Genomic DNA, 262,409 nt, shown 5'->3' with positions numbered 1-262,409 from the left:
GATTTGCTTCAAATTTTCAGGGTTAATGCGTTGCTATCTGAAGTTTATAACGGCATTTCAGTTTTGAAAAAACACTTCCGGTCGGAAGTTATCGCCCTTTGATCGATTTTTAGATAGACTTTGTGTCTGCACAAAAACTCAAGAACGACAAATGCTAGAGTGTTGAAACTTTTAGTGGTGATAGAGGACATGTTCTAGATGTGCACCTTGGTTTTCAAATTTTCCGGAAGTGCGAAGTATGGAAGCTCGGTAGGGGTCGAAATTTAGGACGTGATTTATGAGTGAATTTCAGAGACAATTCTTATAATAACATTTTAAATAGAAGTATTTTGTTATAACATGTTGAACAAAAAGTCTTCAAAATTACAAGACATTTCATTTGATATGAAGAAAAAGGGGCTGAATTCTCAAATTAGGGGCTCAGAAGGGCCAAAATACTTTCATCTGTAACTTTTTTATGATCAATATTTTGTTATAAATTACTGAAGCAAAAATGTTTATCTTAACATTCCGCAACTATATATTATAAAATTTTGATCATATGTTACGTAATAAGGGGCCATAAGGGGCCAGAATGCTAAATCTTTGACACTTTATATCTCGAAAAGGGAAAATATTTTGATAAGCAATATTGAACAAAAGATGTTCAGAATAATGTTCTAAACAATATACACCCTTTTAATTTTTGCAAGACATCCCCATTAAGGAGTTGGAGGGCTGGCCCCTAAATATTGTTATTTTATATATCTCTTAAACGAAAGGAAATTTCTGAATAGTTGTTGAACAAAAAGTCTTCAAAATCACAAGACCTTTCATTTGTTATGAAGAAAAAGGGGCTGACCTCTCAAATTAGGGGCTCAGAAGGGCCAAAAGTCTTTCATCTTTAACTTTTTAATGATGAATATTTTGTTATAAATTACTGAAGCAAAAATGTTTATCTTAACATTCCGCAACTATATATTATAAAATTTTGATCATATGTTACGTAATAAGGGCCCATAAGGGGCCAGAATGCTAAATCTTTGACACTTTATATCTCGAAAAGGGAAAATATTTTGATAAGCAATAATGAACAAAAGATGTTCAGAATAATGTTCTAAACAATATACACCCTTTTAATTTTTGTAAGATATCCCCATTAAGGACTTGGAGGGCTGGCCCCTAAATATTGTTATTCTATATATCTCTTAAACTAAAGGAAATTTCTGAATAGTTGTTGAACAAAAAGTCTTCAAAATCACAAGACCTTTTATTTGATAACAAGAAAAAGGGGCTGACCCCTCAAATTAGGGGCTCAGAAGGGCCAAAAGTCTTTCATCTATAACTTTTTAATGAACAATATTTTGTTATAAATTACTGAAGCAAAAATGTTCATCTTAAGACTCTGCAACTATATATTATAAAATTTTGATCATATGTTACGTAATAAGGGGTCGCAAGGGGCCAGAATGCTAAATCTTTGACACTTTATATCTCGAAAAGGGGAAATATTTTGATAAGCAGTATTGAACAAAAGATGTTCAGAATTATGTTCTAAACAATATACACCCTTTTAATTTTTGCAAGACATCCCCATTAAGGAGTTGGAGGGCTGGCCCCTAAATATTGTTATTCTATATATCTCTTAAACAAAAGGAAATTTCTAAATAGTTGTTGAACAAAAAGTCTTCAAAATCACAAGACCTTTTATTTGATATCAAAAAAGGGGCTGATCTCTCAAATTAGGGGCTCAGAAGGGCCAAAAGTCTTTCATCTATAACTCTTTAATGATGAATATTTTGTTATAAATTACTGAAGCAAAAATGTTCATCTTAACATTCCGCAACTATATATCATAAAATTTTGATCATATGTTACGTAATAAGGGGCCATAAGGGGCCAGAATGCTAAATCTTTGACACTTTATATCTCGAAAAGGGGAAATATTTTGATAAGCAGTATTGAACAAAAGATGTTCAGAATTATGTTCTAAACAATATACACTCTTTTAATTTTTGCAAGACATCCCCATTAAGAATTGGAGGGCTGGCCCCTAAATATTGTTATTCTATATATCTCTTAAACGAAAGGAAATTTCTGAATAGTTGTTGAACAAAAAGTCTTCAAAATCACAAGACCTTTTATTTGATAACAAGAAAAAGGGGCTGACCCCTCAAATTAGGGGCTCAGAAGGGCCAAAAGTCTTTCATCTATAACTCTTTAATGATGAATATTTTGTTATAAATTACTGAAGCAAAAATGTTCATCTTAACACTCTGCAACTATATATTATAAAATTTTGATCATATGTTACGTAATAAGGGCCAATAAGGGGCCAGAATGCTAAACCTTTGACACCTCGAACAAGGGGAAATATTTTGATAAGCAATAATGAACAAAAGATGTTTGGAATAATGCTCTAAACAATATACACCCTTTTAATTTTTGCAGGACATCCCCATTAAGGACTTGGAGGCCTGGCCCCTAAATATTTTTATTCTGTATATCTCCAAAACAAAAGGAGATTTCTTAATAGTTGTTGTACAAAGAGTCTTCAAAATCACGAAACCTTTCATTTGATATGAAGAAAAAGGGGCTGACCCCTCAAATTAGGGGCTCAGAAGGGCCAAAAGTCTTTCATCTATAACTTTTTAATGAACAATATTTTGTTATAAATTATTGAAGCAAAAATGTTTATCTTAACATTCTGCAACTATATATTATAAAATTTTGATCATATGTTACATAATAAGGGGCCAGAATGCCAAATCTTTGACACCTCAAACAAGGGGAAATATTTTGATAAGCAATATTGAACAAAAGATGTTCAGAATAATGTTTTAAACAATATGCATCCTTTTACTTTTTATAGATGAATATCTCAGTCAAGATCTTGACTAATCTTATCCAAAATCAGACGGAAGACCCACTCGTTGCTCGCAACGAGAACCATCTAGTTATTCTTACTATTTATCCCATAAGTGAACTAGTCCAATCATAAACAAACTCCTTCGACCTAGTTAATGGAACATCCCTTCTTGATTCAGTCTGTTTTCCACCTTTTTTTTCAATATAACATTTATTAATAATGTACGATACAAGGTTAAGTTTTTAAAAAAGCTTTAAGTTAGTAAGTCAGCCAGTAGCATATTATTTCATGCTGTAGGTCAGTACCCATAGAGGAATGGGCTTAACTCCCGTAAGGTTCTAAACAAAGAATCGGCAAAATGAAGAAGACATCATGATCTTTTCATTTCATATAAAAGCACGTTATTATAATTATGAGAAAGGTCCTGAAATCGATTGAAAAGAAAAACTAAAAAAAATTTAAAACTGTACATGAAGATGTATTTTAAACTCATTTATAATACATGTACATGTATGTGTTAAGACCATAACTATCGTTCGGGGGGGGGGGGGGGGGGGGTATTAGTATCTTGCTCTAGCTATAAAGTGTACATTCCATTTACTTTGAGTTGTAGAGCAGCATTGAAGCATTTTTGACTCAAACACTTCAAGACAAGGCAGTTAAAACTGTTCATAATTAACTTCGTCGTCGAGAACGACGGAAAACAGACCAGTCTATAAAAAGAGGCCGTCTCAAAAATCTATCATTGATCAGAGCGTGTGCATGAAGAAGCAAGACAGTACATGTAATATGAATTTTTTTAAAACGAATCATCTAACTATTTTCCCAAATTATAATCTACGCTAGAGCACTTAGAGTTTCATCCCAACGTAACTTGTCAGCCCGTGGGCTAACTTATAAATGATTAAATAGTGGCATGTCTTAGATATTCGTTAATCTGTAGTATTTGGTTATGAGATTTGAGAAAGTTAATTGTACATGTATCTTGTGTAATGAATTATCGCAACTATGTCGCTCCTTGATGACGGAAACGTTTTGCACCTCTCTTGCTTATACGTTCCATAGATATTGATTGATTAGTCAGGCAAGCTTTTTGAAAAGCTATTACTTGTATCCTGTTAAAATTCTATTTCCGCCTGCTTGGTTAACATTAAATTGTCAGAAAGGGGCCTTTAAAAAAACCGGAAACGTAAAAAAAAAAAAAAAAAAAAAGAATGTCGGAAATGAAAAAAAAATGTGAAAAATGAAAACAAAAAATGTCGGAAATGCGATGCAAAATTCCGGAATGAGCAGCGAGCTTGGAAGAAACAACCCCGGCTTAATTATCCACCATAAGAAATACGCTTCAGTACTGAATTTTCTCATTTTCCACCTTCTTACTTGGGAGAATCTTATCCACTCATACTATTTCCAGGGGGGTTGGGGGGTTTATAGAGCAACTTGACATGTGAAATAAAAAGGAAAGTGTCTCTTGAAATCGTGACTGATATAAAAATTCATAAAACATCACCAAGTCGTGTTCTTTTGTTAATATTTTTTTATATTTATTTTGATTTTAAGTTTGGTTTAAATTAGATTTTCTACGACTTTTAGCGGCTATTTCTTTTTTATTTATGTGTGTGTGATGGGGGGGGGGGGGGGTAATAGTTCTCCTGTTGCACGTCATCAACATTACTAATTAAATAATAATATAATTAAAATTATGGTCATAATTAACGTTCCGGGTTACAATTGCTGTGTATTTTCAAACATATTTTGTTATTAGGCTGTTTCTTTTCACTTTATTACGAAGATAAAGTAGTCCGGAACCAAAATTATGGTCATAATTAACGTTCTGGGTTAGAATTGCTGAGAGTATTTTCAAATATTTCTGTTATCAGGTTTTTTTTCACTTTATTACGATATTACGAAGATAAAGTAGCCAGGAACTAAAATTATGGTCATAATTAACGTTCCGGGTTAGAATTGCTGAGAGTATTTTCAAATATTTCTGTTACTAGAATGTTTCTTTTCCACTTTATTTCGAAGGTAGAGTAGCCCGGAACCATGAATAATGTTCCGGGTTACGATTTCTGATATTGTACTTTCATGTAAATTAGTTGAAACTGATTCGTCGAGAAACATTAGTTAAAAAACACGATTACCCGCTGAATGATGAAGCCACGCCCTCCAGCGTAGCAACATGCAACATTGCAACACTGTTATATGCATTTCAAACAATATAAAAATTCAGTATAATATAATAAATATTGCATGTGGTTGAGTGTAACATTGAAAATTTTTACCCTCGATCGAAAACCATTGTCAACCTCGGCTGCGCCTCGGTTGACAACGGTTTTTTTGGGGTGTACTCAACTACATGCAATATTCATATAAGAGTAATTTCAAAGCTATTTGTTACATGTTCATTTTCTCCCACTTTATAACAAAGATAAAATAACCCGGGACCAAGTTTACGGTTATAATAGACGTTCCAGGTTACAATAGCCAGTTCACAGGTGTATTTCTTGTGACAAGACTTTCTCTAGGATACCAACAATTTTGACCTTGACCTTGGAGTTTGAACTATTAAAAAAAATTAACTTTAACCTTGGCCATAACTTTTGACATTTGATGCTAGGGCTTTTATATTTCACAAGTGTATTTCATATGACGGGTCCTTTCCCTGGGTATCATTGATTTTGACCCTCTGAGTTTGACCCACTTTTTAAAAACTCTAACCTTGGCCATATACAACTTTTGAACGGTTGGTTCTTGGGCTTTCATATTTCACAGGTTTTCATTGATGCAAGTTCTTTTTTGGAAAACAACATTTTTGATCTCTTGACCTTGACCTTAGAGTTTAACTTGCACTTTAGAAACTTTACCCTTCAGAAAAGACTGCCATACGGGAGCATCAGTGTTTCACAAACGCATTTTGTTTTTTATTACTTCTCACTTTACCTAATGTGTTTACGTTACAGCGTTTGAACTTTTTTTTAACTATTAATCTAAAACAATTCCAGTATGTAATGTGAGCATGTAACCCTGTCTTTGACACATAATCTTTCAATTTTAGCCTTGAAAGTTTATTATTATTTATTAATTGCTTTAGAAAAAAAATCATAAAAAATTTTTAATGAATTATTACAGGAAATTGTTTTTCTTCATATTAAATGCTTTATAAATTTTCCGCTGAAATAAATGTCTATAATTCACACCTTTGCAAGTCCTTCGCCCACACATCTCCTATTATGTTCATTCATGTATTGTGATTTAATTATATAGTTGGCTTTACAAAAACGCAATGGTTGTTTGAAAAAATATATATAAAGATACTAAAATATTATATAATAATTTTTTTAATCGTAAATATAATTCATCTATTAGCATTACCAGCTGATCAGGGTGCCCTTTGCCTAAAACTCATTTAAAATTGCGGAAATGGCATGACTGCATATTGTATCGATAGGAGTCATAAAACAACATGATGGGGTATATCAATGCAAACAAGTTTCACACCTTTGCGTTCTGTTGTTTACAAAGAAACAACATAATTACGTATAATTTCATGGATTATAGTATTGGTACATGTATTAAGACCATATTTTGGGACTTCTTCTAAATCGATATACGTTTAAATCCTGCTACATCGTATAACCCGTTAAGAGAAAGAAAAAATCCAAATTATTTGTAAATATCAATTATAAATAAAGTTTTTAAAAGGGTGCTTGGATGCCCGGAACGTTTATTATGGCCGGAACCAAACTTACGCGGGCCGGAACGTTTATTATAGCCCGGAACCAATGTTATAGGTATTTAGCGTTCCGGCCGGAACGCTAAGTTACCCGGAACGTAAATTATGCGACACCGGCACGTCACTTCTAACAGAAGCGACAGGTTACTTTCTAATCTAGATAAACACAGACTGCCTGCTTATGCAATGCTCACGTAGACTGTTGCATAGGTAAAATACTGTTCAGCAAATCGCATAGCAATATTGACTTATGAACAGACGTACCAATATTTTTTCACTGGCTTTCTTCTACTGCTGCTGTTTATCTGTGATTGTATCAGTAACTAACTCCGTAACTAACTTAACTGAGTTTCTGAGGCTCTATATATACTCTGGGTATATCACGTGATTAGCCCACTCGGAATTCTTGGGAACTCGGGGTTTTACCAACTCAGGGTCCTTGCGGAATGCCCTGTACCCTTCCCTTAATTATCTATAGCCGTTACACTTGTATTACCGGTCCTTCGGATGAGACCGTGTAAACCGAGGTCCCGTGTCGCAGTAGGTGCTGGCACGAAAAAGATCCCTCACTGCTCAATGGCCGTAAGTGTCGAGTATAGGACAAAATTTGCAGCTCTCCACCGGCAAGTGTTGGCGTCTCCATATGAGTGAAAAATTCTTGAGAGGGACGTTAAACAACATACAAAAAAAAAAAACAAAAACAAAAAAACAATATTAATACACTTGTATTATAGAAATAATTCAAGAAGATAATCCTGATATAGATATCAAAACTATCAAAGAAAATTATATTTGTTTGAAATCAGTTATTCCAAATGAATGGAGAAAATATGTTTGTGAAACTGAATAAATAAGAAATAATTTTGTATCTAATTTTTGTATCAAATTCAAAGATAGAAATATTGCATTCAATTCCTGTACTGTACGGATATTTTATAGATTACTATAATAGCAAAGCTTTTAAATTTTTACACCCTGTTTCAGATCAATTTTGGTGCAATAAATTTCAAATGGTTGATCAAAATGCCTCAAAACAAAGATGGTTAGTTTTATGGGAACCATTTAAACCGCCAGACATTATTGAAATAGACTTTACAGTCTTTCAGAATATAATTTTTACGAAAGAAAAATTATTAAAAATTGAGAAGATTGATTCTAAAGTTTGCGCTCTGTGTAATTCAGGGACTGAAGACATATTCCACTTATTTTTAGAATTAAAGAACTCCAAGATTTCAAGAACAATTTTGTAATTTATCATCTCGAATCATTTTTGAAAGACTGTTAAAATAGTGTATATAAAACATTGAGTTTTGAAAATATTTTTCTAAATGGTTTTACAAAGAAAATCAACATGTTAATTTTTTCTTTATGAATTATTTCCTTTCAATGTGCAGAATTTCAATTTACAAAAGAAGACAAATATATTAACAAAGTGGAAAACTTATTGATGTTACAAGGTTGTGCAAATACATGTTGAGACATTATATTTCATATTCTTTTTTTATCATTTGTGCATTAATGAAAACAGAAAACAAATATTTTTTGAAAAGTTTTTGAATAGAAATCATATTTGAAAGAAACTGAAGGCATACTTTTATGATTTTTTTAAACGAACTTAAGTGATTATTCCTTTTTAACATTATTGTGACTTGTGAAATATAATTGTTATACGTGTATGTAAATGAAGATGAATATCAATAAAAGAGAGAGAGAGAAAAAAAATGTGTTCAGTCTTACACGAATAGGTAAGATTGGGAGAGAGTTCGAATCATGCGAGAAGCTTTTCCCCCCTTTTTCACATACCTTAAAATCATGAGTGAAAAATAAATTATTTGTCAATAATTTATTCAATAAAATATAGGAAGCAAATTTTGAAAGATGATAGTGACTATAGAATTTTTGAAAAATATAACTTTTCATGAACTTTAAAATTTAGAAATTTCTATTCTTAGAGCGAAGGATCGTCCTTGCCTTACACGCCTCCATTCAAATATACCGGTAGGTATCGGGATTACTTTTTCATATCATTTTAAAATAAATTCCCTGAAGATACTTAATTTTCTAATTGTACTTAATTCCATTAGAGTTGAAATTGATTATAACGTCATTATGGATCTAGCACCAAACTATGCTCACACATTATAAATTCTTGCTCACTTTTTTTTTTCGCTAACTAAAATGAAACTCCTGGGAAACATGGCTAAAAATGCCTGCATCGAGCAACTGACCTTATCAAACCACTTATACTAATGCTCTCACTCTTCATTTATTTACTTAAATTAACTTGGGAGCCTATGCTCTGTGACATGTCTGTCACAAAAAAATGTAACCTTGGTACGTCATAACTTTCGAATAATATAAAGATAGGAGGGTTTTTATTTTTCACAGGAACATTACCTGTGACAATACCTTAGATTACTCTGTAACATGTCTACCACAAAAACTTCAACCTTGGTCATAACCTTCGAATAAGATACTAGTAAAAGATGAGAGGTCGGTTTCATTTTTCACGGGAACATTGCCTGTGAAAAGACCTTTCCAAATATACAATGAAAATTAATCCTGTGACATTGAATAAGAAATTTTACCTACTTTTCACAAAAAAATTACTTTTGACCTCGATCATAACTTTTGAATGAAAAAAAGATTAGGATGTTCATATTTAAAATGTACATTACTATAGTACCTGTAACAAGACATTTCTATGTGTACTATGATTTTTGATGCTGTATCCTTGACCTTGAAGTTTGAGCTTCTTACAAAAACATTTACATTGTTGATAACTTTTGATTGAGAAAGGATAGGACGTTCATTTTTGATATGTGACAAGACGTTTCTGAATGTGGTATGTTTTTGTGTCGCCAGCAGGACAGAGCGGTACTTAGGGATCACTTTACCCGGCGCCTTTCTGTCTGTCTGTCCGTCTGTCGCATACTAAATCTCAAAAACTGTAAGAGGTATGGATTTGATATTTTGTACATATATTCCTTGGCACTATGGCTTTTGCAATTTACCATGGTTACCAACCTCGTAACCTTTGACTAACTTTTCAAAATAGTTCATAGTGTCGATATACGGCATATGTTTTATATTTAAGAGGTAAGTCTGTGCTATTTAGCACGTGCACTGTTTTTTCATAAGACAATATGAAAAATACCAGCATTACAATCCACTTGACCTTTGACCTACTTTGCAAAAAATACCATGGCAGTTTAATTTAACACGACTTTTAAATTTTAGAGGCAGGATTTTGGTTATTAGCATTAAACATGTTTGTGAGCTTATAATATAGTACTTTGAAACTGTATGATAATCAGTTACCACACAAACTTATATTTAAATATTATGAAAATACATCGGAATCGGTATTCCACAATGGATCATGTAGACTGACAATTGCAGTAAAGACAGACTGAAATCTCTTTTGGAGGATTGTTGGAAACAAGTATTAATAAAATTTTTGATAAATAGTTTTTTTAAAATAATTTCAGTTTAATTATTCAATTGAGGGTCAGGGAACCATATTTTCTATATTTGTCAGATTTTATCGCATTCTAGCCATGGATGACTTTTTTTCTTTGCAGGGAAATGCATGAACTATCATGCTAATAGTAAATAAAAATCTGACTATTTTTAGATTTATTTACATCTTTAATGAAGCTACAAAGCAGGTGACACATGCATTCATTGGAACACTCTTGTTTGAACCTATGACGATGACCTTGAAGAAGTTAAATTACTTTCCAAAAATATTAATATTTGTTACATTGTATAACTTTTGAATGAGAGAATATATGGCGTTCGTATTTGAAATGTAATTTAAGTTTGATAAGACCATTCCAAATAAATATAATATTTAATTATGTGACCTTGAAGTTAGACATTCTTTAAAAAAAAATCAACATCGTTACACACGAGAACATGAGGATTTCATATTTGACATGTGCGTTATTTGTGTCAAGATCTTTCTAATGCACGATGAACTTTGACCTTGAAGTCCGAATTTATCATAGACGATGGTAGATAACAATCAACATGAATTTAATAAAAATAGTTTAACAAATCGAGTTTTAACCGAGTTGGATGTGGTCGGTATAGCATCGGGCCTCCAAACGGAAGAAAGTATAATGAACATAGTTTTTGTAAGATTAAGAGTAAACAATCACTGAATTGTGACACTAGATGAGTTAATTGATGGACAGGTGTGTTCCATTGATAAAATGGACATAAAAGAGTTTATTAAATAATTATACAAAGTCACTGATACCGGAGTAACAGGTCCTGAGGCATTTTAAAATACCTAATGAATATCAATTCTGTTAACAGAGTTACTGAGTGTTAATTAGAATGTCTTAATTCTGCTTCAAAGGGAATGAGATAGAGTCTGACACAATTAATTAAATAAAAAGCACATAATAAAAACAGATAAAGAACTTCAAAGATAAACGTCCAAATTTAGTAAAATATATTAAAAAGTTAGTAAATAAAAAATGTTTAACTGAAATTAAAGTTTCGTATTTTTGTCAGTATAAATGAAAAGAGAACACACTACTAGTATACGTATGCATAAAAAGGCCATTTCAAGTTTTTTTTTCTATGTTTAACGTCCACCCTAAATTAAAAAAATAATAATTTTCTTCCAGGAAAAAACACACGAACAAAGGTGACCAAACAATGTTAAAGGAACCTACATCATTATTAGATATATTACGTAACTTTTTCATCATTATTTGAGAATTTTATCCACAGTTGTAAAACCATTTTTAAAAATTAATCCAAATCTTTGGTACAAATCTTGAAAAAGATGAAAATAATAATGAGATACCGATTCAAATAGAGTAAATTATTTAGCAATTAAATATTTGAATGTATGGATATTTTGGTTTGCTTTGTTTTACTATTCTGTCTGAGGACGCTAAACATAAATAAATAAATAAACTAAAAAAAAATTTTAAAATGGAATGGTCTTACTTTGAACAAAAAGATGATGATAGTTCACTATGTGTCAAAAGCGGCCCTGTGATTTTCGAAAAATTAAACTTTCCTGCAGAAAGCCACCAATTACTTTAATCAACACTACTCAATGTGTATTCTTGAAATCTGTCGTCATGTTTACAGAACTGAAACTGGAAAAAGAAATTAATGTGTACGCCCCTATTCACTGTGCTTCAGCATTAACTTCTGATGAGTCTAACAGTAAGAGAGAATTTGTCTAGTCCACCATCTGTGTCTCTTGACTTTGGCTTCTACAGCAAAAAACCCATGCTTATTGTGTCTGCAAAAAACCTGGTCCAAAATTAGTGGTGGTTCCAACTGAAAGTCGCACAAATGTTTTTGTTGAGAACATTCTTATTCCCCCAAGGAACGTGTTGTCCTGTGCATTTAGATAGTAGGAATGGAATGTTCACAAGTGATGCTCCAACTTCTTAAAACAACTGAAAATGCCTTCTTAAATAGAACAACCATTTCAGAACTATTACAGCAAATGCGCATATTTTGTCAGAGAAATGGAAAAACAGTTTTTGGACTTTGATGATCAGAAAAATCTGACAGACACAGCTAGACTACAAGTCATTATTAGAAATCAACAAGGAAAACTTTCAAGAAGTATGTGACTCTGTGCAGGGTTCTGTTAAGAATACACCACAAGCAAGAAGCTTGACTACCTCTGTTGCAATCTTTTTTTTTAGAAAAATGAAAACTGGACTATCAAATTTGATACTATCAACTTTATTTCACACATCCAAATCCAGCTTAAGAAGAGCCATCTCTGCAGTCAGAAAAGCATTGATGACTACATTTGTTCCAAAATATCTCGGTTTTGGTCATATTTCAAGAGGTGAAATGATCAGTAACCACACCAGACCCCTTGTTCAAACTTTATTTGGAAGTGTAGAAAAAGCCAAGTCATCTTAGCATTGGATGGAACTTATATTTACGTGTACAAAAGTAATAATTTCCATTTCCAGCGAAGATCATTTAGTATGCACAAAGGGAGACCCCTCATTAAGCAAATGGTGGTTTGGGTGTCACAACAACGGGATATTTTGTCTCCATTTTGGGCCCTTATTTAGCTGAAAGAAAGAATAATGATGCTTCCATCCTTACATACATCATCAGCAGTAACGCTGAAAGTATTCGCTCCTGGTTTAGTGAGGATTACATATTCATTGTGGATAGGGGCTTCAGAGATGCTCTACCTTTGCTAGCAGATTTGGGGATCCAGGCGGAGATGCCAAGGTTTTTAGAAGCTGGTCAAAAGCAGATGTCGACTGAAGATGCCAGTATGAATCGACTAGTGACAAAGGTAACAATGGGAATTATATTTATAGATATTTTTATATTCATATACAGTCAAACCTCGTTATCTCGAACTCGATGGGATAAAAAAAAACTTCAAAATATCCGAGGATTCAAAATATCCAGGGTAAAATACTTAAGAAATAAGTGTTATGGACTTCCAAATCACTTCGACATATTCATGGTATTCGAGATATCAGTGTTCGAGATGCCGAAGTTCAACTGTACATAACTACATATCAAAAAAATTATTTGCAGACATTCATACATACACCAATAGACTGTCTTTTTACTACATTCTGAACATAGCATACCAGTGCATGTACAGTTATTTAACTCTATTTCTGGAACATGCTGGAAACAATATTTATTTTCATGATGTTTCAGGTCAGATGGGTGAAAGAGTCATCTAATGCCCGTATCAAGAGATGGAGATATCTTGACCGTACACTACCAACCCATCAAATTCCATTCATTCGAGACTATATACGGATTGTGCGCAGTATCAAACAGATTTTCACCTCCACTGAGTTCGTCGAGCAGCAGAGAAGAGGATGATGCAGAGGCTCTAAAATGCTTCACCTATCCAAGCAAGTAAGAACTTTTATTTTTTTAAAGAGAAATAGTGTTGAGTAGTGTGACTGTAAATTTCAACATGTGCAAAATTTATAACTAATGTTTATCATTTATTTACTCCAACTGAAAAATGTTCTGGAACTGTGTGAAATGTTATTGAAATTGCTTTTAAATCAGGTTAATCACTTGAAGGCCTTTATTGAGGAGAAGGGATTGCAAAGAAAAAATGCTATATGGAAACCGACCTCTGAAGTGGATTTGGATTCATTTCCTATACTCGATGACGAAGAACTCAGAAATCTGGCTTGTGGTACTTACCAATTGAAATTATCCTCCAGTAACATGCAAGAGCATATGGATGGTGAAAGCGCTATTTATTTCCATGAAGAGGACAATACACTGCTCAGAGCAAAGATTCAGAGTAGGCATACATCTTCTAAGAAGTACGAACTCTGGATTCGTTACAATAAGAGTACAGTGGAATTTTGGTATTGCACATGTAGAACAGGTGCTCGAGTAGTTGGGATGTGCTCACATATTGCAGCAGTCACATGGTATCTAAGTGGTGCAAGGCACAGAGAGAAATCATTTGGAGTGCGGGATTGGAGAGGAAATATCTTGGATGCAGTCAATATTCCTCCAGTCATTGATGATTCAGACAGTGAGAGTGGAGAAAGTTTGCCGGAAGAGTGATTTTAATGCTCCGCCATAAATATGACTGGGGCATATAGTGTTTTTCATGTCTGTCTTCTGTCCCTCCATACTTCCGTCTTTCTGTCCCTCCGTCTTTCCGTCCTTCTGTCTCTCCTTCCGTCACACTTTGCGTTTAGCTCAGTTTCAAAGAAACTATTTAAGATATTTTTATCAAACTTAATATGCTGATACATATTGATGAGAACTATTCAAATTCATCAACATTTTTGACCTTGACCTTTCCTTTGACTGTTCCTTTCTTAAATTTGATCACATTTTGTCCGGCATCTGTCTGTCCTTCTTGTTTGATTAAATAAACTTGAAGAATATGTATATACAAAAAATTTAGAGAATATACATACTTATGTAATAGGCAAATGATGATATGTTGATAAAAAATATATTCAAGCATTAATTGAAATAACTGAAATTGATTCTGCATCTTTGTCTTATATCTGCTAATAAATAATACTGCAGGGATGTCACCTGTACAATTTTCAGAATAGAAAGTTTTTTATAATTCATGTGAGATTTAAATGTCATTACAAAAGAAAAATCTGGTTGCTATCAAATTGACAGCTTACTTCTTGTGTATTTCTCCTGCATGTGTTTTATATAGTCCTATGCTGTGATGGGAAATTCCACATGTATATGACTGTTAAGTGATATCGTAAATTCTAAGTACCGGTAATGATACTGTTATTATGACTGTTATGTGATATCATAAATACTAAGTAATGATATTGTTATTTATTTATATCAATGCAATAAATACCAAGACATGCTAATTGTGTAGCTTTTTTTTTTTTATAACTAAACACACATATATTGAACATGCTTATTTTGTAAAACAACAAGTTGTCTTACCTATTATGAGAAATTTAAGTTTTGGAGAAGGTTAAAATTTTACCTAGTAAAGCTACTGAGATAGAAATTCATATATATTAGTAATTTTCTGACATTATTCCTTTACTACCATATATATATATATATATATATATATATATATATATATATATATATATATATATATATATATATATATATATATATATATATATTCTTCACTTAGGGCAGTTATGTTAGTTTAAGAGTTGTTGTAAAATGTGCTTTATAAATAAAAATTAATTTCATAACAACGTGTATTGGTAGCGATCCTCTAATAAAACTAATGTCCAAATAACTGTATCTCACTTCCATTCTCAATGACCGTGTAGTGTAGAGCAGCGCCGCGAGAATTCCATCGGTATCGAAAGCAAGTTTTTTGACTTGCCTAGATAGTCGAGCAGTCTAGCGCGCTGTTCCTGTACTGCTAGGAGACAGATTCCGTAGGTCGAGAGTTCAACCCCGGGCTGGGGCGGAAGTGGGTATCCATATAAAAGTGAATTTCTTTGTGCTTTCTATATTAATATTTCTTCACTTAGGGAAGTTATGTTAGTTTAAGAGTTGTTGTAAAATGTGCTTTATAAATAAAAATTAATTTCATAACAACGTGTATTGGTAACGATCCTCTAATAAAACTAATGTCCTAATAACTGTATCTCACTTCCATTCTCAATGACCGTGTAGTGTAGAGCAGCGCCGCGAGAATTCCATCGGTATCGAAAGCAAGTTGATAGCCGAGCGGTCTAGCGCGCTGTTCCTGTACTGCTAGGAGACAGATTCCGTAGGTCGAGAGTTCAACCCCGGGCTGGGGCGGAAGTGGGTATCCTTATAAAAGTGAATTTCTTTATGCTTTCTATATTAATATTTCTTCACTTAGGGCAGTTATGTTAGTATAAGAGTTGTTGTAAAATGTGCTTTATAAATAAAAATTAAATTTCATAACAACGTGTATTGGTAGCGATCCTCTAATAAAACTAATGTCCAAATAACTGTATCTCACTTCCATTCTCAATGACCGTGTAGTGTAGAGCAGCGCCGCGAGAATTCCATCGGTATCGAAAGCAAGTTTTTTGACTTGCCTAGATAGTCGAGCGGTCTAGCGCGCTGTTCCTGTACTGCTAGGAGACAGATTCCGTAGGTCGAGAGTTCAACCCTGGGCTGGGGCGGAAGTGGGTATCCATATAAAAGTGAATTTCTTTGTGCTTTCTATATTAATATTTCTTCACTTAGGGAAGTTATGTTAGTTTAAGAGTTGTTGTAAAATGTGCTTTATAAATAAAAATTAAATTTCATAACAACGTGTATTGGTAACGATCCTCTAATAAAACTAATGTCCAAATAACTGTATCTCACTTCCATTCTCAATGACCGTGTAGTGTAGAGCAGCGCCGCGAGAATTCCATCGGTATCGAAAGCAAGTTTTTTGACTTGCCTAGATAGTCGAGCGGTCTAGCGCGCTGTTCCTGTACTGCTAGGAGACAGATTCCGTAGGTCGAGAGTTCAACCCCGGGCTGGGGCGGAAGTGGGTATCCTTATAAAAGTGAATTTCTTTGTGCTTTCTATATTAATATTTCTTCACTTAGGGAAGTTATGTTAGTTTAAGAGTTGTTGAAAAATGTGCTTTATAAATAAAAATTAATTTCATAACAACGTGTATTGGTAGCGATCCTCTAATAAAACTAATGTCCAAATAACTGTATCTCACTTCCATTCTCAATGACCGTGTAGTGTAGAGCAGCGCCGCGAGAATTCCATCGGTATCGAAAGCAAGTTTTTTGACTTGCCTAGATAGTAGAGCGGTCTAGCGCGCTGTTCCTGTACTGCTAGGAGACAGATTCCGTAGGTCGAGAGTTCAACCCTGGACTGGGGCGGAAGTGGGTATCCATATAAAAGTGAATTTCTTTGTGCTTTCTATATATATATATATATATATATATATATATATATATATATATATATATATATATATATATATATAAGGAAGGAGTCTATTCTTTATTATGTACAAATCTGTAAAATATGTCAGGATGTCATATTTTTTTCAGAAATCCAATATTTGGCTCTTAATTAAATTACAAGTGCCTTAAAGTTTGAAAAATGAAAGCTATTTATCCCATGTTGCGAACTTCTTTATAGAAAACTCATGATAAATTAGCGCATTTTATTCCATTAATGATACTTGCTTACCATTGTGTATATCGAAATCTAAAAAATAGCGTATAACGTCATGACGTTAAAGTATATAGCGGCAATGTCATGATGTAGCATTCACTTAGAAAACAATACAAAATTTAAACGATTGTAAAAAGAAAACTAAAAAAGATATTAAAATAAAATAAATTGTTTTATAACCAGCTAATCCTAACATATTATTAGAGAAAGTTTCATCCATTTTGGTGACAAGGCAAATTTTGGTACTTCGTGGCTTTTATTCTTCATAATTAACATGAACAAATGACGCAAGTAAACGCATATTTTTATGATTAAAAAAGCAAAAACAAACCAGGGCATAGTGAAGAATCTGTTTGATATAAAAGGGCGGTTTTTCAGCCAAATGGCAAAATCTATACTGGTTTTTGTGCTTGGATATAGTAGGAGGTGATAAAAATATCTTGAACTGTTTTTTGAAAATTTACTAAACACAAATTTGAAGCCAAGGTCAAAGAAATGGTAATGGTAACAAATGTTGATGCAATTGAATAGCTCTCATCAATATGTATAAGCATAAAAAAGTTTTTTAAAATATCTTAGATACTTTCTTTGAAATTTAGATAATCACAAATTTGAAATCAAGGTCAAAGGAAAGGTAAAGGTCAGAAAATCTTGATGCAATTGAATAGCTCTCATCAATTTGTATCAGCATATGATGTATGAAACTAATTTCTTATCTTGAATAGTTTCTTTGAAACTTAGCTAAACACTTTAAGTAAAGTGAAGTCAAGGCCAAAGGAAAGGTCAAGGTAAAAAAAAGTTGATGAAGTTGAATAGTTCTCATCAGCTTGTATCAGGATATAAGGGTTGATAAAAATATCTTTTCGAAATTGAGCTAAATACAAATTAAAGGTATGTCTTTCGTCGGCTTTTAAAAAAAGTTCAGTCAGAAACTCTGTCCTCAAAACTATTTATTACAATTCAATTTTTTATAACACATTTGAATCGAACAATGCAAATTAAACAACGTTCAATTTAAAAACTGATAACAAAGTCATAAATCAGCAAAATTTATGGGGGACTATTTCTTGTGGTGGAAAGATATTTAAAAGAAAATTCTTAAAATCTACACATTTGTTAAATTTAATATCTTCGAACTTTAGCCCCACCAAGAGAATATTTTCCGTTATTATGTGCTAAGAATATTAAATGTAGGTCTTAATTTACATTTTTAGAACATTTTTTTTTGTCGCCCTCGTGGCGCAGTGGTTAGAGCGTTCGCTCTAGAGTCTCGGAGTAAGGAGTTGATCCTTACGTCGTGGGTTCGAATTCCACTGTGGGATGTGGAGATCGGTCCTTTGGATGAGACTGTATAAATCGAGGTCTCGTGTCGCAGTAGGTGCTGGCACGAAAAAGATCCCTCACTGCTCAATGGCCCTCAGTGCCGAGTACAGGTCAAAATTTGCAGCTCTCCACCGGCTAGTGGTGGCGTCTCCATATGAGTGAAAAATTCTCGAGAGTGACGTTAAACAATAAACAAACAAACAAACAAATAGAACAAATTTTACACATTCATCCAACATTCTTTGCGAAGATTTGAAGATATGTTAAAGTGTTCAAGATAAAATTTACACTGTTTCATGACTGAAAATCGCATATTTTAACCAATATCTCAGATTTAAAAAAAAAACACTGACGCCAACTTTTTCTTTCATAATTTTAAACTACACAATACTTCCAACAATCAGCACTTAAGTCATCAAAAGTTTGATACAGGAAAATATTTTTTTGCCTCTTTAGATTTTTAATACCCCAAATATGATACTCTTTAAGTGCAAAAAGGTCACACCATAAGTTATGCGAATAGTTTGCATGATTTAATTGTTCATTGATAAATATCATTTAAACTTTTTTAAAATAAAATAAGATTATATAATTATATTTATTGCCATGATTACATCTGATAAAATTTTATAAAGATTATGGTGATAAGCCAAAGAGTTCAAATTTAAGTGCAAAAAGGTCAAGTCAATTGTACCGTTGCTCAGTAAGATGCACACTGACCCCCTATCTTCTTTTCGATTTTGAGTCATGCTATATGAATACTTATCTAAAATATACTTCTCAAAAATCCTTGATATAACTAATTTCACGAGTGACATACCTTAAAAAAAGTTAGGTCAAGGTCAAAGGAAAAGTCAAGGTCAGAAAATGTTGATGCACTTTTATTTACATTTGCAAATATCTTTCTTAGATGAACCTATTGAAGAGAAAATATGTTCAATTCTGTATGAACTTATTTGGGGGTCAGAGGTCATGGCGTGACCGAATCACACAGCGAGACGATATCTTGTCCACATACTTCTGTCACAGTGACACACCTTGACAAGTTTCGGAACTTCGAAGCCGTTAAAACGATGAAAAGGATAAAATTATTGAAACATTTTTTTTTCGTTCAACAAATGATCATTAGATCTTTCTTCGGTGTGAAAAATGTTTCTAATTAGCCTAAAATCACGCTTACCTTTTTAACCCGAAATTCCTTTGAAGGTATGTAGACTGAAGACGATAACACCGCTTTTGATTTCATATAGGCCCCCCTATAAAGAACTCATACAATAATAGTAAGATTATTCCCAGTAGCGATCATTGTTTTTTTTTCCATTATGAACAGATATTTCCTGAACTGGACTGCTGAACATCAATGTAAATATTCAAATCTTGGAGCGAGGCGAACTCTCAAGACCAAACAGTTTCTAGGTCATTGCGCGTCACAACATAGCAATACGGCGGGCCGTTCGTTTAATAAATGCAGTTCTATTCAGAATATTCGTCTCAAATGTAAATAAAAGTAATAAACAACAATGTTAAAAAGTTCACTGGGAAATGAACTTGGTTGGTACGTGATTAAATCTTCTGAAAAGCCCTTCGGGCTTCACAGGATTTGATCACGTGACCAACCAAGTTCATTTCCCAGAGAACTTTTTAACAATGTTGTTTATTTCATAAAAACAGCACTCAGCAATATGTATCAGCATATAAATTTTGATAAAAATATCTTGAATAGTTTCTTTGAAATTTAGCTAAACCCAAAGTGTGACGGAAGGACAGAAGACGGACATGACAAACACTATATGCCCCGGCTACATTCATGGTGGGGCATAATACACCCCCCTCCCCCCCAAAATACACTACAACATCCATGTCAAACTGCTGTACCTCTTGAGTTTGGGGAAAAAGAACTAAAATAAAATTTTAAAATTTGTAAAATTGGACCCGTGTCTGTGGAAATACTTTTAAAATGCTAATTATTTTTTTGCAGCCGATTTGATAACTTGTGCTAATGCAAAACGGTATGCTAGCAAACGCTGCATTTCATTTCCGGAATTTTGCATAGCATTTCCGACATTTTTTGAATTTCATTTCCCACAATTTTTATATTTCCATTTCCGACATTTATTTTTTTTTCATTTCCGGAATTTTTGCAGGGGGGAAATAGAATTTTAAAAGAATTTATTTCAAACTACATTTAGACTGGTACCCTGACATTGGTTAACGGGCGCAAGCGCCTCTGAAAATCAACTTGTAATTCCTAGCGGCAGCGATTGGAATCAAGGGCAGAGAACCAGTGCTAAACTACATTTTCAAAATATGCCTTATAATTTCATCCTAACAAATCTGATTTCAAACTTCAAACTGAACATCTGAAAAGAAGATGAGCAAAAGTTCACATTACTAACAAGTGCCTCAAGGAAAAAAAAAAAAATCTTATTATTTTCGCTTCATTGTTAGCTAAGTAAAGCTCTTTATTTGGATTTCAGTGATTTATTCATGATTTATTCTTTAAGAACCCTCTCTACACTGCACACTAAAGGGTTCTGATTCTATGGTATTTTTCTGCAGTTAGAGTGTATAGGAAAATAGTAAAGAGCTTTTATCAATTTTTCCGGAGACAATGTTTCATAAGAAAATGTCTTAAAGATCCATTAAATAATATTTTGGAGCTCATTAAAGTATTACGTTTCCTCTAACTGTACCCCTTAGACAGTTAGAGGGTCCCTTAATTAACGTAGGTCGCGGGTTTGCTGACGTCGTTAAAACGGGGTACGCAATTTATATGATTTAGGCGACTTTCTTGTACACATTTGATTATGACGTCACATTAAAAAAGAAATCATTATTTAGCAATAACTTTTGTTGGAATTGGTAGTTTAGTGTTATATTATTTAAGCAACAACTTATCACAAATAATGAAGGTTTTTTACGATTTGTATAGTTGATACAATACTTAGATATAACTTTTGTTATTACATGTACGATTCGAATGATCAACACTCTAAGTATTAAAAACGTTTGATTATTTGTTATCAATCGCATCTTCTCGGGCCTTTCCGGCAAGCTTGGAAAAACAAGTGGTTGTTTTTCGGCTTGTCGGAAAGGCCCGAGATATTGCGATTGATTTGTTTTCACTTGGTATCGCGAAACGATATGGACACAAGGTTCAACTGATCTTTTTCCTTTGATTGTTTTTGAATTAACAGTTTGTTTTATTAATAAAGAAGCCATTATTTCAAATAATCGCAAATTCACCTGTTGCACCAAAAGATTAAACTTAATTTTTAAAAAGGACATTTTTAAAATATATAGATTTACAAGTTTAAATCACAAATTAAATACTGCTAAGGTAGAACTTTAGAACTAGTCATGGACAAATTATTTATTTTCTCTCCCAGTCGAGGACAGCTTATTTATTTTCAACATTTTCGAGGACAGATTATTTATTTCCAAAATCTGCCAGCCCCCCCCCCCCCCCCCCCCGATTGAAATGGCCGAGCCCTAAGCAACAGCTTACAATGCTTTTATTCGCTACTTTGCTTTCCATATCCAACAAGAAGAATTAATGTTCTATTCATTGAAAAGTCGCAAAAATAAACAAAAAAATTGGCCGTTGATTACGTCGGATAAAATTCATTTTTAAATTTTCGTCCCATTTACCCCTCTGAAAATGTGGCATGTTAAAATAAATATTTTGTTTCAATATATACTGAAAATATATTGTATTTAGCCGGTATATTTGGCAGAAATTGATAGAATTGAGCGCCTTGCTGAATGGTCTAAATAAAAACATTTTATATACTTAATTTACTTGAATTAGAGGATACCAATTTCCGCCAGCACGCTGAAAAAGAACAACACAGTCAAATGTAATATTAATGATACATCTTATCTACGAAAAAGAAAGCAAAACAGAACAAACAGAAAAGAAACGGTAAGAAAACAACACATAAAGAAAGTAAATTGGAAGAGAGAAACTAAAGGATTGATTGTTGTTTTACGTCCCTTGCGAGAATTTTCACTAATATAAGACGTACAAAAAAACCTAATCTGAAGAGAAACATGTCTAACAATCATTTCATTGACATTGAATTATTATGATAAGATTCACGGGTCACTTGAAAGCAGATAGACGTGAATTTCTTTTTTTATTAAAATTATTTTATCTTATTTTTCTGCACTGAATACCGCATAGATATTCACGACGTCAAGCGTGACTTCGCGATATTTTATGACGTCGTTCTTAAAATGTTACATTTTGTGATATAAAAGCAATTATCCACATTTAAATTACGCGAAAACTAACTCGAAGACATATCAATTTTTTTACATTGATTTATTTCAGATCAATTCTTTGTTAAAATACCAAAGGGGAAACAATTTCGTCTGCACCATTTAAAAGTTATTGATATTTTTTGGAACAAAATCTTGCCTCAAAACGAGCCGAAAACGGCGTTTTCCTTATATAATTCAATAGAATAACGTTGAAAATGTAACGACAACAATGGCATGTTTGGGATTTAATAACACAAAAACGATGCAGACGAATTTTTTAAAATTTTCAGAGAATGTAAAACGAAAGTAGAGGATTCATATTACGAATTTTCATGGTATGTTTTCGGACACTTTTAAATGGCCTGCAAACCCGCGACTAGATAGAACGTTCTATCGTTAAAATGATATTGTCCTACGGACCCAGTTTAACGATAGAATTCGTTCCGTGTATTGGCAATGTTGCAAAATAAACACGGGCGATAACTCGTACGCTGTGCATTTTCTATGAACAATCCAGAGAGTTCCGAATGTCAACATGGAGTTAAATTTGAAGCGAGGAAAAAACGTTGAGAAAATGAATTTAATTTTCGTATTTATATGGATTATTTTTTAGGTTCAAAGGCATATACAATCTCAAAAAGGTTTGTTATGATTTATTTGGTAGTTATTTTCAGTGCAACTCCTTTTGTATTCTTCAAAATCATTTCGGAGTGGATCCACTCCGATTTGCTACATTGCAAGTATATGGGACGTATTCTAACTGTGGTGAGGGCTTGTCCCGAGACACAGTTAGATTTGAAACGTAGTAGAAACGTAATAGAACACCCCCATGAAATGGAATAACCTGACACCCCTTTGGAAATAGATTGTTCTAAGGGTATATAAGTCAGTGCAGCGGGCAGCTGAAGGAGAATTGTTGTGAAGTCTGCTGAGTGCGGTTGAAAGACGAGAGGTATACGTAATAGCTGAAGAAGTAAGGCTAGGGTAGAATTTGAATTAGCTCACCAGCGGTAGTGGTATTTGGGGAATTAATTTGTGTTTCAGGAGGTAGTAGGTCTTATTAGATCGAGGCGCCTGATTCACTATATTAATAGGAACCCTTATACCAAGAATACGCGGTGAAGGGTTACCCAGTCACATTTAGTCCTTTAAAAATACTGTAGCACCCGGTAAAACCTCTGATATTTAAATTGACTCTTAATTATATATAGAATCATTATACTCAGGAAGAGTGATAGGAAAATTATTGTCTAATCATTTTTACTCAGACAGAGTACAAGGAAAATTAGATATCCCTTATAAAGAACCCTGGTTAAGATATGTTCAGATAAACACGTTACATTTTGGTGGCAGCTGGTTAAGGGATAAAATACTGATTCAATTTGATTCTGTAGGGAAATTAGTATTGTAGTATTGTTGTGCATTTTATTTTTACCAAGTTTAGAGACTGTGTATATTTTACCGGGTATAAAGCTAGGCTTACAATAGTCTTGGTATTGTGTTTTACTTGGTAAAGTTTACCAAGTACATATACCTAGTCCAGTTATAGAATACAGAAAACCGGGTAACAAATAATATAAGAATGTGTAATAGAGGGGACGAATTGTTAGCTGACCTCAGTGCTATAGATGCCAGAAGGGAAAAGCTCAGAGAAGAAATAGAAAAATTACGATCTACTCCGCAGACTACCAAGTCTTCAGTGGTACCAGATTCCGGAGTAGATGTTAGGTATAAAAACCCAGACAACAGTTTAGATGAATTAAATTACAGAACACCAAGTAGCACGGGACATGCATTTGGACACATGAGATATCCAGAGCCTGGTTATACACTGTATGAAGATAAACAGATCGTAGATCGAACTTTACAGAGGGATACAGAAAATAAGCTGTCGCGATTTGGTACAATAAGACAACCAGTTTTTACCGAGACACATTTGACACCAAGTCCTTCCTTGAACACTAGGTGTGCGGTATCTTCATCAGCTTCCTCTACAGTTACTTGGTCAAACAACCAGAATCCAGTGCAGGAACCAGTATACAGACATTTACCTACTCTTGATTTGAGTAAGAATGATCCAAGTGCACGGCCCAAGGAGTATTCATACGGCAAAACAGTAATGAAACCTGCAACGTATGATGGATCTGGGTCTTGGATAGATTATAAGGCCCATTTTGAAGCATGTAGCGATATCAACTCCTGGAACTTACAACAGAAAAGTTTGTACCTTGCAGCCTCTTTAAGAGGACAGGCTCAAACTGTCCTTGGCAATATGCGACCAGGTGCAAATAAAACCTATTTGGAGCTGTGTGACGCATTAGAGTCAAGATTCGCACCTGCAAATCAAACTGAACTCTATCGAGCTATGCTTAGAGAAAAACGTCAAAAACCAAGTGAATCTTTGCCAGAACTTGGTGAAAGCATTCGACGATTGGCACATCTCGCCTATCCAACGGCTCCCAGAGAAGTTACTGAGATTATAGCCAAAGATCAGTTTGTAGACGCATTGGCTGATTTTGACATGCGTCTTCGCATACAGCAATCACGACCAAAGTCATTAAATGATGCTGTACGCTTCGCCGTGGAAATAGAGGCCTTCTGTAGAGCAGAACGCCAGAGAAGAGGAGATGGTGGATATGTCAGGAACACAAGCAATAACCAAGTGACACCTGATGCTCAACAAGACTCGAGTGTCCGGGAAGAACTAAGACAATTGAGAGATGAAATACAGGCTTCTCTTAAAGATTTAGAAAAGAAAATTTCTAATGTCTCGACAAAAGAAACGTCAACCACTTCAAGTTATTTAAGTAAGCAAGGCAAATTTCCTTTCAAATGCCACAATTGCGGAAGAAAAGGCCATATGATCAAAGACTGTTTTGTGAAAAACAATCAGAATGAAACTAAGATGCAAAAATCAGAGTTGAAGAATTCAACCAGTCTAAAAGAAAATACAGATTCCCAGAAGAAAAATGGTTCGATAGTTTCTAGCACAACATCACTGAAAGCTGACCAAGACATCCAGGAATCTGGGTTGTTTATTAAGGCGATGGTAAATGGTACTCAGTGTAACTTACTATTAGATACTGGGGCCACTCTGACTATTCTATCAGATCAACTGTATGCTAAAATAGACAAAACCGGGAAAATTGGACTTTCACCAGTTACACAGAGAATTGTGGGTCCTGATGGTGCACCTCTTACTGTACAAGGGAAAGGATTATTCTACATTAGACTTGGTTCTCAAGAATTTACGACTCAGGCAGTAATAGCAAACATCAAAGCAGATGGCATTATAGGATTAGATTTCTTACAAGCAAACCAATGTCTTGTCGATGTATGTAAGAACAAGATGTATGTTCATGGGGTAGAACACGAATTAGAACTACAAGGAAATATCGGTTGCTTTCGCGTGAGTCTGTGTGAAACCATATCCATTCCTCCCAGAAGCGAAATGGTATGTCCGGGTCAAGTGTTGGACCTACCAAAATTACCACAGATACCATTGTTGATTGAACCCTATACTAAGTTTCAGAATAGTGGAAGAGCCTTGGTAGCTAGATCTCTTGTCAATTCATCTGAGAAAGTGGCCGTTAGACTGATGAACATATCTAGTCAGTCCCAGACAATCTTCAAGAACACAGTGATAGGTTTGACAGTAAGAGAAATAATCATGCCTGAAAAGGAAGGTATTGTTAATAATGTTATGCCTGGGGAAAACAAAGAAACCCTTCCAGAGACTGAATCTGGCAATAAGTATATTATTGTAATATCTGATTACTTTACCAAGTGGACGGAGGCATATCCTCTGAAAAATATGGAGTCACAAACCGTGGCAGAAGTTCTAGTAGAACAATTTTTCTGCAGGTATGGTGTACCTGAAATTATTCATAGTGACCAAGGCAGGCAGTATGAGAGTCGGCTTTTCAAAGATATGTGTGATCTACTTGGTATCAGAAAGACTCGAACAACAGCTTTCCATCCAAAGTCAGACGGCATGGTGGAAAGATTTAACAAAACCTTAGCCACTATGTTGAGCGCATATGTCTCTGACTACCAGCAAGATTGGGACAAGAAATTACCATATGTTCTTATGGCCTACCGATCCTCTCTGCATGAAAGCACGGGTTATACTCCGAATATGTTAATGATGGGAAGAGAGACAGCTACCCCAATTGATATCATGTATGAACTTCCAAACAGATTAAAGCCTACCAATGTACATGATTGGGTGTGGGAACTACGAAAAACCTTGGAAGAAGCTCATGCAAACACACGCAAAATCACAGAGCAATCTATTTTACGTCAAAAGAGATACCACGATCAGAATGTGGTGAAAAAGAATTTTGAAGAAGGTGATAAAGTGTAAGTATATTTCCCACAGAGAGGGATAGGGAAATCGGCTAAACTTATGAGTTTCTGGTATGGTCCTTACATCATTGTAAATCAACATTCTGATGTTACTTTCAAAATAAGAAAAGAAAAAGAAACAAAAACTATTATTGTACATGTTGATAGGTTGAGACCCTATGGGACTCAGGTCCTTAGAGAAGAAAATGAGAATATAGTTTCAAAGGATCAGGATCAGGGTACTGATGTTGAAATTGACGGCGATGAATCTCAGACGGAATTGTTAGGAAACTCAGAATTGAATGAACTAGAATTAGCTTACTCAGGTCACAGACAAAGAAGAAGGCCTGCTTGGCATTCTGAATATGAATTTAAATACAAAGTTTAATGTGATTATTGTATTTATTTCAGATCGTATGACAGAATGCCGTTGACCAAAGTTACACCAAGAAAACCCGGATTTTTGTGCTCCATTTGCCTTATTCGCTTACCAACCAAAGACGAGTGGAGTAAACATCTATTGAATTGTGGTATGGAAGATATCAACAAGAGAAAATTTGAGTGTGATCACTGCGATCAAGCTTTTAGCAAGAAGATAGTGTTAGTGTGACATGTGAAGAGATTACACCCAAGTCAAGGAACGACTGACAAGAATGAAACCTCCTTGGAACAATCATGTGAGAAGTCTCCTTCAAGACGAGCTGATGATGAGGAAGATTGGCAGGAGGATCCTGGTGAACTTTTGTTTGAAGAAGTGGACATAGAAGCCGGAAGAACGTATCGAAAGAAGACGTCTCCAGTTTTACCAGGGATTAAGCGAAGAAATACTAGTGTCTCAGAAACCGTGACCACAGACTTGTCTACAACTGAAGAGGTAGTGGAATCTAGCGACAGTGTTTCCAATGTCCAAAAGGCGCCTTTGGATTACCAACACTGTTTTTGCTGTAAGAAGAAAGCAAAGAAAGTCGATGCTGAAACGCAAACTGATGCAGCAGCTAAGGTAGGAAACAGTCATCAGAAAATAATCAGGGTCACAAGAAAATTTCAGAAGGATGGTGAGATAGTAGAGCGTTTGGAGGAGGACATCTGGAATGATTAACTAATTGATTTTTGCACTTTTCACAATGACATACAGATGTTTGTTTGGTCTGGTCTGGACTTGCATGTTTATTGTGCAGGTTGTAACAGATAGTTACTTTAAATATAACCTGTTAATAAATAAATAATTAAAAAAAAAATTATTATATGATTCTTATTGATTGATGTGCGGACCACGATATCAGAGGCGTGGGTAGTGAAACGTAGTAGAAACGTAATAGAACACCCCCATGAAATGGAATAACCTGACACCCCTTTGGAAATAGATTGTTCTAAGGGTATATAAGTCAGTGCAGCGGGCAGCTGAAGGAGAATTGTTGTGAAGTCTGCTGAGTGCGGTTGAAAGACGAGAGGTATACGTAATAGCTGAAGAAGTAAGGCTAGGGTAGAATTTGAATTAGCTCACCAGCGGTAGTGGTATTTGGGGAATTAATTTGTGTTTCAGGAGGTAGTAGATCTTATTAGATCGAGGCGCCTGATTCACTATATTAATAGGAACCCTTATACCAAGAATACGCGGTGAAGGGTTACCCAGTCACATTTAGTCCTTTAAAAATACTGTAGCACCCGGTAAAACCTCTGATATTTAAATTGACTCTTAATTATATATAGAATCATTATACTAAGGAAGAGTGATAGGAAAATTATTGTCTAATCATTTTTACTCAGACAGAGAACAAGGAAAATTAGATATCCCTTATAAAGAACCCTGGTTAAGATATGTTCAGATAAACACGTTACAGATTATTCTAACTAACCCGCGACCTAAGTTGTTTTTTGCGAGTAGACGAACCGCTTGACGCGAAACCACTGAGAGCGAACGTGTAATCGGGGCGAACCCACCCGTTACCGCGCTAGTACTGGTTCTCTGCCCTTGATTCCAATTGCCAATATCAGGGTACCAGTCTAGTTTTGTACGCACTCGGCACATCTCTGACGATTACCACTGATTACATGAGTGTATCTGAGCCGACTGATGGAATAATATATAGTAACAGCTTTGTAAATGGTCTTGGATAATGCAAACATAACTGTAAGTGTATGAATCTAATTAATAATAAAAGTATATATTTTTTAAATTTTACACGGGGCGATGAGATAAATGTTATTTATTTTATATGTCCCTGATCATACATGGATCTGTTAAAGCAGATCCAGTGCAAAAACTGCATATACTATAGCTACGTAGCACGGGTACTGGAAGTTAATGTAAATATATAGATTGTTTTCGATAGGCCTGAATTTAGTAAGAGTTATTTCCCGTTGGCCGCCATATCGGAGGTTTACTAGCGAATTTTCCTCTGAGCAGTCAATTTTAAACTTGTATGGCAGAAATATAAGGGCAAAAATCTTTAAAATACCAAAATCATGAATTAAAGGAAGCTTGTGTTAACATAAATTCGTAGGAAAAATTGTGTTATCTTCACCCAATTGCCCAGTGAGACAAGTTAAATTGGTTGAATAATGAAGGTAATTGGACTTGTATCCAATATGGCGACCAACGGGAAATAACTCTTGCTAAAATTGTGTCCATCGAAAACTATCTATAGTATGTGCATGTGTAAAAAAGGATTTTTATACATGCACATACCATAATCTATATATTTACATTTGAACTTCCAGTGCCCGTGCTACGTAGCTTGAATTTCCCACATAGCTTTATTTACCAAATTGAAATAGCTTTATTTAGGAACTAAATCACATTTCTTAAATGAGCAATTTCCAGGATGTACAAAAACTCGCAGTTTGCTGCAGTCAGAGACATATAAGATCAGACTGGTTTAATGTGTCTCTGCCAATGTGCATATTCATACCTATGTCATAGGTAAGTGTAGCCTTTCATGCGAGGACAATACCCTGTTCTGGGACAACATATTTCTCAATTTTCAAAGTTCATGGAAAAGTTATATTTTTCTAAAATAATGTTTTCTGTAAAATTATCTTCAACACGTTTGAATCATTTACTTTATTGAATGACTTTTTGATTGATAATTTGTTTTTAAAGTTGACAGTAAAGCATATTTAGTGGAAAATGGGTTTCAGGGTTCTTCATCATTTCAAATTTAACTGTGGCGCAAGACGTACGCGAAGTGCTAATATTCACTTTCATTTCGCGACCAAATTCGTGAAGTTACCACGAAATAAATTGAAAAACACACAATCCCAATGAATCAAAAGTTTAATATACAAATGATATTTATTACTTGGCAAATTGATTGTTAAATTTAATAATAAAAGTAATTAAACGAAATCGATTAATAAACATAGTGTAAAACAAAAATTAGGATGTTCCCAAAATATGCGCATACTGTGAAAAAGACCCCCCCCCCCCCCCAAACACATATGTACTTATAAATAAACAAATATTAGCTTATAAAATCTGAAAATAAAAGTACCAGTAACAACAAGTTTTAAGCATTAAACCCTCTTTAAAAGAATTACAAAAGGTAAATTATATAGTGTTCATTAGAGGACAGAGGAAATTCTGGTAAGTCAACAATCACGCTAACATCTATATAAATTTGCAATTTTCCGTCTGAAGACTGAAATATCTTAATTAAAATTTGTGAATTAAAATAAAATACTTATGATAAGCAGTTTAGAGTCATAAAATCATATTTTGGTTGATCTATCGTTAATTTTTCAACATTGCAAAAATGCATGATTACGATATATGTGCGATGTTTGACACGCAGTGCCAATGCAATTTTGGAGACGTGGTTATCTGTAGAACTATTAAAACATGAATTAATTAATTTAAAATAATTCGTTTGCAATTAACGTGAAATATGTGGAAAAAATGGCTTGTCTCTTTTCATTCAAGTGTCCAGCGAGGTCTAGAAGATAATTGTTTGTGCAAGCCAAACAATGGCACCTAATTAGAGTAAATTAATGGTTTAGCATTAGAAACTGAAAAACGGTACATAATTTGGAGGTTCGTTTGGTTTATAAATTTATCTTACTGACGACGACCATCTTACTGTGGCGCTAATATTTTAACTGTGGGGGAACTATGGCGCTGATTTTTTAACTGTGGCGCTAAGGAATGTAATTGTGGCGTGGCTGCCACGTTAAACGGCCCATGGAGAACCCTGGGGTTTATTAGAGGGCTAATTGTATTCGGCGCGCCAGCACCTCCATCTCATCCCAATATCACAAAAGTATTTTCTCCCTGCATTAAAACACTCAAATGATATCGATTTTCTTTAAAATTTAAGCATTATCGCTTATATTCAAGTCGACAGCCCGAGCCGGATTGTATTTTTTTGTTGTGTGGATCCAGAAATTTTTCCCTAGGGTGGCAGGGGATAGTTTTTTTAATGCCAAACGTGTGCCGAGGGTGTAGGTATATACATGATGTCAATGAAAACAAGATAAGTGGGGACAGTTTCTTGAAGGCTAATTAATTGAATTTCATATACCCATAGCTTAAAAAATATGTCAACATATAACGTAATCTACATATTAAAGTGCATGTGTACCAAAAATGCACTCCCCCCGACCCCCCGATTTTGGCTTCATTTTTCAAGAACTGGACCTAACCCGCACCTATACAGCCCCAACCCAGGCCCGAGCGAGGGGTGTAAAACACCCCACATCCTGTAGATCAATGCATGCCCTTCTAAAAATTCACTAATTGATCTGGGGACATTCACCTTCCCTCAGAGATACAGACCTTCTTCTGAACCCTACCTGCTTTTCAGCTGAATTTCCTCTGCAGCAGACCACATGTTTTAGTTTCACATTTACACTCTGTATATACTAAGCATCACAGTGACACCTATATGTTGCACATCATTTTTCTTAGCAAGCACTCTGCTACACTGGACATGTGTCCCATAATTATTCAATTCATTTTTAGCTCACCTGAGCTGAAAGCTCAAGTGAGCTTTTCTGATCACATTTTGTCCGGCGTCCGTCTGTCTGTCCGTCTGTCTGTCTGTCCGTCTGTTTGTCTGTCTGTCTGTCTGTCTGTCTGTAAACTTTTCACATTTTCGACATCTTCTCAAGAACCACTGGGCCAATTTCAACCAAACTTGCCACAAAGTATCCTTGGGTAAAAGGGATTCAAGTTTGTTCAAATGAAGGGCCACGCCCTCTTTCAAGGGGAGATAATTAGGAATTAGTGAAAAAATAATGGCAATATTTAAAAATCTTCTTCTCAAGAACCATAGGGCCAGGAAAGATGAAACTCATGTGGAAGCATCCTCAAGTAGTGTACATTCAAGTTTGTTCAAATCATGACCCCCGGGGCTAGGGCGGGGCCACAATGGAGGATAAAAGTTTTACATAGAAATATATAGGAAAAATCTTTAAAAATCTTCTTCTCAAGAACAGCAAAGCCATGATGAGTCATATTTATATGGAAGCATCCTCAGGTAGTGTAGATTCAAGTTTCTTCAAACCATGACCCCCGGGGGTAGGGCGTGACCACAATGGAGGATCAAAGTTTTACATAGAAATATATAGGAAAAATTTTTAAAAATCTTCTTCTCAAGAACAGCAAAGTCATGATGAGTAATATTTATATGGAAGCATCTTCCGGTAGTGTAGATTCAAGTTTGTTAAAATCATGACCCCCGGGGGTAGGGCAGGGCCACAATGGAGGATCAAAGTTTTACATAGAAATATATAGGAAAAATCTTTAAAAATCTTCTTCTCAAGAACAGCAAAGCCATGATGGGTCATATTTATATGGAAGCATCCTCAGGTAGTGTAGATTCAAGTTTGTTCAAACCATGACCCCCGGGGGTAGGGCATGACCACAATGGAGGATCAAAGTTTTACATAGAAATATATAGGAAAAATCTTTAAAAATCTTCTTCTCAAGAACAACAAAGTCATGATGAGTCATATTTATATGGAAGCATCCTCAGGTAGTGTAGATTCAAGTTTGTTCAAATCATGACCCCCAGGGGTAGGGCGGGGCCACAATGGAGGATCAAAGTTTTATATAGAAATAATTTATATAGGAAAAATCTTTAAAAATCTTCTTCTCAAGAACAGCAAAGCCATGATGAGTCATATATATATGGAAGCGTCCTCAGGTAGTGTAGATTCAAGTTTGTTCAAATCATGACCACCGGGGGGTAGGGCAGGGCTGCAATGGACTATCAAAGTTGTACATAGAAATATATAGGAAAAATCTTCTTCTCAGGAACAGCAAAGCCCAGATTGTTCATATTTATATGGAAACATCCACAGGTAGTGTAGATTCAAATTTATTCAAATCATGACCCCCAGGGGTAGGGTGGGGCCACAATGGAGGATCAAAGTTTTACATAGAAATGTATAGGAAAAATTTTAAAAATCTTCTTCTCAGGAACAGCAAAGCCCTGATTGATCATATTTATATGGAAGCATCTTCAGGTAGTGTAGATTCTATTTTGTTCAAATCATGACCCCCGTGGGTAGGATGGGGCCACAATGGAGGATCAAAGTCTTAAGTAGAAATATATAGGGAAATATCTTCTTCTGAAGAACTGCAAACCATGATTAGTCATTTTGATATGGAAGCATCCTCAGGTAGTGTAGATTCAGTTTTGTTCAAATGATGACCCCCAGGGGTTGGATGGGGCCCATTGGGGGATCAAAAGTTTTACATAAGAACATATAGAAAAAATATTTCTTCTCAAGTACAGGAAAGCTATGTTTATTCATATTGATATGGAAGCATCCTCATGTAGTGTAGATTCAAGTTCAAATGATGACCCCTGGGATAGGGAGGAGCCACAATGGAGGATCAAATTTTTACAAAGGAATATATGGGAAAATTATTTTAAAATCTTCTCAAGTATAATAAAGCCATTTGTTATATTGACATGGAAGCATCATCAGTTAGTTTAAAATTCAAGCCACCCCCTCCTCCCCCCCCCCCCCCCACCCCCAGGTAATCTTTTCAATACTGAAATGATTTGTGCTTTTGCCTAGCCAATGTGCTCAGGTGAGCGATGTGGCCCATGGGCCTCTTGTTAGCTCACCTGAGCTGAAAGCTCAAGTGAGCTTTTCTGATCACCCGTTGTCCGTCGTCCGTCTGTCTGTCTGTAAACTTTTCACATTTTCAACTTCTTCTCAAGAACCACTGGGCCAATTTTAACCAAATTTGGTACAAAGCATCCTTGAGTGAAGGGGAGTTTAAATTGTTAAAATAAAGGGCCAAACCCCCTTACAAGGGGAGATAATCAAGAAAAGACAAAAATAGGGTGGGGTCATTAAAAAATCTTCTTCTCAAGAACCACTGGGCCAGAAAAGCTGAAACTTATGTGGAAGCATCCTGGGGTAGTGTAGATTCTAAATTGTAAAAATCATGACCCCCGGGGGAAGGGCGGGGCCACAATAGGGAATCCAAGTTTTACATTGAAATATATAGAAAAAAATCTTTAAAAATCTTCTCAAGAACCATTGGGCCAGAAAAGCTGAAACTTACGTTGAAGCATCCTGGGGTAGTGTAGATTTTAAATTGTTAAAATCATGACCCCCGGGGAAAGGGCGGGGCCACAATAGGGAATCCAAGTTTTACATTGAAATACATAGAAAAAATCTTTAAAAATCTTCTTCTCAAGAACCACTTAGCCAGACAAACTGAAACTTATGTGGAAGCATGCTGGGGTAGTGTAGATTCTAAATTGTAAAAATCATGCCCCCGGGGGAAGGGCGGGGCCACAATAGGGAATCCAAGTTTTACATTGAAATATATAGAAAAAAATCTTTAAAAATCTTCTTCTCAAGAACCATTGGGCCAGAAAAGCTGAAACTTATGTTAAAGCATCCTGGGGTAGTGTAGATTTTAAATTATTAAAATCATGACCCCCGGGGAAAGGGCGGGGCCATAATAGGGAATCCAAGTTTTACATTGAAATACATAGAAAAAATCTTTAAAAATCTTCTTCTCAAGAACCACTTAGCCAGACAAACTGAAACTTATGTGGAAGCATGCTGGGGTAGTGTAAATTCTAAATTGTTAAAATCATGACCCCGGGGGAAGGGCGGGGCCACAATAGGGAATCCAAGTTTTACATTGAAATATATAGAAAAAATCTTTAAAAATCTTCTTCTCAAGAACCATTGGACCAGAAAAGTTGAAACTTATGTGGAGCATCCTTGGGTAGTGTAGATTCTAAACTGTTAAAATCATGACCCCTGGGGGCAGGGCGCGGCCACAATAGGAAATCCATTTTTTATATTGAAATATATAGAAAAAAAAATCTTCTTCTCAAGAACCACTTGGTCAGAAAAGCTAAGACTTTTGTAGAAGCATCCTGGGGCAGCGTAAATTCTAAAGAATTCAAATCTTGACCCCTGGGTGTAGTGCGGGGCCACAATAGGGAATCCAAGTTTTACATTGAAATATATAGGAAAAATCTTCAAAAATTTTCTCCTCAAGAACCTCTTGGCCAGTAAAGCTGAAACTTATATGGAAACATCCTAGGGTAGTGTAGATTTTAAATTGTTAAAATCATGATCCCCATGGGTAGGGCGGGGCCACAATAGGTATTACAAAAAGATCATCTGGTGAAGAACAGCAGGGCCAAAGTTATTCAGGTGAGCGTTGTGGCCCATGGGCCTCTTGTTCTACATAAATATCACATCAAACAGGGGCTATCTCACTTTTTAAAAAAAATTTGACCGGGTCTCTAGTACGGAAAACTATCCCCTACCACCTAGGAGCCTAGAGGTGTTGGCTCAAATCGCAAGGGAAAGAGGTCCAAGGCATAGCTTTAGTCATTTTACTATGTCAGTTTAAATAAATTAGAATTTTCCAGGGATCCAGATCCCCTTTGATCCATGCATGCCTTACCACAATTTGTGCTAGAGTAATCCGAAATTTACCCCAATTTTTTAGTTGGCCTACTTACGATTTATCTCTCTCTCTCTCTATATATATCTATATATATATATATTAGGGCTGTCACGAGTACCCGAAATAACCGAGAACCGCGGTCCAAGTTGTTCGGTTCGGTTCCGGTTCCATTTTTCCGGATTTCGGTTCGGGTCTGGTTTATATATTAGAGTCTGTTCCATACAAAAAATGGCGTCGAAATCAAAGGAATGATGACGATAACAGTGATAAATAAACATCACAACTGAAATCTACTTCATTCCATGACAAAACACTTGTCATGGAAGTATTAGATAATTATCAAAACGAGCAGGAATGGTCAGGTTGTGGCTAATAGTAGGCCAAGTCACCGGTGTCTAGACGTTCGCATGGTTAAAACTTGTTTTCAATGTAAATTTAATGTAACAAATAAAGATTTTTCAAGTTAAATTCATGAAATTAAGGTTTAAAATAGATGTAAATACCCGACCCGAAAAACCCGAAACCGAACCGAAAATTTACAGAACCGACCCGACCCGAAAAATTTTGGAACCGTGACAGCCCTAATATATATATATATATATATATATATATATACGAGGGGTGATCAAAAAGTTCGTGAACTATCTTTATATTTACAAAACCACAATTCAGATCAGAATGAAATTTGGCACACATATAGTCATACACATGTTCTATAAATAACAGATATTGAATAATGTTTTGCTTCGTGTTTGTGACATCACAATGCGAAAATGACGTCAATATGTAGGTCACTTGTGACAAAAAATGGTTGACTCAGTCGTACTCAAGCAACTAACGGCTGTAAAGTTTAACGTATATCTTGGAAATTTCTTTGCAGTAGAATATGATAATTTGTACAAGGTTTATGAAGACAAAAGACTTACTAGAAGTTCAATCATTAATTGGGTTGATTGTTTAAGTGAAGACAGGGAGTTGGTTAAAAATGATGTTTGTTCTGTTGCCCAGCGAAAGCAAGCCGGGGAAAAGATGTGTCCTTAGTTGATCAATTTTTTATGAAACATCGTCAAGTCACAATTAGAAAAATGATTGAATATCTTAACGACAATATAATCATTATATCCCTAAAATACCGTTTACTTTAGACTTTAAACATATTAGATATGATAAAAAGAAGGCGCCCATACTTTATCCACATTGGATAAACGACGCTCCCGAGACAGAGGACTCGAGTTGTGATGGGTCACCATACTAATTATAGGAAGGGATATCCTTATCCACCCATCCTATTGCCGAGATTTGGCCATTTCTGACAGATGGACTGTTCTTGTTATAAAAAATAACTTGCATGGCAAGAAATATGAGACTCGGAAAAATCTTTTAGCTTCTGTGAACAGACTGCTACGGAGCATGTCACGTGACTGCCGGGATCATGTGATACGCGCATGGGCAGAACAATGGCAGATGTGCATTAAAATCGGAGAGGACTACTTTGAAAAATAATGAACACTGAAACTTCATTTTATTTCTTTTAAGGAAGTAATTCAATTAGTTCGCAAACTTTTTGATCACCCCTCGTATATATCCAAACATTAACTATAGCATTTAAAAATATTTAGTGCTTTGGTTTTTATAAAAATTTTTATGTATAACAAAAATTTACCTATATTACGTAATGACCCTAGACTCTAGAGTCTAGCCTCCTTTTTAGAGACTTGATTATCATGGCAATAAGCTGCCATACATTGGTATCAGTGTTTGACAAAGATTACTTGTTACATATTAAAATAATACTACTACTAAAAATTAACTTGTCTTTATTTGAGGAGGGGGAGGGGTAACTTTAGTTACAGAAATGGCTGGCCTGTAAACCTAAAGAGATCATTTGCACTACAGATCATGTGCCAAGTCCTGCCACCCCATATTGTAGTCTTCTCAACCACTTATCTCATTAAAAATCCCATCATATATTTTGTGGTTTTGTGTTTTGCAGAGTGAAAATTAAACTAGAATTTGATGGTCATTAAAGTAAGAAGCATATCAAAAAGCTTTATGATGACCTGTGTTCACGAAATACTGAGTCATTCGCTGATTGCACAAAAATTGATGCCAATGAAAATTGATAAAACCAGTGTATTAATTAGTGGTCTAAGTAGAGGAATATTGAGTGAAATATCGAGCCCGTTGCTAACAAAATTGTATAAGCGATAATTTATTTTATAATCAAAATCTGTTGCGTGAGCGCTCCGACGCGCCGAATACAATTAGCCTATTAGAGCCAATAAAAAAAAAAAGATTTTTGAATATAAATGGGTAAAGTCGCCATTTTTCATTAACATCTATATGACGGAAAAGTAAATGTAAAATCTATTTCATGTGTCAAAAAAATAGAGTCTTAACCCATTCTATATGAAAATCGAACATTTCTGAAAATTTTTTATGCCTCAACAAACTCATTTATTTAAATCACTTTGACATCAAACCAAAGACAAGCAGACATTGTAGCATAGTGGTGAACGCGTTCAGTCTTATGCCTAACTGTGAGCTTTAGAGAGTTCGAATCATGTGTGTTAATTGGAAGTGTTAACGTTAACCTCCGAAAAGAATGTCCAACCTGCTATGTGATATTTGTGAAAAAATGAGAATCGCCATTGTCTTCACAAGAAGAATGAACACATCAGTAAAATATTATAAGTATACCTAGGGCAACACAAAGAGATATTATAGAGGACCTGGATGATCATTCTAATATCATATCATGAAGCAATTATTAAAGCCAGAGTTCACTCAGGACCAGGAGGAGGTGAAGGAATTTTGGTGCCCTTGCAGAATTTTGTACTTAGCCATGGATAAGCAGTTGCTTGTTTGCTTGTGAGTTTGGATGCCGAGCAGAGTTGCATCTTTTACAAGTATTTAATCCATTTGAGCAGGAAGTATGTGTAAAAGAGAATACAGCCTTTGCATTTATTGAACCAGTTAAATTTATTTCAAATTCTGTCAAAAGTAACAGAAGTTTCTAGTGTGGATAAGTTGAGAAATAAGAAAATTGCCAGATTTCCTTGAGCTAGTGTTCATTGAAGAATGTAAACATTTGACTGGTGAGCAAACAAAGAAATTCAAAGATTTTCTCCTGAGTCGTGTAGAGGCTTTTGCTGACTCAACTAAACCAGCTGAGAGGGCACATGTTGGAGAACATTTCATAAAACTGAAAGATGAAATACCTTTTAAAGAAGCTGTATGAAAGGTCACAATCTTTAAACGTGAGGTTATGGATAATGAGATCAAGAAACTGGAAGAAAAAGGACTAATTGAGAAATCTATTAGCCCTTGGTCATCTCCCCTTGTCTTAGTGCGGAAGAAAGATAAGAACTGGAGACTCTGTGTAGACTACCAAAGGCTGAACACAAACGCTATCAATGATGCTTTATATCCATTTCCCAGAGTAGCAGATGATCTTGACTCCTTAGCAGGATCTGCATGGTTTTCATTGTTAGACTAAAATATGGCATCAGTCGGTAGAGCGCTCGCTCTGTGATCGGAAGGTCGTGAGTTCGAATCTCGGCCACGACTGACCTAAGTCGATAAAATACGGGTAGCAAGTGTTACTTCTCCATGCACTTGGCACTTTGAAGTGAAAGTTGCTGGTCCTTCGGATGAGACCTTCAAAACCGAGGTCCTGTGTCACAGCAGGCATTGGCACCATGAAAGATCCCTCCCTGCTCAATGGCCCTGAGTGCTGAGTAAAGGTCAAAATTTAAAGCCCTTCACCGATATATGGTGACGTCTCTCTATGAGTGAAAAATTCTCAAATGGGATGTAAAATAACTTACAATCAATCAATTCTTGGTTACCTGGATGTAAAGGGAAGTGAATTCATACTGGATTCATATGCCAGTAATGATGCTATTGGAGCAGTTCTTTACAAATACAAGATGAAATTGTTATTTAATATGGAAGCCCTGTCTTGTCTAACTCAGAGAAAAACTACTGTGTTAACAGAAAAGTAATGCTTGCAGTAGTTTTTTAGGTCACCTGAGTCACTCAGGTGACCTATTGCTATCTGTTTTCATCCGTCATCGTGCATAGTGCGGTTGTGAGTCATGCATAAACTTTTCACATTTTGGACTTCTTCTCAAGAACCACTGGGCCAATTTCAACCAAACTTGCCACAAAGTATCCCTGGGTAATGGTAATTCAAGTTAGTTCAAATGAAGGGCCAAGCCCTTTTCCAAGGGAAGATAATTAAGAATTAGTGAAAAATTAATGACATCTTTTTAAAATCTTCTTCTCCAGAACCACTGTGCCAAGAAAGATAAAACATATGGAAAAATGCTCAGGTAGTGTAGATTCAAATTTGTTCAAATCATGAACCCTGGGGGTAGGGTGGGGTCACAATGGACAATCTGAGTTTTACATAGGAATACATAGGAAAAATCTGTAAAAATCTTCTTCTCCAGAATCAATGGGCCAAGAAAGATGAAACTTGTGTGAAAACATCCTCAGGTAGTGTAGATTAAAGTTTGTTCAAATCATGACCCCCCGGGGTAGAGCGGGGCCACAATGAATGATCAAAATTTTACATGGAAATACATTGGAAAAATCTTCTTATCCAGAACTACTAGGCCAAGAAAGATGAAACTTATGTGGAAACATCTTAGGTAGTGTAGATTCAAGTTAATATTTTTAAATCATGACCCCCGGGGGTAGGGTAGGGTCACAATGGACAATGAAAGTTTTACATTGGAATATGTAGGAAAAATCTTGAAAAAATTCTTTTCTCAAAAACAGCAAAACCATGATTGGTTATATTTACATGGAAGCATCCTCAGTATAGATTCTAGTTTGTTCAAATCATGACTGTGGGGATGGACTGTGGCCACAATAGATGATCAAAGATTTACACAAGAATACATATGAAAAATCTTTCATAATCTTCTTCTCAAGAATAGCAAAGCCATGATTTATCTTATTTATATGCAAGCATCTTTGGGTAATGTTAATTCAAATTTGTTCATATCTTGATCCTCTGGGGTAGAGAGGGGGCACAACAAATGATCAAAGGTTTTTAATTAGGAATTTATAGGAAAGATCATTTAAAAATCTTCTCAAAAACAACAAAACTGTGATAAGTCATTTTAATATAATTTGATTTTGGTTGTAACACATCATTTGATTGGATAAAAAATTTACATTGTATAACCTTGTTTTTTTTTTCTGCAGCTTTTCGATTTATATTTCATGGATCCTTTATGGATTGTTTTATACTCAGGTGACCATTAAGGCCCTTGGGCCTCTTGTTTATCAAACAATTTAAGCATTATTTATTAGGATGAGAATTCTTGTTACTGACCAATCATGGGTCACTAGTGTGGCTGCATAAGATGAAAGAGTCAGAGGGTCAGACGGCAAGATGGCTTCAACAACTAGGACCATACACATTCAGAATTTAACACCATTCTGGAAAGCAGCATGGAAATGCAGATGCCATGTCTATAATTCCATGTGATTCGACTTGTAAACAGTGCAAACATGAGTCTCAAAATGTAGTAACAAATTCTCACCTGTCAGCGAATTACAGGGAACTTTCAACACAATGAAGCAGTAATGATTCTGTTCCGATATTTAGCGGGAATCCACTAATTTGAATCCAAGAATCCGATATTTACGAGTGTTTTCGGATATTTTGGTACTTTATATTTTTACAGCAATCCATTTCCATTTTTGTCCAGTTAAAGAATTCAAGTTATTTAGTCCGTGTTTGAATCTAGTTGCATCATCCAGACTTTTTGCTTTTATCTCCAAGTAAGGTAGACACAAACGTAGGGGTGATTCAGACTTCCTTACAATGGTGTGGCAGTTCATTAAGCCAGGCCAGAGGCCTGTTCAGTAGAGTGAGCGCTAGTGAACATTTCTGTTGCAGGGATAAGGAATTTTGGCGAGCGCTCGCGAACATTCGCTCTGCTCTGGATGTAAAATTCACTGAACAAACAGTCACGCTTCAATTTTTGTCAATCATTTAAACTTATTTTGGGCATGCTAAGGCCAATATTTCGTCAACCCCTCTATCCCAATGTATTTTCAGATATTTTGGCCAATTCATAGAATCATCACAAATCAAGGAAGAAGATGTGTTTGCTCTTGACAGACTTTTTAGGTCACCTGAGTGACTCAGGTGACCAATTGCTATCCGTTTTTGTCCGTTGTCCATCGTGTGTTAACTTTTGAACATGTTCAACTTCCTCTCTAGAACCGCTTAACCAATTTCAACCAATTTTGGCATACAGCATCTTTGGGTGAAGGGGAACAAAATTTTTGAGTTTCATGGTCCCTGCCCCCCTGGGGCCCCAGGGGTTGGGCTAAAACCACAAAAATTGATGCAATCTTTAAAAATCCTCTTCTTTACTCCTGGACATCAAGCAGTCAAACTGTTGGCATGATTGTAATAAGCATGGTGCCCTTTACCAAAATTGTGAAATTCATGGTCCCAGGGTCAGGGGTTCTGGTGCTAGGGCGGGGCTATATAGATCATATAGTGAAAGTGCATTATTTCTTTGAAAATTGTCTTCTCTGCTCCTGGGTATTAAATAAAGTAACTTAGTACATAGTTATGATGAGCAAGAGCGCCTCTTCAAAATTTGTGAATTTCATGGCCCCAGGGTCAGGGGTTCTGGTGTTAGGGCAGGGCTCGATTGATTATATAGTGAAAATGCATTAATTCTTTGAAAATCTTCTTCTCTGCTTCTGGGTATTAAATAAACTAACTAAGTACATAATTATGATGAGCAAGGGTGCCTCTTCCAAAATTGTGAATTTCATGGCCCCAGGTTTAGGGGTTGTGGTTTTACGGCGGGGCTCTGTTGATTATATAGCAGAACTGCATTAATTCTTTGAAAATCGTCTTCTCTGCTCGTGGGTATTAAATAAAGTAACTAAGTACATAGTTATGATGAGCAAAAGTGCCTCTTCCAAAATTGTGAATTTCATGGCTCCAGGGTCAGGGGTTCAGGTGTTAGGACGGGGCTCTATTGATTATATAGTGAAAATGCATTAATTCTTTGAAAATCTTCTTCTCTGCTCCTGGATATTAAATAAACTAACTAAGAACATTGATATGATGAGCATGGCTGCCTTTTTCAGAAATTTGAATTTCATGGCCCCTGGGTCAGGGGTTCAGGTGTTAGAATGGGACTCTATTGATTATAAAATAAAATTGCATTAATTATTTGAAAATCTTCTTTTCTGCTCCTGGGTATTAGATAAACTAACATATGCATAGTTATGATGAGCATGGTTGCCTCTTTCAAAATTGTGAATTTCATGGCCCCTGGGTCAGGGGTTCTGGTGTTAAGGTAGGTTCAATTGATATATATACTGTAGATTCCTAAATATACGCGAGGAATAAAATATCGCGTAATTACACGAGAAGCACCACTTGTGAAATAAAATTACTCGCTTTTATTTTTATAGTGCTTTAATGTATGTAAAATCTCTAGATAAATCAACGATTCGCGAATTTTTGTTCTCGTGATTTGACTCCCTTGGGCCATTTCGCGATATTAAGTACTCGAGTAAAATAAGGAATCTACAGTAGTGAAAATGCATTATTTCTTTGAAAATCTTCTCTCTCCTGAATATTAAATAAACTAAATACATAGTTATGATGAGCATGGCTGCCTCCTCAGAAATTGTGAATTTTGTGGCCCCTGGGTGAAGGTTTTTGGTGTTAGGATGGGGCTCTATTGATTATATATATATTTAGGGAAAATGCATAAATTCTTTGAAAATCTTCTCTGCTCCTGGGTATTATTCAAACAAAGGAAGTGCATGGTTATGATAAGGAAGAATGCCTCTTCCAAAATTGTGAAATTCATGGCCCCTGGGTCAGGAGTTCTTGTGAAGGGGGTTGGGCTCTATTGATTATATAGTGAAAATGCATTTCTTCAAAATATTTTTTCTACTACTGGTAATAAAGCAAAGAAACAGGTGTATAGTTATGATAAACAAGGTGCTTCTTCCAGAATTGTGAGTTCATGGCCCTTGGGTCAAATGTTCTGGTGTTAGGGTGGGGCTTTCTTTATTTAATAATATAGTGAAAATGCATTTCTTTGAAAATCTTCTATGCTTCTGGGCATATTCGAGGCAAACAGAGTAAAAGTTTTAATATACAAGGGTATTTTTACCAGAATTTTGAACACCTGGACCATTTAGTCAAGTGTTCTGGTCCTGGCCAGGGCTCTATGAACTTGTATTTTGCTGAGCAAAGTTATTCCCCTTTGCCATTCACCTTTGATAATTTATCACTGTAAATAATGTATTTGAAAGGTTAATAGAATCAGAGAATTATGCAAGAATTTTTATTGTATAATACAAAAAGTACTTTCATAGTTTTAATGATCAGGTAGAGTTGGAAATAATAGATGAATAAAAGTGAGGCAAAAATAACTTATCCTTTTTAATGTTCTTCAAAGGCCAAGAGAGACCAATGTGAGAAGTAATAATATGGGGTTAAAAATAGACATTTTGTTAATAGTCTGCATGGTAATAGTGATAAATGGGGGACAGATTGATTCTATACCAATTATTTTGTTGATGCATATCATACTATTTTTCATGCTTTTGGGCAACAAAGCTTCATTTATCAGTTTATGGATCCTCTAAATTGTTGTATTGTACTCAGGTGACCATTAAGGCCCTTGGGCCTCTTGTTGGTTTTCCAGATAGAATTTGTATATGGATCATGGAATATTGTGCATTTGCTGGATAAATCCATGAAATGAGGATAACAAAATGTGTTTCAACAGAAATTACAAAGTGTTATTCTATGGCAGCTGCAAGATTGAGATGGCTGAGAAAATTCGGACAGATAAACCAGAGAGCTACAGATCCAAGCACTGTGAAAACCTTCAATTTATGCTGCCCCTTTTTTGTAGCTCGATTCGGGTTTTATTTCTTGTATTTTGTTTTATTAACCATATATTTTACTCCTATTCCTGATACTTTATTTACCTTTCAATGGTTCCAACTGTCCTTGTGGCCCTGGAGTATCAGTTTGAAAAACTTCATTCCAACATCCATGCTGGTGCCATGCTAGAATAACACGCCCAAATTTTATTTATTTCATTTCTTTTTAGGTCACCTGAGTCACTCAGGCTACCTTATGCTATCCGTTTTTGTCATCATGCGTCATACGTCGTGAGTTAACTTTTGAACATTTTTAACTTCTTCTCCAAAACTGCTAAACCAATTTCAACCAATTTTAGCATATAGCAGCTATGGGTAAAGGGGAACAAAAATTGTGAATTTCATGGTCCCTGCCCCCATGGGGCCCCAGGGGTGGGGCTAAAACCACCAAAATTGATGCAATCTTTAAAAATCCTCTTCTTTACTCCTGGACATCAAGCAGTCAAACTGTTGGAGTGATATACCGGTAATAAGCATTGAGCCCTTTATCAAAATTGTGAAATTCATGGCCCCAGAGTCGGGGGTTCTGGTGCTAGAGTGGGGCTATATAGATCATATAGTGAAAGTGCATTATTTCTTTGAAAATCTTCTCTGCTCCTGGGTATTAGAGAAACTAACTAAGTACATAGTTATGTTGAGCATAGCTACCTCTTCCAAAATTGTGAATTTCATGGCCCCTGGGTCAGGGGTTCTGGTGTTAGGGCGGGGCTCTATTGATTTTATATTAGTGAAAATGCATTATATCTTTGAAAATTTTCTTCTCTGCTCCTGGGTATTAGGTAAATTAACTAAGTACATAGTTATGATGAGCATAGCTGTCTCTTCCAAAATTGTGAATTTCATGACCACTGGGTCAGGGGTTCTGGCGTTAGGGCGGCACTCTATTGATTATATAGTGAAAATACATTTAATCTTTGAAAATCTTCTCCTCTGCTCCTGGGTATGAAATAAACTAACTAAGTACATAGTTATAATGAGCATGACTGCCTCTTCCAAAATTGTGAATTTCATGGCCCCTGGGTAAGGGGTTCTGGTGTTAGGGTGGGACTCTATTGATTATATAGTAAAAATGCATTATATCTTTGAAAATCTTCTTCTCTGTTCACGGTATAAAATAAATTAACTAAGTACATATCTATGATGAGCATAGCTGCCTCTCTCAAAATTGTGAATTTCATGGGCCCTAGGTCAGGGGTTCTGTTGGGTGGGGGAGGGAGGGAGGCTCTAATGATTATATAGTGAAAATTGAAAATTCATAATGTCTTTCAAAATATTTTTTCTACTCTTGGTTATAAAGCAAAGAAACAAGTGTATAGTTATGAAGAACAAGGATGCTTTTACAAAATTTTTCAAACTTGTGGTCCCAGGGGTTCTGTTGTTGCACTTGGGGGGGGGGGGGGGCTCTATTTGATTTTATAGTGAAAATGTGTGAATTCTTTGAAAATCTTCAACTAATTGCATAGTTATGATGATGAGGGTACCCCTTCCAAATTTGTAAATTTTCATGACCCAAGGTCACGGGTTCTGGTGTTAGGGTAGGGCTGTGTTAAATAGGGAAAATGCATTACCGTATAACTGGATTTTTCTACGGGGTGCCATTTTTTGCGAAATTCTGCGATCAAGTCTTTATCGCAAAAAATTCAATCGCAAAAAATATGTCATAAAATGTCCCCATAAAAATACCCCTTGTGAGGCCTCTTCATAGAGTCCGAATTCACGCTTCGTTGCGTATACAGGTATCGATAATTGGTTAGTGAATACCCCGTAGTTAGCAGTCACTTCACGCTTTGCCAGCAAAATGGCGCTGTTGAAATATTTGAAGCCAATAAGTAAGTTTCCTGACCCTACCAGACCTTTAAGTGAATTAATGTCGCCTAGAAAAATTACTGAGTGTAATGAGAAAGTGGCCGATGTTCTTGATACACCAAAAACTCCGAGAGGAAAGTACATGACTTTTTCACCGAGCCAGAGAGCTGAGATAGGACACTACGCCAGTGTACATGGACCTTCGTCGACCATTAAACGTTTTCAGACAAAGTTTCCAGGACTACGTGAAAGTACTGTAAGAAATTTACGTGATAAATACAACACGGAGCTCAAATCTCGAAAACGTAAACTTGATTTTTCAGACGGCGAGAACTGTGAAATTTCTGAATTGAATCCGTGCAAGCAGGGTAAAAAAGTTTTACTTGGTAACGAACTGGATTCCGACGTGCAAACTTACGTTCGTTCATTAAGGAAATCGGGGGCTGTTATTAACACAGCAATCTGCATTGCCGTTGCGGAAGGCATTGTCCGTGCCCATGACGAGCAGCTACTATCTTGTAATGGCGGACCGATTACGTTGAAAAAAAGCTGGGCCCAGTCAGTGTTGTTTAGGATGAATATGGTTAAGCGAAGGGGCAGTTGCACGGCAAAAATTCAGTTCACAGATGACAAATTTTCTGAAATTAAAGACGAGTTTTTACAAAGAATAAACAGTGTGGTGAAAAAACATGACATTCCTCCCGAGTTAATATACAACTGGGACCATACCGGTATCAATTATGTACCTGTCAGCTCATGGACAATGGAGGTGGACGGCACCCAGCGAGTCCCCATAATTGGTCTTGATGACAAAAGACAAGTCACCGTTGTTTTCGCAGGTAATGTAGATAATTATCAATCTTATTATTTTGCTTGTAGTATCAATTAAGGAAATAAACAGAACAAAATTAACTGTACTGATATCTTCTAATTAATTTTTTAATCATTTTAGGCACATTGAGTGGGGATTTTCTAGCTCCACAAGTCATATACCAGGGGAAAACTTCTGCTTGTCATCCTGAGTATGATTTTCCACTGGCTTGGAACATAGTTCACAGTCCTAATCATTGGGCCAATACAGACACACAGATGGAATACACATCGCGAGTTCTAGTACCTCACATGGATAAAACCAAGAAAAAGCTTGGGCTACCTAACACTCAAAAGTCACTGTGTATTTTCGATGTTTTCCGAGCGCAGATGTCGAGAGAGTTCGTGGATGATTTGAAAACAAAGAATATTGAAATTGTGTATATACCACCAAGCACGACGGACAAGTTACAGCCCATGGATCTTTCCATTCAAAAAGTCGTGAAAGACAAAATGAAACAGCGCTTTCAGCGATGGTATGCATCCTGTATTTCAAAGCAACTTGACAAAGGTGTCGACATAGAAACACTGAAACCTGTTGACCTCCGTCTATCTATTCTAAAACCGCTTGGTGCTAAATGGCTGGTAGAAACTTACAAAGACATAAGAAGCCAACCAGAGATGGTGATTAAGGGGTTCGAAAAAGCAGGCATTGCTGAAGTGTGCAGAAAATCTTAATTCAAAAGCTACTCTCTAACAGATTGTGAATGTGATTTAACACTGTGATTGTGTTATACAGCTGTAGTTTTAATGTGTTTAATGTATTTTAATGGAAATATTTTAATGAAATTTTTCTGAAATGTATTTTAATATTTTTAACCATTTTTAAAAAACTGTAATGTGTTTTATGTATTTTAATGTGAATATTTTTATGACATGTAATATTTTAAATTGCTTTGGTTTGTTCAATAAAAAATAAAAATAGACTTTATTGTTTAAATGTCTAGTAATAAAATTCAATAAAAATAGACTTTATTGTCAAAGTGAAATCGCAAAAATTAAAATCGCAAAAAATAAATATACCTATTTTAGGATCAAATCGCAAAAATTTGCACCTGCATTAAAAACCAGTTATACGGTATTTCATCGAAAATCTCCTCTGCTCCTAGGCATATTGGAAACAAACAGAGTAAAAGTTTTAATAAGCAAGGGTATTTTTACCAGAATTTTGAACATCTGGACCATTTAGTCAAGTGTTCTGGCCCTGGCCAGGGCTCTATTAATTTGTATTCTATTGAGTGAAGTTATTCCCCTTTGCCATTCACTTTTGATAATTAATCACTGTAGATAATGTATTTGAAAGGTTAATAGAATCAGAGAATTATGCATGAAGAACATTTATTATATAATACAAAAAGTACTTTCATAGTTTTAATAATCAGGTAGACTTGGAAAAAATAGATGAATAAAAATGAAACAAAAATAACTTATCTTCTTAAATGTTCTTCAAAAGCTAAGTGAGGCCAATGTGAGAGGTAATAATATAGACATTTTGTTGAAAGTCTGCATGGTAAGAGTGATAAATGGGGGACAGATAGAAAGATACTAGACAAATTATTTTATTGATCATAATCGTACTATTTTTCTTGCTATTGGGCAACAAAGCTTCATTTATCAGTTCATGGATCCTCTAAATTGTTGTACTCAGGTGACCGTTAAGGCCCTCGGGCGTATTGTTATTGACCAGTATGTATATGGGAGGTCAACATTACCGCTACATTGCGAAAAATTTCAACTCATTACCGCTACATTTTCTCAAATATTCGGGCAATCATTACCACTACATTTTATCAAAAGGACTAATGCCAAAAACAACTCATTACCTCTACATACCGAATCGACCACCAATGGCACGGAATACGAGTTCCATACAATATAATTCACTCACCATGTAGTGAAGTACAATTTGGATCTGAATTCTAATCAAAATGAGTATATATAAGTCTGTAGTGGAATGTATAAAGCCTGTGCGTTTTATCTATGGACAATGTTTGATTTTAAACTTTTTAAAATGTTTTATGAAATAAAGTAGATTTTAAATAAAAAATAATAAAAAAAAAAACCTCATCCTGCTCAAAGTCCTACCTTCACCTCCCTGTGGTGAGCAGGGAAACGGGTCTTATGCATGTATATGTTGTACTGTACATGCATAAGATGCTGGCTAACGAAAGAGACAATGTAGCGGTAATGTATACTTTTAAATGTAGAGGTAATGTTTCCTTTTTTGTAGCAGTAATGTGCATGTAGCGGTAATGAAAATTTTCAAAATGTAGCGGTAATGATACGCACCCATGTATATGTGTACCCTCTCAGCACATGTTTGGCATTAAAAAAACTATCCCCTGCCACCCAAATTAGAGAGAAATTAATAAGTTTAGTGTGAGGAGCTAACTGGTAGAGCATCTCTGATCAAGCATGTGTTATCTATATCTCTTGGGAATTGGGCAAAGGAATCAGCTGTGTTGAATTAAATAGATCTTGTTGGCTAGCCTAACTTTTAAAATGAATTTGGTGAAAAGTAATTATAATTAATTTGATATTGCATAATAAACTAATTTGATATTGTATAATTAAAACTAATTATACTAGGGGAGTGGGGGGATATTTGAATCATCATGTCTGTTTGTCCATATGAACTGCAGCTTAAGACCAGTCTGACATTAAATTTCAAAAAAATCATCAGGTATTTTTTAAAAAAAATGTTTTATGGTAAATAGTCCCTACAAATCTAAGAGTCATGCAGTTACCTTATTAAAAATGTTTCATCAAGATTACACAAGTTTTTTTGTTTCTTTTTATAATTCTTTGTAACAAATAAAAAAAATCTGTTTTTAACAGAGTGGTGTAAATATGCATTTTTATTGCAATACAGGCTACAAAGCAGATAGTGGAGATCCATTCATCCCTTTGGAGTAATGAGTGGACATGCGTAAAGTTAAAGATTAATTGATGTGTTCAATGTAGGAAGGCTAGCTGTCTCAATCATTTCTGTAAGAACATCTCTGATCAAGCAGCTCTTATCTGTATCCTTTGGGAATTAGACAGAAGAGCTGCTTGTCAGTTTATAGCATATGTCATTTGATGGCTAGCCTTTTATTTTCAAAATTAATTTGGTATAGATTAAATTGTTAAGACTTATTTGATATTGTTTAATATTATATTTTTAGCTCTTCTGAGCCAAAGGCTCAAAGAGCTTATGCTATGGCCATTTATGCAGTGTGCGTAAACTTTTTAGAATATGGGCCATAACTCAAGAACCCCTTGGCCAATTATTGTCAAATTTGTCACAGGGTATCCTTGGCCCAAGAGCTCCTGTTTATACTAAAACTAGTGTTGTGACCCTTAAACAAGATAATTAGGAAAATAGAAACAAAAGTACTGATTGCTAAAAAATCTTCTCAAGAACCACTGAGCAGATTATCACCAAACTTACACAAAAAGATGAGGATATATTGTAGATTTAAATTTGCATGGGGATTTACCCTGGGGCAAAGGGTGTGGTCTCAAGGTCACTTCAAAGTTTACCAAAAATTACATTTTATTAAAATGTTGATATTTTGCTTTATATAAGGACTAGGATCATCAAATCTTGTCAATTGATGCATCTAAGGACCTCATATCATGTTGACTCAAAAGTAGGTCATGGTGACCTTTTTAAATTTTGCGGTCATTCTTTTTCAAAATGATTTAGTCTTAGAGGCATATTTTGAACAATTTAAGGCCTATGATCATCAAACTTTGTCAGTTGATGCATCTTGGGTCCTCAAAGTATGTCAACTAAGAAATAGGTCAACTTGACCTACTTTTTGAATTTTATGGCTAATCTTTCTCAAAACAATTAAGGTCATTAATTTGAATACTGAGAGGTTTAGAATCATTAAGTCTTGTTAGATGATGCATCTTTGGGCCATAAAACTTATTTATTAAAAAGTAGGTCACAGTGACCTATTTTTTTAACTTTGCAGGCATTCAATTTCAAAGCGTTTTAGAGGCATAATTTGGACATTTTAAGGCCTATAATCCTAAAACTTTGTAAGTTGATGCATCTTGGGTCCTCAAAAAAGTTCAACTGAAAAGTAGGTCACTGTGACCTACTTTTCAATTTATATGACTATAATTAAATATCTCGGGTACTAATTGGTTTAGAATCATCAAACTGTCAGTTTATGCATATTGGGTCCTTGGAGTATGTCTACTGAAAAGCAGGTCACCATGACCTACTTTTGAAAATTTATGGCTTTAATATTTCAGGTACTAATTGGCTAAGAATCATCAATCTTTGTAAGTTGATGCATCTGGGGTCCTTGGAGTATGACAACTGAAAAGTAGGTCACTGTGACCTACTTTTGAAATTTAATGGCTGTATTTAATATTTTCCGATTCTATTTGGCTTAGAATCATCAAACTTTGTCATTTGATGCATCTTGGGTCTTGGGAGTAGGTCGACTGAAAAGTAGGTCACCATGACCTACTTCTGAAAACTTATGGCTTTAATTAAATATTTCAGGTACTAATTGGCTTAGAATCATCAAACTTTGTCAGTTGATGCATCTTGGGTCCACAGAGTCAGTCGATTGAAAAGGAGGTCTCTGTGACCTTTTTTGAAATTTTATGGCTTTATTTAAATATATCAGGTACTTATTGGCTTAGAATTATCAAACTTTGTCAGTTGATACAGCTTAGGTCCTCATAGTATGTCATCTGAAATGTAGGTCACTGTGAGCTACTTTTGAAATTTTATGGTCATAATTTTAAAAATATTTAGGTATTAATTGGCTTAGAATCATCAAACTTTATTTGATGCATCTTGGGTCCTCAGGGAATGACAAGTGATAAGTAGGTCACTATGACCAATTCTCAGGTACTAATTGGCTTAGAATCATCTAAAGTTCTCAGAGTGTTTCATCTAAAATGTAGGTCATGATGACCTACCTTTGGAATTTCAAGGGTTTATCTAAATATACAGGATACTTAGAGGCTTCAAATAGAAGTGATAAGTTGTACAGTTTATCAGAAGAGCAATTCAATGCCCTTGGGCCTCTTGTTATTTAATGTTTTGAAAATATCAAACAAACATGAAAGATGAAAGGGGGGGGGGGGGGGGGGAGCTGCAGATTAGCATTTGTCAAGTTCTAACACAACCAGTTGAGAAATCTATGATGTAATATTTGTTATAACTAATGTCTTCACTACAGGTGATGTATAAACATCAAATATAAGGAATGGAAAAATTATGGAAATTTTCGAATTAAGGTTGACATGATTTTCTTGCACTCTAATCTGTTTATGATAATTGAACAATATTTGACGAGCGTATCATGCTGTGGCAGGACACTTTATTTAAAAATCTTCTCTCCACCTGTGTACAAAGCAGATATACTAGGTTCATTGTTATGATGAACAAGGGTGCCTCTTACAAGAATGTGAAATTTGTGGCCCCAGGGTGAGGGGTTCTCCAGGAAAGGGGGGGGGGCTCTATTGATTATATTGTGAAAGTGCATTATTTCTTTGAAAATCCTCATTTCTGCTCCTAGCTATTTAGCAGCTAAAACAAATATATAGTTATGATGAGCAAGGCAGTATCTTCAAAAATTGTGAATATATTGGCCCCTGGGTCAGGGATTCTGGTGCCACATTGTAGGATGGGGCTCTATTGATTACAGGGTTTCAGATTGCCACTGGCCATCGGCAATTTGCAGATAAAAATTCAAAATGACTGGAAAAAATAAGATTTAACTGCTGAAATGCCCTATTAGTTTAACACTGAGCAGATTTAATGGCCAATTCAATTCTGTATGTAAAGGCTGGGCTGGTTGTTTTTTTTTTCCATGCAGATTCGATTAATTATTTTAAATTACTTCCTGCAACTGCAGATTTCATCAGCTAATGACAGTCAGGTATTAGATCTTGATCACCAGATAACTATAAGCTATTTCTTGTTGCCGATATGCTTCCTTAAAAATATTGACATGGAGTAGTGGACAAGCACATGCACCCCTGAAGAATAAACTTCAATATTTATTGGGCAGTAAACTTATCAGTTTTAGAACTCATTTGAATGACGTCAATAAAACTGAAGAATAAAAAAAATAAATTTAAAAAAACAGAAAATCACACCAATTTCGGAGTACATGGCTTAGCATTAACCTTAGGTATGACGTTCAAAATGTACGATCCTCTCTTTGGCCTCGGGTAGTAGAGAGCTATGAGAGGACTCCGGTCTGTGCATGGCTTGAGAGAATGGGCATGACAGTGATTAACTAGCATCACTTAAGAATCCAGTAAACAAATAACTTTTAAATGTAAAAAAAAAAAAATCTGAAATAAATAAAATAGATACGATTGAGTTACACTTGTTCAGTATTTTATTTTTATAGTTATTTACCTGACTTCATTTAATTATGCCATGAAAGAATTTTAAAAAGAATTGTATATTTTCAACTATTACTTGGCTAGATAGAATGTTTGAATGTTAAAATGATAAAATGTCCAACGGACCCGACACAGATTATTCTAACTATTAACTGGCCTATAATTTTAGGAAGTTTAGGACAGAATGGCCTATAACTTTTCTGGTAAACATGTGTCTTATAGTTACTTATTTCAATCTGAAACCCTAGATTATACAGTGAAAGTGCATTATTTCTTTGAAATCTACTTCTCTGCCCCTGGGTATTTAGCAGATAAACCAAGTATAAAGTTATTATGAGCAAGGGCAACTCTTTCAATATTGTGAATACCGTATAAGCAGAATTTTTAGTGAGGATTCAATTTTGGCATTATTAGCTAGGGTTCTGACTTCTGAGATTGCTAAAATTGAATATCGCTAACAATTCTGTATCGGTTGTTTTAGCTATCTCTGTTGACATTATAAAATACGGGTAAACTTCGGTATCTCGACATCGGATATGTCGACAACCTGGGATATGTCGACATCCTTCCACGGTCCCGGCAGTATTTAATATATAAATGATTTGCAAAAACTCTGAAATGTTGACCTTGGTAATGTCGACAACCCGGGTTATCTTGACGTATATTCACAGTCCCAAGAGCAAAATTTACCTGGTATATGTCGACATTGGCAATTTTCTGCTCTACTGAACCTAACTGTTTGTCAGAAAGGGTTGCTCGTCAAGACTCCGGGTATCTCGACGTCATCAAAGTTTCACACCTTTCACACCCAAGTTTTGACTGCACGCTGCTTAATTAATTCTATAGACTGTGTTTGTAGGTGAATTCCAAGCCCCTTCGGCATCTTAGAGAAGTTAATTGAGCTTGGGTAATATCATTGCTAAATCTATACAATTCTGCGTTTACAAATGTACAGACGGTTATTTATATCGAAACCTAACATAACTTTTAAATTTGAAAGATAACTAAATTACAATGAATAACAAGCACACTGAATAATTCATACTAAGGAATTAAAAAAAGATGTTTTAATGATATTTTGTAGTTAAAATCATTAAAACATCTTTTTTTAATTCCTTAGTTTGAATTCAACAGGAAACAATCCAATTAACGACACGATTGACCAAATCAGCCTAATTCGTGCATCTGTGCATTTTAACTACAAAATATCATTAAAACATCTTTTTTTAATTCCTTAGTTTGAATTCAACAGGAAACAATCCATTTAATGACACGATTGACTGAATCAGCCTAATTCGTGCATCTGTAACATCACTACGTTAGTTTAGATACACAAATCTCTTTAAAAAATTAATTTTAATGTACATTCTTCCCTATTGAAATAAGAGAAAAAATAATCCGCATTTATTATTTTCCGTTTATCGGATGTCGACTTTATACAGTTTGAAGTTTATAGAGCGCATTTCGTATCCTGTTCTGACAAAAAGGCAAGTTACACGCGAATGCAGCTCAATGCTGTAACTTTGTGCTGAAACTTTGTGAATTTAGAAAGATTTCGATAAAGAACACGTTTTATAAACGAGATTTTTAAAATAATTTCTAAGATTTTTAATAAAAATAGAAGGAATTCTGAAATATGTTGTGCTACAGTCTATATTAAAGTCATGTACATATAATAAGCTTGTCTGTTTTGCTATGCAATGAAATCTTGGACGTCAATTCTCAACTCTGTTATCTCGACACCCCGGATATCTCGAAATTTTCCGATGGTCCCGACGATGTCGAGATAACGAAGTTTACCAGGTCCAGGAAAATCACTATTTTTTAGCTATATAGCTTAATTTACCTATATAGCTTTATTTACCTATATAATATAGCTTTATTTAGCTATTTTAGAATAAGTTTCTGTTTTATGAATAGCAAACAAAAAGTCGCATGAAAATTATGGCTGATATTTTTTTAAAAAGGTTTGATAAAAACAACCTAGGGCATAAAAGGTAAAAACATTGCCTCTTTTAAACACTTTTTAACCAAAAAATGCATCTCTGTTGTTTGGATAGCTGTCCATTACTGGAAGTGCGATGAGGCATGACTAAGTGTGATTGCCTTGCATTGTGCTGAATTATTACCAATCAATTATCTTGTTGACCAAAACTGCTTTTCTTTGTTAAAGTAGCTGCTTATTCACAGATTAACTGTTATACATAGCCCCAAAACTTTTAGATCTTTGATTGCAATTGCACAAAAGGAGAAACATTTTTAAAAGTGGGTTTTTGGTGAATTGTTTTCAGTCCATTTCAAAGTTGAAAACTAATACTGCCTCATTATGCGACTTTTTGTCTGCTTTTCATAAAACAGAAATTTACTCTGAAATACCTAAATAAAGCTATATTATATAGGTAAATAAAGCTATATAGGTAGATTTAGCTATATAGCTAAATATAGTGATTTTCCTACATCTGTTTACCTGTAGCTAAAATTACTTCTCGGAATTCAAATTTGTTCAAATGAAGTCGACATTTTCCTCAATGGGGGAGGTGATTACAAATTACTGTAATTATGAAGTCATCTTCCGGATGCAATTTGTGCAGAACATTTTTATTATATTTCTATATATAAAGAATGTTTAAGTAATCTAAATGCTTTATTAACCCAGACGATTTGCTCAGTAGCACAAGTGTTGGGGATTATTGAGGCACTACAGTATATTTCAAATTGGAATACTCTTCATCATTTTGATAAGGGAGGAAATTCCTTTGACACAATAAACCAGATATAAACCCTATAAATTAGATATTTTGTCGATTCATGATAACAAATTTAAAGCACATGTTTCAAAAATTAAACTTGAGGTAATCAAAAAATTCTTTTTAAAAGTAAAAATTACAGTCTGCCTCTGAACTAAGCTAAATTTTTTGTACTGTCAAAGTATACTGAAATGCAGAAGAAATGCAACATTATATTTTTAGGGGGGGGGGGGGGGTAAATCATATACAGGGTATAACTTTGTACACTGGTACTTAAAAAGTAAACTTTAAGACATCTTCACCTTTGCCAAATCGGTAATTTAAGGGTTGAATGATTTTCATTTTATAACTGGAAGTTAAGTTTGAGCCCATCTAACAGAAATAAAAAATTGCATGTTTAACAAAAAATGTGGAAATAATTTGGGTTTTCAAGGGTAACTGTATCCATTAATCATTAGTATGACACTTATATACAAAAAAAATTCTTCTTTCTTTACCCAAGATTTCCTCAAAATGACTAAAAGCACTCATTTCCATTGCTCTTGCTGGAAATTCTCAAGAGAAAGGTTAAGGAGAGTTGCAGATGCAAATATGCACTGCAACATGACTCATCTAGCTCATATGTATCATAAGAATGAATGAAATTCTTGTACCTGAAGTCCAAGGGTTATTACACAGGTTAGAAAAAATTTGACCTCAGCATCTGAAAAACAGGCACTTAAAAATGCCAAAGAATATATCTTTCACTCAGATCAAGAGATTGATGAATCTAATGCATTATAGAAATGGAGCTGCAATTGCTGTGCATGGCAGACATGCACACTAGCTAGCTGTAATTGAATGGGGGGGGGGGGGTAACAGGTATGGGTTACTTTCTAAGGTTTAAAGATAACATTCAAAGTTTAAATTAAATCTCTGATGTTTTTAAATCTATGTTTTACCTTACTGTATTAATTTTTGAAAATCATTCGATAAAAAAAAAATCAGACCAGATATTTGTAGTTTGCTGCTTGTTGCATTTCTTTTGCATGTCAGTACATGTATATTATTGAGAAGTCAGTATATTATTAAGAAATAAAAAAATTGTGTCAAAATTAAATATATTTCTATCATTTTTTTTTTAGTTTTGGCAGTTTTAAATCAACCAAAAGCATGTCCCTTTCTCAAGATGTGCATATCCATGTTTTCTAGATATTTTACCCATCTTTCTTGTATAAAAGAGACTAACAATACTTATTCCTGAAATCTCAAAGATTTTCATTGAAAACTATGAGAGATACAGCCATATTACTGGTAGTATTAGCCAATAAGACCGTCAATACAATCTAAATTATTGAAGCAGTAACAATGTGCTCAAATTTTGTTCCATTTCAGTTCCATGGAGTAAAATAGACAAGTGTGTTATGTTTTCTTTTTGTCTGGAAATATGGTTGGTAAAGATGACATGGTGGATGCTGAATTGCCATCTCGAGATGCAGCAAAAGAATTTTATGCCAAATATGAACCTAAAGAGGCTTTAGGAAGGTGAGGGATGACAGCTAGTGTTATACCGAGTTATACTGGGAAAAAATCTATAAAAATATTTTATCATAAAAAATTACTTGTCCATTAGTCAAATTTTTGGGTGTTTAATTTAAGTCCAAAGCTCTGTGTCTGACTTAAAAGTTGAGTCCTAGACAATCTGGTATTTTCCGATAGAGGAAATGTTTTAAGTTTGTAATAATTCTTGTTTCTTCTTCCTTTAAATCACATTAAATCATAATATTATATGATAATAATTCCAACCATTATTGTTTATAAAGGTCAGAACTTAATAAAATAAACATACTAGTATATATAAATGCATAAAACACAAATGCTCACAGATTTTAATGACCTTATATTTGTTTAAGTTGTTAATAAAAATCTACTACATGTGTCCATGCCTCATCCAAAATGTATTTTGAAACACAGGTTAATACAATAAAATCCCTTGTAAGAGGGTCCTGGCATTTTCCTCCAAAATAATCAGAAGAAATACATCCCACTTGTAAGAGAGTAGACCTATAGAAGAGAACAAATGGTATATGTATGTATATATGTCGAAGTTTTGAATAGGAATACATGTATAAAGAAAAAAATCTTTAAAAATCTTCTCAATATCAGCAAAGTTGTGATTAATCATATTGATATGGAAGCATTCTCAGGTAGTGTAGATTCAAGTTTGTTCAAAACATTACCCCAGGGGGTAGGGTGGAGCCACAATGGGGGATCAAAGTTTTACATTGGAATCTATAGGAAAAAATCTTTAAAAATCTTAGGAAAAAATCTTCAAAAATTTTTTTCTTAAGAACAGCAAAGCCTATAATGTTCAGTCATATTGATAAGGTAGTGTAGATTCATGTTCAAGTCATGATCCCCAGGGCCACAATGGGGGATCAAAGGAATACAGGAATAAATAGGAAAAAGTCTTTAAAAATCTGCTGCTCAAGAACAGCAAAGCCATGTGTTTAGTTACAGTGCTCCCCCGTTATAATTTTCCTGTTATAATGCCACCCCTGCCCAACCGCCAAAAAAATTTCAAGTCTTGATTTCCTTGCTATATAAAACCCTGTTTTACTGCCATCCACCAACATATTCAGGTACAAATGTGTCCATCACCGTTATTATCACCCTGATAATTACCACTTTTTTTCAACACTCGGATCGGTAGGTCCACGTTATGTTAAAATCAAATGATAAACATATACATTATATATGTCAGAAAAAATACATATCACTTAAAAAACCCATTTTAACCTGTTCAGAATAATTTAAAATTAATCGGTAAATATCATTGCATGGTCATTTTAGTTTTTAGCTCTTCTGATCCAAAGGCTCAAAGAGCTAATGCTATGGCCAGTTGTGTGGTGTGCGTAAACGTTTTAGAATATGGGCCATAACTGAAGAACCCCTTGGCCAATTATTGTCAAATTTGTCACAGGGTATCCTTGGCCCAAGGGCTCCCTTTTGTACTAAAACTAGGGTTGTGACCCTTAAACAAGGGGAGATAATTAGGAAAATAGAAACAAAAGTACTGGTTGCTAAAAAATCTTCTTCTCAAGAACCACTGGGCAGATTATCACCAAACTTACACAAAAGGATGAGGATATGTTGTAGATTAAAAATTGTTCAAGCCATCACCCTGGGGCAAAGGGTGTGGTCTCAAGGTCACTTCAAAGTTGACCAAAAATTACATATTTTGCTTACTATAAGGACTAGGATCATCAAATCTTGTCAGGTGATGCATCTAAGGACCTCATATCATGTTGACTCAAAAGTAGGTCACGATGACCTACTTTTTAAATTTCGCGGCCATTCTTTTTCAAAATGATTTAGAGGCATATTTTGAACAATTTAAGGCCTATGATCATCAAACTTTGTCAGTTGATGCATCTTGGGTCCTCAAAGTACGTCAACTAAAAAGTAGGTCACCTTGACCTACTTTTTGAATTTTATGGCTAATCTTTTTTAAAACAATTAAGGTCATTAATTTGAATACGGGGAGGCTTAGAATCATTAAATCTTGTAAGATGATGCATCTTGGGGCCATAAAACACATTTATTAAAAAGTAGGTCACAGTGACCTACTTTTTGAACTTTGCAGGCATTCGATTTCAAAGCGTTTTAGAGGCATAATTTGGACATTTTAAGTCCTATGATCATAAAACTTTGTAAGTTGATGCATCTTGGGTCCTCAAAAAAGGTCAACTGAAAAGTAGGTCACCGTGACCTACTTTTCAATTAATATGACTATAATTAAATATTTCAGGTACTAATTGGCTTAGAATCATCAAACTTTGTCAGTTGATGCATCTTGGGTCTTCGGAGTAGGTCGACTAAAAAGTAGGTCACAGTGACCTACTTTTGGAAATTTATGGCGTTAATTAAATATTTCGGGTACTAATTGGCTTAGAATCATCAAACTTTGTCAGTTGATGCATCTTGGGTCTTCAGAGTAGGTCGACTAAAAAGTAGGTCACCGTGACCTACTTTTGAAAATTTATGGCTGTAATTAAATATGTTGGGTACTTATTGGCTAGAATCATCAAACTTTGTCAGTTGATGTATCTTTGGTCCTTGGAGTACAGCAACTGAAAAGTAGGTCACGGTGACCTACTTTTGAAAATTTATGGTTTTAATTAAATATTACAGGTACTAATTAGCTTAGAATCATCAAACTTTGTCAGTTGATGCATCTTGGGTCCTTGGAGTAAAACAATTGAAAAGTAGGTCACTTTGACCTACTTATAAAATTTTATGGTTATAATTTTAAAAAATATTTTAGGTATTAATTGGCTTAGAATCATCAAACTTAGTTGATGGGTCCTCAGAGAATGACAAGTGATAAGTAGGTCACCATGACCAACTCTCAGGTACTAATTGGCTTAGAATCATCTTGGGTTCTCAGAGTGTGAATTGGAATTTCAAGGGTTTATCTAAATATACAGGATACCTCGAGGCTTCAAATAGAAGTGATAGGTTGTACAGTTTATCAGAAGAGCGATTCAAGGCCCATGGGCCTCTTGTATAAATAGAAGGACGGTATTGCAAGCATTTTAAATAAGTTGTTTTTTAAGTTAAAGCTGTTATAAATATTTCCTTTTTACTGTTGTATTTTTTTTGTTATTACATGTAACTCGTCGTCTTATTAACTGTGTCTTTTTTTTTATTTTTCTTTCTGTATGAACTACTTTCAATTTTAAAAATAAAATAATTTTAGTTGTCCATTTATTATGTTATTTTGTACACCATCGCCTTATGGTTCAATAACTTGGAAATAAATCAAACATGTCAACAAACACTGCATAACAAGGATGAAAAAGATATTTTGGTTGCGTGGCCATAAAGGGCTTTCTGTATTTTTTTTTAAGAATAAGCATACATATGTTTTTTTTCTTTTAATTTTCTTAATTGAATACAATTTTTATTTTAAATATTCACTTATCACATCTTTAAACAAATGAGTTTGATTTTATAAATCCCTCGATCATGCTTTCATTTCGTCTACCATTCTTTTTACATTCTTGTCGCTGTTGCTTCATAAAAAAAAATTCTCTTGACCGAATGATCAAACAAATAGAATGATCAAACAAACAATTAAAAAATAAGTTATTATTTTCATATTTATTTGAGAGGAATTTTAATTTTTTTTTTTTACATAGATTACTTAGGTGTTTGGCTCACTAGGAAAAATACATTGAAAAGTAATCGGTAGAAGTGCACACAATTTGTGCAAAATATTACTTATTTTTTTGTGTGCGTAATTGTTTTCCTTTTAACATAAATTTTCCATCAATGTGTAAAAACGCTTTTTAAAGGGAAGTTACAATCAAGAAAATGCTTAAGACAGCTTCAATTCCATCTACAATGTATAAATGTATATAATAAATATTGACTGCAAAGAAAGATTTCCAAAATAAATAATATGTCAAAATGTTTGTTTTAAATAGTCTGTTTTCAATTACCTAGAAAATGAGTAGTATGCAGCCATGCAAGTCCTCAAAAACTTTGAAAATGAGTAATTTGCCCATGCCGGGTGCTCCCCCCCCCCCCCCCCCCTTTGTTTCCTTGTCAAACTCAAACTTTTTCTATTGAAGATCTAGAAGAAAAGCTGACTACACATGAAATTCTACTTATCTGCTGATTAAAACTGGTTCATTGTTGTAGACTTACTGTATATAATAAAGCAAACTGTTGATACATGTGTGAATGTAGGCATATCTGGATTAAAGGGATTAGATACAGTTCAATATATACAGTTTAAATTTTTACCTGTGCACGTGTGATGACAATACTTGATCTTGAATTTCTTGAATTTTCCAATGTTTTAGAGTAAATAACAAAAGCAAAGACAGACGTCATTCTAGATAACAAGACAATGGCAAGAAATGTACAGTTGTTTCTTGAACAAATAAAATTGGGTGAACACGCATTCACAGACTAAGCATTTAAAAAAAAGAAGAAGAAGAAGAAGAAAGAAAGATTAAACTGTGCTTATTTGTAAATTCCAGGTAACATATTTTACCTGCAGGTTTCAGTGAATAAAGCAATGAAATGGGAAAATGCTTTAAATAAAAATTAATCCTGATATATATCCAGATTTTTTTCTTATGTGTATTAAACTGAAAATTCCATGCAAAAATGAGGCGATCGAACTTTTTGACAGTATCTTATATTGGCGATCATAACATCTTAGGTTGGTCAGAAGAATGTAAACCAACACATATTATTTATATATACATCACTTTCATTTATTTTTTTCTAGTGATTGAGAGACGTTTACATTTTAACATGTCCGGTCTCAAATTGACAATTTAGTTCGTAATTTTTTTTCTGCTAAATCTGTAATCATTTCTCCCCAAAACTATTACTTACATGAATAAGAAATGATTTTAAGGGCTTGATTTCGAAAAATAGCACACTCAGAATCCTTATACATTTTTCAATGTGTCTTGGTTTCCGAGAACGTTCATAGACACAAGAATAGGGTAGTCTGTCGAGTTGTTTTGAAGTCGTAACTAGTTTTGAGTAGTTTCCTTGTATTAAAAGATGTAAGTCATGAAGCATGGTACTTAATAATAATATTTTGAATCTCTAGGGTTATATATTTTCCATCCTTCTTTAACGGGCACTGCGTCGAAAGAAATAAAAACAAGAGGCCCATGGGCCACAACGCTCAACTGAGTAACATTGGCCTTGCTGTTTTTCACCTGATTCCCCCCCCCCCCCCCAGTACTTATTGTTGCTCTGCCCTACCCCCAGGGGTCATGATTTGAACAATTTAGAATCTACACTACCCTAGGATGCTTCCACATAAGTTTCAGCTTTTCTGGCCCAGTGGTTCTTGAGAAGAAGATTTTTACTACATATTTCATTGTAAAACTTGGATTCCCTATTGTGGCCCCGCCCTATCCCCAGGGGTCATGATTTGAACAATTTAGAATCTTCACTACCCCAGAATGCTTCCACATAATTTTCAGCTTTTCCTTGAGTAGAAGATTTTTAAAGATTTTTACTACATATTTCAATGTAAAACTTGGATTTCCTATTGTGGCCCTGCCCTACCCCCGGGGGTCATGATTTGAACAATTTAGAATCTACACTACCCTAGGATACTTCCATATAAGTTTCAGTCTTTCTGGCCCAGTGGTTCTTGAGAAGGAGATTTTTAAAGATTTTTACTACATTTTCAATGTAAAACTTGGATTCCCTATTGTGGCCCCGCCCTACCCCCAGGTGTCATGATTTGAACAATTTAGAATCTTCACTACCCCAGAATGCTTCCACATAAGTTTCAGCTTTTCCAGCCCAGTGGTTCTTGAGTAGAAGATTTTTAAAGATTTTTACTACATATTTCAATGTAAAACTTGGATTTCTTATTGTGGCTCTGCCCTACCCCCGGGGGTCATGATTTGAACAATTTAGAATCTACACTACCCCAGGATACTTCCATATAAGTTTCAGCCTTTCTGGCCCAGTGGTTCTTGAGAAGGAGATTTTTAAAGATTTTTACTACATATTTCAATTTAAAACTTGGATTCCCTATTGTGGCCCTGCCCTACCCCCGGGGGTCATGATTTGAACAATTTAGAATCTACACTACCCCAGGATGCTTTCGTATAAGTTTCAGCCTTTCTGGCCCAGTGGTTCTTGAGAAGAAGATTTTTAAAGATTTTTACTACATATTTCAATGTAAAACTTGGATTTCCTATTGTGCCCCCGCCCTACCCTCGGGGGTCATGATTTGAACAATTTCCAATCTACACTACCCCAGGATGCTTCCACATAAGTTTCATCTTTTCTGTCCCAGTGGTTCTTGAGAAGATTTTTTAATGATCCCACCCAATTTTTGTCTTTTCTTGATTATGTCCCCTTTGAAGGGGTCTTGGCCCTTCATCTTAACGATTTAAACTCCCTTTTACCCAAGGATGCTTTGTACCAAGTTTGTTTAAAATTGGCCCAGTGGTTCTTAAGAAGAAGTTTAAAATGTGAAAAGTTTACAGACGGACGGACGGACAACAGGTGATCAGAAAAGCTCACTTGAGCTTACAGCTTAGGTGAACTAAAAATTGCTTACTGTAATTGGTCATTGCAAGATCGGAACGTGGCTTGCATAATTATTTCAAAAATTATTCATGAATGGTACGGTTCGCTTTGTACACAGTACGGTACGCTTCTTGCACGGAACGGTTCGTTTTGTGTACAGTACGGTTCGCTTCTTGCATGGTACAGTTCGTTTTGTGTACGGTATGGTTTGCTTTGTGCATGGACGGTACGCTTCTTGCACGGAACGGTACGATTCATTTCTGAGGTGTAGTAGCACGTTTTAGGGTCTGTATCAATTTCACAGGTGTCTTGTGCAATCATAGCTTATAATCCCTGTTGGTTGCCTATAGTGGGTAAAATTCACGAGGTAATCAAGCCATATACTGTGTTAACAAACAGTAATTAGGGTTTTTACATAGGATCCAAGTTTCCTAGGTGTGAAAAACTGTTCATTTTATTAGTTTTAAAGAACAGAGATGTCAGACGTGGACTGGAAGTTGTGACTAGTGATTCGATTTTCAGAATCTAAGGATTTTGCATAAAAAAACAAACATTTTGTTTCTATTAAACAATAAAATAAAAACAATCAACATTTTGTTTCTATTAAACAATAAAATAAAAACAATCAACACTTAATATTTTAAAGATTAAATATGTACCCCCCCCCAATAAAAACAGAAAAAAAAACCAAAACAAATAAATACAGATTTTATAACAGTTCTAGAAAATGGCAATTCTTTCAACTGATTTACTGAACTGATTTTTGCTTTTTCCTAGCCATGTGCTCAGGTGAGTGGTGATGTGGCCCAAGGGCCTCTTGTTGTGAAGAAATTATTGGCAATATTAGGAATATTTTATAGTTTTGGGACAGGCAAAATTTTAATGTGTGAGTATGTATATGTTTTCACCTTAAATCAATGTAACTCAGTTGGGATTTATGTGAGGTTTAGCTACTCAGATAATTCATTTATTAAACTACTTCATTGAGAATATTAAAAAGTCTCAGTTCATACCCTTGTAAACTTTAAAAATGGAATATCATTTCCTATTATTAGAAGCATTTACAAAACCTACGGCAACCCACTGTAGATACCTATTAAGGACCACTCTCTAAAGGCCATTTTGCGGCCTCAATGATTCAAATTTTCAAGTAGTATTTTTTCCTTTAAAAACTACATGAATCAGTAGGCTAATGATCCAAATTAATGATAAATGTTGTTTGGTTAAAAATGCTAATGTATTTGTTATTAGTGATGTGCGATTTTATCGATGTACCGATATATTGTGACTTTTAGGTATTGTGATAGGAAGAGAGACTAAAATATCGGTATTCAGTATGTAATTATTAATTCCAGGAATAATTATTTTTTTTGTTCTAACTCTTGAAATTATTATAAGGAATTGTAAAAAATGTTGTCAAACAATAAAGCAATGGCATCCTAGCATCAAAACGTGCTTTATTTATTAATAAAGCTCATTTGGATGCTAAATAAATAAAAATGAAAAAAAATGAAATTATGTTTTTACACTGTAATAGACACTGTTAAAAAATTATGAAAATTCATTAAAAATCATACTTCAAATTATGTGTAAAAATATCCTGATATTATCATGATATTTCTGAGAAAAAAATCATGATATATCGTGATACAAAATTCGTGATATATAGTGATACAAAATTGTTGGCGATACCCATCTCTATTTGTTATGATTAGTGTTGTCAACGAGTACCAGGTTAACCGGTTTAAAATCATCGAATGATGGGAGTATCAGTTAGTAAAACTACTTCTGGGTTACTCAGATAATATATTTATGTCTTCCCTTCTAAGGGGAGTCATATTGTTTTTGTCGATTTTCTTATTCTTCTTGTTCTTCTTCATCCTAATTTTGTCTGGGCCGTAACCCGTTGACATTAATACTTCAAACTTGGATAATAGATAGATGACATTGAGAAGGAGTGCGTGCCTCCAAAATTTATAAGGTCAAAATAGAGTCCAGGCCATAACTTGAGATCCCTTTGATATTAGGACTTCTAACTTTAACATAGAAAGAAGACATCTGTACAACATGCATCAGAATTTTGACTTTGACCCCTTTCTTCCTTCAAGGTCAAATAGAGAAAAACACGATTTGACCATAACTTGAGAACCCTTTGGCATTAAGACTTCAAACTTGGAACATGCAGAGGTGGCATGGAGGAAGGGTGCATGACATCAAAGTTTTTGACCTTATTATTATTATTATAAGGTCAAGGTCAATCTTTTACATCAAAATAGGGTCCAGATCATAGCTTGAGTACCCTTTGATATTAATACTTCAAACTTGTAACGTAGAAAGGAGACATTGATACAAGATGCAACACACCAAATTTTGACCTGACATCTTTCTTCCTTCAAGGTCAAATAGAGAAAAAAAAATTTGATTAGACCATAACTTAAGAACCCTTTGGTATAAAGACTTCAAGCTTGGAACATACAGAGTTGGTATGAAGGAGGGATACATGCCACCAAAATTTTTGACCTTGATTCAATTTATTAGGTCAAGGTCAATCTTGTACATCAAAATAGATTCCAAGCCATAACCCGAGAACCCTTTGATATTAGGATTTAAAACTTAGTAAGAAGGAACATAGTAAGAAGACATTAATACAAGATGCACTACACCAAAATTTTGACCTTGACCCCTTTCTTCATCAAGGTCAAATCAAGAAAACACGGCTAGACCATAACTTGAGAACCCTTTGACATGAAGACTTCAAACTTTGAACATGGAGAGGTGGTATAGAGGAAGGAAGAATGCCAACATTTTTTTTCACCTTGACCTATTAATAAAGTCAAGGTCAATCTTTATCATGAAAACATAGTTCAGGTCATAACTTGAGAACTTTTTGACATTAGGATTTCAACTTTGAACAAGGAAAGACAATATTAAGACTATATGCACTGCATCAAAATATTTAACCTTGATAGCTTTCTTCATTCATGGTCAAATTGATAAAAACATGACCAGACCAAAACTAAAGATCCTTTTCACATGAAGACTTGAAATTTTGTACACAGATCAAGGAATTTGAGCTGAGACCTAGCATTTTACCAATACTATCCATTTGTTTTGATAAGTATTTCACAGTTTATATAATTGATGGATTTGATTGTCTAGGGGTATGTATACACGCTTTTGAATACAAGTTAATTATAATTACCTCAAATAAACCTTTGTGAGCTAGTCCGCTCAAGACAATACCGCCACATGTAACAAAAGCATGGAAATATTTAAAAAGAATGGATAATTTTAAATTTAACTCTGAAACCAGCGATATAATAAGAAAATCGACAAAAACAATACGACTCCCCTTAGAAGGGAAGACATAAATATATTATCTGAGTAACCCAGAAGTAGTTTTACTAACTGATACTCCCACCATTCGATGATTTTAAACCGGTTAACCTGGTACTCGTTGACAACACTAATCATAACAAATAGAGATGGGTATCGCCAACAATTTTGTATCACTATATATCACGAATTTTGTATCACGATATATCATGATTTTTTTCTCAGAAATATCATGATAATATCAGGATATTTTTACACATAATTTGAAGTATGATTTTTAATGAATTTTCATAATTAGTACCCCCCCCTTACACCTGTTCGTCTCCGTGGTTACAGTACCAACCAGACCCAACCTGACAGAAAGCAGTCCCAGAGCAGTCCCGGGGACTGCTTTCTGGGACTGCTCTGGGACTGCTAAAGCAGTCCCAAAGCAGTCCCACAGCGGTCCCAGAGCAGTCCCAGCAGTCCCAGCGGTCCCAGAAAGCAGTCCCAGAAAGCAGTCCCAGCAGTCCCAGTGGGCGGGGTTAATTAATTTAATGGGCGGAGCTTACTCAGAAATGAGATTACCAATAAACAATGTAACTATAAAAGGCAGTTGAAATTGATGATCCATTTCTTTCTGAGCAGTATCAATTCTCATGCAACAGTCATTTTTTAACTGTTAAGAAAATCACACTACGCGTATAGAAACAAATAATAAATATTGAACAAAAAAGACGTTCACACCTACTAATAACATGAATATTTAAACACAGTTTTGTGGAATATTAATTTTTCACCAAAATAAATCAATATATAAATTACTGTAATTGATATTGGTTTCCATATTTATTTATTTTATTTTTATTTTTTTTTATAGAAAATTGAACTTGAGTTTTTCTATCAAAACTAGCTTTAAATAGGCCTTATAATTATAGAGCAAGGCCGATTTCCATACTGTACTCTGAATGCAGTTTTCTTAAGTACTGGAGCTTTTGAAAAATTCTTTGTGTATTGTATTTCAGTCACGATTGTTTTCACTGACTTGCCAATTTAATTATCATTAGATTATCTATTTAACAGAAAACAATAATACTTTTATTATATAAACGTTTGAGTGAACATGTGCAAATCACGCGAATGGAACCCTCAGATTATGTTCAAAATTAATTAATCCCGAAATAAATTTATACACATTTATTGAAACGAAGATTTTTTGCAGTACATAGATTGAAATTAGTGTCATTGTTGACCAGCATGTTCAGTGTTGTGTAACACTGATACCCAAATAACATGCATTGACTTTCCCCGAAGGCGATTGAAACCTCAGGTGTTGACACCATTTTATACATTTGTATTGCTTTTTATTAATCGGCCAGGAAAACACAAACAAAACAAATAAGAAATAAGTCACAATTCCCAATATTTTAAAATGTTTATAAATTAATTTACTCTTTTAATTACGAAAGCCGGATAGGCTCATTTTTTGACAAGACAAAAAAAATATTTAACTCGTTATAACGAGATAATTATCTCGTAATAACGAGTTAGTATCTCGTTATAACGAGTTAGTATCTCGTTATAACAAGTTAATATCTTGTTATAACGAGTTAGTTATCTCGTTATAACGAGATAATTTTCTCGTTATAATGAGTTAGTTATCTCGTTATAACGAGAAAATTATCTCATTATAACGAGTTAGTTATCTCGTTATAACGAGTTAGTTATCTCGTTATAACGAGTTAGTATCTCGTTATAACGTGTTAGTTATCTCGTTATAACGAGATAATTATTTCGTTATAACGAGTTAGTTATCTCGTTATAACGAGATAATTATCTTGTTATTACGAGATAAAATTGATCTAGAATTGATATATCTAAGTAAAGAATAGACCATTATTAATAGGAAATATACAGAAGCAAGTCGATCAAATTTCTTTGAAGTGTGCGTGATAAAGATTTTATGGAACAGCATACTAGTTTTTTTGTGTTATGCCTTTGATTAGTATTGTTTATTGGAAAGACCGAAAACAAATATACGGAAACTTGTGACCGCCTCATGTTGTTGTGTTATACCTTAAAATTGCAAAATAGAATTAGTGTCATCTTCAAATGGAATGTATATAACATCAAAATTTTGTCAACTTGTACAAGGAGATCAGAAACAATGATATACTCTGGCTGATTTAACTGCCCTGTTCAAGCTTTCTTGAATTTGTTAAAATTATAATAATGTTTGCGTAATATTTGTCGCAATAAAAAATGCATAGAAATAATCCCATTATTTTGAATATTCCGAATAAATCATGTGGATATGAAACCATTTGTTAGGCTTTAACGATCATATTTTGATAATTCCTTGCCTGTTAACAAGGAATACCAGTTCAATTTTATCGTCTTAAAGGGGCAAGATAAAAATTCAATGTCTGACAAAAAACTAAATTCACGTTGTTTTTATCATCAATCCCTCCTTCCCCTCAATAATAAATATGATGAATATCAAGAACTAATACTGAACTTATCACTTAATAATTTATATATTTCTTCTGTTTATTAAAAGAAAGAAACATTTTAATTTACCAATTTGGCATGGAATCTTAAATTACAATATGTAATTTTTGCGTTATTATCAATCTGGTAGAATTAAAAAAAAACTTTTGGAGCTCTTTATTCTACGGAAGCTACAATAAAAGGTGAAGGTCAGCATTAGTAAAAACAGTTGACATGTGATCCTTTTTGGGTATAGAATGAAAGTTTAATATCTAAAGTTTACAATATGATAAGCATTACTTAAGGTGTATTTCAAGCATAAATTTTGCCAAGAAATGTGTATTGTATGTTGAGACAGGATTTTTGATATTTTCACTCGTGCTTCGCACTCATGAAAATATAAAAAAAATTCCTGTCCCACTCGTGAAATAAATTCCATATCAACTACAAAACATTGAATATCCTCTATTTATTACCCCCCCCACCCCCCCCCAAAAAAAAATCATCAATCTCTTTTTGAAATAAAAATTATATGCTTGTAAAGTATACATAATAAATATTGTGATGAGGAAAATAATTAACGACATTGCTTCAATGTTGTATTAATAATATAAATGTACATATGTAGTATTAGGCCTATTCGTTGATCAATCCTAAGTAAAAAGATTATAAAAGTGAACTGGCTTTGTAAACTCTGTAAACTTTTTTTTTTGTTTTGTAAACTCTGGTTTGACATTCTGACACTAGGTGGTAAACATATAGGATCCGCCAAATAGACGTGAATCTCAAATAGGTCTCCGTGAATCTCCACAACTTGGACCCCCCCCCCCCCCCCCCCCCCCCCCCCCCGCAAAAAATATAAACAGTGAATCATGACAGAATATTAGATAAAATGTCAATATCAGCAGATCAGATTTAACGTCTTATTACTTAAAAGGATGTAATATCATTTTTGCTCTTCACCATTCCTCATTATCATGGACAATATGCATAAGTCACGAAGTTCAAGGGGAGGGGGGGGGGGGGGTAAACCAAGTAAAATATTTGACAAGTAAAAAGAAAAAAAAATAGATTTGATATTCCAACTACGAGTATTCGCCATTATTTTCGGGAGATATTTACTCAGGTAAAAAAAAAATATGGAGGAAGGGGCACAAAGATACTACTGACCGCCCCGTTTTCAAAAGTGGTGGTATTGACATTAGCCCCTCCATTACTACGCCTATGATCTAACTGCTGATGTCTCACCATCCCCCGTCTTCAAAACATTTCTGAATCTCAGAAGTAACATATGTATAACACTGTAATCTATACATTATATGTTGCATAAACGATATGTCTCTGATATTTAATTTTAGCGGTATAGAAATTGATATATGAAAGTGTATACCAGTAAGTCGTCCAAAACATATCGAAACAGTGTCATTCATCAGAAATAGTTGTCATAAATAAATTGCCAAAGTTTGAAGCAAGTATGTTTGGCAATATTATTTTAAGAAAAATATCGCATCCTAATGCAACAATTTGAGGAGGAGTTCACGAAAATGTGTAAATGTGTTCGCCTTAGAGTTGCTATGATTATTGACAGCGAGATAGTTCAAGATTTAATCATAAGTAAACCCCAGAGCAAATTAAATTTTCAACCATTTATCAATTGTTCAAGTTAAATTTGACTGATAATAATACTTGCTAAAAATTCAACGGCATTTAAAACTGCAGCCATTTTTATTCCTATATTGCTATTAAGTCTCGAAATAACAAGAAAACTGTCTCGTTATAACGACATAACTAACTCGTTATAACGAGATAATTATCTCGTTATAACGAGATAACTAACTCGTTATAACGAGATACTAACTCGTGTTATAACGAGATAATTATCTCGTTATAACGAGATAACTAACTCGTTATAATGAGATAACTAACTCGTCACAACGAGATACTAACTCGTTATAATGCGATAATTATCTCGTTATAACGAGATACTAACTCGTTATAACGAGATAACTAACTCGTTATAACGAGATAACTAACTCGTTATAACGAGATAACTAACTCCTTATAACGAGATACAAATTCGTTATAACGAGATAACTATCTCATTATAACGAGTTAATTATTTTTTTATCTTGTCAAAAATGAGCCTATCCGGCTTTCGTATTTAATAACTTGTTTATAAATCAAAAACAAATTCATAAATAAATCCCCCAATAATTGTTCACAAATATAATTGTTTAAATGACTGAAGAATGGTAGAATAATTTTATTTCATAGTCATTTTACGGAAAAAAATAGCATGGAATGCTCTTTTTTAGCATGCATATGGTTTTAGCTTTTTCAATTAAAAAAAATCCAGTACAGTACGTCCCTCTGAATGTCTTATTGTAATGACAAGTTTGTTTTGTTTGTTTGTTTGTTTTTTTGTTTGTTTGTTTTTTTCTTAAATAGTGCTAATGCAAACTTTGAGTACATTCCGTAACTTGACAGCATTAATTAATTAAATAGGCCTCGACATTTTTTTTTCAAACATCTGTATTAAAGTTTTAATTAGCATTAATTAATTAAATAGGCCTAGATATATATATTTTTTTCAAACACCTGTATTAAAGTTTAATTTAAAGGATAAAAGTCATCTCCTGACTTCCCTTTTAACTACTTTCATTTTTTAAAATTAATTCTAGACTACAATTGTGTAAATTTACAGCCCCTGAAGACATTTAGTAATTACATGTATATCTATCTCTATTTATTAAAATGTAAAAAAATCCTTGTTTTTTTTTATTCTTGATCTTAAACACCTCTCTGCTGAAAGTAAACAAAACAACAACAGGGAGCCTGCAAATTCAGAATACACAAGGGGCGGAGCTATCATGTCACTCAGAACCTTTTTCATGCATGAGTGAACAAAGCAGTCCCAGAAAGCAGTCCCAGGAACTGCTGGGTCTGCTTTCTAGAGCAGTCCCAGAGCAGTCCCACAGCAGTCCCAGAGCAGTCCCACAGCAGTCCCAGAGCGGTCCCAAAGCAGTCCCGGGGACTGCTTTCTGGGACTGCTTAGGTGTCAGGTTGGGTTTGGTTGGTACTGTACGTACGAAATCCACGTGTTTCACCTGTCAATCAAAATCAGTCGACGCAATCTTGAATGGTGCAATTTGAGACATTCATCGGCTCCTTTGGCAAATACATAGTGGGACATAAGTAATAGCCGGAAGCACCGAATGTTTATCACACCTTTCCAAGTCATCGGTCTTGACCATAGCAAGTGTATTAATCACGTAATCCCGAGTCCTACCCCACCACACGTGTAAATTAAACAGATTACCAAGAACTTGTTGAAAAATCTGATGGATTAAATATTTTACACTTTAATTAATTACAACTGTTTAGCATGTCAAATGGTGATTTGTATACAGTTTTAAAAAAATATACAAAACACAAGTACATGTATATTCACCTAACTTTTTGTTCATATTTTACTGAATTATAATAGATTGTCTCTTGAATTAGTGATAATTAAAAAAATGATTTTTTTTTCTCAGTTGACATGTTATTCTTCTAAATTCAACATACATTTAGAATTTTAATTATTCATAAAACCGCTAACGATCGGAATTACATAAATTATGAGTTTTGTTTCTGAATTTATTACAGATTTGATAAAGGGAGGGGGGTCTTCTGTAATTAGGACCGTAGATTATTATTTGAAGAACCGGGTACTTTACAGTTCTGCACTTTAGAAGTTTGTATGCATATTTTTTTTTAACCTTAATGTTTTCTTTAAAATTATATCAAAGATATCTGAAGACTACATAAGAAGGTTTAGCATTGCAGATGCACTATTTGATATAATGTAACGTGTTTTAAATTTTTATTTTGTAAATTAATTTTAATTAGTACAGTGACAAAAACATTATAAGTACATTATCATAATTAGGAGTACGCGGGTATCATTAAATATTTAACAATTAGTTTTAATTACTTGTATATTGAGAATGATGGACCCGATTTTTGAAAATATATTTGGTTGTGACCTTGAACAGTTGAAGTAAAATTAAATTGATAATATTGTTTTTGCTGATTGCTAAATGGTAATAACTGATTATCAAATTTAGACATAGAAGAATTTTTATCCAAACGAGAAAATTGTCAATTATCATTAAGCCGATAGTTATGAAGATCTTGTGGAAATAGTTAACAGCTTGATGAACGAACTGTTTTAGGACATTGAAAATATAGAATTGAAAATTCCTGTATTTTGACTTTGATGATTTTTTTTTCCAGTCATATTCAGTAGGCAGTAACAGGGAGATATATACAGGAACTTTAATTGTAGTATACACGACCCTGGCTGTAGGCTGTTTTGAAATCTAAATTCCTTCTTAGAATCGGTTTCTGGTTCAGCCTAGTAAGGTCTGATGCAAAGCTCAATAATTATTCCGTCTTAATTTTTAAAACTTATAGACCAATGCCTCATATCAAAGCTAAAATCGTCGTTGTTTTCCAAGTTAATCTCATTGTCGTTAATACTGACCCGCTTATGCGGTACATGTTGTGACGTCACGCCAGTAGAGCCTCGTTATCGATCATTTCTATTTTCGCTTGATTGGATTTTCATAACAGGTAAAAATAGGCACTTTTGAAGCGCAATAACTTCGTTATTTGTGCATAGATTTTGATGCGGTTTTTTTCTTTCGTATTATTTTATCGTGATCTTTATCATTTCAAAAAATAAATCGCTACTGCAGGTAATCTTTAAGTGTAAAATAATTTTTCTGGCTGCCAAATTCAAAAACGATACTATATGCCTGTATATATGGTATATACTTGTTTTCTTTAATAATTGAAATATTTCATTTCTTTAGGCTATTGTTTATTTCACCTTCAAATGGACTTCACTTCACCCATAGTTTTATTCCACACATCTGATGCATAAGCGATCCTTTTCTAAAGAATGTTGCTTAGATTGTAGGCTATAACAGAGACCTAAACAATGTCTCTGGCTACAGCTACCATGGACAGTTTTTAACCTGTGGGGGGAAATTAATTTACATGCAGTTACTTTTGAATACGGATACATAATTATCTCACCGACATGTTATTGTGCAACAAAGTCATCATCATTAGCTCTTCTGAGCCAAAGGCTCAAAGAGCTAATGCTATGGCCATTTGTGCGGCGTGCAGTGTGCATAAACTTTTTAGAATATGGGCCATAACTCAAGAACCCCTTGGCCAATTATTGTCAAATTTGTCACATGGTATCCTTGGCCTAAGGGCTCCCGTTTATACTAAAACTAGAGTTGTGACCCTTAAACAAGGGGAGATAATTAGGAAAATAGAAACAAAAGTACTGGTTGCTAAAAAATCTTCTCAAGAACCACTGAGCAGATTATCACCAAACTTACACAAAAGGATGAGGATATGTTGTAGATAAAAATTTGCACGGAAATTTACCCTGGGGCAAAGGGCATGGTCTCAAGGTCACTTCAAAGTTGACCAAAAATTATATTTTATTAAAATGTTGATATTTTGCTTACTATAAGGACTAGGATCATCAAATCTTGTCAGTTTATGCATCTAAGGACCTCATATCATGTTGACTCAAAAGTAGGTCACGGTGACCTACTTTTTAAATTTTGCGGCCATTCTTTTTCAAAATGATTTAGAGGCATATTTTAAACAATATAAGAATAACAATATTCATTTGAATTTGGATTTTATATATATATACAGGGTTCTCCATGGGCTGTTTAACGTGGCGGCCCCGCCACAGTTAAATTCTCTAGCGCCACAGTTAAAAAATCAGTGCCACAGTTCCACCACAGTTAAAATATAAGAGCCACAGTAAGATTGTCGTCGTCAGTAAGATAAATATATAAATTTATTAATCAAATAAACCTCTTAATTATGCACCATAAAGGCGTGTTTCAGCTGTTAAAAAAATGTGCTCTAATTATAGAATCCACTGTTTGGCTTTTACAATTGATTATCTTCCAGACCTCGCTAGACACATGAATGAAAAGCGACAAGCTATTTTTTTCACAATTCATGATAATTAGAACTGAATTTTAAAATACCAGTTAATTAATTGCTTTAACAGTTTTACAGATAACTATATGTAAGTTTCTAAAATTGCATTAGCAATATGAAGTCAAAACATCGTACTAGTATTGATCGTAAATATTCATGTATTTTTGTAATGTTGAAATATTAACAAATAATGAATACATCCACAAAATATAATTTGACGACATTAAACTCTTTTTTTTAATTATTTTGATTCACAAGTTTTAAGATACCACAGACTGATAATTGCAAATATACAGACTAGATGTAAATATGACTGGTGACCTACCAGAATTTTGTCTGACCTTTAATGAAGAATTAAATGATGAATTAAATTAGGGTTAAATGCGAGAAAGTTGTAATTATTGTTACTATTACATTGTATTTTCAGATTCTATAAACTAATATTTGTTTATTTAAGGGGGGTGGGTCTTTTGTCACAGTATACATATATTTCGGAAACATCCTAATTTTATTTTACACTATGTTTTATTGATTAAATTTTTATTACTGAGTTTATAAATCATTTTTCCAGTTAGTTAATGCCATTATTTAATTTGTGTATTAAACTAGTGATTCATAGGAGCACTGTGTTTTTCAACTTATTTCATGGTTCCTTCGCAAATTCGGTCGCGAAATGACCGCGAATATTAGCACTTTGCGTAAGTCTTGCGCCACAGTTAAATCTAAAATGATGGAGAACCCTGATATATATATATATATATATATATATATATATATATATATATATATACACACACACACAAAGCAAAACAGCCAACTATTTCGAAGTGTATTAAGAAGATATTGCTTTTCTTTTACAAATGATAAGATAAATATAGAAATTGTAATGATTTAAATGATGTTAGATATACATTTAGTGTATATTACAGTAACTAATTAGTGTATGCATCGCGAACAAGGATGTTTAGAAGCCTGAAGAAAAACATCCGAGTAACCGGTTACTCGATTGGAAAAGTAAGCAAGTAACTGGTCACTAAAAATCATCCGATTTGACAACACTAGTTATGATAAGTTTTTAGGTCACCTGAGACACTCAGGTGACCTATTGCTATCTGTCTTTGTCCGTGTGTGCGGTGTGCATCGTGGGTTGTGTGTTAACATTTGAACATTTTTAGCTTCTTCTCTGAAACCACTTAACCAAATTTGGCATATAGCATCTATGGGTGAAGGGAAACAAAAATTGTGAATTTCATGGTCCCTGCCCCCCTGGGGCCTGAGGGGTAGGGCTAAAACCACCAAAATTAATACAATCTATAAAAATCTTCTTCTTTACTCCTGGACATTAAACAGTCAAACTGTTGGCATGATTGTAATAAGTATTGAGCCCTCTACCAAAGTTGTGAAATTCATGGCCCCAGGAGCAGGGGTTCTGGTGCTAGGGTGGGACTATGTAGATCATATAGTGAAAGTGCATTATTGCTTTGAAAATCTTCTCTACCCCTGGGTATTAAAATAACTTAGTACATAGTTATAATGCATGAGTGCCTCTTCCAGAATTGTGAATTTCATGGCCCTTGGGTCAGGGATTCTGGTGTTAAGGACTGGGCTTTATTGATTACATAGTGAAAATGCATTAATTCTTTGAAAATATTATTCTCTGCTCCTGGGTATTAAAAAAAACTAACTAAGTACATGGTTATGTTGAGCAAGAGTGGTTCTTCCAAAATTGCGAATTTCATGGCCCCAGGATCAGGGGATCTGGTGTTAGGGCGGGGCTCTATTAATTATATAGTGAAAATGCATTAATTCTTTGAAAATATTCTTCTCTGCCCCTGGGTATTAAATAAACTAACTATGTACATGGTTATTTGAACAAGAGTGCCTCTTCCAAAATTGTGAATTTCATGGCACCAGGATCAGGGGTCCATGTGTTAGGGCGGGGCTCTATTGATTATGTAGTGAAAATGCATTAATTCTTTGAAAATCTTCTTCTCTGCTCCTGGTATTAAATAAAGTAACTAAGTACATAGTTATGATGAGCAAGAGTTCCTCTTCCAAAATTGTGAATTTCATGGCCCCAGGGTCAAGGGTTCTGGTGTTAGGGCAGGGGTCTATTGATTACATAGTGAAAATGCATTAATTCTTTGAAAATCTTTTTCTCTGCTCCTGGGTATTAAATAAACTAACTAAGTACATGGTTATGTTGCCTCTTCCAAATTTCTGATTTTCATGGAACATGGGTCAGGGGTTCAGGTGATATGGTGGGGCTCTATTGATTATATAGCAGAACTGCATTAATTCTTTGAAAATCTTCTTCTCTGCTCCTGAGTATTAAATGAACTAACTTAGTGCACAGGTATGATGAGCATGGTTGCCTCTTCCAAAATTGTGAATTTCATGGCTCCAGGATCAGGGGTTCTGGTGTTAGGGCGGGGCTCTATTGATTATTATAGTGAAAATGCATTTCTTTGAAAATCTTCTATGCTTCTGGAGATGTTCAAGGCAAACAGAGTAAAAGTTTTAATATGCAAGGGTATTTTTACCAGAATTTTGAACACCTGGACCATTTAGTCAAGTTTTCTGGTCCTTGCCAGGGTTCTATTACTTCGTATTCTGCTGAGTAAAGTTATTCCCCTTTGCCATTTACCTTTGATAATTAATCAGTGTAAATAATATATTTGAAAGCTTAATAGAATAAGAGAATGATGCAGGAATATTTATTGTATAATACAAAAAGTACTTTCATAGTTTTAATGACTTGGAAATAATAGATGAATAAAAATGAGACAAAAATAACTTATCTTTTTAAATGTTCTTCAAAGGCCAAGAGAGGCCAATGTGAGAAGAAATTGTATGGGGTTAAAAATTAGACATTTTGTTAATAGTCTGCATGGTAATAGTGATAAGGGAAGGGGGGGTGGGGGGGGCAGATAGATACCAGACCAATTATTTTGTTGATGATAATCATACTATTTTTCTTGCTTTTGGGCAACAAAGCTTCATTTATCAGTTTATGGATCCTCTAAATTGTTGTATTTTACTCAGGTGACCATTAAAGCCCTTGGGCCTCTTGTTTGCTCTACTGGTCACAGACCAGAAGAGCTTATGTGATAGTAAGATGTCCGTCGTCTGTCTGTCCCTCTGTCTGTCTGTCCTTCCATCTGTAAACATTTTCAAAAGGCTACTCCTCCTACAGTTTTGCTCTAATTTCAATGTAACTTGGCACATAAATATATCTGTTTATATGTGTTTTTGATTTCAATGAACAGTGTTGCCATGGTTACTAAAAATAGAGATTTTTTGGGAAATAATTTCAAAAATGCTACTCCTCCTACAGTTTTAGTCTGATTTCAATATAACTTGGCAAACCAGTAGACTACACTAAGATACATGATTCTGTGTATCAGTTTTTGATTTCGATGAATGGTTACTACATAAAGAAATTTCTTTGAAAACTTTCAAAATGCTACTCCTCCTACAATTTGGGTCTAATTTCAGCATAACTTGGCACACAAGTAGACTACTCTAAGATACCTAATTCTCTTTATTGGTTTTTGATTTCAATGAAGGGTGTTGCCATGGTTACTAAAAATAGAAATTTCTATGAAAACTTTCAAAATGCTACTCCTCCTACAATTTTGGTCTGATTTCAGTATAACTTGGCACACATGTAGACTACACTAAGATACATAATTCTTTTTATTAGTTTTTGATTTCCATGGATGGTGTTGCCATGGTTACTAAAAATAAAATTTTTCTCAAAATACTTTCAAATGCTACTCCTCTTACATTTTGGTCTGATTTCAATATAATTTGGCATACAAGTAGACTACACTGAGATACATAATTGTCTTTATTGTTTTATTGAAATTTCTGTAAAATTCTTTTAAAAGGCTACTCCTCCTATAGTTTAAGTCTGATTGCAATAAATCTTGCCACAAAAAAAAAGACTAAACCAAGGATCATTATTCTATTTATTGCTGTTGCAAAGTTTCAGGTCCAAGTGCTTCCTTTGTTTTAAGTACAAACCAGTAGAGCTGCAGTCTCATGAGAGACTTCTGGTAGAAGATCTAGGATTATGTTTCAAGATGGGATTAAATTAATAATGGTGGTTATGTAAATGTTTCATTAATGTTTTGTACTTCATATTTTCAGAGGGATCAGCAGTATAGTGAGACGATGTGTAGAAAAAGAAACAGGAAGAGAATTTGCTGTAAAAATCATTGATATCAGTGGGGAAAAGTCAGAAATATATGAAGCAGACCTCACCAAAAAGGATACTTTAAGGGAAATTAACATTCTTAAAATGTGTAAAGGCCATGAACATATTAGTAAGTAGAAATAAAAACATTGCTGTGATGTTATGCATTTGTTCTTGCAGTGTAAAAGTTTACCTGTAGCCATCCAATAATAATAATAAACCAGTCCAATAATATATTATTGGATGGCAGTGATAACAAAATCAGACAGTATTTAAAAAGAAAAATTGTAGAGAGAAATCAAGGTTTAAAACATCCAGAAATTAGAAAAGATATTGCAAAAGTAGCAAATCCATGAAGAAGAAAATTGAGTTTAAACCTGCCAGCTAAAGTTACACTTCCCATAGACTTTTTTTGTGAAGTGTTTTTTTTTTCAACACTGTAATTTATGAAAAAGAAGATTGAGTTTAAACCTGCCTGAGCCAAAGTAACACTTCCCATAGGTTTTTTTCTTGAAGTGTTTTTTTTTTCAACACTGTAGTTTAAGTCCTTTGATAAAGAATCTGTGAATCTTCAATTGACAAAGTTTGTTTGCAGCCACTGGCTGCACTTTTAAAAAACCTGAGATTTTCATTATATCATCCAAATGAAATTTCAAATAAAAACCCACATTTTTACTTTCCATGATGATCTGTGTCTTTGTCAAAGTCAGATGCACTTTATCAAAAAAAAAGTTTAAGATTTCCTCACCACCTGACTACTGTCCATAATTCCTACTAAACTAAACAAGAAATTACAGAAATTACTTTGCAGAGCTCTTAACCAATTTTACACATCTTGAAGTATGTTATAGTGCCAATGTATCAAATTTCTTGATCTTGAAAATGAAATTTAAAGATGTTTTTTGACCTTGTTCCAGGGTCATGAAACTTAAGGGAGCTGATTGGGGTTTTATTGTGTGAAAACTACAATAGAGAATTCAATAGAGAAATTCTTTATTTTTATACCATATGTAACTTACATTGACTTAAGTGTACATGCCAAGTTTAGGGAAAAATCCACCATCAACGTATTTTTGTAGGGACCGTCTCAAAATACAAATACATTCACTATAGGATTAAATAGGGAAGTGCCAATTTTTCGCACTTCAAAGCAAATTATACAAACATTACAATAGACTTTTTGCTCAAACTATAATATGCGATGAGTTATACTATATTGTACTTTATATGTGAGAAACACAAAATAAATACCATCTTGTTTCCAGAGGGGGCATCTCAAAATGTTAAAATTAATTATTTTTTCCTGTTATGCCTCAGTACTACAAAATGTGACAGATCAAAGGATTTGTTATGAATCATAAACAAAGAAGAGTTATTTTTAAGTAGAGACCAAAGAAAATGACAAGTCAAATCTTTGCTACACAAGTAATGTTCAATGTCATAGTGAAAGCAGCAAACTTTACCATTGACAACATGTACGTACAGAGGAAATTCAAGTTGAAATATACAACTTTGTTGAAATAATAATTGACTGGTGCTATTACAGTACTGTACTCTCATTGATTAGTGTACTGGTCCTTTTTTTGAAATATATAAAAATGCTTTGGAAATTTTAGTCTTGATCTGGGGCCCGTTTTGCAAAAGAACTTACGACTTAGACCAAAATTTGGTTCTGCTTATAACTTTTCTAAATTTTCATTTAATTGGTTTTAATGTTTTTAAAAGGAATATAAAAAGATATTTTTATGCTAGAGATTTTCAACAGACTCACTAATTTTGCAAAGTTTTACAATCAACTGAAGGGTTTGGTCTTAGTCTTTAGTTCTTATGTGAAACGGGCCCCTGAATTTTAGATGTTCAAATGTTCCTTAGTGTTTTGAGTCTGGGGGAATAAGGAAAGATAACTCTTGAAAGTGGACTTTTTATTCCAATTATTTTTTAAATTGGAATTTTGTTATCTTTAAACATTTTTCATTCAATTTGTGACTTGTTATTCATTAAATACATTCCTTATCTATTTATAACTGATTCTCCAAATTATTTTTGCACATATTAAAAAGAATATCACATTACTCTTTTTTTTTTTTTTTTTTTAGAGAAAAATATTTTTTCTAATAAAAATAATATTAAAATATTATGAAGTGTTTCATTTTGTTTACATATTTAAAGATGATATCCATCACTTAACACAGAGATTTCTGCAATTTTATCAATAAGAAACTTGAAATAATTTTTTTTTTACCAAATTCAGAAAAAAGTTAATAAATCCTTAAAAAATATTTATTGTACCTCCATTTGGATTTATGAAATCTTCATAATAAGTAATGCTCTAATAAAATTAGGGAATAACTATCTTCTAATTTGGTATTTGCGACCGTTAATACTGATTTAGGGGTTGCAAACTGAGTTTTAGCGGCAATGCGTAAGCGGAGCCGGTAAAACAGTTGTTTGCGACCATTAAACCAGCATTAACGGTCGCAAATACCAAATTAGAAGATAGTTATTCCCATTCTAATGCAATTTATGCCTTTTGTTTGATGTGAACATCTTATTTTGTTAAGTTTTGTTATATGAAATACATCAAGGAGTGTTGTGTTTTTGCGTTGCTCTATTATGATGTCACAATCGAAAGCTTTCACAATCATTCATGCTCATTTAACTGCCTAATTAATTAAACATCATTTCATTAGCCAATCAAAATTCATTTTACAAAAAAATTGCATTACAATCTAAAATAAACTTTAGGTGTAATGAGCCTCCTTAAAGGAGGTCACTTTTGATCTGTCTCATTTTTCCACAATAATATCCATTTCAATCAAAAAGTGAGTTTTCCCAAGTTTTATGACACTGGAACCTTATGTTGGGTGTGCATTGTGCCAGAGAAAGAAATGATTTAAATACTTGAAGTAAAATATATTTCTTTTCTTTTCAGTTGAACTTCATGATACCTTTGAAACACCTACTTTTATATTTCTTGTATTTGAACTGTAAGTATGGAAGCTTTTTTAAAGTAATATTTTAGTGTTTAATGGTTTTGATTTTTTAGGCCACCTGAATCACTCAGGTGTTCTATTGCTATCTGTTTTTGTCCACATGTGTTGTCAATCATCTGTTAACCATTAACATTTTCAGCTTCTTCTCAGAAACTGTTCAACCAATTACAATCAATGTCTGCATATATCATCTAGGAGTGAAGGGAAAAAATTATGAACTTCATGTACCTTGCCCCCTGGGACATGGGGGATGGAGCTAAAAGCATAAGATCAATAGCATCTTTAAAACTTTTCTTCTTTACTCCTGGACATCAAGCAGTCAAACTGCTGGTACAGTTGTAATAAGCATTGAACCCTCTATTGTGAAATTCATGGCCCCAGGGTTAGGGTTCTGGAGATAGGACAGGGGTGTAATGATCATATTGTGAAAATGCATAAATTCTTTAAAAATCTTCTTTACGCTCTGTATATAAAGCAGATTAACTAGGGGCATGGTTATGATGACCAAGATTTCCTCCTCCAAAACTGTAATATTTGCATGGTCAGGGGTTCCATGGGAGGGGAAATCTATTGATTATTACCCAAAATTGCATTATTTCTCTGACACAAACAGAGTGCATAGTTATGATGAGCAAGGGTTCTTTTTCCAAAATTATGAATTTCATGGCCCCTGGGCAAGGCATTAATTTCTCAAAAATCTTCTCTGCTCCTGGGTATTGAGCAGATAAACTAAGTATGTGGTAATGACGAACAAGGCTGTCTCTTCAAAAATTGTGAAAATTGAAGGGTTCTCCATCATTTCAAATTTAACTGTGGCACAAGACTTACGCGAAGTATTGATATTTGCTGTCATTTTGAGACCGAATTCATGAAAGAATCAAGAAATAAATGAAAAACACACAACCCCATTGAATCAATAATTTAATACACAAATGACATTTATTGTTTGGCAAATTGATTAACAAATTTTTTTTAAATAATAATAATTTTGTTTACAAAAGAAAAAATTATACAATGTTCATTAAAGGACATGCAGAGAAAATTCTAGTAAGTCACACAATCACACTAACATTTACATGTATATATATTTGTAGTTATCAGTCTGAAGACTGAAATATCTTAAAACTTGCGAATTTTAAAAATACTTAAACAGTTTAGAGTCATAAAATAATATTTTGGTGGATCTATTGTTATTTTTTCAACATGATTGCGAAACACGTACAGTGTTTGACTCACAGTGCCAATGCAAGTTTAGAAACTTGGTTATCTGAAGAACTATTAAAGCATGAATTAATATTTAAAAAAAATATCATTTGCAATCATCGTGAAGTGTGAAAAAAATGGCTTAATTGTCTCTTTTCATTTAAGTGTCCAGCGAGGTTTAGAAGATAATTGCTTGTGCAAGCCAAACATTGGGCCCTAATTAGTGTAGATTAACAGTTTATCATTAGAAACTGAAAAGTGGTACATAATTTGGAGGTTTATTTATTTTATAAATTTATATGTCTCTCTTATTGATGATGACGATTCTACTGTGGCACTAATATTCTAACTGTGGCAGAACTATGGCACTGATTTTTGAACTGTGGTGCAGAAAAATTTTACTGTGGCGGGGCCTCCACGTTAAACGGCCCATGGTGCACCCTGTTTGTGTTCCCCAGGGTCAAGGTGTCTGGTCTTAAGGTGGGGCTATATTGAATGTATGGTGAAAATGCATTATTTCTTTGAAAAACCTCTTTTCTGCTCCTAGGTATCTAGGAGGCAAACAGAGTATATATAGCAGGCCTCTAAGTGGCCTCTAAAATTTAGGCGCCAGCTGGCGCCTTATCAAAAAAATTTAGTCCCCAATGGAAATTTTTAGTCACCAGACAATTTTTCTAAAGCGCCAACTTTAAAAGTAAATAGAATATAGAGACCCATGATGTACCTAAGAAAACAAAACATGTTCATTGCTAAAAATAATTTCCTCTTCTTTTAAATTTCCTTTCGCTTCTGTAGAAAAATTGTTAAAAATGTGAAAATTTCTGGAATTAGACAATCGCCAAGTCAGTTTTAAAATGGTCGCCAATTTGGTGACTTATGGAAAAAATTTAGGAGCCAATCAAAAATTTTAGGCACCTTGGCGACTAAATTAGTCGCCAATTAGAGCCCTGTATAGTTTTAACATGCGAGGGTTTTTGCAATTCTGTACCACTTGATCAATTTGTTAATTTGTATTTTACTGAAAGAAGTTATTGTAGCCCAAGCAACAGTCAGTCCATCAGTCCTGTTTTTTGTCAGCGCAACTTCTCTTAAACCGCTGCACAGAATTTCATAAAACTTTGCAGATATTTAGGACATAGTATGTAGTTGTGCATATTGCCATGAAATTCCGATTCTGTCATTTTTTCTTGGAATTTCGACTCTTTTCAACTTAGATTTTTGCCACATCTTAAATATAGAGATGAACAGCTTGTCAGCACAACTCCTCTTAAGGTAAAGATCCATACCATGCTTTGAAAATAACGAAGCTACAGATTTCTGTGAAACTTCTCAAAATTTTAACTAAGTATGTGTCCTTTCCAGATCTGTGTAAATTTTGAGGTCAACCGGACCTCCTTTTGCAAGGACTGTTACTAAAAATAGACATTGCCTCGTGAAATTACAGAAATGCAGTAATTACAGTCCCTGAAACGTTCTACTTTCCCATTTTTCCGTTCGCTCACCGTTCGTTCACCGTTCGTTCAGCGTGCGTTCACCGTTCGTTCACCGTGCGTTCACCGTTCGCTCTCCGTTCACAGTTTTGCGTTCACCGTTCACCGTGCGCTCGCGTTCACCGTTCACAAAGCGTTCAGCGTTCGCTCTTCGTTTCGATCACTTTGCTTTCACCTTGCGTTCAGCGTTCACCTATCGTTCAGTTTTCATTGCCATTCGGAACTCCGAAGTGAAAGGACTTATCTTTTTGTAGTTAAGGAGTTACAGGATTTTTTTTTAATTTATTAACTAACATATCGTGTTTGAAGATTCATTATTTCATGAGGAAAAATATCTACGATATATATTTTTATTATTTTAACTTAGCTGTTAGGTTATTTATTAAATTACTCTTAAAAATAAATGTTGTTACAAGCACATTCTGTACCTATGTAGAACGATGCTGAAATATTAAATTTAACTAAGGGCAATGTGCAAATACTTCAAGCACTGCAACATTTTGTTGTTTTGTTAAAGACGACAAATCATTAATGGAGATATAATTATTCAAGTCAAATAATTACGCAGCAAAATTACGAAAATATTTATTTCTAATACATTTTTTTTCAATTACTACGGAAAATATAAGAGAACTAGTACTAGTTCTGAGAGTTATACATAGTACTGCGGATATCCTGTTAATTTATTATCTTTAGAACGAATTAAATTGATAGTGTGGTTAAAGGAAATATTTATTTAAAATATAATGCACTACAGAATTTCTCTACTGTAATATGTAAAGTATATAGTTATAGAGAAAAAAAAACTTTCTTCACCGTAACTTAATATGTTTGCTAATCGATATGATTAATACCCCCCCTTCCCCCTAAATCGGTGATTTAGTCAGTACCATATTTCCAGAATGTTTTAATTAACATTTAAAAAAAGCTACGGTCTTTTTTAGAAAAAAAATTTCAGTCTCAAAACAAACATGCATCTAAAAAAGTCACAAAACAATAGTAGATCAAAATGTACATGTGTCGGCGGTGGTATTTGAAATTGGCAGAGAGTATGTTTCACATTCAAGTGTTAATGCCTAATGTATTTTACTAATTTATTATTCAAATGTTGGAATCAAATCTAGAAATGATAAAAATAAATGTTATAACTTGTTGGAAATACTCGCACTTGGTCTTCGATGTGACGAAACTTTCACACCTGCACAGTGTCGAATGATTTTGATTGACAGGACAAGCACGTGGACTTCGTGTGAACTTGAAGCAGGAAAATGAAAAACAAGTATGACTGTCAAACAAATGGATATGATTTGTTGATAAAAAAAAAAAGTTACTTTCACTGTCTGATATATTTAGAAAAAAATTTCCGAGTTTTTGTTTGATATAGGTACAAACATTTGGTGAAGCCTGAAATGAGGGGGGGCTAAAACTGAATATTTCTCTCTCTCTCTCTCTCTCTCTCATTTGTCTGTTTAATAAAAACTATAACACCATATTACTTAAATATCAAGTTCTGAAAATTGAATTTATAACAAATAATATGAATATGTATTTTTGTATCATCATGATCTTGTTCGAGTATAATCACGGCCATCTAGAGATGCATGTAGACGTCTGCTCAATAAATCATAATGAAAAATAGAAATGACACATAATATATTATTGTTTTAAATATTTAAAATACGAGCGTATAAATGTAATTAATTTTTTTTTTCATTACTTTACACGAAATCGCCTTGACACGGAGATATATATATATATATATATATATATATATATATATATGAATATAAGTTACAACTGCTTTAATTCATTCTTTAAATCATAAGATTTCTCTGATTTGTTATCAACTAAGAATAAACATTTTTATTTTCCAACTAAAAACAATATCTTTTATACTTCAGCGTTCGGCAACAATTGCAATGTTTTAATGCGATAAAAATCGTGTGATTAAAAACTTAATGTGCATGCATCGTCTTTCTGAGGACAATTTTGGAGAATTTATTTTATTGACTTAATTATTCATTCATTTATTTGTTTACTTATTTATTATTATTATTATTTTTTTTTTTTTTGGCACCTGACATTATAAAACAATAAAATAGTTTCAATGCAAGGAAAAGATCAGAGGCATTCCGAATATATCGTTCATCTTGCGTTCACCGTTCGTTCACCGTTCACTTTGCGTTCACGTTTGCGCTCCGTTAGCGTTCTGCGTTCGCTCACCGTTCACACATTGTTCACCAAGTTGCGTTCAGCGTTCACACATCGTTCACTCACCGTTCGCTCTGCGTTCGTTCAGCGTTCGCTCACCGTTCAAGTGGGAAAGTAGAACGTTTCAGGGACCGTAAGATATTTATGCTAGCTTTTTAAAATTAAATGTAAATGAAAAACTTAAACATATGAATTATAGAGAAGATATGCTTGTTTAACGGTTTTATTAATTTTTTAATCTGCTGATCCACTTTATTGTACTTTTTATGGCGAATTAAACATATTTATCTCAAAATTATGAAATTTCTGTTTGATATTCTGAGGACAAATTTCTTTTAAAAAATAGTATGTTATTTTCCAATGACCTTTCCATTATGTGGCATAAAAATTAAGTGGGGAAGCGGACATCTAACAAGAAAATTTTACATTTTTAAACCGAATTTCCTGAAAAGTGATTATTTGAAAAATCTTTCTAATATCCATACTTTTAGGATTTTGTTGTAAAAATCATTTTGATTATTAAAATTATCATTAATAAAACAGTAATAAGTATGGTGTAAATTAATTGTTTTCTGTTTAATGCACAGATGGCCAGGCATTAGTTTTCAAGGGTCACAAGCATAATAGTCATCGGGTTCAATGTTCAGAATATTCTTTAAACTGTTATTGCGCATGCGCGAACTTACATTATGTTTCGTGTGGTGACAGAAATGGGGGATCATTTATGATTAATTGATTAAAAAAATGGAGAAGTGGCATGTTTTACTACTTCTTGTCTCTATGTAATACATTTTTCGATATTCATAGATACAAATAAGTGGTTTGTCTGCCACATCTTTTTAACGTCTGGTTTCATCACAAGAACAGTTCGGGTTCGTCTTAGGTACACGTTGTTTATCATGTTTTTATCCATACAAATAGATAAAGTCTATGTAAGCGGAGATGAATATGTCCAGTGTTTCCACTTTGCATTGTATTTTTGTTTAAAACACCTTGTTTATAGGCGATCGCGAGCTTGGAAGGCCGAAATCCTACTTTTAAGCTAGGGACATTGAATGATCGAGATTTTCCTTACATAACTCAATCTACTTGATACAATCTTAACACCAAGCTCCATGGTTGGTGACTAGAATGACATTGTGAGCATAATTACTAAAACTTTGTCATTTAATAAAATATGAACACATTCAGTGGTGACATCTTTAATAAAGCTGGTCGTAATTTTACACAAAAACTAATGTTTCAAAATAATAGGATAGACTGTGTATATAGGTACAAATATCTTGGAGTCCACCTAACTGCATCTGGAAGTTTTCATGTAGCAAGATCAGAGCTTTATAAAAAGGCATTAAAAGCATATCATAAATTGAGAAATGATTTTATTAATTTGAATCCTGGGATTAAAACGAGTATACATATATTTGACTCTACTATTAAACCAATTCTTTTGTATAATGCAGAGGTGTGGGGTGCAAGTAATATCAATACTAAAAGATTCCTAAAATGCCAAAAGTTAGAAGTTGAAGACTGTTTCAGAAATCTGCTTTGTGAAAGAATACACCTTAAATTCTGTAAATATATTCTTGGCGTTCATAAGAAAAGTACAAATTTTGCAGTATTGTCTGAAGTGGGAAGGTTCCCCCTGCATTATGATATTGTCAAATTGTTAATCAAAAGTTGGTATTGATTTGAAAATTTGTCCACAGAATTTCCTTTACTTAAAGATGCATATGAATGTAGTAAAAAACTTTTTGTACATGGCAAGAACTCATGGTTCGCATTTATACAGAAATTAAGAAATATACTGAATATCAAAGATGAAGTAGTTTGTTATGGGAAGCATAAATTTAAGTCACTCTGTCATAAAACCTTATTAGATTATTATGTAAAAAATTGGTATATAAGTCAACAAAGTTATACCGATGGTAAATTAAGCACATATAACAGGGTATTATTTTAACTCGGAGTAATTATTTCATTCGGAATATAAAGAATTGAAAAAAATTAGCAACTAAGTCTCCTTACATGTACTTGTAGCTCAAAAGAAAAAAATATGATGCCTTAATTCTCTGCATTTTGTGTGTAATACAGTATTGAGTAAAGATTTTGTTTATCTCTCTATAAATAATTTATTTCTTGTAATTATTTTTTCTTTTTATTTGTTTGTTTGTTTATTGTTGTGTTTGTTTATTTATTTGTGTAAACAAGGTTGCTTGTAATGGCAGGGGTTAGATGAAAATTTTATGGGGTTAGTTGGCGCATGCCTAAAGGGGTTAGTCGCCGCTGAGCGGCGACTAACCCCTTTGAGCATGCGCCGGTTGAGATAGGTAAAAATCCTGTAGTTAATCCATATACATTGTGTATTCAGTCTGTATTGTTAATCAGTCCATGCGATGTACAAATTAAACGGTAATTAACACGGTAGAAGTATTTGTACTGTCATGCTGCGCTTAAAAATCCCAAGTATTCCGTTCTACAAGTATCCATGAATGAACCTATACATGCCGATATTCTAAAGAAATAACTCGCAGAGAACGAAAATACATACCAATGCATATTCATTACGATAACCGAAAACACTAACAAGTATTTTTACAGTCGTAACAACGATTAAATCCAACAAATAACCAGAGAAATGCGACGATGTAATTGTAAACGCTGCCAATACACTGCAGACAACTCCTGTTCGACGTCACTTTTCAAAGTGCGACGTCACACGTTCACTGTTTTCCCGAACTTTCTGTGTCAAAATGGCGAATAGGCATTGTATGTAATATAAGGTATTCTGTCATCGTAGTACAACACACAAACTTTATTCCTTTAGATTAAAGTTTTCCTTTACTTAGGTAATCAAATAGCAGAAGAGGAGACGAAAGTGGGGAGTATTTAGTACAGAAAACAGGTTACAAAAATTTGAAGATCCATGATCCGCCCACTTGTTTGACATCAGCTAAGAGGTGCATATTTAGTGTGCAAATCTCGAGTTTCAAAGTCGATGTGACGTCACACTCACAACCATAAATATGTAGGCTTACGGGGAACAGACTGTGCTGAACATTGCTTGTATTATTAGAAAGAAGATAAATACCATTTTGAAATTAATTTAAAAAAGAAGAAAAATCGACAATAATTACATTTTAACCTTAAGAGACGAGATCAGTTGATTTTGAAAGGGGAGGGGGTGGTGGCAGATTCTGAAAAATCTGACCGTTTTTTGCCTCCTCCCAAACATACATGAAATAAAGTTTTATTTGAGAGGTTAATTTTCTTTTCTTAACTTAAAATTGATTATCTGTCCCTGGACATGTTCGAAATGAATACCCCCCCCCCCCGCTCCGTCAGAATCAAATGGTCGTCTACTTAGTCGCAAATTATTTTTTAAAATCATCCCTGAAAAAAAAGACATGGAATATCTCAATAATCAAAAAAAAAAAAAAAAATTATATCATATTTGACATTATTTACATAGTCTTTCCATTTCCAAGCCTTATACCCCACCCCACCCCCCTTTTCAATCATTTTCAATTCAGTGATGGTTTTTATTACACGGAAGCAATAATATCATAAAGCACATATGAAATATTTTGATTTTATTATTTATTTATTAAAATCAGACCCGCCCTGCAGGAACTATCCAAAACAAGAGTGTAGTGACTACTGGCTATTGCCGATAAGAAACAATTACCAATTCTTGCAGAACATTGGAAGGCTCGATTCAGTGTAATAAAAAAAAATGTGGCAGGGGCCATGCCACCCCAACACCCAATAATTTTGCCAGTATGCTTTATACTATAGAAAAATAGCTATTTGATGCTTGTACCTCTATAAAAAAAAAAGGCGTCTGATCGATTTTTTAAAAAAAAATTGTGCTTGTCAAGGAATTTTGGTAGTCCCCTCCCCCCCCCCCCCCCCACTGAAATTGCTTCCTACGGGCCTGAAAATTAGGGATAGCCCAGATTAATTTATGGATGTACATACAAGTATATTACTGTATATGTTTAGATTACGGTTAAGCAGGAAAAAAAACAGAGTCTTTGTTCTAAATACACTTCAAAAAGCATAAGTAATTTATACATTGCACGTGATTGAAAATTTTACCTACTACGGTTCAAATTTAAGTTAGGCCTAGGTGAAATATTAGAGTTTCGCAGACAGGCAACTAAATGTAATAGAAAGAAACACAGACAGAACAAAAAATATACTGTATATGGTATATATGCGACCGATTTTTGTAATCCTCTACCAAATTCTGTGTTTCGTGGTCATTTTAAAACAATATAATTTTTTTTTTAACATTTAATCACCATACATGCAAAATTTATATCCTGTAATTGTGTAAAATTTAATGACTCTCATTGAATTACATGTATAAAATATAAAATTTAAAAAAAATTCGCTAATACTTATGTAAGACCCCCCCCCCCCCCCCCCATGTTCAATGTGTTTTTTTTTTTGGTTTAAATTGGAGCAATTATAACATTTCTTGCAAACATTAGATGTCTTCAAGCCAATAATATATTATTTCATTGTCAAATCCAATAGAAGATTTGGGTTGTTGTGCATTTAGCTTATAGAATAATTTTATAATTGAACGATTTATGAGATGTTCAACACTTTTTTTCTTAAAACTTGGTGGCAGCAGGGATCGACATTAACGGTTGTCCGATTGCCCGGGACAAGTAAATTCTCAGTTCGGGCAAGTGAAATTGTCGACGTACTTGTCCGATCGGGCAAGTGAATTTTTGTCATACAAATGTACATATTTATTTATTTTAGATTAATTTATAAATAAAATAATAAACTGAACACTTAATTTCCGCCACGAACCTGACTGACAATGTTTTTGCATTCGGAATTCCTTGGTAGCGTTTCTGGATTATACCACACATTTAAAAATCGGGTTCATTATTTTCCTTCGTAGTACGTCTAACAAAGGGATCCTACCAAAAATAATTTTTAAAAATATGAATTTTATTAAAAGGAAACGGAGGGTTATTGTTGCATGGCAGTATGTGTTAACAGATTAAATTTACAAGCACAGTGGTATTCATTTATGTACAAATGTAGCATGCATCGATATTTTTTCCAGATTGACAGTATGCCAGTAGTGTATTTGGTTACATTTTTCGTATCAGAACGTTTACAGTAATTAATAATTTTCTTTTTATGTTCTTTCCTTATTTTGGGCAACCAAGTTTGCATTCGGACAAGTCAAAGTTTGAGATCACTTGCCCGAAGGGCAAGTGAATCTGAAAGTTAATGTCGATCCCTGGGCAGGTGGGCAATATTAATATATAGGCATATACCGGTACATGGGCTACAGTTAATTTTCAGCTTTAACCATACATTTCTTTTTCAGGCACGATAGATAATACAAGAAGGTATATCTTTAAACTCAAATTGTTCGGATCATGCATGTTCTTTTCCGTTTTTAGCATGCTACGGAAAACGACAACGTGATCCAAAGTTCTATCATTTTATTACTAACCATTGAAATTGAAAATTTTTAACATAAAGATTTTATTTCATCAACTGAAAATTTTCAGTAGTTCTTATGTATTGTTTGAATGGGAAGTTTAATGAACCGCAAATTATGTTGAGTACTTATTATTTAGTACTAACGATCTTCAAGATTTCATAACATTTACGGGTTGTCCTACTTAAGAAATATTAACGTGCAGAAAAAAATATAATAGTTTACAGTGTATGCTACACACATGGTGTTTTTCTCGGTTAAGCACAAAACTTTGAACAGTTTAAAGAAGAAGCCACCTTTTCCCGACATGCGGGGATGGGGTGCGGGTGCCACTTTACCCTTTGGCCTTGGGATCTTCTGTATCGGCTTCTATAGATCGACATGTAGATGTTTACTTCTGGTACACATATCTCTTATTAATTTTTAACTTTATAATTGCGACTATTTAATTTCAAGAATTCTTAAAGAAGCTCTAAACACTGCATACTAAAGAGTTCTACTTGTTGGGTAGTTTTCCCTTACAGAATTGCAGCATAATTGCAGTACATATGCAGCACATTATCAGTATAAAATCCCAGTAGACTATCAGTAGAGCTACAGTAGTGCTGCAAATGTACTGCAGAGCTTTTAAATGGAAAAATGTAATGAAGCAGCAGACTTGCAGTATGTTTCAAATATGTTAATTAAGACTGCAATTGTACTGCAAAAAGGACTGCCAGGCAGTATATGCTGCCCTGCAGTAATTCTTGAATACCTCTAGTCTACTGGCCTGCAGTACTTGTGCTGCTAAGCAGTAGACATGTTTCAGTGTGTTTCAAACATCTACTGCACAGCAGTACTCTATACCCAAATATGGAAGCTTTGGTTGGCAGTAGAGTTGCAGCATGTTTCAAATATTTAAATTAGTACTGCACAGCAGTACTGTATACCCAAATATGGAAGCTTTGGTTGGCAGTAGAGATGCAGCGTGTTTCAAATATTTCAAGTACCCGTTAGGACAGCAAAACAGAACTGATGTTTACCATGAATATGGTTGGCTGCCTTTGTAAAATACAACAACTATTAATAACAACTAATGTGAATTCTTTTATCACACACATATGTATATTGAAGTCTACTCTACATGCTGCACAACCTTCTTGCTCTTAGCTCTTGCAGATGATAATTTTGCAGCCATTGCTTGACGAATAGCCCCTTTTGTTGCACATGACTTCTGCGCTGAAAAATCTGAAAACAAATTAATGAAAATAATAGATATTTAAATTTAAACAGCATTAATTTAAAAAAAATGTCAGGTCTAAGGTGATTCTTAAAATGCAGGTCTATTATAAATTGTATTTATACAGAAAGATACGGAAATGAAAAAGACAGATGGAGCTCTTTTATAAATGGAAGGAGGTATAAAAAGGGTTAGATGTACATACACTGATATCCAGTGATCAAACAGAAGAGATAGATACAAAATCTCTTTCTTTTTTTAAATTCCAAATATGTTACTCTGTTTACTTTGTTAAAAATAATGACTATTTAATCTGTATACTTTGTTAAAAATAATGACTATTCAATTTGTAAAGCCATAATGTTATGACTGACATGTGAAAGAACAATATAATGAAAACATACTGATAATTGCACTTGTTATGGTTTCATCTAGCAGTAGATGGCCTTTAGCATTGGGAGACAGCTTGCAATCAGGAAAGTCTTTCTTGGTGAAGAATATATTCATGAGGAGTTTTGCCATCCGTTTACCATAGGCAGCTGTTCCTTGGGCAGAAGGGTCTCGCACTCTTTGTACGTGGTCAATATCATGTTGATAGAGGTACACACCTGATCCAGGTGTTAGTTCAACCATCTGAAATAATACTAGATTACTGATTAGTCTGTATTTTTAAGATGTAGTCAGAAAAAATCTACATTAATCAAATATCAATGAAATTATTTACGTCTACATCTTGATTAAATATTTTTATATCATACTGTGGTCCTTGTCTACACCTGGAAAAAGTCCCTTGAATCAGCAGATAATTGATTATGAAAGATATCATGATGAATAAACTGTACATGTGTCAAATAAGCAAAACTTTTTGCATTTTGGGGATAAAAAATTTCAAAATATTCAATTTAGTAAATACAAACAATTAAAAGCCCAAGCTGGATTCGAACTCGGGATGTGTGGTTCACAATTCCATACATTAACCATTAACCACTTGGCTATGGAGTTCATTGAACAAGATGGTCATTAAAACCATTTTAATAATTAAAACTAAATGGCTTTTCGAACAAGGTCAGCCATATTGATTTAAACTTTCCCCTTAAAACTTATAATTTGAATCATAACAGCTAGTACCTATAATACTTTAAATACATCAGTTACCTTGTATCTTTTTGCCACATCACTCGAAAGTTTACCAGGCTTTGGCATGGTGTAATCCTCTGTAAAATAATTCAATTTTTTAAAAATGTGGGGTTTCAATGACAATTGCAAAGTTTCTGTTTTTTAATGCAGACCCATTGAAACTATTAAACAACTGTTATGTGTTTACTTTATACATGATTACTTTAGTCTTATGTAGTTCCATAGATTCTGAACCAATACAATTTTAATGACTATTGAAACTTGCATTGTCACACTAATTAACTGTAATTAATGACAGAATGAGATATACCATTATTTTCTTTTGACATATTCTGGCTTTTCAATTTCAACTCCTCCAACTCTTTGTAAGCCTCTGAAAGTTCTAAAAAAAAAAAAAGTTGCACAATTTTAATATTCAAAATGAACAAAAAAAAGTCAAAACTTAGAAACCTAAAAAGCTGTAATTTAAATAATTATTAGAGAGGTTGAGATTTCAAACGTGTACAAGGGGAATCACCTAAATTCATCGCATATTACGTCCTCCGTTTTTGTGACGAGAAGGTTTTTATGAGTTAAATCTCTAAACTTGAAAAGTGTCGTCTACACTAAGTACAAACTTGTGCTTTTACAACAAAAATAATCTAATTGATGAGTGAATATATTCTTGTGATACATTAATTAGATTTTTAAACTTTATTTGCATGCAGATTGATTAAGAAATTCACCATTTATTTGAAGTTAATTAAGTAAATTCATGTACACGTTTATATCCTACAGGTTATGAAATCTCAACTGATAAATTACAAAAACAGGTACGTGTACATGTAGTTATACATGTAACACACGTACACGTTACCTGTACACGTCTTAATCTCAACCTCTCTAATAACTAAACTTTGACTTGTACAATTTACAGAAAAATTTTGCATCGATATACAATTTGAAATGATTAATTTAACCTACTGCATTTTAGAATGCCATTTTCTTTAATTGCTTCAGCATATTTCACCTCCAGTGCTCGGTTTCGAGGGGCTTTTTGAGCCACAGTATTGTGCCCTTTAGCATTCACTTGTTGAACTGGCAGGTCCCTATAAACACAATACAATGTATCATACTTTGCTACAGAAGCATAAACATTTTCAATTTGAATTGAATTACTAAGGATAACAATTATTACTCTAAATTCAATGTAATGGGAACAAACTTATATTTTGTTAGAATAATAACCTACATCATAATAAAATATCACTCATTATTTAGGCGATTGAATAACTCAATTAACCCTCTTTTGATGCAAACTCAGATTTTTAACAAAACTTCAATCTAATACAAATGTGAAATCACTTTTGCTTACGTTAAAGCAATCAATTCAGCATTGAGTGCATCCTCCTCATGATCAGAGTCATCAGCTCTAAAAAAAAGAATGATTTACCATATTAGTGTTAAAAAAATGTGTAACTGTTAATTTACCACACCAAGTAAAAACAAGTTACATATTATTCAAAATTTAACAGCAATTTGTTTTAAATTTTTAACATTGTTTTACTTTTAAATATTGTATAAATATACATATTATTTTAAGATGAGGAGATATCTTTGAGAACTATTACTCACAACTGTGTTAAGTCAATGTCCTGAAGAGGTAGTAGAGGTAGTAAGTCTTCCTCAGTGTCTTTGTTCTCGTTTTGAATTCTACAAATAAATAAAATATGAATGAACAACAGTCAATAATTGAAATGTTACAAAAATATTGACCAGTCAATATTTTAAGAGAATATTTTTTGCAATGAAATGGCTGACTTATTCTTTGCTACTGATAAAAAATGCGACATTATTAATTCATAATGGGTATGCAATTTAACAATTGCTTAAGGCTTTAAGCAGCAGTTTGCTAGCTATAGAAAAGACTTCCAAATTAACTGAAAAATAGTGACAAACTGCTTGTTAGCCAATTGGTAAGAGTTTATCAGGGTTGTCCCTAAGACCCGGGGGCAGGGGAATTTCCCCGCCTATAATGATGTAATCCCTTGGTTATTCTGGTATTCCCCCTCAACCCCCCCATCCTGTTAGGGAGGAACCCAAAAACCCCTTCTACTTTTTTAATGTCACCTGCTATTTCAATTCTTAGGGACAACCCTGGTTTATACCTTGTTTTCCTTATACACTGATACTGAAACTGTGTTTTATTTTAATTTCTATTTCTTTGTTTTTATACATGTATAATACTATAGTGCTGTAACAGTGATTTTTCTACATCCTCTTTAGGTCCGAATATCGGCCCTTTCCCCTCTCAAAAATTACCGATTTTTCCCCAATTTCTATTGCTTTTTTCCCAAAACAAAACCGATGTTGTTTTTGTTATATTGAATTTTTTACGTACGACTTATCTAAAATGGAACGCTATTGTTCTCGGTCATTCAGACTCTTAAAATAATAGTAAGAAACAACAGATTACGTCGTGCGTTTACAAGACTTAGAAAAACACATGGTCATGTCAAACCTGTTGTATAAATACATCGTAAGAAAGTGTAATGTGCATGTGAACCGGCAAAACGTAGCTCTATTTGTGAATCCAAGTACTAGTAACTCTACAGTAAGCATCAAAATCAAACTGTTTCTACATCCGGCAGATGCAACTAGTATTGCAGAGAAATGGCAGCAATATGATTAGCTAGGGTCATAAAAAAGCTTTAATAATTAGTTTGAAAAAAAAAATGATTTGTCATTTATCATGTCAGATTAGTTTATCTTCAATGGCTATTACAAGAAAGATTTTCTCTTATGTCTACCATTATGACCAAAAAAAAATGGAAATATAGGCTGGTCACAATTAATGACAACTTTCAAAGATTAAAAAAAGGGTTAAGAATTTAGAACTGTGTCTAATTTGTTACTTTTTAGCAAATAAATTGAATAAATGATGTTACATTTACTTATATACCAGTATTTCATTATACCTGCCAATTAAATTTCAATCTTTTTGATTTTTCCCAATTTGATACAAATGTCGATGATTTTTCCCAATTGTAAAGGCCCAGGCCCCTTTTAAAAAATGTAGAAAAATCACTGTGTAAAAAATGTTTACCTATTGAAGTCAATATTCAACTCTCGCAAAACTTTGGTATTTAGCTCTGTCCTGGCTTTTTTCTTCAGAATTGCCTCATTTTTTTTCTCTTCAAATTTCTTTTTTCTCATTTCTTCCTGTGCCTTTTTCTTGTCAATCGGATTGACTTCTTCCATTTTCTTCTTATTTGCTTTTTCGACTTTCTGCTTCTTATTCCTATCTTTACCCTGAAGCTGCTTTTCAGCTGATTTTTCCTGAGGCATGCTGTAAAATGTTTTAGAAAAATGAATAGAAAATTTACAATATTGCTCAAAGCTAAAATCATCATGTCAAAAATTTAAGTTACATTAAAAAAATGTACAAAATTAGTTGTAAGTGGTATATTAGTATGTAAACGTAGAGGCTAAAGTATTTTTTAGCAGTGTTTGTACATGTATCATTCATACCCAGCATGAAAAAAAACAAGAGGCCCAAGGGCCTTAACGGTCACCTGAGTACAACAATTTAGAGGATCCATAAACTGATAAATGAAGCTTTGTTGCCCAATAGCAAGAAAAATAGCACGATTAAGATCAACAAAATAATTGGTCTAGTATCTTTCTATCTGTCCCCCATTTATCACTATTATCATGCAGACTTTTAACAAAATGTCTATATTATAACCTCTCACATTGGCCTCACTTGGCCTTTGAAGAACATTTAAAAAGATAAGTTATTTTTGTTTCATTTTTATTCATCTATTATTTCCAAGTCTACCTGATTATTAAAACTATGAAAGTACTTTTTGTATTATACAATAAATGTTCTTGCATAATTCTCTTATTCTATTATCCTTTCAAATACATTATCTACAGTGATTGATTATCAAACTTAAGGTGAATGCCAAAGGGGAATAACCTCACTCAGTAGATTACAAATTAATAGAGCCCTGGCCAGGACCAGAACACTTGACTAAATGGTCCAGATGTTCAAAATTCTGGTAAAAATACCTTGCTTATTAAAACTTTTACTCTGTTTGCTTCCAATATGCCCAGGAGCAGAGGAGATTTTCAAAGAAATAATGTATTTTCACTATTTAACACAGCCCTACCCTAACACCAAAACCCATGACCTAGGATCATAAAAATTTACAAAATTGGAAGAGGTACCCTCATCATCCTAACTATGCAATTAGTTGAAGATTTTCAAAGAATTCACACATTTTCACCATATAATCTAATAGAGCCCCCCCCCCCCCCCCCCCCCCCGGAGAAACAACAGAACCCCTGGGACCACAAGTTTTAAAAATTTTGTAAAAGCATCCTTGCTCATCATAACTATACACTTGTTTCTTTGTTTTATAACCAGGAGTAGAAAAAAATATTTTGAAAGTAATTATGAATTTTCACTATATAATCAATAGAGTCCCACCCCCACCCTTTTACCAGAACCCCTGACCCAGGGGCCATGAAATTCACAATTTTGGAAGAGGCAGCCATGCTCATCATAACTATGTACTTAGTTAGTTTATTTCGTACCCAGGAGCAGAGAAGATGATTTTCAAAGATTTAATGCATTTTCACTATATAATCAATAGAGTCCCCCCCCCCCCCACACCTAACACCAGAACCCCTGGCCCTGGGGTCATGAAATTCTCAATTTTGGTAGAGGCACTCTTGCTCATCATAACTATGTACTTAGTTTATTTAATATCGAGGAGCAGACAAGAAGATTTTCAAAGAAATAATGCACTTTCACTATATGATGTATATAGCCCCACCCTAGCACCAGAACCCCCGACCCTGGGGCCATGAATTTCACAATTTTGGTAGAGGGCTCAATCCTTATAACAATCAGGCCAACAGTTTGACTGCTTGATGTCCAGGAGTAAAGAAGAAGATTTTTAAAGATTGCATTAATTTTGGTGATATCAGCCCTACCCTTCAGGCCCCAGGGGGGCAGGGACTATGAAATTCACAATTTTTGTTCCCCTTCACCTATAGGTGCTATATGCCAAAATTGGTTGAAATTGGTTGAGGGGTTTCAGAGAAGAAGCTAAAAATGTTCAATTGTTAACGCAAAACGCACGACAAATGCCGATTGACAAAAACGGATAGCAATAGGTCACCTGAGTGACTCAGGTGACCTGAAAATGTAAATTTTAGCAACTTATCAGTAAAGGGGGGGGAGTCACTGTTAATTTTAATATATAAAAAATGTTGTATTTATAGAGTAAAATATTTTTAATTTCTGCATGCAATCACACTGTGAAACATATTGGATACAAATCCCATTTAAAGGCTGAGGTTTTCAACCGGTTGGTTTTCCTCAGGTAAGTTTGGTGTGGGGTGGAGCTTAATTGAAACGGCTGTGAAGCCCCAAGGGAACCAAGCTGGCTTGTGTATACCTACCCATATACACAGGATGTTACCTGTATATTACCTGTAAATGTTTTCCTAAGACATAGTTTAACTTCGCGTGTTGCTCAATCGTAATGTTGATCGTCAAATTTATGAAATAAAACATGCTAAATTTTTTATGTAGACTGATTCCTTTAGTTCAATTCTTTTTTAAAAAATATGTTTGAATAAAGGAGACAATTTTAGTTTAATTTTGTGCGTTAATCAATTTCAAATCTTTGGTTGTAAGCTGACGACACCGAGGGAAATAGTCATTTGCAAAACGAAAGTAGAAAAAAGCGCGGTCCTGAATAAGTCTCTAAAACTTAGAAATCCTGTTTGAAGGCTAAATTTTGTAGAAAATATATAATAAATTAGGCAAGTATTTTTTATATAATTCCTATGTGATTAACCCATGACGCATGTTTGAACAGTTTCGTAAAAATGGTCATGGCATCTGCGTATTGTTTCTCCGACAGTTAGACGAAACGGGAATATAGTCACTTTATCCTACTTTTTCCTCGGGATCCATAATTCTAAATATAACTTGCATATTCAATGACAGCTTTTATAATACTGCTTATTTCTCTTAAAAAAGGTTATTTTACCGTAACTTTCATCACCATGTCTCGGAGAAATATTATACGTCTTGAAATTTTTTTAACTTGGACAATATGACTATCTCATAATTATAAAAAAGAAATTATTATTTTATTAAATTACATGATGCTTCCAATGCAGTTCGGTATTTTCTGTTGTAAGTAAAATCGATGCACGTGTAAATTTGGATAACCTATACTGCATTATAGATTGTACAGTGAAATGAATCCCCCTTTCTTAATTACAATTTAAATAGATAAATGACTGATTTTCTTTTTCATTTATTTAATTGTCTGACAGACTGATTAAGTATAAATTATATATGGGTAATTACTTTATCATAAAGTAAAAAAAATAATATCAGCTCTGGCTGCTTCTTTATCACGATGTTTCATATATGCGGTAGGCATCAAAGACTGGCTGTTAATTCAATAATCGGTACGATCCCCAGCCAAGGTATACAAGATATACACAACGGCAGGTAACAAAATGTCAATCAATTTTCAGTATCCAATCTCAGGCTTAATTTCATCTGATTGACAGGGGTTCACAGACCAGGTAAAATTGAGGGCGGTGCTTATTTCCTCCCCCTTTAAACAAAAAAATTATGCTTACCCCCCTTTTTTTCAAGTTCAGTACAGTCAAATAGACCATAATCAATAAATAAATCAATAAGTATAATTACCAAGTTTCTTCTTCAGTGGAACACAATCTAGGTGTTGTCCTAAGGAGATCCATTTCATTGTGTAATTCTCTTCTATCATCTATTAAAATGTACAGTTACATGTATATTGATTGTTACAAACATTTAGAAAGAGTTTAATTATCTTCATATTCCTTTGAATTAAAACTAATTAAAAATTTTAATAGCAAAAGTATTATATATTATGCATGATTATAATGACTTCTCACTGCATGTTTTGGGTGAAAGCCGTTTTAGACTTCACAGTAAATAAGGGAAATAACTCAAGATTTTCAACATTATTCTTATTATCATTTAAAATAGTGTTAAAACAAGAAAACAAGATATTTATCGTCTGTTGAAATGTACAATAAATTATAAATGAGACACATGATTTTAAAGATCATATTTCTCATAATTTATAATCTTGTGAACCTACCACCGATCTTTAAAATTTTGGCGGGATGTGACCCCGGGAATCCTTGGCATTTGGCGTAAACGTCTAACCCAACTGTGTAATCTTCAAATGGGAGACGCGGGTCATCTATGGCACGTAAATTTATCACACCGAGGGGAAATCCTTCCTCCTGCCATTCGACAAGGGCTAGTAATAATTTTGACATCGTTGTCTAGGCCTAAATATTGCCGCGCTTTCAACTAGGAACTTTACGTACCGGAACTAAATGTGGTTAAATACATCGTACGATGTTCCTGTGCGCATCCACCGTTTTTTATTTATATAAACTAAAGTAAACTGACTAATTCACAATTTATTTATAATAATTTCAGTTAAAAAATATTATCAGAAATGTGAGATATCCGTGAATTGGAACTTTGGAAGAATAAGTTACGAAACGAAATAGCTTATGCACGATTTGCCCCAGAAAAAAATGGCGTCAAAAAAACGCGGGCCATATGCAGGAACATCGAGGACATCGAAGTGGAGAAAACAAGAGAAAGAGCAAGAACACGAGTCAAATGTTGAGGAAATTGCAGGTATATAGAGTTTTTAGCTCACCTGAGCTGAAAGCTCAAGTGAGCTTTTCTGATCACATTTTGTCCGTAGTCCGTCTGTCCGTCTGTCCGTCTGTCCGTCCGTCCGTCCGTCTGTAAACTTTTCACATTTTCGACTTCTTCTCCAGAACCACTGGGCCATTTTCAACCAAACTTGCCACAAAGCATCCTTGGAAGAAGGGGGTTCAAGTTTGTTCAAATGAAGGGCCATGCCCTCTTCCAAGGGGAGATAATTAAGAATAAGTGAAAATTTGGTGTCTTTTTTTAAAAATCTTCTTCTCAAGAACCATTGGGCCAGAGAAGTTGAAACTTATGGGAAACCTTCATTACATAGTGTAGATTTAAGTTTGTTCAAATCATGACCCCCGGGGGTAGGGTGGGGCCACAATGGGGGATCAAAGTTTTACATAGGAATACATAGGAAAATTCTTTAAAAATCTTCTTCTCAAGAACAGCAAAGCCATGATTTGTCATATTGATATGAAATCATCCTCAGGTAGTGTAGATTTAAGTTTGTTCAAATCATGACCCCCGAGGGTAGGGTGGGGCCACAATGGGGGATCAAAGTTTTACATAGGAATACATAGGAAAATTCTTTAAAAATCTTCTTCTCAAGAACAGCAAAGCCATGATTTGTCATATTGATATGAAATCATCCTCAGGTAGTGTAGATTTAAGTTTGTTCAAATCATGACCCCCGAGGGTAGGGTGGGGCCACAATGGGGGATCAAAGTTTTACATAGGAATATATAGGAAAATTCTTTAAAAATCTTTTTCTCAAGAACAACAAAGCCACAATTAGTCATTTTGATATGGAATCATCCTCAGGTAATGTAGATTCAAGTTTGTTCAAATCATGACCCCCGGGGGTAGGGTGGGGCCACAATGGGGGATCAAAGTTTTACATAGGAATATATAGGAAAATTCTTTAAAAATCTTCTTCTCAAGAACAGCAAAGCCATGATTTGTCATATTGATATGAAATCATCCTCAGGTAGTGTAGATTTAAGTTTGTTCAAATCATGACCCCCGAGGGTAGGGTGGGGCCACAATGGGGGATCAAAGTTTTACATAGGAATACATAGGAAAATTCTTTAAAAATCTTCTTCTCAAGAACAGCAAAGCCATGATTTGTCATGTTGATATGAAATCATCCTCAGGTAGTGTAGATTTAAGTTTGTTCAAATCATGACCCCCGAGGGTAGGGTGGGGCCACAATGGGGGATCAAAGTTTTACATAGGAATACATAGGAAAATTCTTTAAAAATCTTCTTCTCAAGAACAACAAAGCCACAATTAGTCATATTGATATGAAATCATCCTCAGGTAATGTAGATTCAAGTTTGTTCAAATCATGACCCCCGGGGGTAGGGTGGGGCCACAATGGGGGATCAAAGTTTTACATAGGAATACATAGGAAAATTCTTTAAAAATCTTCTTCTCAAGAACAGCAAAGCCATGATTTGTCATATTGATATGAAATCATCCTCAGGTAGTGTAGATTTAAGTTTGTTCAAATCATGACCCCCGAGGGTAGGGTGGGGCCACAATGGGGGATCAAAGTTTTACATAGGAATACATAGGAAAATTCTTTAAAAATCTTCTTCTCAAGAACAGCAAAGCCATGATTTGTCATATTGATATGAAATCATCCTCAGGTAGTGTAGATTTAAGTTTGTTCAAATCATGACCCCCGAGGGTAGGGTGGGGCCACAATGGGGGATCAAAGTTTTACATAGGAATATATAGGAAAATTCTTTAAAAATCTTTTTCTCAAGAACAACAAAGCCACAATTAGTCATTTTGATATGGAATCATCCTCAGGTAATGTAGATTCAAGTTTGTTCAAATCATGACCCCCGGGGGTAGGGTGGGGCCACAATGGGGGATCAAAGTTTTACATAGGAATATATAGGAAAATTCTTTAAAAATCTTCTTCTCAAGAACAGCAAAGCCATGATTTGTCATATTGATATGAAATCATCCTCAGGTAGTGTAGATTTAAGTTTGTTCAAATCATGACCCCCGGGGGTAGGGTGAGGCCACAATGGGGGATCAAAGTTTTACATAGGAATACATAGGAAAATTCTTTAAAAATCTTCTTCTCAAGAACAGCAAAGCCATGATTTGTCATGTTGATATGAAATCATCCTCAGGTAGTGTAGATTTAAGTTTGTTCAAATCATGACCCCCGAGGGTAGGGTGGGGCCACAATGGGGGATCAAAGTTTTACATAGGAATACATAGGAAAATTCTTTAAAAATCTTCTTCTCAAGAACAACAAAGCCACAATTAGTCATATTGATATGAAATCATCCTCAGGTAATGTAGATTCAAGTTTGTTCAAATCATGACCCCCGGGGGTAGGGTGGGGCCACAATGGGGGATCAAAGTTTTACATAGGAATACATAGGAAAATTCTTTAAAAATCTTCTTCTCAAGAACAACAAAGCCACAATTAGTCATATTGATATGAAATCATCCTCAGGTAGTGTAGATTTAAGTTTGTTCAAATCATAACCCCCGGGGGTAGGGTGGGGCCACAATAGGGGATCAAAGTTTTACATAGGAATATATAGGAAAATTCTTTAAAAATCTTTTTCTCAAGAACAACAAAGCCACAATTAGTCATATTGATATGGAATCATCCTCAGGTAATGTAGATTCAAGTTTGTTCAAATCATGACCCCCGGGGGTAGGGTGGGGCCACAATAGGGGATCAAAGTTTTACATAGGAATATATAGGAAAATTCTTTAAAAATCTTTTTCTCAAGAACAACAAAGCCACAATTAGTCATTTTGATATGAAATCATCCTCAGGTAATGTAGATTCAAGTTTGTTCAAATCATGACCCCCGGGGGTAGGGTGGGGCCACAATAGGGGATCAAAGTTTTACATAGGAATATATAGGAAAATTCTTTAAAAATTTTCTTCTCAAGAACAACAAAGCCACAATTAGTCATATTGATATGGAATCATCCTTAGGTAGTGTAGATTCAAATTTGTCGAAATCAAGACCCCCGGGGGTAGGGTGGGTCCACAATAGGGGATCAAAGTTTTACATAGGAATAAATAGGAAAAATCTTTTAAAATCTTTTCAAGAACAGGAAAGCCGTGATTAGTCATTTTGATATTGAAGCATCCCCAAGTATTGTAGATTCAAGTTTGTTCAAGGCATCCTCCAGTAGTAGGGTGGGGCCATAATCGGGGATCAAAGTTTAACAAAAGAATATATATAAGAAATATCTTAAAAAATCTTCTTCTCAAGAACAACAAAGCCATAATTAGTCATATTGATATGGAAGCATCCTTAGGTAGTGTATATTCAAGTTTGTTCAAATCTTGAACCCCCCCTCCCTTCCTTCCCCCCAGGGTAGGATGGCAGACATCTTTAAAATTCTGTTTCAAGAACAGCAAAACCATGATTAGTTATATGAATATAGAAGCATCCTCAGAAAGTTTAGATTTAATTTCATTCAAAACATGGCAAATGGGGATAGGTTATGCCTAGAACAGTTGATCAAAGCTTTACGTATGAATATATAGAAGAAGAAATCTGCTGACAAAGAACAGCAGGGCCATATTGACTCAGGTGAGCGTTGTGGCCCATGGGTCTCTTGTTTTGGTAGTAAAACGGTTCTGAATCTGTATAAATTTTATTGATTAATTAATTACGTGCATACATTTGGAAAGGGGAGTCACTCTATTGGTATTGTAAATAATAATGAAAAAGGGTGTCCGTTGATGAAATTAACGAGTGGAACTACGACGGCAAATTTATTGTGTACAACCTTCCTTCCCAAAATTTTAATCAAATGATGGGTATAATGCAGTTCATAAGTGATTTATAATTTTATATACACCAGTCATGAAGCCAGTTTTGAAATACAATGAACCTGAATAACTATAAATTATTTTAAAAATAACATTAGAGTAAGAAAAATTTTAATATGTGCAGCTTACTTTACAATTCTAAGAACTTTACCAAAGAAAAAAAATATAGTAATGAAAACAGTGTTATAAATTTGATGATGAATTATTTTATTTAACATTTAATAATAATAATTATAGCATCAACTTTTTCTATTTTATTTTATCCACCTCATCCCATTACAATAATGTATTACTATTTACTTTAGTTTCAGAAACAATTGAAGAATTAACCGATTACAATGATGAAGTTCCAAATGAATTTGACATAATGGTGGAAGAAATGCTGGAGGAAGAAAAACAGAAGTTAGACCAAAAAAGTAGTGATAATCAGAGAAATATTGACAATGAACCTATATATCAAGGAAGCAGGCTTACTGTTAGCATGAGTATGCTGCTGATTGTAACATTTGCTACAAGACACAACTTATCAGGAGTTGCCCTTTGTGATTTATTAAATCTTATTGAAGTGCATTGTCCTCCAGATAATATATGCAGGGCAACCCTTACAATGTACCAAGACTTTTTTAGGCATTTGAAAACGCCTCTAATATACAACTATTTTTGTGAAAAGTGCTTCCTCAGCATTGAAAAGGATGCAAAATATGAAAAATGTCCAAACTGTTCATTGACTAGCATAAAATATTTCATCACCATACCCCTAAAGGACCAAATGGAAACAATTTTGAAAAGTGAGTCATTTTCATTTTAGACTTATTTTATCATTCTAGCTTGCAAGTAAGATGTAACTAGCGTTTAACCATAAATTTTATTGCAGTGATTATCAATGATATAATAAAAATTTTGGCCATGTGTTAATATCATGAAGGACTGTTTTGGGGCCCTGCACTGACATGCATGTGAAAGAATTAGAAATAAAATCAAACTTTAATACTGTAAAATTTAATAAAAGTATTGGTAAATACATACGCCATATTTAATACTACATACAATAGATAGTTGTCAATCCACAAAATTCCCTCCATGGCAAAAAAAATGTAACAATGTAAAATTCACTTTAATGTATATCCAACAAATATATTGATGATTTCATTTTATATTGTATGATGTATTTTTTAGGACCAGGCGTTCTTGACATTATAAGAAAAAGCAAAATTGAAAGGAGTGAACTTGGGAACACATCCATTATTGAAGATGTCTACAATGGAAATGTATACAAAACTCATTTTGATAGTAGTGGTTTTTTCCATGGAACAACCAAGGAAGAGAGGAATCTTCAATTGCACCTTTCTTTTCAAATTAACACTGATGGAGTTGCTGTGTTCAAGTCATCTAAATTTGGTGTTTGGCCTGTGTATGCAGTTATCAATGAATTGCCACCTGATGCAAGGTACCAGTTACAATTTGATTAATTATATGAATTCGGAAATTACGGTACTCTTAACATTCAATGATAAACATACAGTAAAACTTAATTCAATGATAAACATACAGTTAAACTCGTTTATAATGAACAGAGATATAGTGATATCTCGATATAACGAAGTTTTTTGGAGATAGCGAAGTAAAACCATTGGTCCCTATGACTTCGTTATAACCGAGCTTTACTGTAAATAACTCTACTGTTAACAACTTAACACTATTTTCTCTAAAATTTATTGCTAGATTCACAAGAGAAAACCGTATCTTCTTAGGACTATGATTTGGAACTCAGAAACCAAATATGAAACTACTTTTTGGATCCTTTTTGAAAGAATTCAATTTGCTTTTTACAGGTGTGTATGTTATATTTTATGCCCCTGCCATGAAATTGCAGGGGTGCATATGATGTAAACTGTTACCCTGTTCCATCATTCCGTCCTGAAGATATTTTTAGTTTCCGCTGAAGGGATGTATATATATATAAAGTTGATAATGCATTCAGGTCAAATTTGAACTTGGTTCCGATCTAATGATTTTTAACAGAGTTATGAATATGTCTCTTGGACTTTGAGAAAAAAAGAGAAATCTTCTGTTCAAACAAATAAATCAATATGTAACAAAACCTTTTAATTGATTGATTGATTGTATGTTGTTTTACGTCTCATTCAAGAATTTTTCATTCATATAGAGACGTCACCATACACCGGTGAAGGGCTTCAAATTTTGACCTTTACTCGGCACTCAGGGCCATTGAGCATGGGGGATCTTTATCGTGCCAATGCCTGCGGTGACGCGGGACCTCGGTTTTTAGGGTCTTATCCGAAGGACCCGCATCTTTCACTTCAAAGTGCCGAGCGCATGGCGAAGGAACAGTTGCTACCCATTTTTTATTGACTTAGGTCAGTCGCGGCCAAGATTTGAACTCACAACCTCCCGATCACGGAGCGAGCGCTCTACCGACTGAGCTACCGTAAACAGTAAAAATCCCCCCAAAATATGCATTGCAATTCCATTCCATAAATATGTTGTTCAAAATTTCATATATCAGTAAATATGAATATTTTTAAATATTTTCAGGCATTCCCATGAGTATTAAAGAAGAACAGTTAACAGTTAAAGCCATTCTTCTTAGCTGCACAGCTGATGCACCAGCGAGATGTTTAATGATGGATTTTGTCCAGTTTAATGGTAATTATGGGTGTCCTTGTTGTCTATCTCCTGGAGAAACATTTGCAATATCGGCAACAGGGAACTCGCATATATACCCCTACAAGTCAGAAAGTAATGAAGGCCATGACGAGTTAAGGACAATGGAGGAAACCAAAGCTACAGCGCATCGAGTAGAAACGGAATATTTGAGTGGAAGAAGACGAGATCCTGTGCCAGAAATGGGAGTCAAAGGAATATCCTTTTTGATGTCATTTCCAAAGTTTGATTTAATCAAAGGTACTGGCATAGATTATATGCACTGTGTTTTGCTTGGTGTTGTTAAGATGATCCTAGGGCTTTGGATTGATCAAGATCACAAAAATGAGCAATGGTCTCTTAGAAGCCATATTGATGTACTTAATGATAGAATCAAAAAACTAAGACCACATTGTTTGATTTCACGCCTACCAAAAAAAATTGATGAGTATGGTGACTGGAAAGCATCTGAATTTAGAACATTTCTTCTTTATTACTCTGTACCCCTTTTGGAAGATGTACTCCCTTCAAAATTTAATGATCATTTTTGTAATTTAGTACTTGGCACTTTCTTACTTTTAAAGACTTCAATTTCACAGACTGATCTGAAATTAGCGAGATGTTGTTTCAAAAGATTTTGTATTGGTATAGAAGAACTTTATACGGAGCGTTACGCTACATTTAATGTTCATTGTCTTTTACACTTGTGTTCAAAAGTCGAAGATTTGGGACCACTTTGGTCCCAGTCTTGTTTTTTTTATGAAGGATTGAATGGTGATCTTAGAAATCTTTTCCATGGTACACAAAAAATTGATCTCCAAATTGTAACTGCTGTATGCATTCAAAATAAAATTCCTGAACTTGTTGACAAATTAGAAATAGGTTCTGTGAAGTCTTTTTATCAAAAGATGCAGTCATCTTTGCAACAGTCATTTACTAGGATATGTATTGGACTTAAAACTTTTGTGGTTGGCTCTATAAAGGCCTTTTTGCCTGAGGAACATGTTACACAATTACTGGAAAATAAGTTTGGAAATGTTGCTGAATATCATATCTTCTACAGAGTTTTACACAATAAGATAATGTATTATAGTGAGGAGTACAAGCCTGTGAAAAAAAGAAACTCCTATACATGTAAGAACAAGAGTGGTATTTGTCAGATTAGATATTTTTTACAGTGTGCAACTGAAAATGGATACACATATGTTGCTGTTACTAGAATACTTAATGTACAGAAATCTTGTACAAATGTTTGTCAAGTGTCCATTGGTTTAACAAATGTAATACTTGTAGATGATCTCGAGGAACCTGTCATGTACATAGATATTGATGAGAGAAAAAAGCAGGTGGCATTTTTCCCAAATCTTATTGAAAAAGATTAATATATTTAGTTGTCCATTGATTGTTTCAATGTCAGACTAAGAGTTTTTGTATACACTGTACTTACTAGCATTTACCACAAACTGTCATGAAGCTCATGTACAAAATGTAGTACAAATGTATGTCAATTAAGTGTCCATTGGGGTACCAAATATTATGCTAGCATATAGAGGATATATATTGAGGAACCTTTTATGTACATGAATATTGATAAGAAAAACTATGTAGAATTTTATCCAAGTATTATTGAAAATGATATAATAAAAGATACATTAATATTGAAACATCATGTCTATTAGTATATTTTCAATGTCAGAACAAATAGTTTTTTTACACATGTATTTTGCATTTCCCACAAATCCCTTTGAACACCTGGTATTTAACTTGGTCTCAAATTTCATGCAGATGTTTTTAAGACATCATATAATATATCTTATTAAAAAGTCACCATTAAAACAGCTGTAATAAACATTTTAATTATTGCTGCATTTTTTCACAGTTATTAAGATAATGCAAATACAGCCAATTAATATATTGGCAAAATATGGTATACCTTCAGAATCTAAGTGATAAAGATATTGCAGTACAAATGCAGTACCTTTGATGCCAGTACATATATCTAATTATGATAAAGATAATGCAGTACAAATGCAGTACCATCAATACCAGTATCTAACTGATAAAGATAATGCAGTACAAATGCAGTACACCTATGACAGACTTGTGAATGATAATGATAATGCAGCAGAAATGCAGTATACCTTTAATACCAGTATCTCAATAATAAAGATAATGCAGTAGAAATGCAGCTTATTTGCAGTACAAAAGCAGCATATGAAATTTTGTGTCACTGAAAAGAAAATACGAAAAGTTTTTGCAGCACATTTTCAGTATATTTACAGTAGATTATTAGAATATACTGCTGCGCAGTACATTATGCTAATAAGTACTGCAAATATACTTCATTTTTGCAGTAGACATTAAGTACAATTGCAGCGCTATAGCAGCAAATACTGCATTTGCAGTATCTGCTGCAATTCTGTAAGGGTTCACTCGGCACACCTCGGTCGATTCGTACCTCTGTGATGAAGGTGACGGAATCAGCCGAGGTTTGCCGAATGGGGTAGTTTTATGCAGTTAGAGTGAGCTGCCCTTAGAAGTAAGATAGGTGTTAGTTTGTGTGAAAGCCCCCCCCCCCTTTCCCCTTGGGAAAAAATTCCTGGATCTGCCCTTGCAAGTTGCAACAGATTTTTAACATAAAATGCCTATACAAAGGATTAGTAAAATGTTTTAATATCTGTATTTGATACTATTTTATACATGTAGATTAATCAAAATTTCGTAAATATGAAATCTCTCTCTGTATGTGCCGTTACTTTTACGTGAAAGTAGGTTATTTGATGGTTGTGTTCAAGATTGTAGCAAGTCTCCTTTGCAGAACTGTTGTTTATTTCTATCACTGATAAGTCGATGGTAGAGAGTTGACTGTAAGCTTAACTTAGCAGCCAGGTGATAGATATTACATGTAACTGTATTTAACGGAAAGCTTGTCAAGCCGCTAGATGTTAGATTTTGGATAAAATAAATAAAAACTTTGGTATAATGTACAATGTAATCCGAAGTGGTAATAATTAAGGAGAGCATCTTGGATTTCATACACTGATTCTTCATTTGTGACTATAATCTTTTAAAAAATGCGGCACTATTGACAAAAATTATACTGCATTTTGTAAGGTGCGGACATCTGAATACATTATTTTTGTAGCTTGAAAAATATTTCATCTAAAACTCAATCACCAAAAATTATTTTTATTGATTAACAAGCTAGCCGTGAGTGTTCTTGTTGTTCATGATGAGTTCAAGTCCTTCAGTGAACATCTTTGTGTATATATATCAGGCACGTAGTATCGTTTTTCGAACGTATGTGTGGTTTTTTTTTTGGGGGGGGGGGTATGTTCGGAAAAGGAGGGCAGACCCCCCCCCTCCCCCGAATACTGCATGCCTGTTTATAAATAGAGACGAGGAAAATATTTTGTAGCTCTTTATCTTCATTCATTCCAAAAACTATAATGTTTTATCAAAATTAGAATACATGTATACTTGTATTTCAGGAATTTGTTTTTCTCTTAATTGTCATCTGTATGAAAAGATGAAGATAACGAACAGTATTCAATCTGGAAAGTCCAATGAAAAGATACAAATTTGGAGCAGAGCAAACATGGACCTCAAAATTTAGAGGTGGGATCAGGTGCCAGTGGAGGAGTGAGCATCCCCTGCCCCGCCGTGTGCTCCTTGACATGATCGGGAAAAAACGGAAAAACCCATAGACAGTTCAGTATATAAATAATGGCCTAACAATTAGTATGAAAAACATCAGTCAGCATTTGACTCAATGATAAGTTGTACGTGCTGACAAGATCATTGTATCGACCGTAAAACTTGCGAAAAGATGACATCAAACGAGACTGTTGATATCCTTGTTTCATCAACTTGTTTGTCAATAGCTTACCTCGTTTTAGAAATTGTTCATAGGTAGAGCATGCTCTTGTGTATCGAGAGATGCAGGTGATAAGGGTATATTGCTACATAAGTAAGGAAGGTGACGATTGAAAAGTTGAAGTCATCACGTTTATCATAAAGCTTTGTTGTTAGGTTACCATTAACGTCTTTTTCTAGTAAAATATCTAAATATGAAACAGATGTGTCAGACTCTGTGGTAAAGACTCTGTGGTATCTTCACTGGGATATATTGAGTCAACATATGAATGAAAGTAATTGTTGTTAATTGATAATACGTCGTCGATATATCGAAATGTCGAGTTGAAGGCCACAGCAAGTGTTTTCTTCTTCTCGTGTAGAAGTTTTTGAATAAATTCCAACCTTCCTGTGAAACAGTACAAAAAATAAAGAAAAATTGTCTTCGCTTATATTACCTTCATAACCGTATACTTGTAGACCTCGGTGTTAATCCTTGCAGAACACACGTATTGAATGAGGATTTTTCTTATCTATAGCAGACAGCAGCAGCAGCACACGATTGTATCCGATGCAGTTAACATATTAAGGACACCCATTTCTTATTTTCAAAACAATGTACTAAATGAATTATTGTGACAGCAATTTTTTTCCCGGATGAAGACTTTAACAACCTGTCAGGAAGAACATTTGACCCTGAAGAGTTGAAGAAACATATATTTGTATGCAAAACCAAACGATCAATTGAAATATTTCTTCTCAATCTCTTAATTTAATAAAATCTAAAAAAAAAAAAAACAACAAAAAAGCAAAAAAAACAAACAAACAAACAAAAAAAAACAAAAAAAAAACAACAACAACAACAAAAAAACATGCAAGTCATGGATACGTATAGTCTCTGTGTATCTGCAAAAAGAAGTTAACTGGACTTTAAAATGCATTTCTTCCTGATAAATTATTTAATTATGTACAATTTAGATCATGTTTACAGAAATCTAAGGTGACGTGTATACATGTACTTCCGATCGATCTCAAAACTTATACATGTAATTCCATCTACATTGTACAATGAAAACCAAAATGACTGCATGATAAGACTGAAGCTCTATAATGTTTATGCTAAGAGAGACATGAAGGAAGTTTGAAACACGCGTGCATCTTTTTTCAGTTTAACATTTACAGAATCATGCACATGTATTTTAATAAAAAGCTGGTAATGTCTCAATATGACTGTCTGTTCCACATGAGCGCATCCACTTCACTTTAATCTTCACTTCTTTTGTAAGAAAACAAAATCATTAAAACATTTCAATTCTATCATTTCTCAATCATTTTTCCTTCAGATTTCATACAGTACAATTCAACTTGAAACAATCCGGTATGACATGACTTTTTTGCATCCAAGGGAGTAGTCTTTATTTTCAGTGATCCATCTGAGTGTAATCTGCAGACAAAACATGACTAGCTAGAGTCACTGTTTTTGCATTTCGGCAAGCTACAGAAAATGCCTAGTAATGATAGTTAGCCACTGTTTCCGTTGTTTCCACGTTTACTTTGAATTTTCTGCATTTTCAATGGCCGGATCATATACACTAGACAAAATTGCTAACGCACCACTTGTTATTCTTGTTTGTGAGTTGAACATTTACATAATCGGTACTTGTATATCTAATATTCCATCTTTCCCAATACAGTGGAATTGACAAATGTCTAAGTGTCATGACAAAAAACTTTGTGACCTTCTTGCCCGAAAACCATTTTCCCGACATGCACTGCGCATCGTTTCTTTCAAATATATGAAGTTGGTAACTACAAATTGTGGTCCGTGAGGTTGCAACAAAAGCAGTCTCCGAGTGAAAAATCAAATATACAGCGATTGACTATCATATTGCCTAGTATTCATCCAGTGCCTTGGTGCCATACCCAGTCTACCTAACTTCCGGTTGCCCCAGTTTTGTGGAAGAATCTTGAAATTGTCCTGTGGTGCTTATTAAATGCCATGGCTATCTAAAGTGAACAATTTTTATATTTGTTCATCTAATTGTAACTAATCTTCACTAGAAGAAAGAATGATGTATGAATTGTTTTAATTTTTTTATATACAAATTTCTCCAAAGCAACCCCCTGCACACGCCATACTAGCTAACTGCTTAGGCACGCTTTTCCAAGGTCAAACGTGGCATAGTTGTACTTTTTTCTGGGTTTTTAGTTAGTACAAACATAAAGAATACAAACACAAAGAAAAAAAAATAAAAATTTCTCCTCCAAAAAGTATGAGCACGATTTTCATTATTTCTACAAATGGTTACGCTTCAGTTAACATCGTAGTTATTGATAAGTTAGGAAATTAAATGTCTCATTTTTTACTTTGATAACATATTTGTGTATCAAAAACATCATAAACAATTTTAGAAAATTAGCATTGTAATTTTATTTGGTGCTGCCTTAGCAATTTTGTCTTGTGTAGTGTTACCCCCTGTCCGTCCGTCATTTTCCAGATTTTTATGTCTATACTTGAAGATACTACTGAGCTGATTTTTAGTATGTCTTTTGATATTGTTGTCTTACAGATCAAGTATGAGTTTCGTGTTGACTGACCCATCTTTACGAAAATTATGGGCTCTTATGGCCCTTAGCAGGGACGTATATATACTAGTATATACATGCCCCAGCCCTTGGACTTTGAAAATTCCTAACAAATCTGTGTTTTCTGGACCTTTTTTATTGTGCTTGTACATAATGCGCTTTGGTTTGTCTCTTTCAGATCAACAATCGCAACTTCTCGGGCCTTTCCGAGAAGCGGAAATACATGTACATGTACTACCTGCATTGTTGAGTAGGCGTCCATGAAAATATGGAGACTTCTTATCCAAATATAATTATATATAGTCTGGAGCTTAACTTTTTGAATTTTAAGATCTTACCTGTATCTAAAACACTACAGAAGGGACAATTAATTCTGTCTATCCAATACTTTAATAAAGGAAGCGACCACGGGCACCTGACGTTACTTATTTTTCTTTTAGTATAAAAAATTTAAAAAATATTATATAGACCCCCTACCTAATCTTTAAGAAATAGGATGCAACCACAGGCACCTGACGTTACTTATTTTTCTTTCAATAAAAAAAATATACCCCCTACCTAATAATTAGGTAGGGGGTATATTTTTTCATTAAAAGAAAAATAACATCAAGTGGCAGCGACTCCATTTTGTATAAACAGGCACTAAGTATCGTTTTTGGAAGTTGGGGGGGGGGGGGATTTTAACAACTTACCTAGCCAAATTTTATTCACCACCAATGAACATTTTTCGACAGTCAAAGGTTATAACTGGCAAAAAAGGGGGGGGGGCAGCCCCCCCCCCCCCCCTCCGATACTACATGCCTGATAAATGCGTTGTACCTGCTAACTTTCGTCGACAGTCCAGACGTCGGGTAACATCGATTATTTTTCATTTGAGAAAATGTCGAGCAGTTATCCGTGTAAATGGTCGTCACATAAGGCTCTTCCATTAATTTCATCATGCAGTAATTTAACCAATATCAATTACACCAGGAAACACAGATCCGTTGTGAATTGGTAAAGAAATTTAGGTATCTGGAGAAATTGACTAAGGAAAGTGATAACACCCCCCCCCCCCCCCCCCCCCCCCCGCAATAGTTTTGTCGGCTCCTCATAAATAGTTCACTATAATTTTTTTAATTTAGTGATTTTTTCCCCCTGTAAACTAAAAGCATGGCAATCTAGATCTCCGTTGTATGAACATAAGGAGAACATAATATTCTTTCTGGGTTTGACAATGAAATCAGATATGTACTGATGTCTTCTACAGCATGCGTGAGTTGTAGTTACATTATTTTTTTTTAATTTAAATGAAAAAGATAACTCGAGTTAAGCAATAGAACATTTAGAAAGAAAATATGTACATATTAAGTATATGCGAAAAATATAAAATTACGAAAAATACTCATCCAAATAAATATACTTCACTGCACAATTATATAGAAAGGATATTTGCGTAAATGTGCGAAAACATTATCAATGAAACAGAATTTAGTAGTAAATTTTATGTCTAAATTCAAAGATCGAAGATCGGACGCATGTTTTTTGTCCTGTCTGCCCTTCATTCTTGCTGTCTACGAAAAAAATTAATACATGTACAGTATCTGAATGAACTTTGAACTGTGGTTTAGATGAATATGTATTGATCACAAACATAAACTTGCATCATCTCAACATTTGTGTTTTACGAGGTGTGTACGGCAAACAACAATATTAGATTATCGCTATACATCTTGCGATAATCTTCATCTCCATTTTAGTGCATGGATTTATCAAAAAAAAAAAAAAAAAGTAAAAGAGGATTTAAAACATAATTCAAAGTTTTACAAGTCACACTTTGTTCAGGAAGGAGGAATTTATCGCTGTTAATAAAAGAAAAACTAAAATATTTTGTGTGTGTGTGTGTTCATTTATTTATTATTGGCATAAAATATGATTGCAAGGTCTACTTCTTTCGCGATTGGCTGAGTGTGATTCGGAAACTTCCAGTACTGCCAAATACCTGTGACCATCATCAGCGGAGGAAAAACCTCCATTAGGGGAGAAAGAGATATTGAATATAAGGTACATTTAGAAAGTGCATATACATGTAGATTAAAACCCTTCGATGTAGTGACTTTTTTTTTCAGAGAGTCTTGTCTGGATTTTTTTTTTATTGAAAAGTCGACCTCTACCCCATTTTTTGTTATTACATTGTGATCAAACCTGCCATTTTTTTCTGCCGGAAATGGGGTGGGAATAAAATCTAACCATTGCCCCCTGATTTAAGAAGCCCCCTGATTTAAGAATCGGGTTTCTGTGAAGCTGTTTAATATTTCGTTTATAAATTGTTTCCTTGGTCTACACGGTTTGTCTGAAGTTTTAAGATTCAAGAAGAAAATTAAAAGAAATCAAATATTTCAACTGTGCTGTATGTGATTATTAAAATCGGGGTGGGGGTATCGGATTTGGATATCGATATAGACTCGCTAAGTAATGGTCAACGTGAATCGTCTGGCTGATTTTTTTTAATATATCGATCTGTTATTTCACAGGTTTTACTTAATTACAAAATAATTTAGGATATGACTATAATGGATATAATTTAGGGGCTGGCAATATTTTTTCGATTCAAATCAAAGTTGAGAGAGAGAATCAAGCTTAATTTACTTTTTACTTCTCCTTGAAAAATCTGACAAACAAACAAAAAAAAAATAATCTGAGAAAATTGGGGTTGGGGGTTGGGTTACATTCCTCCCTATTTGTCCCAGTGTATGCAAGACAGATTAGGGGACGATCATTTGATTCTGAAAGGGGGTGGCTGGAAATTTTTCCGAGTTCAATTTATTTTTTATGTCGGTGAAGGACTATTTATTTTCATAGCATCAGTCAAAGACAAATTCTTTATTTTCCTGCCAGTCAAGAACGGATTATTTATTTCCAAGACCAACATTTTAGAGGACAGATTATTTATAACCCCCTCCCCTCGCAATCAAATGGTCGTCCCCTTATTTGGTTCCAAAAGCCCCCCCCCCCCCCCCCCCCCCCCCCGTAGGATCAAAATGTATTGATAATTGACGATTAACGTTCTTTAAGTTTTCACTGTAAATCATTTTTTTAAATGTTGATCTTTTTATTTAAATTCAATCGAAAGATACAAATAATTTAATTTTTTAACAGAATCTGTTCCCTGCATTATCATGCTCTTGTCATACTATATAGCTGCTCTTGACTGTGACGTCACATCGACTTGAAAACTCGAGATTTGCACACTAAATATGCACCTCTTAGCTGGGGTGAAACAAGTGGGCGGATCATGGATCTTCAAATTTTTGTAACCTGTTTTCTGTACTAAACACTGCTCGCTTTCGTCTCCTCTTCTGCTATTTGATTACCTAAGTAAAGGAAAACTTTAATCTAAAGGAATAAAGTTTGTGTGTTGTACTACGATGACGGAATACCTTATATTACATACAATGCCTATACGCCATTTTGCCACAGAAAGTTCGGGAAAACACTGTACGTGTGACGTCGCACTTCGAAAAGTGACGTCGAACAGGAGTTGTCTGCAGTGTATTGGCAGTGTTGACATCGTCGCATTTCTCTGGTTATTTGTTGGATTTAATCGTTGTTACGACTGTAAAAATACTTGTTAGTGTTTTCGGTTATCGTAATGAATATGCATTGGTATGTATTTTCGTTCTCTGCGAGTTATTTCTTTAGGATATCGACTTGTGTAGTCTTCATTCATGGATACTTATAGAATGAAAGATACTTGGGATTTTAGCGCAGCGTGACAGTACAAATACTTCTACCGTGTTAATTACCGTTTAATTTGTACATCGCGTGGACTGATTAACAATACAGACCGAATACACATTGTATATGGATTAACTACAGGATTTTTAACTAATTCAACTGGCGCATGCTCAAAGGGGTTAGTCGCCGCTCGGCGGCGACTAACCCCTTTAGGCATGCGCCAACTGACCCCATAAAATTTTCATCTAACCCCTGCCAATACAAGCAACCTTGTTTACACAAATAAATAAACAAACACAACAGTAAACAAACAAACAAATAAATTAAAAAGAAAAAAAACAATATTACAAGAAATAAAAAATAATTATTTATAGAGAGATAAACAAAATCTTTACCCCAATACTGTATTAGACACAATTAAAATGCAGAGAATTAAGGCAACATTTTTTTTCTTCTGAGCTACAAGTACGTGTAAGGAGACTTAGTTGCTTATTTTTTTCAATTCTTTATATTCCGAATGAAATAATTATTCCGAGTTAAAATAATACCCTGTTTTATATAAACCTCAAACAAAATTGGGGTTATGAGAATTATTTATCAGTAGTTAAAAATTTTCATCACAGAAAATCTCTATGTAAATTAAGAATTTTCTTGTCACAGATTGCAAATTGAAGTGGGAAGATTTACCAACATCCCTCGAGAAGATTGATTATGCATTAGATGTAATTCTAACAGTGTAGATGATGGAACTCATTTTTTGAGAACATGTAAAAACTAGTAGGTATTGTTTTTTTTTACAAAAAAACACATGTCTCCCCTTCTTGACCAACATTAACGAGTGCAAATATATGATCAGGTCAAAAATAATAATGCAGATCATATCAACTCAAATTCTGTGTACAAAATTTCAAGTCTTCATATCAAACGGATCTCAAGTAATGGTCTGGCCGTGTTTTTCTTAATTTGACCTTGAAGAAAGTGGTCAAGGTCAAATATTTTGATGCAGTGCATTTAGTCTCAATGTTGTCTTTCATTGTCCCAAGTTTGAAATCCTAATGTCAAAAAGTTCTCAAGTTATGATCTAGACTATATTTTCATGTAAAAGATTGACCTTGACTTTATTATTAGGTCAAGGTGAAAAAAAAATGTTGGCATTCACCCTTCCTCTATACAACCTCTCCATGTTCCAAGTTTGAAGTCTTCATGTCAGGGTTCTCAAGTTATGGTCTAGTTGTGTTTGCTCTATTTGACCTTGAAGAAAGGGGTCAAGGTCAAAATTTTGATGTGTTACATCTTGTAACAATGTCTTCTTTCTATGTTAAAAGTTTGAAGTCCTAGTATCAAAGGGTACTCAAGCTAAGGCCTGGACTCTATTTTGATGTAAAATATTGACCTTGACCTTACAATAATTGGATCAAGGTAAAAAAATTTGGTGGAATGCATCCCTCCTTCATACCATTTCTGCATGTTCCATGTTTGAAGTCTTTATAACAAAGAATTCTTAAGTTATGGTCTAATCAAGTTTTTCCCTATTTGACCTTGAGGAAGAAAAGAGGTCAAGGTCAAAAATTTTGGTGTGTTGCATCTTGTATCAATGTCTTCTTTCTATGTTACAAGTTTGAAGTCCTAATATCTAAAGGTACTCAAGCTATGGCTTGGACTCTATTTTGTTGTAAAAGATTGACCTTGACCTTATAAAAATTGAATCAAGGTAAAAAAATTTTGGTGGCATGCATCCCTCCTTTATACCACCTCTGCATGTTCCAAGTTTGAAGTCTTAATGTCAAAATGTTCTCAAATTATGGTCAGATCATGTTTTTTTCTCTATTTGACCTTGAAGGCAGAAAGGGGTCAAGGTCAAAATTCTAATGCAGTCATCTTGTCTCAATGTCTTCTTCCTATGTTACAAGTTTGAAGTCCAAATATCAAAGAGATCTCAAGTTACGGGCTGAACTCTATTTTGATGTAAAAGATTGACCCTGACCTTATAAATAGGCCAAGGTCAAAAATGTTGGTGGCTTGCACTTTTTCTCAATGTCATCTATCTACGTTCCAAGTTTGAAGTCTTAATGTCAAAGGGTATTTAAGTTACGGCCTGGACAAAATTTAGATGAAGAAGAAGAAGAAAATCGACAAAAACAATATGTCTCTCCTGGAAGGGGAGACATAAATATGATCATCAAAGAAAAGAAATTTTTCAGTCAATTAAAAGTAAATTTCCAAATTTCTTGGCACTAGATGATGAACAAAAACTTTTTTGGTTACTCAATACTGAAGACATATATTTAATTTGCATGTATAAAGCAGCTGAGAAATGGTACATGCATTATGAACATAGTCTAGATAAAAAAAAAAATTAAACTCTCTATTTTGCTCTGTGCCTAAAATTTAAACATTTAATCAAGACATCCAAGACGGTTCGATTGACTGTTCTGGAGTTCTAAGGCAGTTCAATAATACTTCTTTCAAAATGATATCCTAATCAAATAAAAAAAATTTCTTCAGCTTGTCATCATGCTACGTAACACAGCATGAAGTCCTAACTTATGATTTTTTTAAATGATATTATACACAGGGACAATTTTATATTGGGTCAAGTTATGTATTTTTCTTAACTATACATGTAATAATTCTTTTGTAAGTTTGTTTCTGATATTAGTCAAAGCAACCCGAACATTAATGACTTATGGCTATTTGCTGTTTTCTCACATTTTCTATTTGAATTCTACCATAAAGTTGTAATGAAATAAAAACACAAAATCTTAGCATGTTTGGAGTATAATTTCTCATGTGAAACATGTACTACATATGTTGTTCTCTTGTTTCCCTCAGCATCAAATCTCATAACTGTTCTCAGAAAAAAGTTAAGCCGACCAACAAAAACTATGTACTAAAACCTGTTAGAGAAATTAAAAAATCTTTTAAACTTTATAAATAAATATCTACATGCATTCTCAAGAAAGAGAACTGGAGAAATATCAAAGTATTTTTTTTTTGTCCAATTATGTAGTACATGTATCTCATTGTAGTGATGATCATTAAATCAAGTTCATTAACTTTTAAACTTTATAGAGTAATTTTTAGAATAAAAATTAAAGTAGTTTAGAATTCAGCTTGTTTGTGCAAGTTCTTCATGAGTATCCATTTCCTGCATAATATTGTTTTTTAAAACCCTATTGAACAATTACACCAACAAGAGGCCTCTGGGCCTTGACAGTCACAAGAGTGTCATGAATTTTGCAGGATATGACCACTTTAATCACACATGGCACAAAAAATCTGCCTTCACATGACAAATATTAATAAGTTTGGAAAGGACTCTTTAAACATTTGGGGCACAATGGACGATCAAAGTTTTCATAGAGTAGGAAAAATCTTCAAAAATCTTCAAAAATCTTCTTCTGTAGATTCAAGTTAGTTCAAATCATGACCCTGGGGATAGGGTGGGGCCACAATAGATGATCAAAGTTTTACATAGGAATATAAAGGAAAAATCTTTAAAAATCTTCTCAAGAACAGCAAAGCCACTATTTGTCATATTTATATGGAAGCATCCTCAGATAGTGTAGATTCAAGTTTGTTCAAATCATGACCTCCAGGGGTAGGGTGTGGCCACAATGAAAGTTTAAACTTGTAGAAAAAAAATCACAGTCAAAAAATTATGTAAGCATCCTTAGTTAGCGTAGAATTAATTTTGTTCAAATCATACCCCCACTCCCTTTTAGGGGTAGGTTGGGACCACTTATGCATTTAAGCTTTTCAATACTAAACTGATTTTTCCTTTTTTCCTCGCAACAGTGCTCAGGTGAGCGATGTGACCCCTGAGCCTCTTGTTGGAACTGTGTTACACAGTGCAGAATAGGCGTATATAATATTTAACTTAATATGATATCAAAAAATATTTGTATAGGAAAAGAAAGAACTGAGTAATCACTGGGTAGGTTTTGTTATTTTTCTAAAACCAAGTTTAATATGCACAAAATAAACCTGATATAATTGTCCCCTGCTTTCACTGAAAGTGGGGATATTAATTTGGGTCTATGCATCCATCCGTTTGTCTTTCTGTCTGTCTGTAACACTTTCGAGAAGCCTTTGAGCTTTTGCAATGAAATTTTACGTAATAACTCTCTGTGGCCCAAGGAAGACCCTTATTGATTTTGAGGTCTAAAGGTCTAGGTATTTTGTTTCTGCACAATATCTCAAGAAGCCCACAACTCCCTAAGGCCTAAGGAAGAACTCTATTGATTTTGAGGTTCAAAAGTCAAGGTCATACATTCTGATTGTGTGTAAAAAATTTCATTTCTGAGCAATATCCCAAGAAGCTTTTGATAAAGCATTTTTATTCTTTTGAAATAACTTTTATGAGATATTATTAATAATTTTTCATTCAAATAAAAAAATCACACTCTTGACATAAATCCATGAAATCTAAATCAAAAATGAAGTCATATTTTTTTGTTTTTTTAATGATTAAGAACCTTGCATGAATAACCTAATTATATAATTATAACATTATAAGCCCTCAGAATGTCAAAGAGAGTTGAGTTTATCCGATTGAAATTTTATCCCTTCATCGCACTTTTTACTTATTCTTTTTTAAATTACCCACTTTGATCTCATAGGCATTCCTATAAATTTATTATCTAATCTCTTCTTTGTTACTGTCATATATTGAGATTTGTGGGTTCAAGTCCGACCACACTTATAATTATATACATAAAATTATGATTTAGAATAGTACACTAGGGATCCCCATTGTCTTATTAGCTACTAGTATCTACTGTAATATAATATACCATTCACAGGTGCTTGAGGACAGGACCCCCCCCCCCCCCCTTTTCCAATATAGACCCCTGGGTCTGTTCCGACTTTTTTCTCATTAATTATATATAGAAGACACATTTGTAATTTAATCTATATCATCAATTCAGAAACAATTCGGAAACTTTTTTTAAAATTTGCTTAGATATACCTAGTGGAGAAAAAGATGAATTTATAAGGAAACATGTATACAATTCATGAAATATTTAAGACACTCAGACAGGTTTGCCAAGTCAGTTAATATCACTTATGAAACATTATTGTTTAATATATATATATATATATATATATATATATATATATATATATATATATATATATATATATATATATATATATTAAATATCAAATTAACAATGGAGAAATTGCATGGCTGGACCAGGAGTCGAATCCAGGACACCTGTTTTACTAGTCAGGTGCACTAATTAATACACTACCCACAGCACAACAAAACTGGTAAGGCTAATGTGCACTAAGCTTTAAAAAGTATTTTTCAAAATCTTCAGTATGTTGTGTCTATTAAGGAAACAATATGTAAAAAAAAATGCATCAATGTCCTTTCCTACTTTAGATGAAATATTCTGTTTTTATACGCCCGTCTTTAGACGGGACGTATTATGTTATGGCGTTCATGTCCATCCGTCTGTCCGTCTGTCTGTCTGTTAGCTTTTCTCGTGTCCGGCTCATAACTTTAATACTATTAGGCCTAGGATTATCAAACTTTGTCAGCTGATACTTCTTGGGTAGAAGGTGTGTCGCGCACTAAAAGTAGGTCGTTCTGACCTTTAATTAAGATGCTATGGCCAAATATGGAAAAATCCTGTCCGGCTGATAACTAGAAAACTATTAGACTTAGAATCATCAAACTTGGCCAATTTATGCATCTTAGGTAGAAGGTGTGTCACCACCTATTTCAAGGTCACTGTGACCTTTAAGTGAAATTTTAAAAAAAACTATCTTTTTACTATTAAATTACACAATCCCAAAAAATGTGAAAGTGTTGCAGTATCCTTATCAAAAAATGTTAAAATCAAGAAAATACTTATTTTTTTCATTATATACTTTACAGCAATCTATAAGAAATATAATGTTACAAGAGAAATTCCACCTCTCCCATGGGTGTAATTATCAAGCACTGGTCAAGGAGAATTTTGATAACAGAAAATTGCATGTCAAATTAGAGAGAAATTAATGAGTTTAGTGTGAGGAGCTAACTGGTAGAGCATCTCTTATCAAGCAGGTGTTATCTATGTCTCTTGGGAATTGGGCAGAGGAATCAGCCATGTTGGATTAAATAGTTTTTTGTGGGCTAGCCTAACTTTTAAAATGAATTTGGTGAAAAGTAATTAGAACAAATTTGATATTGTATAATAAACTAGTTTGATATTGTATAATAAACTAATTAATTAAAACTAATTATACTTGGGGGGGACTAGGTGATATTGGAATTAGCATGCCCGTTGTCCATATGAATTGCAGCTTAAAACCAGTCTGACATTGAATCTAAAGAAAAAAAAGAAGAAAGTATTTTTAAAAAAAATTAATTATGGTAGATAGTCCCTACAAATCTAATAGTCTAGCAGAAACCTTATTAAAAATGTTGCATCAAGATTACATTTTTTTTTTCTTTTTATAAATCTTTGTAACAAATTGAAAAAAAAAATCTTTGTATTCAAATTTAATTTCAGAATGACATAAATATTCATTTTAAATGCACTACAAAGCAGATAGCGCAGGTCCATTCATCCCTTGGGAGTAATGAGTGGACGTGCATCCAGTTAAAGAATAACTAATGAGTTCAGTGTAGGAAGGCTAGCTGTCTCAATCATTTCTGTTAGAGGATCTCTGATCAAGCTCTTATCTGTATCCTTTGGGAATTAGACAGAAGAACTGCTGGTCAGATTATAGCATATGTCATTTGATGGCCAGTCTTTTATTTTAAAATTAATTTGGTATAGATTAAGTTAAGACTAAATTGATATTGTTTAATTGATATTTTTATTTTATTTTTTGAAAATATTAATTGATGAACAAATTTCAGAGCATCATGTCTCACAAATATGAAAGATTGTGTGTGTGTCACTGTCATTGTGTGTGTGTGTGTGTGTGTGGGGGGGGGCTGCAGATGGGTATTTGTCAAGCTCTAACACAACCAGTTGAGGATCGATAATGTTGTATTTGTTATAATTCATGCCTACACCATAGGAAATGTATAAACAAATATTATAAGGCATGGAAAAATCTTGAAAATCCTTGTATCAAGGTTGACTTGATTTTCTTGCACTCTGAACTGTTTGTGATAATTGAACAATATTTGACGGGCGTATCATGCTGTGGCGGGGCACTTTATTATCAATAAATATTCAATGTTTCAGTGCAAGGATACCAAATACTGGAACATTTATATTTGTGTGCATTTTTATATATTGCAAATTAAGTTTTCCATTACTCAAATTTTTTCAAAACCTGAGTCTATCTCTGAGGACGATTTTCGAGGACGATGTTATAATTCCAACAATCAAGAATAGAAAAATAGAAATTTTGAAGTCGGAATATTGAAGCAAAGTATACGTCAATACTTAGCCGTGGTTGGTTATGTATTATGTAGAGCATTAGCAAACGATATTGACATTCAACAAGAGAACCATTTATTTGTTACTCTGTATTTTTTCAACTTACAGAGACAAAAAAAAGCGACCTGATTGTCGAAGTCTTTTTGTTATCTTGTACTCGAGTCAACCTTCCCATGTCATCTTTGTTGTTATAATCAACTTTTGGTTTGGCAAAGCATCTAAAATTAAACTCTCCTTCGATCATGCATTCCGGAAATAAACGTACATCGTAGTTTTTCTGCCTTTTATTTTGGAAATGAATTTACCTTTCTTATCACGGTAAGTGATATTGGCGTCTGCCATTTTGATAGAATAAGCGTCGGGCACGTACTGACGTAATAACGTCACTGACATGAATAACATCGTATAGCATTATTTTACGTGGTATGGATCATTACCTTAAACCAATGCACAGAATTTCGTCAAACTTTGCAGTTATTTAGGACACAGTGTATAGTTGCGGATATTGCCTGGAAATTCGGATTCCAGTATTTTTCTGGGAATTTCGGCACTTTTCAACTTAGATTTTTGTCCATATCTTGAATATAGAGATGAACAGTTTGTCAGCGCAACTCCTCTTTAACCGCTTCAAAGAATTTCGTTAAACTTTGCAAATATTTAAGACATAGTGTGTAGTTGTGCATATTGCCGTGAAATTCCGATTCCCTTATTTTTCTGGGAATTTTGGCACTTTTCAACTTAGATTTTTGGCCAATCTTAAATACAGAGATGAACAGTTTGTTACCACAACTCCTCTTAAACTGTTGCACAGAATTTCGTCAAACTTTGCAGATATTTAGAACACAGTGTGTAGTTGTGCACATTGCCAGGAAATTATGATTCCATTATTTTTGGCCTTAGAGTTTTGGCTATTATTGAAGAAACTTTCCAGCCACGTAATAAGGAAATTCACTGGAATAATTTTTTGTTATGAAATTTTATGTGAAATATTTTATGACCTTAAAAGCAGAGTTTCCAAAAACCGTCGGTCCTACCGGCAAAACCGATAGAAAATCGAAATGTCTGATGCAATTCTCTCTATTAACAGTCCATGAGACCGATGGCTTGAGACACAGTTAGATTATTCTAATTAATTGTACTCTGATCTATTGCGATGTCTCCAGGGGTGTGCAGTTAGCATTGCTCGACACGAGGGGCTACCATTTGTGGGGTCGGGCTAGTAGTTTTCTGCAAGGAGACAGCCCCTTGGGCTAGTAAAAGTAAAACCTACCAATGTTATACACGAAAAGCACTACTGGTATTTTCACTCATTCTTTGCTATTAAATTCCCAATAAATGAAAAATTTTCAGGCAGCATGCTCCTATTATTCGTAAATCTCCATAATCTTATAAATTTTGCAATACTACCTGATTTATTTAATTCCAAAAATGATTTTTTTTTTCTAATCCGAATTTCCTCCATTCCTCTGTTTATGGTTAACACATGCAGATATCTCGTGAAACTATTCACGATCACTCAATCAACTGAAAGACGAGTGTTATGTGATTTACATAAAATGTAGTTCCAATGTATTTAATGATTCAAGATAAAAAAAAAAAAAAAAGGATTTTCACTTCAGTTTAGATTAGTGCAATGCCCAGAAAAAGGGAAGATAATTTATTTGAATTCATTTTTCTATCATAATTATTAATTTATACTTAATTCAATTTTACAAGAGAGAATTAAATTTTTAATTTTAAAAAGAGTGACCTGGTCTTCAGACCCTGAATTTTTCAACAATAAACTATATTTTTTTCATATTAATAGTTGTTATCCCTCCCTCCCATTTGGGCTAGCAACTTTTTACTTGGGGCTAGTGTATTTATTGCTGCCACTAGCCCGTGGGCTAGTGCTTAAACTTTTTAATTGCATACTCGTCTCACAATCGGTGTTGTAATGATCTGCGGAAAGATTTACAAACTCAATTTGAGTACCGGTACTATAAACCAATGCCATTTTCTTTTGAATTACATCATGAAATATACTAAAATTTATTCGGACTGATAGAATTTGCTTCCAACTGGTAGAACACATTAAGTCATCAGTCCGAATGACTGATAGAAATATTTGGTTTTCGGAAACTCTGTAAAGACCCCTATTGATGTTGAGATCAAAATATGAAAGATTCAACACACGTTCAAAAAAAATCTTGGATAGAAGTACACAAAAAGTTCTCCCGCTCCCCCCTCCCCCACACACACCTCAAATTAGTGCTTCACCTTAAATAATCTCATAAGATTTGAATGTCCTTATATGCAAGAAGTTTTGATGTGAGGATTTTTTGCAAGTAATGCTCCTTTTTGAATTATACTGTGTATTTTAAGTGCACCATGCCATTCATTATGTGTTGCATTGTCAAGTTTTGGGGAAGCATGGGGTATGTGAACTTGCTCACTTTTTCTTTCATTCCCCTTTGTAATTCATATTTGATAATTAATCACTGTAAAAAGCGTAATTGAATTGTCATTTAAATTACAGAATTATCCAAGAGATTTTATTGGATTTTCCATAGGAAAAATCTAGCTCTTGAAGTGATGAAAATTGGCAGGTGGGTAGTAGCTGCCAAAAGGGTACTTCATTTGTTCGGTTAACACACAGTTTCCAAGATAGGAACTTTTTTGCTTTGCAGATCTATTGTACATATATTAGAGATGTGGATAATGCTTGGATATTTTTTTTAGTAATTTATGAGAGAGAGAGATACCTGCTATTGAACTTAGTCATATTTTTGCAAAATATTGCATGCAGGGTTCCCCATTTGTCCAGATAAGTCCTCCTACAGTTTTCAGAATTCCTTAGGAACTTTTTTATTTTGCAGCTCTATTCTATTGTACATACAGCACTATGACAAAAGTATTCATGATTTTTTTAAAATGGTGGCTGTAAACAAGGACGCGCTTCAAGGATCAAACATCTAAAATATATAATTAAATTTTGATTTAACTTACTTAATATTTGGTGAGGTGTCCCTTAGATTTAATGACAGCCAATATACGGCGTGGTATGGAATCATACAGAATTCTTATGTAGTTATGATCAAATAAAGTCCATATGTCCGAAACAACGGGGAAGAGCTCCTTGGGTGTCATAACGTTGTTGCCCATTTTGTCGAGTTCGTTTGATTCGGACAAGTTTTCAATAATATTGATGTCTGGGGACTGTGCCGGCCACACAATAGTTGGAATGTTATTTTCCAGTTTGTAGTCCCTTGTAATATGGGCTCTGTGTACGGGGGCATTATCATCTTGAAAACGGTACGGTTTATTCCTAAAATGCCGAGCAATTACAGGCCATAAATGGTTTTCTAAAATTGTAATATATTTTTCTGCATTTATATTACCATTGACAAGGCAAAGGGTTCCAACTCCATAATATGTAATACAACCCCACACCATAATAGACACCCTTCTCTGTGGAGGGGGCACACATGCATTGGGGAAGGTACGCTTCTTTTGATGTTCTCCAAACGTATACTCTGTGATTTTCACCCAGAACGATCTGACTTTCATCGTCGAAGATAACTGAGTTCCATTAATTTTCTCTTCTCGGGACACCATGACATATGCTTTCTTCTGTTGACCTGTGACACAACCATCTTTTTTCTCACCACTCGTCTCTTCACATCATGTTCATGTAAAAATCTTTGCACTGTCCGTGGATGTACATGATCATTTACATCCCTTCTTCTGTTAAACTCATTCGTAATGTCATTTAAAACATGTTCCCTGTTCATTTTTGTGTGACGAACGAGCCAGTTCTGATCCTGCTGTGACATCTTGCAAGGAGTCCTCTTTTTTTCGCTTTGTTTATCTCCCCCATATAAAAATACTTTTTCCAGATTGATCTGATTGTAGATTCCGATATCCCTAATAAATTTTCAATTTCAGATGTCTTTTTACCTTCTAACTTCATTTCAACAATCAATTTTCGTACATTGTTCTTCAATTCTTTTGATTTTCAGCCCATAATGAATGATATCCTTGTTTACGATTTTACATGAATGCAGATGACAGAAATGCATAAACTATGTCACTTACTAGCGATAGATATAACTCTCTGAAAATTTCACTGGATAAGTCGGCCTCGTTCAAAAGTTATTTCCCTTTGAACAAACGAGGTGCATATTGATGACGTTGCCATTTTTTAAAAAAATCGCAAATACTTTTGTCACAGCGCTGTATATCAGAGATATGCATACTGCTTGGATTTTAATTTTTTTTTGAAATATGAGAAAAATACCAGCTGTTGATCTGTCCGTATGTCTAATATAAACTTTTCACATTTTTGACTTCTCAAGAAACATTGGGCCAATTTCAACCAAACTTACCACAAAGGATCCTCAGATTGAGGAAATTTAAATTTGTTCTAATGAAGGGCTTCCCCTCTTTCAAGGGGAGATTATTAAGAATTAGTGAAAATTTGGTGGCATCTTTTAAAAATCTTCTTCTCAAGAACCACTCAGCAAAAAAGTTGAACTTATGTGAAACCTTCATTACATAGTGTTGATTCAATTTTACATAGGAATATAAAGGCAAAAATCTTCTTCTTAAGAACAGCAAATCCATGATGTCATATTGATTTGGAAGCCTCCTCAGGTAGTGTAGAATCAATTTTTTTTTCAAATCATGACCCCTGGGGGTAAGATGGATTCACAAAAGGGGATCAAAGTTTTACATAGGAATATAGAGAGGATCAAATCTTGAAAAATCTTCTTTGTAAGAACAGCAAAGCCATGTTTAGTCATGTTGATGTAGAAGCATCCTCAGGAAGTGTAGATTCAAATTTGTTCAAATCTTGACCACTTGGGGTTGGGGTAGGGCCACAATGGGGAATCAAAGTTTTACACAGGAACACATAGGGAAAAAATCTTTAAAAATCTTCTCAAGAATAACAAAGCCATGATTAGTCATATTGATACGGAAGCAACCTCAGGTAGTGTTAGATTCAATTTTGTTCAAATCAAGACCCCCCACCCCACCCCCAGGTAGGGAGGCACACATCTTTAAAATTCTGTCCTCCAGAACAGCAAAGCAATGAGTAGTCATATGAATATGGAAGCATCCTCAAATAGTTTAGATTCAATTTGTTCAAAACATGACACCTGAGGGTAGGGTGGAGCTAGAACAGATGATCAAAGTTTTGATGATGAAGAATGTCAGGGCCATATTGACTTAGGTGAGCATTGTAACCTTATGTCACACCCCTCATAAACTTTTCAGAATCTTTTATTTTTTGATATTCAGCAAATAACAAGATCTGAGAATTTTGGAATAGCTCTGGCAAAGTTATGGCAAGAATACAGTTAGACTTTTAATTGATCAGCTAAATTAATTCACAGAAGTGCACATGGGATATGATTAAAAGAAAAGTTGTAATATATATTTTTTGTATAATATTATTTTTCAAATTAATATATACATAGGTGGATAAAACGTACCCCCCTCTCTCAATTGAAAACATTTTCAAACTTCTTCGATCTGTAGTATACCTTGTATTTCATTTCATTTTATCCTTATTTTTTTCTTAAAACTTTCAACATAATTGTAGAAAATAAACATTTTTCCCATAGTATATACATGTAAAATAGCCTAGGCCAATACTCTGTTTAGGGCCTACTGTAGAATTCCAAAATTTGTTGAAACTGGTTCTAATCCACAACTTTTGAAAGATAAAATGAAACAAGGTCTTGAATTAAGATAATATTGGGTATGGGTGTATCATTTACAGCAAAGCTTTTCCCTAGTGGTTCCAAATTTTGCGAAAAAAGGGTAGATTTGTATAGTTTTCATTTTGCATGAGTTACTTTTTACGATTTAAATTATTTTTTTAAAAAAGGTGCTGTTTTTGGAATGGAGAGTAAGGTTGCTAATTTTTGCATGTTTTATTTTTAGTGAGTTAAAAATGATCGCAAAAAATGCGAAAAATAGATCATCGCCAAAAAAACGGATATACGGTATTCAGCTGATATTTACACACTGACGTACATTTTTTTGTTATATAGTAAGCAAAATTCCTTAAAACGATAAAAAGGAAATTATGTCTTGTATCAATCAAATAGGTATTTTGGAGGGTAATTTTATATTTGTCATAAAACAAATGAAAGTTGTGACTCGAACTTCCTCAATCATGACAATCATGATTTTTACAGTGTTCTGTTTTGTTGTTACTTGTAAAAAAAACATTATTGGCTTAAAATTAAGTTTAAAAAAATCTTTATGTCTTGACATATTTCAATGTATTGGAAAAAATTGTCAAAGATAATACATATACTTAATACCTTTCAAAACAAGGGGTTGACAGTACCTCAATATTTCCACGTGGCTCTCCACATGACATTTAATCAAAATTACTGTTTAGTCTACTTCATTCAATCTCTCATTAAAAGTTAATCTGAAATTTATATTTTTTTCTAATATATGACATTGACATGTCACTTTTAATAATGACTATTTCAAAAATATATATTAAACCCTCCGATTCTGACATTTTGGGGCCATGCTGTGCAGAGGCTATTCAGGCTTCGAATACAGGGTCACTATAGTTCTGTCAACTGTGATTGGATGATTATATTTACCTCAGTCAATGACAAATCACGTTTTGAAAGGCGTGTGAAAAGTTTGTTTATATTTCTTTTATTTTTTCAGTGACTGTAAATAAACTATCGGCGGGAAAAATAAAAATAAAACTTGAAGTTGGGACTTCATTTTTATTTCATTTTAGCCCAAATGAGGGTTGGCGCTCCCATAAAACAGGAAATAAAAAAATTGTTGGCCTTATGTGCAGGCTTTTCTCTCTTATGACAGCTATAGTTTTTTTTTTTTTTCAGATGCAAGCAAGGAGAACTTTTTGATTACCTCACTCAAGTTGTAACTTTATCAGAGAAACGTACAAGGTAAATGGATATAAATCAATTGCATGTTAAATGTATGTATTTTGATAATGCTTCCTTTTAGTCCAACATCAGTTAAACGGTCTTGGGTGGACTAGTTTTTGCACTCTTGGGTGAGCTAAACTGATCACATTTTGTCTGTCTTGTCTTCTGTAAACTTTTCACATTTTTCACTTCTTATAGACAACCATGGCCAATTTCAACCAATTTGCCACAAAATATATTTAGGTAAAGGGGATTAAAGTTTGTTAAAACAAAGGGCCACACCTTCTTTCAATTGGAGATAATTATAAATTAAAGAAAATTAATAGCATCTTTTGAAAATCTTTGCCACAAAAATCACTGAACCAAAAAATATGACACTTTTGTGGATTGGATTGATTGAATGTATGTTGTTTTAAGTCTTGTTCAAGAATTATAGAAATGTCACTATATACCACTGAAGGGGTTCAAATTTAGACCTTTACTCAGCACTCAGGACCATTAAGCAGTGAGGGATCTTTATCATGCCAAAACCTGTCATGACATGGGGCCTAATTTTTTAATGTTTCATCCAAAGGACCTTTCAGTTCAAAGTGCCAAGCGTTTGGCCATTCGCAGTTCCAATCCACAACTTTCCAATCATAGAGCGAGTGCTCTACCGAATGAGCTACAGTGACTGTCTATGTGGATTGGAAGATGGCCTGTTGTTCATCTTTATTTTGAATTTCCAGCTAGATTACTTTTTTTGGAATAATGTTATAATTCTTTTGATGAACACAAAGTCTTGTTAATCTAAATCTTTAGCCAAATTTTGGTTGAACATGCAATTTATGATTTCCCTTAAGTTAGATTCAGACTTTGGTCCAGTTATGGGATGAAAATTATTCAAAACGTATAATGACCAAGGGTTGAAATAGTTTGACGCCTGGGGCTAGTCATTTTAAGACTCGGGCTAGCTAATTTAAATGTGATGATAGTCCGTTGGACTAGCAGAACGGGAAAAAAAATTCTCATCAGTTCATTTTTCTATGTAGACTGGTTTCTTTTGAATGAGAACTACACTGTAGTTAAAGAATGAATCTTTTAAACTCCACATTTGGCCCCCCGATAATTTACAAAAAATTCAATTAAAGATTTTCTACATATTTTTGCCTCAATCGTTCCACCAAACATTGTAGCTTATTTATTTCAATTTTAATTTTTACTTCCATGCACTGTAATTAAGTATTTGTCTGATTAATAATAGCAGGGGTACGTTGTTTACATCCATTTCTCATAGACCTCAGGCCACACCCCCATTTTGCAGGCCAAGTATATGAGTGCATGGATGTTTCAAGTTATCGTAATTACGGTCAATGTAAAGAGTTATACTAATCATTTACATTCATGCTATCAATGGTCAAATCATTTTCAAATGGGTAATTAAAATCCTGGCATTTTATGATAAAGATATATAGGAAACTTACATACTTGATTGTTATTTGAAAAACACCAGTTCATCATATCTTTAGAAGAATAAACTGTTTGGTTAAAGTGCACAAATGCATACTTCCACAGGCCCGTAGGAAGCAATTTCAGTTGGGGGGAGGGGGGCAGCCACATATTCAGTTGGGGGCACCATAAAAAAAAAGTCATCAAACATTTTTATCGATCGAGGGGGCACTAGCATATAGTAGCTATGTTTTCTAATTCTATATATTGGCAGAATTATTGGGCCCCCCCCCCCCCCCCCCCCCCCGTTCCTACGACCATGTTCCAATTGAAGAAACCTTAAGGGAAAGAAATTGAAGTACGGAACGCTAAAAAGACCTGTATATCTGAATTCAGGGTTTGACACTCGTCAAAATTTGGTCTCGTCATTTGGGCAACCTTGGTACTGATTTCAGGTTGCCCGAATGAATTTCAGGTCACCCGAACAAAATATCAAATGAAACAAAAATGTGCAATTGTTTGAAATTTGTTAAGATAACAGAAGTTGTGCTTTTGTATTATGAAATGTAAACCAGACATTTTTGGAATGTCAAAAGCTGTCTTCCAGTATTTTATCAAACAAAGAAAACAAGCAACAAATATTAATGAGCAGAATCAGAATGCTAATATAAATTAGGCTTTAAAAAAATTATGTTTGTTTCCTGTAATATTCCCAATAAATCAAGGGTTGATAGATCGGGATTTTTTTTTTTTTTTTTTTTTTGCTAATGTACAATCTCACCTCACATATTGATACAAAATAAAGTTTCTAGTTTAAAACATTCATTTTCACTTACCATAAAGGCCTAAAAAAAAATGGGGTCAAACATCAATATCCATGCAAGTTTGGTTTAAGTAGGACTTATAGTCACTTGGAAATAGACCTGCTCAAAAAACTTTTAACCTGTTTACTAATCAAGAAAATGTTGGTCAATTATAACATCCAAAGCAAGTCTGAAAGTTTTCATCCTTAGATGCACCATCTTTGCAAGTTTAATCATAACACTGAGGCCATAATATTATATAGCTACTCCAAAAACATTACCCTGGTCACTCATCTGGAAAATGTAGGTCAGATCCTGAATCCAAAACAAGTCTGGAAGTGTCCATCCCTAGATACATCATCCATGCTAATTTGGTTAAAATATTACTAAAATTCATTCATGTGGAAAATCTAGGTCGGATCCAGCATCGGAAGCAAGTTGGTTAGTGTACATCCCTAGATGCATCATCCATGCAAGTTTGGTCCAAGTAGGGCTTATAGTTACTTGGGAATGGACTTGCTCCTGAAACTTTAACAGGGATGCCTATGCTAACTCTGATGCCAGGGGTATAGCATAAGCTCATCCCAACTTCATTGAGGTGAGCTAAAAATTAGAATCTTTTGCAAAACGTTGCCTTAGGAATGAAAGAAACAGAAAAAGTTAATATACGCACAAATGTTTTCCGAGGTGGCTTGGACAATTGTGATGAAAATTTACAGAAATTATGACTAGACACTCTATTTGTTCAGTCAACATTTAAAAATTTCTAATTTCTAAGGCCTACTGTTGCCATAGAAACAGGAAAAAGGTTTTTTTTTTTTAATTTTCATTTTTCTCAGTAACTACCAAAGCAAAATTTTGAAAACTTATTTGGTTTAATCCCTTCAATGTATCACAGTGGTTTCTGCATAAAATGGAATTGATGGTCAGCGGGAGGAAGTTGGGACAACTTTTTTTTTACTCACCTTGCTTTCGTCCTGAAGCGTTCTCACAGGGGGCTTAGAAAATCTTTTAGTTATGAAACTTAACAGAAATAATGGTCAACACCTACAGTTGTACATGTGCGGATATATTTCTTGGTGGCGATATTTACTACAAACTGTTTATTTTCTTTTAAGTAGTTTACGGGAACTGTAGCACAGCAATACACATAGAACGAAGTGTAGAGTTAAAACTTCTCTGGTGACAGAGAGGAGACGGAAAACCTTCTTAATGCCATAGAAACAAGTTTCTATTAAATAAAAAGGGTAGTATATGGTATAAATCTGGTGGCGCATTTTTATTTCCCTCTTTTCAAATATAAAGACCATGTCATACTTTACCCCCCCCCCCCCCCCCCCCCCCCTTAGAGACAGCTAGGTCAATACACAGATATATAAGATTTACAATGGAAGGAGATCTTAAGAGTTTCATGAATAAAATTCAGTTCCATTGATGTGATCTGATATTTTGGCAGCATTCAGTCTTTTTCTGTTTTGTCTACAGAATTGATAATAATTTTATTTACAATTAAATTATCTTTAAAAAGTAGTGATTGTCAGCTGTATTCATTAGCATTTCAAAATTTCTTGTTAATATATTACTTGCAAGTGAATAATTTCATTCAGTGATAGTTAGAATCATTAAAATTTAATTTCATAACATTTTTATGAATTTGAACTGGGATCCACTCCAGCACGTGTGTGATGGCCTCATCACTACTGTTTAGCATGCCGGGAATGTACGTTCATGATTCTGCAAAACTAAGAAAATTTACACATAGTTTATCATCTCATAAAAAAAAAATTAGTCTCTTTCCTATGTAAAAAATAAAAATGTCTGATTTGAGAAGGAAAATTCAGGAATTATGTGTAATGGGTTTGGGCCGTGGATATTGGCCTGGGTAGCTCAGTCGGTAGAGCACCTGACTAGTGATGCAGGAGTCCGGGGTTCGATTCCCGGTCCAGCCATACACTTTCTCCCTTCCTGTTACATATGTTTTGAAGTGAATCTTGCTCTCTTTAATTTAAGGTCTTCAGAGTGTCTTCTATGGAAGATCCCCTTGTTATCCTAGGATATCAGAGAAGTTCTATTTTACACCAATCTGATCTCTCAAATAAAATTTTCTTCTAGGCACTACCTTGTAAAACTTGTGTGTGAAAGGGGGGTGGTGTCTACTAATACTCACTTCTTTAACCATTTTACAATCTTAGTACAGCTTATGGTTTAGTGAGAGGTGACATATGGTATTGCTTGCAATAGCAGATTTTCTAGTTTTTACTTTCTTTTCAAAATTTCTTCTACGGCACTTTTTTGTCCGCAAGTGTTCTCAGAAACTACAGATTGAGAAGAAATGGAAGGTCATTTTGCATGCACATGCATGCACGTGCGTGTGCATGCAGTGAGTGAAATGACTGATATACTCAATATAGCCATAACTTCTATATTTTTTGATGAAATGCTTTGAAACTCGAAACATAAAGATATAATTGTAGTGTAGACAAGACATGGTCAACATGGTCAAATTAGCATGAATTCACACACATGCACATGTGCTTCACTCTGATTAGCTGAAACAAAAATCGCAATATCTTCCTTGGTTTTTTGGACAAAATCCTTTGAAATTTAAGAGAAAGGTATATATTATAAGGTTCTACAATATGTTTTCTACAGAAATTCTTGAAAAATGCACATCCACATATTCTGAAATTTGATTGGCTGTAACTTTAAATGGCTATAACTTCTCTAGTTTTCAACAAAACAGAATCAAATTTAGGATATAGATAGGTTTAATGAATTCCTACATTATGCTACTATCAAAATTGAATGCAAGGACATGCATGCAAGTGTGCTGAAATCTGATTGGCTAATACTTTATCAGTCTGCCTTACTATTTAATATAATTCTTTGAAATTTAAGACATTGGCATATGATATAAGCACTATAAGAATATATATGTGAGTAATGAAGAAAATGCTCGCAAGCACACCTGCTGAAATCTGATTGGCTAAGATTGTAAGTATATCTTTCTTAGATTTTAATGAAAGAAGACAAAGCTTGAACTTTCTCGGTTTTCAGTGAAATTCTTTGAAATCTCAAATGTATTGAGATGATGTACTGTACTTGGCCATAAGTTAGTCTTAATTTTATTTTTTCACTATATATTTCATTAAACATGCATTTTTAAGGTCTTCCGTTTCCAACGGAAGACTTTCTACTGATTCTGTTGTTTCTTTTCCACTATTATTATTATTATTTTTTTTTCTTACCGATTTTGTGCAGACGATTTCTCGAGAACGCCTCAATAGATTTTCATGAAACTTTCAGCAATGATGGCAAATTATCTGAACTTTATGCGTTTTTTTTTCATTTTGTTGTCGTCACTTCCGGTCGCGAGATATGGCCAATTTCCCATTTTTAAAATGGCATTTTGTCTGCAAGTGTTCTCAAAAACGGTTAGAGATTGAGTCTTGAAACTTTCAGGGATGATAGATTGTGACTCGTAGATATGAGAAACCTGTATAGTTTTTGTTGTCCACCGGAAGTAGTTTAAAAATATGCAAATTTTTATTTTTTTCTTATTGAAATGATTTTAATAGAGGCTAATAGACTATTTTGAGTCATATTATTTCCACTGAAAGTTATTTCTTCTGAACCGGAAGTAGTCGAAGAAATGCTCATTTTTCCTCGAAACTTTGAGGGAAGATTCCTCCACACTCAGTGAGGAGTTAAAAGTCATTTTGAGTACTTCCGGTCATACTGGAAGTGAAGAAAAAAGACCCGAAGTTGTTTAAAATTGATAGATTTCACTCTTATGAGTTGCTAAACAATTTTGAAGAATTGATATGAATATTTTTTACATTTAAAGTTGTTTTACTTTCTTTTATGAATCAAAATATCCTAATCAAGATTTTATCAGAAATCTAACGGAAGACCTACTCGTTGCTTGCAACGAGATCTCATCTAGTTCTAAAATATTATTGCAGTGTTATTTGTTGATCATTTTTTATGACTAAAACACCATAAAATGTAGAATTTTTTGCAGTTTCTCCATATAATTTCAAAATGATTTTATCTGAAGGCACTGCAGTGATATCACACGTCAAATGCGAATTAAAAATTTTACAACTCTAAGAAGATGGGTGAACAAGGCGGGCGAAGTGCCTGTAGTGCCACAAATATGAAGGGAAAAATAAAATCTCAATTATATCGAAATTTTCTTTGATATTTCATCTAACATTAAAGCATACTTTATGTAAAATCTCTACAATTTACAAAAATCTCACAAAGACTGAAATTTTATTTGCCAACGAAATAGCATACACACACTAAAGAGGACAAAAAGGATCGTTTTCTCATACTTTAACAAAATTTTTTGATATGAGTGGGTCTTCCCTTCATTTTTTTGAAAGTTATTCCTAAAAGTTTGCATAAAAATATACATTTTTTAGTTTACAAAAACATGGAGCAAAGACCCACTGTACCTTAAAAGTGCTCTTTTATGACAAAGCATTTGCATCTTTCCGAAAATACTCAGAAATATGTTGCAAGTCCATTAGGTCAAGGGTAATATCACAAACGTGATTTAAATGCCACTATTCATCAGGAGCTGTGTAGTAACTAGCATACTAGGAACTAGCGTAGTGGTTAGCGTGTTAGTCTCAAAGCAATATGATACTCCAGATTTTTATTATTAGGTATTCGAATCCCACCAATACCGTTACGGTTTTATTTTTTTAAATAAAAGAATTTTTTTTTCGAGATATTTTTTTCTCAGAAAAGCTTTGTTGATCATAATTTCATAAATTTCAATAATGAGAACTTTACTTTAAATACTTCATTCACAAATTGAATATAATTTTTTTTAATATCTGAAGCTATAGGCATTCTGCACGTATTGTTCACTCATCTTCTTTGTAAATAAGTCATAGTAATTTGAGGTTAGAAATTTTTGTCTAGATGTTTTTATAAATTATTCTCAATGATTAGTGTATCATTTTGTTTAGCATCATAAGAAAAAAATTTGAACAGTTCTGCATGATTTAGTGAAAAAATCATGGAATTTGGGCTAAAATTGACCTCACAATAAGTTTTTATAAAAATTGGTTTTCCAATGAAATATATACAGTGAAAATGCAATTTGACTCGACAGTCGACACTCATGGCCATGTATATGCAAGTTTTTGAAATCATGTGCATGAGTATGCACTATTTGTGCATTGATCGTTATTTCGCCAAAACACTTTGGAAAATAAGTTGTAAAAGTAAAAATAGTTATACAAAGATTTTGCCTAATTAATGAAGCTATAAGGAATTGGACACAAAAGGGAGTATGGGACAGGCCCGTAGGAAGCAAATCCAGTTGAAGGGGGGGGGGGGCACAGCCATCATTTTCAGTTGACAGTTGAGGAGGCACAGCCATACATTTTCAGTTGACAGTTGAGGGGGCACTACCAAAAATTTCCTGACAAGCAAAAAAAAAAAAAAAAAAAAGGTCATCAGGCATTTTTATTAAGGGGGCATAAGCATATAGACAGTATCTATGTTTACTATAGTAGTCTATATATCGGCAAAATTAATGGGGGGCACCCCCCCCCCCCCCCCCCCCCCCCCCCCCCCCCCCCCCCCCCCCCCCCCCCCGGTTCCTAAGGCCATGTGGGAGCATTTAGGGAACATCTAGCTGTAACAATCTTCTGTTACAGTTAGTACTAGTTTAACTTGTTATGTTTTAATTTTACATAAAAAAAATTTGGGCTAGTTAGTTTGAGGTTTGGGCTAGTAATTTTTTACTGATCAGTAGCCCCTGGGCTAGTGGGTTTTCCAGGAAAATTTCAACCCCCAATGACTGATAAAATTTGAAGATGTCTTTACTGCAAAAATACAAAATTATACCTCATATTTGATTTTATTTCTCTAAAATATTTCTATTATGATTCAATATATTTTAATTCAAGCACTTTCTAAGATCTTGTTGAAATTTAAATATAAACTTTATGTTAAATAAGATATTAAATAAGATACTGTAAAATAATGTGTATGGCCATTTTTTAAAATAAGATATGAGTCATATCAGCTATATCTGCACCATTATGAAAATACAATAAATTTGAAAAATTATGTGTACATCTTTAAAGAGAAAGTATATGCTAGTTTGATGAAGCTTTTAGGACCAAGACACCAAAATGGAGTAGAGTAGCCATTTGGGGAAGATTTGTAATGGATATTTGATGTATCTGTTTCAGGATTATAATGAGGCAGTTGATAGAAGCTGTGGATTTTATACATAGTAAAGATATAGTGCACAGAGACTTAAAGGTAACATTTATACAATGTTTTAATAAGTTGTTTTTTTTTCGGATAACATGAATTAGTTGTGTTATTAATTACAAGAATTAACATTTTTCATTAAGGTTGAATTTTTTATATTACAATGTGTATATGTGTTACTTTCAAAATTCTTTGCCTCGCAATTGCAGGTGCCACATTTCACTTTCTGTCTGTAGATTGGGCATCTTGACTAGCTATATGTTCGCTCCTCTGTAAACTTAAACTCAACATTTTTAGCTCACTTGAGCTGAAAGCTCAGAGCTTTTCTGATCACCTGTTGTCTGTCTTCCGTCTGTCCATCCGTCTGTCCATCCATCCATCTGTAAACGTTTCTCATTTTCAACTTCTTCTCAAGAATCACTGGTGAATATTTTAACCAAACTTGGGTAAAGGGATGTTTAAATTGTAAAATGAAGGGCCAAGCCCCCATACAAGGGGGGATAATGAAGAAAAGACAAAAATAGAATGAGGTCAATAAAAAATCTTCTTTTCAAGAACCCCTGGGCAAGAAAAGCTGAAATTTATGTGGAATCTTCCTGAGGTGGTGTAGATTCAAAATTTTTCAAATCATGGCCCCCAGGGTAGGTTGGGGCCACAATGGGAATCAAGGTTTAACATTGAAATATAATGGATCTTTAAATCTTTAAAAAATCTTTTCAAGAAACAATGGGCCAGAAAAGATGAAACTTATGTGGAAGCCTCCTGAGGTAGTGCAGATTTTAAATTGTTCAAATCATGGCCCCCAGGGGTAGATGGGGCCACAAAAGCTGAAAATGTTGAAGCTCTCTGGTCTGTAGATTCTAAATTGTTCAAATTATGGCCCCTGGGGATAGGGTGGGGCCACATAGGGAATCAAAGTTTTTCATTGAATTATATGGGAAAAATCTTTAAAAATGTTTTCTCATGAACCACTGGGCTAGAAAAGTTGAAACTTATGTGAAAGCTTCCTGAGGTAATGTAGATTCTACCCCCAGGGGTAGGATGGGGCCACAATAATATTACAATGGCAAAAATCTGGTGAAGAACCATACCTGCCAAGTGACCTGCATTCGGTGGGTCACACCCGCAAAACTGACCTCTCACCCACCACTCATAATGACCCACGGCATGTCATCGTTTTCACCCGCAAAATCGATCATCCCCATATTTTAACCCAGCAAAGCAAAATTGCCTTAAAATCCCGATTTGAAAAATTCACCCTAAAATTTCTGATTTTCAGACTTTTACTACCGCCATGTTTTGTCATTTGGGATAAGAATATAAGACTTGTTTATTCAATTTACACAGATTAGTATCTTTGTTTATTTAACGCATGCAAAGGTGTTAATTAGCCACAGGAAATCACTTCTCGCTTGAATGCACACAACTGTCCAGGTACAGGTAACTTATAGTCTGGAGCAATTAGGGGATTAAACTTTTCCGTTTGAAGGGGTATATGCAAGGTGAAACGGTGTGTTCCCCGAACATCTACTGGACTAAACCAACATCTAATTATCACACTCAATTAAGGGGCTCTCTAAGGGGTACAGGTAGAGTCTACAATCATTTATGAAATAGCTTTACCTGTATTTTTTTAAGGAGGAATTCTACAGCAACAATAATTTTTGGATCTTTATGGCATTTCTTCGGAAACAAGATTTCAACATGGAAAGATTGATAAAAGATATTTATTGTTTTACATGATTTTTTTTTTCAGGGGAAATGTAAAAATCTTGAAGATTTTATCCATTAGTTTAAAAAAAAATGCTTAAAAAATGTGTTTTATTTTCATAAATAATTTTTTACCAAAAATAAAAAAAAAGGTTATCTGATTTTTCTTGAGATTTTTTTTTATTTTTAAACTCTAAAGGATCTTATTTGCAATTAAACAATCTTTTCATTTTCTCCTTAAAAAGCCCCCAAAATTCATAAAAATTAATTTAAACTAATATCAATCTTTCCATATTTAAGTCATATTTCAGAGGAGATATCTTAAAGATTGGTTGGATAAAATTTCTGTGAACATGTGGGTAGCATTCTTTCTTAAACAGGAAAAATCCCTAGATCATATAATTTTTCTATTCAATATATATTATTAAATGAGTTAAATAAATTTTGCTTTAGATACTTTTAATTTTATTTAGTTTTAATCACCGTTTCGAACCATTAATTCTAAATATTATAACAACAAATAATTTCAAAATTTTTGTTAGTTTGCATCATAAAATAATTTGTCAACCCCCCTTTCAAAAACTACACAACATATGTCTGAATTTGATGTAAATAAAACGGTGCTAACTTTAGATATTGCTTCCAAACAAGTAGCTATGGTTTAAACAGTGGGGGAAGGGGCAACCTCCCAAAGAAATCTGACAAGTAAAATTAAAATAATTTAAAAAAAACCCCTGAAAATCCTATTTTGTGTGTTCATGTGTGAGGAGGGGTGGACTTACTGTTTGTAGATTTTTTTTCAAGTGCTGGAATTCGCCAGCACTCAACTTTACAGCAACAGAAAGTAAGAGGGGCAGCATCTAAATGAAAATTTACATATTAGATCTAGAGGAATAGACTATACTACAGGAAAAGTCTATGCTCAGAAAAATGCCCCCCCCCCCTTTTTCGTTCTGTGTACCTGCAAATGCGATTTGTAAAAAGTTCTCCATGTTTAATAATTAGATTAAACAAAGCTTAAAATGTGAATATGTGATGTAAGTGATGCTTTAAGTGCCAAGTGTTAGGTTTGTTTGAAAATAATTCATAACATGCTATTTGTTAATTTAAATGTCTTGTACAGTTATGTTTCTTTTTTGAATTTGAATGTATTTTAAATAAAGATATTTATTACATGTACACATATATGAAAAAATATTTGTTCTGTGCCTTCAATAATAGCATGTATTTAATCAATAAATATGTGCTTTAGTACACAATTTTATCAGTAAATATTAAATCATTTAATTTTGTCTACTTTGTTAAATCAAGGTAACACAGGTAAACTCTACCTGGACCCCTTAGAGGGCCTCTTAATTGAGTGTGATAATTAAATAGTTGTTTTAGGGAGTAAACGTTCGGGGAATAAACCGGTGAAACACATAGATTTAGGGGTTAATTAAATATCATTTTATTAAAACAGAAATTAAATACAATGACATGATAAACAAACAGTATTAAAATTGGAATCATTTTTTAAAAATGTAAGTAGAAAACTACAAAGCATAGGCTGATTTTATCTGCTTATATTGAAAATATTGTAAAGTTTATAGGTTAAAATAAGATGATATTAAGATGAAACAAAAAAGTCTCATGTCAAGTACACTGAATTTCTTCTCCCTCCCCTCTCCCAAAGGTAATATTGTACATTGTATTTCTTTGTTATATGTTATGACAAGGGAATTCCCACATGACACTGCCAAGACTGCAAAAATTCATCATGACTATAACGATTTTATTTTTTGTTTGGGATGGGAGGTATCCCTCATAATTTGTTTTACATTTAACAATATGGAAGACAAGCCTGTGTTAAATAATTGATGATCTTAAGAGTAAATTTATTCAAAATTTTTGTGTGTGTGATAAAATTAATAATAGGAAATAAAACAGCACATATTTCTTATCCTCCCTTAAAAAATGTTGTCGCGCGCTATCACCCAACATTTCATTTCTGAATGTTGGGTCATGACCCCCCACAGCACCAATTTTGGTTGGCAGGTATGGAAGAACATCATGGCCAGAGTTACTCAGGTGAGTGTTGTGGCCCATGGGCCTCTTGTAAAATTAATTTGATATAAATTTTTAAAATTAATTTCATTTTGTATAATATAATATTTTTTTATATTTAAGTAACAAATTGCAGAGTGTCTTGACTCACTAAGATGACAGTTTTACAGTCTAAGAATAAACATAATGATAAGGCTTGAGCATTGTTCTTCATTATGAAAAATACAATGAATAATGCTGCAAATGGGATTTGTAAAACTATCACACAACCATGTAGTTGAAAAATACTTTATATGTACTTTAAAAAGCAGGCTTCCTAATTAAACAGCTTTGGCACAGTAAAGATGTGCTAATTAATGATTACTGTTAATAAATGAATATAATAGAGGACTCATGCCTCCGAATACTTAATCTGCCATTTTTAGGGATCCAAAATCGAGCTTGATTCATTTTTCCTGTATTCACCCTATCATACATATGTAATTCTATGTAATATTTAATTTGTTTTCAATTCAATTCAATAAATGAAATTTGTTATTCATATAACAAATCCATCTATCATTTACCTTATAATGTAGTAGGTACAAAATGCTGAAAAAACATATAAAAACCATGATTTACCCTTCTTTTTAAGCTCACCTGAGCTACTCAGGTGAGCATTTTGGCCACAATGCTCACCTGAGTAATTATGGCTCTCCTGTTCTCGTTAAATATATCATTTAGGTATTTATTAAAAACAATTGTATTAAACTGCCTTCTAAAACAAAAGGGACAGGGGCCACATAACTCACCTGAGCACTGCATGTGGCTAGGAAAAAAGCAAAAATCAGTTTAGTATTGAAAAGTCTAAATGCGTAAGTGGTCCCGACCTAACCCTAAAAGGGAGAGGGGAAGGGGTATGATTTGAACTAATTGAATCTACACTACCTAAGGATGCTTACATATTATTTTGACTAACTGTGACTTTTTTCCTTTAAGTTTGAACTTTCATTGTGGCCCCACCCTACCCACGGGGGGTCATGATTTGAACAAACTTTAAACTACACTATTTGAGGATGCTTCCATGTAAATATGACCAATCATAGCTTGGCTGTTCTTGAGAAGAAGATTTTTTGAAGATTTTTCCTATAATTACTCCTATGTAAAACTTTGATCCTCCATTGTGGCCCCACCCTACCCCTGGGGCAGGGTTGGGTTCATTTACTTTGAAATGTAATTAATTACTTTCAAATACATTGATAATTTTGTCAATTACTTGCAATTACAATTACATTGATTTTTACAAATGTAGTTAATTACTCTCAATTACTTTGAAGAATGTAATTAAATACATTTCAATTACTTTAGTATTATTTTCAAAAATCTTGAAGAACAGATACATGTAAATTTTAGGTAGGGGTTATATTTAAAATAAATAGCGTCAGGTGCCTTTGATGACATTGTGTTTCATCAACACAAGACCTACGTGTACATATTTATCAATCACCAAAATAAAATGAAATTTGATTGTAAGTGAGTTTCCAGGACTTATTGAATCGAATGTAAAATATTCTAAATTATTTCATCTGTAGGTAAGCTTTACACCTGTTAACAATTTTCATAAAATAAATAATACTTGAATTATATAATATCTATTTCAGATACTAAATTTATTTATAAAGATATATGTTAAGAATGATGTTAAAATAATGATTTAATAAAGATTTCTTCTCTGAAATAAATAAATAATTGAACATTCTTAATTGTTAGTATTAAATAAATCACCTCTAAAGGACATATCTTTAAACTTAAACAAAGCATGGTATAAGTAACCTTTCGGGGGATTGTTTTGATAGCAATTTACAGCTGTGATTTGAAGAGCCACAAGGCAGGTCTCAATGACACATTAAACTATTTTCTTTTTTAAATTCAAGCAACAAAAACTTGAAGTGTTTCATGGCTATACCGTAGAAGGATATAGAACAAAATTTTAGATAAACATTGAACTCATATTAATTCTATATGGTACGGAAGCGTATTAGTGCCACTTGGACACTTTTTGTATTTTTTCATTTTCCACACTTTAATCTGTAAATTTTACACTTTAATCTGTAAATTTTACACATTAATCTGTAAAATTTACACTTTAATCTGTAAAATTTACACTTTAATCTGTAAATTTTACACTTTAATGTGTAAAATTTACACTTTAATCTGTAAATTTAACACTTTAATGTGTAAAATTTACACTTTAATCTATAAATTTTACACATTAAAGTAAGTTTTACACTTTAATCTGTAAATTTTACACATTAATCTGTAAAATTTACAATTTAAAGACGTACAACACACTGGGGGAGATAACTCTTGCGATTTCAATGAAACGTTTAACATAACGTTAAATTTGATGTTAATTACGAAGCGTCAAAATGACGAGAAATACGATCCCGATGTTAATGTAAAAAAAAAAAAAAATAGAATAGAGGTTTTTATTGTGGTTTCTTTAGGAATACCAAATCCTATCCTTGATCATTTGCGCAATTGCATTTAATCTTCCCCCTCCATAAAAAGAAGAAAAAAACAGGTTCCTTAAACTTCTTTAATTTAAATTTTGTTAATTAATTCTTTAATATTGTATTTAGGCATTTTTTAATCTAAAAATGTTAATGCTGATCTACATTGCTTTTTCCCGTTACAATCGGCCGCATAACATTGAGAATAAATATTACCAGTATGTCTAAATATTATCATATTACGAAAATAAACATTTTCTTACTTTTCTTTGAAAAAAAAAATACAAAGAGTAACCGTTTTCAGAAGGTCACTGATCAAAGAGAAACAACTCTAAAAATGTAGCAGGTGTATGTCTTTCCTCCCCTTAGCTGAGTTATTCCTCCTGTTTTCTGAAGAATTATGGGTTTTTTCCCTCACAAATACACAGATACATTTACAGTGTGTTCCAAGGAACACAAGAACTGAAAGCCAAAGTTTATACAAATTAAAGTAAGTATCAACAGTGAAAAATTATTTACTGAAATTAATACAACAGTTGCACCCCATTGAGAAAATTTTTTACTGTAAACAATTTCAGTTCGCATTTCCTCGAATAAAAACAAAACAATTGATACCAATGTAGATGATACCATTGTAAGTGATTCAGGGACATGAATAATTTTTGATATTGATAAATAATTTACAATTTGGTACAGTTGAAGTTAATATGGACAAATATATCATTTCCATTTTATTTATTGAAACAACAGAAGGATACAATATCCGGGGGGGGGGGGGGGGGGGGGGGGGGGGGGGGCACCCCTCTCGTTTGAAAACAGAAATAATTTAAAACCTATATGTACATATATTCCATATATTCCATTTTCATCACAAGAGAGTTGTATATACACCACTGTTGTTCACTTAAAAAATAATATTCAATGCAAGTAGAAGTCATATAAAGGTTTGAAATTGCACCTGTGTGCATGAACTCCAAACCGGACAGGTGGTCATAAAATACTTAGAAAAATAGTTTACTAAATATAAATATATAAAAAAAAATATTAAGAATAACAAAAAGGATTAGTAGTCAATATTTAATCTGTATGCACGAATGAAGGACATTACTTTAGGTGTTAAATATGCCAATTATATAAAATCTGCAGACGTAACCGATGCTTTTTTTTTCAAATGTCCTGCATTGCAGAGAAGAATTGGGGGGGGGGGGGGGGGTCTTAAAATTTCAGAAATTGCTTGTTCATCTTCATTTAAATGCAGATGTAAAGTTTTATATTTGTGATAAATATAATGTACATTACATTTTTAAAGTAAAAGATATTTTCCAGCTAGGAATTTTTATTTGTATTGGTAGAATCATAGCATTGCTTTCGTCCCAAGTCTGAAAGATGCTGTGAGAAACGTAACTTACGGAGAGAGGAGGAGGAGAGATTTTCCGCTATAAATTCAAAACCCGTTGTTTAAAAATTTTTTTTTAAAATTATCAAGAACATTTTGATAATCAGTTACAAGAAGTAATTATTTTTTTTCAAAATTAAATGACAGATTTTTTCATAAAAAAATATTTCATTTGAAAATCACGCATTTTTCAATGCGAAAATGAACCATAGTTTTTCAGTTTAAATTCTTCGAAATCGTTTTTCTTGAAGTGTACCTCTACAAAATCACTTTGTTTGTGTGTTTAATAGTTAAACAAACAATTCAGCAAATTTTGATAGCCTGACTAACCTTAAATATTTTAAAATGAGGGATTTTATAGTTAGTTGGTTGAATTTTTTTTGTACTCGAGATCAGCTAAAGGGGGGTAACTTTAGGAACTTCCTGTCCAAATTCGGCTCAAACGATTTTGACCAAAATGTACATACACATAGTAGATATTGTCATGTATAAGATATATAAAAATAGCGAAAATTAAACAACAGAAAATTTTTGGGGTAGGTGTGTTGTACATCCTTAATCTGTGTAATTTACACTTTTATCTGTTTAATTCACATAATGAATTTGGCAACTTCATACATCTTCTAAAGTAACACACCTTAAAGCCAACAGACCATGAATCCTGCATGATAAAATTTAATTTTGATTTCTTATTAGGTCACCTGAGTCACTCAGGTGACCTATTGCTATCTCTTTTCGTCCGTCATCATGCGCCGTGCGTCGGTCGTAAACTTTTGAACATTTTCAGCTTCTTCTCTGGAACCCCAGCAAACCAATTTCAACCAATTTTGGCATATAGCATCTATGGATGAAGGGGAACAAAAATTTTGAAATTCGTGGCCCCTGCCTCTGGGGCCTGAGGGGTGGGGCCAAAACCATCAAAATTAATGCAATCTTTAAAAATCTTCTTTTTTACTCCTGGACATCAAGCAGTCAAACTGTTGGCATGATTGTAATAAGAATTGAGCCCTCTACCAAAATTGTGAAATTCATGGCCCCAGGGTCAGGGGTTCTAGTGCTAGGGTGGGGCTATATAGATCATACAGTGAAAGTGCATTATTTCTTTGAAAATCTTCTTCTCTACTCCTGGGTATTATTTAAACAAATGCATAGTTATGATAAGCAAGGATGCTTCTTCCAAAATTGTGAATTTCATGATCCCTGGATCAGAGGTTCTGATGTTAGGGCGGGGGTCTATTTATTATAGAGTGAAAATGCATTAATGCTTTAAAAATCTTCTCTGCACCTGGGCATACCAGAGGCAAAAAAAGTTAAAGTTTTAATAAGGAAGTGTATTTTTACCAGATTTTTGAACATCAGGACCATTTGGTCAAGTGTTCTGGTCCAGGCCAGGGCTCTATTAATTTGTATTCTACTGAGAGGAGTTATTCCTCTTTGCCATTTACTTGTGATAATTAATCACTGTAAATAATGTACTTGAAAGGTTAATAGAATAAGAGAATTATGCAAGAATTTTTATTGTATAATACAAAAAGTACTTCCATAGTTTTAATGATCAGGTAGACTTGTAAATAATAGATAAATAAAAATGAGACAAAAATAACTTGTCTTATTAATGTTCATCAAAGACCAAGAGAGGCCAATTTAAGAGATTTCAAGAAGGAATTAAAAGAGTACAGAAGCACTGGTAGTTTGTTTACATACTGTCTGGTGAGAGTGATAAATGGGGAACAGATTAGAACCTAATTTATGAACTGTTAATGAATACTAGACTAATAATATTGTTGATCCTGATCACCCTATTTTTCTTGCTTTTGGGCAACAAAGCTTCACCTTTCAGTTCATTTTATACTCTATGGATCCTCTAAATTGTTGTATTATACTCAGGTGACCGTTAAGGCCCTTGGGCCTCTTGTTTAACAATTAACGTGGAAAATAATTACTTATCAGATATTATATGTATTGATATAATACAAATAATTAGCAATCTAGTATCACTGATATAATAAGACTTTCAAAGAATATTTGAAAGAATTATGAATTCAGTGAAAGTGAAGAGCAAAGCAAACACACATATCTCAATGAATATGATACTGACATCATTATACGCAAATTCATTTGATATACGGCAGTTCAATTATTGATAGCATTAATTGAATTACATTCAACATTTATTTACGGGCACCAATTGAATTACTTACTGAATTGAAAATTTTTTAATAACCAATCAATATATTAGTTACTAAAGTATATACATGCACAGTCCCTGAAATGTTCTACTTTCCCATTTTTCCATTCGCTCACTGTTCGTTCACCTTGCGTTCACCGTGCGCTCGCGTTCACCATTCACAAAGCGTTCAGCGTTCGCTCTTCGTTTGTTCACTTTGTGTTCACCTTGCGTTCAGCGTTCACTTATCGTTCAGTCTTCAGTGTCATTTGGAACTCCGAAGTGAAAAGACTTATCTTTTTTAAGTAAGGATTTACGGGTTTTTTTTAATTTAATAATTTACATATCGTGTTTAAAGAATCATTATTTCATGGGGAAAAATTATCCACAATATTCTAACATGCTATTTTTTTATTATTCTAACTTAGATGTAAGGTTATTTATTAATTTACTCTGGAAAATAAATGTTGTTATAAGTATGTACCAATGTAGAACGATGCCGAAAAATTAAATTTAAACACGGGCAATATACAGATACTTCAAGCACTGCAACATTTTATTGTTATGTTAAAGACCACAAATCGTTAATAGAGAGATAATTAGCCAAGTCAAATAATTACGCAGCAAAATTACAAAAATATTTATTTCCAACATATTTCTAACATGTTTTTTTTTTCAACTACTACAGAAATATATTATAGAACTAGTTCTGAGAGTTATACATAGTACTGCAGATATCCTGTTAATTATTACCTTTGGAGCGAATTAAATTGATAGTGTGGTTAAAGGAAATATTTATTTAACACTACAGAATTTTCTCTACTATAATATATAAAGTCTATAGCTATAGAAAAAAAATTCTTCCTTCACCGTAACTTTATATGTTTGCCATTCGATATGATTAATAGCAGCCCCCCCCCCTTTTTCCCCCTAAATCGGTTACTTATTCAGTATTTCCAGTTTATTTTAATTAACATTTAAAAAGAAGTTAATGTGTTTTGTAGCACAAAAATTTCAGTCTCAAAACAAACATGCATCTAAAAAAGTCACTAAACAATTGTAGTTCAAAATGTACATGTGTCGGCGGTGGTATTTTAAACTGGCAGAGAGTATGTTTCAAATTCAAGTGTTAATGCCCAATGTATTTTATTTATTTATTTATTATTGAAATGTTGGAATCAAATCTAGAAATGATAAAAATAAATGTTAAAACTTGTTGGAAATACTTGCACTTCGTCTTCAGTGTGACGAGATTTTCACACCTGCACAGTATCGAATGATTTTGATTGACAGGACAAGCACGTGGACTTCGTGTGAACTTGAAGCTGGAAAATAAAAACGAGTATGACTGTCAAATAGATGGATTAAAATTTTGTTGATTAAAAAAAAGTTACTTTCACTGTCTGATACATTTAGAAAAATAATTAAGAATTTTTGTTTGATATAGGTACAAACATTTCGTGAAGCCTGAAAGGGGAGGGGGACGGAATCTCTCTCTCTCTCTCTCTCTCTCTTATTTGTCTGTTTAATAAAAAAAATTGACAGCATATTACTTAAATATCAAGTTCTAAAAATTTAATTTATAGCAAATAATATGAATATGCCTCTTCGTATTATCTTGTCCGAGTATAATCACGGGGAAATATCTACAGGTACATGTAGAAGTCTGCTCAATAAATCATCATGGAAAATAGAAATGACACATAAATATATTATTGCATTAAAAATTTAAATACGAGCGTATTTATGCAATACGTCCACTGACCTTTGTAATTAAAAAAATGTTTTTTCATTATTTTACATGAAATCGCCTTGGCACGGAAATATATGAATGGCTGTTACAACCGTTTTAATTCATTCTATAAGTCAGAAGTTTTCTCTTATTTGGAATGGTTTTTTTAATATCAAATAAGAATAAACATATTTATTTTCCAACTAAAATAATTTTATCTTTTATACTACAGCGTTTGGCAACAATTGCAATGTTTTACAGCAATAAAAATCATGTGATTAAAACTTAATGTGCATGCATCGTCTTTCTTAGGATAATTTTGGAGCATTTATTTAATTAATTTATTCATTTATTGATTTGTTTATTTATTTATTATTTTTTTGGCACCTGACATTAGAATACAATAAAATAGTTTCAATGCAAGGAAAAGATCAGAGGCATTCCGAATAAATCGTTCATCTTGCGTTCACCATTCGTTCACCGTTCACTTTGCGTTTTGAAACAGCATAGAAATTAATATCCTTTGATTCAATGATGTTTCTTTGTTGTTACGTTCTAAAATTTTAACTGTTATATTTTACATCATGATCATAGACCCATAAACTTGCAATAGCAATCTGAACTGCAAATGAGAAGACAAATATATTTGAGATATATATTTTTAACTGTTCGTCGCTCTTTACTATATAATATACTGGATTGAAAGCAGATTCCCGATATTTTGCTGGGGAAAATTAAGAGGCCAATGAGCAAATCACCCTTATTACTTATCATTTATACATGTATAAACTTTTATGCAAACACCTGTGACCATATCAGATTTATACTTTTTTTCAAATGCCATAGTTATAACACCATGAAACGACTATTCAATTATAACAGATTATGTACAGTATAAGTTTTTCAGATTAAAGTGTAAATTTTTCACTTTAATGTGTAAAATTTATATATTAAAGTGTAAATTTTACACATTAAAGTGTAGAATTAACAGATTAAAGTGTAAATTTTACAGATTAATGTGTAAAATTTACAGTTTAATGTGTAAAATTTACAGAATAAAGTGTAAAATTAACAGATTAAATTGTAGATTTTACAGATTAATGTGTAAAATTTACAGTTTAATGTGTAAAATTTACACATTAAAGTGTAAAATTTACAGATTAAAGTGTAAAATTTACAGATTGTGTAAATTTTACAGATAAATGTGTAAATTTTACAGTTAAATGTGTAAAATATACAGATTAAAGTGTAAAATTTACAGATTAACGTGTAAATTTTACAGATAAATGTGTAAATTTTAAGTTAAATGTGTAAAATTTACAGATTAAAGTGTAAAATTTACAGATTAAAGTGTAAATTTTACACTTTAATGTGTAAAATTTACAGATTAATGTGTAAATTTTACACTTTAAAATGTAAATTTTACAGATTAAAGTGCAAAATTTACACATTAAAGTGTAAAATAAAAAGTGTCAAAATGGCCCTAATAGGCTTCTGAAATATGGTGCATCATGATTATAAAGCAAACTATTATTATAAACAAGCCAATATATCAAATTTCATTCATAAGGATGTAAGAAAAAGTTTGAGAATTTGAAAAATAAAAGGGCTGAGGATGTTATAAATGAATAGACAGAAATGTATAATGTAACTGTGATGGAAATATTCCCCTATTAAATACGAATAATATATATTATTTAAAGTAATTGAAATGTAATTGAAAAGTAATTGAAATAACCTGGTATTTTTTCAGTGTAATTAATTAAATTACAAATACAAGTAATTGAAGAAATGGTTAATTACAAATTACTTTAATTACTTTGAAAAATGTAATTAATTACACTCAATTACAATTACTTTTTTCAATTACCCCATCCCTGCCCTGGGGGTCATGATTTGAACAAACTTGAATCTACACTATATGACAATGATTCCACATGAGTTTCATCTTTCCTGGCCCATTGGTTCTTGAGAAGATGATTTTAAAGATTTTTCCTGTATATTCCTATGTTATACTTTGATAGTCCATTGTGGCCCCACCCTAAAATTTTACCCAACTTTAACCTTGACCATAACTTTTGAATAGTTGAAGCTAGGGCTTTCATACTTCACATGTGTACTCCTTGTGACAAGACCTTCCTTCGGATACCAACCACTTTGACCACTTTGACCCTTTGCCCTTGACCTAGGAGTTTGACCAACTTTGAAAAACTTTAATCTTGGCCATAACTTTAGAACGGTTGGTGCTTAGAGGGCTTTTATATTAAAAATATCTATTCCTTGTGACAAGACCCTCCTTTGGATACCAACGACTTTGACCTTGACCTAGGAGTTTGACCTACTTTGAAAAACTTTAACATTGGCCATAACTTTTGAATGGTTGGTGCTAGGGCTTTCATACTTCACATATGTAATCCTTGTGACAAGACCTTCCTTTGAATACCAACCACTTTGACCCTTTGATCTTGATAACTTTCAATAACTTTAATCTTGGCTATACTTTTAAACATTTGGTGCTATATGTAGGGCTGTGCGGTGCACCGAAAATTTCGGTGCACCGCGGTTCATACTGTTCTATTCGATGCACCGATCCAGAATTCCGGAATTCGGTTCGGTTCAAAATTTACATAACACGTATAAACAAAAATGGCCGCCAATTGGAGATCAGAAGTGTTTGTTTTCATGATTTTAATACTTTTTATAATGATTGTGCCAGTTTGAAGTCAGTGATTAGTTTTTTTATTCCACAAACACCCCTTACTTTTACAATGGAGATTAGTTTAAATTAGTATGGGCTAGTAAATGACCTGACGGGCTAGTGAAAAAGTAAAAGGTATTTTCCAAGTTATGCTTTTAAATCCCCAACCAATGAAAAAAATCAAAGAAGTTCTCTTGTTCATATCTCTTCTATCTAATTCTTTTAGCACTTCTACATTATTTATTTATTTCTAAAAGCCATGAAAACGATCGCCTTTTTTCTACTAATCCGAATTTCCTCCATTCCGATTTTATGGAAAATACATGTAGATATCACATTAATGATTAAATTATTTCCAGCTACTCAACTAATTAACTGAAGATTTACAAGGGTTATCAAAAATAATTATATTAACATTGTTTCTGAAAATTTGAATTAAAAAAAAAATAAATCACCTAGCTTTCACTTCATTTTGGAAGAGGAAGTTCAATGATCAGAAAAAAAGATGAATGTATACTACCATGTTAAAAGGTATCTATAGCATGATTGTTCATTCTGTTAAATTCAGCCTTAAATAATTTCTCTGATTATTTATTTATCATTGACTCAGAAGAAAAATACAAAATGAGAAAATAAGCAGAAGAAATATGAAAAGAAGAGTAATTCATTATGAAATGGAATAAAATAAATTAAATAATACAACAAAAGGTTTCAAATTTTATTATTTTTCTGGGCTAGTAGAAATTTTACTTTAGCTAGTAAAAATGTCAAATCCACTAGCCTCACTTGTTGTGTCTCAGAAAAGTTTTTGTGAAGACTGGAATAAAGGATTTTAATCAGTTTTTAAAGCAGAGGTTATCATTTTTCATTTATGATGAGAAATATTTAGACTGTTTTTGGTTAAATCGAACCGAATCGAAAAAAACCGAACCGTATCATTCTGAACCGAAACCAAACCGAATCGACTGAAACCTGAATCGTCCCAGCCCTAGCTATATGGTTAAACATTTGGCTTTCATACTTCACATGTGCATTCCTTGGGACAAGACTATCCTTTGGATTCCAACAATTTTGGCATTGACCTTGATCTTGGAGTTTGACCTACTATTAAAAAACTTTCTTTAACCTTTAAAACCTTTAACCTTGGCCATAACATGTGAAGGCTTTCACATTTAACGAACATGTGTATAACTTGTGACAAGACCTTCCCTTGGGGCCCGTTTGACCTTGACGTTTTACTTACTTTTAAAAAATGTTGCCCACATGCTGCAGTGGTTAGAGCGTTCGCTCTAGAGTGGTGGAGTAAGGAGTTGATCCTTACGTTGCGGGTTCGAATCCCACTGTGGGACGTGGAGACCGGTCCTTCGGATGAGACCATAAAAACCGAGGTCCCGTGTCGCAGTAGGTGCTGGCACGAAAAAGATCCCTCACTGCTCAATGGCCGTAAGTGCCGAGTATAGGACAAAATTTGCAGCTCTCCACCGGCAAGTGGTGGTGTCTCCGTATGAGTGAAAAATTCTCGAGAAGGACATAAACAACATGCAAACAAACAAACAACTTTCATAAAACTTTAACCTTGGCCATAACTTTTGAACAGTTGGAGCTAGGGCTTTCAAATTTCACAGGTATATTCCTCGAGACAAGACCTTTCTTTGGGTACCAACATTTTTAGCTCTACTGGTCGGAGACCAGAAGAGCTTATGCAATAGTAAGGTGTCCATCAACCGTCCGTCTGTCTGTAAACAATTTTTAGCTCACCTCAACGAAGTTGGGGGAGCTTATGTAATACCGTCGGTGTCGGCGTCCCAGGTTAAGGTTTTGGAGCAGTTTTCTTTTCAAGTACTTCAGATCTATGGCCTATATTAGTCAGAGATGCATGGAGGATGCTTCTAGTGTGTTTTATTGTACCAGTCAGGTTTCAGATGCTGCAATTTCAGCTAAAGAATGACCAGGTTAATGTTTTTGGAGCAGGTTAAAGTTTTTGGAGCAGGTCTCATTTCCAAGTAACTATAAGCCCTATATTGACCAAACTTGCATGGATGATACATCTAAGGATGTACACTACTGGACTTGCTTCGGATGCTGGATCTGACCTATATTTTCCGGATGAGTAACCAGGTTAAAGTTTTTGGAGCAGATCTCATTTCCAAGTAACTATAAGCCCTAAATAGACTAAACTTGCATGGATGATACATCTAAGGATGCACATTATTGGACTTTCTTCAGATGCTGGATCTGACCTAAATTTTTAGGATGAGTGACCAGGTTAAAGTTTTTGGAGCAGATCTCATTTCCAAGTAGCTATAAGCCCTATATTGACTAAACTTGCATGGATGATACATCTAAGGATGCACACTACTGGACTTTCTTCTGATGCTGGATCTGACCTAAATTTTTGGGATGAGTGACCAGGTTAAAGTTTTTGGAGCAGATGTCATTTCCAAGTAACTATAAGCACTATATTGACTAAACTTGCATGGATGATACATCTAAGGATGCACACTACTGGACTTGCTTCTGATGCTGGATTTGACTTACATTTTCCGGATGAGTAACCAGGTTAAAGTTTTTGGAGCAGGTGTCATTTCCAAGTAACTATAAACCCTATATTGACCAAACTTGCATGGATGATACATCTAAGGATGTACACTACTGGACTTGCTTCGGATGCTGGATCTGACCTACATTTTCCGGATGAGTAACCAGGTTAAAGTTTTTGGAGCAGATCTCATTTCCAAGTAACTATAAGGCCCAAACTTGCATGGATGATGCATCAAGGGATGAACAATCTCAAAACTTGCTTCGGATGCTGGATTTGACTTACATTTTCTGGATGAGAGACTAGTTTTAAGTTTTCAGATAATTCTATTCCCAAGTAACTGCAAGCCGTACCAGACCAAAATTGCATAAATGTTGCATCTACGGATGCACACTCCTAGATTATTAGTTTAGTGTGGGACTTTGCCTTACTTAAAAACAAGATTCGTTGAGGTGAGCTCTGTAATCTCTGATTACCTTTGTTTCAAAATGCTACTCCTCCTACAGTTTTGGTGTAATTTCAATATAACTTGGCACACAAGTAGACAACACTAAGATACATAATTTAGTGCATTGGTTTTTGATTTCAATCAACGGTGTTGCCATGGTTACTAAAAATAGAAATTTCTCTGAAATTCCTTTAAAATGCTACTCCCCCTACAGTTTTGGTCTGATTTCAATATAACTTGGCACACAAGTAGACTACACTAAGATACATAATTTAGTGCATCGGTTTTTGATTTCAATGAACGGTGTTGCCATGGTTACTAAAAATTCTCTGATTTCAATCAAATTTGGCACACAATTAGAATACACTACAATACATAATATGTATTTCGGTTTTTGATTTCAGGGAATGGTGTTGTCATGGTTACTAAAAATAGAAATTTCTGTGAAATACTTTCAAAACGCTACTCCTACAGTTTTTGTTTGATTTCATTATAACTTGGCACAGAAGTAGACTACATTAAGATACATAATTCTATTTATTAATGCATGTTGCAAAATTTCAAATCCAAGTGCTACTTTGGTATACGTACAGACCAGTAGAGCTACAGTCTCATCAGAGACTTCTGGTTGCTCTCTTGACCTGGAGTTTTACTTGCAATTGAGAAACCTTTACCTTCACCATAAGCTGCCATACGGGGGCATCAGTGTTTCACAAACCCATCTTGTTTTTCTCCAAATTATTTTATACAGATCCTTTTGACTCCACTCTTAGATTAACCCCTGTAAAACCCTTAGATGCATATCTTCTCTGTGGGGTTCCTGCTGACTGGTCAGTATTCTAGTTTTTATCTAAATATAATCATAAAATATAATAACAGGAAAAACGTAATTAATGCCATAAAAATATTTTTTCAGCCAGAAAATATACTGCTAGATGACAATCTAAATGTCAAAGTGTCAGACTTTGGGTTTGCGACAGTATTAGGCCAAGGAGAAGAACTCACAGGTAATTTTACCAATGCTTGTTAACCCATTCAGAAAAAGGTTAACCTTAAAAATTTTAACTTTTGTAACTGAAAAAAAGTGTTGTTTTTTTTTTCCAAACACCAAAAAAACCCCGATATAACAAGGAGTCTGTGAGCCAATGCTCACTAATAATACCCCCGCTCTGATGTGAATATATATGCTATCATATGAACTGCAGTGAGTAGTTGCTGAGAAAACTGTGACAGAAATTTGGTACGAACAGATGCATGGATAAACAGGATGCTGATATCGAATTCATGCAAAAATGAATCCCACCACATGGCATGCCTAAACCAGTTTCATTTTGGTCTGCATCCTGCGTTAATTACGCATCAATTTTGCTCAGTGCACATTATTAAATTTGCATCTCATTGGATGCAATAAATTTATAAAAAGACATGTAATCTTTTAATTTATTGCAGTACAATCTTATTCCAAACTTGGTTGATTGCATCATATCCATGTGTTAAGCGATATACATGAGCAATTTTGACAGGTATAAGGTTGCCAACAATAGGTCAGATTTCACACTTCAATGTTAAATTGCAGTTAACAACCAATTATCAGAAAATATTTGAAAGTTAGATATAACGTCTATTGAAGAACACTTCTGAAGCATATAAATTTGTACTTTAGTTATAACTAGGGATGTCAGAATATTTCTTTTCTTTAGTCGAATATTCGATTGCATTATTCGAACAATAGTCGAATATATTCGAATCTTTTTCGGAAAATAAAATTTTATTTCAAACCTCATTCGTATATGACATATTTAACCCCAAAACTTTTTTTTTAATTATTAAAAAGTAACAAGAAATGTTACACACAGATGTTCACATGCACCAAAAATGTGAATAGCGTGTTTATATTTATTAAATCTTGTCCATAAATCTGTCTGTAAAGACACTTTTTATACGTCCGTCTTTAGAGGGACGTATTATGTTATGGCGTTCATGTCCGTCCGTCCGTCCGTCTGTTAGCTTTTTCGTGTCCGGCTCATAACTTTAATACTATTAGGCCTAGGATTATCAAACTTTGTCAGCTGATACTTCTTGGGTAGAGGGTGTGTCGCACATTTAAAGTAGGTCGCTCTGACCTTAATTAAGATGCTATGGCCAAATATGGAAAAATCCTGTCCAGCTCATAACTAGAAAACTATTGGACTTAGAATCATCAAACTTGGCCAATTTATGCAGCTTAGGTAGAAGGTGTGTCGCGACCTATTTCATGGTCACTGTGACCTTTAAATTAAGTGAAATTAAAAAAAAAACTGTCTTTTTACTGTTAGATTACACAATCCCAAAAACTGCAAGAGTGTTGCAGTATCCTTATTAAAAAAATGTTAAATCAAGAAAATACTTATTTTTAGCTCACCTGAGCCAAAGGCTCAAGTGAGCTTTTCTGATCAAAATTTGTCCGTTGTCTGTCGTCTTTGTTGTCGTTGTTGTCGTTGTCTTCGTTGTTGTCGTTGTCGTTGTTGTTGTAAACTTTTCACATTTTCATCTTCTTCTCAAGAACCACTGGGCCAATTTCAACCAAACTTGCCACAAAGTATCCTTGGGTAAAGGGGATTCAAGTTTGTTCAAATGAAGGGCCACGCCTTCTTCCAAGGGGAGATAATTAAGAATTCGTGAAAAATTATTGGCATCATTAAAAAAATCTTCTACTCAAGAACCACTGTACTTGAAATTATGAAACTTATGTGGAAGCATCCTCAGGTAGTGTAGATTCAAGTTTGTTCAAATCATGACCCCCCGGGTCGGGTGGGGCCACAGTGGGCGATCAAAGTTTTACATAGGAATATAAAGGAAAAATCTTTAAAAAATCTTCTTCTCAAGAAAAGCAAAGCCATGATTGGTCATATTTATATGGTAGCATCCTCAGATAGTGTAGATTCAAGTTTGTTCAAATCATGACCCCCGGGGGTCGGGTGGGGCCACAATGGGCGATCAAAGTTTTAAAAAATCTTCTTCTCAAGAAAAGCAAAGCCATGATCGGTCATATTTATATGGTAGCATCCTCAGATAGTGTAGATTCAAGTTTGTTCAAATCATGACCCCCCGGGGGTCGGGTGGGGCCACAATGGGCGATCAAAGTTTTACATAGGAATATATAGGAAAAATCTTTAAAAATCTCCTTCTCAAGAACAGCAAAGCCATGATTGGTCATATTTACATGGAAGTATCCTCAGGTAGTGTAGATTCAAGTTTGTTCAAATCATGACCCCTGGGGGTCGGGTGGGGCCACAATGGGCGATCAAAGTTTTACATAGGAATATATAAGAAAAATCTTTAAAAATCTTCTTCTCAGGAACAGCAAAGCCATGATTGGTCATATTTACATGGAAGCATCCTCAGGTAGTGTAGATTCAAGTTTGTTCAAATCATGACCCCCCGGGGGTCGGGTGGGGCCACAATGGGCGATCAAAGTTTTACATAGGAATATATAGGAATAATCTTTAAAAATCTTCTTCTCAAGAACAGCAAAGCCATGATTAGTCATATTTACATGGAAGCATCCTCAGGTAGTGTAGATTCAAATTTGTTCAAATCATGACCCCCGGGGGTCGGATGGGGCCACAATGGGCGATCAAAGTTTTACATAGGAATATATAGGAATAATCTTTAAAAATCTTCTTCTCAAGAACAGCAAAGCCATGATTGGTCATATTTATATAGTAGCATCCTCAGATAGTGTAGATTCAAGTTTGTTCAAATCATGACCCCCGGGGGTCGGGTGGGGCCACAATGGGCGATCAAAGTTTTACATAGGAATATATAGGAAAAATCTTCTTCTCAAGAACAGCAAAGCCATGATTGGTCATATTTATATGGTAGCATCCTCAGATAGTGTAGATTCAAGTTTGTCCAAATCATGACCCCTGGGGGTCGGGTAGGGCCACAATGGGCGATCAAAGTTTTACATAGGAATATATAGGAAAAATCTTTAAAAATCTCCTTCTCAAGAACAGCAAAGCCATGATTGGTCATATTTACATGGAAGTATCCTCAGGTAGTGTTGATTCAAGTTTGTTCAAATCACGACCCCCGGGGGTCGGGTGGGGCCACAATGGGCGATCAAAGTTTTACATAGGAATATATAAGAATAATCTTTAAAAATCTTCTTCTCAAGAACAGCAAAGCCATGATTGGTCATAGTTAAATGGAAGCATCTTCAGATAATGTAGATTCAAGTTTGTTCAATTCATGACCCCCCCCCCCCCCCCCCCCCCGAACCACTTTTTTATTTAAACTTTTCAACCTTTCAAGACTGAACTGATTTCTGCTTTTTCCTAGCCATACCCCTGCGAGATGATCATGAATAATTCATGATTTTCCTTGAATTATTCATGAATTTTATTCATGAAATGTTCATGAAGATCCTATGAACTTATTATTGGACATTTTCAAATCATGAATTTTTTTATTTATGAAAGAAAGTTGATGAATATTCATGAATATATTTTTTCATGAATAATTCATGAAGAGTCATATTCATGAAGATTCATCATTTTAAGAATTGTCCAATAATAAGTTCATTGCATCTTCATGAACTGTTCATGAATAATTTATAAAATTTATTCAGGAATGTTCATGAATGAATGAAATTCATGAACTATTCATGAATATTCTTGCTTATTTGTATACAAAAAATGCAATATTATTATTCATTTTTATTCATGAAAATGCAAGAATTCTAATCAAGCAAAAAACTGTAAAAGAAGATATTTTATAATACAGCATCTTGAAAGATTCACGAAATTTCTGTTTGTTTTCCAACAATGGCAACAAAATGTTTTTTTTTAAAGTAAACAACTCTGCTAAGTTGATAACCATAATTATGTATACATGTATATCTTATTTTACTCTTATTTAAAGTGACAAACTAGAAAGAGTTGAAGTATCTTGAAACACTGTTTACAGACAGATATAAAGAACTGATATTAGCTGAATTTGAGCTCCCTCTTCTTTTAATAACAATAAAAAAACAGCATTCAAATGGCAACACATTTTCATAGAATTGAAGGCTTTGCAATTGCCTTACCACTTACTTGTAACTTTTTGAATTTCTCATGTACATGTAGTTTATTCCTGGTACAATTATGAAAAATTTCAAACACGACTCTTTGCAGAATCCTAACCCTTACTTGGTCAAGAGGAGGGCGGGGTCCTTCCTCAGCATATTTCAAAGTGTTTTTTTTTTGGGCCAGAAATGGAACAGTTTTTAATTCCAGTCTCGGAGAAAAGTCTGTTTAGCAATAGGGCAACAGCTTTGAGGGCTATCAAGCATTTTCGAGCAGAAATGGTCAGTTCCAAGATTCTTCTTGGTTCTCCATTTGGAATTTCCAGAATTTCATCATTCGTACCCTTTGATCGAATATCATCCATATTTTCATTTCTTTCTTTTGTTTTTTCAAGAGCACGGATTTTTTTGCAGAGTTTCTTATCTTCTGATCTCAACATATCAACATCGATTATGAACTGCTTCTCTTTTCCCTACAAGAACAAAGATTTTCTGAAAATGCCCATGAAGATTTCTGTTACATTTCTTAACTAATGAGAATCAACAAATCTTAAACTTTAACAATTTTACACTGAAACATGGTATTATAATGAAGGTTGCCAAGAACATTCACCTTAAAAAATTCATCTATAAATATCTAGTATACTCTTTATTTAGCTGAAAAGTGTAGTATTAAAAGCAACTTTTGGTGTGTAATGCTAAAAAGTTACATTTACCAAAACAGATTGACATAAATTTGCAAACGAAACTGCAAAGGGGAAACTGCAAAGGGGATCATGAATTTACCTAGGACTACCGGGGTAGGTCATCCAATATTAAAACAATGATTCTTAAAAGTTTATCATGGCTTAAGCACTATAACATAATTAAATAAGAAAAGTACTAATTTGTCTTTGTCTAAAGATTCCCTGGACCTAAATTAATGGTTCAAATCTTCAGTGACACTTTCTGAAGAAAGTGTGCCTATTAAAACAGAATTAAAAGAAATTTTCAGGCAATTTATAACAAAAACAAGATCCCTAAAAAAAAAAAAAAAGATATTAATAAGGTAAGTGAGAGATGCTGCAAACAGTTCAAAGGTTACTAGGTACATTAGCCTGCTTGATTTACCTGTAGTATTTAGTGATGTGGCAGGTGGAGACTGCCTTTCTGTTGCTGAATCAGATGATGAAGCTGGTGCTCTTTTTAGGAGCAAATTTGTTTGCCTTGAAAATAGTTTGCTGGAACAGGATGCTATTTAGAAAAAATATTTTCATTTTTAATGATAGACTATTTGTGTCTGTGTAATCATTTTAATTTGTGAAAGTATAATTATTCTGATAGATTAACTTAAGAGAGTTTAACTGTTTGGCTTACACTTTAAAAATTTTCATACGTACTGATGCATCCTGAAATGTTTGGTTAAGTTCTCCAGTTCCTTCTTTTATTTTCTCAAGATGTTTCTTGTCATCTAGAAATTTACAATAAAACAATTATATGACTTTTAACTTAGAATTTTCATTTTACACAACTCTAATATTAGCATCCAGTCTTGGGTCAAAACACTTTGTATGTGCCTTATCTAATCAATTAAAGCACCATTAGATTACAAGTGTAAAAGTGGTCAGGAACCCCCCTCCCCCCCCTCAAAAAAAAAATTATACTCTAAAAGTTTTGATTTCTTATTGTAAATTTACCAAAATTAGGTTTTATCCCCTTCCCTGTCATTAGCTAAAGATACAGAAAAAAAAACTTATTCTTTTCTTGCAAGTTTTATTAATTTTAGTTTTATGCATCATAAGCAGATCTAGAAGGGGTAGCAGTTCTTCCATAGAGCAGTCTGAGAGGAAGTTTGCCTATTTCCCTCGGCTGTCATGTTGTAGGTCAATAGGCCTATGAATGTTTTGATAAACTAGCCTATCTATAATTAATGTATGTTATTTAGGTTGGATCCCCACTCAAAGCAAAGTTTGGCAAAGTCTTCATTTAAAAAAAAAAAAGCATAATAATTTAACAAATAGAGTAACATCTACCGACAGATATCTGATTAAATGATTAAATCATTCATTGCCTACCGTTTTTTGTAACTCACCACTAATCTCTGAAGTTATGGCTGCAAAGTAGATTGATCCTCTAAATATATATATTCTTCCTTCTTCGTATTCTGTTATTTCTTAGAGAGGCTGACAAAGAATGACTACGCTAATTATAATACTTTAATATCGATCCTCCTACTCTATCAATTCACATTTCCAACGTCTTGCGCGTTTCAAGTTTGCGCCTTTCGCCTTGACCAATGGAAACTTGGGTTCTTAAAAATGTAAGGCAGAGCTAGGATTTTGTTTCGAATTCCCAATATTTTTATTTTAAAAAATAACAAAGACTATCTGAATAAATTTTCACTGGAATTAAATTTTAAAAATCAATATAATTTTTATCAATTAATGAATTCAAAGAAAATTTTTACGTCATCAATGAGCGTCTTTGTTTCGTATTATCATAACAAGTATGGCGGCCGCGGACGAGGGAACCGGAGGACAACAACTATGAAGACGTATCGTATGGGAGAATAGACAAAAAAAAATACGAATGTGGATCATGTCATAGATACTTTACAACCATGCAATCTGTGTTGTATCATTTACACACGATGCATGGAAAAAGTATGACTTTTTAACTACATCAATATTTTTGTATGGGGATAAAACGTTTCAACCCAAGAATAGTACGGTACAGTACGGACGGTAACGGATAAGACATATAATTTTTTTAGTTGTAAACAAATATATGACGTGTTTTGACGAAGATTATGAAGTTTTTTCTTAATTGTTTCAGTTTCTCACAACTTGCTTTAATTTTGACATTAGAGAAAATTCGGTCAAACAAAGTACGTTGCGTCGTGAAAAATGAGATTATTTAAAGCGCATTTTCAATGTAACTGGTTAATTAAAATAATAAAGGAACATGGGTAATTTAATAAAAAAAAAATTGCTGGCTATGATGATGCAGTGTTTGTTTAATTATAATCAAAACACGAAATGTTTACAGATTTCATGATTTATATTTTTTCAGAAAACATGTAATTAATTATCAGGTCCAGTACAAAGACTAATAATAGCTACATAGGTATTTAAACCTACCCAAAGTAGCTATTTTTACCTACTTTTTGCATTACTTGCATTTTGTGGCCAAACGGCTGAATGGCGCAACATGGCGAGTACCAAATTTCTAAATGCAGTCACACTGATGATGAATGCAACAAAATTTTGGCCACAAATTGATTACGTCGTAAATTAACAATTTTTGCATTAATTACTATGCAAAATTGTTAATTTCTGAAGTAATCATTTTTTGGTCAAAGTTTTGTTGTATTCATCATTAGTGTGACTGTAGCAAGAAATTTGGTACTCGCCATGTTGCGCCATTCAGCCGTTTGGCCACAAAATGCAAGTAATGCAAAAAGTATATAAAAATAGCTACTTTGGGTAGGTTTAAATACCTACATAGCTATTAATAGCTACGTAGGTAGAAATAAACTTTGGACTGGACCTGATTATACCAGGGGCTTGTTTAACAGTGCATGTGCATGCAAAAGTTCTATTATGGGAGTTACATGTATGAGTGTTTTCTGGCAATCGATTGTGTCAATTAAGTCTTCATGAAAATTCATGAACATTCATTACCTTGAACTAAACGGTTTTTTTTCTGTTTTTAAACTGAAAATTACCTATATTCATATATATTCATCATTTGTTCATGAACTACATTTTATGAATATATTCATGAATAAAATTCATGAACCATCTTTATGAACCAGTCATGAACTGGTCATGAATACATCATGAATTTTCATGAACAATTCATCAAAGTTCCTGAAATTATGAATTTCATCTCGCAGGGGTAGTGCTCAGGTGAGCAATGTGGCCCCTGGGCCTCTTGTTTTCATTATATACTTTACAGCTATCTATAACAAATGTAATGTTACAAGAGAAATTCCAGCTCTCCCAGGGGTGTAATTACCAAGCACTGGTCAAGGAGAATTTGATAACAGAAAATTGCACATCAAATTAGACAGAAATTAATGAGTTTAGTGTGAGGAGCTAACTGGTAGAGCATCTCTGATCAAGCAGGTGTTATCTATATCTCTTGGGAAGCAGCCGTGTTGGATTAAATAGTTGGCTAGCCTAACTTTTAAAATGAATTTGGTGAAAAGTAATTAAAACTTATTTGATATTGTATAATAAATTAATTTGATATTGTATAATAAACTAATTTGATATTGTATAATATAATTAAAACTAATTATACTTGGGAGGGGGGGGGGGGTGATATTGGAATCAGCATGCCCATTGTCTGTATGAATTGCAGCTTAAAACCAGTCTGACATTAAATCTAAAAAAAAATCAAGTATTAAAAAAAATGTTTTAATTATGGTAGATAGTCCCTACAAATCTAAGAGTAATGCAGGAACCTTATTAAAAATGTTGCATCAAGATTACACAAGTTTTTTGTTTCTTTTTATAAATCTTTGTAACAAATTAAAAAAAAATCTTTGTTTTTAAATTTAATTGCAGAATGACATAAATATGCATTTTTATTGCACTGCAAAGCAGATAGTACCGTAAGTTTTGGGGTATATGTCGATGGGGTATATAGGTCGAAAGGCTCATTTTCAGCCGTAATTTTTAAAAAATCCTTAGATAGGACGAACTCGGAAGATAGGACCAGGCTTTGTTTATCGATATTCTAGAGATTCTTACGTAGATACTATGCATCAGAACATGTATACCTCTTTAATTAACCCGCGATATTAACGTATTGATAAAATAAACTGGTATTTTTATGAGTACAGCATTTTAATAGTGTTTTATACAAACATAGCTAAAACTTCGTTGAATTGTGATATAACGTATTTTCTCCAACTTGCCTGTTAAATGCCATCGTAGTTTGACTCTGTCGTTAAACACATAAATACGGTAGTATACAACAGCTATAATTAGGGAAATACCCGAAATCAAACAATAATTATTTCCATTTTAGAACATCGTGGACACATTCTTTTATTTCGATATTATTTACCGGGGTACAGTATTAACTTCGATGACCGCCATTTTTATATTTCTTGTCCACACGCAATTGACTATTTCATGTAACAGTGAGCAATTGAAATTAATCATATTATCATGCTTTAATTTTGCTTGAGATGTTGTCATAAAAAATAAATTTAATTGAGAGTACATTCGCAATTTAAAACAGTCATCATGAATTTCACAGTTTTGTTTGTTCGATGATGTATAGCACTAATACCCCTGTAACGGCACGTGGATCTGTTAATCATGCCCTTCAGGTGTTTAAACCAACACAGGTGTTAACACCTTTTTGTACACAGTGTATATCCCTTTATCTGCCAGACAATGAAAATTATATTAGAAGCCAATCTTTGTATAATTCAGTGTACCCCTTGGGATATAAAACAAAATAGTTACGACTAGCTGTGTATTTGGTAAATAATTTTAGGAATTTACTGGCAACAATTTATTTCACGCATTTTACATTACCCGTAAATAAATATCAAGACAATGAAAACATTTAGGTATACTATTTCAATTAATCGTTACAAATAAATGGTAAAAAAAAAAAGATTACAATTGCGATTGTGAAAAACTCTTCCGTATTTTAAACTTTGATACGGTTGCGGTTTTATTTTTAGTAAACGATTGCGACTTCCAACTTCACAAGATGGACACAACATGTTGTAAATATACTTTGAGACATTATTTACTAAAATATATTTTAAGTTTTTAATTTTGTACATCGACAGATATTTAATGGAACTTATTTTGTAAGAAATCAATGAAATAAATAATTAATTAATTCTTTATTTTTTATTTTTTTTCCTCGGGAAAATAACTTAAAAAAAATATGAAAATGGCACAGATTTGCTTTAAAATTGACGTAAATTTTACTGATTTGGGGGGCATTTTTCGTAAACTTGAGCCTTAGATAGGACGATTCGTTAAATAGGACGACCCCAGCGGTTCAGAGAAAAAAGGTATCGTCTTATCTTCCAAAACTTATGGTATGTATAGATCCATTCATCTGTTCTTTGATCAAGCAGCTCTTATCTGTATCCTTTGGGAATTAGACAGAAGAACTGCTTATCAGTTTATAGCATATGTCATTTGATGGCCAGCCTTTTATTTTTAATATTAATTTGTTATAGATTAAGTTGTTAAGACTAAATTGATATTGTTTAATATGATATTTTAATTTATTTTTTTGAAAATATCAACTAATTCAGAGCATCGTGTCTCACAAATGTAAAAGCTTGGGGGGGGTGGGGGGGGGGGGGGAATGCCTACACCACAAGAGATGTATAAACAAATATTATAAGGAATGGAAAAATCCTTGAAATCCTTGTATCAAGGTTGACGTGATTTCTTGCACTCTAAACTGTATATGACAATTGAACATTCAACAATATTTGACGGGCGTATCATGCTGTGGCGGGGCCATTTTTTTTTTTTTAGTAAGATAAAAAATGACAGTACTATATATTTCTTAAAGCTTATTAAAATAATTGGGGGGAGGGTTAAAACACACATTATCCACCCGCCAGATTATTGTCTGTGATAATGTTAAACAGTTGAATATAATTTTTGTCCCGCTATCATAATGTCTTTGAAATTTGTAAAAGAATATTGATTTTATAATAATTATCGTAGTGTCCAAACATGTCACAGCCATAATGGGTAAATCGTTTGAGATCAAGTCCAATATTTTATTACAAAAACAACACATTAATTGACAAATAATTATCGCTGAAGTGAAGCATTTCTAATTACTGTACTCTCTACATGTAAAGTCAGCAGTTTTTAATGAGGAAAATTATCTTATCAACTGTGTCTGAGGAAAGGTTTCTCAATTTTAAGATGAGAATTCCATCTCTTTATCACTCTTTTATTGAATTTATTTATTCGAATGTCGTTTCGTTATTCGATCGTCGGTCCATTCGACTGATAGTCGAATAGTCGACTATTCATTGACATCCCTAGTTATAACATTTATCATTTTAATTTTTTTTTTAAGAAACTGATCATTCTTCTTTCTGATAATTTTCCCCCTTTTTTTAAACTTTCTTTTTTCATTCAGTAGAACAGCTGGTCTGCTTCTGTGTATTTTACAACTGATACAGTGTTGTGAGATTGTATTTATGATCTAAAAATAGAACCAAGGTGCACAGTTGACAATGTAATATTTTCATGCCACAAAATCATGTTCAGAATCACTTCTCTTAGTAAGATGAATTTCCATCTTCTATTTCAGTTCGAAAACAACAGGCATGTTAAAGTTGCTTATAAGTGATACTTTTGAAAACTTAATCTACTGTACAAAAAAGTACGGATACTTAAGTTACACAAAAGAGTAGCTAAGTAGTATAAAAAGCATACATGTACTTTTGAAAAAATTATACAAATAAGAGGCAAATAGGCCTTCATGGTCACCCAAGTATCGTGTTCCTCAGTCAGCTTAACAAGCACTTCTTTGGGCCTGATACTGGACTGGTGAGCCAAGACTTTTTTATACCCCCACAAACAAAATTTAGAGGGATACATTGGAATCAACATGTCAGTCTTTCTGTCTGTCCATCTCTCTGTAGACATGATTTTTCTCAAATATTTTTTTTTGAAAACTACTGCAATGATTTGCCAGAAAATTTGTACACTCTTTATTCACCATACAAAGATGTGCATGTGGTATTTTCATTTTGATTGAATAATTTGTTCTTCATTTTACAAGTTTTTTCTATTTTTTATTGTAGACTTAGTCATTTTGGACTCATGTACATTTGAGACATACAATCAAGAAATTACCAGCTGATACATCTGTAGAAAAATTTCAATTGCAGATTAGAACCTGGTCATTAACACTTAAAATATCACCAAGTATAAAAAAGTTTCAAGGTAGATTGTCCCTACAAATGTAAGTGTTATATGCAGTAACCCTTTTCAAAAAAGATGTTTCATCAAGATTGCACAAGTTTTTTTCATTTGTACAGCTTTAAAACAAATTTCTATAAAAAAAAAAAAATCTTTGTTTTTAACATTAAGGGCATAAATCTGATAGTGATATTAACATAAATCTACACTCATACGACATCATTAACAAATAGTAAAACCGGAACCACGCTTTCCTTTTCCAAAATGTGATTTTTTAATTACAGTGGTTTGACTTTTACTCTGCTTTTTAAATTTGCTCCAAGTCAGTCTCATTAACAAAGATTGAATAAATAGTTAAATGGGAAATTAAGTAAATAGGGAAGGATGGAGGTTGACAGAGACTATCGGTTGTTGGGATGTATGTCTTTGTTAAAGTAAGTTTTTAGCTCACCTGAGCAACTTCTTCTCAAGAACCACTGGCCAATTTTAACCAAACTTGGTACAAAGTATCCTTGGGTAAAGGGGAGTTTAAATATCTTCTTCTCAAGAACCAATGGGCCAGAAAAGCTGAAACTTATGTGGAAGCATCCTCTGGTAGTGTAGATTCTAAATTGTTCAAATCATGACCCCTGGGGGTAGGGCGGGGCTACAATAGGGAATCCAAGTTTTACATTGAAATATATAGGAAAATTTTTTAAAAATCTTCTTCTCAAGAACCACTGAATCAGAAAAGCTGAAACTTATGTGGAAGCATCCTGGGATAGTGTAGATTCTATATTGTTCAAATCATGACCCCAAGGGTATAACATTTCTTATAAAAAGGAGGGAGGTAATCTGGTAAAGAACAGCACGGCCAAAGTTACTCAGGTGAGCGATGTGGCCTATGGGCCTCTTGTTAGCTTTACTGGTCAGAGACCAGAAGAGCTTATGCCATAGTAAAGTGTACATCGTCCATCCGTCTGTCTGTTTAGCTGTCTGTCTGTCCGTCTGTAAACAATTTTTCAAATGCTACTCCTCCTACAGTTTTGGTCTGATTTCAATGTAACTTGGCAAACAAGTAGACTACACTAATATACCGGTTTTTGATATCAATGAACAGTGATGCCACGGTAACTAAAAATAGAGATTTCTGGGAAATACTTTCAAAACGCTACTCCTCCTACAGTTTTGGTCTGATATCGGTATAATTTGGCACACAAGTAGACTATAACACTAAGATACGTAATTCTCTATATTGGTTTTTGATTTCAATGAACAGTGATGCCATGGTTACTAAAAATAGAAATTTCTGTGAAATACTTTCAAAATGCTACTCCTCCTACAGCTTTAATCTCATTTCAATGTAACTTTGCACACAAGTAGACTACACCAAGATACACAATTCTGTGTATCGGTTTTTAGCTCTACTGGTCAGAGACCAGAAGAGCTTATGCGATAGTAAGGTGTCCGTTGTCCGTCCGTCTGTCTGTCTAGCTGTCCGTCTGTCTGTAAACAATTTTTCAAAATGCTACTCCTCCTACAGTTTTGGTCTGATTTCAATATAACTTGGCACACAAGTAGACTACACTAAGATACATAATTTAGTACATTGGTTTTTGATTTCGATGAACGGTGTTGCCATGGTTACTAAAAATAGAAATTTCTGTGACATTCATTTAAAACGCTACTCCTCCTACAGTTTTAGTCTGCTTTTAATATAATTTGGCATACAAGAAGACTATACTGAGATACATGATTTAATGCATTGGTTTTTGATTTCGATGAACAGTGTTGCCATGGTTACTAAAAAAAGAAATTTCTGTGAAATCCCTTTAAACATTTCTCCTCCTACAGTTTTGGTCTGATTTCAATCTAATTTGGCGCACAATTAGAATACACTACGATACATAACATGCACTTCGCTTTTTGATGTGGTTACTAAGAATAGAAATTTCTGTGAAATATTTTCAAAATGCTACTCCTCCTACAATTTTTGTTTGATTTCAATATAACTTGGCACAGAAGTAAACTACATGAAGATACATAATTCTATTTATTAATGCATGTTGCAAATCCAAGTGCTACTTTCTTATACGTACAGACCAGTAGAGCTACAGTCTCATCAGAGACTTCTAGTTGATTTCAATGAACGGTGTTGCCATGGTTACTAAAAATAGAAATTTCCTTGAATACTTTCAAAATGCTATTCCTCCTACAGTTGTGGTCTGATTTTAGTGTAACTTAGCACACAAGTAGACTACACTAAGATACATATAATTGTCTATACCAGTTTTGGATTTCGATGAACAGTGTTGCCATGGTTACTAAAAATAGAAATTTTCTTGAAATACTTTCAAAATGCTTCTCCTACACTTTTTGTCTGATTTCAGTATAACTTGGTATACAAGTAGACTACACTGAGATACGTTATTGTCAATATTGTTTTTTATATTTTATTGAGTGATGTTGCCATGGTTACTTAAATCGAAATTTCTGTAAAATTGTTGTAAAAGGCTACTCCTCCTACAGTTTTAGTCTGATTGCAATAAATCTTGCCACAAAAAGAGACTAAACCAAGGATCATTATTCTATTTATTGCTGTTGCAAAGTTTCAAGTCCAAGTGCTACTTTTGTCTTACTTTATAAGTACAACCAGTAGAGCTACAGTAGTCATATTGTCATCTTTATCATTTTCATACCGTGCTTACATTTTTCAATGATCTCCGTATTTCTGATCCAAATTCTAACAAACTTGCACAAAATTAAATTGAAAAATTATAGACATAATTTGAATTATTTTGGCTCTTACTATGGGTCCAACGGGAGTTTTAACATTGGTGTTACATATTTTAGAATATTTTATTTTGTGACTCACAGTGCCCAATTCCCCTGCCATTGACACATTAATATACCATTGAAAAGAAGAAATAAATTATTTATGAAATATTTCTTGCTTATATTAATTATTAGTGTTTGTCAAATGTATATGCAAATTTTTCACAGAAAGACATTCATTAGAAAGAAGAATATACACAATGTCTCAATAATTTCTGAACAACCCTTGTATATATATATTAAATAAATAAATTTTGCAAATAAACTACGAAACATCTGCACCAAAAATACACAAGGTATAAAGTGATGTCCATCAACTAAATTCAGATTTCACTTGCATAGTAATTGTCGTAAATTTAATTAAAAGTCTACTTTCATTTTGGATAAACAGTCCTGAAATAGCAAAAAAGAGAGTATGGTGGTGGTAACATTTGGCGGATATAAGTTACAGGCATTTTTTAATGAAACTGACAACAAGTGATCATTTAATTATTTCATAAAATGTCATTAATGAATTATTCAATTGAAACTTGATTTAAGTGATATTAAAGAAATAAGTTGTGATAATGTCCGATCTTACTCTTTACAGAAAGTTCTAGAATGTCAAAACAAGGCGATTATCCTGAATTGGCATGACAATTGATAACTCTATGAGTTATGAATATATCTGTTTATTGAAAGACTCTTAGAAAGTAACACAAATAAAATGTGCATATAAATAACAACTGAGAGCATCATGGCAGCTAACTTGACGTACCTTTTTTTATGTAGTAGTAAAACTTTCTAAAGTCAATTAATATGGTATTTGTTCAAAAATATGAAGTAAAAGTGGTGCATTATAAATGTTTATATTTAACTAAAGCTGTTACGAGAAAATGCCAATAAATGTGAAATTGATATTTTTTAAGTCTAAAAAAAAATAAGGGGGTGTATATCTATTTCTCTTCCTAAACTAACGGGGGGATTTTGAACAAAGTACTTTTTCATGCTATAAGCCTGTAATTATAATTGTCAGTAGATTTGGAATTGTTCTGTTAGCAATGAAAAAAATTCAATCCCCCTGCACTTGTGCGGGATTTCATCTAATATATATATGTGTGTGTGTGTGTGTATGTTGTCAAATAGCACGATTTTTAGTAAACGGTTACTCGCTTACTTTTCCGATCAAGTACCCAGTTACTTTGATGATTTTTCATTACACTTCTTAGCATTCTTGTAAGCGATAAGTATTTAACAGTAACTGCTATAATTTTAGTGTTTGTATAATTTATATATTTATCTTGTCTTTTATATACACTGTATCAGTATAAATTAAAAAAAAAAAACACACTTCATATGAATTTTATTTTCAGCAATAAAACACATCTTTAAAAAAAAATTTGAATGACTCGAATAAGCACATTTTTTTTTTGGTTCAAGAAAATACCATGTAATACAGGTGACTCTAAAAGGCTCAAACTCAGATTCCTCGAAGTTCTTGATCTCTCAAAGTAAAACTCTTGTCCCATTTTTCCCTCTATTCAACTAGGCAAATTTACTCCTGATCTCTGGAACTTCAGATCTCTCAAATTCTCTTTCTCTCAAACCAAGAACTGGGTCCTGTTACACATTTCATTTTTATACCCCCGCTCTGAAGGAGAGGGGGGTATACTGTTTACCCTTGTGTGTCTGTCTGTCTGTCTGTCCGTCTGTGTGTGTGTCTGTCTGTCTGTCCGTAACAAATTTTGGTCGCAGTTTTCTCAGCAACTACTCATTGCAGATGGTTGAAATTTTAGCACACTCTTTGTTTAGGCATGCCATGTAGTGGGATTCATTTTTTTACAATTCCGATGTCAACTTCCTGTTTATCCGTGCGTCTGTCTGTACCATACTTAACAAATTTTCGTCGCTGTTTTCTCAGCAACTACTCATCGCAGATGTTTGAAATTTTAGCACACTCTTTGTTTAGGCATGCTGTATGGTGGGATTTATATTTGTACAAATCCGATGTCAACTTCCTGTTGATCCATGCGTCTCTCCATAGCAAACATAACAAATTTTGGTCGCAGTTTTCTCAGCAACTTCTCTTCTCAAATTCTTGAAATTATAGCACACCCTTTGTTTAGGCATGCCATATGGTGGGATTAATTTTTGTACGAATCCAATGTCAACTTCCTGTTCGTCCGTGCATCTGTCCGTACCATACATAACAAATTTTGGTCGCAGTTTTCTCAGCAACTACTCATCACAGATGCTTTAAATTTTAGCACACTATTTGTTTAGCCATGCCATATGGTGGGATTCATTTTTGTATGAATCTGATGTCAACTTCCTGTTTATCCGTGCATCTGTCTGTACCATACATAACAAATTTTGGGTGGCAATTTTTTCAGCAACTACTCATCACAGACACTTTAAATTTTAACACACTCTTTGTTTAGGCATGTTATATGCTGGGATTCATTTTTGTACAATCTGATGTCAATTTCCTGATTATCACTTTGTCTGTCCATAACTGAACTTGTGTATTCACATCAGAGCGGGGGTATTATTAGTGAGCAGTGGCTCACAGACTTCTTGTTTTACTCTCGATCTCTAGAAGTGTTGATTGTGCATGTATGCCAATCAAGCATGTGTAATTAATTCAGCTTGGACTCACCTGGATAACGGTGAATGTTGGGATACATTAATTGGGTGTTTACATAGGTGACCATCATCGGATACCCACAGTTGATCTCATCTTTGACATAACACCCGTGGGCAAACTTGCTGAACAAGCTGAAATATTGTCGTTTAATATGCAAATTCATTAATTATAGAAACCAATCAGAAAATTTGAACTCTCCAATTTAGAAAAATATGTTCATTATTTCGCAGTTTACCAGGTATTCTAATATTGTGATGCCATTAAAACAGGCAAATTTTGTTTTAAAATTATAAAAGATAATTTGTGCAGGTCACTGGCATCAAATACCAGTCAGGACTCTGAATAATATAGGAGTACCTTTCTCAAACTGCTAAATGCACCAGTGAGTGGATTTGTTAGGTCACCTGTGTAACACAGGTTACACGTACCTATTGCTATCCATTTTTGTCTGTCTTCGTGCATGGTGTGTTAACATTTGAATATTTTCAGCTTCATCTCTGCAACCGCTGAACCAATTTCAGCCAATTTTAGCATAGTTTTAGCATAGCTATTCTTCACATAGTGGAAGTACATTTTTTTTCTTCAAAAATCTTCTTCTCTTCCCCTATATATAAAGAAAGAAAACTAGTTGCTCGATGATCAAGGGTTCCTCTTCCAAAATTGTGAAAATTGTGGCCTCAGATCAAGGAGTTCGGGGGGGGGGGGGGGGGGGGGCTCTATTGGTTATATAGTGAGAGTGCATTATTTCTTTGAAAATCTTCTTTTCTGCTTCTAGGTAATTAGCAGATAAACCCAAATATACAATTATGATGAGCAAGGGCACTTCTTCCAAAATTGTGAATATCTTGGCCCCTGGATTCTGGTGTTAGGGCAGGGCTCTATTGATAATGTAGTGAAATTGCATTAATTCTTTGAAACTCTTCTTCTCTGCCCCTGGATATTTAGCAGATAAATCAAGCATATAGTAATGATGAGCAATGGCAACTCTTCCAAAATTTTGAATATCTTGGCCCCTGGGTTAAGAGTTCTGGTGGTAGGGTGGTGCTCTTTTGATTATATAGTGAACAGAGGAGTAACAATACAGCAATACATGGGTCGTATCGATTGCAAGGCCTCACGATACACGTATCATCTCTTTTTTCTATGTTTAGCATCCACGGGTGGATTGGTTTTGAGGTTATGAAAATAAAAACAAACACACTTTAAAATCGACATATACAGATCTTTGAAATGCAATTTATGCTTTTGGTATTGGCATCTTTCTTTCTTAAGTGGTGTACCAATTTTTTTTTATTTCAATAAACTAGTAAATTAAAGATGCGAGGAGAATTCTCTAATATGATGAGAAATTCTAGAATTGTGCTTAAAATGTTGTGTTTTTTCCCTTTGGTCTCTGTGTTTTTTTTTTTTCAGATAGAAAGATAGGTTTTCAAATATAGGGTGGATGCTAAACAAAGAAAAACTTGGAATTGCCTTATTTTTTTTGTATTGTTTGAAACTTCTACATACAGCTTAACAAATTTTAATGTTTTAAAATGGCTGAAAAAAAGGTAGCAAAGAAAAAACAGGGTAGCAAAGAAAAAGTCAAGGTGAAGACTATTAATCCACCTTTTAGTAACTTTGGTCAGGGATATCAAGATATTCTTTTTTACATTTTCTATAACGTGTGAAGGTTAGCAAAGCATAATATGTTAAGATAATGGTTAATTCAATTGTTGACAGCTGTATCATGATACATGTTGTATTGCATGAATATATTGGATCATTAGGTAGCTTGCGATACTCAGGCCTAATAGCGAAAATGCTTGCTGTGGCTTTCAACTCGACATTTAGATATACCGACAACATATTGTCAATTATCAAAGGTTATTTCCATTCTTATGTTGACACGATATATCCCGGTGAGCTTAAGATAAAAGATACCACAGAGTCTGACACATCTGTTTCATATTTGGATATTTTATTAGAAAAAGATGTTAATGGTAATCTAACAACAAAGGTTTATGATAAACGTAATGACTTTAACTTTTCAATCATCAGCTTCCCTTACTTATGCAGCAATATACCCTTATCACCTGCATACGTGGTTTATATCTCTCAGTTGATTCGATATGCCAGTCTCAGCATGCTCTACGTATGAACAATTTCTAAAACAAGGTAAGGTATTAACAAACAAGTTGATGAAACAAGAATATCAGCAGTCTTGTTTAAAGTCATCATTTCGTAAGTTCTATGGTCAATACAATGACCTTGTCAGCAAATACAATCTTTCATTAAGTCAAATGATGACTGACTTTTTTCATGCTAATTGTTAGGCTATTATTTACACGCTGAATTGTTGACGGATTTTTCCGTTATTTCCTGATCATTACAAGGAGCACAAGGCAGGTGTGACCGGTCAGCAGGGGATGCTCACTCTTCCATGGCACCTGATCCCACCTCTCTCATATCTCAGAGGTCTGTGTTTGCTCTGCTCCTATTTTGTAATGTTTAATGGACTTTTGAGCTCAAATACTGTTTGTTATCTCCACATATTTTTGAAAATCTTCTCTGCTCCTTGGTATTTAGCAGATATACTAAGTGCATGGATATGATGATTAAGGATGCCTTTTCCAAAACTGTGAAATTTGTGGCCCCAGGGTCAGGCGTTCATGTGAGGGGGTCTATTTAATATATAGTGGAAATTCCTTTTTTTTTTTTTTGGAAAATCCTCTCTGCCTGGGTATTTAACAGAAAAACTAATTGCAAGGTTATGACAAGCAAGGGAATCTTTTCTAAAAGTTTGAAATTTATACTCTCAGGGTCAGGGATTTGGGTGTTTGGGTGAGATTCTTTTAATATATTTGTAGTAGAAATCTGTTTTTTCTTTGAAAATCTACTTCTCTGTCCATTGTTATTAAGGAAAAACACTAAGTGCTTGGTTATATATGATAAGCAAGAGTACCTCTTCCTAAATTGCAAATATCTTGGCCCCTGGGTGAGGGGCTTTGCTTTTAGGGTGGGACTATATTGAATCTATAGTGAAAATGGATTATTTCCTTTAAAAATCTTTCTCTAAATTAAGATAAGACTGTTTCTAAAGTAAAAGTTATTAACAACCAAATATTTTCACACCACTGCAGCCTTCCCGAGAGCGAGAACAATAGGGACAGTACTTATCAGTAAATGTCAGCACTTGTCTAAGATTTTCAGCAGGGACAGTAATACGGGTCAGTAATTGTCTAAGTTTATCAGCACCGACTAAGATTGTCAGCACTTTTCTAAGTTTATCAGCACCGGCAGTAAAAAGGTCAGTAATTGTCTAAGTTTTCCAGTAAAGGAAGCACATTGTCAGTAATTATCTAAGTTTGTCAGTAAAAAATGGGAATGTCAGTACGTTTCTGACTTAGTAGTGCACTACTAAGTTAGAAACGTACTGACATTCCCATTTTCCAGTGGTGTGAAAATATTTGGTTGTTAATAACTTTTACTTTAGAAACAGTCTTATCTTAATTTGTGAAATAAAGTTTCAATTCCCAGACAGTTATTTTTTTAAACTAATAGTTTTATAATTGTTATCTGTAAAATAATTCATAACGAATACGATGTACAATTAACTTTGTGTGAATCACGTTTAAATAAATGTGTTGAATAATTACACCTTATCCCTATCCCTGTTCAATTTAAAAAAAAAATAAATTTATCAATTTATTCCTTCGCAGACGGGTGCTAAATATACCCGTTTTTACGGTATAGTTTGCATTATTTCCTGTTTTCTTTGATTGGAAATACATGTTTCAATTGTATTTTTTATCAACAGGACAGACACCTCTTGTTGAGAGAAATCTTAATCTACTAAGACTTGAATAATTTACTGATCGGTAATTTCATTTTCTAAATGTTCTTTGACATCTGTACAAGTCATATTCTACTAGCGTTGTTTGGGATATCCGGTTTCAATTGATCATAAGTGAGTTCCCTACTGAACGAGAGTAAATATCTAGAACTTCAAAATATAAACTGTATGTACCTTGTTAATTTTGTCACTTAAAACATTATATCTAAGAAAACAGTTTATCAATTAAAATATTAGTGAACATGTCCCAAGTTACACGAAAAACATGACCACTTGGTACAATGTAAGATCGTAATCATTATTAGTATTTATATATTTGTTCATTTGTTTTAGTTTTGATTAATATTTTATCACTTTCTTCTTTATAAGACTAAGATTTTGCACTGTAAGTCCCCACCATCTCGAGCTGATGTTTCTCTCTCTCTCTCTCTCCAAAAAAAAAAATCAATATTGATCCAGGCGAAGTGAAAACAATGTAGATAGTTTTAAATATAGTATAACTCTGAAAATTAGTTTTTATTGTTATGATCTTGTCTGTAAATTGTTCTCGAATAATTATTCTATAATTGTTTACTAAATGTTTAGAAAATGTGCCTTGAATTATTCTTAGGGTTTTTTTTTTATTTGATAAACAAACTTTACATGGATGCAATCGACAACACATTCATTATTGTTCTCTCACTTTACCTTCCCTTAGAATGTACATAGCACACTATCCGACTTAACAGAACATATTAGGAAGAAAAACCTTATATCCATATTTTTGCAATATTTTAGAATTTCTGCTTTTAATTCATTTAATTTTTTTTTTGTTTTAAATTGCAGCTAAATCTGAATAGTTTGTGTCTTTCCGGAATTGGATTTTCACATTTTATTTTTAATTAATCATTCATTTAATTCATAAAATATAAATCTAGTTTATTTTTTTTAGAATATTTTATTTTATTTCTATATAGAGGGTGAGGGATTGTACATTGCATATGTATTTGTTGAAGTGCTCAAAATTGTGTAGAAGAACAGAGAAGTCTACCTGTTTCCGTAATATTGCGTAACTAACTTCCTGTGATATCCGGCGAGTGCCCCTCTGTATAATTCAGCAGTGACACCTATTGTCTTATTTTCGCTACTGTACACACTCGGATCGCCTCAGGCGATTTCTTCTACACATGGGTGCTTCACAGAGTTTCCGATCGTGTGTTCAATAATTCTGTAATTCTGTCGGTTATCAGCTAACACATTTTGGACGAATAATTAGCACAGTACAATGTATTACTGTAATATCAAATTGGTTTATATACTGAACAAAGTTCCCGACCACGCTATGAAACGATTTATTTATTTATTTATTTATTTTTTTATTTATTGGCGTTGAGCTTGATAAAACCTTTGCTGGTAATTCATTAAAGAAGTCTACGGAAAATAAAATTTTAAATAACTACAATAGATAAAAGAAATTAATTTCTAATACATAAACTTAAAAAAAAATCATACAGATAGAGGGTACGAAGATCATCAGTTACACATGTAAATACGATTTGATTTGAACATTTTGTCATTTAATATACAATATCTAATTAGAGACATAAATATTTATATGTTTGCGTGATCTAATGCACCATGCATCTTTGTGTAAACTAATAAAATGTGCAGACCTCAGTGCGACATCAAAACCTTACCATTCAATCAAGCGAAAACATATCAAAATAATGCTATCGATTTTGTTGACATATCAATCGTTCGCACAAAATAAAAAATTACATACTATGATTGTTTCTGGCTCAAAATTTTCACAGATCTCGAAAATTTATGAACTAATTAAACCCAACAGTATTATTTTAACATTCAAGCATGTTTGCTATATCTTAGGAAATCGGCTTCTGTCATATTATAATACGTCTTTATTAAAGATCGCACGTGTCGTCCCTCCCCCTCCCCCATTTAAATTTGATAGGAAAATGGGTATGAAGTTCTAGCAACATTCTATTTGATAAGAGGATGGATATGGATTTCTAGCAACATTCTATTTCAAGACGCCGCATCAACAAATAAACTTTTGAAATATTAAATTAGCAATTCAAGGAGTATTTTACTTAACTTGAAAAGCAAGAATTGTCAATAAATATGTATCATTTTGAATCCAAATTAAGTTAAAATATACGAACTAACGATATTTTGTCTCAAACTGCTGAATTTATTTATTTTTTAGATCATAGCTCATTTATTATTATTTTTTTATCACTTTATATCAAATGAATTGCCGTGCATTACAAATCATTACAGTAATAATTAAACCTTTAAAAAAAACACTCTCATGCAGGGATTCAGAAATCCCAAATATAGAAATCAACTAAAAGATGTTCATGTATTTTATTCAAAAGAATAGAATGGACAGTAACTAACTAATCAATGAATATCAAGGATCGAAGAATATCAATACAACCCCGTAGCCCAAAAAAAGTAAACTGTCCAAACTTTTAAAAAAATTATATCCTATTTCGGGGGGAGGGGTACCTATTTTTTTAGAATGTTTTCTTTATTTCTTTCTTTCAAATGCTGGAATTTGGGTATGTTTGACTGTACAGCACACAAATGCGGGGGGGGGGGGGGGGGGGGGGGGGGCAGCGTCCACATCAAAATTTACATATGAAAATTACACCAAAAGACTATTCTCAGAAAAGCCCCCCCCCCCAATACTCTGAGTATGAAATATTATAATTATTCAAAATTAATTGCATATAAAGCATCTACCCAGACAGTTTTATTTTTTAAATACAGAATTATAAACAACAAAAAAAGGGGGGTTACATGTACATTATAGGGAATATATAATAATAATATTTTTGTTATAATCAGGAGGAAAACATCCCTGTAAAACGCCATATTTTCCTAATAAACACCTCTAAAAATAATTTATAAATTGCTTATCTGCTGAAAGGTTTTGAAGTTTTAAATATGTTTTCCTTATGAAATATTTTCGAATAATTCTTCTATAAATTGATCGTAGGAGCTTTTAAAAAATATCATTGGGGCATAGTTATAAAAATTATTTTTAAAAAATCAAATAAACCCTCTTTAAGATTAAAAAAAAATCAATTGCACACATTCGCAGTCTCCCCGAGAGCGAGAACAATAGGGACAGTACTTATCAGTAAATGTCAGCACTTGTCTAAGTTTTTCAGCACCGGCAGTAAAAAGGTCAGTAATTGTCTAAGTTTATCAGCACCGACTAAGATTGTCAGCACTTTTCTAAGTTTATCAGCACCGGCAGTAAAAAGGTCAGTAATTGTCTAAGTTGTGCAGTAAAGGCAGCACATTGTCAGTAAATATCTAAGTTTGTCAGTAAACAAGAGGCCCATGGGCCTTGAATCGCTCTTCTGATAAACTGTACAACCTATCACTTCTGTTTGAAGCCTCGAAGTATCCTGTATATTTAAATAAACTCTTGAAATTCCAATTCACACTCTGAGAACCCAAGATGATTCTAAGCCAATTAGTACCTGAGAGTTGGTTATGGTGACCTACTTATCACTTGTCATTCTCTGAAGACCCATCAACTAAGTTTGATGATTCTAAGCCAATTAATACCTAAAATATTTTTTAAAATTATAATCATAAAATTTTATAAGTAGGTCAAAGGGACCTACTTTTCAATTGTTTTACTCCAAGGACCCAAGATGCATCAACTGACAAAGTTTGATGATTCTAAGCCAATTAGTACCTGTAATATTTAATTAAAGCCATAAATTTTCAAAAGTAGGTCACTGTGACCTACTTTTCAGTTGCTGTACTCCGAGGACCAAAGATACATCAACTGACAAAGTTTAATGATTCTAAGCCATTTAGTACCCGAAATATTTGATTAAAGCCATAAATTTTCAAAAGTAGGTCACCGTGACCTCCTTTTCAGTTGTTGTACTCAGAGGACCCATGACGCATAAACTGACAAAGTTTTATGATTCTAAGCCAATTAGTACCCGAAATATTTTATTAAAGCCATAAATTTTCCGAAAGAAGGTCATGGTGACCTACTTTTTAGTCGACCTACTCCGAAGACCCATGACGCATCAACTGACAAAGTTTGATGATTCTAAGCCAATTAGTACCCGAAATATTTAATTAAAGCCATAAATTTTCAAAAGTAGGTCACCGTGACCTACTTTTTAGTCGACCTACTCCGAAAACCCAAGATGCATCAACTGACAAAGTTTGATGATTCTAAACCAATTAGTACCCGAAATATTTAATTAAAGCCATAAATTTTCAAAAGTAGGTCACGGTGACCTACTTTTTAGTCGACCTACTCCCAAAACCCAAGATGCATCAACTGACAAAGTTTGATGATTCTAAGCCAATTAGTACCCGAAATATTTAATTAACGCCATATATTTTCAAAAGTAGGTCACTGTGACCTACTTTTTATTTGACCTACTCCGAAGACCCAAGATGCATCAACTGACAAAGTTTGATGATTCTAAGCCAATAAGTACCTGAAGTATTTAATTATAGTCATATAAATTGAAAAGTAGGTCACGGTGACCTACTTTTCAGTTGACCTTTTTTGAGGATCCAAGATGCATCAACTTACAAAGTTTTATGATCATAGGACTTAAAATGTCCAAATTATGCCTCTAAAACGCTTTGAAATCGAATGCCTGCAAAGTTCAAAAAGTAGGTCACTGTGACCTACTTTTTAATAAATATGTTTTATGGCCCCAAGATGCATCATCTTACAATATTTAATGATTCTAAGCCTCCCCGTATTCGAATTAATGACCTTAATTGTTTTAAAAAAGATTAGCCATAAAATTCAAAAAGTAGGTCAAGGTGACCTACTTTTTAGCTGACGTACTTTGAGGACCCAAGATGCATCAACTGACAAAGTTTGATGATCATAGGCCTTAAATTGTTCAAAATATGCCTCTAAATCATTTTAAAAAAGAATGGCCGCAAAATTTAAAAAGTAGGTCACCGTGACCTACTTATGAGTCAACATGATATGAGGTCCTTAGATGCACCAACTGACAAGATTTGATGATCCTAGTCCTTATAGTAAGCAAAATATCAACATTTTAATAAAATGTAATTTTTGGTCAACTTTGAAGTGACCTTGAGACCATGCCCTTTGCCCCAGGGTAAATCCCGGTGCAAATTTTAATCTACAACATATCCTCATCCTTTTGTGTAAGTTTGGTGATAATCTGCCCAGTGGTTTTTGAGAAGAAGATTTTTTAGCAACCAGTACTTTTGTTTCTATTTTCCTAATTATCTCCCCTTGTTAAAGGGTCACAACCCCAATTTTAGTACAAGAGGCCCATGGGCCACATCGCTCACCTGAGTAACTTTGGCCATGCTGTTCATTACCAGACTCCCCCCTTGTAATACCTATTGTGGCCCCACCCTCCCCCCAGGGGCCATGATTTGAACAATTTAGAATCTACACTACCCCAGGATGCTTCCACATAAGTTTCAGCTTTTCTGGTCAAGTGGTTCTTGAGAAGAAGATTTTTAAAGATTTTTCCTATATATTTCAATGTAAAACTTGGGATTCCCCCTATTGTGGCCCCGCCCTATCCCATGGGTCATGATTTGAACAATTTAGAGTGTACACTACTTGAGGATGCTTCCACATAAGTTTCAGCTTTTCTGGCCCAGTGGTTCTTGAGAAGAAGATTTTTAAAGATTTTTCCTATATATTTCAATGTAAAACTTGGATTTCCTATTGTGGCCCCGCCCTACCCCCCGGGGGTCATGATTTAAACAATTTAGGATCTACACTACCCCAGGATGCTTCCACATAAGTTTCAGCTTTTCTGGCCCAGTGGTTCTTGAGAAGAAGTTTTTTAAAGATTTTTCCTATATATTTCAATGTAAAACTTGTATTTCCTATTGTGGCCCCGCCCTACCCCCGGGGGTCATGATTTTTACAATTTAGAATCTACACTACCCCAGGATGCTTCCACATAAGTTTCAGCTTTTCTGGTCCAGTGGTTCTTGAGAAGAAGATTTTTAAAGATTTTTCCTATATATTTCAATGTAAAACTTGGATTCCCTATTGTGGCCCCGCCCTACCCCCGGGGGTCATGATTTTTACAATTTAGAATCTACACTACCCCAGGATGCTTCCACATAAGTTTCAGCTTTTCTGGTCCAGTGGTTCTTGAGAAGAAGATTTTTAAAGATTTTTCCTATATATTTCAATGTAAAACTTGGATTCCCTATTGTGGCCCCGCCCTACCCCCGGGGGTCATGATTTTTACAATTTAGAATCTACACTACCCCAGGATGCTTCCACATAAGTTTCAGCTTTTCTGGTCCAGTGGTTCTTGAGAAGAAGATTTTTAAAGATTTTTCCTATATATTTCAATGTAAAACTTGGATTCCCGATTGTGGCCCCGCCCTACCCCCGGGGGTCATGATTTTTACAATTTAGAATCTACACTACCCCAGGATGCTTCCATATAAGTTTCTGCTTTTCTGGCCCAGTGGTTCTTGAGAAGAAGATTTTTAAAGATTTTTCCTATATATTTCAATGTAAAACTTGGATTCCAGATTGTGGCCCCGCCCTACCCCCGGGGGTCATGATTTTTAAAATTTAGAATCTACACTATCCCAGGATGCTTCCACATAAGTTTCAGCTTTTCTGGCCCAGTGGTTCTTGAGAAGAAGATTTTTAAAGATTTTTCCTATATATTTCTATGTAAAACATTGATTCCACATTGTGGCCCCGCCCTACCCCCGGGGGTCATGATTTGAACAATTTAGAATCTACACTATCCCAGGATGCTTTCATATAAGTTTCAGCTTTACTGGCCCTGTGGTTCTTGAGAAGAAGATTTTTTAATGACCCCACCCTATTTTTGTCTTCTCTTGATTATCTCCCCTTGTGAGGGGACTTGGCCCTTCATTTTAACAATTTAAATTCCCCTTCACCCAAGGATGCTTTGTACCAAGTTTGGTCAAAATTGGCCCAGTGGTTCTTGAGAAGAAGTCAAAAATGTGAAAAGTTTACAGACGGACGGACAGACAGACGGACAGACAGACGGACAGACGGACGGACGGACGACGGACAAAATGTGATCAGAAAAGCTCACTTGAGCCTTCGGCTCAGGTGAGCTAATAAAAGGGAGCCCTTGGGCCAAGGATACCCTGTGACAAATTTGACAATAATTGGCCAAGGGGTTCTTGAGTTATGGCCCATATTCTAAAAAGTTTACGCACACCGCTCAAATGGCCATAGCATTAGCTCTTTGAGCCTTTGGCTCAGAAGAGCTAAAAATGGGAATGTCAGTACGTTTCTGACTTAGTAGAGTTAGAGATCAAGTTTGCATTTCGTCCCGCTTCATTGATTTTTGACAGAATTATGGCATTTTCAATTCTTAACGGGAACCAGATTACACTTGCCGGTAGGGGACTGGTATTGCTAATGCAATACTCTCAGAATGCTTATTTTCTACTTATGTCTAAATATCTGAGTAACGGAGTAGCAGTTTTACTAACTTTGCATCTTTTAGCGGTTAACAAGGTACTCGTTGACAACACTGATATATAGAGATATATATATATATTCATGAATAATTTTAAAAACTTGTTTGGTGGACTTTTTTTTATTTTTGGAATAAATAATTTTTAATTAAAATGTTAAACTAGATGCTGTCATGAGACAGTAATACCCGCACTAAGGTGTTTGCCTCTAAATGCACACTCCTTCATATTGGGCTTACCAAGGAAAAAGTCCAAATAAATCTATAATTTACACAGTACATGTATTTGTCAAATCAAGCATGAAATGCTCAGGTGACCATGTGACCCATGAACCTCTTATACATGTACGCATTTCATATACTTAATTCATTACCAGTCTGAAATAACAGAATTTGATTAATGATGTAAATTAGGTTTTGATAAAAGGGGGGATATAAATTTTTAGCCCATAATTGGAACTTTTTAAATTTATTTTCTCAACAACAAATAATATTATTTTAGTACAAAGCGTTTTTGATGAATTTATCAAAATGTGCAAACTTTTTTTAGTATTTGATTAGGCAAAAACCTCCTTGAAAAGCCATATCCAATCAATTTTGTCCCCCCCCCCCCAACACACACACACAATTTGCCTGTTTTTGGAAACAGGCCTAGATGGCGAAGTTATGTTAAAACATCGTTTGTTATGATGATTTAAAATTTGTTCTTGTACTGTACATGTATGTGAACACCTTTTTGAAAATTTCTACATCACATTGGGCTTGCATCACCCTACCAGTGCTAGTACTAGTTTTACCATTATCATTTTTAGATTGCACATGCCATTGTGACATGGTGCAGTGTTACATGTATATCACTGGAAATTAATTCATTTTGTGTTTTAATTGGATTATATTTCATGAAGTTGACAGGACCTATGACAGTCGGTAAGTACAAGTTTAAGTATAGATTGGGGTAAAATAAACCGAAATGCAAATGGTTAGGTTAAAGTTTAAAAAGGATCAAAGATCATCGGCAATCTCCTATGCAGAGTTGTCGTTCGTTTCTCTCTCAGACACTGAATGTATGAGCCGATGGTAGAGAGTGGATCATCGGATGCCACAATAGATGAATTTCACGTTCTGAAGAGTTATCTCCCGTTGTCGACATTACATTCAGTTACAGGCACAGATCCGGGAATTTTTTTCCGGGGGGGGGGGGGGGGGGGGGGGGTCCACACCTCAGTCCAAAAAAATTCCAGCCCAGAATTTCCTGAGGAGCAAAAAAACAAACAAACAAACAAACAAAATAAAAACAATGATGGTGGGGTCCATGTTTTTAAAGGGGGAGGGCATCCAAAGTCATTTTTTATTTGCTTCTGTAAATCAGTACATAGTCCTATTTAAATAACTCTGCAAATTCCAGGAGGGGGGGGGGGGGGGTTCCAATCTCCCTAGCCGCTCCCTGTCCCTGAAATGACAAATGATCATGTGACTCCTAAATAGTAGAAAACTTTTCCAATTGACTAAACATAATTTTGTTTCTTGTGTTATTATGTTATGTCTAATGGTTTAAGGTTATGAACCCCTGGAGGTCATCCCCACTCTCTTAATGAACTGGAAATGTTCATAATATGACTACATCAAATTAAATAAAAGTGCATCAATGATAAGATTACTTGACATTTCATTCATGAATTTGGGTCAACCCATGTACCCTCCTAGAATTAGGAATGAAAATCATTCAAAGAGATGGACCATTAAACTATTTGTATATATTCACATTTTTTTTTATGTCAAACCAAAGTATTAGACTAGTTTGCATACATGAACAAACAGAACAAACAGGGGTCTGGGAAGGGGAAGGGGCAAGGGGAAGGAGTTATCTCTTTACGTCTTAATTGTTGAAAACTCCTAAAATGAATGTTAACCTCAAATCCGACTTGTACATCTTCATTATTTTTAAGTGGTGGTGTCTCCGTATGAGTGAAAAATTCCTGAGAGGGACATTTAACAACAAACATTAATGACTTAAAAAACACAATATACATGTACATGTTTATTAGTCAATGGATATACTTCTGATCATATCTCTACTTCTCCCTTGAATCAGAAATGATGATATAAATATTTTAAGAATGATTAAGAGTTGAAAAGGTTGTGCATTTTAAAATTCACTAAGCTCTGTGGTTGAATTAGCTATACCAGTTTAGCTTATTTTGCTACTCAAAGCACCTTGATTAACTATTTTTAATCATACTGTTTTCTGAAATGTGAAGTTTTTTCTACATGGATACAAGTCATACCTTTTCAGCTTCTGAAAACAATGCATGAAAAAAAAAACTGCTTTTCAAATTCTGTAACTCTTTCCAAGTACTTGTGATCATCAGTTTTTAGCTCACTTGAGTTTTTCTGGTTTTCTGATAACATTTTGTTTGTCATCCATCTGTCCGCCTGTAAACTTTTCACATTTTTGTGTTCTTCACTAGAACCACTGGGCCAATTTCAACCAACCCTGCCACAAAGCATCTTCGGGTAAAGGGGATTCAAGTTTGTTCAAGTGAAGGGTCACACCCTCTTTCAAGGGGGGATAATCAAGAATTAGTGAAAATTTGGTGGTATCATTTTAAAAAAGAACCACTGACTGGGCCCAAAAAGTTGAAACTTTCTTTACATAGACTTAGTGTAGCTTCAAATTTGTTAAAACTATGACCCACTGGGGTAGGGTGGGGCCACATATGGGGATCCAATGATTTACATAGAAAAATGCAGGTGATTTTTTCCATCATAAATCTTCTTCTCATGAACAGCAAGGGCATTATTGTCGTCCGTTTTCACAAAAGGGACATAGGGGACATTAAATCTCATTTGTCTGTCAGTCTGTCCATCTGTCACAATAAATTTAACCTTGGTCATAACTTCTGAATAATAAGAGATAGGGCTTTCATATTTCACATGTACATTACCTACAAGAACTTTCTAAACATACCATGATTTTTGAACCCATGACCTTGACCTTGAAGTTTGACCTACTTTTCAAAAAATTTAACATTATTTTAAATGATCATTTTGAAAGAGAAAAGATAGGGCATTCATATTATACATGTATATTACCTGTGACAAGACCTTTCAAAATATATCATGACTTTTGACTCTGTGACATTGACCTTGAAGTTTAACCTACTTTTCAAAAATGTTATATTTCCTTATAACTTTTGATTGAGAAGAGATAGGACTTTTATATTTGACATGTACATTACCTGTAACAAGATGTTTCCAAGCTTGCTATGTTTTTTTTACCCCTTGCCCTTAATGTTTTACCTAATTTTCAAAAATTTTAACTTTGGTAATTACTTTTGAATGACATATGATAAGGCCTGCATATTTGAAACAATATGTCATAAATAATGGCATCCCATCCACTAAGACATGGAAAGCAGGGGACCACAATTCTTTGAATTTGCTTGTTAGTCATTTTGATATGGAAACATCCTCATATAGTGTAGATTCAAGTTTTTTATGCCCTGCCATGAATATGGCCGAGGCATATAGTGTTTGTCATGTTCGACTTCAATAAAACGTCATATGCTGATACATACTGATGTAAGCTTTTCAACTGCATCAAAATTTTTGACCTTGACTTTTCCTTTGACCTTGACCTTACTTTTCTTAAATTAGTGTCTAGATCAGTTTTGAATAAACAATTCAAGATATATTTATCAAACTTCATATGCTGATATATACTGCTGAGAGAAATCAATTGCATAAACTTTTTTGACCTTGACTTTTCCTTTGACCTTGACCTCACTTTTTTAAATTAGTGTTTATCTACGTTTTAAATAAACCATTTCTGATATTTTTATTGAACTTTTATGCTAATAGTAAATACATACTGATATAAGCTTTTCAACTGCATCAGCATTTTGACATCAACCTTTCCTTTGACCTTGACCTCTCTTTTCTCAAATAAGTGTTAAGCTCAGTTTTAAATAAATCATTCAAGATATTTTTATCAAACCTTATATGCTGATATGTATTAGCGAGAGCTATTCAACTGCATCAAAAACTTTTCACCTTGCACTTTCCTGTGACCTTGACCTCCCTTCTCTTTAATTTGTATTTTGCTTAGTTTTAAAGAAACAATCTAGGATATTTTTATGTAAGCATCCACTTATACATAATTTTGTGAGAATTTATCATCTATATCCATTTTTTTTTTAGATTTTAGTTTCAATTTTATAGAAACTGTTCAAGATATTCTCATCAAACTTCATACACTCATAAAAATTTTCATGTTGCATTAGTAATATACATTCCGCAGGACATTTATGTCCTATGGACATATTTCTTGTTTTCAAATCATGACCTCCGAGGATAGGGTCAGGCCACAATAAGGGATCAAAGTTTTATAGAGATTTAAAAGGAAAAAAAATCTTCAAAATTCTTCTTTTTAAGAACAACAAAAGCATGATTAATATGGAAACATTCCCAAGAAGTGTAGATTCAAGTTTGTACAAATCATGACCCCATGGGTTAGGGAGGGGCCATTTTTTCCTGCCCCTATTTGCTATCCACATGGAAATGCAAATTTTAAAACCATTTTACACATCCACAGGACAAAATCAATCATCTTCCAAATGATCATGATTTAAGGCTAGTGCATAAAATATAAGGGAAGTTCTGGGAACCAGGATGTTTAAACATGTTAAATATTTTTTTTAAAAAATTTGACCCCTATTTGACCCCCAGAGGGAAAATGAAAATTCCGAAACCTTACTGCACATCTATAGGACACCACCAACCATCTCCCAAAAGATGATTAGGCTACTGTGTAAAATGTAAGAGGAGTTCTGGGAACCAGGGGCTTTTTGCATAAAAAAGGTTATTATTAGACCCCTTTTTGACCCCATCGTGAAAATGAAAATTCCGAAACCTTACTACACATCAACATGACACCACCAACCATCTCCCAAAAGAGGATTAGGCTACTGTGTAAAATGTAAGAGGAGTTCAGGGAACCCGAGGGGCTTTTTGCATAAAAAACGTCATTTTTCGACCCCCATTTGACCCCCAGGGTGAAAATGAAAATTCCGAAATCTTACTGCACATCAACATGACACCACCAACCATCTCCCAAAAGAAGATTAGGCTACTGTGTAAAATGTAAGAGGAGTTCTGGGAACCAGGGGCTTTTTGCATAAAAAAGGTTATTATTAGACCCCTTTTTGACCCCATCGTGAAAATGAAAATTCCGAAACCTTACTACACATCAACATGACACCACCAACCATCTCCCAAAAGATGATTAGGCTACTGTGTAAAATGTAAGAGGAGTTCAGGGAACCCGAGGGGCTTTTTGCATAAAAAACGTCATTTTTCGACCCCCATTTGACCCCCAGGGTGAAAATGAAAATTCCGAAATCTTACTGCACATCAACATGACACCACCAACCATCTCCCAAAAGAAGATTAGGCTACTGTGTAAAATGTAAGAGGAGTTCAGGGAACCAGGGGCTTTTTGCATAAAAAACGTCATTTTTCGACCCCCATTTGACCCTTAGGGTGAAAATGAAAATTCCGAAACCTTACTGCACATATCCATGACACCACCGACCATCTCCCAAAAGACGATTAGGCTACTGTGTAAAATGTAAGAGGAGTTCAGGGAACCAGGGGCTTTTTGCATAAAAAACATCTTTTTTCGACCCCCATTTGACCCCCAGGGTGAAAATGAAAATTCCGAAACCTTACTGCACATCTGCAGGACACCACCAACCATTCCCCAAAAGAGGATTAGGCTACTGTGTAAAATGTAAGAGGAGTTCAGGGAACCAGGGGCTTTTTGCATAAAAAACGTCATTTTTCGACCCCCATTTGACCCTTAGGGTGAAAATGAAAATTCCAAAACCTTACTGCACATCTGCAGGACACCACTAACCATCCCCCAAAAGAGGATTAGGCTACTGTGTAAAATGTAAGAGGAGTTCAGGGAACCAGGGGCTTTTTGCATAAAAAACGTCATTTTTCGACCCCCATTTGACCCCCAGGGTGAAAATGAAAATTCCAAAACCTTACTGCACATATCCATGACACCACCGACCATCTCCCAAAAGACGATTAGGCTACTGTGTAAAATGTAAGAGGAGTTCAGGGAACCAGGGGCTTTTTGCATAAAAAACATCTTTTTTCAACCCCCATTTGACCCCCAGGGTGAAAATGAAAATTCCGAAACCTTACTGCACATCTGCAGGACACCACCAACCATTCCCCAAGAGAGGATTAGGCTACTGTGTAAAATGTAAGAGGAGTTCAGGGAACCAGGGGCTTTTTGCATAAAAAACGTCATTTTTCGACCCCCATTTGACCCTTAGGGTGAAAATGAAAATTCCGAAACCTTACTGCACATCTGCAGGACACCACTAACCATCTCCCAAAAGATGATTAGACTATTGTGTAAAATGTAAGAGGAGTTAAGGGAACCAGGGGCTTTTTGCATAAAAAACGTCATTTTTCGACCCCCATTTGACCCCCAGGGTGAAAATGAAAATTCCGAAACTTTACTGCACATCTGCAGGACACCACTAACCATCTCCCAAAAGATGATTAGACTATTGTGTAAAATGTAAGAGGAGTTAAGGGAACCAGGGGCTTTTTGCATAAAAAACGTCATTTTTCGACCCCCATTTGACCCCCAGGGTGAAAATGAAAATTCCGAAACTTTACTGCACATCTACATGACACCACCAAACATATCCCAAAAGATGATTAAGCTACTGTGTAAAATGTAAGAGGAGTTTGAGAAATAAGAGTGTGACAGACGGACGGACAGACATGAATAACAACAATATACCCGAACTTTCTTTAGAAAGTGTGGGTATAATTATCACTAAGTCTTCAAAATTAAAACGCATTTATACAAATGAATTAAAAATGCTCTCTTTATTATTTGAATTTAACTGGGAAAAAGAAGGAAGTAAAGAAGTTGGAATACTCTTTTAGTGCATTTAGAGGTAATATGGCTCACCAAACCTTTTTATATATCCATATTTGCTCATTGACAACTTAAATGATAACTGTAGTTGTTTTCATAAATACAATCCATATTTGCTCATTGACAACTTAAATGATAACTGTAGTTGTTTTCATAAATACACTTGTTTTAAATAGAATAATACTTTGATTACTGAATCCATTGTACCCATTATAAAGCATCATAATGGTCACCTAGCAGATCTATGTGTTAATGAACCACTTACATTTATTTCTAGAAGATGTGATCTCGGGCTGACAAGAATTATGAAAGAAAATGGCTTTAAAAGAAAATAATTATAACATTTTTCTTCCAATTAATTTAGATGATAAGTTATATGAATTTATAAATGCATAAAATTATAAATCTTTCTATCTTTAGAAGCTGGCAAAGTTTAAAGCCATGTGACAATTACTTCACTATTTTATTTTAGTAATTTTCCCCAACAAATTAGGAAAAAGTTGAAGTTATTAATTTTCCATTGGAAATGGCTTGAATTTCAGTCCCTGAGAAGGTAGTGATAATTTTATAATTCCTGAAAGTTCTTTTGTATATTTTCAAAATGGTAATCATGCAAATTATATTATCAATTTTTCTTGTAGAGTTGTGTGGAACACCAGGATACCTAGCTCCAGAAGTGCTAGCTGTTTCTATGTATGATAATGTTCCTGGGTATGGCATGGAAGTGGACATGTGGGCCTGTGGAGTTATTATGTACACCTTACTGTGTGGTGCACCACCTTTCTGGCATTGAAAACAGATGCAGATGTTGAGAATGATCATGCAGGCAAACTACACATTTGGAAGCCCAGAGTGGGATGATGTCAGCCAAACAGCTAAAGATCTGGTAAATCATGTAACCTCAATAAGATAAAGGATTTGTTGCTTAAACTATATATGAACTGGTTTAGTTAGACAGGCATATGAGGACCATTGCCAAAATCGTTATAATCAGTTTTTCACTTGTATGCAGATCTGCCTATCTGTAAACTGCAGTAAATTGCATATAACATATGTTATAAGGACTTCAACAATTAAATGAATAAAATTTGGAATACAATTTACTAACTTGCAAAGAACCCTGTCAAGATAAATGTTTATACCCTGTCTCTCTCTCTCTCTCTCTCTCTCTCTCTCTCTCTCTCTCTCTGTGAGGGTGTGTGTTTGTGTCTGCTTGCTTTTGCTTTACTATCAGATGTAGCTGGGCTCATTGCTCAAAGAGCAATTGCTGGTTATTGTCAGTCTGTTCAAGTAGGAAGTTGACTACATTTTCTGGATGAGTGACCAGGTGTTATACAGGTGTATAAATTTTTTTTTAAAAATCTTTTTTTCAAGAATAGGAAAGCCATGATCATAGGAAAAGCTTATAAATATTCTAAAGAACAATAAAGGCATGATTCATTGTATTGATATGGAAGCATCCTCAGATAGTGTACAGTCAAGGGACATAGTTATTTGCCACTTTCATGCAAATTGCATCACGTTTTCTCGCATGTTCGATAAAGTAGGTCTGAGTGCTATTATTAGACAAAAGATTTTCCCTTTCTATTTTTAGCTCACTTGAGCTGAAAGCTCAAGTGAGCTTTTCTGATCACCTGTTGTACGTCTGTCTGTCCGTCCGTCCGTCTGTAAACTTTTCACATTTTAAACTTCTTCTCAAGAACCACTGGGTCAATTTTAAGCAAAGTTGGTACAAAGCAGCCTTGGATGAGGGGGAGTTTAAATTCTTAAAATGAAGGGCCAAACCATCTTCGCTAGCCAAGGGCTTCTGATACGCTACTCTCCTCATAAGCCCATGGCATACGGTGTTAAAAAAAGTTGGGATTTTTTTCTCAAGTTGTGATTGGAGTTGATCAACATCGTTCGACCAATCAGCAAATTGTTTTTTGTAAATGACAATATTTGCGTTCGGGATATATCTTGACTCTTTGATATCGGTAATGTAAAACGCAAGTAAACAATGATCCGTAAGATAACATGCCATTCTAAGAATAGCAATATGGTGTCATCCAATTTCTAAAGCAACGTGCAAAATATGTGATTAAGAATCTATACTGAAGATGTAGAATTGCATTTTTACATGTTTAAATAACAAATTAACATAACTCAATACCTTCTTGTTAATTATTCTTTAAAAACAAAATTTTGTTAAATACCCTTTATTTCTGTCGATGACGCAATCTGTGCGTACCTGGTAAGAATCATGATCACGTGACAAAAACAATCCCGTCTTTTGTCAGCACCGTATGCCAAGGGTTTATGAGGAGAGTAGCGTATCAGAAGCCCTTGGCTAGCGAAGATGGGGCCAAACCCCCTTGCAAGGGAAGATAATCAAGAAAAAACAAAAATAGGGTGGGGTCATTAAAAAATCTTCTTCTCAAGAACAACTTGGCCAGAAAAGCTGAAACTTACATGGAAGCATTCTGGGGTAGTGTATATTCTGAATTGTTCAAATCATGACCCCCAGGGGTAGGGTTGGGCCACAATCGGGAATCAAAGTTTTACATTGAAATATATAGCAAAAATCTTCAAAAATCTTTTTCTCAAGAATCACCGAGCCAGAAAAGCTGAAACTTATATGGAATTATTCTGGGGTCGTGTAGATTCTAAATTATTCAAATCATGACCCCCAGGGGTAAGGTGGGGCCACAATCTGGAATCAAAGTTTTACATTGAAATATTAAGGGAAAATATTTAAACATCTTTTTCTCAAGAACCACTTGGCCAGAAAAGCTGAAACTTACATGGAAGCATTTTAGGGTAGTGTAGATTCTAAATTGTTCAAATCATGACCCCCAGGGGTAGGGTTGGGCCACAATGGGGAATCAAAGTTTTACATTGAAATATATATGGAAAATCTTAAAAATCTTCTTCTCAAGAACCTTTGGGCCAGAAAAGCTGAAACTTACATGTAAGCATTCTGGGATAGTGTAGATTCTAAATTGTTCAAATCATGACCCGTGGGGAAAGGGTGGGGCCACAATGGGGAATCAAAGATTTACATTGAAATATTTAGGGAAAATCTTTAAACATCTTCTCAAGAACCACTGGGCCAGAAAAGTTGAAACTTGCATGGAAGCATTTTAGGGTGGTGTAGATTCTAAATTGTTCAAATCATGACCCCCAGGGATAGGGTGGGGCCACAATGGAGAATCAAAGTTTTACATTGAAATATATAGGAAAAATCTTTAAAAAATCTTTTTCTCAAGAATCACTGAGCCAGAAAAGCTGAAACTTATATGGAATTATTCTGGGGTAGTGTAGATTCTAAATTATTCAAATCATGACCCCCAGGGGTAAGGTGGGGTGTGACGGTACATATTGTCATTTTGTACATATTGTCGCCGGCGACAAAATGTACCAAGACAAGCCTTATTTTCCTCTGCATAATGGATGACAAAATGTACAGTCAAGCACCAGCACATATTGTCGTCGGCGACAATATGTACAGTCAAGGTGGGCATATATTGTCGTCGATATATTGTTTTGACGAATATTCACTTGAGAAAAGAAAGAGAGATTGACAAACACATACATGCACGGAGGGAGACAGACAACATTACTCGCAATACTGTAGGGAGAAAACTTTTTGGTCAGAAAATTGTGTCCAGGATAGATGTACATCACTATGACATATCAAGATACCGTAATTCTTGAGATATCTGATAAATCAGCTATTTTTTTTTCTTGCAATATTATATACTTTGAGATTGAATACAGGTATTTTTATTTGTTCAGTAGTAATGATTATTTGGAAATTATTTTTTGCTTTATTCTTATTCTTCGATCATATGCCGATATAATATTATAAAATAATTTATTGTTAATAATAATATAAGAATAACGCAAAAAATAACATTTTTACATCACCTGAACTGGAGGTTCAAGTGAGCTTTACTGATCACATTTTGTCTGGCCGTCCGTCTGTATGTAAACTATTAATAATTTCAGCTTCTTCTCAAGAACTACTGGGTCAATTTCAACCAAACTTGCCAAACTTGCATCCATGGATAAAGGGGATCCAAGTTTGTTCAAATGAAGGGCCATATCCTCTGTCAAGGGAAGTAGTTAAGAATAAGTGAAAATTTAGTGACTTCTAAAAATATTTTCAACAACCACTGTGTCAGAAAAGTTGAAATTTGTATGAAAGCTTCATTGAATAGTGTAGATTCAGTTTTATTCAGATCATATCCCTCGGGGGATAGGTGTGGCTACAATAGATGATCTAAGTTTTTCATAGAATTATAATTTAGGGAAAAAAATCTTTCAAAATCTTCTTTTCAAGAACTTCTGGGTCAGAAGAGATGATACTTATGTGAAAGCTTCAAAGCGTACGTTCAATTTTGAGTTGCTGGCACAAAAAAGATCCCTCACTGCTCAATGATCCTGAGTGCCAAGTATAGGTATAAATTTGCAGCCCTCCACCGGTAAGTGGTGACGTCTCAATATGAATGAAAAATTCTCGAGAGGGACAGGTTTTTTAATTTAATAACTAACATATCGTGTTTGAAGAATCATTATTTCATGGGGAAAATATGTACGATATATATTTTTATTATTCTAACTTAGTTGTTAGGTTATTTATTAAATTACTCTGGAAAATAAATGTTGTTATAAGCACATTCTGTACCTATGTAGAACGATGCGGAAATATTAAATTTAACTAAGGCCAATGTGCAAATACTTCAAGCACTGCAACATTTTGTTGTTTTGTTAAAGACGACAAATCGTTAATGGTGATATAATTATCCAAGTCAAATAATTACGCAGCAAAAATTACGAAAATATTTATTTCTAACACGTTTTTTTTTTCAATTACTAAAGAAAATATGATAGAACTAGTTCTGAGAGTTATACATAGTATTGCGGATATCCTGTTAATTTATTGTCTTTGGAGCGAAATAAATTGATAGTGTTGTTAAAGGAAATATTTATTTAAAATGTACTGCACTACAGAATTTTCTCTACTATATTATGTAAAGTCTATAGTTATAGAGAAAAAAATTCTCTCTTCACCGTAACTTTATATGTTTGCCATTCGATATGATTAATACCCCCCTCCCCCCCCCCCCCCCCCCCCCTCAATCGGTTACTTAGTCAGTGCTGCATTTCCAGAATATTTTAATTAACATTTTTTTTTAAAAAAAAGTTAAGGTCTTTTTTAGAGCAAAAATTTCAGTCTCAAAACAAACATGCATCTAAAAAAGTAAAACATTAGTAGTTCAAAATGTACACGTGTCGGCGGTGGTATTTGAAATTGGCAGACAGTATGTTTCAAATTCAAGTGTTAATGCCAAATGTATTTTATTCATTTATTATTCAAATGTTGGAATCAAATCTAGAAATGATAAAAATAAATGTTATAACTTGTTGGAAATACTCGCACTTCGTCTTCAATGTGACGAAACTTTCACACCTGCACAGTGTCGAATGATTTTGATTGACAGGACAAGCACGTGGACTTCGTGTGAACTTGAAGCAGGAACATAAAAACGAGTATGATAGTCAAACAAATGAATATGATTTGTTGATAAAAAAGAAAGTTACTTTCACTGTCTGATATATTTAGAACAAAAAAAAAAAATTCAGAGTTTTTGTTTGATACAGGTACAAACATTTAGTGAAGCCTGAAAGGAAGGGGGGACTAAAACGTTATCTCTCTCTCTCTCTCTCTCTCTCATTTGTCTGTTTAATAAAAACTTTAACAGCATATTACTTAAATATCAAGTTCTGAAAATTAAATTTATAACAAATAATATATTGTCTTGTCCGAGTATAACCACGGCCATCTACATATACATGTAGAAGTCTGCTCAATAAATCATCATAAAAAAAAAAAGAAATGACACATAATATATTATTGTATTAAAAATTTTAAATACGAGCGTGTAAATGCAAAACGTCCACTGACCTTTGTAATTATTTTTTTATTCATTACTTTACACGAAATCGCCTTGACACGGAGATATATGAATGGATGTTACAACCGCTTTAATTCATTCTATAAGTCAGAAGTTTTCTCTGATTTGTTATCAAATAAGAATAAACATTTTTATTTTCCAACTAACAGCGTTCGGCAACAATTGCAATGTTTTAATGCGATAAAAATCGTGTGATTAAAAACTTGATGTGCATGCATCGTCTTTCGTAAGACAATTTTGGAAAATTTATTTTATTGACTTATTTATTCATTCATTTATTGGTTTATTCATTTATTATTTATTTATTTATTTATTTGAGACCTGACATTATAATATAATAAAATAGTTTCAATGCGAGGAAAAGATCAGAGGCATTCCGAATATATCGTTCATCTTGCGTTCACCGTTCGTTCAGCGTTCACTTTGCGTTCGCGTTTGCGCTCCGTTCGCGTTCAGCGTTCACTCACCGTTCACCGTTCACACATCGTTCACCAAGTTGCGTTCAGCGTTCACACATCGATCACTCACCGTTCGCTCTGCGTTCGTTCAGCGTTCGTTCACCGTTCGTTCAGCGTTCGCTCACCGTTCAAGTGGGAAAGTAGAACGTTTCAGGGACTGTAAAACTTGCATCACTTTGTTGCATCTCTTTCGTGTTTTGAAATATGTTAGATTCCACCGGAAACAAAAACTGTAAACTTCCGGTTTATTGAGATAAACTACGTTATTTCGATGTTTAGCTTTCTCATAAATATCACTTACAGATAAGTATTTGAATTTTTTTTTATACATATGCTGTAGATACTAAAAAATGTCATGAGAAAATTCAGAGATTTTTATTCAATTCACTTCCAGTCGTGTGTTTTCCTGTCCCCAAAATTAGAATGTGTTCTCACAATTGCTCGGTAAGAGTAAAAGACTGAAGTCTAAAACTTTCAGGACTTATAGTCAGTCATCAGTTCATTTGCATCGTGTAAAAATCGTCTGTCGTCATTACTTCCGGTCGTGACAGGAAACGAAACAAAAAAGTATTGTTTTAGGTTATTTGGTTTCTACATAAGTTTTAGGCTAATACCGACGTTGGGAAAGACATGTTCATGCAAACAGGAAGTAGTATAACGGAAGACCTTCTCATTACTAGTAATGAGTTTCTAGTTATTAAGGTCTTCCGTTCCAGACGGAAGACCTTATAGTGATTGTACTGTTTATTATTATTAAGGTCTTCCGTTTCAGACGGAAGACCTTATAGTGATTCTACTGTTTCTTCTTTTTCTTTTTATTATTATTTTTTTCCCCTTTTCTTTTCGGACGATTTCTCAGAGATGGGTGGACGGATTTTCTTGAAATTTTCAGGGATAATAGAGAATGAAAATTCCTACAAATTTATCGTTCATTTTTTTCAAAATTCACTTCCGGTCGTCAGATATCTCCGATTTCCTTTTTTTAAAGATATATTTTGTCCGAGTCATATCTCAGAAACGGTAAGAGATTAAGACACCAAACTTACGTGAGTAATAGATCTTGAGGAGTAGGCAAAACCGTTTGGGTTAAGAGCGTCAGCCGTCACTTCCGGTTGGCACAGGAAGTGATCAAAGAAATCGAAAATTTCAACTTTTCTTTTTTGATCTTTTTCTTTCATCACGTTATTGCATCTGAATTGTAGATTCGAAATATGTTGGTCCCACCGGAAACAAAAACGACAACTTCCGGCTATAAGCGAAAAACTGCATAATTTGAGTATTTTACTTTCCCATAAATATTTTTTATAGATAACGTATTTGAACTGAATTTTGAATATGTTATCAAGACTACAAATGTCTAGAGTAACGTCAAATATCTTTGTAAAACTCACTTCCGGTCGCGCGTTTAAATGTCCGCAAAATGAGAAATTTTCCGAGTGAGATCTCAGAAACTGTAAGAGATTTAGACACCAAACGTATAGGAGTATTAGACCTTGAGGAGTGGACAAAACCATTTGGGTTAAGAGCGTCAGTCGTGACTTCCGGTCGTCACAGGAAGTGATCAAAGAAATCAAAAATTTCAACTTTTTTCTTTTGGAATAAGACTTGCATCATATAATTGTATCCTTTTCACAGTTACGATATATGTTGGTCCCACCGGAAACAAAAAACGACAACTTCCGGTTATAAGAGAAAAACTACATAATAGGGGTTTTGAATTTTCCCCAACATATCGCTTATAGATAGAGTTCTTTAAATGATTTTTATATATGTTATTGAGACTGCAGATGTCTAGAGTGACGTGAAATATCTTAGTAAACTTCACTTCCGGTCGCGTGTTTTCTTGTCCTCAAAATGAAAAGTTATTTCGGCGAGATCTCAGAAAAGGCATGAAAGTAAGACAGCAAACTTATAGGAGTAATAAAACTTGGTGAGAAGGCAAAACACATAGGGTTAAAAGCATCAGCCGTCACTTCCGGTCATCACAGGAAGTGATTAAAGAAATAGAAAATTTCAACTTTTCTTTTTAAAATTAAAACTTTCATCACTTTCTTGCTTCCCTTTCGCTGTTTTGAAATATGTTAGATTCCACCGGAAACAAAAACTTTAAACTTCCGGTTTTAAGAGATAAACTACGTTATTTCGTGGTTTAACTTTCTCATAAATATCACTTACAGATTGGTATTTGAAATGTTTTTTACATATGCTGTAGATACTACAAAAGTCAAGAGAAAACTCAGAGATTTTTATTCAGTTTACTTCCGGTCGTGTGTTTTCCTGTCCTCAAAATTAGAATTTGTTCTCACAATTGTTCGGCAACAGTAAAAGACTGAAGTCTAAGACTTTCAGGACTTATAGTCAGTCATCAGTTCATTTGCTTCGTGTAAAAACCGTGTGTCGTCATTACTTCCGGTCGTGACATGAAACGAAGCAAAAAAGTATTTTTTAAGTTATTTTGTTTCTACATAAGTTTTAGGCTAATACCGACGTTGGAAAAGACATTTTCGTTCAAACAGGAAGTAGTATAACGGAAGACCTTCTCATTACTTGTAATGAGTCTCTAGTATTCTTAATATTATTGTATAGACGAAATTTTGTATAGGACTTTGTCCGCTCCATTTCTTTAGAACAGCTTAACATATGAAAGTTAACTCTGTCAGATATCATAGATAATGACTTGTAGATGTCACCATGAACATTTTTTCCGTCGTTAATACTTCCGGTCGTCACAGAAAGTGGATTAAAAAGTCGATTTTTTCAATTTCTTCGTCTTTCTAACTTCTTTTTTCTGTAATATTCATAGGGTACGTAAAGACCCCTCTTTGAAGCTTTTACGTATTACCAGTTTCTTGATAGGATTAAGAAGGAATTTAATATCTTTAAATACCTTAGAAATTCCGTAAACGTAGGACCAACGTTTCTTAAACACTACGAAATATTGACTTTTTCCCGGTATATATAGTTTGCGGGGACTGCTCAGAGCTCATTCACGTAGGAGAAGGTGTAGAGGTAACACCTACCTGGTGATTGGGATAGGCCAGAAAAACCTTCCTGTTGCCATGGAAACGAGTTTATATTAAATAAAACTGGTTGTATATGATATATATCATGTGTGTGCATTTTATTTGCCCCTCTTTTATTTTGTCAACTGTAGAAGACATTGTCATCTTTACAGACCCCCCCCCCCCTTCTGTTTTATTGTAATGAATGCAAATTTCTCTTTTATGCTTTGGATTCTAAATAAAATGACCTTGACCTTCATATCACAAGCAACTCTTCTTGAAGTTTTCAAAATGATAAGGCTTCATTCTATGTACAAAATAAAGGTAATTTACATGTTTATGTTCAAGACCCCCCCCCCCCCCCTTGAAGCAGCCAGGTGGAATAGGCAGATATAAAATATACAACTTATAAGGAACTTCTTAAGAGGTTCATTAATAAAATTCAGTTCCCCTGATGTGGTTTGATATTTTGCTACCATTCACTCTTCTTCTGTTTGGTCTCTAGAATTTATAATTATTTTATTTAGAATTAATTTATCTTTAGAAAGTAGTGATTGTCAGCTGCATTCATTAGCCGTTTTCTTGTATATCTATTACTTGCATATTAATAAGTTCATTAAATAATATTTTAAAGTATTAAAACTTCATTTCTATTAAATTTTATTAATTTGTAAATCCTTGGATCCGCTCCTGCAGGTGCGCGAAAGCCTCATAACTACTGTAAACAAATTATTCATCACGCCGAAAATGTTCATGATTCCGCTAAACTAAGAAAGTTTACACATAGTTTATCATCTCATAAACAACCATAAGCCCTGTCCAATGCAGAAATGCTCGAAATGAAGGGGAAAATTCAGGAATTGTTTTGCGTCAGCCATGTTTTGACGTGAACCTTATACGGCATTCTGTTATTAAGGTCTTCCGTCTTCACGGAAGACCTTATAGTGATTCTATTGTTTCTTATTATTATTATTATTAAGGTCTTCCGTCTTCACGGAAGACCTTATAGTGATTCTACTGTTTCTTATTATTAAGGTTTTCCGTTTCAGTCGGAAGACCTTATAGTGATTCTACTGTTTCTTCTTTTTATTATTATTATTTTTTTTTCCCCTTTTCTTTTCCGGGCGATTTCTCAGAGATGGCTGGACGGATTTTCTTGAAATTTTCAGGGATGATAGAGAGTGGAAATACCCCCAGGCGTTTTTTTCATTTTTTCAAAATTCACTTCCGGTCGTCAGATATGTCCGATTTCCGTTTTTTTTCAAAAATATTTTGTCCCAGTCATATCTCAGAAACGGTAACAGATTAAGACACCAAACTTATATGGTTAATAGATCTTTAGGAGTAGGCAAAACCATTTGGGTTAAGAGCGTCAGCCGTCACTTCCGGTCGTCACAGGAAGTGATAATAGAAATCGAAAATTTCAACTTTTCTTTTTTGAATTTTTTTCTGCATCACATTATTGCATTTCATTTGTAGTTTCGAAATATGTTGGTCTCACCGGAAACAAAAACAACAACTTCCGGCAATAAGCGAAAAACTGCATAATTTGAGTATTTTACTTTCCCATAAATATTTTTTATAGATAAAGTATTTGAACTTATTTTTGAATATGTTATCAAGACTGCAAATATCTAGAGTAACGTCAAATATCTTTGTAAAATTCACTTCCAGTCGCGCGTTTAAATGTCCTCAAATTGAAGACTTGTCCCAGTGTTATCTCAGAAACGGTAAGAGATTTAGACACCAAACTTATAGGAGTATTAGACCTTGAGGAGTAGACAAAACTGTTTTGGTTAAGAGCGTCAGCTGTCACTTCCGGTCGTCACAGGAAGTGATCAAAGAAATCAAAAATTTCAACTTTTCTCTTTTGGAATAAGACTTGCATCATATAATTGTATCTTTTTCACAGTTACGATATGTGTTGGTCTCACCAGAAACAAAAAACGACAACTTCCGGTTATAAGAGAAAAACTACATAAAAGGGTATTTAATTTTCCCGTACATATCGCCTATAGATAGAGTTATTTAAATAATTTTTTATATATGTTATTGAGACTGCAGATGCTTAGAGTGACGTGAAATATCTTAGTAAAATTCACTTCAGGTCGCGTGTTTTCTTGTCCTCAAAATGAAAACTTATTTCAGAAAGATCTCGGAAACGACATGAGATTAAGACACTAAACTTATAGGAGTAATAAACCTTGAGGAGTACGCAAAACACATAGGGATAAACGCGTAAGCCGTCACTTCCGGTCGTCACAGGAAGTGATCAAAGAAATCAAAAATTTCAACTTTTCTTTTTAAAATTAAAACTTGCATCACTTTATTGCTTCTCTTTCGCTGTTTTGAAATATGTTAGATTCTGCCGGAAACAAAAACTTTAAACTTCCGGTCTTAGGAGATAAACTACGTTATTTCGTGATTTAACTTTCTCATAAATATCACTTATATATAAGTATTTGAAATGTTTTTGCATATGTTCTAGATACTGAAAAAGTCAAAAGAAAATTCAGAGATTTTTATTCAGTTCACTTCCGGTCGTGTGTTTTCCTGTCCTCAAAATTAGAATTTGTTCTCACAATTGTTCGGCAACAATAATAGACTGAAGTCTAAAAATTTCAGGACTGATAGTCAGTCATCAGTTCATTTGCATCGTGTAAAAATCGTGTGTCGTCATTACTTCCGGTCGTGACAGGAAACGAAGCAAAAAAGTAATTTTTTAAGTTATTTTGTTTTTACATAAGTTTTAGGCTAATACCGACGTTGGAAAAGACATGTTCATGCAAACAGGAAGTCGTATAACGGAAGACCTTCTCATTACTAGTAATGAGTTTCTAGTATTCTTAATATTATTGTATAGAAGAAATTTTGTAAAGGACTTTGTCCGCTCCATTTCTTAAGAACAGCTGAACATATGAAAGTTAACTCTGTCAGATATCATAAATAATGACTTGAAGATGTCACCATGAACATTTTTTCCGTCGTCAATACTTCCGGTTGTCACAGAAAGTGGATTAAAAAGTCGATTTTTTCAATTTCTTCGTCTTTCTAACTTCTTTTTTCTGTAATATTCATAGGGTACGTAAAGACCCCTCTTTGAAGCTTTTACGTATTACCAGTTTCTTGATAGGATTAAGAAGGAATTTAATATCTTTAAATGTCTTAGAATTTCCGAAAACGTAGGACCAACGTTTCTTAAACACTACAAAATATTGATTTTTTCCCCGTATATATAGTTTGCGGGGACTGCTCAGTGCTCATTCACGTAGGAGGAGGTGTAGAGGTAAAACCAACCTGGTGATTGGGATAGGCCAGAAAAACCTTCCTGTTGCCATGGAAACGAGTTTATATTAAATAAAAATGGTCGTATATGATATATATCATGTGTGTGCATTTTATTTGCCCCTCTTTTATTTTGTCAACTGTAGAAGACATTGTCATCTTTACAGACCTTCCCCCCCCCCCCCCACTTTTCTCTTTTATTGTAATGAATGCAATTTTCGCTTTTATGTTTTGGATTCTAAATAAAATGACCTTGACCTTCATATCACAAGCAACTCTTCTTGAATTTTTCAAAATGATAAGGCTTAATTCTTTGTACAAAATAAAGGTAATTTACATGTTTATGTTCAAGACCCCCCCCCCCCCCTCGAAGCAGCCAGGTGGAATAGGCAGATATAAAATAATATACAACTTATAAGGAAAATCTTAAGAGGTTCATTACTAAAATTCAGTTCCCCTGATGTGGTTTGATATTTTGCTACCATTCATTCTTCTTCGGTTTTGTCTATAGAATTTATAATTATTTTATTTAGAATTAATTTATCTTTAGAAAGTAGTGATTGTCAGCTGCATTCATTAGCCGTTTTCTTGTATATCTATTACTTGCATATTAATAAGTTCATTAAATAATATTTTAAAGTATTAAAACTTCATTTCTATTAAATTTTATTAATTTGTAAATCCTTGGATCCGCTCCTGCAGGTGCGCGAAAGCCTCATCACTACTGTAAACAAATTATTCATCACGCCGTAAATACTCATGATTCCGCTAAAGTAAGAAAGTTTATACATAGTTTATCATCTCATAAACAACCATCAGCCCTGTCCAATGCAGAAATGCTCGAATTGAAGGGGAAAATTCAGGAAGTCTTTTGCGTCAGCCATGTTTTGACGTGAACCTTATACGGCATTCTGTTATTAAGGTCTTCCGTTTCAGACGGAAGACCTTATAGTGATTCTGCTGTTTTTTCTTTTTATTATTAAGGTCTTCCGTTTCAGACGGAAGACCTTATAGCGATTCTACTGTTTCTTTTTATTATTATTTTTTTTTTCCCCTTTTCTTTTCCGGGCGATTTCTCAGAGATGGCTGGACGGATTTTCTTGAAATTTTCAGGGATGATAGAGAATGAAAATACCCCCAGGCGTTTTTTTCATTTTTTCAAAATTCACTTCCGGTCGTCAGATATGTCCGATTTCCGTTTTTTTCAAAAATATTTTGTCCCAGTCATATCTCAGAAACGGTAAGAGATTAAGACACCAAACTTATATGGTTAATAGATCTTGAGGAGTAGGCAAAACCATTTGGGTTAAGAGCGTCAGCCGTCACTTCCGGTCGTCACAGGAAGTGATCAAAGAAATCGAAAATTTCAACTTTTCTTTTTTGAATCTTTTTTTGCATCACTTTAATGCATCTTATTTGTAGTTTCGAAATATGTTAGTCCCAGCGGAAACGAAAACGTCAACTTCCGGCTATAAGCGAAAAACTACATAATTTGAGTATTTTACTTTCCCATAAATATTTTTTATAGATAACGTATATGAACTGATTTTTAAATATGTTATCAAGACTGCAAATGTCTAGAGTAACGTCAAATATCTTTGTAAAATTCACTTCCGGTCGCGCGTTTAGATGTCCGCAAATGAGAAATTGTCGGAGTGAGATCTCAGAAACGGTAAGAGATTTAGAAATCAAACTTTTATGAATAATAGACCTTGAGGAGTAGACAAAACCATTTGGTTTAAGAGCGTCAGTCGTCACTTCCGGTCGTCACAGGAAGTGATCAAAGAAATCAAAAATTTCAACTTTTCTCTTTTGGAATAAGACTTGCATCATGTAATTGTATCTTTTTCACAGTCTTGATATGTGTTGGTCCCACCCGAAACAAAAAACAACAACTTCCGGTTATAAGAGAAAAACTACATGATCGGATTTTTGGATTTTCCCATACTATCGCTTATAGATAGAGTTCTTTAAATGATTTGTATATATGTTAATGAGACTGCAGATGTCTAGATTGACGTCAAACATCTTAGTAAAATTCACTTCCGGTTGCGTATTTTCCTGCCCTCAAAATGAGATTTTATTCACCTAATTGCTCAGCACCAGTAAACGACTGAAGTCTAAAACTTCAGGACTGATAGTCAGTCACCAGTCTTTTTACATCGTGAAAATCGTACGTTGCCGTCAGTTTCCGTCTTGATGCAAAAAAAAGTGAATTTTCCAAGTTTTTTTTTCTTTTTACAGAAATGTTTGGATAATGCATATGTTAGATAGACTAAAACCGTGCAAATTATTTTCGCTGGAAGTGCCGGCCGAAAAACTGGAAGTTGTTTCAAACATGAGTAGTTTTTCATGGAAACTTTTAGGGAGAATCAGTTTTGAATGATTTAGGTGTAGAATGAACATTTTATTTGTTTGGAGTAAATTCAGTCTTGATGAAGTAAGAAAAAAAACATAGAAAGTAAATTTATTTCCGGGATTTTCTCAATGACCTTGACCTTTGATCTTGACCTTTGATGACCTTGACCTTTGACCAAAAGGTCAGAATCAATAATTAATTTACTCCTCTTTCCCCCCTCCCCTTCCCAAAAAAAAAAATAAAATAAAAAAAGTCAGATTAATATCAGCCTAGAATATTTCTCTAGAACTCATACAACAACTCGGATCGACATGAAATTTCGGGGTTATGCAGAAGATACCTGAAAGAAAGTTTCCTGAAAAATTGATGGTGAATCTCTGAAGTATATAGAAATTATGAATGTTAACGGCAAACACTACATCTTTTTTCGTATCTGAAATTTAGCTGCCGATGAACATAAAAATTAATTAAAGCTTTTCTCGGTTATTTCTTCAGTTGTTATGAATAGCAGTCGATTCTCTTGATATGATATGATATTTTAACACCAAGCATTCTTGCTTTCTCTAGTAGGTGGAATTTATTTCAATTTTATTTAGAATTAATATTCATTGAATGTCGAAAACAGGGATTTTTTTACTAGCAAATAAATTTTCACGCTCTCATTGACACCTTTTTCTTCCTAAAATGCATATATGAAATTTTAATTTATGCTACTTACATTTAATTCAACCCACACAGCGATGCTTATTTTAATCTTACCTATTATTTCAGGATATTCAGTCACATCCGAACCCGATCCGACATTTTCATATATTTGTAATCAAAGTCTCGACACTGCAGTTCTAATGCATCATAGGCTCTGAATGATTAACTCAATGCATTCCAATTATAGACAAACTCAAATATTTTTTTAAACCGAAAATCTGCATTTGCATTATACACCAATCGTGTTTCTCAATCTATTCAATGCTGATTACTACATTCCATAACAAACAAAAGAACACGTGTTTTTATTACTATTTATTCCTAAACAATTTATTTACTACTTCCATTTTCATCGGAATGCGTGGTCTAGTGGTTAGCGCGCCTACCTTACAAACCAAAGGTTTTGAGTTCGATCCCTGCTGGAAAAACTTTTTTTTTCATTTTCAGCTTTTTTTTTCAAACCAGTTGACAAAAGAATCAAGAAAACGGAAGACCTGTTATTGCCTAGGCAATAAGTATCTAGTTATTATTATTATTATTATTATTATTATTTTTTTCCCCTTTTTTTGTCGGCAGGATTTCTCGGAGATGGCTGGATGGATTTTCCTGAAATTTTCAGGGTTGATAGAGAATGAAAATACCCCGAGGCGTTTTTTTCATTTTTTCGAAATTCACTTCCGGTCGTCAGATATGTCCGATTTCCGTTTTTTTCAAAAATATTTTTTCCGAGTGAGATCTCAGAAACGGTAAGAGATAAAGACACCAAACTTATATGAGTAATAGATCTTGAGGAGTAAGCGAGCCCATTTTGGTTAAACGCGTCAGCCGTCACTTCCGGTCGTCACAGGAAGTGATCAAAGAAATCGAAATTTTCAACTTTTCTTTTTTGAATCTTTTTTTGCATCACTTAATTGCATCTTATTTGTAGTTTCAAAATATGTTGGTCCCACCGGAAACAAAAACGGCAACTTCCGGCTATAAGCGAAAAACTGCATAATTTGAGTATTTTACTTTCCCATAAATATTTTTTATAGATAAAGTATTTGAAATGATTTTTAGATATGTTATCAAGACTGTAAATGTCTAGAGTAACGTCAAATATCTTAATAAAATTCACTTCCGGTAGCGCGTTTGAATGTCCGTAAAATGAGAATTTGTCTGAGCCAGATCTCAGACACGGTAAGAGATTAAGACACCAAACTTTTATGAGTAATAGATCTTGACGAGTAAGCAAAACCATTTGGGGCAAGAACGTCAGCCGTCACTTCCGGTCGTCACAGGAAGTGATCAAAGAAATAAAAAATTTCAACTTTTCGTTTTTGAATCTTTTTTTGCATCACTTTATTGCATCTTATTTGTCGTTTCGAAATATGTCAGTCCCACTGGAAACAAAAACGACAACTTCCGGTTATAAGAGAAAAACCACATAATTTGAGTATTATACTTTCCCATAAATATCTTTTATAGATAATTGATTTGAAATGATATTTAGATATTTTATTCAGACTGCAAATGTCTAGAGTAATTTTAGATATCTTTGTAAAATTCACTTCCGTTCGCGTGTTTTCTCGTCCTCAAAATGAAAAATTATTTCAGCGAAATCTCGGAAACAGTAAGAGATTTAGACACCAAACTTATAAGAATAATAGATCTTGAGGAGTAGACAAAACAGATATGGTTAAACGCGTCAACCGTCACTTCCGGTCGTCACAGGAAGTGATAAAAATTCAAAAATTTTAAGTTTTCTTTTTAAAATTAAAACTTGCATCACTTTATTGCAACTCTTTTGCTGTTTTCTGATATGTTAGATTTCACCGGAAACAAAAACCTAAGCTTCCGGTTTTATGAGATCAACTATGTTATTTCTATGTTTAACTGTCTCATAAATATCACTTAGAGATAAAGTATTTCAAATGTTTTTTTATATATGTTGTAGATACTACAAATGTCTAAAAGAATTTCAGAGATTTTTAAACAATTCATTTCCGGTCGCGTGTTTTCCTGTACTCAAAATTAGAATGTGTTCTTAAAATTGCTTGACAACAGTAAAAGACTGAAGTCTAAAACTTTCAGGACTGATAGCCAATCATCAGTTCAAATGCATCGTGTAAAATCGTGTGTCGCCATTACTTCCGATCGTGACAGGAAGTGACACAAAAAAGTGAATTTTTTTGCAAGTTGTTTTCTTTCTACATTAGTTTTAGAATAATACCGAATTAGAAAGGACATGTCCAAGCAAATTATTTCCGCTAGAAGTACCGGCCATAAAACCGCTAAAAACACTGTGTTACATAGGCGACTCCCAACAGGAAGTGGAATAACGGAAGACCTTCTCATTACTAGTAATGAGTTTCTAGTATTCTTAATATTATTGTATAGACGAAATTTTGTAAAGAACTTTGTCCGCTCCATTTCTCCAGAACAGCTTAAGATATGAAAGTTAACTCTGTCAAATATCATAGATAATGACTTGTAGATGTCACCATGAACATTTTTTCCGTCGTCAATACTTCCGGTCGTCACAGAAAGTGGATTAAAAAGTCGATTTTTTCAATTTCTTCGTCTTTCTACCTTCTTTTTTCTGTAATATTCACAGGGTATGTAAAGGCCCCTCTTTGAAGATTTTACGTATTGCCAGTTTCTTGATTTGATTAAGAAGGAATTAAATATCTTGAAATATCTTAGAATTTCTGAAAACGTAGGACCAACGTTTCTTAAACACTACAAAATATTGATTTTTTTGTCGTATATATAGTTTACGGGGACTGCTTAGGGCTCATTCGCTAAGGATGAAGTGTAGAGGTAACACTTCTCTGGTGATTGCAATAGGCCAGAAAAATCTTCCTGTTGCCATGGAAACATGTTTATATTAAATAAAAATGGTAGAATATGATATATATCATGTGTGCGCATTTTATTCACCCCTCTTTTTTTGTCAACTGTAGAAGACATTGTCATCTTTACAGACCCCGCCCCCCCCCCTTCTCTTTTATTGTAATGAATGCAAATGTCGCTTTTATGTTTTGGATTATAAATAGAATGACCTTGACCTTCATATCACAAGCAACTCTTCTTGAAGTTTTCAAAATGATAAGGCTTAATTCTTTCTACAAAATAATGGTAATTTACATGTTTATGTTCTAGACCCCCCCCCCCCCCACTCGAAGCAGCCAGGTGGAATAGGCTTATATAAAATATACAACTTATAAGGAACTTCTTAAGAGTGTCATTAATAAAATTCAGTTCCCCTGATGTGATTTGATATTTTGCTACCATTCATTCTTCTTCTGTTTCGTCTAAAGAATTTATAATTATTTTATTTAGAATTAATTTATCTTTAGAAAGTAGCGATTGTCAGCTGCATTCCTTAGCATTTTCTTGTATATCTATTACTTGCATATTAATAATTTCATTAAATAACATATATAAATATTAGAACTTCATTTCCATCGTTTTTATTAAATTCGTAAATCCTTGGATCCGCTCCTGCAGGTGCGCGAAAGCCTCATCACTACTGTAAACAAATTATTCATCACGCCGAAAATGTTCATGATTCCGCTAAACTAAGAAAGTTTACACATAGTTTATCATCTCATAAACAAACATCACCCTATCCAATACAGAAATGCTCGAATTGAAGGGGAAAATTCAGGAATTGTTTTGCGTCAGCCATGTTTTGACGTGAACCTTACACGCCATTCTCTTATATTCTTAATATTATTGTATAGACGAAATTTTGTAAAGAACTTTGTCCGCTCCATTTCTCCAGAACAGCTTAAGATATGAAAGTTAACTCTGTCAAATATCATAGATAATGACTTGTAGATGTCACCATGAACATTTTTTCCGTCGTCAATACTTCCGGTCGTCACAGAAAGTGGATTAAAAAGTCGATTTTTTCAATTTCTTCGTCTTTCTACCTTCTTTTTTCTGTAATATTCACAGGGTATGTAAAGGCCCCTCTTTGAAGATTTTACGTATTGCCAGTTTCTTGATTTGATTAAGAAGGAATTAAATATCTTGAAATATCTTAGAATTTCTGAAAACGTAGGACCAACGTTTCTTAAACACTACAAAATATTGATTTTTTTGTCGTATATATAGTTTACGGGGACTGCTTAGGGCTCATTCGCTAAGGATGAAGTGTAGAGGTAACACTTCTCTGGTGATTGCAATAGGCCAGAAAAATCTTCCTGTTGCCATGGAAACATGTTTATATTAAATAAAAATGGTAGAATATGATATATATCATGTGTGCGCATTTTATTCACCCCTCTTTTTTTGTCAACTGTAGAAGACATTGTCATCTTTACAGACCCCGCCCCCCCCCCCTTCTCTTTTATTGTAATGAAGGCAAATGTCGCTTTTATGTTTTGGATTATAAATAGAATGACCTTGACCTTCATATCACAAGCAACTCTTCTTGAAGTTTTCAAAATGATAAGGCTTAATTCTTTCTACAAAATAATGGTAATTTACATGTTTATGTTCTAGACCCCCCCCCCCCCCCACTCGAAGCAGCCAGGTGGAATAGGCTTATATAAAATATACAACTTATAAGGAACTTCTTAAGAGTGTCATTAATAAAATTCAGTTCCCCTGATGTGATTTGATATTTTGCTACCATTCATTCTTCTTCTGTTTCGTCTAAAGAATTTATAATTATTTTATTTAGAATTAATTTATCTTTAGAAAGTAGCGATTGTCAGCTGCATTCCTTAGCATTTTCTTGTATATCTATTACTTGCATATTAATAATTTCATTAAATAACATATATAAATATTAGAACTTCATTTCCATCGTTTTTATTAAATTCGTAAATCCTTGGATCCGCTCCTGCAGGTGCGCGAAAGCCTCATCACTACTGTAAACAAATTATTCATCACGCCGAAAATGTTCATGATTCCGCTAAACTAAGAAAGTTTACACATAGTTTATCATCTCATAAACAAACATCACCCTATCCAATACAGAAATGCTCGAATTGAAGGGGAAAATTCAGGAATTGTTTTGCGTCAGCCATGTTTTGACGTGAACCTTACACGCCATTCTCTTATATTCTTAATATTATTGTATAGACGAAATTTTGTAAAGAACTTTGTCCGCTCCATTTCTCCAGAACAGCTTAAGATATGAAAGTTAACTCTGTCAAATATCATAGATAATGACTTGTAGATGTCACCATGAACATTTTTTCCGTCGTCAATACTTCCGGTCGTCACAGAAAGTGGATTAAAAAGTCGATTTTTTCAATTTCTTCGTCTTTCTACCTTCTTTTTTCTGTAATATTCACAGGGTATGTAAAGGCCCCTCTTTGAAGATTTTACGTATTGCCAGTTTCTTGATTTGATTAAGAAGGAATTAAATATCTTGAAATATCTTAGAATTTCTGAAAACGTAGGACCAACGTTTCTTAAACACTACAAAATATTGATTTTTTTGTCGTATATATAGTTTACGGGGACTGCTTAGGGCTCATTCGCTAAGGATGAAGTGTAGAGGTAACACTTCTCTGGTGATTGCAATAGGCCAGAAAAATCTTCCTGTTGCCATGGAAACATGTTTATATTAAATAAAAATGGTAGAATATGATATATATCATGTGTGCGCATTTTATTCACCCCTCTTTTTTTGTCAACTGTAGAAGACATTGTCATCTTTACAGACCCCGCCCCCCCCCCCTTCTCTTTTATTGTAATGAAGGCAAATGTCGCTTTTATGTTTTGGATTATAAATAGAATGACCTTGACCTTCATATCACAAGCAACTCTTCTTGAAGTTTTCAAAATGATAAGGCTTAATTCTTTCTACAAAATAATGGTAATTTACATGTTTATGTTCTAGACCCCCCCCCCCCCCCCACTCGAAGCAGCCAGGTGGAATAGGCTTATATAAAATATACAACTTATAAGGAACTTCTTAAGAGTGTCATTAATAAAATTCAGTTCCCCTGATGTGATTTGATATTTTGCTACCATTCATTCTTCTTCTGTTTCGTCTAAAGAATTTATAATTATTTTATTTAGAATTAATTTATCTTTAGAAAGTAGCGATTGTCAGCTGCATTCCTTAGCATTTTCTTGTATATCTATTACTTGCATATTAATAATTTCATTAAATAACATATATAAATATTAGAACTTCATTTCCATCGTTTTTATTAAATTCGTAAATCCTTGGATCCGCTCCTGCAGGTGCGCGAAAGCCTCATCACTACTGTAAACAAATTATTCATCACGCCGAAAATGTTCATGATTCCGCTAAACTAAGAAAGTTTACACATAGTTTATCATCTCATAAACAAACATCACCCTATCCAATACAGAAATGCTCGAATTGAAGGGGAAAATTCAGGAATTGTTTTGCGTCAGCCATGTTTTGACGTGAACCTTACACGCCATTCTCTTATTAAGGTCTCCCGTCTTCACGGAAGACCTTATAGTGATTCTACTGTTTCTTATTAAGGTCTTCCGTTTTCAACGGAAGACCTATAGTGATTCTACTGTTTCTTATTATTATTATTCTTCTTATTTTTTTGACTTTCTAATTTTGTGCACGCGATTTCTCGACGACTATTGGATGGATTTACATGAAATTTTCAGAAAAGATGTGTCGTAACATGAACTTGATCTATCTGAGAGAAAATCTGGAAATTCGCTTCCGGTGCCAAGTTACAGACCATTTTCTGATTTCAAAATGACATTTTGTCCGCGGATAATCTCAGGAACGGTAAAAGATATCAATGTGAAACTTTCAGGGATTATAGATCGTGATAGGTACAAGCCGGGTCGCTACTTTTCGTTTGTCGTCGGCACTTCCGGTCGCTTACGGAAGTGATCAAAGAAATCGTAAAATTTCAACGTCCCTTTTTTAAATTAAAACTTATATCACATTATTGCATCTCTTTTGTACTTTCGAAATATGTTGGTCCCACCGGAAACAAAAACGTCAACTTCCGGTTAAAAGAGAAAAACTACATAATTTGAGTATTTTTCTTTCCCATTAATATCTTTTGTAGATAAAGTATTTGAAATAAATTTTAAATATGTTATTCAGAGTGCAAATGTCTAGAGTAACCCTGAATATCTTTCAAAAATTCACTTCCGGTCGCGTGTTTTCCTGTCCTCAAAATGAGAAGTTGTCTGAGCGAGATCTCAAAAACAGGTAAAAGATTAAAACACCAAACTTTTACGAGTAATAGACCTTGAAGAGTAAGCAAAATCATTTGGGTTAAACGCGTCAGTCGTCACTTCCGCTTGTCACAGGAAGTGATCAAAGAAATAAAAAATTTTAACTTTTCTTTTTTAAATTAAAACTTACATGACTTTATTGCATCTCTTTTGCTGTTTTGAAATATGTTAGATTCCACCGGAAACAAAAACGTCAACTTCCGGTTTTAGGAGATAAACTACGTTATTTTGATATTTAACTTTCTCATAAATATTGCTTATCGATAAAATACTTGAAGTAATTTTATGTATGTTGTAGATACTGCAAATGTCTAGAGAAAAGTCAGATATTTTAATAAAATTCACTTCCGGTCGCTTGTTTATCTGTCCTCAAAATTAGATTTGTTCTCACAATGTTGCTCGGCAACAGTAAACGACTGAAGTCTAAAACTTTCAGGACTCATAGTCAGTAATCAGTTTATTTCATTTGTGAAAAAATCTTTTATCGCCGTTACTTCCGGTCGTGACAGGAATTGATGCAAAAAAGTGAATGGTTAATGGTTAGCACGTTATATTTTCACGCTGACGACCATTGTTAAATCTCCAAAGTGTCTGAATTTCTTTTATCACTTTTTCAGCTTGAATTTTCGTTTTTATTTTCAGAATCGGACGGAAGACCTCTCATTGCTCGCAATGAGTTTCTAGTTATTATTATTAAGGTCTTCCGTTCCAGACGGAAGACCTTATAGTGATTGTACTGTTTATTATTATTATTAAGGTCTTCCGTTCCAGACGGAAGACCTTATAGTGATTGTACTGTTTATTATTATTATTATTATTATTATTATTATTATTTTTTTCCCCTTTTTTTGTCGGCAGGATTTCTCAGAGATGACTGGATGGATTTTCCTGAAATTTTCAGGGTTGATAGAGAATAAAAATACCCCGAGGCGTTTTTTTCATTTTTTCAAAATTCACTTCCGGTCGTCAGATATGTCCGATTTCCGTTTTTTTCAAAAATATTTTTTCCGAGTGAGATCTCAGAAACGGTAAGAGATTAAGACACCAAACTTATACGAGTAATAGATCATGAGGAGTAGGCGAGCCCATTTGGGTTAAGCGTGTCAGCCGTCACTTCCGGTCGTCACAGGAAGTGATCAAAGAAATCGAAAATTTCAACTTTTCTTTTTTGAATCTTTTTTTGCATCACATTATTGCATCTCATGTGTAGTTTCGAAATATATCAGTCCCACCGGAAACAAAAACGACAACTTCCGGTTAGAAGAGGAAAACTACATAATTTGAGTATTTTACTTTCCCTTAAATATCTTTTATAGATAAAGTATTTAAAAAGATTTTTAGATATGTTATTCAGACTGCAAATGTCTAGAGTAACGTCAAAAATCTTAGTAAAATTCACTTCCGGTCGCGTGTTTTTCCTGTCCTCAAAATGAAAAGTAATCCCATCGAGATCTCGGAAACGGCATGAGATTAAGACACCAAACTTATAGGAGTAATAGACCTTGAGGAGTAGGCAAAACACATAGGGTTAGACGCGTCAGCCGTCACTTCCGGTCGTCACAGGAAGTGATCAAAAAATCGAAAATTTCAACTTTTCTTTATAAAATTAAAACTTGCATCACTTTGTTGCATCTCTATCGTGTTTAGAAATATGTTAGATTCCACCGGAAACAAAAACTGTAAACTTCCGGTTTAAAGAGATAAACTACGTTATTTCGATGTTAAGCTTTCTCATAAATATCACTTACAGATTTGAAATGTTTTTTTATTTTTACATATCCTGTAGATACTACAAATGTCATGAGAAAAATTAAGAGATTTTTATTCAATTTACTTCCGGTCGTGTGTTTTCCTGTCCCAAAAATTAGAATGTGTTCTCAGAATTGCTTGGTAAGAGTAAAGGACTGAAGGCTAAAACTTTCAGGACTTATAGTCAGTCATCAGTTCATTTGCATCGTGTAAAAATCGTCTGTCGTCATTACTTCCGGTTGTGACAGGAAATGAAGCAAAAAAAGTATTTTTTTAAAGTTATTTTGTTTCTACATCAGTTTGAGGCTTATACCGACGTTGGAAAAGACATGTTCATGCAAACAGGAAGTAGTATAACGGAAGACCTTCTCATTACTAGTAATGAGTTTCTAGTTATTATTATTATTATTATTTTTTCCCCTTTTTTTGTCGGCAGGATTTCTCAGAGATGACTGGACGGATTTTCCTGAAATTTTCAGGGTTGATAGAGAATGAAAATACCCCGAGGCGTTTTTTTCATTTTTTCAAAATTCACTTCCGGTCGTCAGATATGTCCGATTTCCGTTTTTTTCAAAAATATTTTTTCCGAGTGAGATCTCAGAAACGGTTAGAGATTAAGACACCAAACTTATACGAGTAATAGATCATGAGGAGTAGGCGAGCCCATTTGGGTTAAGCGTGTCAGCCGTCACTTCCGGTCGTCACAGGAAGTGATCAAAGAAATCGAAAATTTCAACTTTTCTTTTTTGAATTTTTTTTTGCATTACATTATTGCATCTTATGTGTAGTTTCGAAATATGTCAGTCCCACTGGAAACAAAAACGACAACTTCCGGTTAGAAGAGGAAAACTACATAATTTGAGTATTTTACTTTCCCTTAAATATCTTTTGTAGATAAAGTATTTGAAAAGATTTCTAGATATGTTTTTCAGACTGCAAATGTCTAGAGTAACGTCAAAAATCTTAGTAAAATTCACTTCCGGTCGCGTGTTTTTCCTGTCCTCAAAATGAAAAGTTATCTCAGCGAGATCTCGGAAACGGCATGAGATTAAGACACCAAACTTAAATGAGTAATAGACCTTGAGGAGTAGGCAAAACACATAGGGTTAGACGCGTCAGCCGTCACTTCCGGTCGTCACAGGAAGTGATCAAAAAATCGAAAATTTCAACTTTTCTTTATAAAATTATAACTTGCATCACTTTGTTGCATCTCTTTCGTGTTTTGAAATATGCCAGTCCCACCGGAAACAAAAACCGTAAACTAGCGGTTTAAAGAGATAAACTACGTTATTTCGATGTTTAGCTTTCTCATAAATATCACTTTAAGATAAGTATTTGAAATGTTTTCTTATACATATGCTGTAGATACTACAAATGTCATGAGAAAATTCAGAGATTTTTATTCAATTCACTTCCGGTCGTGTGTTTTCCTGTCCCCAAAATTAGAATGTGTTCTCACAATTGCTCGGTAAGAGTAAAAGACTGAAGTCTAAAACTTTCAGGACTTATAGTCAGTCATCAGTTCATTTGCATCGTGTAAAAATCGTCTGTCGTCATTACTTCCGGTCGTGACAGGAAATGAAGAAAAAAGTAATTTTTTTAAGTTATTTTGTTTCTACATCAGTTTTAGGCTTATACCGACGTTGGAAAAGACATGTTTATGCAAACAGGAAGTAGTATAACGGAAGACCTTCTCATTACTAGTAATGAGTTTCTAGTATTCTTAATATTATTGTATAGACGAAATTTTGTATAGGACTTTGTCCGCTCCATTTCTTTAGAACAGCTTAACATATGAAAGTTAACTCTGTCAGATATCATAGATAATGACTTGTAGATGTCACCATGAACATTTTTTCCGTCGTCAATACTTCCGGTCGTCACAGAAAGTGGATTAAAAAATCGATTTTTTCAATTTCTTCGTCTTTCTAACTTCTTTTTTCAGTAATATTCATAGGGTACGTAAAGTCCCCTCTTTGAAGCTTTTACGTATTACCAGTTTCTTGATAGGATTAAGAAGGAATTTAATATCTTTAAATACCTTAGAAATTCCGTAAACGTAGGACCAACGTTTCTTAAACACTACGAAATATTGACTTTTTCCGGGTATATATAGTTTGCGGGGACTGCTCAGAGCTCATTCACGTAAGAGAAGGTGTAGAGGTAACACCTACCTGGTGATTGGGATAGGCCAGAAAAACCTTCCTGTTGCCATGGAAACGAGTTTATATTAAATAAAACTGGTTGTATATGATATATATCATGTGTGTGCATTTTATCTGCCCCACTGTCATCTTTACAGACCCCCCCCCTTCTCTTTTATTGTAATGAATGCAAATTTTGCTTTTATGTTTTGGATTCTAAATAAAATGACCTTGACCTTCATATCACAAGCAACTCTTCTTGAAGTTTTCAAAATGATAAGGCTTAATTCTTTGTACAAAATAAAGGGCATTTACATGTTTATGTTCAAGACCCCCCCCCCCCCTCGAAGTAGCCAGGTGGAATAGGCAGATATAAAATATACAACTTATAAGGAACTTCTTAAGAGGTTCATTAATAAAATTCAGTTCCCCTGATGTGGTTTGATATTTTGCTACCATTCATTCTTCTTCTGTTTTATCTATAGAATTTATAATTATTTTATTTAGAATTAATTTATCTTTAGAAAGTAGTGATTGTCAGCTGCATTCATTAGCCGTCTTCTTGTATATCTATTACTTGCATATTAATAATTTCATTAAATAATATTTAAAAGTATTAAAACTTCATTTCTATTAAATTTTATTAATATGTAAATCCTTGGATCCGCTCCTGCAGGTGCGCGAAAGCCTCATCACTACTGTAAACAAATTATTCATCACGCCGAAAATGTTCATGATTCCGCTAAACTAAGAAAGTTTACACATAGTTTATCATCTCATAAACAACCATCAGCCCTGTCCAACGCAGAAATGCTCCAATTGAAGGGGAAAATTCAGGAATTGTTTTGCGTCAGCCATGTTTTGACGTGAACCTTATACGGCATTCTGTTATATTCTTAATATTATTGTATAGACGAAATTTTGTATAGGACTTTGTCCGCTCCATTTCTTTAGAACAGCTTAACATATGAAAGTTAACTCTGTCAGATATCATAGATAATGACTTGTAGATGTCACCATGAACATTTTTTCCGTCGTCAATACTTCCGGTCGTCACAGAAAGTGGATTAAAAAATCGATTTTTTCAATTTCTTCGTCTTTCTAACTTCTTTTTTCAGTAATATTCATAGGGTACGTAAAGTCCCCTCTTTGAAGCTTTTACGTATTACCAGTTTCTTGATAGGATTAAGAAGGAATTTAATATCTTTAAATACCTTAGAAATTCCGTAAACGTAGGACCAACGTTTCTTAAACACTACGAAATATTGACTTTTTCCGGGTATATATAGTTTGCGGGGACTGCTCAGAGCTCATTCACGTAGGAGAAGGTGTAGAGGTAACACCTACCTGGTGATTGGGATAGGCCAGAAAAACCTTCCTGTTGCCATGGAAACGAGTTTATATTAAATAAAACTGGTTGTATATGATATATATCATGTGTGTGCATTTTATCTGCCCCATTGTCATCTTTACAGACCCCCCCCCCTTCTCTTTTATTGTAATGAATGCAAATTTCGCTTTTATGTTTTGGATTCTAAATAAAATGACCTTGACCTTCATATCACAAGCAACTCTTCTTGAAGTTTTCAAAATGATAAGGCTTAATTCTTTGTACAAAATAAAGGGCATTTACATGTTTATGTTCAAGACCCCCCCCCCCCCCCTCGAAGTAGCCAGGTGGAATAGGCAGATATAAAATATACAACTTATAAGGAACTTCTTAAGAGGTTCATTAATAAAATTCAGTTCCCCTGATGTGGTTTGATATTTTGCTACCATTCATTCTTCTTCTGTTTTATCTATAGAATTTATAATTATTTTATTTAGAATTAATTTATCTTTAGAAAGTAGTGATTGTCAGCTGCATTCATTAGCCGTCTTCTTGTATATCTATTACTTGCATATTAATAATTTCATTAAATAATATTTAAAAGTATTAAAACTTCATTTCTATTAAATTTTATTAATTTGTAAATCCTTGGATCCGCTCCTGCAGGTGCGCGAAAGCCTCATCACTACTGTAAACAAATTATTCATCACGCCGAAAATGTTCATGATTCCGCTAAACTAAGAAAGTTTACACATAGTTTATCATCTCATAAACAACCATCAGCCCTGTCCAACGCAGAAATGCTCCAATTGAAGGGGAAAATTCAGGAATTGTTTTGCGTCAGCCATGTTTTGACGTGAACCTTATACGGCATTCTGTTATTAAGGTCTTCCGTTTCAGTCGGAAGACCTTATAGTGATTGTACGGTTTATTATTAAGGTCTTCCGTTTCAGACGGAAGACCTTATAGTGATTCTACTGTTTCTTCTTTTTCTTTTTATTAAGGTCTTCCGTTCAGTCGGAAGACCTTATAGTGATTCTACTGTTTCTTCTTTATTATTATTTTTTTTTTCCCTTTTCCTTTTCGGGGCGATTTCTCAGAGATGACTGGACGGATTTTCTTGAAATTTTCAGGGATGATAGAAAATAAAAATACGCCCAGGCGTTTTTTTCATTTTTTCAAAATTCACTTCCGGTCGTCAGATATGTTCGATTTCCGTTTTTTTCAAAAATATTTTGTCCCAGTCATATCTCAGAAACGGTAAGAGATTAAGACACCAAACTTATATGGTTAATAGATCTTGAGGAGTAGGCAAAACCATTAGGGTTAAGAGCGTCAGCCGTCACTTCCGGTCGTCACAGGAAGTGATCAAAGAAATCGAAAATTTCAACTTTTCTTTTTTGAATTTTTTTTTGCATCACGTTATTGCATTTCATTTGTAGTTTCGAAATATGTTGGTCTCACCGGAAAAAAAAACGACAACTTCCGGCTATAAGCGAAAAACCGCATTATTTGAGTATTTTACTTTCCCATAAATATTTTTTATAGCTAATGTATTTGAACTGATTTTTGAATATGTTATTAAGACTGCAAATGTCTAGAGTAACCTCAAATATCTTTGTAAAATTCACTTCCGGTCGCGCGTTTAGATGTCCGCAAATTGAAAACTTGTCCGAGTGAGATCTCAGAAACGGTAAGAGATTTAGACATCAAACTTATGGGAGTATTAGACCTTGAGGAGTAGACAAAACCATTTGGGTTAAGAGCGTCAGCCGTCACTTCCGGTCGTCACAGGAAGTGATCAAAGAAATCAAATATTTTAACTCTTCTCTTTTGGAATAAGTCTTGCATCATATAATTGTATCTTTTTCACAGTTACGATATGTGTTGGTCCAACCGGAAACAAAAAACAACAACTTCCGATTATAAGAGAAAAACTACATAATAAGGGTTTTTAATTTTCCCTTACATATCGCCTATAGATAGAGTTCTTTAAATGATTTTTATATATGTTATTGAAACTGCAGATGTCTAGAGTGACATGAAATATCTTAGTAAAAATTACTTCCGGTCGCGTGTTTTCTTGTCCTCAAAATGACAAGTTATATCAGCGAGATCTCGGAAACGGCATGAGAGTAAGACATCAAACTTACAGGAGTGATAAACGTTGGTGAGAAGGCAAAACACATAAGGGTAAAAGCGTCAGCCGTCACTTCCGGTCGTCACAGGAAGTGATCGAAGAAACTGAAAATTTCAACTTTTTTTTTTAAATTGAAACTTATCACTTTATTACTTCTCTTTCGCTGTTTTGAAATATGTTAGATTCCATCGGAAACAAAAACGTTAAACTTCCGGTTTTAAGAGATAAACTACGTTATTTCGTGGTTTAACTTTCTCATAAATATCACTTATAGACAAGTATTTGAAATGTTTTTTACATATGCTGTAGATACTGAAAAAGTCAAGAGAAAATTCAGAGATTTTTATTCAGTTCACTTCCGGTCGTGTGTTTTCCTGTCCTCAAAATTAGAATTTGTTCTCACAATTGTTCGGCAACAGTAAAAGACTGAAGTCTAAAACTTTCAGAACTTATAGTCAGTCATCAGTTCATTTGCATCGTGTAAAAATCGTGTGTCGTCATTACTTCCGGTCGTGACAGGAAACGAAGCAAAATGTATTTATTTAAATCAATTTGTTTCTACATAAGTTTTAGGCTAATACCAAAGTTGGAAAAGACATGTTGATGCAAACAGGAAGTAGTAGAACGGAAGACCTTCTCATTACTAGTAATGAGTTTCTAGTTATTTTTATTTTTATATCTTTACAACAAATTGCAGAGTGTCATGTCTCACTAAGGTAGAAATTTTATAATCTAAAAAGACAAATAATTTGTTTTGATGTTTAGGCTGTAGCATTGTTAATCAATCATAAAATATACAATAAACAAAGTTGTAGGTCATACGAAATGGTTTTTAACACTAAGGGTTTTACTTTTTAAACATAAATTACGTTCAGTACAATAAATTCTTTTTTTTAACTGAGAAATGAAGGTGTAAACTTGTGCACTTCATGAAGTTGTTACCTGCTTATCATTCTTGATTTTGTGGTTTTATGACGTCACAGAGACCCATTGATATAAAGAACACATTAGACCTAGTGTAATTTTACCGTATTTTATTGAAATAATTTTGGCCATTCTTTATACATATAAATATGATTATGTTTTCAAATGAACCATCTGATTTCATAGTGCAGTTGGCTCTGTTTGAATTAGTAGTTAATTAGGCATAGCAACTGAAAACGAGAGCTTTTCATCATAGGATGATCCTGATGAATACCCCATACAGATCAAGAAAAACCCCTCCAACTATATTACCTAGTATTTAAAATTAATACTGAAGAAACTAAAACTTCTTATTCCTGTTTAATGCATAGATGATATGCACAAAAGGATTAAGATGTTATTGATGTGCAATATGAAAATGTGGTTTTTCATTCAAAGTGAAATTGTATAATTTACAACTAAGAATAGCTTAATTTATTTATTTATTGGCCTGAATCTTCTTTCAGTAAAAATTTTAATAAGCCTACAAAATTTTGTAAAAAAAATACCCAGCTAACGAGCCCCCTCCCCCATTTCAAATTAACATGGGGGTATTGAAGTTCATGATAATGTGGTTTAATGAAAAATGTCGGCGTCTTTGAATGTGCAATTTCTGCATTTTGAAACCCGAGGACTGATATTAAAACGATATAGAAATGAACTACCCGAGTTAATGATGACATCACCCTTCTGCTATAATAAAAAATAATGATTTAAAAAAATACATGGCTGAAAACACTGGCATTACCAATATGTATTTATTACATTTTCACAGTGAAATTTTTAACAGTGAAATACTGTAATTTATTTATTGAATAAAAGGGATATTCTGACACAGTGTGAAAGGACATCAAAAATGGTATTCTCACAGTGTGAGAATATCAGAAGTGTGACAAAACTCTTGATCCCATCGCCAAGAGTGTTTTTAAAAAAAACTCCCTGGCCTGTTATAAGATAGAGAGAGTAAATGAACCATCCTGACAGAGACTAAAACTGCCAAAGTTTCTCCAAATATGTTATTAAAAACCCATGTTTACAACATTTTTCAATCTCGCAATCCCTTTGCTATGACGTTTCAACTGTTCAACTATGACGTCCCCGCCTATGAAACCCTGTTACGAAAAGACAGAGTCAAAGGGAAAATCAAAGAAAATGTAATAAACAGAAAATTCAATATTTTGAAGATGAATATGGAATTTATTTCACTTTTTTTTTATTTTAACACGTGCTTCGCACTCGTGAAAATATCAAAAAATCCTGTCCCACTTGTGAAATAAATTCCATATTCATCTACAAAACATTGAATATCCTCTTTATATGCATGCACTGTACAGTGCAGATACATGTAACAGTTTGGCTCAGCTATTGCAATTTGAAAACACTTGTACAGTTCGTGCTCAAATAGATCAGTTAAAACTACATACCATTTGCGAGACTGATCCTCATCAGTTTTTAATATTCAGCTTGGCCAAGATCAGGTACCCATGTTGGTTGCAGATTAACAAAAAAATGAAGTCAAACGAAATGTATTACAAATATGTTCTATGTAACACTACATCCTTTCGGCAGATTGTCTGAAATTTCTGTCCATTTCTGTCAAGTGGTTAAAAAGATTTCTTTCTTAATATAGCAGAGACCCAAGTGGGCTACGGACTATACATATTCAGGCATAACATTTATCTTTATCATATTCAACTAAACAAAAAAAGTATAATTCAAATACAAACTCTTCACAAAACATTGTCTGAGCAAGAAAAATCACATAACTCATTTCCATTAAAATGTTACAGTGTAAAAAGGACATGGGTAAATTTGTTAATCTTTGGGAGTTTTTCTACTCTTATTATCTGGACATCTGAAGTAAAAATACATTAAAGTACTTTCATTTTTTCTAAAAATATTGTATGTGGGGATGAAAATTTCAAACTTATTTGGTAATATTCAGAGAAAAACTGTGTCAAACATTTTTTGATTGACTATTTTGAGACCCCAGGCTACGGACTATACATATAGTATTTTTCATTTATTGAGACACCATAGAAAAATACCTGTTTGTATCAGTAAATATTTGTTAAAATTGTCATCATGGAGTTCACACGTGTTTAATAAATCATTTCATTTGGATATTTCATCAATTTATACAAAAATCCCGTGAAATTTAACAAAATAAAACGAAAACTTCAAATAAATTCACAATACGAGTAAAATATAAATTGTCAGAACAAAATAATACATGTCAGAATTACATGTAATTGGTGTTTTGATAACAAAATATAGTTCAAGACCATCTGGAGACCAAGAATGGGCTTTAATTTAGCATCTGTGATGGCTGGATTTCATGTGAGCACTGGGGCTACGGACTATACCGTTAAACATCTCTATTGTGGACAATCAACTTAAAGAAAATATAATTGAATAATTAAATTTTGTGCATTTTTTAAAAATTATTTTGCATTCTATAAAAGTTCACACTCCTGAGTTCGAGTATTCAAAATACCATATTTAAAAATCAATTGTCTTATGTATTGTGTACTTTCAACGCCAAATGAAATTCCAGTTCAACTAATTAATGCATTATTGGGGTTCAAACTATAAAACTATAATGAATAAAAGCAAAAGGAGCTGTATTTAAATCAAGGCATGATTTTTTTTTTTGGGGGGGGGGGGTACAGAATATATTGCTTCATATTTTTTTTTAATTTTAATGTAATATATGGAGCTCAAGGTGTTCATTCAAAAGGTATATTGGTATATAATATCATATGATCATATGGTGTAATTCATAAAAAAGTTACAAACTATGATTTGAAGTAAAAATATGATTAATACAATATCTATCCATCAAGAATCAATGCTTTTTTTAAATTAACAATTCAGTGACAAGTAGATTGAGTGGCAAAATTATAAGAGTGAAGGTCTCACTTTGTACTAAATTGCAAAGTAAGGAGTTGATCCTTATGTTTTGGGATCAAATCCCACTATGGGATGTTAAGACTGGTTGATGAGAAGTAATAAACCATTGAAGCCCAATTTTGCAGTAGATGCAGGCAGGGAAAAAAATCTTGCTAATACAGAAGTACGGTTATATGGTCTGTAAATTTGCTAAATTCATTTGTAGAGTCCGTAGCCCTTTTGTAAGTAGGATTTTTGTGGCCAAATATCCTTTTAAAAATATTACAATGCAAATTATTCTAAATGGATTGACAGTATGTATCACAAGAAGGGAAACTTGTTCATGTATATTTAGAAATATGTTGTGACCACAAACATAACAGGACAGACTACAGAAGCAAGCCTTCAGTTGAAAAATATTAATTTTCAGACATCTCATCTTTAATTACAGTGGTATTTGTATTTAAAACATTGCATTTTTTTGAATAAAGATATTACTGTATTGTAGTTATTGTATCAATAATGTATATGACTTTTTCTGGAAGCTTTTATATTAGGGCTACGGACTATACAGGGCTACGGACACCAATTATTCTTTAATAACTTCTTTTGATGTTAGCGCAAAAGCTATTCATTACTGTTTTTTTATTTGACTGGTAATTGTGAAAATATCAAACAAGAGCATGATTAATTATACATTCTTTTGTTGAACTCAAACTATAATGAAATATGGGGCTACGGACTATACAAAAACTTTGACCAGTATGGGAAAAAAAATACAAAATGTGCACACATTTTACCATATAACCACCATATTTTTCTCATAGTACTTTTTTTCTTAAGTAAGATAAACAAAATTTAAAACATTATATTTGCTCTTTTTTGCTAAAAATTATGCATTTATTCCAACATTGATAAATCTTAAATTATATAACAAAGCATTTATTCATAATTTCCACAATTTTTATCCTTTTTCTTTTCTGTAAAAAATAAACTAAACCAGAGTGATTTTTCTATAAGTAAGTATATTTATTTTTAAATGTTTCATTCAAAATAATTTTAATTAACCATTTTTTAAAATGTAAAAAATCAAGTGCAACAGCATAACGCTTCAAAAATTATGAATCTGTGACTTTATTCTGTTGTTTTTTCAAAGACGCAGATTCTATATATACGATATTATATACCAATGGAAAGCTCTCATTCTGCTCTTTGCAATGCAACAAAAGACATTTAGATTAGATGTAACTATAAAGAGTTACATCTATATAACAGCATTTAGTTGGAAATGGGCACCTGATCTTGGCCAAGCCGATTAATATTTTTAAAGTTAAACAAAATTTTTAAATCAGATCTTGTGACCTCTGTGATAATAAACTAATACACATTTAAATAATTTAGTTTGTAAAAATACAGACACAGAAAAAGTAAGCAGTTTTACATAGATAGAACTGTGTTTAAAGTCGGTTTTCTAAATTATTACGATGATAATTACAGGTATATTGCAAATTTTATTTTGGTAAGAAAAAAAAATACAGGAAAATATGTGTATTTATTCACTAAACTGAAACAAAGATTTCCACTATTTTTAACCCTTAAGTTACTTTTTATTACATTTACACTGTACTAAATGAAAATATTTGATGTTGTTTCTACTAACCTCATTATTATTATATGTACACAACTTTTTCTGGGTTGTTGATTTAAAAAAGAAAACTATCTCTGGGTGTTTTGAAAATAAAGAGATTATTCAAGGACTCTCTCAAAAAAGAGGAGAGAGTTAGATTATTTAAAGTGTCGATATTATTATATGTACACGCTTTTCCTGGGTTGTTGATTTAAAAAAGAAAACTATCTGCGAGTGTTTTGAAAATAAAGAGATTATTCAAGGACTCTCTCAAAAAAGAGGAGAGAGTTAGAGTGAGATTATTTAAAGTGTCAATATTATTACATGTACACGCTTTTCTGGGTTGTTGATTTAAAAAAGAAAACTATCTGCGAGTGTTTTGAAAATAAAGAGATTACTGGTATTCAAGAACTCTCTAAAAAAACAGGAGATAGAGAGAGTGAGATTATTTAAAGTGTCGAAGGATGACAATGCCCCGGTAATCCAATTGAAATTACACAGATATCTTGCAAATATGCAATGGAATTTAGAAAAAGAAATACTAATTTGTTTGAACATCATATACTTATATAAGGTTCTAGCCATGATTATGAAAAAATTTACATTATCCTTTGTATACATATAAGTACTCTGCACAGCGCTAAACAGCGACTGGGTCTTAATGTCATCATAAGCAAAGGGAGATAAGCCGCATCAGTTGAAGATCATTTTCATGATCGAGTAATCTTGATCGACTTTGCTGCCGCTACCTTGCATAAAAAATCCAAAATATATAATTTCAGGCTTATTAAAATAGCTCATATGAACTCATTTCCGTATACAACTCTTACTCAAATGCTCAGGGCATCGTTTCGTAAGCTCTAAGACAGTTGAGAAATGTATGATGTATTATTTGTTATAATTAGTACCTACACCACAGGAGAGGAATGTTTGATAATGTACATCAAACATTATAGTGAAATGAATGTTGAAATTATATGAAATGTGGAAAAAAGAGCATATAAAAGGAGATAACTTATCTTTTTCATATTTCTAGATTTCAAACTTGTTAATGGTTGATCCAAAACAACGATTATCAGCTGACCAGGCCCTGGCATCTCCTTTCTTCAAGAGAGAGGTGACCCTCTATTAGGTCACCTGAGTAACTCAGTGACCTATTGCTATCTGTTTTCGTCGGTTGTCTTCCATCATGTGTTAACATTTGAACATTTTCTGCTTCTTCTCTGAAACCGCTGAAGTAATTTCAGGAAATTTTAGCATATGGCATCTATGGGTGAAGGGGAACAAAATTTATGAATTTCATGGTCCCTGCCTCTCTGGGGCCTGAGGGATGGGGCTAAAACCATCAAATTTAAAATTTAAAAATCTTCTTTTTTTCTCATGGTCATCAAGCAGTTGAACTGTTTTCATGATTGTAATAAGCATTGAGTCTTCTACCAAAATTGTGAAATTCATGGCCCCAGGGTCAGAGGTTAAGTACATACATGTAGTTATGATAAGCAAGGATGCCTCTACCAAAATTGTTAATTTCATGGCCTCTGGGTCAGAGGTCCTGGTGCAAGGACGGGGCTATATAGATCATATAGTGAAAATGTAGTAGTTCTTTGAAAATCTTCTTCTCTGCTCCTGGGTATTAAACAGACTAAGTACATAGTTATGATGAAAAAGGGTGCCCATTCCAAAATTTTGAATTTCATGGCCCTCGGGTCAGGGGTTCTGGTGTTAGGGCAGGGCTCTATTTATTATATAGTGAAAATGCATTAATTCTTTGAAAATCTTCTCTGCTCTTGGGTATTAAACAGACTAAATAAGTACATAGTTATGATGAGCAAGGATGCCTTTTCCAAAATTTTGAAATTCATGGCTCCTGGGTCATAGGTTCTGGTGTTAGGGCAGGGCTCTATTGATTATATAGTGAAAATGCATTAATTCTTTGAAAATCTCTGCTCTTTGGTATTAAACAGACTAATTAAGTACATAGTTATGATGAGCAAGGATGCCTTTTCCAAATTTTGAAATTCATGGCTCCTGGGTCATAGGTTCTGGTGTTAGGGCAGGGCTCTATTGATTATATAGTGAAAAATGCATTAATTCTTTGAAAATCTTCTTCTCTGTTCCTGGATATTATTTTAAAAAATTAAGTACGTGGATATGATAAGCAAGGATGACTTTTCCAAAATTGTGAATTTCATGGCCCCAGGGTCAGGGGTTCTGGTGAGGGGGAGTCTATTGATTATATAATGAAAAAGCATTATTTCTTTGAAAATATTCTTTCTGCTCCTGGTTATAAAGCAGAGAAGCAACAGTACCTGGTCATAAGTGAGTCATAGTTTTATTTTTCCACTAAATATTTCATTGAAAAATGCATTTTTCTAAAATATTATTGCAGAGTTATTTGTTAATAATTTTTTTTATGACTAAAACACCATAAAATGTAGAATTCTTTGCAGTTTCTTGATATGATTTCAAAATAATTTTATCTGTACTGAAGGCACTGAAGGAGATATCACATGTCAAATGCTAATGAAAATTTTAAGACTCTATTTTTTTAAGAAATCATAGTAATTTGAGGTTAGAAAATTTTGTCTTTATGATTCAATGAATTATTCTCACCTTGGTGTTGAGCAGATACACAAACTTTATAGATATGTTGAGCAAGGGTGGTTCTTACAAAATTTTTAAAACTTGTGGTCCCAGGGTGAGGGGTTCTAGTATTTTTTTTAGGGGGGGGGGGGCTCTCTTGATAATATAGTGAAAATGTGTTAATTATTTGAAAATCTTCAATTGGGTGCATAGTTATGATGATGAGGGCTCTTCCAAATTTGTGAATTTCATGACCCTGGGTCATGGGTTCTGGTCTTTGGGTAGAACTGTGTTGGATCATTACAGAAAGTGTGTTATTTCTTTGAAAATCTTCTCTGCTCCTGGGCATATCAAAGGCAAACAGTGTAAAAGTCCTAATAAGCAAGGGTATTTTTACCAGATTTTTGAACGTCTGGACCATTTGGTCAAGTGTTTTGGTCCTGGCCAAGGCTCTATTAATTTGTATTCCATGGAGAGAAGTTATCCCCCATTGCCATTCACTTTTGATAATTAATCACTGTAAATAATGTATTTGAAAGGTTAATAGAATAAGTGAATTGTGTAAAAAAAAAATTATTGTATAATACAAAAAGTACTTTAATAATTTTAATGATCAGATAGACTTGTAAATAACTGATAAATAAACATCAAACAAAAATAAATGATCTTATTAATTGTTCTTCAGAGACCAAGATAGGTTATAATATGGGATGAAAATAGTACAGAAACACTAATAGTTTGTTAATAGTCTGCATGGTGAGGTGATAAATAGGGGACAGATTAAAACTTAGTTTATGAGTTGTTACTGAGTACTAGACTAATTATTTTGTAGATCCTGATCATCCTATTTCTCTTGCTTTTGAGCAACAAAGCTTCATCTATCAGTTTATTTTATATTCTATGGATCCTCTACATTGTAAATTGTTGTATTATATTCAGGTGACTGTTAAGGCCCTTGGGCTTCTTGTTGATAAAGCTATTTCTTTAATCATGCAATCTTCAATGAACTTTAAAACATATTTATATTATTTTATTATCTATAAAAATTGATTTAACAAATTTTAAATAAGTATTTCCAACGAAGTAAAAAAAATGGCATATTTGTGATATTTTGAACAAAAGTATATAGCATTTTGAAATAATTTATGGTGCTAATTTTCATCTTATATTCAATGGCAGCTAAAACCACCAAAACAATTTTTCCCAAGGAGGACATTTAGGGTAAGTGATCAGGAATAGATTTCTTAAAACAGCAAAAGTAAAGGATATAGCAAAGGAGCAACTCAGAAGCTTCAAACCGAAGGCTCAAGTGAGCTTAACTGATCAAAATTTGTCCGTTGTCTGTCGTTGATGTAAAACTTTTTACAATTTCATCTTCTGCTGTATAACCACTGGGCTAATTTCAACCAAATTTGGCACAGAGTATTCTTGGGTAAAGGGGATTCAAGTTTGTTCTTCTCAAGAACAGCAAAGCCATGATTGGTGATTTATATGGAAGCAGCCTTGGGTAATGTAGATTCAAGTGTGTTAAATCATGACCCGCTGGGCTAGGTGAGGTCACAATGGGCAAACAAAGTTTTACTTCAGGATCTAATTGGCGACTTTAGTCGCCATGGTCCTAAAATTTTTGATTGGCACCTAAAACTTTTCTATAAATCAATAAATTGGTGACCATTTTAATTTGACTTGGAGATCATTGAATTCTAGAACTTTTAACATTTTCAATTTATCTGAAAAATTTAAAAGAAGAGAAAACTATTTTTAGCAATGGACATGTATTTTTCTTGTCACATTGGGGTTTTTTTTCAGGAAGCACACGTGAACGAAATTTTGCGTCACATCAATGCACGCAGAGCTTAGGTAGACTAGATAAGACAATAGTTGATATATAGACTGACCCAAATTAATCAGTGAAAAGCGGGGGACAAAAATTTCTTCCCAATAACAGCAGATCCATGATTAGTAGAATTAATTCAAAAGCATCCTTGCGTAGTGTAGATTCAAGTTTGTTTAAATCATATTCCCCGGGTATGGGGCAGGGCCACAATAGAAAATCAAACAAATAGAAAAAAATCTAAAGCCATGATTAGTCAAAGAAATATAGAAGCATGTTCAGTTAGTGTAGATTCAAGTGTAAACAAATCATGCCCCCATTTTCCTGGGGGTTGGGGGTTTGGGGGTATTTGCGATCACTTATATATTAAATCTTTTCAATGCTAATCTGATTTCAGCTTTTTCCTAGCCAATTTGTTCAGGTTAGCGATGTGGTCCATGGGTCTCTTGTTCTAAATATTGGTGTCCAGTGTCCTTCTGTTGTGTGAAAACTCTTCACATTTCCCACTTTTCTCAGGAACGACTAGACCAAAATTGCCATAACGTATCCTTGGGTGAAGGAATAATCTAAGTTTGTTGTGAAGGGCCATTTCTTCTTTCAAGGAGAGATAATTAAGAATAAGTGAAAATTTTATGGCATCTTTAGAGATCTTCTCAGTAAACCTGGTCGCCTGCATGGTGCAGTGGTTAGAGCTCCTAATGTAGTTGGTTCAAATCTCAGTGCAGGACATGGAGACCGGTTCCTCGGATGAGACCCTATCACTGGATAAAATTGCACCTTTCAGTTGATGGAATGGTAAATGAATGCCCACTGAAAAGTCACTGAAAGGACCCTTGTCAATGACTTTTCTGTGATCTTTCATTTACCATTCAGTCGACTATTCGGTACTTTTCAATGGCCTTTCAGTTATATCATTTTATTAGATATTTTACTTATTTTTTAACTCAGCAATTTATAATTTTTGTGTTTCTTTTATAATGATATCAAATTTATCTATTTTGGAATTCTAAAAAAAAAAATGAATACACAAGAGCGAAACTTAAAAAAAAATGTATGAGAAATCCCTGGATCAAAGGTCCTTCAGCTTGAGAGGCTGTAACCTTATCTATTACGCATATTATATGTGTCAAGTTGGCACAATTTATAAAAATAAAAAACAAATTTGACTATCTATTATATGTATAGCATGTGTCAAGTTGGCGCAATTTATAACAAGAGGCCAATGGGCCACAACGCTTACCTGAGTAACTTTGGACTTGCTGTTCACCAGATTTTCCTCTTGTAATACTCATTGTGGCCCCACACTACCCATGGGCCATGATTTGAACAATTTAGAATCTACCCTTCCTCAGGAAGCTTCCACCTCTAAGTTTCAGTTTTTGTAGTCCTAAGGTTGTTGAGAAGAAGGCTTTTAAATATTTTTCCTGTATGTTTCAATGTTAAACTTAGATTCCCTATTGTGGCTCCACCCTACCCCCATGGTTTGAACAATTTAGAATCTACACTACCCCAGGATGCTTTCACATAATTTTCAGCTTTTCTAGCCCAGTGGTTCTTGAGAAGATTTTTAAAGATTTTTCCTATATATATCAATGTAAAACTTGAATTCCCTTTAGTGGCCCCACCCTACCCCTGGGGGCCACGATTTAAACAATTTAGAATCTACACCACCCCAAAATGTTTCCATTTAAGGTTTCAACTTTTCTGGCCCAGTGGTTCTTGAAAAGAAGATTTTTTTAAAGATTTTTCAATTATATTTCAATGCAAAACTTCGATTCCCTGTTATGGTCCTACCCTACCCCTAGGGGTCATGATTTGAACAATTTAGAATCTACAATCTACTAATGAAAGCTTCCACATAAGTTTCAGCTTTTCTGGTCCAGTGGTTCTTGAGAAAAAGATTTTTAATGACCCCAACCTATATTTGCCTTTTCTTGATTATCTCCCCTTGGAGGGAGGCTTGGCCCTTCATTTTAACAATTTAGAATCCCCTTCACCCAGGGATGCTTTTTTCCAACTTTTGTTAAAATTGGCCCATGGTTCTTGAGAAGAAGTTGAAAATATGAAAAGTTTACAGACGGACGGACAGACAGACGGACGGATGCTGGACACCAGGTGATCAAAAAAGCTCACTTGAGCTTTCAGCTTAGGTGAGCTAAAAATGAAAACAAATGGTCTCTTTTATTTCAGTTTTCCAAAAATATGGTCAATAGATTTCATAAAAAATGTTAGCCTCATTACAGTTGTCAGTCACTTCAACAAATTTCTAATAAGTGACATAACTTATTAATTCTTTTACTTATAAGTTGTTTATTAGCTCTTCTGAGCCAAAGGCTCAAAGAGCTAATGCTATGGCCATTTGTGCGGAGTGCATCAACTTTTTTGAATATTGGCCATAACTCAAGAACCCCTTGACCAATTTTTGTCAAATATGTCACAGAGTATCCTGGCCCAAGGGCTCTCATTTATGGTCACATTCCTATTTTTGATTGCTAAAAAATCTTCTCAAGGACCACTGGACAGATTATCACCAAACTTACACATAAGGATGATGATATGTTGTAGATAAAAACTTGTTCAAGGCATCACCCTGGGGCAAAGGGCGTGGTCTCAAGATCACTTCAAAGTTGACCAAAAATAATGATATTTTGCTTACTATAAGGACTAGGATCATCAAATTTTGTCAGTTTGATGCACCTTAGGACCTCATATTATGCTGACTCAAAAGTAGGTCATAGTGACCTACTTTTTGAATTTTGGAGGCATTTGTTTTCAAATTGATTTAGAGGCATATTTTGGACACTTTTAGACCTAAGATCATCAAACTTTGTCAGTTAATGCATCTTGGGTCCTCGGAGTACAACAACTGAAAAAGAGGTCACCATGACCTGCTTTTGAAATTTTATGGCAATATTTAAATATTTCAGGTACTTATTGGCTTACTGAATCATCAAACTTTGTCAGTTGATGCCTATTGGGTCCTTGGAGTATGTCAATTTAAAAGTAGGTCACCATGACCTGCTTTAAAAATTTATGGTTATATTTAAATATCTTAGGTACTAATTGGCTTAGAATCATTAAATTTTGTCAGTCTTCAAAGTATGACAGCTGAAAAGTAGGTCACTGAGACCTACTTTTGAAATTCTGTGGGCTATATTTAAATATTTCAGATACTAATTGGCTTAGAATCATCAAATTTTGTCAGTTGATGCATCCTGGGTCCTCAGAATACATCTACAGAAAAGTAGGTTACCATAACCTATTTTAAAAAATCTTATGGCTCTGGTATATTTAAATTTTTCAGGTACTAATTGGCATAGAATCATCAAACCTTGTATGTGTCCTCAAAGTATGTCAACTGAAAAGTAGGTCACCCTGACCTACTTTTGAAATCCAATGGCTGTATTTAAGTATTTCAAGTACTAATTAGAATCATCAAATTTTGTCAGTTGATTCATTCATCTTGGGTTCTCAGAGTCTTTTAATCAAAATGTGGGTCATGATGACCTACTTTTGGAATTTCAAGGCTTTATCTAATTTTCAGGATACTTAAAGGCTTCAAATAGAAGTTATAGGTTGTACAATTAATCAGAAGAGAGATTCAAGGTCCTTGGGCCTCTTGATTTTTGTTTATTGTTTAACATTCCTCTCAAGAATTTTTCACTCATATGGAGATGCCACCACTTGCTGGTGGAGGACTGTAAATTTATACTTATACTCAGCAGTTAGGGCCATTGAGCAGTGAAGGATCTTTTTCGTGCCAACACCTACTGTGACAGGGGACCTCGGTTTATACAGTCTCATCCAAACGACCGTTCTCCATGTCCCACAGTGAATTCGAACCCTCATCGAAGTTTTTTATTCATGAATAATCATTCTTGACTTCTAAAGAGGGAATAATTTAGACATGTTATGAGATACTAGTACTCAACAAAGTGGAATGAATGGCTGAAGTAACTGGAGTAGCAAGACATTACAGTAAATTGCTTTGAAAGGCTTGTTTATCACATTATCTATCTAAAGATTCCACAGACTAGTACTTTCAAACACTGTTTTGCTTTCAGGCTGGTGTTTTTTGTGTGAGATTTTTCCATAGACTTCGATTCTTTTACTACAACCCCCCACCAATACCAGTGGATACTGTAAGAACTAATCCATATAGCATTAAAAACTTCCGCAAACTCATAGATAGCTGCACTTTCAAAATGTATGGACATTGGGTAAAGAAAGGAGACAATCAAAACCGTGCAGCATTATTTGAACATGTACAAAGAGAAGACTGGAGATGCCAGAATTCCTTTGAAAGTACTTGATAAGTTCTTGATAAATGATTGTGTATGTAATTTTTTATGCAAGATACTGTAGAAGTACTTTTTATGTAGAAAATCCACAATGCTTTGCATGTTAAGAACTTGAGAGTGTTAATGCCGTCGTCCCAAGCTTGCCTGAAGACGAGAGACTTCTCACTGTGTAGTTAATCCTTTTTAGATCCCATAAAAGCTTAAGTGATATTTATTTTTCACATTTTGTCAGAGTTTCTTCAACTGTTCATCCATATTTTAATATTTTCATTGTCTCCAGAGCCACTGGGTCAATTTCAGCTGAACTTGACACAGAGCCACTGGATCAATTTCAAACCAAACTTGACATTAAAGATCTTGAGTGAGAAGAGAAATAAATAAGAATTAGTTAAAATTTCTTGACATCTTTTGAAAATTTTCTTAAGGTAATGCAAGGTAATGTTTATTCACTGAATTATATTGGATGTTGTTGGTCATTTCTTTGCCATGCTAACAATTGAATATTGTGCTCTGAGTCTTGTCAGGGTTTTTTTATGACTTAAAAAAATCAATATATACGTTCTCTAATTTTGTGTCTTTATAAATATGTGTTTTCAATCATCCTTATTATGACTTTGAAAACTGGTGTGCATAAAAGACAGATGAGCCATTTTGACAGGAAAGTTGAATAACACAAATGAATCCTGCATGAACAGAAAAAAGTTGAATAAATTTGAAAAGTAAAATTTTCATTTTTCTTTTTCTTTTTTTTTTTTTTTAAGAAAAATTGACATTATTAGTGACAAGGTTTAGAGTGTGTTTATTTGGCGCTTGAATGTAAAAAACAAATTCAAATGATATAAACATAAAAAAAAAAAATACTGAATGTGAATACATGGAATAACAGTGCTGTACTTAAAAAATTTATCAAAACTTAGAGATATGCTTGGGTTCAAGATATGCGTAGTTGTCCCATACAGTTTGGATTTAGTTTGGACTTCCTTTTAGTATGTTAGTACACATCATTTCCTGCATAACAATTGCATCACCAATGGAATAGTCTTCTGTTGTCAGTGAAGCATATTCATAATAAATTTTATGATACTCCAATCCTCAGGTTCATAAAATCAGCAGTTAAAAAAAATAACCGCAAAAATGTCTCAGAATTCACAAAGTAATTTATATTTATCCAAAGTATTTCTTAAAAATTAAATCATTATACTTTATCAAACCTCAAATATATATTTAGAAAACGTGATTAGAATTACTTGCTAAAGTTTTCTAATTAAAAATGGATCAACAAATATATTTTAGGATTTAAAAACTTTAGGTATCCAGGCATCAGATAAATTTGCATGTTCTTATACTTATTCAGTATTTTAGTTCTTCTATTCACTTCAATTATTATGTAATACATAGTGTAAAAAGCTTGTGTTATCATTGCAACACATCACAGACCACTTCTAATTTCATTACATACTAATAAGCTATCAACTTTTTTAGACCCTTTCTAAGAATTCAAAAAACTGAGAATCAGCTGATTAAGATGCATGAAAAAGATTTCAAGCTTCATTTTGAGACTTTTTAAATTATTGATTTTTAGAGTAATCCTTCCTGGCTAAGGAGAGGATATCCTTAAGGACAGTATGTTTTTTAATACAAGGACTATGTATTGTCCAGGCCTTAGAAATTTACAGCTTGAGTTGAAGTCGTACATGTAGAACCTGTCACGTAAGAAATGGAAAAGACAAGTTAAAAATACAATTGTCTAAAGAAATTAAAGTAACCGACCCATATTAGGACATAATTTTCTAACCTTAAAAATCCATCATGCATAAAATACTCTGATATTAATTAAAGCATTTTAGAGTAGAAAAGAAATTTCGAAGAAAATTTTTCAAAAATACTATTATCTAAGTAGATCATGTGTAATTAATCAATAAAGATTGAATTGAGCTCTATGGGGACAAGCAAATTTTTTACAATAAAAATTTAAATGCAAGAATAGCAATAAATGTTGTGTTGGAAAGATGTTTTTAATCACTAGGAAAAGAAAAATGATGAGACATCTTATTCGCTCTGTTCTCTATTACTCATGTAATAATTGTTCTTTGTGTACATGTAATATTTATATGAGTAATAAAGAGCGGATAATAAGCCCCTCTGGATGAAACTATGTTGCCCAAAAGCAAGACAAATACACATGTATAACGATTAGAGATGTCATCGAATATTCGAATATTCATTCGATGAGTTTATATTCGAATATGAATTTGAGATTCGGATATTCGGTGTTTTTCAGATTTCACAAAAAGGGTAATAAATTTTAATTAGAACAGTTTTGGAATTATCCCCGTTTTATTTACTAGCGATCCCCTGATTCCTTTCGCTACTTCCTTATCTTATAGATCTTCTAAATTATTTTATTTTGAGTTAGGTATAAAAGAAATAAAAAAGAATTATTAATGTATAAAACAAAAAGTACTTTCAATAGTTTAATATGATCGGATCTAGAATCGAGGACAACGAAATGAATCCCATCTTGAATGTCTAAGAGACGTGAAGAGTTTACTAAATAAGATAAATTTCATTGTTCATTGAATTACATCTTTGATATAGAATCAACCTTTAATATTGTAAAGGGCTCAATTTCAGAATAATGCATCAATTTCTTCACCCCTACTAATGTTATTGTGATTTAAATTCAAGACACGTGGTGTACGTTGACCTATTCAAAGGTTATAGGCTAGGACCGGTTTTATAAATAAAATGGGCCATAAACAGGAAATTGCTATAGTTTGTTTCTTTTAAAAACATGTCCTATGAAAAATGTGTTTTCACACTTTTTTGAAAGATTTTCATGATTTTAAACAGAGAATTGGGGGGGGGGGGGTTAAAAATCACAATCTACTTTATTTTTGCTTTTGTGATAATTAAATTACGGTGAAAATTGAAGCTCACTAGCGACAATTTTTCCAAAATGGCCCGATACGCTGGTAGAATCATCTACACTGACAAACCTTTGTTTACCATATATGGCGATCGTTATTAATGCGCACAGTGCAATTGACCAATCATTGAATGAAAAACAACATTTACGCCAACTACACGTTTACATTTTTCTTCGAATACGTGGTTCAGGTCAATTTATGGTCGATATTAAATGGACTACAAAAACTGTTTTTATGAAGATATACAAAGATTAGAAACAACTAGAGCAGAGCTCGTTGCAAAGCAACGAGTAGGTCCCGTTGAAGTAGGGACTTTGACTCAAGGCTATGCCACATTCTAACGTTATAAGCAGTCTTGTAATATCAACCTGCAATGTTTTGCCAGTACATAGATAGTAAAGGAGAGTACAGTGGTGACCTTGAACTTTTCCAAATGACCTTGCATCAAGCCATGACACACTCCGGTTATAAGCAAACCCTATCTAGTGTTACCGACTTGAAAAATTCACACATGTTCTTTCAGCAATACCATTTGTGTGTGTGTGTTTCCGACTAGACAAGTCCTTAAATGTTTATTTAGACCATATATCGAATCAAAGTATCGTCTAAAGTTGTATTTTACTTGTATATATAAGGTTCAACTCACTGGTTCAATGTAAATGTTTTATGTTCAATAAGGACACTGAAAAATGGAAAAATCTTTATGTTTCTCTACTGGCCTTAAATCTGTAAATCCTATTGAACAAAGGAGTACAAAGTGCATCACGATACCCAGTCACATCATGTTCCTTAAGGCAGCCATACTGTCTGCGTTACAACAATAAAAGAAATATTTCATTCAGTATATAATTTTCTATGCCGATTTCACACGGAAATAGGGGAAAAACATAGGTAATCAGAGATTACAGAGCTCACCTCAACGAATGTTGTCTTTAAGTAAGGCAAAGTCCCACACTAAACTAATAATCTAGGAGTGTGCATCCACAGGCACTTGGGGTATGGACCCCCCCCCCCTTTTCCATCTTTTTTTCTTTTTAAATCTGGGGTCGAGTCACCTTTTTCCTATTTTTATATTCTAATATGCACTATATATTATCAATAATGTGACTCTTTTGTCTCTGTATGCTGTTTTTAAATATACCGTTTTCGACTGATACATAAAAAGAGAGAAGGCTTGCAACTCTTTTCTCGTCGTCTGCCTCACCTCGCTTAAACTTGATTATTTATCTAAAGCATAAGAACACATGGGATATGCATACATCAATAAATTTGTTACACATTCTTCTTCCTTTTCATATTTCCATTGAATTTTTATGTGCCCCCGATTTGTAAATATTTCGATTAAATCAACCGCATCTAGGGTAAATTTTGTTGATGTGCACTAGCTGGGACGGAAGTGTCCGGTATTTTCGGGCGTCATCATTAAGTGTAATGTCATTTGGAACATTAAATACAAGAGGGAAAAATCCCGAATTTTCTCTTCATATTACATGTAACGGTAAGTTCTGTGTATAACAAGATAACTCTAACTATCAGATTCTAATGGATGAAGATTAACATTTAACATACGAACTAGACAACCAAATTTCTCAATATTTTTTGATTACAAAGCTTGGAATTTTTATTTAATGCAGAACATTTGTATAGTTAAGAGTTACCGTTATTGCACTTCCGTCCCAGTTAGTGCACATCAACAAAATTTACCCTAGATGCGGTTGATTTAATCGAAATATTTACAAATCGGGGGCACATAAAAATTCAATGGAAAAATGAAAAAGAAGAAGAATGTGTAACAAATTTATTGATGTATGCATATCCCATGTGTTCTTATGCTTTAGATAAATAATCAGGCGAAGTTTAAGCGAGGTGAGGCAGACGACGAGAGTTGCAAGCCTTCTCTCTTTTTATGTATCAGTCGAAAACGGTATATTTAAAAACAGCATACAGAGACAAAAGAGTTACATTATTGATAATATATAGTGCATATTAGAATATAAAAATAGGAAAAAGGTGACTTGACCCCAGATTTAAAAAAAAAGATGGAAAAGGGGGGGGGGGGGGGTCCATACCCCAAGTGCCTGTGTGTGCATCACTAGATGCAATATTTATGCAATTTTGGTCTGATAGGGCTTGTAGTTACTTGGGAATAGACTTATCTGAAATCTTAAAACTAGTCACTCATCCAGAAAATGTAAGTCAAATCCAGCATCTGAAGCAAGTTTTGAGATTGTTTGTCCCTTGATGCATCATCCATGCAAGTTTGGTTCAGATAGGCCTTATAGTTACTTGAAAATGAGACCTGCTCCAAAAACTGGTTACTCATCGGGAAAATGTAGTTCAGATCCAGCATCCGAAGCAAGTCCAGTAGTGTGCATCTTTAGATGTATCATCCATGCAAGTTTAGTCAATATAGGGTTTATAGTTACTTGGAAATGACATCTGCTCCAAAAACTTTAACCTGGTCACTCATCCCAAAAATTTACGTCAGATTCATCATCCGAAGCAAGTCCAGTAGTGTGCATCCTTAGATGTATCATCCATGCAAGTTTGGTCAATATAGGGTTTATAGTTACTTGGAAATGAGATCTGCTCCAAAAACCTTAACCTGGTCACTCATCCCAAAAATTTAGGTCAGATCCAGCATCCGAAGCAAGTCCAGTAGTGTGCATCCTTAGATGTATCATCCATGCAAGTTTGGTCAATATAGGATTTATAGATACTTGGAAATGACTTCTGTTCCAAAAACTTTAACCTGGTCACTCATCCATAAAATATAGGTCAGATTCAGCATCCGAAGCCAGTCCAGTAGTGTAGATCCTTAGATGTATCATCCATGCAAGTTTGGTCAATATAGGGCTTATAGTTACTTGGAAATGAGATCTGCTCCAAAAACCTTAACCTGGTCACTTATCCGGAAAATATAGGTCAGATCCAGCATCCGAAGCAAGTCCAGTAGTGTGCATCCTTAGATGTATCATCTATGCAAGTTTGGTCAATATAGGGCTTATAGTTACTTGGAAGTGAGATCTGCTCCAAAAACTTTAACCTAGTCACTCATCCGGAAAATGTAGGTCAGATCCAGCATCCGAAGCAAGTTCAGTAGTGTGCATCTGTAGATGTATCATCCATGCAAGTTTGGTCAATATAGGGCTTACAGTTACTTGGAAATGAGACCTGCTCCAAAAACTTTAACCTGCTCCAAAAACATTAACCTGGTCATTCTTTAGCTGAAATTGCAGCATCTGAAACCTTGACTGGTACAATAAAACACACTAGAAGCATCCTCCATGCATCTCAGACTAATATAGGCCATAGAAGTACTTGAAAAGAAAACTGCCCCAAAAACCTAAACCTGGGACGCCGACACCGACGTGGACGGTATTACATAAGCTCCCCAAACTTCGTTGAGGTGAGCTAAAAATATTCAAATTGGTTATATTTTTCGATGAACAGAAAAATGTTTTAGAATTTTAATTTATATCTCAATACACATCTTGAAAAATGTGTTTGTGTTTGGGGGGGGGGGGGTTGAGGATAGGTCTTTCTCTAACATTTCAAAACATTTTTGCTGGAATTTGCCTATGTATGACTGTACAACAATAGAAAGCGGAGAGAGGCAAGCAACATCAAAATCAAAACTCACATATTAAAACTACAGCAGAAGACTATTCTCAGAAAAAGTCTAGGGGGAACCCCTCCACCTCGTACTAGAGATATACAGAAAAAAATCCTGGCCCTTATCCAGTCATGCGGTACATGTTTGAAGAAAGAGAGACAAGAAAGAGGACTAATATTGGTTTATTTTTAAAATTAGTATATAAGCCGAGTCAAAATATCTATTCCGCAATATATTTTTTTTCTTTGAGTTCATCCCTGTGATTGTGTGATTAATGTTACGTTCTGTACTGGACTTGAAAAATGTCGACATCTTTGGGTTTATGTGCTAGCCTTGAAGCCCGCAATGAAGATTGTATACTAGTTTAAATACGATTAATTCAAATATTAATTTGAAGTAATATCTAATTCAATAATTAATTTTGTGTTTTTTTTTATGTTGATCTCATCAGGAAATACGAAATTTGATTTTTTAAATAGTATTTTTTTTTCAAACGAACTGATTATCTTAACAGTTTAAAGTCATATCTCAAAACTTTCTATTTTCGACAATAAAGAGTTATAGTTTTTAGTGCGCTCTTTTGTAAAAAAGTCGGAAAATGTACAAATCTTGCAGGATTTCTGGGACACTCGGCATGTAAACAATATGTTGAATGTTGATGAAAAAACGCCTAACAAACATGCAAATGGGACACTGTACATGTATTGTCCCTGAATTTACATGCATCAGAAATAGAAAGGATAACGGTATCAATTTATATCTATTACAAGAAGTTATTCAGGCCCGTAGGAAGCAATTTTACTTTGAGGGGGCACAACCATTTATTTTTAGTTGGGGGACACTATTAACTACCAAAATTCCTTGACAAGCAAAAAAAAAAAAAAAAAAGGTCATCAGACGTTATCATTGAGGGGGCACAGTCATATAGTAGCTATTTTTTCTATAGTATTCTACATATCGGCAAAATTATTGGGGGGGGGGGGCACGGCCCCCCGTGCCCCCCGGTTCCTACGGCCATGTTATTGATGAGTGTTGACGGTCCGTCTCCAAATATGGGTTTTGCTAAAACGCGGAACGGAACGGAGAATATGAAATTATACCAATTGAAAATATATAAATTATACCAAAAAAAAACGATATACATTATATATGTTGTTCATATTTAACCTTGATTATCAATAACGAGTTGAGCTATTCATGTATATATTCTCATATGGAGTTCCCTGTACAAAAGCAAAGCATAGGGTACGGAAAGCATAAAATATAATGCCGTACACATGGTATATAAAACAGTGTGGTAAAATATGAGTGAAGTAACTTTATAAAAGACCACTTATCAACATGAATAGCCAGTATTCGATATTTATATGAGCGAACACAATATAATTTTCCATGCACAGGCACCAATTAAAGCGTGGATAACCATGTTATCGTACAATTCTCCACCCACCCCCACCCCCTTATTTGGCCAAGTTGTAAAACTGGAAAACAACACAGACCGATTGCACAGAATAACATTAAAATAGCTTTGATGGAGAAATCACACATTTTCCAGAAAATGCACTCTCAAAATTTATATATTATTTGGTAGGGAGGGGGAATGATGCATAGTTGTAGCTTACGTTGTCCTTGCTTTAAGTGCCTGACGGTGGATAGCGCGGATCCAAGATATTTTTGGAGGGGGGTTACACCCCAGTCAAAAAATGTTTGTTTATTGTTTAATGTCCCTCTCGAGAATTTTTCACTCATATGGAGACGCCACCACTTGCCGGTGGAGAGCTAAAAATTTTGACCTATACTCGGCACTCAGTGCAGTTAAGCAGTGAGGGGTCTTTTTGGTGCCAGCACCTACTGCGACACGGGACCTCTGTTTATATGGTCTCATCCGAAGGACCGGTCTCCACGTCCCATAGTGGGATTCGAACCCGTGACGTAATTTAAGGATCGACTCCCTACTCCGCGACTCTAGAGCGAACGCTCTAACCACTGCGCCACGCGGGCGACAGTCAAACAAAGCGTTTAATGTGTACTTTTCCCATCAACTTCACAGGGGTCCGTGTTTTCGGGGGAGGGGGAAGGTGGCAAGGTCATTTTTTTTATTAACTAAATACTATGTACACGTAATAACTCCTAAAATTTCAGGGGGTCTGAACCTCATCCCGAACCCCCTCTAGATCCGCACATGCCTGTAGTTGTAATAAGTGTGTCCTCTATTCTTTCCATAATGCCAGTGATCTTTGTCTTTATATATAGAACACAAATGTGTACATATTTAATCTCTTTCTCCTCCCCCCCCCCCTCCCCCACCTCCCCTGTTTTAAAACACCATTGCCTGTTTCATAATAAATGATCAAATAAAGAGTTTTGTTTTTAGTGAATAAGCTTTAAAAATTAGATTAGGACGAGTGGTGAATGAGGCATTCGGATAGATACTTGGGCTGTGTGTCTAATATGTATTTCATTGACCACCGCTTGTAGTTTTTAGAGGGGGGTCATGAATAAATCACATTGTTTAATATATATGTAATTTTTTTTAATGAGATATAAACTGTATGATAAAGAATACTGGTTTCTGTCTGATTTGTATATCCGTGAAGTAAATAATTTGATACAAGATTTTCCATTTTCCGTTCCGTTCCGTTTTCCGTTCCGCGTTTTAGCAACACCCTCCAAATACAATGTACATGCCTCGGAAACGTCGTAATTTTTACAATTAATGATAAATTTAGGGCTTTCCCTATCTCATACATCTTCGCTAGCCAAGGGTTTCTGATACGCTACTCTCCTCATAAGCCCTTGGCAAACGGTGTTAAAAAAAGTTGGGATTTTTTTCTCAAGTTGTGATTGGAGTTGATCGACATCGTTCGACCAATCAGCAATTGTTTTCTGTAAATGACGATATTTGCGTTCGGGATATATCTTGACTCTTTAATATCGAGAATGAAAAACGCAAGTAAACAACGATCCGCAAGATAACATGTCATTCTATGAATAGCTATATGGTGTCATCCAATATCTTAAGCTACGTGCAAAATATGTGATTAAGAATCTATACTGAAGATGTAGATTTGCATTTTAACATGTTTAAATAACAAATTAACATAACTCAATACCTTCTTGTTAATTATTCTTTAAAAACATTATTTTTTTAAATACGCTTTTTATTTTTGTCGATGACGCAATCTGTGCGTACCTGGTAAGAATGGTGATCACGTGACGAAAACAATCCCGTCTTTTGTCAGCACCGTATGCCAAGGGTTTATGAGGAGAGTAGCGTATCAGAAACCCTTGGCTAGCGAAGATGACTCTCATATAATTATGTCTATTTGTTTTTTTTCTTTTCTTTAAGGACAGACGATACGTTCCTTAATAATATATAATTTTTTTCTAAGAATTTATCATTGAAGTATTGCTACTTTAACATGTTTACTCACAAAAAATTGAGGTACCTTACCAGGCATTTGTGCAAGATACCAGAGGGTGTTATTTCCTATAAAATCCATTAGGAAAAAACTTAATTTGCCAATATCACATTTTTTAGTGATTCAATTTTTTAAAGACAATTAGAAACAAGTTTAGAAATCAGAAAGTAATCAAAATTTGGAATATTTTCCATACAATACGAAGATATACAAAACCGATATTTCAGGAACGTATCGTCTGACCTTAATGGGAATGTTGATTGACTGATTGTATGTTGTTTTACGTCCCATTCGAGAATTTTTCACTCATTTAAAGACGTCACCATATACCGGTGAAGGGCTTCAAATTTTGACCTTTACTCGGCACTCAGGGCCATTTAGCAGTGAGGGATCTTTATCGTGCCAACGCCTGCCGTGACACGGGGCCTCGGTTTTTTAGGTCTCATCCGAAGGACCCGCAACTTTCGCTTCAAAGTGCCGAGCGCATGGCGAAGGAACAGTTGCTACCCATTTTTTATCGACTTTGGTCAGTCGCGGCCTAGATTCGAACTCACGACCTCCTGATCACGTTTAATAGGAATGAAAATTACATTTAACATTCAAAATCGGATTGAAAATTTTATTTCATAAACTGAAGTAAGGTATAATGATGTATTCTTCCGCGTTTCCTCGATTTGCAAGCCCTTTACAGTGATCGGGATCGAGATGTAAAAATTACTAACACTTCCTTCTTCCGCTGGCTTCGCTTACGAGCAGACGCTTTTTTCAGCTAGATTTTTTATCAAAGTAAATCGACTTGTTTCGTCGAAACATTTTGTTTGTTTTTCGCTTGCAGAGCTTCTGCAGATTTTAAAGGAACGTTGTGCATTTTTATCAGTCATTCTACAAAAACATGACCAATTATTTTTATGTCGCTTACAAATTTACCGTTGTAATATTTTAGCTATAAATTTTAAGGTCGATTTCAACTCTAAGACTTAACATACACACATTGTTTTGTAAATATTCACCGATATATATGCAGTTAAAGTTTTGTTATGAACATAATGTAATGTTTGAAAACGTATTCCAATGCAAATCTTAATGTCTCTTCATTTATATACAAATTTCAAGATGAAATTTTCAGTAGTAAAATCGTTCCGAATAGATTGCAATGAATGTTAAAAAATGTCTTTTATCTTATATAAAAAGAAATCAAACCACTTCTCGCAAAAAAAATGCATAGATCTCCTTTCATGCGAATTCATATGCATGTCGCTTAAAATCGATTAACTTCCGTAACGATTTTGTTTTAGATTTCACGCATAGATTGCAGATTTCAAAAAGAACTGAAACTTATCTGAAAGTGACCACGGAATCTTATATCATCGATTTTAGTTGGGAGTCAGCTATTTTAGACGATTACATTTTCGACATAACAAAATGAATTAGACAGAAACACTTGTCTCTCTTAAAAATTTAACTTCCGTAACGGTAATTCAGGAAAGTTTTTACAATAAAGGTATAAAATTTTTTATTATTTTGGGAGCGAAATGCTTCATACTTTTGTTAAATATCCTAAACCAAACTTTGATTTTAACTATTGAAGAGAATTTTAACTTTTATTGCTGGAAATTAACTTCCGTAACGATTAACTTCCGTAACGATATTTTTCCCGAAAAAATTACTTTAAATTCGGATTCATGCAAGACTTCATGAATCATACTTTAGCGTTCTTTACTGAACACCAGAAACGAAAAATTGGTCAAATTCAACGGCTTTATTTAAAAAATAATAAGGCTTGATCAAGCATTAACTTCCGTAACATTACCTTAAAATCAATGGTATCTTGAAATTGTTGTAAAAAGATAACGATACCAGATTTGTGGACAATTCTTTGTTTCAAGTTCACTGATATGTCCTTTTGAGAATTATGATGTTCATTTTGCTATTTGAAACAATTATTTTTTTCATGTTTTTTTACTCTGAATTGGTCCATTTATCGTAGAATGACTGTTATGGTGGCACGTTGTGTATATATTTTGAGGGCACGTTGTGTTTTTTCACATGCATTTTAGCCTGGATGGCAATATACGCTCTGACTCGGAGAGTGACCCTTACGAATCGGGACAAGAATCCGAGAGATCTAATCTCTCTGAAGATAATGATAGCTCCACCCATCAGGAACCAGATCTGCAAGACAACTCTGATGTCATTTCGTTAGAGAATCTTGACCCTACAGAAGGTGAGAATTCATTTTCACTTGAAGGCAGCATGGCTGCATACTGTCAGAAATACTTTTATCAACATCTAACAGAAGACAGTATCAAACGCAACATTTTTGATGCAGTCCCTGTGCCTGCTAACGCTTTCTGTACGCCTCCAAAAGTTGATGCTTTTGTGGAGGATTTGATAGATTATAACGCTATGAAATTTTTAAAAATGCAGGATTAAAGTCTGGCATTTATTCAAAAGAAAATTGCTCAGATTATGGGACCATTGGCCAAAATCTGGCAGGCTGTTGATGGGGCACAGAAGGTCAGGAGGAGAATTCTGAGTTAACAGTTCTTGACATGCTAAAACTGACAGAGTAAACTGTTGTTTTAGTTGGCCAGGCAAATGCTACTTGTTTCTATGAACGTCGAGTTAATTTCTTGGCCAAGATAATGAAAGGTGTAAAGAAAGCAAAAGAACACCTTAAGACTAATGAGCATGATATTAGCAAAGAAAACTAGAACTGTCCAAAAGGGACAAATACCCCCCGCTGGGTTTTTCAGAGATGGTACCAAATCACTAATATTTTCTAGATGTGAGAGGTGTTCACAATTTGCTTAAACATTTAGAGTGAAAATTTAATAACTCATTATATTTTTTAATGCATGAAACTAAGGTGCAGCCTAATAAAACATCAATACTAATAATTACAGTGTTTTTTATTACATTGAAAAAATAGTCTGCAACTATCTGCCATCTTTGTGAGACATGACACTCTGCAAATTGATTGTTGAAAAAAAATCATAATTAATTATACAAAATCAAAGTGATCTTAATACCTTTATATCAAACTCATTTTAAAAATAAAAGGCTGGTTCCAGTAACTCTGTATTTTGACAGACATAAATTACAATTAAGAGACTTAGACAACAGAGATCTTTATTCCTTTCTGTCCAATTCCCAGGAGATATAGATAAGAACTGCTTGATCAGAGATGCCTTAACAGCTTCCCACACTGAACTCATTAATTAATCTTTAACTGGATGCATGTCCACTCATTACTCCCGAGGGACAAATGGATTTACACTATCTGCTGTGTAATGTAAAAACTGTTTTTAATACTTTGTGATTTTTTTTAGTTCTAATGAGTAGTTTTAAGCTGTAGTTCACATTTTTGTACAGATGTTCTAGATTCTATGTCTCAAACCTTAGACATGAAACTGAAATGACTAAGTCAATTTAAAAAAAAAAAAAAAAAACCACTGTAAAATGCAAAAAAATATCCAATCATGATGAAAATACTAGGTGCACATCTTCATATGGTAAATAATAAGTATACATATTTTCATACAAATCTATGCAATAGTCTCTGGGAACAGATCTGGACAAAACCACATAATAGAAATGATAAAAACACCTGTAAAATGCAAAAAAAAATTATCCAATCATGATGAAAATACCAGGTGCACACCTTCATATGACGAATAATAAGTTTACAAATTTTCAGACAAATCCTTGGAACAGTTTCCCAGAAATGGTCCGGACAAAATCTCGTCTACAGACAAACGGACAGGCAGACGGACAAGCTGATTCCAATATAACCCCCCCCCCCTAAACTTCGTTTGCGGGGTTATAAAGAGGTGCTCTATGGAGATAAAGTTTTTAAGGCTTTTGATAGGAAAAGTAAGAGTCGAAAGAGGGCCAAAGAGATTTCGAGAGAAATACAGTCAAAGAAGAGGCGCACAGACCAGTTCCAACAGCCCTTTCGTGCAGGGCCCTCGCGTGGGTATGGAAATCGTGGGGGCAGACAATCTATATGGATGTCGAAATAGGGCAGTCAGAGTAACACTAACATAAAACCTGTGCTGTCAAACTTCAAGATTCCAAGGAAACCCGGATCAGGGGAGAACAGGTGTGGAAATTATGGAGATATTCCTCTTGTAATAGAACAAATAGAAAAAATTTCCAAGTCTGAACAATCTACATGCCGCAGTGGCACATCACAAGTTCAAAGAAATTTGTCACCTCAAAATACCCCTGGGGGGGGGGGGGGGGGAGGTTGGAAGCATTTCAGGAAAATTGGAAAATCATTACAAAAGACCAAAATTTATTGGAGAGTATTTCAGGATACAAAATAGAATTCAGTTCAGAACCAATTCAGAGGGTTCAACCAAAGCAATGAAATATGAAGATAACGAACAGCATTCAATCTCGAAAGTCCAATGAAACGATACAAATTTGAAGCAGAGCAATACGGACCTCAAAAGAAGATGGGCGTGTTTGGCGTGTGATCTGCAGGAATAAGGCATACGATTTGGTCGGTTGACCACAGCTGGACATACTTTACAAAGTTACGCACATGGAAAAATGTTACAGTACCAACCAGACCCAACCTGACACATAAGCAGTCCCCGGGACTGCTTTGGGACCGCTCTGGGACTGCTGTAGGACTGCTCTAGAAAGCAGACCCAGCAGTCCCTGGGACTGCTTTGTTCACTTATGCATGAAAAAGGTTCTGAGTGACATGATAGCTCCGCCCCTTGCATATTCTGAATTTGCAGGCTCCCTGTTGTTGTTTTGTTTACTTTCAGCAGAGAGGTGTTAAAGATAAAGAATAAAAATACCCAAGGATTCCTTCCAACATTTTAATAAGTAGAGATAGATATACATGTAATTACTAAATGTCTTCAGGGGCTGTAAATTTACACAATCGTAGTCTAGAATTAATTTTCAAAAATGAAATTAGTTAAAAGGGAAGTCAGGAGATGATCGGACTTTTATCCCTTGAACTAAACTTTAATACAGATGTTTGAAAAAAAATCTCTAAGGCTTATTTAATTAATTAATGCTAATTAAATCTTTGATACAGGTGATTGAAAAAAAATATCTAGGCCTATTTAATTAATTAATGCTGTCAAGTAACGATATGTACTCAAAGTTTGCATTAGCACTATTTAAAAAAAACAAACTTGTCATTACAATAAGATATTCAGAGGGATGTACTGTACTGGTTTTTTTCAATTTGAAAAAGCTAAAACCATGCTAAAAAAGAGCATTCCATGCTATTTTTTACCGCCCTCAAATAAAACCTAATAATTTATTAAATGACCATGAAATAAAATTATTCTACCATTCTTCGGTCATTTAAACAATTATATTTGTGAACAATTACTGGGGGATTTATTTATGAATTTGTTTTTGATTTATAAACAAGTTATTAAAAGAGTAAATTTATGAGCATTTTTAAATTATTGGGAATTGTGACTTATTTATTATTTGTTTTGATTTTTTCCTGGCCGATTAATAAAAAGCAATACAAATGTATAAAATAGTGTCAACACCTGAGGTTTCAATCGCCTTCGGGCATGATTAGCAGAGAGCAAATGCATGTTATTTGGGTATCAGTGTTACACATCACTGAACATGCTGATCAACAATGACACTAATTTCAATCTATGTACTGCAAAAAATCTTCGTTTATTTCGGGATTAATTAATTTTGAACATCATCTGAGGGTTCCATTCGCGTGATTTACAGATGTACTCTCAAACGTTTATATAATAAAAGTATTATTGTTTTCTGTTACATACATGTAGATAATCTAACGATAACTAAATTGGCAAGTCAGTGAAAATAATCATGACTGAAATATAATACTCAAAGAAATTTTCAAAAGCTCCAGTACTTAAGAAAACTGCATTCAGAGTATAGCATGGAAATCGGCCTTTCTCTATAATTATAAGGTCTATTTCAAGCTAGTTTTGATAGAAAATAAATAATTCAAGTTTAATTTTCTATAAAAAAAAAATAAATAAATATGGAAACCAATATCAATCACAGTAAATTAAGAAATTGATTTATTTTGGTGAAAAATTAATATACCACAAAACTGTGTTTAAATATTCATGTTATTAGTAGGTGTGAACGTCTTCTTTGTTCAATATTCATTATTTGTTTCTATACGCGTAGTGTGATTTTCTTGACAGTTCAAAAATGACTGTTGCATGAGAATTGATACTGCTCAGAAAGAAATGGATCATCAATTTCAACTGCCTTTTATAGTTACATTGTTTATTGGTAATCTCATTTCTGAGTAAGCTCCGCCCATTAAATTAATTAACCCCGTCCACTGGGACTGCTGGGACTGCTTTTTGGGACCGCTGGGACTGCTTTCTGGGACCGCTGTGGGACTGCTCTGGGACCGCTATGGGACTGCTTTAGCAGTCCCAGAAAGCAGTCCCCGGGACTGCTCTGGGACTGCTTTGTGTCAGGTTGAGTCTGGTTGGTACTGTACATTTAGTTTGAAACTCTTTGTCATAATTAATATATCACTCCCCTCATCTTAATAATCACTACATGTAAAACTTAGTAACGCTTCACATAAATAATAAACACATATAGGGTATAGTTAAATGCAATTACAAGTACATGTATATATTAAAGTGTCAGTAGGTTGGAAGAATTGCTTTCGCTTTCGGTGCAACAGAACCAGAATTTATCTATTTGGGAATAAATAAGTATATAAAATTAAACTGACAAAAGAATTGATTGTTTGTACTAAAAAATATTAATGCTCCATGCGAGGATCGAACCAAAAATATTTCTTTTTCATTATATTGAACTGTACGCGTAACGCATACTACTGAGCTATCACCGCTACAGACACTTTATGGTTTTTAAAGCGACAATGAAGCACCGCATTTACACATTGGATTTTTTTTTTGGGGGGGGGGAGTTCATTTTTTTTTAATCGTCTCTGGGTCTTCTCTCCATTTTTTACAAATGTTTGTTAGTTTCTTTGAATTAAAATGCACACAAATAACGTTTCAAAATCATGGAGAGATGACCCAGAGATAGCAAATTTTTAGAAAAACGTGTTTAAAAATGTAACATTTTGTACCAAATCTAGCCAATTTTCAAGTTCTTTTTTAGCAAATCAAAATACAATATCGGGAGAATATTTCCTTTTCCTATTTCACAGGAACCCGATACATGAAAAGAATGCCAAAATTTCATATGACATATCAATGAAATTTTCTCTTTTCAAATGAACCCAGATTCCTGCCGAATGCCAATCAAAAGCGCCCTCGTTCTTTAGAGGTGGGATCAGGTGCCATGGAGGAGTGAGCATCCCCTGCCGACCGGTCACACCCGCCGTGTGCTCCTTGTCATGATCGGGTAATAACGGAGAAATCCGTCGACAGTTTAGTATATAAATAATGGCCTAACAATTGGTATGAAAAACGTCAGTCAGCATTTGACTCAATGATAGGTTGTATGTGCTGACAAGGTCATTGTATCGACCGTAAAACTTGCGAAAAGATGACTTCAAACGAGATTGTTGATATCCTTGTTTCATCAACTTGTTTGTCAATAGCTTGCCTCGTTTTAGAAATTGTTCATACGTAGAGCATGCTCTCGCGTATCGAATCAACTGAGAGACATAAACTCCATATGCAGGTGACAAGGGTATTTTGCTACATAAGTAAGGGAAGTTGACGATTGAAAAGTTGAAGTCATCACGTTTATCATAAAGCTTTGTTGTTAGGTTACCATTAACGTCTTTTTCTAGTAAAATATCTAAATATGAAACACATGTGTCAGAAGCTGTGGTATCTTTTATTTCAAGCTCACTGGGATATATCGAGTCGACATATGAATGAAAGTAACTATTGTTAATTGATAATACGTCGTCGATATATCGAAATGCCGAGTTGAAAGCCACAGCAAGTGTTTTTTCTTATCATGTAGAAGTTTTTGAATAAATTCTGCTTCATATGAATACAAAAATAGGTCTGCTAATAAGGGGGCGCAATTGGTTCCCATGGGAATTCCAAATAAAATTATCAATTAGCAAATAAAATTATCAAAACAACAAATGCAGATTCTAAATTCAGAAATAGAGGAGATGTTGGTCAAGCAGGCATTGGAGATTGTTCAGACAGAAACAAATTGTCAGTTTGTCAGTCATTTATTTGTCCGCCCAAAAAAAGATGGGGGAATGAAACCAACATTCAATCTAAAAGCTCTAAACCAATTTGTAGTGTACAATCACACTTCAAAATGGAGGGGTTTCAGGTAGTCAAAAACTTGATACAGAAAGGGGATTGGTTATGCAAAGTAGACCTAAAGGACGCTCACTTTTTCATACCAATCTGCAAAGATCACGGAAAGTATTCGAGGTTTCAGTACAAAGGGCAGATGCTACAGTACAAAAGTCTGCCATTTGGGCTGGCATCAGGTCCAAGACTTTTCACGAAAATAATGAAACCAATCAGTGCGCTATTGAGACGCATAGGAATCCGGCTTGTGATTTACTTAGACGACATATTGTTGCTAAATCAATCACAAGAAGGGCTCTCAAAAGACAGAGATACACTTTTATGGTTGCTTCACAATCTATGCTGGTTAACTGGAAAAAATCAGTTCTAATTCCATGTCAGCAATTAGAATTTCTAGGTCTAACAATAAATTCAGTAGATATCTGCAACAAAAGTACAGAGTATCAAAAATGTATAGACATGAAAAGCAAAACAGAAGTATCAATACAAGAATTGTCAAGTTTTAATAGGGACACGAACGCTACAGTCGAAGCGGTCATCCCAGCCTCACTGTATGTGAGGGAGCTTCAAATGTTCCAAACAAAATGCCTGCTAAAAAGCTCAAAGAAATTATCAAAAATTGATAATACTGCCCCAGACTTCCAGGGGGGAGATAAACTGGTGGCTACAACATCTAGAGCACTGAAATGGAAAACAAATTCAAATGTCGACAAATCCAGACATGGTTGTAGAAACAGATGCATCAAAAACAGGATGGGGAGGCAGTATGTCTCAATCAAAACTTAAAGATGGGGGACCTTGGAATCCCTCAGAGAAAAAAACTGCATATCAACGTACTGGAACTGAAGGCAGTACAGTTTGCAATTCAGTCACTGACTAAACACAAACAGAACATTCATATTCACATAAAATCAGACAACATTTCACAGTTGTTGCGTATCTGAACAAAATGGGGGGGGGGGGAGAGAGGGGGGACCAGATAAGAACTATTATTACAAATAACAAAACAAAGGATCAGTGCACTTAAGCTATGAGAGTTGGATCCCGGTGCTTTGCCAATAATAAATTTCCGAAATTTATAAACTTTCTGAATCAGAATTATTAAACATCTTAAGAGCAGGGTTTGATATATTATATCACATAAAAATATTAAATAATGCCGAGCGACACTGGTTTTTGCGACAGGGGTCTAGCAGTTTTGTTACATTTCTATTGTTATTCATATGCATACCAGTTTTCAACGACATTGTTTACATCGAGCCGCTACTTGTCCATTCTTCTCATTTGCACAGAATGTGTATTTTGATTTAAACTTATACATATCCAAAGGGCAATGTTGGACAATTTGCGGCTCATATGTAATTTTTTTAAAAAATTCTCCAAACTACGGTCGGGTAAGCTACTAAATTAACAGGTCACCGAGTGTCAACCTATTTTGACCTGTTTGATATTATAATCACTTTACTCACGTTGCATTCCACTGTTCGATATGCTTTCATTGTGTCTATCAATGGACTTCAGGGATGTACACATGTATTTAAGTACAATATCTGACTATGTATAGACTTTTAATACGGTGAATCCTAAGATTTTTCGAATCTTATAAAACTATATTAAGAATAGGGCAATGCTCTATTTCTTAATACAAGTCTTAACTTACCTTTAATTTTTAAACCAATCAAAAGTACTCACATTGTGGTCATCGTATTTTCATCATAACAAAAAAAGCACGTGGTAAATAATGGTCGACTTTAGCAGTAAAAATATCGAAAAACTCGTTGTTTTATGGGAAGAAGATCAAAAGGAGTAACTACATGTAATTGTAAAAGTTGCTCAAATGTAGCGTTATCTATTCTAAAGAAGTTTGTATAACTACTGGGATCTTCTCTTTGCACCTCATCTAGCAATGCATTGTGTGCACCAATTCAAGTAC

General features: G+C 33.9%; 2 protein-coding genes, 1 long non-coding RNA gene and 1 pseudogene across 3 annotated transcripts; all 4 read left to right on the top strand.

Annotated features, from left to right (window-relative positions):
* Positions 1-29,168: 29,168 nt before the first annotated feature.
* On the top strand, positions 29,169-242,982 carry LOC133206082 (phosphorylase b kinase gamma catalytic chain, liver/testis isoform-like). The gene is given in 11 exon segments (XM_061342012.1): positions 29,169-29,277; positions 58,176-58,325; positions 80,853-81,028; positions 83,831-83,885; positions 135,283-135,348; positions 143,783-143,855; positions 161,952-162,042; positions 198,372-198,616; positions 234,572-234,652; positions 237,298-237,339; positions 242,017-242,982. Coding segments are annotated over 10 exon segments (1,176 nt in total). The 5' UTR covers positions 29,169-29,277; positions 58,176-58,227; the 3' UTR covers positions 242,266-242,982.
* LOC133206086 (uncharacterized) lies at positions 86,424-89,111 on the top strand. Its single transcript, XR_009723697.1, has 2 exons — positions 86,424-86,554; positions 88,934-89,111. It is a non-coding gene; the product is annotated as an uncharacterized LOC133206086 (long non-coding RNA).
* On the top strand, positions 109,966-112,528 carry LOC133206081 (uncharacterized). The gene is made up of 2 exons (XM_061342011.1): positions 109,966-110,032; positions 110,757-112,528. Exons 1-2 carry the CDS (start codon positions 109,981-109,983, stop codon positions 112,244-112,246), a joined length of 1,542 nt encoding a protein of 513 aa, XP_061197995.1. The 5' UTR covers positions 109,966-109,980; the 3' UTR covers positions 112,247-112,528.
* An 11,321-nt stretch (positions 242,983-254,303) lies between the features above and the next one.
* On the top strand, positions 254,304-256,552 carry LOC133171902 (uncharacterized; annotated as a pseudogene).
* The last annotated feature ends 5,857 nt before the right edge of the window (positions 256,553-262,409 follow it).

Source organism: Saccostrea echinata, unplaced genomic scaffold (assembly GCF_033153115.1).
Source record: "Saccostrea echinata isolate AGI-Se365-2 ecotype Australia unplaced genomic scaffold, CSIRO_AGI_Sech_v1 ptg000054l, whole genome shotgun sequence".
NCBI lineage: Eukaryota > Metazoa > Mollusca > Bivalvia > Ostreida > Ostreidae > Saccostrea > Saccostrea echinata.
Note: the sequence above shows the minus strand (reverse complement) of the source record. Positions and strands in the feature narration are given on the sequence as shown.

Excerpts from the sequence above, each read along its gene's own strand:
- LOC133206081 (XM_061342011.1), top strand. The coding sequence starts at position 109,981 with ATGAAACTACTTTTTGGATCCTTTTTGAAAGAATTCAATTTGCTTTTT. Across the intron at positions 110,033-110,756 it reads ATTCAATTTGCTTTTTACAG|GCATTCCCATGAGTATTAAA; the intron begins GTGTGTATGTTA and ends AAATATTTTCAG.